Raw genomic sequence first — 223,531 nt, forward strand, 5'->3', positions numbered from 1 at the left:
CAAATCCTATTGATCATCCTTATTCCTGCACATACAACATCTTTTGAAATATGGCTAAAACAATTTTTTTCTACCATATTATACCCTTTTCTAATAGTTGTAATAGTTTAAGAATTAACACATAACCTCCCCAAAATCATGCCCATCTTTCAGGATTGTAAAGAATTAAAGTACAGAATTCATTTTCTTCCATTATGAAGAAAGAAATCATCAGGTACAAAACCAACAAAAGTATTATCAGCTTGATGTAAAAGCCTTCTATTGAGAAAAGTAAAATAATAAATAAAAGACAATCGATATACTTCAGGTAGATAATAAAAATTTAATAGCAATATCATAAAATAAACACACATTAAAAAATCAAGTATTTAGTTTTGGATATTAGAAATAATATACATAATAAATTCAATATACTGATAGTGCTGCAAGATAAGATTTTATTTTTCAAATTACATATTATGCCAACCAGCCTGCTTTGTACTCAGAGGTTCAAAAACTTTGCTTTTATTATGAAGAACATCTGGACCGTAGACACCTCTAACGAAACCAGGTTATACTTGGCATATTGTGATTGAAGCTGTGTGATCATCATCTTAATGACCTAACTAAATCCTCTCATAACGGAAAGAAGTTCAACTGGCAAACATTTCCCTCCCTAGGATCCTAGTTACCAAAACTGTCACAGTGTCAAAATAAAAATAATTATTTCCTCCTTTTTAACATCTTATTGTCCTTGAAGCTTATGTATGGAGAAGTTAAAAACCAAAAGAGCAACTTTAAGCTATATGCTAGGTCAATGTTAAATCCACAAACTAATTTTTCGATATAGTATTCCTGGTTCTGGTCCTTAAAGAGAAATAAAGGCATTAAACCAAGTTTTTATATGTCAGGAAATATAATTTTGCTATTCTTTCATAATCAAATCTTTCAATGATTTCTAAGACTGTTTCTACAGCCTGTGTGCTAGTTCAGGAGACACACTAATTGTAAAAGGACTTGAGAATATAAACTTTAAGGCTAAAAATTTCATCTTCAAAATGTATAGATCTAAACAGAGCCCTTGACAAGGTGATTTAATGTAGAACTGCTGGCCAGAATGAAAACAAGTACTAGACAGAAAAAAAATCATGCTTAAAGACTCCATTGAAAAACCACAGACAGGTCCTTCATGACATGGGTAATTCCTTCAACCTAAAGACATTTGCTGAAACTCAAAGTTACCCTATTGCATAGTAAATCTTCAAAACCATTAAGTCAGGTTCTGGGTCAATGTTTCCTATGCTTTGGTTGGATGATTTAATAAAGTATATATTTTATGAGATTTAACCATGGAATTCAATGAACAAAATAGATAAAATATTAGAATCTTCATTGAAAAATGGCATGTTTCTCCATCTTTTTCATGCAATAAGCAAGTCCATCTTAAATCTGATTTTTTAAATAAATAATTGCTGTATTTCCCACTGAAGCTTGTTATTCTGATAAGCCAAATTCAAATGCTTTCATATAGCTGAGGATTAAAAAACATTTTGAGGATTATTCATCATTATCTGTAGAAAAAAGAAAAAAAATTGACTTCATTTCAAATCAAGCTGTATCTAACTTTTAAAAAAACCCATTCTTGTTCATGCTAAAGGAAAAGAGCTTTAATGTAGTTTTAAACATACTTTAAAAATTATTTTATCACACATTCATTGTAAAATATTCAGACAATACAATGAAGAATAAAATGGGAAGCAAAAATCATCTATAAGCAAAAGATAACCAATGTTAACTTTATATAAATCCTCCCACAATGCTTTCCTATGCATACACAAATATCTTTTTAAAATTACACTAAAATGCAGTTTTGAAACATAGGTTTTCCACTGAAAACACCCTAGTGAATGGAAAGGTGGATACATAAGTGATAATGTAAGATTAGAAAATGCTAATGTTAGAATCTAGGTGGTGGGTGCATGGGTGATCACTGTAAAGTTCTTTCAGATTTTCAATATGATAAAAATTTGACAGTAAAATGTTAAAGAATAAATCATGGATATATTCTATGTTGACTTCAATGTCTGCACAGTATTCTGTTTAATGGATATGACATAATTAACCATTACTATTTATAGGCATTTTTGTTATTTTCAATTTTTTTAATTCTAAAGATTATAATCAAGTGAATTAAACAGACTGGTTAACTTAATCTTATATGCAAGCACTATCTTCCACATTCTAGCAAAAGTGATCTTTCATTAAAATCCAAGGGTCATGTCAAATCACTGCACTGCTTAAAACATTCGTTAGCTCCCTGCTGCCTCAAAATGGAAGCCACACTCCTTAACGTGGATTACAAAGCCCTTCATGATCTGGCCTTTTAAATATTTCTCATCTTACCAAATTTCATTCCCCACCTTCCTTAACTGCCCCTATAATTTATGCTTTAGGAACACTGAATTGTTATAGTTCCCCTACTACATTTTGCATACTTCCATGTATGAGTACTTATTTGCATTAAATTCCCATTCGTCTTTCAGAATCCAACTTTGATGTCCTCTCCCCTAGGAAGATCTATCCTGTCACCATCAATGTAGTTGGATCATTACTTTATAACTTACATACATTTTATTGCTTCCAAGGTAACACTTATCACTGTACTATAATTTACTTACTTTTCAAATAATCAGGAAAGTAATGAACACACACATCCATAATATGTAGAATTAACAAAAGGTAACTTTTGGCCATAGTGGTTTGGATTATTTAAGTAAAAGTGTATTACAGATGCAGAGTACCCTTTCTCAATTTTATTGCCTTCTCTTCTTCCCCAGGGGCATTTTCAGTACTCTGAAATTGATGTGTATTCTTCCCGCTCACGGGTTTTTGCTTTTATTTTTATTACGTACATGCACATCTAAATAAAATTGTTTAGAAACACTACATAAATGGTGTAATATTCTCCTTATTCAACTCATCATGTTTGTGGGGCTTATCCATATTGATAGTTGGAATTTAATTCATTCATTTTAGCCGATGTATAAAATTTTATTACATAAACGCAGCCCAATATTCCACCTAAAATGAATATGAAGAGAAGGTATGTGTCTCCTTCTTAAGAATCTATAATGGCCAGGCATAGTGGCTCATGCCTGTAATCCCAGCACTTTGGGAGACCGAGGCAGAGAGATCACCTGAGGTCAGGAGTTTGAGACCAGCCTGGCCAACATGGTGAAACCCTGTCTCTACTAAAAATACAAAAATTAGCTAGGTGTGGTGGCACATGCCTGTAATCCCAGCTACTTGGGAGGGTGAGACAGGAGAATTGCTTGAACCTGGGAGGCGGAGGTTGCAGTGAGCCGAGATCATGCCACTGTACTCCAGCCCGGGCGACAGAGCAAGACTCCATCTCAAAAAAAAAAAAAAAAAAAGAAGAAGAATCTATAAACTTGGGCCGCTAATGCTAATACTCAATGTGAGAACATGGTAGCCTCTGCCAGGTTGCCACTGGCCACAGCTGTTACACTCCTTCTCTCCTTGTGGAAGAATTTATTAGGAATACTATCAAATCGCTTACACATTTTATTAGCTCTATTTGACTTCTGACTCTGGATAGTATCTAGCTATGGACAAAAAAGCATTAACTTTATCAATGGCTAAAGATATTGATGCTTACCAAACCTGCATCATAACAGTATCAGGAGAGTTAAATAGCTGAGGCTGTCTTTTCAGGACTTATATAATTTCCAGTGAAATAAAACGGAAATGTGTTTTTGACAGTCTTCTTTTTAACTTGTACCTTAATGACTTGATGTCACTTTTGGGTGAGTAAGATAAGATTTTGCTTACCCCTTCCCTTCTTTACTCTCCCTTTTCCCCAACACAGAGAATAAAAGTGTGTAAGTACCATATGCAGATGACATGGCTTTATCATCTCCTAGATGTGGCCTAAAAGATAGCTGTCTGGACAACTATCTGTAAGATAGGTAGGCTGGGTGTGGTGGGTCACACCTGTAATCCTAACACTTTGGGAAGCTGAGGTAGGAGGACAGCTTCAGGCCAGGAGTTTGAGATCAACATGGTGAAATGCCATCTCTACCAAAAAAATACAAAAATGAGTCAGGCATGGTAGCTCACGCCAGTAGTACCAGTTACTCAGGAGGCTGAAGTGGGAGCACTGCTTGAGCCCAGGAGGCGGAGGTTGCAGTGAGTTGAGATCATGCCACTGCACTCCAACCTGGGTGACAGAGCAAGGCCCTGTCTCCATAGGAAAAAAAAAAAAAAAAAAATCCCACCAAAAACCTCCCCAAATCAAAAAGAACAGCTATATATGGGCTCTACTGACTTCCAATAAGAAGGACTGCAAAACAGTTATTCTGAATCAATGAATATGAAATCTATATCTAGTCATTTCATTTAACTCTCATGATTAACAATACAAAACAGCAAGTCAGCCCCATAATTCAATATCCATTTTATAACCAGTTTCTTTAGTAGCTATAGTAGTAAGTTACAATATTTTACGGGCTGTACTAAATTTTTTTTTTTAAGCTACACCTGCTGTAATGGTATGTACTAAGAGTTTTAGCAAAGATTGCCAGGGTAGGCATCTTCAATTGCTTTACATTTTTTCTAGGGTGAAGGAATTAGTCAGGCTTTATGATATAGAACTCTGGGGTTCTCTTTCCCTTTTCATTTGTGTACTAGAGAAAATCTGATATTGCTTCCTGAGTGGTGTATTAACCTAGCCTGATTCTTGGTCCTTTGCAGGGGAAATGGCCTTCTGTGTAGGCGTATATCCTTTTGAAGCCACTCAGTTGTCAAAAGAGGATGTCAATTCTACCTTGTGAATAAGTTGATTGTTACAGTTCTCCACTTAAGGGGCAAGGCAAACTAAAAGCTCTCCAGATACTTGTTGAGCAAAACTGAACCCCAAGCACATTGTTGCTGATTACTTATGAAAAGCTCTATTGAAACAATACTTAAGGAGAACCGCCTGGAGATGGAATAGTCTGAATATGAATAGAATTGGTTTGATACACTCTACAGAATTACTGAAATGGAATCATCCTCTGGCTTCGTGCCATTAACTTACAGCATGACATATGAGAAACAGCCTCATGAAATCTGAATATTGTAAAAATTACTGAGGATGCTTTTCATTCCATTATAGCACTGTTTTGTAAAATGAAGTCCAAGCTCTCAATAAAATAAGAAATCCACAAGTACCAGAAAATGTTTACCTTTTATATTTTCATTTTGATAAAATTTTTTAATATTTAGAGAAATACAACATCTGTTTTACAGTAATAATTCACAACTGACACAAATTTTCTACCACTAAGACTTGAGTTTTTTTTTACTGGGGTTTATAGACCCTTGGATTCTTGTGCCTGAAAAAAATATTTTTTGCTCCTTAAAGGGATCCAAATGTTATTCAAGTTTGAGGAACACTGTATGATAGTGCCCTCTTTTTAAAGATCATGGGAAAATTGTTCCTTTGGTTTCAATACCAAAAATAGCTGTCCTCTGAGCAACGAAAATGTTTTGTCTCATGAATACTGTGACTCATGTAATTAATGAGGTTTTCTGCTTTGTGAGAAAGACCAGCACCAAATTTGTTTCCTGTTTTTAGAAAATGTGGAAACCTTTTGAACATGAAGTTTGTATTCTTCATTCCTGGCTTCATGTTATACTGCTCATGTTCATTTGTCCAATTTGTTGACTTCCCCAAACTTTTTTTAAAACTTAATTTTCTCTCTTACTATATACATATATATATTTAAACGCAATCTTAGACTTTTTTGTATGAATATGCAAACAAATTTTGTATGGAATACAAATACATTTTATAAACATTTTTATTGCTAAAATTATGCATCAACATTTAAAACCCTCAATTTTAGTCTATGAATTAAACATTTAAAGTAATAAAATTAATGTTTGGGCAAATAATCTAGAAATAAATTCTTGTTCAAAATTTTACATATTGCTTTTTGTGTCTAAAAGTTTTGCCAGGTGCAGTGGCTCACGCCTGTAATCCCAGCACTTTGGGAGGCCAAGGAGGGGTGAATCATTTGAGGACAGGAGTTCGAGGCCAGCCTGGCCAACATGGTGAGACCCCTATCTCTACTAAAAATACAAAAATTGGCCAGGCGTGATAGCACCTGTAGGCCAAGCTACTCAGGAGGCAGGAGATTCACTTGAACCCAGAAGGCAGAGGTTGCAGTGAACCGAGACTGTGCCACTGCACTCCAGCCTGGACAACAGAGCAAGACTCCATCTCACACACAAAAAAAACATTTAATACTACATCCTTGATAAGAACTATTCTAGGGCCAGGCACAGTGGCTCACATTTGTAATCCCAGCACTTTGGGAGGCTGAGGTGGGTGGATCATCTGAGGTCGGGAGTTCAAGACCAGCCTGGCCAACATGGTGAAACCCTGTCTCTACTAAAAATACAAAAATTAGTCAGGTGTGGTGGTGCACACCTATAGTCCCAGCTACTTGGGAAGCTGAGGCAGAGAATCACTTGAACCCAGGGGGTGGAGGTTGCAATGAGCCAAGATCACGGCACTGCAGTCTAGCCTGGGCAACAAGACTCTGTCTCAAAAAAACAAAAAAATGAATTATTCTAATTTATAATCTTATTTTTTATTTTTTTTTGAGACAGGGTCTGGCTCTGTCACCAAGGCTGAGTGCAGTAGCACAATCACAGCTCACTGCAGCTTCAAACTCCTGGGCTCAAGCAATCCTCCCACCTCAGTCCCCTGAGTAGCTGGGACTACAGGTGCCCACCACTATGCCTGGCTAATTAAAAATTTTTGTGTGTGTAGAGATAGGGTTTCACTATGTTGTCTAGGCTGGTCTCAAACTCCTGGCCTCAAGCCATCCTCCCACTTAAGCCTCCCAAGTAGCTGGAATCACAGGCATGAGCCATGGCACCTGGCTAGGATTATTCTAATTGCTAGAGCTGTCCAAAAATCTATCTAGCAAGATATTTAAAAATCTCATTCAAAGGTTACTTGTAAATTAAATTAAAAATATGGACTTAAAGGACTTAAGTCAGTAAAAGTATATGACAGATCAGTAAAAGTACATGAGAAAGTTAATTTTATTGTTGCTTAAAAGTTATATAGTTCCCAAGTAGATTTCACAAAATGGATGTGATGTAAGCTGATTCATATACATGTATCATCTTGTTTTTCTCACATTTACTGAAAATTATACAGACATGTGAGGAAATCTTACCTTCTTGGTAGGCTCCATCTGCCATGACTAAATGAAGAATCTTGGCATAAAGATGCTGATGTTCATTTCCCAAAATATTTTGAACTATTTTTGAACAAATTTCAATATTTTCATCTTCATCTTCATGAATAGCCTATACCAAATTCCCAAATATAAATTAGTATTTGAATAACTTTCTCTAATTGTAGACTTCACTTTTTATTTATAATAAATTTAATGACCAATACAGATTATCAACATTTCTTTAACCTTCAAACATAGCACATTTTAAGTGTTTTAATTGACTTTTCACTTACTTTTATTTTCTCATAAACCTCAAAGAATTTTTCAAAGCCCATTTCCTGCTCCAGATGAAGTCTCAGTTCCTCTAAATGGTTAAAGACACTATCGCATTCACATTCACTAGCAGTTTCACCATCACTGTTATCTAAAAACCAAAATTAAAATAGAGATTTGATTTAAAAAGACCGAATAACTCATACCCTAATAGACTAAAATTCCATGACAAATGAATAATGCCATTGAAATAGACTACTTCTACTTTTATTATAAACAGTTTTTGTCATTTTAGTATTTGTCCTTTATTTGGTAAAAAAAAATGTATAAATCTGTCTAAACAAGAATGTTACTTTTCCTTTATAGATATAAAACATAAATCAGGTTGGAATCAAAACACTCCTAGAGATGTTACTTAAATGAAAAAAAAAAAGTGGAAAAAGCACACCTCCATGTTTTGCTTTGAAGCAGCTAACCCTAACTAGTGTTTTCAAAAGTTGGTAATAAACACGGTAAATACCATGGAAAAGCCTGCAGAAGGTAGACAACCTAAGACACACATCATTACATTTCAGGAAAGCACCTAGAAAGTATAAATGGCCAATATGTTTTGTCATGTACATGCTCAACATACTTTGAAAAAAAATTACTTAGTCTTTTCACTTTAGCTTTTCTTCCTAAATTAATATAATATAGTTATTGAAACAGACACACTTTCTATGCATCTTAGGGGTAATATTATGAAAGAGAAAGTTTACAAATTTACGAAAAGAGTTTTTAGTACTTTAAAAACTGCTTTCAGTATTAACCCTGCTGATTAATATATGCAGAAGCTCTTTCTAAAATATAGAATGCCAAGAAAACAACGTTATTATCTTTATTACTGGAAAAATCAGTCAATAAATGGAGATTAGAATAAAAATGGTTCAAAAAAGCATTGACATAATAGGAAAGAAATAAAAAATTTAATAAAAAAATGGAAAATCACACATTTGTATGAAAAGAAAAAGAATGAAAAAAGGGGAGAGACCCAGAGGCATGCTTCAGTTGTATTTAAAGTTGGAAATGGTTCATAGCAGAGATTAGAAAAATATACTCTACTTGAAATATTTGTAAACTGAAAAAGAAAAAGGTCCAAAACTCTGATCATGCACCTGAGTGCCATTCTTCATTCAGGGCACTTTCACTGCTGGGATTGTCATCTTCATCTGCCACATCTGTCCCATTTGCAGTTGGCTCCACATCACTGTTCTTTAAGACTGACTCTTCTTCACTATATTCTTCACCAGGTTGTTCCCTAAGTAACTGTTCCATCGAGGCCTGCAGCTCTTGTAAATCTGTGTCAGTTTCTTCAAACACACTGAAATTTAAAAAGTATAACTAAAAGTTTCAAACATACTGAAATTTACCAAGTTAAACAACTAAAACTACCTCATACTGAAATTTTACTTCTACTCAATATGTAGGCACTTCTTAAAAAATCCTAATAGTAGACAACAAAAAATCTGGAAAAAGCCTACATTGTTTTTCACCAGTAAGTTGAGGATGAATACAACTGATAAATATATCACACAACACATATTCTGGAATATATAAGCCAGAAGATGATTTGTTTAAAATGATCCCAACTTGCCAAAGAGAATCACATAACTATCAATGTTACTCATTGCTTAAATTCTGAAACAATGTTTTGATATTTTAACAGGCCAGACTATAGAAGTTTCTCTAAAACAAATAATAGTAAATTATTTTCTCTTTTATGGAATTTTGTAATTTTCAAAATATCCACGTGGCTAATAGCTAGACACTATACAAAAGGCTTTCCATATACATGCCCATTGGGCGTTTGAACTTTTAGAAATAGAAATACTTGGGAAATTTTATATTCATGTTAACAGGATGACCCAGTGATAAAATGGTCACCAGAAATCTTATCTTTAGATGCTTATTCTTAAAAATGTTCTAAAATACATAATAAATAGATTTTCTGTATAACTAGCCTATACCAACCATCATAATTCTTCACTGGAGAATTTTGTTTCCAAAGTATTGGTCAGAATATTAATTCTATTTTCATGGGATTATAGATGCTGGAATGAAATAACTTATATAAATATATAAATAATACCTTACATTTATATAGAACTTTTGTTTTTTAAACAGTTTTATCCTATTACTCAAATTTTATCCACAAAAAATCACTTTAGAGACATGAAAACTATGAACCAAAATGTTTAAATGACTTGGTCAAGGCCACATAGTCAGTAAATGACAGAGCACTGAAATCTAGGTCTTTGACCACTTCTGTAATATCCGAGAAACATACTCAGAAAATTTTTTTTCCTCTTATGATTTGCTTCTTTCTCCTAACATGGACTCTAAATGGAAAAGTTTGTGGACTAAAGGAGTTAACTGATGTTTTACATGTTTGAAGACTTCTAAAAGAGATTATGTACCTAAGCCGAGGATTTCATCTATCAGGAAGGCAATGCTTAACAGGACACAAGGGCTAATTAAGGCCTTTCTAAAAGTTTAGACTCAAATCAAATATTTACTGAAGAACTAAAATATAAACACTATTGTGTAAGACTGTCAATATAAATTCCGTTAATAGAAAGAGTAAATAATCTTTTTATGTAGAAATATCTTTATTTTGTACTTATACATACAAACTCCTATAATTTGACTTGTAGGAGCTATAGAAAAGCAAAGCATCTAATTAGAATGAGAAAATAGTGTCTAACTTCTTGAATCATCCCACTAGTAGCATTTAACTTAATATATAATTACAAGACTAATTTAGCCTGGGTGCAGTGGCTCATGCCTGTAATCCTAGCCCTTTGGGAGGCTGAGGCAAGAGGACTGCTTGAGGCCAGGAGTTTGAGACCAGCCTGGGCAACATAGCGAGACCTCTCTAGAAAAAAATTGCAAAAAACTTAGCTAGGCGTGGTGGCATGAGCCTGTATTCCTAGCTACTAGGGAGTCTGAGGCAGGGGGACTGCTTGAGTCCAGGAGTCCAAGGCTGCTGTGAGCTATGATTGCAGCACTGTACTGTAGCCGGGGCGACAGAGTGAGACCTTATCTCCCAAAAAAAATTTTATTATAAAAAAAAGATCAACGTAGCATGCACACCTGCTATGTACCATTACTACAATGAGTAAATATTGACCTGTTCATAAAATCATCTAGTGGCTGGCCTAGAGGAATTAGTGCCCTCTGCAGATGGTATTCAATTGAGGCAGCTAAGCTTGCCACTGTAAGAAAGTATGAGAAGATTAAGATCTTTTACTAAATGAGCACCAAAAAACTTTAAGGTACTTAAAAAAATCTGGTCTTGAATTCAGTTTTTAGTTGGCTTTCTTATAAAACCTTGACTAAAGTTTAGACCAAAAAATAATAATAATAATAATTTTCCAAAGACAAACATCAAGTGAAATATCCCTATAACAATATGAAATAACGTACTTTAAAAACAACTTGGTTTTCAAATTTTTCAATTAATACTAAAGGCTTCTAACTTAAGTTTTAAAATAAAATTCTGTCATCAATTGTTCATTAAAAGAACACATGCATAACACAAACTTAGCAGCTTAGAAGAAAGAAAAAAATAAAAGAACACAAGCCACAAGTAACCTGTAGTTCATTCAAATAAAAAGAAATGATTTCATAAATTTTTCGGGAAAAAAAATTGTAGTTAGCAGTTTATCAACAATAGAAATCCTGACTGTTGTTATGTTCTCCAATAGGATTAATAAGAACACATATTTCAGTGTTTAACGACCACAGTCAAGCAGAAGAAACAAAAGTAAAAAGGTAACTTTTCTTCTAGATTGTAAGGTCATTAGTAAAAATCTACAGAACTCTAGGAAAAATGAAAAAGGCAATCTTTTAAAAATGAAGTTTCACCAGAAACTTAAGAAGCAAGGGCAAGGCTTAAAAAAGAACCAAAAACCAGAAAATAAAATGTGCCAGCTGCATCGATCCTACGTAACTCATTACAGAAGAAAACATTATGACAGTGATATAATACTTTCAATCAGATCAAAATACAAGTTCTTCCCAAAGGTAAAAGTAAAAAGCAGAAACAAGTTCAAAGAAATTACAAAATAAATTATAAAATTTCTAATATTTTATAACTTTTTCTCCAGGTGATTTGAACACACTGTACCTTCTCACCTTACTCTAGGAAACTCTGGTTTTATTACCCCAAAAAGTGTGTAACATTTGTCTGAGGGGGTTGAGAGGGCTGACCAACACTGAACAAGGTAAAGGAAGGTTCTTTTTTTTTTTTTTTTAATGGAAAAAAAATTTTTTTTTATTTTACTTTAAGTTTTAGAGTACATGTGCACAATCTAAGGGGCTATCACTCCTCACAGCTCTCAGAGGTATTGCTTGTTAAATTTCTCTCCTAGATTCAGGATTCCCCATGAATCACAAAGAAAGCAATTTTGTGAAAACAATCCAATTACATGCATAAAACATGTGTGCACTGACACATGTGCACACACACACACGAACAAAAGTGGTCTACCTGCTAACTCCCCATTGCCATGGCTTTGAAATCATACATGGCAGGAGGTAGATGTGGAGCTTTCTGGTCATTCTCCTGGGAAACGGTAGAGCACAGTCATGAATTGCTTAACAACAGGAAGCATTCTGAGAAATGCATTGGTATAGCCAATTTCATTGTTGTGCTAACATCATAGAATGTGCTTACACAAACCTAGTCAGTATGGCTAACTACATACCTAGGCTATATAGTAGAGCCTGTTACTTCTAAGCTACCAACCTGTACAGCATATGACTGTACTCAATACTGGAAGCAACTGTAACACAATGCTATCTGTCTATTCTAAATATATCTAAACATAGAAAAGGTACAGGGAGAACATTGTATAAAAGATAAAAAATGGTAAACTTTACAGGGTACTTATCATAGGACATTACTATACACTACTACAGACTTTATAAACACAGTATGCGCTTAGGCTACACTAAATTTATCAATTTATTTTTCTGCAATAATAAATTAACTTGGCCAGTCCCAGGCCTGTAATCCTAGCTATTTGGGAGAGTGAGGTGGGAAGATTGCTTGAGTCCAGGAGTTGGAGGCTGCAGTGAGCTATCATCATGCCAGGGCACTCCAGCTTATTTATTTTTCATTTTTGAGACAGGGTCTCACTCTGTTGCTCAGGCTGGAGTGCAGTGGCATGATCATGGCTCACTGCTGCCTCAAATTCTTGGGCTCAAGTGATTTTTCCACCTCAGCCTCCTGAGTAGCTGAGACTACCTACAAGGCATGTGGAAACAAACCTGGCCATTTAAAAAAATTTTTTTGGCTAGGCGTGGTAGCTCATGCCTGTAATCCTAGCACTTTGGGAGCCCGAGGTCGGCAGATCGCTTGAGGTCAGGAGTTTGAGACCAGCCTGACCGACATGGTGAAACCCCATCTCTACCAAAAATACAAAAATTAGCCAGGTGTGGTGGCAAGTAATCTCAGCTACTCAGGAGGCTGAGGAGGAGAATCGCTTGAACTTGGGAGGCAGAGGTCGCAGTGAGCCAAGATCATGCCACTGCACTCCAGCCTGGGTGACAGAGCAAGAGTCCATCTCAAAAGAAAAAATAAATTTTTTTGTAGAGATGGTGTCTCACTATGTTGCCCAGGCTGGTCTCAAACTACTGGGTTCAAGCATTCCTCCTGCCTTGGCCTCCCAATGTGGTGGGATTGTAGGTGTGAGCCACTGTGTCCAGCCTGCACTCCAGCTAGGTGATAGAGTGACACCCTGTCTCTTAAAATAGATAAAAATAATACACAGAAGACATAAAAGCAGAGGTGAATGATTAAAAAAAAAGAGCTAGGTAAGTTATCCCCTCTTTTTTACATGTAAATTCAGAAACTCTTTTAATGCTGTTTACTAATGACATTATACTTACATGTCTTCAGAATCAGAAGGTCCTTCTTTAATGTTTTCATCTTCAATTTCATCTATTTCAAGATTGTCTTGACGAACATCTCCTACGGTGGGAACATCCATAAGGGTTCTGAACAGCTTTGAGAGATCTGGAAGTGAACATGTCCTTAACAACTAAAATAAAAATCAACAAATTTCTTATTAGGAGAAAGATAATTAAAACATAAAAATGGGAGAAAACTAGAACTAATCACAATTTTGTTACATACCTACATATATACATAAATATAAATATAAATACATATATAAAAATATTTTTAGAGCTAGAGGATCCAAAGGTGACTTGCATAAAGCTAGAACCTAATTATCTTGAATTTCAGCTCAGTCTTTTTTCACAGGAAACTAAACTTGTGAGTTATGTTTGGGTTTTAGCACAGGAATTCCCTGATACCACCTTTGAAAACTGGGAGAAGTGTTTATTTAGGTATAAACATGGAATGGACTTGGAAATCTGTCAGGAATCAGGCAGTGCTAGAAACTACCTGTTTTCTCCTTCTCACTCACGACCCATTTGTTCCGCTTTCATGGTATTTCTGCTAAGTGTTCCTCTCATCTTCCTGTGGTCAACTTGCCCCATACAGTCTCGCCCAAGTGCTGCAGCATGTTAGTCTGAAGTTTGGCTAAGCGCCACCACATGTAATTGATGGCCCCTTGTATCACTCAATTGTAGGAACTGCTGATTAGCCACATACTGGTGAAATAAGGGGCCTCAAATCAGTGCAGAGAGAAGCCTATCAGTGCTTCCCTGACCATGGGACTGTGAGTGGAACCTTTCTCACTAGAACAGAAGGCAGGAAGGACAAGCACTTTGATGTCAACGCTGAGCATAATTTGTAGGAACAGTAAGAAGAAACTCAGCCAACTGAGTTCAGGAAAGAAAAAAAGCACAGTTGAGGTGTTGAAAATGTGAATCTGTACTGGATAAGGGATAATAGAAATAGCCTCTGTCCAACAACCTTTCAACAATTAGAATGTGATAGATAGACAGGGCTACGAAACAACTAACTACATACATAACTCTCACAGCTGGGTTAACCCTAAAGGAATCTGTGAGATTTGAAACATGACTACTAAGGCACTGATAAGAACTCTTCACCAGATGGGAGCCTGTGAGGAAAACACAATGTTTAGCATATTAATGAAAATTTATATACTTGGCCAATTTTATTGGTACAATCTGTTTTTGAGAATAATGAAAAAGATTTCCATTATTTGAACATAATTTAAATGTTCTCACACTCAAGGGAAAAACTGTTATGAACTACAAGTTGGTAAAAGTACACTGCTTGTTAAATCACTTAGTGATGGTACTGGAAGTATTTCTTCTGCTGAATTTCCCACTGTCTGTAGAATTCACACTTTCCTTGTTTATTATTTTAATGGTTTGGACCACGTATATTATAAACTACCAATATGTACCAGAAATGGTTTCCTTAGGTACCTGCTAATCAATAAACAGCACATATGCATTATATACTTAAATTTGGGGTTACTACATAAAATAATGCAATATTTTTTAGGCTGAGATACATTCTGGCCCTGGTAAAATAAACTCAATTCTAGTTTACTCCTTTTGCTAACCAAAAGAAATTTCAAGTGGTCATGTAATTTGACAACTTACCTCCTGGAACAGGTTTATACCAACCCACTAATCTGACAACTATCAACTGGATAAGCCCTTCATGTTCACAGTACTCCTTGATAGACTAATAAGTCCCCCCACCTACTCCCCCATGGCTTTGGAGGCTTTTTTCCCTATAGATTTATTTATTTTCATTTTTCCTTTTCATCTTTTAAACAATACAAATGATTTTTTTTATTTCAATAGTTTTTGGGGTAAAGGTGATTTTCGGTTACATGGATACGTTCTTCAGTGGTGATTTCTGATATTGGTGCACACAACACCCGAGCAGTGTACACTGTACCCAATGTGCAGTCTTTTATCCCTCATCTACCTCTCACCCTTCCCCCCTCGAGTCCCCAAAGTCCATTATATCACTCTTATGCCTTTGTGTCTTCAAAGCTTAGTTCCCACTTATCAATGAGAACATACACTATTTGGTTTTCTATTTCTGAGTTATTTCACTTAGAATAATGGCCTCCAGCTCCATCCAAGTTGCTGCAAAAGACATTATTTCATTCCGTTTTATGGCTGAGTAGTCTTCCAAGGTACGTATATTCCACATTTTCTTTATTCACTCGGTTGATGGGCAGTTAGGTCATTTCCATATCTTTGCAATTGCAAATTGTGCTGCTACAAACATGCGTGTGTGTGTGTGTCTTTTTCATATAATGACTTCTTTTCCTTTGGGTAGATGCCCAGTGGTGGGATTGCTGGATCGAATGGTAGTTCTACCTTTAGCTCTTTAAGGAAACTCCATACTGTGTTCCATAGCGGTTGTACTAATTTACATTCCTACTAGCAGTGTAAAAGTGTTCCCTTTTCACCACATCCAAGCCAACATCTATTGTTTTACTTATTGTTTTTCTTTTTTTTGAGATGAAGTCTTGCTCTGTCGCCCAGGCTGGAGTGCAGTGGCGTGATCTCGGCTCACTGCAAGCTCCGCCTCCTGGGTTCACGCCATTCTCCTGCCTCAGCCTCCTGAGTAGCTGGGACTACAGGCGCCCGCCACCACGCCCAGCTAATTTTTTGTATTTTTAGTAGAGACGGGGTTTCACCATGTTAGCCAGGATGGTCTCGATCTCCTGACCTTGTGATCCGCCTGTCTCGGCCTCCCAAAGTGCTGGGATTACAGGCGTGAGCCACTGCGCCCGGCCACTTACTGTTTTTGGACTTCTTAATTATGGCCATTCTTGGCCAGGTGCAGTGGCTCACTCACACCTGCAATCCCAGCACTTTGGGAGGCCGAGGCAGACGGATCACTTGAGGTCAGGAGTTTGAGACTAGCCTGGCTAACATGGTGAAACTCTGTCTCTATTAAAAACACAAAAATCTGCCAGGTGTGGTGGCATGCACCTGTAATCCCAGCTACTTGGGAGGCTGAGGCAGAAGAATTGCTTAAACCTAGGAGGTGGAGGTTGTAGTGAGCCGAGATCACACCACTGCACTCCAGCCTGGGCGACAGAGCGAGACTTTGCCTCAAAAAATACAGAAAAGAAAAAATTTTACGGCCATTCTTGCAGGTGTAAGGTGGTATCTCATTGTGGCTTTAATATGCATTTCCCTGATGATTAGTGATGTTAAGCAGTTTTTCATATGTTTGTTGTTTATATTCTTTTCAGAAATGTCTATTAATGCCCTTTGCTCACTTTTTGATGGGATTGTTTTTTTCTTATTTGTTTGAGTTCCTTGTAGACTCTGCATACTAGACTGGTAAGTTTGAAACAGGTTATTCATCCTTGGTCAAGAGAATTTTATAAAAGAACACTTTCAGTTCTATAATTCTGATTCTACTATTCTATGTTGTTTAAACAATATTCTATAGTTTTAACATCCACAAAAAGAACTCTTTCTGAAAATAACAACTCATCTATAACACACTGGCCGAGATCTTCATGTATAGTATTTTCTTTTTTCAAGATTGTTACATGATAATTTACACATCTAGCATTTGGTATCATTATAAGTTCAAATAAGAGTACCAAATTTTGGGAAACCTTAAAATGTTTCCTTCAGTTTTATTGCTGGTTAGTTCTATTTTTTTTCAGAGATGTAGAGAAACATATAACATAGTGAATGAATTCAGTATTACTTGCATTAACAGAACTTCAACTAAAAAATTCTACTCATAGTAATTCTAATACACTCTTTGAACTTCAGTATTTTTCATATAAAATTAGAAGTAGTAGTATTCTAGTTACACTACCAAATGGCTTATGATGGGCACATTCGTTTAGCCTCTGTTTACTGCAATTAAATGCTGCTGCTGCTGCTCTCTAAGAATAACCACTGTGAATATCTGCTTACTTCAACCAATACATCAGGTTCAAAATGGATTTAAAACATTAATTTAAAAATTAGGAACACTTCCCAAAGACAAAAATTATGGACATTATCTAATAATGGAATACTTTAACAAATCAAAAGACATCTAAGGTACATGTGCTATTTATGTGAATTATAGGTTAATCATTTTTTGCCACTTTGCATTTGCTTTAACAAGAAATTCTCAAGTTTTCATAAAGGAGATCAGTTTTTTGTCCCACTCCCTATCCACAGAACACATCTGATCTCTCTCCATCCCTTATTGACTATCCCCTAAAGTGAAGAAACACGAGCTGATTGAAGGCAAATTTGCAAGAGGGCACTGACAATAAAGTGTGTGTCCTTCCTGTTCTCTTTCTCAGATCTGCCTGCCACAGTGTGTGCGTGCGTATCCTGTTTCCCTTCTGTTGCCTTGTAGTGAGCACAAATAGCTCAGGCCTACGCCTGCTTTCTAGGGACAAGATAGGTCTCACTCTCAGTCTTCCTGCTACTGGAGCTTGATGGATATAAAGCTCTTATTGTGGGTTAAGAAAGTTTGTTCTTCAGATTCCAAGGACTAGTCACTGGAGGAAAATATTGAGAGGGATGATTTTAGGCCAAACCTAAGCCACATTTTCCAGTAGAGCTTTATCAAAAATAAAACTGATGTTATGATCTTTATCTGACTCTATTTTTTTTTTTTTTTTTTTAGTCCTCAGTGGTCATGACTGACATTTTTATTTTTTATTTTTGAGATGGTGTCTCGCTCTTGCTGCCCAGGCTGGAGTGCAATGATACAATCTCGGCTCACTGCAGCCTCTGCCTCCTGGGTTCAAGCGACTTTCCTGCCTCAGCCTCCAGAGTAGCTGGGATTACAGGCATGTGTCGCCACACTTGGCTAATTTTGTATTTTTAGTAGAGATGGGGTTTCACCATGTTGGCTAGGCTGGTCTCAAACTCCTGACCTCAGGTGATCCACCTGCCTCGGCCTCCCACAGTGCTGGGATTACAGGCGTGAGCCACTGTGCACCGCCATGACTGACTTTTATGTCATTTTAACTGGCTGCAAATGAAGTGGAGTTAGCAGGTAATTCTCTATCTCAACCTACTTCAGATTTCATGGGATTATAAATTAATCAAATCTTGAAAATGTTACTATTTTTAAAAATTCCATTGGAAAAATATATTGATAATTTCCCTTTATAAAATCACAACAAATGCAAAGTTTTGATATGAATCTTTACAAATCTATGTTGGCCTACAGACCATTCACTGCATTATGAAGGCATGTATCCCAGCCAGGAGTAGCCTCTGAGGAATACCTTCATACCTGACTAGCAGGCTCCAGATAAGGAGGAGAAACGGGGCTCATGTATACAAACTTTCTTCACCAGCCTTGCTTCAATTTTTCCAATTATTTATAATCATGTATTTTATCATTTATATTTTCCAATTAGAATGGCTCCATGAGCAGTAGTTTTCCTCACTACTGTAACTCTAGCATTTAGAGTGGTACCTGGCACATAGCAAATATTTAATAAATATTTGTTGACTAAATGAATCTGCCTTACAATAGCTTGACTCAGAGTGAGAATTTGTGGGGAACTCCACAAATTCATCCTGTATCCACTTGTGAGGACAATCAAACAGGCTTAACCAGTTTGTACTTTTAAAGAAACAGTTGTTCTTTAGAGAAGAATACAAGACTGTATCACTGGCTTTAAACTGCTTATCACCTGTTCTACCTTTGTTTCTTCTGAAGGTGGAACAGTGTTTCCCTAGACTGATTTCTACTTTTAAAAGCCTCCTTGTAAAAGGCTTTTAATCAAAACCCATCACTGATGAATTCTCCCTAACAGGACAAAGAAAAGGAAAGCTTTATGGTAGAGAATGAACTTTAAACCATGCTTCACCATTATCTTCTACTATTGGACTTCTTTGGCCTATACCTTTATCAAAACAAAGCTACATTTGGTAAGGTACAAAGCAACCACATGTAAAAAGTCCCTAACTGATGAATACATTCTATCCACAGATAGAATTTATTGGGCATTAAACATGTATTAGATGCTGAGGATATAATGGTGATTGAAAATAGATCCAGTCCTTGCCTTATGATACTTTTAGGGAAGAAAAATATCCTGACTCTGGGAATTCTGAATGTAGAAAAGTCATCACCACAAGACCAGAGAACAGTTGTGGCAACAGAAAGGAGAAAGGCTTATCTATGTTTCAGGAGCCATAGGTCTCTGCTGGAATAAGACTGAGAGGGGTGGTGGGGGGAGGGAGGGAGGAAGAGAGAGGGAGAAAGAGAGGGAAAGAGGGAGGCAAGGAGAGAGAGAGGGAGATTGAGATTGAATGTCTCTTTGATGAAGTTCACTTAATGAACAAATATAAGGACCCAAACTTTTCAGACTGTTCTGATTTGTGGGCTATAAACTCTACCATTGTGTTCACTTAACACCATAGGTGTGTGGTATTAATTTAGTTTATGTCACTTTTTTTTTTTAAAGCAACTCTTTACTCCTTCAAACTATAGTTATTAATATTTAAATATTACAGCTAATTTTTTCTTTTTTTTGAGACAGGGTCATGCTCTGTCATCCAGGCTGGAGCGTGACGGCATGAACACGGCTTACTGCAGCCTTGACTTCCTGGGCTTAAGCGATCCTCCCACCTCTGCCTCCGAAGCAGCTGGGACTAGAGGTGGGTGTGTGCCACCATGCTTGGCTAATTTTAAAATGTTTTTGTAGAGGTGGGGGCTAACTATGTTGCTCAGGCTGCTCTCAAACTCCTGGGTTCAAGTGATCCTCCTGCCTCGGCCTCCCAAATGCACCTAAATTTTGTGCCACATTCCTCTACAACAAATTCCAAAGTTTTCCAGGCAAGTTTTCATATAAGATGGCAATGCAGGAAGTACTTCACCACAGGCAACAGTTATTTTACGAATAAATAAGTGATAAAGAGAAAGTACAAATTTAAATGACCTTTAATCAGTTTTTGTCTCTGTGTAAGAAACTAGATCAGTCACTTCATGTCACTAATACGTCCTTCAAAATCTATACTGATCCCCCATGTACTTCACCTCTCTACATTGTAATTTCCTCATCCGTAAAATGGAGACAACAGTATTAATGGCCAGGTGCGATGGCTCACGCCTGTAATCCTAGAACTTTGGGAAGCCGAGTGGGCAGATCGCTTGAGGTTGGGAGTTCAAGATGAGCCTGGCCTACATGGTGAAACTCCGTCTCCACTCAAAATACAAAAATTAGCTGGGCATGGTGGTGGGTGCCTGTAATCCCAGCTACTTGGGAGGCTGAGGCAGAAGAATCACCTGAACCCAGAGGGCAGAGGTTGCAGTGAGCCAAGATTGTGCCACTTCACTCCAGCCTGGGTGACAGAGCGAGACTCAGTCTGAACAAAAACAGTATTTGTCACGTAGGGTCACTGTGAGAAGTAATTATATGTCAAGCAGCTTGAACAGTATATAGCATACTATTCATACTATTAGCCAGCTACTATTACACTAATAATTAGCATACTTTTATTAGATGTTAGTTCATAGCTACTTCCCAAGATAAAAAATATTAATAATTGTGAACAATGCAAAGCTGTTTTCTGATCTAGAATCTATTTGCTTAAATTTTAATGAGTTAGAGTCATACATCCTACTAGTAACAACAGAAAGGTCAGTATAATCTGTATTACTCCGATAATATGGTCTTAAATTTGGTACTTCTTTTTTATTACCACCAAGAAGTAAACCTCATATTAGTAGTCTCTTTCCAAAATTTTATTGGTTGTTATCCAATAACCCTATATAGAAAATTAACTTGTTTAATATTTATGAATGTATTTGACAAAGTGTTCATAATTGTAATTCATCAGAAAGGCACAGCACTCAAAATCAGACATTCCTTTGAAGCACTATTAATATTTTTAGCAGTCAAGGAGGGTTGACATATAACATACTTTAAACACTTTCCAGGCTGCAATTAGGTCAACTGTGATCTGTGGCAGTACTTCTCAAGTGGGGAATGTGGACCACCAGCAGCAGAATTACTTACGATGTGTGCCAAAAATGCATATTCCTGACCTCTGCTCCAGATATATTAAAACAAATACCTTTAGCTGTGAGGTGTAAGAATCTGTATTTTTGACAAACATTCTTCATGGTACCCACATTAAAATTCTAGAGTTAAGGCTGTATGGTTTAAAACAAACTGATCATTAATCAATGGTGAATGAACAAAATGGTGAATGAACAAAAAAGTTTTCATGAAGAAGTTCTAGTTTTGATTAAAAATTGCTCTGTAACCTACTTTAACAAAAATAGCTGGCCACCTAACCAAACTAGAGTCTGAGTTATAGTCATTTTCCATTATATAGGTTATCAATTGTATCACCGCCTCATTGGATTTCAAAGTTATCAGCCAACAACATAGAGCACTGCATGGCATGCCTTTGCAGTGCCATCCACTGAATAGTCTATTAAAAGCTATATTGCAAAATGTGACTTTTCAAAGACAAACAGCTAATTCATTTGGTAATCTAGAATCTGTCCTTATGTAAACAAAAGCATGAGAAAACAACAATTTTAGTCTATTTAATTTTGACCTTTCACAAACTAACCTTCAGTGATCTCCAAGTGTGATACCTCATTTTAGCAAGTCACTTTATAACTACCTTATAAAATCATCTACTGTATTTACAGTACAAATAGTACTGAAGTTATCATAGGTTACAGAATTTATTGGCTGTTATAGAAAACTCCAGTAGAGAAGTCCCTTACAGAGGGAAGAAGCAAGGAAAGCATTTATTCCCCTGAACAATTTATATATTTCTCTCCTCTGGGGAATATGGCATAGTTTATAATTCTCTTTTCATTTTGACTATCATTTAAACAAATCTTATGCTCAATATTAAAACTATGTATAATAGTCGCTAATGGCTTGCTGATTTGTAATGCATATTCTCTAGTACAATCTATATATTTGGATGTGATCAATTCTTCTGGTCTGAAGCAGGGTATAAACAAATACGTAGTATAAAAGGAAGGGCAGTCTGCTGGAATAACTGTGCTTATTCCAGGTCATCACTTATAGCCCTGCTGATGAATGGTGGCAATCAAAGCATTACTCTGATTGCCAGTCTTACAGTGATCAACTAAGCCACTAACTACTATCTGTATGGTTGCTTAAACACGTAATTCAGTTTACTGTCATTACATCTTAGTTTCTGCAAAAAGAGTCCTTTAAAGTACATTAAAGGAATGCCTTAGTATCACGATCCAGAGCATATTCCCAGAATTCTAGGGCTCTAAAGACGTGACTAAGGAACTGCTTGTGAGGTGGAGGGTGGGGTAGGGGCAAGAGGACAAGGGAGGACTTGGGCCACAAGAACAGCTCCACTTTTATCTCTTTAAGACATTGTATTACTTTATTCAGAAAAAAGAGAGACTTTTTCTAGAAAACGGGGAAAAGATCCCACAGATTCGAAAACTAAGGACATCTGCTTAAGGACAAGAATGACCAGAATCTTACCTCCTGCACATCTGAGTTACTAAGAACTAGTTGTAATGCCTCAAACACACTGTGCTATCTCATGTTCATGACAGTTAATTTTGCTTTAAATGTTCTCATGTCTCATCCACCATGCGAACTTTTTCAGAAATCTTTCTTTGTTCTAGGACAGACTTAACCATTTCCTCTTTAGTGGTCCCACTATACCACATTCATCTCTCCATTACAGGAATTATCATAAGGCATTACAAGTGTTTTCACTTATTTGTTCCTTCTCAAACGGTGTGGTAGATAAGATTTACAACAACATCCTCAAGGTAAATACAAAAGTCTTCTAGAGAATTTCTTATACTACTCACCAAAGTAAACTGACAGCATAAAGATATATTAATGCATATCTTATTTAAGACAGATCTTTGGTGTACTGGTTAACAATCCTCACATTAGGTATCACAGATACATAAATGTCTTGATGTTATCAGAGGTACTCAAAGATTCAGCTTAAGCACACGTGGCTGGGCATGTGGCTCACACCTGTAATTCCAGCACTTTTGAGAGGTCAAGGTGGGAGGATTGCTTGAGCCCAGGAGTTCCAGACCAGTCTGGGCAACATAGCGAGACCTTGTCTCTACAAAAAATTTAAAAATCAGCCAGGTATGGTGAAGCATGCCTGTAGTCCCAGCTATTCAGGAGGCTGAGGTGGGAGGATTGCTTGAGCCCAGGAGGTTGAGGCTGCAGTGAGCCGTGACTGCACCACTGCACTCCATTCTGGGAGACAGAGCAAGACCCTGTCTCTAATATTAAAAAAAGATTAAGTGCATTCATGAATATACTTTAAATAAAATCACAGTAATAAGTGAAGCTGAAAAGCTAACAACTACTATATTAGAGTTTCCTGTATGTGCTATAGTAGCATGTCCTATAACTGTAATTTTCCAACCTGATGGCCAAGATGATGATGTCTGACATTACTTGGGATGGCAATTACTAGAAATGGAAATGAAGCCAAGGCCCCACTTGAAAGACTATAATGAGTCACAGTTGAAAAGAACAAAGAGAAGCTCATTTCAGGCCAGGGTAACAGCAAGTGCAAACTCTACTGCAGGAAAGGGAGTGGTGTATCAAGGGAAAATGTTAGAATGAGCTAGAGAAAAATATTTTGAGGTCAGACAGAGAGGCAGTCAATGCCACATGAAACCTTGTAGACCATGGTAAAGAGTCTGAATATTAGTTAAGCAGCAGAAAGCCACTGGAGTCTTAAGCATGGCTGTGATTTGACATAATTTATAATATTAAAAAAGACTTCTGGTTTCTATTTGGACAATGGATTTCACACAGGCAGCCACAGAATTAGGAAGAGAAGTTAGGAAACAATTGGTTGATATGACTAGTAGACTGATGAAATAGATGAATAATCTGTAGGAAAGAACTAGAGTAATAAAGTTGAGTATCATCAGCATATAAATTATATTTAAAGCCTTGGGGTCAGATTACTTGGGAAGCAAATGCAAACAGAGAAGGCCCAGGACATAGCCTTGAAATATCACATTTATCTTCTGGAGACTTCCAGCTCTGGCCATGAGAGAGTAACAATGGCCAGACTTAACTCCCACAGGAAACAACTAGAAAACTGGCAAAATACATGACATTGTGTTTAGATATTAAACAATAAGCAGCACAAGACTGTGATCCCTGTGAGAAGGAAAATGAATGAAGTAAACCCTACCACTAAACTGGCTTTCTGCCTGGAGAAAATATCTGGACTTTGGGTGCAGCCTTGCTAGACTGATGAGACAAAGATCAAAGTCCAGGGAGGTAGAACTAGAAAAGAGAGATTCATTAAAATAAAACAAAAAAAACTTCAAAATTTCTCAAGGTAGTTTTCTTGAGTCTTTGATGAGCACAGGCCATGAATATGCAGAATGAAACTTCACAAAGCTAGGCCAAAACAACTAGGGAGTTGTAGGCTGAACAATGCTCAGAGCTCATGCAGGTAGGAGATGATCAAACTGACCGAGAGGGAGGTGTCTCCTCAAGATCACCTGTGATGTACAGTGGAGGCCCTAGAGGGTCATGCCTTGGAAATAAGTTGAACTAGCTCTAGAATGAAGACAACTTTACACTTGTCCTAGCAAAGCTTAAAAACAAAGTTTAAAAGTATAAAATAGATCCACAAGTAACTTGACTAACTTAAACCCAACACTCTTTACAGGAAGATAGCAATAACAAAAAAATCAAAGACCTAGGAATATAACATTCACAAGGTCCACCTTCAAATAAAGAATTATAAAACACACCCAGAAGTAGGACAATATGATCCATAACCAGTAGAAAAATAAGTCAACAGAAAAAGATACAGAGATGATGGAACTCGCACATAAGGATATTAAGCCAGCTATTTTAATGGCGTATTAAAGGATAAACATGAACATAATGTGGAGAGAAATGAAAGATACAAAAACAACTTCTAAAGATAAAACATACAATATTGAAATAGAAGTTTCACTGAGTGGGATTAATAGTATATTATTTCAGAAAAAAGATAAGTAAACGTGAATACATACTAATAGAATTTATCCACAATGAAGTATAGAGAGAAAAAAAGACTGAAAACAAAATGAACATAATCTTAGTGACCCGTGGAATAGTATCAAAGAGTCTAACATATATGTAACTGGAGGCACAGAAAAGGTAGTAGAGAGAGAGAAAAAATAGTTAATTGAAATAATAGCCAAAACTTTTCCAAATTTAATTAAAAGTATAAACCTAAGGGTCCAAGAAGATCAATGAACCCCAAAGCAGGATAAACACACACATTACAGACCCCATATACAGCATTGGTCCCATAAGATTATAAAAGAGCTGAAAAATTCCTCTCACCACCTAATGGCATGGTAGTGTCATAGTTTAATGAATTACTCATGTTTGTGGTGATGCTGATGTAAACAAACCTACCACACTGCTAGTCCTATAAAACCTTACTCTAAAAACCTTACTCCCCAAAACCCTTACCAAAGCATTTAATAATCAAAATGCTAGAAACCAGTGATAAAAAGGAAACTGTACAAGAAGCCAGAGAAAAAGATACTCTATATACATGAAGATAAGAAAGCTCACATATTTCTTAGAAACAATGCAACCCAGAAGACAATATAATTCTATATCTAGTGAAAATATCCACTCAAAATGAAGGTGAAATAAAAACACTTTCATACAAACAAAATCTGAAAAAAAAAAATCATCATCAACAGGGCTGTGTAAGAAGTGTTAATGGAAGTTCTTAAAGTGGAAGAAAAAGAATACCAGATAGAAACTTGAATTCTCCACAAAGGAACAAAAAATGTCAGAAATAGTAAACATGTAAATATAAAATACTTTCTCAATTTCTGACTTCTGTAAAAGATAAACGAATGTTTAAGCAAAAATAATACAAATGTATTGTGAAATTTATAACATGTGGTAGAAAAAGACCCGACAACAATACCACAAAGGACAGGCAGGACGGGAATGGAAGTACAGTCATGCTTTGCTTAACTAAGATACATTAGGAGAAAAGTGTTGTTAGGCAATTTTGTCATTGTGTGAACATCATAGAGTGTAATTACACAAACCTAGATGGTATTAGCCTACTACATATCTAGGACATGTGGTACAGCCTATTGTTCCTAGGCTACAAACCTGTATAGCATGTTACTACACTCAATATTATAGAAGATTGTAGTACAATGGTAAATATTTGTCTATCTAAACACTAAGGTATAGTCAAAATACCATATAAAAGATTAAAAATGGTGCACCTGTATAGGTACTTACCATGAATGGAGCTTGTGGAACTGGAAGTTGCCCTGGGTAAGTCAGTGAGTGAGTGGTGAGTGAAATGTGAAGGCCTGGGACATTAGCGTACACTACTGTGGACTTTATAAACATTGTATACATAGACTACACTAAATATATTTAAAAATTTTATGTCTTCAATAAATTAACCTTATCTTACTGTAACCTTTTCACTTTATAAACTTGAAGACACAAACATATACGTTAGCCTATGCCTACAGAGGGTCAGGATCATCAATATCATTGTCTTCCACCTCCAATCTAGAAAGTCTTCAAGGGCAGTAACACGAATGGAGCTGTCATCTCCTGTGATAACTATACACTATACACTGAAATACCTCCTGAAGGACCTGCCTGAGGCTGTTTTACAGTTCACTTTCTTTTAATAAGTAGAACACTCCAAAATAATGATAAAAAGTAAAGTATTAAAAATACACAAACCAGGCATGCAGTCAATTATTATTGTTGTCAAGCATTTAGGTACTGTACATGTCCTAAACTTTTATAGGACTAGCAGTGTGGCAGGTTTGTTTACATCAGCATCACCACAAACATGTGAGTAATGCATTACACTGTGACACTACGATGTCATTAGGTGGTGAGAGGAATTTTTCGCTCTATTATAATCTTACGGGACCACTGCTGTATATAGGGTCTGTAATTCACTGAAATGTCATTATGTGATGCATGACTGCCCATAGTTGTAAGGTTTTTGTGACATATGTGAAGTGGTATAATATTATTTGAAGGGAGATTATGCTAAGCTAAAGATGTATCTTGAAAACAAACAGTAGAGATAAAGTAAGGAGCTACAAATACTAAATCCAAAGGAAGGAAGAATAAAAGTAAAAAGGGAACAAAAAAGTGATCAGACAAATAGAAAACAAATAGCAAAATGGTAGGTTTAAACCCAATCATATGGCTGTGATATTAATAATTACATTAAATGTAAATTGTCTAATCAATTAAAAGAGATTGTTAGACTTGTTAAAAACAAGACTTGACTAACATGCTAACTGCAAGAAATCCACTTTAAATATAAAATGTTTGGTTAAGAGTAGTAAAGAATGTATATATACCATATAAAGATTAAGCATAAGAAAGCTGGAATGGCTATAATAAAACCAGAGAAAATGTTTCAGACAAGGTGATATGACCAGTGATAAAAGGATTCATTTCATGGTGACAAAGGGGTTGATTCATTAAGAAGACATATTGATTCTTAGTTTAAATGCAACTGAGTGGAAATTTCAACACTCCTTTTCAGTAATTGATAAGTAGAAAGAAAATCAGTAAGGATATTGAACAACGTGATCAAACAAAAAGGATACTTCATAAACATAGACATATCAATTCATCCAGGAGACATAGAATACTAAATTTTTATTTGCCCCAAAACAGAACTTCAAAATACATAAAATAAAAACTGACTAACTGAAAGAAGAAATAGTTATCTATACAAGTTGATATGGTTTGGCTATGTCCCCACCCAAATCTCCTCTGGAATTGTAATCCCCAAGAGTCAGTGAAGGGACCTGGTGGGAGGTGACTGGATCATGAGGGCAGATTTCCCCCATGCTATTCTTGTGATGGTGAGTGAGTTCTAATGAGATCTGACAATTTAAAAGTATGTGGCACTTCCCCCTTCGTGCCCACGCTCTCTCTCTCTGTCTCCTGCTGCCATGTAAGATATGCCTTGCTTCCCCTTCACCTTCTGCCACGATTGTTAAGTTTCCGGAAGCCTCCCCAGCCATGCGGAACTGTAAGTCAATTAAATCTATTTTCTTCATAAATTACTCAGTCTCAGGTAGTTCTTGAAAGCAGGTGAAAATCGACTCTACACAAGCGTAGTTAAGAATTTGAATCTTCTCTCAGCAATTTATAGTTCAAATAGATTAAAAAATCAGTAAAGATGCAGAAGACTTGAACACTATCAATCAATTTGACTTAATAGACATTCATAGCATATTTCACAGTAGAAAAACACACATTATTTTTAAGAAATTTGTTAGAGTAGGATCCACCAGCAGTGGAGACAGAAGAGTGACTACTGAGTTCAGAGAAAAACTAGGAAAGTACAATATAAAGGGAGCCAACAGATAAAGTGAATTTAAAAGTACAGCATATATGAACTCTGTTGAAAGAAGAAAAGCTAAGAAAGGTGAAAGAGAAAATGGTGCAGAGAATTTGGCAACATACTGGTAACTGACTATCTGAACAGAGCCGCTTCAGTGGACGAGCAGGCTAAAAGCCATATTGGAATGTATTGGGAAGTGAATGTATGTGGAAATTGCAATGAGACTGCAACATAGTCAAGATGCTTGGTTGCAAAAGGGGATAGAGAAATGGGGTGGTAGCTAAAGAAGGATACTGTGCTCAAAAGAAGTTTGCTATTTTTGATGACATTTATTAGAACACATATGTTGAGTAAATGATCCACTATAGAAAAAGTTGATGACACGGGTTAGAGTGGCAAAATTAATGGAGTCAGTTCCTTGAAGAGTGAGGAGGTGGGATCCAAAGCACATGAGGAATTTCCTCAATCAAGAAAAAAATTCCACCAGTAATATAACTTAACATTTGCAAAAAAGAGCTTTAAACATGCTTATAAAAGGTTAAATTATCCCACCTTAGTAAACAGATTATATAAATATTTATAGAATGGGCAGGGATGGTTCTGTGTTCTTTTCCTAAATGGCTACAGACTGCTTTGATTTTCTAGTGTTTTTTCTTGCCTCTTTCCTCATACTCCTCTACATGAAATCTGCATTGCTGCTTCTAATTTGCTGTAGTTACTTCCAGAGTAAGTTCTTCTATAGAACTCTTAAGGTCATAAAAGAAAATCAAACAATCAAATGTATTATGCAAAGAATATTAACTTTATAGATGGCAATAAGGTATTAAGAAGCTCTGAGCTAAAGATGGCTATACATCTTTACTACAAAAAAAGTACATGAATTGTATGATAGTCCTTATCTATAGGCCTTTCTCTTTAACTCTGAAGATCATAAACTTGTTTTGGTAGTTCACACCTTTCAAAAGACTGATACTAGATAAATGAGGAAATTTAATAATCTCTAAATTTAAGATAAGCATTAGAAAATACTCCACAAAATGAAAGTATACCCAGTTGGAAAATTAAATTGAAAATCAAAGTGATTATTTATTATTTATTTGAGACAGAGACTCACTCTGTCACCCAGGCTGGAGTGCAATATTGCAATCTTGGCTCACTGCAACCTCCACCTCCCGGGTTCGAGTGATTCTCTTGCCTCAGCCTCCCAAATAGCTGGGATTACAGGCCCACACCACCACGCCCAGCTAATTTTTGTATTTTTTAGTAGAGATGGGGTTTCGCCATGTTGGCCAGGCTGGTCTCGAGCTCCTGAGCTCAAGTGATCCGCCCACCCCCAGCTTCCCAAAGTGCTGGGATTCTAGGTACGAGCCAGCATGCCTGGCCAAAATGACATATTTAAAAAATAGTTAAGGACTAAAGAATTCAGGCAGTTCATTCCTTTACAGGCTAAAATAAAAAAAAAAAATGCCCAACCTCATTTGTAAAACACAGAAACATAAATGTATACAAATCAATACCATTACTCATTTGATAAATAGACAATTTTTAAGTAAATAATAATAGTGGGTGGTATTTAACATACACAGAAATGGATGTACTTTCACATACTATTGACAGCACTATAAACTATTTGGAAATCAGGCAGTATACAATATAACCTTTTGAATTCCACTTACAGAAATTTATTTTAGGGAAATAATTGTAGATATGTACAAAGATAAGAGGTGTAAGTGATTACAACAACAAAAATTAAAATGGAAAGGCATGACAATAGAAAAAGATTTGTAAAAAGGTTATGATAAGCAGCTCATTGGAATATGTGGTTATTTATGATGATATAAAGAGAATATGTGACAATAACAAAGTGCTATTTTCATCACAGTATTGTAATAATGGCACTTGCAATAACGTCATAATATATATTGAATAGAAAAGGTTATAAAGAGTATACATAAAATCTTATTTTGGAAAAAATTTATGTATATGCAAAGGTTATACGAAGAGTAATATAACAAATGATATTTCTTATTTTTACCTGCATTTCAACATTTTCTGTAGAGATATTTTTTATAAGAAAAAATTGGTTACATATATTCAAAAATAGCAAGTGAGAAAAAGAGGTCTGAAAAACCTCTACCAGAAAGTGCGTATGAATATCTATTAATGTTTTTACATACAAATTAGGCAATATAGCACCTCTGTCTATTTAAGATATATTGCTTAAGCTTAGTGTGATACTAAAAATGGAAGTCAGGTTGGGTAGTGGGAAAGAGCAATAGTGCATGAGGGTATATAAAGGGACTTTTTGCTCAAGTAAAAGACTCTATTAAAAAAATCCTGAACAGGAAGCCAATGAAATAGTCTTTATCCTAGTTGTACTCTCAATTGCAATTTATTTGCTCAGAAGATGGAGGTTTTTGTTGGATGTGTGTTTGCGTCTGTGTTAAGAGATTAAAACTCAATATTATGGTTTATAAAAGAAAAACAATAATACATGTTATCGAATGGATAATATTTTCCATTTGAGGGCCATACTTGCCTTTGGGTTGTTTGCATCAAACAGACCAGTTGAAAGTCCAATCAGCAAGGAATTCTTGTTTTTATTTTTTGGTGGTAAATGCGAGTAAGATCGAAATGCAAAGGATTCTTCTGGTGAACACTGAACTGATTGAACTTGAGGGACTAAGTTCAAGTGTTCAGAATGAACCACCTTATGGAAAAATGGTTCTGGTTGCACAGACTTATCTACATCACATTTAGAGTGCTGAGAATCACTGGTTCCAGGCTCTGTGGTAGAAAGGAGAGATTATGTGGTAAGTTTATACAGTACTTAAAGTTCTAAATGATATTGATAAGGCACAGTATGTAACACAAATTCTAGCAAAAACCCCACATATCAGGAAAATAAAATCAAAATATGTGTGTCAGTATATTACCTTCTGAATAATCTTTAACAGGATACAATGTTTTATCTTCAGAGAGTTGATTTAATTTGTTATGTACTTTCATTATATTGAAAGTTCTACAATACAGACACAAGGCTGTAATCCCAGCACCTCAGGAGGCCAAGGTGGGAGGATCACTTGAGGCCAGGAGTTTGAAACCAGCCTGAGCAACTAAGTGAGACTCTCTCTCCACAAAAAATAAAATAAAATTGGCCAAGGTGGAGGATTGCTTGAGGCCAGGAGTTTGAAACTAGCCTGAGCAACTAAGTGAGACTACGTCTCCACAAAAAACAAAATTAGCTGGGTGTAGTAGCGCATGCCTATAGTCCCAGCTACTCTGGAGGATGAGGTGAGGGTTGTTTGAGCCCAGGAGTTCAAGGCTGCAGTGAGTTATAATCGCGCCACTGCACTCCAGCCTGGGCAACACAGTGAGACCGTCTCTCAAGAAAAACAAACAAAATGAAAAAAAAAAAATAGACATAAATCCAAAGAAATGTGAAAAAATACACCATTTAGATACATATTTAGTTCCAGTTTATCTTTGTTCCTATAGGTTAGATGAAAAAAATTATTTTTTCTTTTCTTTTTAAGAAATAGGTCTTGGTCTATTGCCCAGGCTGGAGTGCAGTCCTGGCCTCAAGCAATCCTCTCACCTCAGTCTCCTGAGTGGATGGGACTACAGGCATGCCACCATGCCTGGCTAATTTCAAAAAATTTTTGTAGAGATGGAGTAGCGCTATGTTGTCCAGGCTGGTCTCAAACTTCTGGCCTCAAGTGATCCTCCCACCTCAGCCTCCCAAAGTGCTGGGATTACAGGTGTAAGCCATTACACCCAGCCTACCTTTCTTATATTTTAACTAATACTATTTTAAAAAGAAAACAATTTATTTAATGTCCTTAGTATACTGGCTTAGCTTTGGCAAGTAATTCTTTTCATTTTTAATATTCAATAAAAATAACTGACCAAAAACTTTCACTGCCATGTTGCCATACAATCCAGGCTTATTAATGTAGTCCAGTGTGCTATGCCTATTATATTTTTTAAATGATTGAGATGACTGATAAGGAATGCTTTCTTATTTACATATTACTCAAATAAAACAGGTTGATGTTAATAATCATTAACATCTTCCAGAAAGTAATTAGACTAATGCAATGATGCTTACCTATATGAATGTCACTAAGTTGGTCCACAGTACTCGAGACTCCATCTTCAGAAATTTCATTTTCCTGAATGGTGATCCTATCTGCCGACCTGCCACAGATGGGTACACCAATTAAAAACACATACACGCAGTTTACCAGAAATAAAAGTGCTCTAAAATACAGGAAATGGAACACAAGTTCACTAGCACTCTTTGATCCCTCTTCCAAGTATTTTTCTCACTTTCATATATACTTTCTCACATAAGTACAATGTATTTTTCACCCTGTTCAAATCCTCACCAAATAGTAATCATTCACAGCAACCAGGCTCACCACGTTTTATAACAATGGTTCTCAAAGTACAGTCCCCAGACAATGGCATAGTAAAGAAACTGGTTAGAAATACAAATTCTCAGCCTCACCCTTGACCCGTGAATCAGAAACTTTGGGGGATAACGCCCAGCAATTAGTTGGGAAAAGTCCCGAAGTCATTCTAATACATGTTAATGTTTGAGAACCACTACTTTAAAGGATGGGAATGCCCCTTAAGAGTGGAGAATATAAAACAATTACAATATATTAATACCATGGAATATCATGCAGCTGTTAAAAAATGAAGCAGAGATCTATATAAACTGATTAGAACAGGCAAGATATACTGTTAAGTAAACAAAGTGATTCACAGACCCATTTGTATTAAATAGTGTTAGGTTTTGAAAAAATGGTTTGTAGCACAGAAAAATAGAATAAGATTCACAAAAATATTTTAACCCTCAAAGGGAGGGGATTAAGATTGAGGAAAAAAAAATAAAAAAGAACTCACAATTTTTATCTCTATATGCTTGGGAATTAAATTCATGCATTTTTTTTAAACAAAAATTTAAAGACTGGAAGAATATATTCCAAAAGTGCCAGTAATTTATCTCTGGGAGTTAGCTTATAGGTAAATTTTTATTTTCTAAATACTTTTAAATCGGTTTCAAATTTTATTTTATTTTTTAAATTAATTTATTTTTTTTGAGACGGAGTCTTGCTCTGTTGCCCAGGCTGAAGTGCAGTGGCACAATCTCGGCTCACTGCAACCTCCGCCTCCTGGGTTCACTCTATTCTCCTGCCTCAGCCTCCTGAGTAGCTGGGATTACAGGCACCCGCCACCATGCCTGGCTAATTTTTTGTATTTTTAGTAGAGACAAGGTTTCATCGTGTTAGCCAGGATGGTCTCGATCTCCTGACCTCGGGATCCGCCCGCCTCGGCCTCCCAAAGTGCTGGGATTACAGGCATGAGCCACTGCGCCCGGCCTGTTTCAAATTTTAAATAATTTTCTACTTTCTCATTTTCAGATTTTCAACCATTTTCTGTTTTTATTTTATTTTATTTATTTTTGAGAGAGTCTCACTCTGCCACCCAGGCTGGAGTGCAGTCGCACAATCTTGGCTCACTGCCGCCTCCTCCTCCCAGGTTCAAGCAATTCTCATGACTTAGCTTCCCAAGTAGCTAGGGTGACAGGCACATGCCACTGCACCCAGCTAATTTTTGTATTTTTCAGTAGAGACGGGGTTTTGCCACGTTGGCCAGGTTGGTCTCAAACTCCTGACCTCAGGTGATCCACCTGCCTCGGCCTCCCAAAGTGCTGAGATTACAGGCGTAAGCCACCATGTCCAGCCTTTGTTTTTTATTTTTTAAGCTTATATATATATTTATTTTAAGAGACAGGGTCTTGCTCTGTTGCCCAGTCTGGAGTGCAGTGGCATAATCATGGCTCACCTCACTGCAGCCTTGATCTCCTGTGCTCATGTGATCCTCCCACCTCAGTCTCCCAAGTAGCTGGGATTACAGGCACATGCAACCATGCCTGGCTTTTTTTTTATTTCTGTAGAGGTGGGGTCTTGCTATGTTGCCCAGGCTGTATCAAACTCCTGGCCTCAAACAACTCTCCCACCTTGGCTTCCCAAAGTGCTGGGATTACAGGCATGAGCCACTTTTCCCAGTCAAGCAACATATTTATTCATTCAAAACATAATGCCCCTTGGTTCCTCAAAAAGGTAAACTGAACTACCATATGATGCCACAATTCCACTCCAAGGTATATACCCAAAGGAACTGAAAGCAAAGACTCAAACAGATACTGTGTGTCAATGTTCTTTGCAGCACTCTTCCAATAGCCAGACGGTGGAAACAACCTACGTGCCCATCAACTGATGAATTATAAAAATATATGGGATATATATATATATATATATATATAAAATGGAATATTATTCAGTCATAAAAAGAAATGAACTGGCATATCCTACAACATGGATGAAAAACTAAAAACAGTATGTTAAGTAAAAGAAGCCAGAAACAAAAGGCTATATACTATATGATTCTGTAAGAAATTTCCAGTATTGCTAAATCCACAGAGACAGAAAGCAGATTAGTGGCTGCCAGAGGTCGGTGGGGAGAAAAAAAAAGGGGGATGATTGCTTAACAGATAGAGAGGTGGGTGATGAAAATGTTCTGGAACTATATAGTGGTGATGGTTGTACACCACTGTGCATTTCTAAATGTAACTGACTTGTACAATTTTAAATGGTGAATTTTATGTTATGTGAATTTTATTCCAATAAAAAAGTAAAGTTCCTTTCAGGACTCCTAACTACTCGAATTCCAGTTGCCTTTCCTATTATTAGTTTGGTGCACACCTTACCAGATTTTTCCTTTAAATTTTCATGCTAATCTAATCTATGGAGATGATTTTTTCATTCAATACTATTTTATTCCATTAATCAATGTTTTAGACATATTTCCATATTAATAAAGAGTCCCATTTATTCTTTTAGGGCTGTATTATATTCCATAATGCTTTAGAGTTGACCCTTCAACAACATGGGTCTGAACTTCATGCATCTACTTAGATGCAAATTTTTTTTCAACCAAATGTGGATTGAAAATACTGTATTCGTGGGATGCAAACCCGTGTATACAGAGGGCTGGCTTTTCATATACATGGGTTCCACAGAACCCACTGTGGGACTTGAGTATATGTAGATTTTGGTATACGAAGGATACTGGAACCAATCCCTCAAATATACTAAAGGATGGCTGTATACAGAAACACAGCAATATTTTTAGCTATCTCCTTATTAATGATTATTTAGACTGTTTCAAATTATTTGCTGTGACTCTCCTGGAATGAATATTCCTGCATTTGCTTCTTTGTGCTCATGTATGAAGGATCTGGAGAGTAGATACCAAAAGTAAAAGAGGTATATAATAGGATGTGCACATTTAAAACGTTAACAAAACTGTCAAATGGATCTCTAAACTGGCTCTACCATTTCATATACGTATTTGCAGTCCATCAAAGAACCATAGTCCCAATCCCTCACACACATTTGATATATCATTTTTCTTTCCCATTGCTTCATGTTATTTTATGGAAAAACAATCAGTGGAAAATACATCTTTTCCATTGATGTGGAAAAGGACTCTTGCCCTGCCTTTTACTCACTCTTTTTTGAGGAGGAGTAAGTATCTGACTAGCAGTGACATTCATAGGACCCTAGTTCTCCACTAAGTTAGTCTATCAAACACTTATCGTCTGTCATTTTATCGATGCCCTATAACTCCTAAAGTATCATACTGTTGTATTTACCATCTGGGTTTCTTCCTTCATGAATAGCCTATTCATCGCCTTTCCCCATTCCCTTGGACTTTTGTCTTTTTCTTATTAATTTATACACATTCTTTATAAATTCTGGATATTAATTGTTATGTTAGATTGCCTCCTTTAAAAATTTTTTATTTAGGTCTTTAATCAATCTGGTATTGTTTTGTTGAATGATTTCAGAAATGGAAATGATTATTTTATTTTTTCCAAATTGTGACTGATTTGTCCCAAAAGCATGTATTAAATAGGTTATCTTTTTATGTTGATTAGAAATCTTTACCATTTATTAAATTTCCACACACACATATCAAACATTGGTTTTCTCTTATTCCTATAATATATAAAAATGATTTAAAAAATAGAAGACACTGTCTCTGCCTTTAAGGAACTTTTTTTTTTTTTTTTTTTTTTTGACAGAGTCTCACTCTGTCACCTAGGCTGGAGTGCAGTGGTGCAATCTTGGCTCACCGCAACCTCTACCATGGGTTCAAGTGATTCTCATGCCTCAGCCACACAGGTAGCTGGAATGACAGGCATGCACACAACCACACCTGGCTAATTTATTTGTATTTTTAGTAGGAACAGGGTTTCGCCACATTGGCCACGCTGGTCTCGAACTCCTGGCCTCAAGAGATCTGCCTACCTCAGCCTCTCAAAGTGCTGGGATTACAGGTGTAAGCCACTGGGCACATACTGCTAAGCAAAAGGGGCCAATCTAAAGACTGCATACTATATAACTAGATGACATTCTGGAAAAGGCAAAACTATGGAGACAATAAAAAGATCAGTGGCTGCCAGGGATTGTGGGGTGCAAAGAAGACAGGATAAACAGGTGAAGCACAGAGGATTGTACAGTATCATAGGAATAACAGTGTAATGTGAATCCATGTCATTATACGTTTGTCAAAACTTGTAGAATGTACCAAATAGTGAACCCTAATGTAAATTATAAACTTTGAGTTAATAGCAATGTGTCAATATTGGCTCATCAGTTGTAACAAATAAAACACATTAATGCAAGATGTTAAAAATATCACTTGCCAGGAATAAGAAAAAAAAATTGTTGGGGGTGGGGAGTGAGAGGTATCTAGTAAGTCTATAATTTTTGCTCATTTTTTTGTAAACTAAAATTGCTCACAGAAATCTATTAGTTAAAAAAAACCAATAAAGCCAATACAGCAAAAGACTAAAAAGAATATACAAATAAAATAAAAATGACAACAAAATTCAACTATTATATCAAAGATATAGCATACTTCTGTAAATTAACTAGATATTTAAACACAAAAATTTCAGATTGAATCACGAACCATATCAGAAACATAATTAAAATAAAATAATTCAGAAAAGCTGAAAACAGAAGGATGAGCCAATGCAGATTGGGCAAATATAAATAAAAAGATAAAACTTAGTCAAAAAATATTAAGCAAGACTAAAACAATCATATTTTATAATGCTATAATGTGTAATTTGCCACAAGAGTATTATACTTGTGAATATCTATGCACCAAATAACTTAGGATCAACATTCATTAGATAAAAATCACTTGAAATATAAAACGAAATAAATGGAAACACACTAGTAGGAAGAAGCCTTCACTCATTTCAATGAAGTGAATAAAAATTGTTAAGTATATAGAAAACCTAAATAAAAAACCTGATAACCGATACATAACAATGCCAAAATATTTTATAATTTATTAATTAAAAGTATGTACTAGCTTACTATAGACAAACCAATAGACTAGGAAAAAATGCACACAAACAGACTCAAATCTATAAACCATGATAAATTCCACAGATTTACATGTAAAAAAATCAAATATTTAAATGTATAAAGCATCAAATAAAAGTCCTAGAATGCTAGCCAGGCACAGTCTCATGCCAGTAATCCCAGCTCTTTGGGAGGCCAAGGCAGGAGGATTGTTTCAGGCCAGGAGTTTGAGATCAACCTGGGCACCAAAATTAGACTCTGTCTCTACCAAAATAAAAAAAAAAGAAAGAAAAAAAATGATACTAGAAAAACTGAAAAAAAATTTGGTAACCTTAGAAAGAACAAGGCTGTTCTGAGTAACTATCAAAGCTCAGATAAATATGATAACAATAAAAGATAAACAAAAATAAACTATATACTTCAGCATGGCAAAACCACACACACGCACACACAAAACATTAATGACCAGCAAAGAAAAAATAGTTGCAATTCATGTAACCACCAGGGCAACTATCTCTCACTTTTAAGAGTTTTTACTAATTTATAAAAGACCAACGACTAAATTTAAAAAAAAGGGGGACCAAAGATATAAAGAGACAATTCACAGACAAGGAAGTTCAAATGAAACTTATACATTTGAAAAGATGTGCTTACCTACCATAAGAGCTAGACAAACTAACAGCCCAAACAGATATACTATTTTTTACCTTGTTAGATTGGAAAAACTCAAAAAGTTTGATGAGAAAAGTTTAGCAAGGCTGTGCAGAAAATGGGGTTCAGACATTCTTTCTGAAAGTGTAAACTAGTACAACCTCCAGGAGAACAATAACCAAATTACAAATGCAATTTATAAAAATGCAGTTGACCAAGCAATTATACTTATTACAGATATATACACACACGAAAGTCACTTTATATAAAAAGTTATTGATTGCAGCATCATTTGTAATGTCAATCAATGTCCAGCAGGTAGGAAACTTGTTGAGTTGTGGTATTCCACATAATGGAATACTAACTAGCTATAAAATAAGAAAAAAAGAAAGCCCTTTATGTACTATTATTTAAAAAATTTCCCAGATTATTAACCAAAAATAAACAAGGTGGAAAAATCTGTGTACACTATACTAACAAACGTAGTTAACTGTAAGGAGGAAGACAATATATTTATTTTTGCTTAAGCATATACTAGAAATATATGAAAGAAGACAAGAATGGATGGGGACAGATGTAAGCAAGACTTTTTACTGCATATCATCATACTTTATTTAATTAATTAATTAATTTATTTATTTATTTGAGATGGAGAGTCTGTTGCCCAGGCTGGCATGCAGTGGTGCCATCTCAGCTCACTGCAACCTCCACCTCCCAGGTTCAAGTGATTCTCCTGCCTCAGCCTCCTGAGTAGCTGGGATTACAGGCACCTGCCGCCATGCCCGGCTCATTTTTGTAGAGATGGGGTTTCGCCATGTTGGCCAGGTTGGTCTCGAACTCCTGTCCTCAGGTGATCCACCCTCCTCAGCCTCCCAAAGTACTGGGAATACAGGTGTGAGCCACCGTGCCTGGCCCACTTTATTTTTTTTGAGACAGAGTCTTGCTCTGTAGCCCAGGCTGGAGTGCAGTGGCACGATCTTGGCTCACTGCAAACTCTGCCTCCTGGATTCAAGCGATTCTTGTGCCTCAGCCTCTCAAGTAGCTGGGACTATAGGCACGTGCCACCATGCCTGGCTAATTTTTGTATTTTTAGTAGAGACAGAGTTTTGCCATGTTGGCCAGGCTGGTCTTGAACTCCTGCCCTCAAGTGATCTGCCCACCTCAGTCTCCCAAATTGCTGGGATTACAGGTGTGAGCCACTGTGCCCGGCCTCTTCAAATATTTTATATACTTGTTTATTTCTGAACCATATGAATATCTATTAAAATTAAATTACTTTTATAAGGTATTACAATATTAGGATATTATGTTGCAATATTAGCTTATTATAGTATTTTCTTAAAAGTTATTACAAAAGGGACCTGGGTTTTAAAATGTAAGGAAAAGATGTACATACTGAGTTTCCTTTGTTTGTTTTTCCTCACTAATCCACACATCAGTAATAGTGCATGGCAAGCTCTCATCTTTGTTTGTTCCACTTGGCTCTTGTAGAATTTCTGTTTCCAAATCATCAGGTTCTGCAAAGGATAAACATAACGAGAAACATCTCAAAGCAAAATTTGTCAAGAGAATATTGCATAAACTTTCTATAAATTATTGCTACCTAGTTTTAGGGTAATATATTCATTAAAACAGAAAAATTAAATATTTTCTCTATAGGGTTTAACTTTTATTATTAAGTCTTTAGTTCAGTTATTTCTGAAATGACAGACTACTTCTTTTGCCTTTTACTGTAATAAAAATGCTCAAAGGTAATATGGTATACTCTATATTTTTCACCATTATGTAAAATTTTCTCTTCAATTAAAATTTTAGTAATATGTAAATTCATTTAGGGAAGGTATAAAAACAGTTTAAAGAATAAAGATATTTGTGGTTAGAACTATGGAAGAATAGACTGTGATATTACTGATTAGTGACTAAAATAAAATCTCAATCTTCAAAATCTGTCTTTTAATAGTCAAAAAAGAAAAACTATTACCTGGACTTTCACAATGATATTGAGAACATAATTGAATGGCACTAAAAATCTATTTTCTTAGACCCTCAAATAATCTTTTTTTTTTGAGACAGGGTTTCACTCCCATCGCCCAGGCTGGAGTGCAGTGGTGTGCTCTTGGCTCACTACAACGTACACCTCCCGGGCTCAAGTGATCCTCCTGCCTCAGCCTCCTGAGTAGCTGGGACTATAGGCACACACTACCACATCAGGCTAATTTTTGTATTTTTAGTAGAGATGGGGCTTCACCATGTTGGCCAGGCTGGTCTGAAACTCCTGACCTCAAGTGATCCACCTGCCTCAGCCTCTCAAAGTGCTGGGATTACAGGTGTGAGCCACCACGCTTGGCCTTACCCTCAGTTAACATCAAGATGTTACCTCTGTTTTCTGGCAGTGGCTCATTTTTCACATGGCTAATATTTTCCAAAAGTGAATAGCGATGAGAAGAGTATTTGTTAACTTCTCTTTTTCCTTTCCAATTAAGATTATCAATAATATCCTGTTTAAGCCAACACTATCCCTCTTACTTCCCCTGGAATACAGACATACTTCTCTATTTTTAAAGCTTCCAATTATCTGTCTTATTTGGAAAGACAACTGATATTGTACTAATCTTTAAGTTTTTATCTTTTATTCAAATGATTATTTTGGTCATTCATTCAAAGTAAGCACTTGGGGGCAAAATCCTTGTTTATTTTTTAATGAATAATTCTGTTTCCTAGTACTTTAAGTTGTATCATTATCAACTTATTCTATAAACTTGACTTATGACTGCATTACCTGCAAAGCCTAGAATATTTATTCTCTGGTCTATCAACTCCTGCACTAGGCTATACAGCTTCCATAGTATGCCTAACACTATTTTCTTTTCTTTTTTAAAGAAAAGGCATAAGATACTGTTTTAGTTCAGGCTACTATAACAGAATATCACAGACTGGGTGGTGTAAACAATAGAAACTTATTTCTCAGAGTTCTGGAGGCTGAAGGATCCAATGTCAGGGTGCCAGCATGGTTGGTTCTAGAGGGCCCTCTTCCTGTTTTGCAGATAACCTTTTCCTCCTTGTATCCTTATGTGGTAGAAAGCAGAAAGCTCTCTGGCCTATTCTTGTAAGGGCACCAATCCCATTCATGAGGGCGCCACTCTCATAACCTAATTACTTTGCAAAGACTCCACTTCCAATACCATTACATCAGGGATTAGATTTCAACATATGATTTTTTTGGGGGGTAGGGAGGGGAACAAATTTTCATTCCATAATGATACTAGTAACTACGCTTCTAATGAATAAGATTATTTAAGTTATTGTGGTGAATTAAGGATGGTCACATGTTGCAGGGTTTCTGGCTTTCCTCTCAACTAGAGGGAGCTCTGTTTCTCCTCGTCTTTAATTTCAGCTGGCATGGTGATTCCCTTGAGTAATGGAAGACAGTGAAAGTGATGCTATGCCAGTTCCAGGCTGAGCCTTTAAGAGAACTGGGAACTTCTATTTGACATCTGGAAGCCCGAGCCATCATGAAAATAGTTTATTCTTAAAGACCACATTGCAATGCCATGAGACTAAAATGAAGGAGAGGGACCTGGATAAGCCCTGCCAATACGCCAGGCATGGGAGTGACGTCATTTTGCGTCTTCCAAAAAAGCCCAGCTGACGGCTGAATACCACTGAGCAATATCAGTTGATGCTACATGGAGCAGAAGAACCTCCAAATTCCTGACTCAAAAAATTGTGAGATAACATAAAATAAAAATAAAAATTGTTTTTTATTTTGGAGACAAGTTCGCACTCTGTCACCCAGACTGGAGTGCAGTGGCATGCTCATGGCTCACTGCAGCCTCAAACTCTTGGGCTCAAGTGATTCTCCCACCTCAGCCTCCCTAGCAGCTGGGATTACAGGCATGCACCACCACATGTGGCTAATTTTCATATCTTCAGTAGAGATGGGGTATTGCCATGTTGCCCAGGCTGGTCTTGAACTCCTGGGCTCAAGCGATCTGCCAGCCTTGGCTTCCCAAAGTGCCGGGATTACAGGTGTGAGCCACTGAGCCTGGCCTAAAATTGTTATTTTAAGCTACTAAGTTTTAGGAGTAATTTGTTTTGCAGCAATAGATAATTGAAGCAGAATTACATATCCAGAAGCAAGGAGCTGATGTAAAAGCCTATGTGCAATGGCTTTGGGACTGCGGAGCAGGCAGAAATTGGAAGGGCTTCAATGACATTGTTGGTGAGAGACTGGCAAGTGAAAAACAGTTACTGGAGGCTGAAGAAAAGGAGATTCTTGCTCTACAATGGCTGAAAATTTGGTAACTGCAATAATATGGAAGATAGTAACTGTACTTTTTGGATCCAGTGGTCTAGCTAAGGAGTTATCAAAGCAGAACATTCAAAGTGACAGCTGCTTCTAATAACTTCTGATAAAGAACAAGAAACTAGAGATTAATTGAAGAAAAAAGTTTAGCTTATGAGCAGAATTTAGAAGAGATACAGAGAGCCCAGGATGATTCCTTCTAGGCAACAAATGCTTCTCAAAGGAAGACATGGCCTCAAGACAAAGACTAAATTTAGGACAGTAGGGTGTGGCCTCAGGACAAAGATGAAGTCAAGGTTGTGCACATAAGATCTGTTATGGCACAGAAAGATTCAAAGGCATGTCTTGCAGACCCTCTTTGCTAGACAAAGAATTTCTAAGAACTCAACAGCACTGTCTTACAGTATCCTTATAGATAACTGAAGGTAGAAAAGAGTCTGTCTCAGAAACATGAGTGGCTTTTGTTAACCACAGTGAGTATCAATAATATTCACATAAACCCACAAAATTATTTAGAAACTCTGCTTGTGGAAGCACTATAATCTCAGACTGAAGGGGACAAACATAGTTCAAAAGAGAAGAGCCCTTAAGCACACCAAGCTTTGGTGCAAGGAAGCAGGCTGACAATGCTATTTCTGGTTGGATTTTAGAATTTCTAGGGACCAATGACTGCTATCTGCTTCCCATCTTCCTTGTTTTTGAAAAGGTGTCCCAAAGGTTGTTTCACCATTGTATTTTGTACATATGGAAAACAACTTTTTTTTTTTTTTTTTACTCACAGGTCTTCAGATTGAGAATAACTATACTCGAAGACCAGTAGATGAGAAAATCCATCTGCACTGAGGCCTGACTTTGTTATCATATTAAACTCTGAGCTAATGTCATAATGAGATGAAGCTTTCAGAAGGTGTGAGTGTATTTTGCATATGGGAGGAATGAAAATAATTTTTGGTCAGAGGGCAGACTATGGTAGATTTAGGACAGATGCAAATTCTTTGACGCCCTTCCCATTGAGAGGTGGGTTCTGTTTCCCCTCCCTTTGAATCCAGGTTGGGCTGTGACTGCTTTGACTAATAGAGTATGGCAGAAATGACACTGTGCTAGTTCTGAGATCAGCTTTTAAGAGTACAAGCTGCTTTCACCTTAGCATCTGTGAGCCCCGGGCCATCATATAAGAAGTCAGACTATCCTGCCAGAAAGAGTACATAAAATAGCCCTGAAACCACATAAAGAGGGAGAGGGGCCCAGCTAAGCTGTACTTGCCAAGATAGCAGTGAAGCTTTTTGGGACCCTTCATACCCGCCTAGCTGCCAGCTGACCAGCACTTACTGATCTCTGAGATAAAGGCACATGAATTAGGAAAAATCACATTAGCCAAGTCTTGACTCAATTCCTGGTACATAAAATCATGAGATGAAACGGTTAGTGTTTCAACACTAAGTTTTGGGGTGACTTGTTAGGCAGTCATAAAAAAAAGACCAATTACTAAAAATATAAAAATACTGAACCTAATTTTAGATAATTACCCAAACATATACAAATTTTGATAATCTGTTTATAAAGCTTGTGAAATTTAAGTTTTTACTAAATCAAATATAGCTCATTTTGACTCATTAGAACATACCTTCTAAATTTCCTTCCAGTTTCAATGACATCTGTGGAGATGCCTCAATAAACTCGGGACTTCTTGTCTCAACAGGAGAATCAACAATAGCTGATGGGTTTATTTCATGTGAAATACATTGTACTTTTTTTTCTCCAGGAATTAAGGGTTTGTACTTTTCCCCTTCAGGAGAAATCTCTGTGAAAACAAAAAATAAAAAATCATGCTAGTTTTCAAAATGATGAATTTTATCTGTAATGGCATTGGGGGCAAAGTTCAAAAAAGTGCATTATTGCAATAGGCAATTACTAGTTAAGATCTATTACATATTAGAAGTTAATAAGTGACTACGGTATATGAAAGTCAAATTTCATTTCAATTGTACATAATAATTTCTATGGTGGTCAAAATGGTTTACCTTCTTTCTGCTTTTGGTAAAATTAATATGTGTATTAGAATACTATTTTTTAAATTATTAACTAGTTGATTCTGTTTATATGAAGTAACTTCTAGTTACTTCTAATTGCTCCGAAATTCTCCACACTTTTAATTGGTGCCAGGAGAGAGGAGGTTTACCTCAGAACATCCTGAGACAGGTTCAAAAAAGAATAAAAAGAAAAAAAAAATTACCTCAGAATAGCTTAATGCAGTTATTTACCACCCTCTCACTCCTATTAATCCATTAAAGATTTTACTTTCCAGGTTACAAGCTCCCGAACACTAACTCTGTCATAACTAATTTAGGTGATTTCTATATTTGTATTAATAATCCTTCCAATAGGTAGGCCTCTTGGTTTGTTGCACTTCACTCTACCTCAGTCTTCATCCTATCTCCAGCACTCCAATGGTCATATCTTAGAGAACTTGTCATTAATTATAGCCTCTTTAAATTTTCAGTGTTAAGTATTCCACCCTCTAATCTCTAACACTCATTTTCCACTTCTCTGCCTCTAACAACTCCAACTCTAAAAAAATTTTACCCTGAAAGTACCTACAATGCACTGATTCTGCTACATTTTCTGTCATCTCCATTAAAATCCACAGAAATTCCATAATATAGTCATTCTCTTGTGCATCCTCAACTTATTGTATTCAAGTGGCAAAACCCCAACTTTGCATAAATTCAATTCTCTGCCTACTATATCTGCATACACAGGGTTAAAATGGTTGAAGAAAAACAGAAATCCTTGCTCATCGGTCTCAATTTAAATTCATTGTTTCTAAAGCCAAGTAGGCCCTTTGTGTTGGCTGCAGTCCTTTTATAACACTGGGTTAGCAGGAACTGTCCTTAGCTCAGTTAATTTCCAGAGCAAAAAAGTTGTTCATCAAGTATTTATAAGTTGTTTTACTCTTTACTTCTTTCTAGTCAACAGAGAACAAAACTATAGTATTGCAAATGTTTCATAATCATTTCCCTGCACTGTACTTCAACAAACTGCTTGCCAAAACAAACTGACTGTAGCAGAGATCACATCTGTGTTTTTCCTCCTTCAGCCCTACCATTCTGCAATAAAATCATGTCTATTAACACCAGGAATCAGGATACCATATTGCATTATTATTATTATTAAAGATTGCTTTAGTGGGTTCTAACAAATACAATAAGAAAAGGAAATAATCAAAATATAGGAGAAAAATCTATTTCTTGTCACTGATGATAAATCTGCACATTTGGAACATCTAAGATCTCAAGGAAGAAAACTTAATAGATTTAGTAAAAATAATCAGTACGGTGTCCAGATATAAAATTTTCTATCTATATATAGAAAGAAATAGGGGAAGGAAGAGGAGGAGGTTAGGATATCTTTTTTTTTTTTTTTTTTGGAGACCTGAGTTTTGCTCTGTCACCCAGTGCAGTGGCATGATCTCAGCTCACTGCAACCTCCACCTCCCGGGTTCAAGCAATTCTCCTGCCTCAGCCTCCTTAGTAGCTGGGATTACAGGCGCACGGCACCATGCCCGGCTAATTTTTTATATTTTTAGTAGAGACAGCGTTTCGCCATGTTGGCCAGGCTGGCCTCAAACTCCTGACCTGAAATGACCCGCCTCAGCCTCCCAAAGTGCTGGGATTACAGGCATGAGCCACCAGTCCGGCTGGATATCTATACTAAATAAAAATTCTTAAAAAATAGCAAAAAGCAATGAAATATAAAAAAGGGCAGAGAATATAAACAGGCAATTTTCAAAGCAGCAAATCAAAATAGTCAATAGAATGCAACATAATGAAATTCACTCACAATCAGAAAAGGAAAAATAAAACCAATCAAATATATACCACATAAAAACGGTAAAAAATTTTTTAAAGGGATATTACCTTTCAGGCTGTTTAATATTTAAAAATCAATCAATGCAATTTGCAACATTAATATAATAAAAGAGAAAAATTATACTATTATATTAATTGATTTAGAAAATGGGTTTGGAGAGAGCTTCAGTATGGCTGACCCAGACACCTGGCACTTGCCTGTTCCACAAAGAAGTACCAAAACAGCAAGTAGATAATAACACATTGAATAGAGCATCTAAAAGAGAACACAGGAATTCAGCAGGAAAGGGATGGGGAACCTCTGAGGCGTGGAAGGAGAGGGAAGCGAAACATTTGGCCTGGCTAGGACTGGCTAGAAGCCAGGAGAAACACCACAGATCGACCTGCCTGAGTGCAGGAAAACGTTAAGAGAGATCCCCAGTGGTCCATATTCTCACCATGGACTCCTGCAAGCCTAGCCATGGCTCCTCAGCCCTCAAGCACCCTGAGACTAGTAGAGGAAGCTGCCTGGAGTCAAAGTGATGCATTATTCTAGAGAGGAAGTTTGTGCTGGATCTCACACAGCATCCTGAGACCCAAGCAGCTGCAACATGGTGCCACTTTGAGAACCCAATCCCTACCAGATAACAACCTGCCCCAGGGCTTAACAGGCCCTAAATCTCCACACCCCTGGAGCTCTACTGACATCTACTCCATGTCCACCTATAGATTTGCAACCTTGTTACATGAGTTGGACTCAACTGTGCAGCCAGGTCCCTAGTCCTCTAGCCCACATACAGTCCTACACCACAGGAAATGCGTGGTGCAGCACATTAGGAAGGCTGCCCCTGGGAAAAAGGGAGCTGAAGCATGTGCTCCCCAGAGCCTGGGAGCTGCCTTCCTGGAGTTGCTGGTACTGACAGCAACCCTGCCTCCCCTAGCACCTGGGTGAATGCGCACTTGCGTGCACCTTCAGGAGCAAGGAGATAGGCATGCTTGGGTGCCATCCTAGAGCCTGAGGTCAGGCCTGGCCCACTCACTGATGCCACCACCTGAGAGGGCTACCTGGTAGCTGGGAGATCAATCCGCCCCATGTATCAGAGCTGGCACTAGCAAGCATGTCATCCAGGACTGGAGATCAACCCACCATGCCTGCTGATGCGGGTGCCTGCACACACAGTCAGGGGGCCTGAGGACAGGCCCTCCTGCCTACCACCACCACCACTGATTTCTGAGTGTGCAGTCTGGGGTCCTGGGAGTAGACCTGCTGTGCTAAGCACAACCTGTGCCTGACAGCACCATCACAGGGCTTGAAGACAGACCCACCCTGCCCTGCTCCTGCCTTGGCAAAGGCCTGTGAGCATCATCCAAGGGCATAGGGACCAATTTGCCATGCCTATTGCTGCTAGTGCCTGTATAAGCTTTCCAGGGGCCTGGGAAAGGGCCCGCCCAGCCTGCCAGCACCCACACACATCATCTAGGGTCTAGAGATCAACCAGTCCGGCCGAACATAAACTGCCTGCACATGCACCATACAGGGGCCCAAGTATAGGCCTGCTCTACCTGGCGATGCCCCCAATAGTGCTATGTGTATTGTCCAGAGGTCTGGAGATCTACCCACCTCTGTCCGCCACCACAGATACCCAAACATACCTTCCAGAGGGCCCTGAGACCCAACCTGCAGCCACTGCCACCATCCACCTGCACTAAAGGCCTAGAGACTAGCCCTCTCAGTTCACCGCCACCACTGCTGGTGCCCATGAGTGCTGATGATGTACCCAGGGACTAGCCCTGCCCACCTGGCCCACCACTGCTACTGTTGGCACCCAAGTAAGCCATGCGGAGGCCCAAGGATTACCTGGACCCACTATCACCAGTGCCTGAACACCATCCGGGGGACCAAGTACCTGCATTCTCAGCATGCTGCCAAGACTGGGGCTTGAGGACTGGCTCAACTGGCTCCCTGTCCACAGTAAATCCTTACCAGAGTCTCCACTAACAACCATAACCTAAGACACACAGGAATTCACAGATACCACTGACACTGATTACAGCTGAAGAAATCATATGAAGACTGCACTATTCTGCCCACCCAGAATCAAAGCCAAAACACCCTACTCAACCAACACCATGGATACATATACAGGAAAACGTCTTTGCCTATGAAAGTCAATCCGTAAAATCGGAAAAAGTGATTATTACAATAGATGCACAGATATCAATATAAGGACACAAGAAACATGAAAAGTAAGGAAACATGATACCTCCAAAAGAACACAGTAATTCTCCAGCAAGATTCCAACAAAAATAAATCTACAAAATGCCTAAAACAATTCAAAGTAAAATTAAAGCTAAGTGAGGTATAGGAGAACACAGATAAATAATACAAAGAAATCAGAAAAACAATTCATGATCTGAATGAGAAATTCAACATAGATATCATGAAAGATAACCAAACAGGGCCAGATGCTATGACTCACAAATGTAATCCTAGTGCTTTAGAAAAGGAAGGCAGAAGGATGGCTTGCAGCCAGGAATTTGAGACCAGCCTGGGCAACACAGTGAGATACTGTCTCTACAGGAAACTCTTTAAAAAGTAAGTCAGGTGTGGTGGCATGTGCCTATAGCCATAGCTAGTCTGGAAGATAAGGTGGGAGGATCTCCTGAGTCCAGGATTTGAGGCTGCAGTGAGCTATGATTGCACCAATGTACTCTAGCCTGTTTCTCTCTCTCTCTCTCTCTCTCTCTCTCTCTCTCTCTCTCTCACTCATAATTTGAGACCAGCCTGGGCAACATGGCAAAACTCTGTCTCTACCTCCAAGAAACAAAATTAGCCAAGCATGCTGTCACATGCCTGTAGTCCCATCTACTTGGGAGGCTGAGATGGGAGGATCCCTTGAACCCACGAGATCAAGGCTGCAGTGAGCTGTGATCACAGCACTGCCACTGCACTCCAGCCTGGGTGACAGAGCCCTGTCTCAAAAACAAACAAACTAACTAACAAAGAAAACCCCAAACCCCCCACCCACCACAAAATTCAATGAATTAAATAAAAGTACAGCTGAGAGCTTCAACAATAGACTAAACAGAAAGAAGAGTTTCTGAACTTGAAAACAGTTCTTTCGAAATAATCCACTCAGAAAAGAAAGAAAAGGATAAAAGAAAAAAAAAGAATAATGGAAGTCTATGTGACATAAGAACAACTGTAAAGTGCCCCAAATATTCAAATTTTGGGTGTTCCAGAAAAAAAAAGAGATGGGCAAGGACATAGAAAATTTCTCGAATGAAATAATAGCTGAAAATTTCCCAAGCCTTTTAAGAGATATAGACATTCAGATACAGGAAACTTAAATACACAAAAAGATTCAACCCCAAAAGATGTTCCCAAGGCACATTACAATCAGTCAGTTAAAAGTCAAAGAGAATTCTAAAAACAGAAAGAAAAGAGCATCAAGTTACATATAAGGGCACCCCCAACAGACTAAGCAGAAAACTTATAAGATAGGAGAAAACAGGATGATATATTCAAAGTGCTGAGAAAACAAAAACAAAACCAAAAACAAACCAACAACAAACTGTCAGCCAAGAATACTACACCCACCAAAGCTATCCTTCAAAAATGAAGGAGAAATAAAGTCTTTCCCAAAGAAGCAAAAACCAGGAGAATTCAACAGCAGACTGATCCTATAAGAAATGCTTAAGAGAGCGCTACATGTGGAAATAAAAGGTCAATATCTACCACTATGCAAGCACATTAAAGTATAAAACCTGACAGAGCACATTCACAAACAAAAGAGAAAAAGGAGTCAAATGTTATAGAAAATAACCAAACTGCAATGAAACAATAAAAAAGAAAGAAAATAACAACAAATATACAAAACATCCAAAAACCAATTAACAAAATGACCAGAGTTAAGTCCTCACCTATCAATAATAACCTCTAATATAAATGAAATAAATTAATCATTTAGAAGATACAGGTTGGCTGAATGGTTTAAAAAAAATGACCAAACTATATGCTGCCTACAATAAACTCATTACATATATAGACTGAAAATGAAGAAATAGAAAAAGATATTCCATGCAAATGGAAACAAAAAAAGAGTGGGAGAAGGCATACACTTATATCAGATAAGACATATTTTAACCCGAAAGCTGTAAAAAAAGACAAAGAAGGTCATTATATAATGATGAAGGGAAAAATTAAATGAGCAGATCTAACAATTATAAGCCGATGCACACTCAATAGCAGAACCCTAGATATATAAAGCAACTACAGGGAGAGAGAGACTCCAATATAATAAGAGTTGCGGACTTCAACACCCCACTGACAGCACTGGACAGATAATCTAGACAGGAAATTAACAAAGAAACATTTGATTTAAACTGCACTTTAGACCAAATGGACGTAACAGACATCTACAGAACACATCCAACAGCAGCAGAATATACATTCTTCTCATCAGCACATGGAACATTCTCCAGGACAGGCCACATGGTAGGCTACAAAACAAATCTCAACAAATTAAAATGTAACTACTTCATATCAAGTATCTTCTCAGACCACAATTGAAGAAAACTAGAAATCAATCACGAGAGGAACTTTGGAAACTGTACACATACATGGAATTTAAACAACATGCTCCTGAGCAAACACTGAGTCAATGAAGAAATTAAGAAGGAAATAAATGGATTTCATGAAACAAATGGGGATAGAAACACAACAAACCAAAATCTATGGGAAACAGCAAAAGCAGTGCTAAGAGTTTATAGCAATAAACACCCATATCACAAAAGGGCCAGAAGCTCATGGCTGTAATTTCAATATTTTGGGAGGCTGAGGTAGGAGGATCCTTGAGGCCAGGAATTAGAGATCGGCCTGGGCAACAAAGTGAGACCCTGTCACTACTGAAACAAAAACAAAAACAAAAAATAGCTGGTCACGGTGGCTGCCTGTAGTCCTAGTTCCTCAGGAGGCTAAGGTGAGATGATTGCTTGAGCCCAGGAGTTTAAGGTTATAGCAAGCTACAACTGCACTACTGTACTCCAACATGGGCGACAGATTGAGACCCTGTTTATAAAAAAAAGAGACAGATTTCAAATAAATAATGTAATGATGTATTTCAAGGAACTAGAAAAGCAAAAAAAGGTCAAATCCAAAATTAGTAAAAGCTGCCGTAAGGAAGTATCTATCATGTCCTTTGCAGCAACATGGATGGAGCTGGAGGCCATTATCCTAAGTGAACTAACTCAGAAACAGAAAATCAAGTATCATGTGTTCTCACTTATAAGTGGAACCTAAATAACTGGTACACATGGACACAAAGGTGAAAATAATAAAATAATGAGGACTCCAAAAGGAAGGAAGGACGGAGTGGGGAGAAGGCAAAAAAAAAAAAAAAAAAAAAAAAAAAATTGTCAGGTACTATCATCACTATTTGGGTGATGGGTTCACCAGAAGCCCAAATCTCAGCATTATGTGATATACCCATGTAACAAACATGCAGAAGCACTCAGTAAACTTAAAACAAAACAACTATATACATATATATATACACACACACACGTGCACAAAATGGACCATTATTCAGCCATAAAAGGAATGAAATCTTATTTTTTTGCAGTAAGGTGGATAGAACTGGAGGTCATTATCCATATAGAGAAATACACATTGCATGTTTCTGACTTATAGGTGGGAGCTACAAAAGTTGATCTCATGGAAGTAGAGAGTAGAATGGTGCTTATCAGAAGCTGGAAAGTGTGGTTGGTTAATGCATACAAAATACACTTAAATAGAATAAAATTCTAGTGTTTAAAATAGTACAGTAGGATGACTACAGTTAATGAAAAAAAGCAAAACTAGTAGAAGAAATAATAATTAAGCAGAACAAAATGAAATAGACACTAAAAAAATCAACAAAAGCTGGCGTTTTGAAAAGATAAACAAAATTGAAAAACCACTAACTAGACTAAGAGAAAAAGAGTGAAGACCCAAATAAAGAAAATAAAAAACAAAGAGCCATTACAACAAATACTACAGAAATGCAAAGTACCATGTGAAACTATTATGAACAACTATATGTTAACAAATTGGAAAACCTAGAGGTAATAGATAAATTCCTGCACACAGACAACCTCCCAAAATAACTACAATAAATATCAAATTCTTCAATGCCCAGACACCAATGAACATCCATAACATCAAGACCACCCAAGAAAATATGACTTCACCAAATAACTAAATAAGGTACCAGAGACCAATCCTGGAAAGACAGAGAGATATATGACCTTTCAGACAGAAAATTCAAAATAGCTGTTTTGAGGAAACTCAATGAAATTCAAAATAACAGAGAAAAAATTCAGAATCTTACCAGATAAATTTAACAAAAAGATTGAAATAATTTAAAAGAATCAAGCAGAAATTCTGGAGCTGAGAAATGCAATTGGCACACTGATGAATGCATAAGAGTCCTTTAATAGCAGAACACATCAAAAGAAGAAAGAATTAGCGAGCTTGAACACAGGCTGCTTGAAAATACATAGTGAGAGGAGACAAAAAATTGAAAATACATAGTCAGAGGAGACAAAAAACAAAGGAAAAAGAATAAGGAATACCTACAAGATCTAAAAAACCGACTCAAAAGGGCAAATCTAAGAGTGATTCGTTGTAATGAGGAAGTAGAGAGAGAGAGACTAGGGTACAAAGTTTATTCAAAGGGATAATGTCAGAGAACTTCCTGAACCTAGAAAAAGATACCAATATTCAACTACAAGAAGTTTATAGAACACCAAGCAGATGTAATCCAAGGAAGACTACTTCAAAACATTTACTAATCAAACTCCAAAAGGTCAAAGACAAAGAAAGGAAAAAAGCAGCAGCAGACTTTTGTGTCTGGCAGCAGACTTTTCAGCAAAAAATCTTACTGGCCAGGAGAGAGTGACAGGACATATTTAAAGTACTGAAGGAAAAAAACTTTTATCCTAAAATAGTATATCCAGAGAAAATATCCTTCAAACATAATGAAGAAACAAAGACTACCAGACAAACAAAAGCTGAGGGATTTCATCAACACAAGACCTGTCCCATAAGAAATGCTAAAAGGAGTTCTTTAATATGAAAGAATAGGACAATAATGAGTAATAAGAAATCATCTGAAGGTGTAAAATTTACCAGTAATAGTAAGTATACAGAAAAACACAGAATATTAGAACACTGTAATTGTGGTGTGTAAGCTACTCATATCTTGAGTAGAAAGACTAAAAGATGAACTGATTGAAAATAAAAATTATTCACACCTGTAATCCCAGCATTTTGGGAGGTGAAGGCGGGTGGATCACTTGAGGTGAGGAGTTTTGAGACCAACCTGGCCAACATGCTAAAATCCCATCTCTATTAAAAATACAAAAAAATTAGCCAGGTGTGGTGGCACACACCTGTGATCCAGGCTACTCGAGAGGCTGAGGCAGGAGAATCACTTGAACCCGGGAGGTGGAGGCTGCAGTGAGCCGAGATTGTGCCACTGCACTCCAGCCCGGGCAACAGAGCAAGACTCTGTCTCAAAAAATAAAATGAAATAAAATAAATAAACATTATGTGAGGTGTGGTGGCTTATGCGTGTAATCCTAGAACTTTGGAAGGCTGAGGTGGGAGGATTGCTGGAACCCAGGAGTTTGAAACCAGCCTGGGCAACATGCAACCAGCCTGGGCAATAGGCAAAACCCTTTCTCTACCAAAAAAAAAAAAAAAAAACACAAAAAAATTTAGCCATGTGTGGTGGTTACAAGCAGTGGGACATGCTTGTAGTCCCAGCTACTTGGGAGGCTGATGTGAGATCACCTGAGCCAGGAGATGGAAGTTGCAGTAAGCTGAGATTGTGCCACTGCCCTCCAGCCTGGGTGACAGAGTGAGTCCCTGTCTCAAGAAAAAAAAAAATTACAACTTTTTGAGAGACAATACAGTAAGATACAAATAGAAACAAAAAGTTGAAAAGTGAGGGACAAAGTTAAGAGTCTTTATTAGTTTTTTATTTGCTTGTTTGGTATCTGTTTTTGCAATCACTGTTGTCATCAGTTTAAAATAGTGGGTTATAAGATAGTATTTATACCTCATAGTACCCTCAAAAATAAAAAATCATACAACAGATACACAAAAAAATAAAAAGCAAGAAATTAAAACATACCACTAAAGAAATCACCTTCCCTAAAATGAAGATATGAAGGAAGGAAGGAAGAGAAGTCCACAAAACAACCAGAAAACAAATAACAAAATGGCAGAGTTAAGTCTTTACTTGTAATAATCCCATTGAATGTAAGTGGAATAAACTCTCCAATCAAAAGACAGAGAGTGGCTGAATAGATTAAAAAAGAAGACTCGACAGGAGTTCCAAGATGGCGGAATAGGAAGAGCTCCAGTCTGCAGCTTCCAGCGTGATCGATGGAGAAGATGGGTGATTTCTGCATTTCCAACTGAGGTACCTGGTTCATCTCAATGGGACTGGTTGGACAGTGGGTGCAGCCCACGGAAGGCAAGCCGAAGCAGGGTGGGGCATCACCACACCTGGGAAGCGCAATGGGTCGGGGGATTTCCCTTTCCTAGCCAAGGAAAGCCATGACAGACTACCTGGAAAAACGGGACACTCCCCACCCAAATACTGTGCTTTTCCCAAGGTCTTAGCAACCGGCAGACTAGGTGATTCTCTCCTGTGCCTGGCTTGGCAGGTCCCACGCCCATAGAGCCTTGCTCACTGCTAGCCCAGCAGTCTGAGATGGATCTGCGAGGTAGCAGCCTGACTCGGGGAGGGGCATCTGCCATTGCTGAGGCTTCAGTAGGTAAACAAAGCTGCCCAGAAGTTCGAAATGGGCGGAGCCCACAGCAGCTCAACAAGGCCTACCGCCTCATTAGTCCCCCACCTCTGTGGGCAGGGCATAGCTGAACAAAAGGCAGCAGACAACTTCTGCAGACTTAAATGACTGTCTAACAGCTCTGAAGAGAGCAGTGGTTCTCCCAGCATGGTGCTTGAGCTCTGAGAAAAGATAGACTGCCTCCTCAACTGGGTCCCTGACCCCCATGCAGCCTAACTGGGAGACACCTCCCAGTAGGGGCTGACTGACACCTTATATAGGTGGCTGCCACTCTGGGGCAAAGCTTCCAGAGGAAGGATCAGGCAGCAATATTTGCTGTTCTGCAGCCTCCACTGGTGGTACCCAGGCAAACAGGGTCTGGAGTGGAACTCCAGCAAACTCCAACAGATCTGCAGCTGAGTGACCTGACTATTAGAAGGAAAACTAACAGTAAGGAATAGCATCAACATCAACAAAAAGGTCATCTACACCAAAACCCCACCTGGAGGTCACCAACATCAAAGACTAAAGGTAGATAAAACCACAAAGATGGGGAGAAACCAAAGCAGAAAAGCTGAATATTCTAAAAATCAGAGCGCCTCTTCTCCTCCAAAGAATCACAGCTCCTTGCCAGCAACAGAACAAAGCTGGACGGAGAATGACTTTGACGAGTTGACAGAAGTAGGCTTCAGAAAGTCGGTAATAACAAACTTCTCTGAGTTGAAGGAGGATGTCTGAACCCATAGCAAGGAAGCTAAAAACCTTGAAGAAAGATTAGACGAATGGCTAACTATAATAAACAGTGTAGAGAAAAACTTCAATGACCTGATGGAGCTGAAAACCATGGCACGAGAACTTCGTGACACATGCATGAGCTTAAATAGCTGATTCGATCAAGTGGAAGAAAGGGTATCAGTGATTGAAGATCAAATGAATGAAATAAAGTGAAATAAATAGAGAAAAAAGAGTAAAAAGAAATGAACAAAGCCTCCAAGAAATATGACACTATGTGAAAAGACCAAATCTACGTTTGATTGGTGTACCTGAAAGTGATGGGGAGAGTGGAACCAAGTTGGAAAACACTCTGCAGGATATTATCCAGGAGAACTTCCCCAACCTAGCAAGGCAGGCCAACATTCAAATTCAGGAAATACAGAGAACACCACAAAGATACTCCTGTAGAAGAGCAACCCCAAGACACATAATTGTCAGATTCACCAACGTTGAAATGAAGGAAAAAGTATTAAGGACAGCCAGAGAGAAAGGTCGAGTTACCCACAAAGGGTAGCCCATCAGACTAACAGCGGATCTCTCAGCAGAAACCCTACAAGCCAGAAGACAGTGGGGGCCAATATTCAACATTCTTCAAGGAAAGAATTTTCAACCCAGAATTTCATATCCAGACAAACTTAGTTTCATAAGTGAAGGAGAAATAAAATCCTTTACAGACAAGGAAATGCTGAGGGATTACAAGAGCTCCTGAAGGAAACACTAAACATGAAAAGGAAAAACTGTTACCACCCACTGCAAAAACAGGCCAAATTGTAAAGACCATTGATGCTATGAAGAAACTGCATCAATTAACGGGTAAAATAAACAGCGAACATCATAATGACAGGATCAAATTCACACATAACAATATTAACCTTAAATATAAATGGGCTAAATGCCCCAATTAAAAGACACAGACTGGCAAATTGGATAAACAGTCAAGACCCATCAGTGTGCTGTATTTAAGAGATCCATCTCACGTGCAAAGATGCACACAGGCTCAAAATAAAGGGATGGAGGAATATTTACCAAGCAAATGGAAAGCAAAAAAAAGCGGGGGTTGCAATCCTAGTCTCTGATAAAACAGACTTTAAACCAACAAAGATCAAAAGACACAAAAAAGGCCATTACATAATGGTAAAGGGATCAATGCAACAAGAAGAGCTAACTATCTTAAATATATATGCACCCAATACAGGAGGACCCAGATTCATAAAGCAAGTTCTTAGAGACCTACAAAGAGACTTAGACTCCCATACAATAATAATGGGAGACTTTAACACCCAACTGTCAATATTAGACAGATCAACGAGACAGAAGGTTAACAAGGATATCCAGGACCTGAACTCAGCTCTGCAATAAGCAGACCTAATAGACATCTACAGAACTCTCCACCCCAAATTAACAGAATATACATTATTCTCAGCACCACATAGCACTTATTCTAAAATTGACCACATAATTGGAAGTAAAGCACTCCTCAGCAAATGTAAAAGAACAGAAATCACAACAAACTGTCTCTCAGACCACAGTGCAATCAAATTAGAGCTCAGGATTAAGAAACTCACTCAAAACCGCACACCTAAACAGAAACTGAACAACTTGCTCCTGAATGACTACTGGGTACATAATGAAATGAAGGCAGAAATAAAGATGTTCTTTGAAACCAATGACAACAAAGACACAATGAACCAGAATCCCTGGGACACATTTAAAGCAGTGTGTAGAGGTAAATTTATAGCACTAAATAACCACAAGAGAAAGCAGGAAAGATCTAAAATTGACACCCTAACATCACAATTAAAAGAACTAGAGAAGCAAGAGCAAACAAATTCAAAAGCTAGCAGAAGGCAAGAAATAACTAAGATCAGAGCAGAACTGAAGGAGATAGACACAAAAACCCTTCAAAAAATCAATGAATCCAGGAGCTGGTTTTTTGAAAAGATCAACAAAATTGACAGACCGCTAGCAAGACTAATACAGAAGAAAAGACAGAAGAATCAAATAGATGCCATAAAAAATGATACAAGGGATATCACCACCAATCCCACAGAAATACAAACTACCATCAGAGAATACTATAAACACCTCTACGCAAATAAACTAGAAAATATAGAAGAAATGCATACATTCCTGGACACATACTTACATAATTACTACCTGGAGACTTTAACACTATACTCTCCCAGACTAAACCAGGAAGAAGTTGAATCCCTGAATAGACCAATAACAGGCTCTGAAATTGAGGCAATAATTAATAGCCTAACAACCAAAAAAAGTCCAGGACCAGATGGATTCACAGCTGAATTCTACCAGAGGTACAAGGAAGAGCTGGTACCATTCCTTCTGAAACTATTCCAATCAATAGAAAAAGAGGGAATCCTCCCTAACTCATTTTATGAGGTCAACATCATCCTGATACCAAAGACTGGCAGAGACACAACCAGATAATTTTAGAGCAATATCCCTGATGAACATCGATGCAAAAATCCTCAATAAAATACTGGCAAACTGAATCCAGCAGCACATCAAAAAGCTTATCCACCATGATCAAGTTGGCTTCATCCCTGGGATGCAAGGCTGGTTCAACGTACACCAATCAATAAACGTAATCCATCACATAAACAGAACCAACAACCAAAACCACATGATTATCTCAACAGATGCAGAGAAGGCCTTCAACAAAATTCAACAGCCCTTCATGCTAAAAACTCTCAATACACTAGGTATTGACGGAACACATCTCAAAATAATAAGAACTACTTATGACAAACCCACAGCCAGTATCATACTGAATGGGCAAAAACTGGAAGCATTCCCTTTGAAAACTGGCACAAGACAAGGATGCCCTCTCTCACCACTCCTATTAAACATAGTGTTGGAAGTTCTGGCCAGGGCAATGAGGCAAGAGAAAGAAATTAAGAGCATTCGATTAGGAAAAGAGGAAGTCAAATTGTCGCTGTTTGCAGATGACATGATTGTATATTTAAAACCCTATTGTCTCAGCCCCAAATTTCCTTAAGCTGATAAGCAACTTCAGCAAAGTCTCAGCATACAAAATTAATGTGCAAAAATCACAAGCATTCCTATACACCATTAACAGACACACACAGAGCCAAATCATGAGTGAACTCCCATTCATAATTGCTGCAAAGAGAATAAAATACCTAGGAATCCAACTTACAAGGGATGTGAAGGACCTCTTCAAGAAGAACTACAAACCACTGCTCAACGAAATAAAAGAAGACACAAACAAATGGAAGAATATTCAATGCTCATGGATAGCAAGAATCAATATCATGAAAATGGACACACTGCCCAAAGTAATTTATAGATTCAATGCCATTCCCATCAAGCTACCAATGACTTTCCTCACTGAATTGGAAAAAACTATTTTAAAGTTCATATGGAATCAAAAAAGAGCCCGCATTGCCAAGACAATCCTAAGCCAAAAGAACAAACCTGGAGGCATCATGCTACCTGACTTCAAACTATACTACAATGTTGGGAACAAGCCCCCCAAAATCTGGCCATAAACTGGCCCCCAAACTGGCTATAAACGAAATCTGCTCTGCAGCACTGTGACATGTTCATGATGGCCATAACGCCCATGCCGGAAGGTTGTGGGTTTACTGGAATGAGGGCAAGGGACACCTGGCCCGCCCAGGGCAGAAAACTGCTTAAAGGCATTCTTAAGCCACAAACAATAGCATGAGCGATCTGTGGCTTAAGGACATGCTCCTGCTGCAGTTAACTAGCTCAACCTATTCCTTTAATTCGGCCCATTCCTTCATTTCCCATAAGGGATATTTTTAGTTAATTTAATATCTATAGAAACAATGCTAATTACTGGCTTGCTGTTAATAAATATGTAGGTAAATCTCTGTTCGGGGCTCTCAGCTCTGAAGGCTGTGAGACCACTGATTTCCCACTTCACACCTCTATATTCCTGTGTTTATGTCTTTAATTCCTCTAGCGCCGCTGGGTTAGGGTCTCCCTGACTGAGCTGGTCTTGGCACTAAAAGGCTACAGTAACCAAAACAGCATGGTAATGGTACCAAAACAGATACACAGACCAATAGAACAGAACAGAGGCTTCAGAAATAATGCCACACATCTACAACCATCTGATCTTTGACAAACCTGACAAAAACAAGAAATGGGGAAAGGATTCCCTATTTAATAAATGGTGCTGAGAAAACTGGCTAGCCATATGTAGAAAGCTAAAACTGGATCCCTTCCTTACACCTTATACAAAAATTAATTCAAGATGGATTAAAGACTTAAACGTTAGACTGAAAACCATAGAAACCCTAGAAGAAAACCCTAGGCAATACCATTCAGGACATAGGCATGGTCAAGGACTTCATGACTAAAACACCAAAAGCAATGGCAACAAAAGCCATAATAGACAAATGGGATCTAATTAAACTAAAGAGCTTCTGCATGGCAAAAGAAACTACCATCAGAGTCAACAGGCAACCTACAGAATGGGAGAAAACTTCTGCAATCTACCCATCTGACAAAGGGCTAATATCCAGAATCTACAAAGAACTTAAGCAAATTTACAAGAAAAAAACAACCCCATCAAAAGGTGGGGCAAAGGATATGAACAGACACTTCTCAAAAGAAGACATTTATGTGGTCAACAAACATATGAAAAAATGCTCATCATCACTGGTCATTAGAGAAATGCAAATCAAAGCCACAATGAGATACCATTTCACACCAGTTAGAATGGCAATCATTAAAAAGTGAGGAAACAACAGGTGCTGGAGAGGATGTGGAGAAATAGGAATGCTTTTACACTGTTGGTGGGAGTGTAAATTGGTTCAACCATTGTGGAAGACAGTGTGGCAATTCCTCAAGGATCTACAACTAGAATTACCATTTGACCCAGAAATCCCATTACTGGGTATACACCCAAAGGATTATAAATCATGCTACTTTAAATACACATGCACATGTATGTTTATGGTGGCACTATTCACAATAGCAAAGACTTGGAACCAACCCAAATGCCATCAGTGATAGACTGGATTAAGAAAATGTGGCACATATACACCATGGAATACTATGCAGCCATAAGAAAGCATGAGTTCATGTCCTTTGCAGGGACATGGATAAAGCTGGAAACCATCATTCTCAGCAAACTATCACAAGGACAGAAAACCAAACACCACATGTTCTCACTCATAGGTGGGAATTGAACAATGAGATCACTTTGACACAGGGCAGGGAACATCACACACTGGGGCATGTTGGGGGATTGGGGCCTGGTGGAGGGATAGCATTACAAGAAATACCTAATGTAAATAATGAGTTGATGGGTGCAGCAAACCAACATGGCACATGTATACCTATGTATCAAACCTGCATGTTGTGCACATGTACCCTAGAACTTGAAGCATAATCAAAAAACAAAAGAAGACTCAATGAACAGCTGCCTACAAGAAACAGACTTCACCTATAAAGACACACACAGGCCAAAAATAAAGGGATGAATAAAGATATTCTATGCCAACAGAAACCAAAAAAGAGCAGAAATAGCTATGCTTACATGAGACAAAATAGATTTCAAGACAAGAACTATAAAAAGATACAAATAAGGTCATTATATAATTATAAAATGGTCAATTCAGCAAGAGGATGTAACAGTTATAAATATATATGCATCCACTACTGGAATACCCATATATGTACAGGAAATATTATTAGAGTCAAAGTGAGAGATAGCCCCCAATACAATAATACCTGGAGACTTTAACACTATACTCTCAGCATTGAACAGATCATCCAGGCAGAAAATCGACGTAGAAACATCAGACTTAGCTGACTCTAGTAGCATTGCCTAGTGGGTCATCACAGCTCTGCAAGGAGCAGCAAAAGAAAAATAAAAAAAAAGAAAAGAAACATCAGACTTCATCTGTATTGTAGACCAAATGGACCTAATCGATATCTACAGAACATTTCATCTAACAGCTGCAGAATACGGCTTCTTCTCCTCAGTACATGAATCATTCTCAAGGATAGAACATATGTTAGATCACAAAACAAGTCTTAAAACATTCAAAAAACCTGAAATTATACCAAGTTTCTTCTCTGACCACAATGGAAGAAAACTAGACATCAATAACAAGAGGAATTTTTGGAAACTATACAAACACATGGAAATTAAACAATACGCTTCTGAATAAACAGTGGGTCAATGAAGAAATTAAGAAGGAAACTGAAAAAAATTTTGAAACAAATGATAATGGAAACACAATATACCAATACCTCTGGGATACAGCAAAAGCAGTACTAAGACAGAAGTTTATAGCTATCGGTCCCTACATCAAAAAAGAGGAAAACCTTCAAGTAAACAATCTAATGATCCATCTTAAAGAACTAAAAAAGCAAGAGCAAAGTAAGCCCAAAAGTAGTAGAAGAAAAGAAATAATAAAGATGAGTGCAGAAATAAATAAAATAGAAACAAAGAATACAAAAGATCAATGAAATCAAAAGTTGGCTTTTTGAAAAGATGAACAAAATCAACAAACCTTTATCCAGACTAAGAAAAAGAGAGAAGACCCAAGCAAACAAAATCAGAGATGAAAAAGGAGGAATTATAATACAACTGATACTGCAGAAACTAAAAGGATCTTTAGAAGCTACTATGAGCAGCTGTATTTCAAGAGATTGGAAAACTTAGAAGAAATGGATAAATTTCTAGACATATATAACTGTTTGGAGGTTCCTCCAGAAACTAAAAATATAGCTACCATGTGATCCAGCAATCCCACTGCTGGGTATATATCCAAAAGAAAGGAAATCAGTATATCAAACAGATATCTGCAGTCCTATGTTTACTGCAGCACTATTCACAACAGTGAAGATTTAGAAGCAACCTAAATGTCCATCAACAGTTGAATGGATAAAGAAAATGTGGGACATATACACAATGGCGTACTATATTCAGCCACAAAAAAAGAATGAGATCCTGTCAGTATCATGTATGGAACTGGAGGTCATCATATTAAGTGATATAAGACAGGCACAGAAAGACAAATCTCACATGTTCTCACTTATTTGTGGGAGTTAACAATTAAAACAACTGAACTCATGGTGATAAAGAGAGCAGAACGGTAGTTACTAGAGGCTGGGAAGGGTGTTGGTGGTGGGTGGTGGGGGATGGTTAATGAGTACAAAAATACAGTTAGACAGAATGTATATGATCCAGTATTTGATAGCACAACTAGGTGACTAAAGTCAAGAATAATATATTGTATATTTAAAAATAACTAAAATAGTAGAATTGGACTGTTTGTAATACAAAGAAAGGATAAATGCTTTATGTGACCCATTTACCCTCATGTGATTACTATGCATTGCGTATCTGTATCAAAATACCTCATGTACCCAATAAATATATACACCTACTATGTACCCACAATAGTTAATAAAACATTAAGAAAAAAGAGCAATTGACTGAGAGGAAAGGCAAAGACAACCCAAAACATACAAAGTGGAAATTCCCGAAGACTGAAGAAAAAAAACAGAATACTAGATGCCCAGTATGGTGGCACATGCCTATAATCCCAGCCCTTTGGAGGCTGAGGCAGGAGGATCACTTGAGGCCATGAGTTCAAGACCAGCCTGGGAAACATAGCAAGACTCCATTGCTGTTAGAAAAAAGAAAGAAACGGAGAAAAGGAGAAAAGGAGAAAGGGAGAAAGAGAGAAAGTGTGGGGCAGGGGGAGAGAAGGAAGGAAGGAAGGAAGGAGAGAAAGAAGGGGGGAGGGGAGAAGGAGGGGAGAGGGAGGGGAGAAGAGGAGAAAGGAAAGGAGGGGAGGGGAGGGAAGAAGGCAGGCAATAATTCAAGAGTACTGTCCTAAAATCGAGAGGATAAAAAAAGACTCCTAAAACTGACAGGGGAAAAAAAGATCGGAAGCTACATATTAAAAAGATACACTATGATGAAGACTACAAAACTGATGAAAAAATTAAAGAACAATAAAGATATATCTCCAACTTATGGACAGGAAGCTTCAATATCATTAAGATGTCAGTTTTTTTCCAACTTGATTGATCTTTGGATTTAACACAATCCCAGCCAACCCAGCAAGCTCTTTTGTGGATACAGACATAATAACTCTAAAGTTTATATGGATGTACAAAAGACCCAGAATAGCCAATACATAATTAAAGGAGAACAAAGTTGGGGACTGACATTATGTGACTTCAAGAAATACTATAAAGCTACAGTAATCAGGATATTGGGGTACTAGCAAAAGAACAGGAAAAAAGTTGAATGGAATGGATAGAGAGTTCAGAAATGGCCCCATACAAATATAGTCAACTGATCTTTGGCAAAGGAGCAAAGATAATTCATCGAAGAAGGAATAGTTTTTACAATAAGTGGTGCTAAAAAAACACTGTACATCTACTTGTGAAAAAATGTATCTAGACACAGACCTTATAACTCTTCAAAAATATTTACTCCAAATAAATCACACAACTAAATATAAAATGCAAAAATAGGCCGGGTGCAGTGGCTCACACCAGTAATCCCAGCACTTTGGGAGGTTGAAGCGGATGGTTCACTTGACCTCAGAAGTTTGAGACCAGCATAAGCAACATGGAGAAACTCCATCTCTACAAAAAATACAAAAATTAGCCAGGCACAATGATGCACACTGGTGGTCCCAGCACTTGGGGGTTTGAGGTGGGAGGATCACGTGGGCAAACCCTGTCTCTACTAAAAATACAAAAATTAGCCAGGCATGGTGGTGCATACCTGTAGTCCTAGCTATTCAGGAGGTTAAGGTGGAAGGATCACCTGGGCCCAGGAAGGTTGAGGCTGCAGTGAGCCATGTTGCAACAATACTCCAGCCTGGGCAACAGAGTGAGACCCTATCTCAAAAAAAAAAAAAAAAAAAAAAAAACAATGTCAAGAGAACATGAAGATAAGCCACAGACTAGGAGAAAATACAGGTTGACTATCTCTAATCCAAAATGCTCCAAAATATGAACCTTTTGGAACATTGTTATAATGCCCAAAGGAATGTTCATTGGAGCATTTCAGATTTTGGATTTATGGATTAGAGATACTCAACTGGTATAATGCAAATAGTCCAAAATCTCAAAAAAACCCAATCCAAAACACTTCTGATCCCAAGCATTTCTGATAAGAGATACTCAATCTGTATTTGCAAAAGACATATTTGATAAAGGACCATTAACCAAAATATACAAAGAATTCTTAAACTCAACAATAAGAAAATAAAGTACCCAATTTAAAAATGGGTGAAAGATCTCAACGGGCAACTCACTAAGGTATACAGGTGGCAAAGCAGCGTATAGTAAGAATCATATGAAAAGAGGTTCAACATCATATGTCATGAGGAGATTGCAAATAAAAACAACAAGATACCACTACACAGCAATTAAAATAACCAAAATCCAAAACACTGACAACACCAAATGCTGAAGAGGACATGGAGTAACAGGAACTCTCATTCATTCACTGCAAAATGGTACAGACACTTTGGGAGACTGGTGGTTTCTTACAAAACTAAACATACTCTTACTAGACAATCCAGCAACTGTATTCCTCTGTATTCACCCAAATGAATTGAAAACTTATGTCCACACAAAAACCTGCTCATAGATGTTTATATCATCTTTATTCATAATTGTTATCACTTGGAAGCAATCACGATGTCTTTCAGTACATCTTGAAAGTGAATAAATAAACTTGGCACAGCCATACAATGTAATATTCTGCGCTAAAAAGTAATGAGCTATTAAGACACAAAAAGACTACAGAGGAAACTTAAGTGTATATTACTAAGTGAAACCATCCAATCTGAAAAGAGTACATACTGTATGAGTCCAATTAGATGACATTCTGGAAAAGACAAAACTATGGAGATAGTAAAATAATCAGTGGTTGCCAAGGTTTGGAAGAAAGGGAGGAATAACATAAGCAGAGCACAGGGGATTCTTGGGGCAGCAAATTCTTGTGTAATAATAGTGGTTACATAGCATTATACATTTGTCAAAACCCAGGGAAATTAAAGCACCAAGAGTAAATTTAAATGTAAACTATACACTTTGGTGATAATGATGTGTCAACACTGGTCTATTGATTAAAAGAAACGTACCTCTCTGGTGTGGGCTATTGATGGTGGAGGAGGCTGTGTGTGTCTGGGGGAAGGGCATATACAGGAACTCTGTACTTTTCACTCAATTTTGCTATGTGTATTAGTCCGTTTTCATGCTGCTGATAAAGATATGCCTGAGGCTGGGAAATTCATAAAAGAAAGAGGTACAACTGAACTCACAGTTCCACATGGCTGGGGAGGCATCACAATCATGGCAGAAGGGAAGGAGGAGCAAGTCACATCTTACATGGATGGTGGCAGGTTAAAAAAAAAAAAGAGAGAGCTTGTGCAGAGAAACTCTCATTTTTTAAAAACCATCAGATCTCATGAGATCCATTCACTATTACGAGAATAGCATGGGAAAGACCTGCCCCCATAATTCAGGCATCTCCCACCAGGTTCCTCTCATAACACGTGGGAATCATGGGAGCTATAAGATGAGATTTGGGTGGGGACACAGAGCCAAACCATATCACTATGTATCCAAAACTTCTATAAGAAAAGGTATATTAAACAAACAAACAAAAAACACTATGTACTGTAGTAGAAAAATAAACTCAATGTCAAAATATATTTTAAGAAAATGATTGGACTTTAAGTAAAAAGAAAGATATACTCTGAGCATCCAAGCAAAAAGACCAAATCACTTATAAGGTAAAGAAAATAAAACTGCCATCAGACTTTCTGCAGCAATGTTTTATGCCAGAATATAATTAAACTATATATTAAAGACAGTCAAGGAAAAAAAAGTAAGCCAAGGATTTTACATGCAGCCAAATCGACCCTCACAAATAAAGTCATAAGACAAACTGTTATGAAAATGGAAAATCTATGAGTGTAGTGTTCACACAAGTCCTTCCTAAGGAATCTATTTCAAAAAGAGTTTCAAGCACTCAGAATGACGAAAGAGACACTGACATAAGAATTGGAAGACTAAAATGAAGAACACCAAGGATCTTTTATGTTTCTCATTTAATACACAAAACAAGCCTTGATAGTAGTTTTCCATTCTACACATGGAGGAAATGAATGCCAAAGTCAGAGGAACTTATCCATTGTTGCTGAGCAAGTAATAAAGCCAGGATTGGAACCAAAGCCCATTCTCTTTCTACTACATGAAGCTACCTCCACATACACATGAGCTAAACCTTTGTCTTTGCATATACTAGAATAGCATATTGCCTGGAATTTCATTCTCCTCCTTATCTACCTAATGAGTTATTTGAAAAAAAATCTTTGATAAACCCAAAAGTCGCTTATTCTCTGTGGCTTTCCCTTACCCAAAAGGGCCTATATATTGTCATTAATAAAACTGTATGGTACTGATAAAGAAAAGCCACCTCATCTGTGGTCCCAAAATTGCTTATTGTCTTGTGGCTCTCCCTTACCCAAAAGGGCCATATGTGTTATCATTAATAAAGTCATACAGTACTGATAAAGTAAAGCTACCTCAGCTGTGGCCCCAGAGCATTTCACAAAAAACATCTGTAACACAGATTGTGCCACATGTGATTTCGATGATGGTAAAAACTGTCACTTCTTTGGCTTAAAATCCCAATACAGAGCATATTCTTCCCAGTAAATGTATTTGGGAGAAAAAGAAGAGGGCATATAACAGGTCTGGGATGTCTTTCTTGACTATACAAGATAAAGTTAATTACTTAAATATCTCTGCATTAATTCTGAACTTTGTGGGTACTTTTTATTCTTGTCCTTTTCACGCAATGTTATTATTTGTTTTCATTTTTGTCTGTCCGCTGAGAGCAAGAATGATCTTTTTTTCCTTTATAGCTTACCATCTAACATACAATAGTGAACACAACTAAGAAGTGTTCAATAAATAGTTGGTGACTGAATGAAGAGAAATCATAAGTTATTTCTCAGTTCCAATTCTGTGCAAATGGATTATGATGAATATGAAGAATGAAAGCACAATTTTTATGCAATTTAAGTATTACCGTACACCAAATTGCATATATTTAAGCAATAAAACTTGACATCAAGGAATCAGAATCTAATATTTTAAAAGTAATAGTGTTAATGAGCATCAGCATATTATAGAGCTTTTAGACTACAAAAAAATCTGAATTTTTTTCTCATTTTTTTCCAGAGAGTTTTGCACTGCAGAGTAAAATTATTATTATTATTTAAAAAAATGTTAGAGCCTGAAGGCATTTTCGTCTTGAATAAAGCCTGGAACATTTTGAAAAAGTTACTAGTATTTTTAATTAGTATTTGGCATACAACTGCAAAATTTCCTTATACAAGAATGTGAACAAATCAATTACAAACATATACACTTTTTGCCTTTTTTGCAGATGATTGTATTTCTCAATTCAAATTGTTTTCTCCCTTTAATATTAAAGAAAATAACAGAATTCTTAGCAGCCTACTTTTCCCACTTCAGTAACATGTGTATAGGTTCATTTCACTGGCTAATTCTCAGCATCTGGCTAATTCCATTATTGAACAATATCAGCAGTGTCATCTCCTAGGTTATTTTTCCACCAGCTCTGGATATGAGTGTCACTCGAAGCTTTTTAAGGGGAGACAGAGAAAAAGAGTGAGAGAGATAGAGAAGGAAAGAGAACACAAAAGTGCAACACACATTCCTGCCTAGACACAACTTCTAAAAACAGGAAAAGTACACTCCACTTCCTCATCATTTAAACCAGCTGTTTAATCTGAAAATACCTGTTTCATACATAGACACTCTTCTTGATGCATAGCTGTAATACCAAAGGCCACAAAACTTATGGATCAGGAATATTTCCTCCTGCATCATGACAACTTTCCTTCCCCAGTCCTAGAATTAATAATGTCTGTCACACCTACTGAAATACCTTTTAGTCAATCTCATTCTTGAATCCATATCAAAATAGACACAACTCATCTCAATGCATTTCTTCTATATCTGTTTTCACGTAAAATATCATTCTGACTTTTCCAACTCCACCCATACACACTTCATTTTCCTTTTAGATCCTATCCAGGTCTATCAGGTCAAAACTCAAGACTACCATTTGGACAATCCCCCTAGAAAACACAATCATTCTCATCTAATTAAAAAATTATTATAACAGAAAGATAATTAAAAATAATTCACTTAAAATGGAAACATCTTAAAATACATAATTAGATTTTTAATAACATTACTTCTAGTATAGAAAAACTACTAGTTTCTCCTTACCACTTCTAATAGTTGTATTTTCTAATAGTTCTGTCTGAAGTTGTAGTTCAGCTTCTCCAAGTATCTTTAGAACAGAATCTGTCGGACTTTTCCCCCAGGCTCTTCTTGGAGATCCATTAGGATCTAATTTAATAACTTCTCCCACTGTATGTCCTATAAGAAAAATATACAAAGAAACAATTTTCAATAACAGTATAATAATACTGCATGGTAAGGCAGATTTTGGGTCTTTTATCCAATTGAGTGGTTCATGAGAAAAAAAGGTTATATCACAAAGACTTTCAGGGAAAGAATGATGAATAATGGTGAGAACAGAAGCAAATGAAACTAGCAATAAAAATATATCTATAATTGCCTTTTAGAATATGAATTAAATTCTAGTTTTGGGGAATATAAAAATAGGAAAAAACCATAAATTAATACAGGCTGAGTATCTCTTATCTGAAATGCTTGGGGCCAGAAGTGTTTTGGATTTTGAATTTTTTACATACTTTGAAATATGTGCATATACATAACGAGAATCTTGTTGATGGGACCAAAGTCTAAACATGAAATTCATTTGTTTGTTTTTTAAGAGATAGAGTCTCACTATGTTGCCCAGGCTAGTCTTGGACTCCTGGGCTCAAGTGATCCTCCCACCTTGGCTTCCCAAAGTGCTGGGATTATAGGTGTGAACCACCACAAAGGGCCTCAATATTGTTTTACATCCATCTTATACACATAGACTTGAGGTAATTTTATATAACATTTTAAACAATTTTGTGAATAAAACAAAGTTTGTATACACAGAACTATCAGAAAGCAATAGTGTCACTGTCTTGGCCACCCATGTGGGCCCTCTATGGTTGTTTGGCATCACCATCATTCCTGACTGTGAGTTTATATGCTGCTAATAAGCAATCATTTTCTTTCACTTGTTCACACAAAAATACTTCATAGTTAAAAAAAGAGAGACATACCATTACAGTGAAAAAATGTGTTTAAGATAACTAAGCAGCACAGTATTATCACCAGAATACCTGAGAGCTGTTAAGCAACCGCAGGCTTTCAGTCTCCACCCACGAAACTGGATTTTGATTAAAAGGTTACTCTATGCTGTCTTTCATTTTATGGGCAAAAAGAAATATCAGAAGCAGCTGAGGGATCAGAAAGGGATCTGAAGGGATGAGAAGGTATTCTATCAGATAGCTTTTTAAAATGGCTGGAGGGTCTTTTTGTCCTTGGGGATGCTGAATAAACCATGTGTTGTGTACCTTCACTTTGACTTTGACACATCACATGGGGTCAGATGTGGGGGTGTCACACTGGTACTCAAAAGTTTCAGATTTTGGGGCATTTTGGATTTCAGATTTTGGATTAGAAATGCTCAACCTGTATTATGTTTCTATAAAATCTTTATGTGAAAAAATAGAAAAAACTAAGATAAGTAAATAACAATTGGGGGGGAATATAAAAATAGAAGAAACAGAAATTAGTATTTCATTTCTATATATTAAACAGAAAAAATAGAAAACAAATCTTAAAATAAACACACATATGGATTAAAAAGCAGAGAAAAGTATTTCTAAGAAAATTTGTCCTGCTTTATTTATCAGAAGTAGGCAAATAACTGCTACTTCCTTATTGACAATAATAATTTGAGGTAAACCACTCTAATAACATTTATCAAAGCAATATGTAAAAATTATATACTGAAGTTTGAGTCTTTAGAATATTTGGTAATAATATATGAAGACACAGGCACCTAGTAGTAACATACAGGATATAATATTATGTATTATGAGGCATAAGGTATATAGACATTCAATGGTAACCTAATACATATTGATACAGTTAATGTACCAGTTCCACGAAAGTACATGCAAATTAGCAGATAATAATTAGTTTCATACAGCCAAAATGATTACCAAGAGGAATTTCTTAAAGGATGGTTAAATAGAGTAGAGAACCCAGAAATAGACCCATAACTTACAGTCATTCGATGTTTGACAAATGTCCCAAAGCAATTCAAAAGGGGAAAAAGTTCTAACAAACAAAACTGGGATAACTAAATATTGATAAGAGAAACCCTCCTGTCCCCGCCAACACTGGAATTTAACCCCTTCAATGCAGGGAGGGAAAACAGAGGTGGAGTCAATGGTCTCTCTGAGCTGAGGAGGTGGAAATGGGAGTCTAGGGAGGCCAAAGTGGCTACTGTTTGCAAGATAGGAGTACTGAAGTAATAAGTTTCACAGAGAGAGAACTCAGGAAAATTGTAAAAAGCCCCTTTGAGTCTTTACTTGAGTACTGATCAGCATATCAGTACATAATGTGTAAAGAAATTTTAGAGAAAGTTTAGAGAAAAGACCACTCAAAAGAAGCAGAGGTAACAATACTTCGAGTTCACACAGCGCCAGAAAGAGTTCCTATTCTCATCAGCCAAAAAAGACTAATTTATAATTCACAAGGCACAAGGCAGATTATTCAGAAAGGTTGTTGATCCAGAAAAGGTAAAAGATTAGCCGTACGCTAATGCACAGTAATACTAATAATATCGATTGCTGCTCTGTTCCAACTAACAAAGCTTAAAAGCAAGACTTGAAAGAGCCAAGCTATGCACAGGTAACTAAATTGTGTCCAAGAATAAAGGTCAAGAATATTTATAGAAATACAAAAATACACAGCACAAATATTAAAATTCACAACATTTGGCCGCCCCCAAAAAATTATCAAGCATGCACAGAAACAGAATATTAACTATAAAAAAGGAGGAAAAAAATCAATGAATCCAATCCAACCCTATAATGACAGAGATGATGTAACTAGTAGACAAGGACATTTATAACTGTCATTATAACTGAATTCCATATGTTCAACAAGCTAGAGAGAAGACTGACCATGATAGAGGTAAAGAAAACATTAATAAGATCCATATTGAACTTGTCCTAATAAAGTTCATATAAATGAACCTGTCCATTGAACTCGTCCATTCACACTGAAGACAGAAAAAAAATAGAAGAAATAATGGCCACGAGTTTTTCAAGTTTGACGAAAACTATAAACTCATAAATCCAAGATGCTCAACAAAACCCAAGTAAAAGAAACATGATGAAAGTGACATCAAGGCACATCACAATCAAATTCACTGAAACCAAGGCTACAGGGAAAAATCTGAAAAGGAGTCAGAGAAAAAAGACACAGAGGAATAAAACAAAAAATGAGGGTAACAGAAGACTTCTCATCACAAGTAATGTGCATAAAATGACAGTGGAGCAGCATCATTAAAGTACTAAAAGAAAACAATTTCGATTTAGAATTCTGTGTCTCAGAAAAAATATCTTTGCAAAAGGAAGGCTAAATAAAATAAAAATAAAAACTTTTACAGACATTTGTATGTCTTTAAAATAAAAACTTTTACAGACATACAAATGTTGAAAGAATCACCAGCAAGACTGTACTACAAAAAATCTTAAAGGAAGTCCTTCAGGCAGAAGAAAAATGATACAAAATAGATATCTTCTACACAAAAGAAATGAAAACTACATGGGTAGACACAAAATAGTTTTTTCTCTTATTATTTAAATCTTTTTAAAGAATAAAGACTATGCTGTATTATGGGATTTATAGCATAAAAAAAAATAGCAACAATGGTTGGGAGGGAACAAATGTAAGTACAGATGATCCTCAAACAAAGTTTTGAGATGCCGGGGTTCATTTATAAACAAATTTTCTTCCACCTATGCCACCCCTCAGACGCCAAGACCAACCCCCCAACTTCCTCCTCTTCAGCCTACTCAATGTGAAGATGATGCGGATGAAGGCTTTTATGATGATCCATTTCCACTTAATAAATAGTAAATATATTTTCTCATTCTTATCATTCTCTTAGTAACATTTTCTTTTCTCTTGATTCCTATTATAAGAATATAGTATATAATACATATAACATGTAAAATATGTGTTAATTGGCTTTATGTTATTGATAAGGCTTCTGGTCAACAGCAGGCTATTACTAGTTAAATTTTGGGGGAGTTAAGAGTTACACATGGATTTTTGACTACACGGGGGATTCAATACCCCCAACCCCCGTACTATATTCAAGGGTCAACTGTATATTATTGTAATATTCTTATACCATATATGAAGTATAACTCAACTGAAAATAGGCTGTGCTAAGTTAATACACTGTGCTACGATAATACACTATAAACTCTGAAGCAAACACTGAAATAACAATGAGCTATAGCTAATAATTCAACAACAGAGGTAAAATGGAATAATAAAAAATAACTAACCCCAAATAATGCAAAACAGGAGGAAAAAGGAAAGAAAGCATAGATGAGGCAAACAAAAAACAAACAGAAAAATGGTACACAGACAGCCCCTGACTTACGATGGTTCGACTTAAGATTTTTCAACTTTACAATGGGTTTATTAGACTGTAATCCCATTGTAAATTGAGGAGCATCTGGATTTAAATCCAATCACATTAATAATCACATTAAATGTAAATGATCTAAACATACCAGTTAAAGGTTATTTTAAAGGATTAAAAATGAATTTAACAATATGCTGCCCACAAGAAACCCACGTTAAATATAAAGACACATACAGATTAAGAGGAAAAAAAAGGATAAAGATACATCAGGTTAACACTGAGCAAAACAAAGTAGGAGTGACTATATCAATATCAAACAAAGAAAACTTTTAATAAAGCAAAGATGTTTTAAAAAAGAAAAAGCTATTAATAATTACAACACAGTATTGATTCTTCCTAACCATGAGCATGGAATGTTCTTCCATTTGTTTGTATCCTCTTTTATTTCATTGAGCAGTGGTTTGTAGTTCTCCTGGAAGAGGTCCTTCACGTCTCTTGTAAGTTGGATTCCTAAGTATTTTATTCTCTTTGAAGCAATTGTGAATGGGAGTTCACTCATGATTTCGCTCTCTGTTTGTCTGTTATTGGTGTATAAGAATGCTTGTGACTTTTGTACATTGATTTTGAATCCTGAGACTTTGCTGAAGTTGCTTATCAGCTTAAGGAGATTTTGGGCTGAGACAATGGGGTTTTCTAGATATACAAATGGCCATACTGCCCAAGGTAATTTATAGATTCAATGTCATCCCCATCAAGCTACCAATGACTTTTTTCACAGAATTGGAAAAAACTACTTTAAAGTTCATATGGAACCAAAAAAGAGCCCGCATCGCCAAGTCAATCCTAGGCCAAAAGAACAAAGCTGGAGGCATCACGCTACCTGACTTCAAACCATACTACAAGGCTACAGTAACCAAAACAGCATGGTACTGGTACCAAAACAGAGATATAGATCAATGGAACAGAACAGAGCCCTCAGAAATAACGCCGCATATCTACAACTATCTGATCTTTGACAAACCTGAGAAAAACAAGCAATGGGGAAAGGATTCCCTATTTAATAAATGGTGCTGGGAAAACTGGCTAGCCACATGTAGAAAGCTAAAACTGGATCCCTTCCTTACACCTTATACAAAAATTAATTCAAGATGGATTAAAGACTTAAATGTTAGACCAAAAACCATAAAAACTCTAGAAGAAAACCTAGGCATTACCATTCAGGACATAGGCATGGGCAAGGACTTCATGTCTAAAACACCAAAAGCAATGGCAACAAAAGCCAAAATTGACAAACGGGATCTAATTAAACTAAAGAGCTTCTGCACAGCAAAAGAAACTACCATCAGAGTGAACTGGCAACCTACAAAACGGGAGAAAATTTTCGCAACCTACTCATCTGACAAAGGGCTAATATCCAGAATCTACAATGAACTCAAACAAATTTACAAGAAAAAAACAACCCCATCAAAAAGTGGGCAAAGGATACGAACAGACACTTCTCAAAAGAAGACATTTATGCAGCCAAAAGACACATGAAAAAATGCTCATCATCACTGGCCATCAGAGAAATGCAAATCAAAACCACAATGAGATACCATCTCACACCAGTTAGAATGGCAATCATTAAAAAGTCAGGAAACAACAGGTGCTGGAGAGGATGTGGAGAAATAGGAACACTTTTACACTGTTGGTGGGACTGTAAACTAGTTCAACCATTGTGGAAGTCAGTGTGGCGATTCCTCAGGGATCTAGAACTAGAAATACCATTTGACCCAGACACCCCATTACTGGGTATATACCCAAAGGACTATAAATCATGCTGCTATAAAGACACATGCACATGTATGTTTATTGCGGCACTATTCACAACAGCAAAGACTTGGAACCAACCCAGATGTCCAACAATGATAGACTGGATTAAGAAAATGTGGCACATATACACCATGGAATACTATGCAGCCATAAAAAAGGATGAGTTCATGTCCTTTGTAGGGACATGGATGAAATTGGAAATCATCATTCTCAGTAAACTATTGCAAGGACAAAAAACCAAACACCGCATGTTCTCACTCATAGATGGGAATTGAACAATGAGAACACACGGACACAGGAAGGGGAACATCACACTCTGGGACTGTTGTGGGGTGGGTGGGGGGAGGGATAGCATTAGGAGATATAGCTAATGCTAAATGACGAGTTGATGGGTGCAGCACACGAGTATGGCACATGTATATATATGTAACTAACCTGCACATCGTGCACATGTACCCTAAAACTTAAAGTATAATAATAAAAAAAAAAATTACAACACAGATGAATCTCAAAAATCATTATGCTTTCAGCCAGAGGTGAGAGATTAGGGAAAAAAAAACCATTCTGCTTGAGTGAAAGAAGCCAGACACAAAAGAATACAAACTGTTAGAGTCTGTTTATATGATATTCTAGAACGAGAACATTTAATCTAAGGTAGAAAAAAAATTCAGAAAAAGTTGCCTCTGGGAGGATAAGAACAGAGAACGATTAGGCAGGGGCAAACTTTCTGGGGTGATGTTAATGTTCTATATCTTGATGGGGGTTCTTATTTTGTAGCTCCCAGCATTTGTTAAAAACCAGCAAATATACATTTGTAATGTGTGCATTTCATTGCATGTAAATTTAACATAAATGAAAAAACAAACATTGAACTCTAACAAATAATTACATGCTGTGAAATACTTAGGGAAGGTATACCAATGTCTGCAATTTACTCTGAATTGCATGAAACAATGACAAACCAACTGACGGTTTTGGTATCAGGATGATGCTAGTCTCATAAAATTAGTTAGGGAGGAGTCCCTCTTTTTCTGTTGTTTGGAATAGTTTCAGAAGGAATGGTACCAGCTCCTCTGTACCTCTGGTAGAATTTGGCTGTGAATCTGTCTGGTCCTGGGCTTTTTTTGGTTGGTAGGCTATTAATTACTGCCTGAATTTCAGAACTTGTTATTGGTCTATTTTCAGGGATTCAACTTCTTCCTGGTTTAGTCTTGGGAGGGTGTATATGTCCAGGAATGTATCTATTTCTTCTAGATTTACTAGTTTATTTGCATAGAGGTGTTTATAGTATTCTCTGATGGTAGTCTGTATTTCTGTGGGATCAGTGGTGATATCCCCTTTATCATTTTTTATTGTGTCTATTTGATTCTTCTTTTCTTCTTTATTAGTCTGGCTAGCCGTCTATCTATTTTGTTAATCTTTTCAAAAAACCAGCTCCTGGATTCACTGATTTTTTTTGGAGGGCTTTTCATGTCTCTATCTTCTTTCAGTTCTGCTCTGATCTTAGTTATTTCTTGTCTTCTGCTAGCTTTTGAATTTGTTTGCTCTTGCTTCTCTAGTTCTTTTAATTGTGATGTTAGGGTGTCAATTTTAGGTCTTTCCCACTTTCTCCTGTGGGCATTTAGTGCTATAAATTTCCCTCTAAACACTGCTTTAGCTGTGTCCCAGAGATTCTGGTACAGTGTGTCTTTATTCTCATTGGTTTCAAAGAACTTATTTATTTCTGCCTTAATTTCATTATTTACCCAGTAGTCATTCAGGAGCAGGTTGTTCAGTTTCCATGTAGTTGTGCAGTTTTGAGGGAGTTTCTTAATCCTCAGTTCTAATTTGATTGCACTGTGGTCTGAGAGACTGTTTGTTATGATTTCCATTCTTTTGCATTTGCTGAGGAGTGTTTTACTTCCAATTATGTGGTCAATTTTAGAATAAGTGCTATGTGGTGCTGAGAAGAATGTATATTCTGTTAATTTGGGGTGGAGAGTTCTGTAGATGTCTATTAGGTCTGCTTGGTGCAGAGCTGAGTTCAAGTCCTGAATATCCTTGTTAATTTTCTGTCTCGTTGATATGTCTAATATTGACAGTGGGGTGTTAAATCTCCCACTATTATTATGTGGGAGTCTAAGTCTCCTTGTAGGTCTCTAAGAACTTGCTTTATGAATCTGGGTGCTCTTGTATTGGATGCATATATATTTAGGATAGTTAGCGCTTCTTGTTGCATTAATCCCTTTACCATTATGTAATGCCATTCTTTGTCTTTTTTGATCTTTGTTGCTTTAAAGTCTGTTTTATCAGAGACTAGGATTGCAACCCCTGCTTTTTTTTTTTTTTTTCTTTCCATTTGCTTGGTAAATATTCCTCCATTGCTTTATTTTGAGCCTATGTGTGTCCTTGAATATGAGATGGGTCTCCTTAATACAGCACACCGATGGGTCTTGACTCTTTATCCAATTTGCCAGTCTGTGTCTTTTAAGTGGGGCATTTAGCCCATTTACATTTAAGGTTAATATTGATATGTGTGAATTTGATCCTGTCATATGATGCTAGCTGGTTACTCTGCCCATTAGTTAGATGCAGTTTCTTCATAGTGTCAATGGTCTTTACATTTTGGTATGCTTTTGCAGTGGCTGGTACTGGGTTTTCCTTTCCAAGTTTAGTGCTTCCTTCATAAGCTCTTGTAAGGCAGGCCTGGTGGTGACAAAATCCCTTAGCATTTGCTTGTCTGTAAAGGATTTTTTCGCTTATGAAGCTTAGTTTGGCTGGATATGAAATTTTGGGTGAAATTCTTTTCTTTAAGAATGTTGAATATTGGCCCCCACTCTCTTCTGGCTTGTAGGGTTTTTGCAGAGAGATCTGCTGTTAGTTCAATGGGCTTCCCTTTGTGGGTAACCTGACCTTTCTCTTTGGCTGCCCTTAACATTTTTTCCTTCATTTCAACCTTGGGAATCTGATGATTACGTGTCTTGGGGTTGCTCTTCGCAAGGAGTATCTTTGTGGCATTCTCTGTATTTCCTGAATTTGAATGTTGGTCTGCCTTGCTAGGTTGGGGAAGTTCTCCTGGATAATATCTTGAAGTGTGTTTTCCAACTTGGTTCCATTCTCCCTGTCACTTTCAGGTACACCAATCAAACATAGATTTGGTCTTTTCGCATAGTCCCATATTTCTTTAAGGGTCTGTTGTTTGTTCCTTTTCATTCTTTTTTCTCTAATCTTGTCTTCATTATTTCATTAGGTTGATCTTCAATCCCTGATATCCTTTATTCCACTTGATTGATTTGGCTATTGATACTTGTGTATGCTTCACAAAGTTCACTTGCTGTGTTTTTCAGCTCCGTCAGGTCATTTATGTTGTTCTCATAACTGGTTATTCTAGTGATAGTTCCTGTAACTTTTTATCAAGGTTCTTAGCTTCCTTGCATTGGGTTAAAACACGCTCCTTTAGCTTGGAGAGTTTGTTATTACCCACCTTCTGAAGCCTACTTCTGTCAATTCATCAAACTCATTCTCCATCCAGTTTTGTTCCCTTACTGGCAAGGAGTTGTGATACTTTGGAGGAGAAGAGGCATTCTGGTTTTCAGAATTTTCAGCCTTTTTGCGTTGGTTTTTCCTCATCTTCGTGGATTTATCTACCTTTGGTCTTTGATGTTGGTGACCTTTGGATGGGGTTTTTGCATAGGCGTCCTTTTTGTTGATGTTGATGCTATTGCTTCCTGGTTGTTAGTTTTCCTTCTAACAGTCAGGCCCCTCTTCTGCAGGTCTGCTGGAGTTTACTGAAGTTCCATTCCAGACCCTGTTTGCCTGGGTATCTCCAGTGGAGGCTGCAGAACAGCAAATATTGCTGCCGGATCCTTCCTCTGGAAGCTTCGTCGCAGAGAGGCACCCGCCAGATGCCAGCTGAAGTTCTCCCGTTTGAGGTGTCTGTCGACCCCTGCTGGGAGGTGTCTCCCAGTCAGGAGGCACGGGGGTCAAGGATCCACTGGAAGAGACAGTCTGTCCCTTAGCAGATCTTGAGCGCTGTGGTGAGAGATCTGTTCCTCTCTTCAGAGCCAGCACGCAGGAAAGTTTAAGTCTGTTGAAGCTGCGCCCACAGCTGCCCCTTCCCCCAGGTGCTCTGTCCCAGGGACATGGGAGTTTTTTCTATAAGCTCCTGACTGGGGCTGCTACCTTTCTTTCAGAGATGCCCTGCCCACAGAGGAGGAATCTAGAGATGCCTCTCTAGATTCTGGCTACAGCGGCTTTGCCATGCTGTATTGGGATCTGCACCCAGTTCAAACTTCCTGTCGGCTTTGTTTACAAAGCCTCAGTAATGGCAGATGCCCCTCCGCACACCAAGCTTGAGCATCCCAGGTCGACTTCAGACTGCTGTGCAGGCAGTGAGAGTTTCAAGCCAGTGGATCTTAGTTTGTTGGGCTCCGTGGGGGTGGGATCCGCTGAGCAATACCACTCGGGTCCCTGGCTTCAGCTCCCTTTCCAGAGGAGCGAACAGTTCTGTCTTGCTGGCGTTCCAGGTGCCACTGAAGCCCAAAAAAAAAAAAAAAAAAACTCCTGCAGCCAGCTTGGTGTCTGCCCAAACGGCCGTCCAGTTTTATGCTTGATACCCAGGGCCCTGGTTGTATAGGCACCCAAGGGAATCTTCTGGTCTGTGGGTTGTGAAAACCATCGGAAAAGCATAGTATCTGGGTCAGATAGCACCATCCCTCATGGCACAGTCCCTCACGGCTTGCCTTGACTAGGGGAGGGAGTTCCTCGACCCCTTGCGCTTCCCGGGTGAGGCAACGCCCCACCCTGCTTCTGCTCTCCCTCTGTGGGCTGCACCCACTGTCTAACCAGTCCCAATGAGATGAACTGGGTACCTTAGTTGGAAATGCAGAAATCACCTGCCTTCTGCATTGGTCTCACTGGGAACTGCAGACCAGAGCTGTTCTTATTGGGCCATCCTGACACTTTCCCCCAACTTACTTGTATCTTTCTAACTTTGCCTCCATGCATCCTTTCACAATGGCAATAGTCTATTGCCTCAGAGGTGCTCTCAATCATCTCCAGCCCCACCATCTCAGAGATCTCACAACACCAGTGTCTGTCCTCATTATTTATGTTTTTGTCCTCACATTCATTTATTTAATAACTACTTTTCATGTATAAATTACGTGCTACATGACAGAGCATAAACATGCAGTACAAATAAGACAAGCTTTATCAAAATGTTTATATTCTAAAACAGAACACAGGCAAATTATACCTAAACAAACGAAGAAGATAATTACAGTATGTGATTCGTTCTTTAAAAATAATAAATAAAAGAACGCAGAAATAAAAAATCAAATACTGGCCAGGCACAGTCACTCACACCTGTAATCCCAGCACTTTGGGAGATGGAGGGAGGAGGACTCTATGAGGCCAGGAGTTCAAAAGCAGCCTGGGTAACATAGTGAGTCCACCATCTCTAACAAAAAAGAAAAAAAAATTAGCTGGGCATGACAGCACGTGCCTGTAGTTCCAGCTACTCTGGAGGCTGAGGCAGGAGGATCACTTGAGCCCAGAAATTTTAAGATACAGTCAGCCATGACTGCGCCACTGTATTCTAGCCTGTCTTGAAAAAAAAAAACAAAAAACTGCATATTCTTACTTCTAAGTGGGAGCTAAACTATGGGTACACATGGACATGGAGGCAAATAATAGACACTGGGGACTCCAAAAGGGGAGAGGTTAGGCAGGGGTGAGGGTTGAAAAATTATCTATTGGGGTACCAATACCAATTACCTATTGGGGTACCATGTTCACTATTTTGAGTGGTAGGCACACTAGAAACCCAAACCTCACCATAATGCAATATATACATGTACAAACCTGCACATGTACACCCTGAATCTATACAAATAAAATAGATTTAAATAAATAAATATTTAAAGTACAGAAATAATATTCAATGATTTGAAAAGAGAAGGGTCGGGCACGGTGGCTCATGCCTGTAATCCCAGCACTTTGGGGGGCCAAAGTGGGTGGGTCACTTGAGGCCAGGAGTTTGAGACCAGCCCGGGCAACATAGTGAAACACCATCTCTCCAAAAAATACGAAAGAGAGAGACAGAGAGAGAGGTTTACTATTAGTAGAGGGGAGAAAAGTGAAGAAAGTGCTTCAAGAAGAGTGTGTGTGTATGTGTGAGCGCACGTGTGTGCGGGTATGGACAATAATCCAGGATGTCAAAGCTGTAAATACATAAAATAGGGCCTTTAAAACTTACCAACATGAAGGTCTATAGTGACCACGAAAAGAATTGTAATGGAGTGGTAGAGAAAAAAGTCTGGTTGAAGTAGGTTAAGGGAGAATAAAGGAGAGGAACTAGAATTGTAAACAGAACACTTTTGAAGAATTCTGATATAAAGAGGACTTTAAGAAATGGGGTGCCAGTATTTTATTGAGGATTTTTGCATCAATGTTCATCAAGGATATTGGTCTAAAATTCTCTTTTTTGGTTGTGTCTCTGCCAGGCTTTGGTATCAGGATGATGCTGGCCTCATAAAATGAGTTAGGGAGGATTCCCTCTTTCTCTATTGATTGGAATAGTTTCAGAAGGAATGGTACCAGTTCCTCCTTGTACCTCTGGTAGAATTCGGCTGTGAATCCATCTGGTCCTGGACTCTTTTTGGTTGGTAAGCTACTGATTATTGCCACAATTTCAGATCCTGTTATTGGTCTATTCAGAGATTCAACTTCTTCCTGGTTTAGTCTTGGGAGAGTGTATGTGTCAAGGAATTTATCCATTTCTTCTAGATTTTCAGTTCATTTGCGTAGAGGTGTTTGTAGTATTCTCTGACGGTAGTTTGTATTTCTGTGGGATCGGTGGTGATACCTCCTTTATCATTTTTTATTGCGTCTATTTGATTCTTCTCTCTTTTTTTCTTTATTAGTCTTGCTAGCGGTCTATCAATTTTGTTGATCCTTTCAAAAAACCAGCTCCTGGATTCATTAATTTTTTGAAGGGTTTTTACTGGCAAACTGAATCCAGCAACACATCAAAAAGCTTATCCACCATGATCAAGTGGGCTTCATCCCTGGGATGCAAGGCTGGTTCAATATACGCAAATCAATAAATGTAATCCAGCATATAAACAGAACCAAAGACAAAAACCACGATTATCTCAATAGATGCAGAAAGGGCCTTTGACAAAATTCAACAACCTTTCATGCTAAAAACTCTCAATAAATTAGGTATTGATGGGATGTATCTCAAAATAATAAGAGCTATCTATGACAAACCCACAGCCAGTATCACACTGAATGGGCAAAAACTGGAAGCATTCCCTTTGAAAACTGGCACAAGACAGGGATGCCCTCTCTCACCACTCCTATTCAACCTAGTGTTGGAAGTTCTGGCCAGGGCAATTAGGCAGGAGAAGGAAATGAAGGGTATTCAATTAGCAAAAGAAGAAATCAAATTGTCCCTGTTTGCAGACGACATGATTGTATATCTAGAAAACCCCATTGTCTCACCCCAAAATCTCCTTAAGCTGATAAGCAACTTCAGCAAAGTCTCAGGATACAAAATCAATGTGCAAAAATCACAGGCATTCTTATACACCAACAACAGACAAACAGAGAGCGAAATCATGAGTGAACTCCCATTCACAATTGCTTCAAAGAGAATAAAATACTTAGGAATCCAACTTACAAGGGACGTGAAGGACCTCTTCAAGGAGAACTATAAACCACTGCTCAATGAAATAAAAGAGGATACAAACAAATGGAAGAACATTCCATGCTCATGGGTAGGAAGAATCAATATCGTGAAAATGGCCATATTGCCCAAGGTAATGTATAGATTCAATGCCATCCCCATCAAGCTGCCAATGACTTTCTTCACAGAATTGGAAAAAACTACTTTAAAGTTCATATGGAACCAAAAAAGAGCCCGCATCGCCAAGTCAATCCGAAGCCAAAAGAACAAAGCTGGAGGCATCACGCTACCTGACTTCAAACCATACTACAAGGCTACAGTAACCAAAACAGCATGGTACTGGTACCAAAACAGAGATATAGATCAATGGAACAGAACAGAGCCCTCAGAAATAACGCCGCATATCTACAACTATTTGATCTTTGACAAACCTGAGAAAAACAAGCAATGGGGAAAGGATTCCCTATTTAATAAATGGTGCTGGGAAAACTGGCTAGCCATATGTAGAAAGCTGAAACTGGATCCCTTCCTTACACCTTATACAAAAATTAATTCAAGATGGATTAAAGACTTAAACGTTAGACCGAAAACCATAAAAACCCTAGAAGAAAACCTAGGCATTACCATTCAGGACATAGGCATGGGCAAGGACTTCATGTCTAAAACACCAAAAGCAATGGCAACAAAAGCCAAAATTGACAAATGGGATCTAATTAAACTAAAGAGCTTCTGCACAGCAAAAGAAACTACCATCAGAGTGAACTGGCAACCTACAAAATGGGAGAAAATTTTCGCAACCTACTCATCTGATAAAGGGCTAATATCCAGAATCTACAATGAACTCAAACAAATTTACAAGGAAAAAACAACCCCATCAAAAAGTGGGAGAAGGATATGAACAGACACTTCTCAAAAGAAGACATTTATGCTGCCAAAAGACACATGAAAAAATGCTCATCATCACTGGCCATCAGAGAAATGCAAATCAAAACCACAATGAGATACCATCTCATACCAGTTAGAATGGCAATAATTAAAAAGTCAGGAAACAACAGGTGCTGGAGAGGATGTGGAGAAATAGGAACACTTTTACACTGTTGGTGGGACTGTAAACTAGTTCAACCATCGTGGAAGTCAGTGTGGCAATTCCTCAGGGATCTAGAACTAGAAATACCATTTGACCCAGCCATCCCATTACTGAGTATATACCCAAAGGACTATAAATCATGCTGCTATAAAGACACATGCACACATATGTTTACTGCGGCACTATTCACAACAGCAAAGACTTGGAACCAACCCAAATGTCCAACAATGATAGACTAGATTAAGAAAATGTGGCACATATACACCATGGAATACTATGCAGCCATAAAAAAGGATGAGTTCATGTCCTTTGTAGGGACATGGATGAAATTGGAAGTCATCATTCTCAGTAAACTATCGCAAGGACAAAAAACCAAACACTGCATGTTCTCACTCATAGGTGGGAACTGAACAATAAGAACACATGGACACAGGAAGGGGAACATCACACTCTGGGGACTGTTGTGGGGTGGGGGGAGCGGGGAGGCATAGCATTAGGAGATATACCTAATGCTAAATGGCGAGTTAATGGGTGCAGCACACCAGCATGGCACATGTATACATATGTAACTAACCTGCACATTGTGCACATGTACCCTAAAACTTAAAGTATAATAATAATAATAAAAAAAAAGAAATGGGGTGATAGCTAAAGAACAGGACAGAAAAAAAAAGAGAAGCAGCCATATTAAGGACTTGGGAAAGAGGGAAGGGGAAGAGTACGATGGAAAAGAAAGAGCTTGGCATGTTTTAAGAAGTGAAAGGTGAAAAGTAAGTAGTTCCTAGTGAGCTAGTTAGAAGGAAATGGATACAATGAGCAGGCAAGGCATAAACCAAGAGAGAAGAGAGACTTGAATCATGAAAAGAACTTTGGACTTTTATTCTAGTTGCAATGAAAACCAATTAGGTTTTAAAATGAGAAAGTGATGTGATATACTTTGGTTTCTAATCAGCATAAAATATTTTCAAGTCTCTTTTTTCACAAGGTTACAATGACTCTACATCCCCACCCAGTAATACCATCTTACCTTTCTGTTCTGCTTCGCAGTTTAGCTTCTTGAAGAGGTTCTAAACTCTCTTTTTAAATTTCCTCTCCTATTCACTTCCTAATTGTTGGATTCTATTTCTGTCTCTAGCACTCTAATGACACTGCTTTTACCAAGCTCACATTGCCTCTTCTCTGACGAATCCAGTGTATATTTTTTAGCCTTCAATATGTTACCTCTCTTCCTGAAGTGCTCTCTTCTTTCTTTGGAACCCATACTACAGTCTCCTAATTTTATCTCTGTCTGTTCCTCATTTTCTTTGCAAAGGTCTTCCTCTGATGAACTCTTCGAAGAGTTTCACATAAAGCCCCTATAAGTCTGTCTCCTAGTATCTTTTAAATGTCTCCTCTTTATTACCTTTCAGTAATTTAGTTAAGGTCATCATTAACTTCTGCCTAGATTAGTGCAACAGCCTCTAAAAACTGGTTTCAAGGATGTCTACTTCTTACTAAGATGGTATAGAGTAATTAGAGTTATGCTGCTCCCTAACTAACCAAAACAATTGGACAAAATATATGAGACAGCAGTTTCAAGACATTGTACAACAGGTAATAAAGAACATGGGTCCCTGAGAGAGAGAAAAAACAAAAACAAAAACAAATGAGATGATCCCTATGATTGCCCAGCCTTTAGAGTTTTCAGGCTATAGCTAATGGGTCTACCACACTCCCTGAGTTCAGGAGGTAGAGCTGGGATTCCTGGAAGACCAAGGCAACTAGAAAGAGAATTCCAGAGACCTGCAGACGGTAGCCCTGAGTATGAGCAGGGCAAATATATGAGAAAACTACCCAAGTTAGGAAAAAAAGCACCCAGAAAGATTACAGAGAACACAGACATGAAATAGTGTCTATTCCTACCAGCCAAACTGGAAAACCTCATCATTCCTTGTGTAGAGCACTCAGAAGCATCTTATCTCCTAAATGGGGATAATTAGCATTAGACTAAACATGGCTCTGATCTCACCTCACAAATATTAAAAATAAGACATGACTGAATCAAACTGAGTCCAAGTATTATAACTTAACTGCATTCTAGAATAAATCTCCAGAATAATTACAAAAATACAAAAATACCTAGCACCCAACAAGGTAAAATGCAAAATGTCTGACATCCAATTAAAAACAGCCAAGCATGCAAAGAAGCAGAAGAATACGACCTGTAACAAGGAGAAAAGGCAATCAATAAAATAGACCCAATAAAATTCTAACATTTGACACAGATGTCAGAGTAAGTAAAGACATTAATAAAGTTTTTGCAACTGTATTCCACATGATCAAAAAAGTTAAGTAGAGACATGGCAGATAGAAAAACAACTCCTTAAACTTCTGGAGGTGAAAACTACAATATCTGAGATGAAAAGTACATTGAATAGGATTAATAGCAGATTGGGTATGGCAGGAAAAAAAGACTATCATCTATTAAAGATAGAGCAATAGAAACTATCCACAGTGAAACACAACAAGAATCTAAAAAATTAAAGTAAAAAGAGCACCATTGAGGTATGAGACAGAAAGTGAAACTGGAGTCCCTAAAGGACAGAAGAAGGAGGAGGCATGGAAAAAATATTAGAAGAAATGATGGCTGAAAGTGTTCCAATGTGACAACCATAAACCCAAAGACACAAGAAGCTCAATGAATCCCAAGGATAGGAAGCATGAAGAAAACCACACCAAGGCACTTTACAATCATATTGCTCAAAACCAGTGATAAAGACAAATCATAAAAGCAGACAGATAGTGTCCCCACCCAAATCTCATCTCGAATTATAATCCTGTGTTGAGGGAGGGAGGTGACTGGATCATGGGGGCTCTTCCAAGACTGATTTATGGTCTCTTATGTATTCCTGCAGTAGTCTATGATTATTCCTAGCATAGTATTTATCAACTACAATTATCTCTTTACTTGCCTGCCTTTCCACTAGACCTTAAGCTCCTTAAGGGGAGGGACTACATTCTAAACATTATTATATTCACATTGCTTAAGAGTGTATTGCATATGGTAGGTACCCAATAAAGAACTGTTGAATAAATAAGCAAAATAAATGCTATCAAGTCTTTGGGCTTTTTTCCAATGCAAGAAAAAATTCTACAAAAACAGTCTGTGAAAAAAATTACTTAAAATCAGATTTGTTGATGGTCAGACTTGCCCTTCTAGAATGTAAGCTCCACAAGAGCACACAAGCTTCTGTTTTGTTCCTATATCTCCAATTCCTAGAACAACGTAAGAAATATAGATTCTCAGTAATTATCACCGAATATATAAATCATTAAGTCAGATTTTCTCAATACTCTCGCTAAATGCCTAAGAGATGTTTCTGAGACACTACTCTGGTTCTCATCAAGAATTATTCATAGTAACAGATTAATTTAACATGGTATACAGAGTTAAAGTAATGCAATTTAAATATGTATCATTAGTTCCCTCTCTCACACTATACACTTTTGTAATAAAAATCCTTGCTATTAAGGCTGATTAGTTTGATGAGTTCTCTCTGCTCTCTACATTTCACTGTGAGAGGGAGGCACTTCTACTGGCCCAAAAGGAAAATATACAGAATTCTTTCAGCTTCTCTCAATTCTTCTAAGTGTTCATTTTTTTCAGAGTGGTTAGTCTATAAGTTTACATATGTACTAGACCTAAATAGGATATTAATATACTTCTATACATACTTTCAGTTGTAGAGAAGGATGTATCTAGTGTTAACTCATCCAGAGGAATCACAAGTTGACCTCCTGCCTCCCACTTCTTGCGATCAGATGAAACTGATTTTTCTTTTTCATGCTCTTTGGCATCTTCATGAACATTTATCTCACAAGTATCAGAGAGATTCTGCTTTCCTTTTTCATCTTCTTGAGCTTTAAGATTTTCATTTAATCTACGAAGTATTTCTCGCTTACTCTGAAAGTTACAACATTATATATTTTAATATGTATATCATTAAGTAAAATGATTGATAAACTTTGAAAATTTTACTTACTGAAATAGCATTGTTGGTCTTTTGCATCTCTTCTGAAGTTTCCCGGGTATCAGTTAAAGTACTGTCCTTTAAATGCAGATAGATACAGAGGAAGAGATAATTTTATTTTTTTAAATCTACCTTTAAAAATATTATACCCTTGTTACTTTTTGGTTTTCATTAATTTGTTCCTTGTAAATTTTTTACTCCTATAAAATGTTAACAAAGCTTCCTTCATTATCAGCAATGACTAACCTTTAAATATTATTAATTAGACAACATAGACAGGGGCCAATTCTCAATTATTTGTCATATTTTTGGATTACTGCTCACATAATTAACTATATCCTCTTCCTCTTTGGTACCTGATTTTTTGGTAATTTAAGTCAGTGGTAGAAATTAGAGGAAAATTCATATACTCTCTTAATTATAACTAGAAAAAGTTTTGATAGATGAAGTAATTCAAAATAGGCTGTGTTATTCTAAAACTGTCTATATTTCATGTATATATATCCTTGTTAAGCCATAGTACTAAATGTAATTGAGAAGTGGCTTTCCTCCCTAAACAAAGAGTGTAACAAAAATTAGTTCTGAGTCATCTGTACTACAAATGACATAAATTTTATCTCCTAATTAGCATTGTCAAAGCAATCCAGACTATCTAAAATTAAAAAAATATACGAAAAGAAGAAATTAGCAGTTATGAAAGCTATGAAAGCAAAGGCATGTAGAAGATTCAAAGTAAGAACAATTTTCTAAGTTTTAAGTAAGTGACATTTACCAACACAACACAGAAAGAAAACCGTTCCAGTTATATGGATTACCTCGAATTTTTTAATACTTAAAAAAAATTAAAAATTTGGTGGTCAGTTTCAAAGTAATATATGAAGCAATGAGACAAAGAACATTTTACCCAGTAAAGTAGTCAGGAATTAGCAGTCCTACAACCAGAGAGATGAACAGCTATTGAGATGTGAGACTGGGTACCAAGAAGGGACCACACAGTGGTATCTAAAGTTGGAGTAACAACGTAGCACATGCAAAGTCGTTATCAGAAAGAAAAAGTGACTAAGCCTACTTGAAGAACAATAGTTTCTTACATGAAGTTCTTGAGAATGATCAAGAAACTTATATTTTCTTACTCAGTCTTATTTTCAAAATCAACCCAAAGGCTATAAAAAGCAACAACTAGTGTACCAATTTTGTCTGCAAGTATTTACTGAAACTAAACAAATAAAAGGCACAGACATCCATTACCAGGAAAGGGGAAAATGAAGTTATTATGTTATCTGATTCAGTAGACTTTTCTCCTTCTGTCTGTTGAATTCTAGGCAGCAGCTCCACACTATGAGCCCACTTCTCTTAACCCCTGAACAGTCTTGACACTTTAGATACCTGAAATATACTTCTAAGTTTAAGCTTTTTATTTGTCTATGTTTCTTTGTTTTACTATCTGTAGGGCATGATAGAGATTCAGAAGTACAAGGTAAAAGGAATAACTGATGAATTAACTGTAGTTCTACTGAGTCCTCTAACATTTGCCATGTCACAAAATTTGAATAAATGTAAACATGTGTTGGACCTAATTCCTAGAGCTACTTTAGTACCAAAGAGACATTATTCTTTTTAAAGTGAACATTTGTTAATCATGAGGGTTGGGTAGAAAAATGTTTATAGTATTATTTTCAGTACATTTCTCTGTATATTTTATTTTTTCAATATTCTTTTAAAGTAATATAAGAGTTACTGTGATATATTTTCATCTACCAGGTGGTCCTAGATATAAAACTTATAAATAATGAGGCTCCAGTATTCTGAGTAAACTAAAATCCCTTAAAAAGCAATTTTTTTCCTTAGAAAAGCCTGAAAGGGACATTAGGGATTAATGTGATTTCATTAAATTTAATTTCCTTTTAAATAATCTTTTGACTGTGAGGAGTTCTGAATCTTAGGAAACTTACCACGCCAACTTCTTTCAAAGCTGAAGTTACAGAAATAACAGATCTCATCTGTTGCTTTGATGGAGAGCCACCTGTTTCATGCTGTCCCAAAGGTGGAGAAACATCAGAACTCTTAACTCCTTTAGCCACCAACTATAAAAAAGGATTTTATTAAATACATTAGGGATTTTATATTTGTATGAAGAAATAAAATGGTACCTATCAGATCACTATTTACCCACTGTATCCACAAGTAGTTTTTTCATTCCTGAATTATCTGTTGAGCAAGGCATTATGATGCTACATGCTGGGGATAGAGCAGTGACTAGAGAAAAAAACCTCTGGTCTCAGATGTAAACATAGTCATGTCACATAGTCCTAAAGAACCCACTTTCATTGCATTATCAATGTTTCATGAAATGATCCTGAAAAACTGTCTTTTAAAGATTCAAGTGTAAGACTTTGTTAATCTTACACTTCTAAAAGAAATGCTTTTGTAATTTCTGCAGGTTTGGGTACAATCTTCTCAAAGTTCAAATATCAATTACTCAACATAAGAGCCCTCATAAAAATGCCAACATAAATGAGAATGGAAGGAGAAACAGATCCAGGTAATAAGATTTACTTCACTGAAAATATCATGTTGTATTAACATATGTGCTTGTTTTTATCTTGCCATTTAAACTCTAAACAAAGTAAGATTATGAACCCTTAATTAATACAAGGAAATGACAATTGTATGGTATTGTCTGGGTATGACAATAGTAACACAGTAGGAAGTTTACTACCTACTCCCTATTCCTAGTCTTCCTCAATCTAGGAAACAAGACTTTCTGGGGAGTATACATTTCAAACACAATATTTATTGAGTATCTTCTAAAAATACAGTAATAATACAATCTTAATATTTGGCTTCTAGACCTTCACTTTACAACAATACAGGCATAGCTCTGAGATATTACGCACTTGGTTCCAGACCACTGCAATAACGGTAATATTGCAATAAAGTGAGTCACACAAATTCTGGGGTTTCTCAGTGCATATAAAATTTATGTTTACACAATTCTGTAGCCTATTAAGTGTGCAACAGCATTATGTCTAAAAAACAATGTACACACCTTAATAAACACCTCATTTCTAAAAAAAAAAAAAGCTAATGATTCTTCTGAGCCTTCAATGAATTGTAATCACTTTGCTGGTGGAGGGTCTTGACTTGATACTGATGGCTACTGACTGATCGGGGTGGTGACTCCTGGATGTTGGGGTGGCTGTGACAATTTCTTAAAATAAGACAAAAATGAAGTTTGCTGCATCCATTGACTCTTTCATGAAAATACTCTTTTGATTTTGTAAAAATATTTTTTAAATTCTTTATTATTTAAATAAAGATGAGGTCCACTATATTGCCTAGGCTGGTCTTGAACTTCTGGCCTCAACGACTGTCCTGACTCAGCCTCCCAAAGTGCTGGGATTACAAGCGTAAGCCACTATGCCCAGCCCATGAAAATATTTATCTGCAGCATGTAATGCTGTTGCATTTTACCTACAGTAGAACTTCTTTCAAAACTGGAGTCAGTCGTCTCAAACCCTGCCATTGCTTTATTGACTAAGTTTACAAAATATTCTAAATCCCTTGTCATTTCAACAGTGTTCAAAACAGCTTCACTAGAAGTAGACTCCACCTCAAGAAACCACTTTCTTTGCTTCTCTATAAGAAGCAATTCCTCATCCATTCAAGTTTATCATGAGATTGTAGCAATTCAGTTGTATCTTCAGGCTCCCCTTGCCATTCTACTTCTCTTGCTATTTCTACGACATCTACAGTGACTTCCTCTACTGAAATCTTGAAGAATGGAGTCAACTTCTTCCAAACTCCTGTTAACGTTGACATTAACATTAACATGACTTTAACTCCATGAATCAAAAAAGTTCTGAATGGCATCTAGAACGATGAATGATGAATACTTTTTAGAAGGCTTTCAATTTACTTTGCCCAGATCCATTAGAGGAATCATTATCTATGGCAGCGACAGCCTTTAAAAAAATGTATTTCTTAAATAAGAAGACTTGAAAGTCAAAACGACTTCTTGATACATTGGCTGCAGAATGGATGTCGTGTTAGCAGGCATGAAAACAACATGAATCTCTTTGTATAATACATCTCCATCAGAGCTCTTGGGTAACTAGGTGCATTGTCAATGAGTAGTAATATTTGGAAATAATTTTTTTTTTCTAACCAGTAGGTCTCAACAGTGGGCTTAAAATATTTACAGCAAACCATGCTGTAAACAGATGTGCAGTCATCCAGGCTTTATTGTTCCATTTAGAGAACGCAAATAGAATAGATTTAGCATCATTCTTAAGGGTCCTAGGAGTTTCAGAATGGCAAATGAGCACTGGCTTCAACTTAAAGTCACCAGCTGCATTAGCTCCCAACAAGAGAAGAGTCAGCCAGTCTTTTGAAGCTTTGAAGCCAGGTACTGACTTCTCTTTAGTTATGAGAGTCCTAGATGGCATCTTCTTCCAATAGAAGGCTATTTTGTCTACACTGAAAATCTGTTGTTTAGTATTACCACCTTTATCAATGATCTTAGCTATATCTTCTGGATAATGTACTGCAGTTTCTCCATCAGCACTTACTGCTTTACCTTGCACTTTCATGTTATGGAGGTGGCTTCTTTCCTTAAACCTTATGAAGCAATCTCTGCTAGCCAACAATTTTTCTTCTGTAGCTTCCTTATCTCTCCTAGTCTTCATAGAATTGAGGAGAGTTAGGGCCTTGCTCTGGATTAGGCTTTGGCCAAAGAGAATGTTGTGGCTGGTTTGATCTTCTATCTAGACCACTAAAGCTTTCTCCATATCAGCAAGAAGGCTGTTTTGCTTTCTTTCTTTCTTTTTTTTGTAAGAGATGGGGTCTTGCTCTGTCACCCAGGCTGGAGTGCAGATCCAGGCACAATCATAGCTCACTGCAACCTTGAAATCCTAGGCTCAAATGATCGTTCTGCCTTAGCTTCCCAATGTGGTTGGGACTATAGGTGTGTGCCACCACATCCAGCTAATTTTTCTTTCTTTTTCTTTATCTTTTTTTTTTTAGAGACAGGTTCTCACTATGTCGTCCATGCTAGTCTCAAACTTCTGGCCTCAAGCAATTCTCCTGCCTCAGTCTCCCGAGTTGCTGAGACTACAGGCACCTGGCTGTTTTGCTTTTTTATCGTCTGTGTTCACTGGAGTAGAACTTTTTTTTTTTTCTGAGATGGAGTCTTGCACTGTCACCCGGGCTGGAGTGCAATGGCACTATCTTGGCTCAGTGAAACCTCCGCCTCTCTCCTGGGTTTACATGATTCTCCTGCCTCAGCCTCCCGAGTAGCTAGGATTACAGGCACACACCACCACGCTCAGCTAATTTTTTGTATTTTTAGTAGAGATGGGGTTCACTATGTTAGCCAGGCTGGTCTCAAACTCCTGATCTCATGATCCACCCGCCTTGGCCTCCCAACATGTTGGGATTACAGGCGTGAGCCACTGCACCTGGTCTGGGGTAGCACTTTTAATTTCCTTCAGGAATTTTTCCTTTGCATTCACAACTTGGATAACTGCTGCAAGAGGCTTAATTCTGTGCCTATCTCAGCTTTCAATACGCCTTCATCACCAAGCTTAATCTTGATTTCAGGTGACAGACATGCAACTCTTTCTTTTACTTGAATACTTAAGAGGCCACTGTAAGTCATTAAGTGGCCTAATTTCAATATTATTTTGTCTTAGGGAATAAGGTCTGAGGAGCGAGACAGGGGAACTACTAGTCAGTGGAGCAATTAGAACACACACATTCATCAATTAAATTTCCCATCTTATATGGGTGCAGTCGGTGGTGCCTCAAAACAATTACAACAGTAATATCAAAGATATAATGATAATAATGAAAAAGTCTGAAATATGGCAAGAATTACAAAAATGTGACACAAAGACATAAAATGAGCAAAAGCTGTTGGGAAAATGACACTGACAGACTTGCTTGATGCAGGGTTGTCACGAACCTTCAATTTGTAAAAAATGCAGTATTTGTGAAGCACAATAAAACAAGGTACGCCTGTATTTATTTTGTTCAAAAAAGGATGGAAACATTGCTTTAGTCCCATAGTTCAGTATTATTGAAAAAGTATACTGATATTTAAGATGTTACTACAAATAGGCCGGGCGCAGTGGCTCACACCTGTAATCCCAGCACTTTGGGAGGCCAAGGCGGGTGGATCACAAGGTCATGAGTTCGAGACCAGTCCGGCCATCATGGTGAAACCCTCTCTCTACTAAAAATACAGAAAATTGGCCAGGCATGGTGGTGCACACCTGTAGTCCCAAGTACTCGGGAGGCTGAGGCAGGAGAATCACTTGAACCCGTGAGGCAGAGGTTGCAGTGAGCCGAGACTGTGCCACTGCACACCAGCCTGGGCGACAGAGCCAGACCCTGTCTCAAAAAAAAAAAAAAAAAAAAAAAGTTACTACAAGTAACTTTTAAAAATATCTAGAGCTCACATAACAGTATTATCACCTTGAAAGATAATATCTAAATATTTTGAAACTTTATGTTTGTTTTAATTACTATAGAATATAAATTCAAATAAGGTTTCATACACTGAGAGAATAAAAACAAGCTCCAAAGTTGTTCTGAATAGCAGCAGTATTTTTAGAACAAATATGTTATTTCTCTAGATTATTACTTAAAAGAAATATACTTTGAATGAACACATTCTGCTATTTTTATTTAAATCAGTAATCACTTCTCTACCACATACTAGGATTACAGGTGTGTGCCACCATGCCCAGCAAATTTTTGTATTTTTAGTAGAAATGGGATTTCACATGTTGGCCAGGCTGGTCTCGAACTCCTGACCTTGTGATCTGCCTGCCTTGGCCTCCCAGAGTGCTGGGATTACAGGCGTGAGCCACTGCGTTTGGCCTGCTATTTCAATACATCAACCTGACATGATTTCTGTGAGAAGACAAATCCACAATATTTGATAAAAATTAATTTATCAATAAATTAAAATATGTATTAATACCTATTAAGGCCAAGCACAGTTCTAGATAATGATATCCAAAATGAATTAGACACAATATTTTCTCTGAGGGGACTGTAAATTAGAAAAGAAAAAAGAACACATAAATCAATCAGTATGTTACAGAGAAAAAAAATAAAGAGATACGTACTAAACGATCTGGGGAACAATGAAACAAAAATACAGAAAGAACTAACTCTGTAAAGCCAAGAGGGACGCCAGTGAGAACAGCCTTCACAGAGCAGCCAATGGTCAGCCATTCATTGTTAGGGAAGGCCATAAAATACAGATAAAGTAGGACAGTTCTACATTCAAATCCCAAAACACTCACCAGTCCTGTGATTTTTCATTGTTTTTATCCTCTCTGAACCTCATAGTTTTTCTCTAAAATAGAAATGATGTACTCATTGCCTCTCTGCTATAGGGATTGCATGAGATAATTTACGTACAGTACACATCTGTGTACCTCATAAATAGTAGCAATTGTTATTTATTTGGTTTCCATTAAATAAGGTTATTTGGCTTAAACACTAAAAGTCTGGTTTTAGTTCCTGATGAAAGGTATTAAGTTTCAGAATGCAAGTTTCTCATCTTTAGAATGCAGACTAAAAACAAAAACCTCCTATCTTAACCATGATCAGAAATTAAAATTTGGGTATTGTGAGAGACAAATTTATTGGCACTTTTATAATAATGATCTTCAGCAGCCTTCAGTAAATGCTTATGTTCTATAATCAAATGCATACTGATCTCTCCTCTGGGTCAACTAAACCAAACAGATTAGAAGGACCTAAACAGACAAATTCAGATATAGAATCTAAATAAATGAACAAAGACAGATTACTAACTCTTACAATCACTTAAAAAGACAACTAAGTTACTGAAAATTTATGGGTAGTTCAGGATGACTACTGAGATGTGGCAACATCATTATAAGCTAATGTCATATACTTAAGTAACTTATCAGTACAGTTGAATTGGGCCTTCTGTATAAACATCATGGTATATTATTCATAATCAGAACCTTAAAGCTTTTCAATATTAACTATATCTTGAGATAACAGATGATAATGTACTTCTAATTATTGAAAGATAAACCATTACACTAAGCCTTTTATACAGAAAGTTGAGCAAATATGACATATCACAAAAATTAACTAAACCAGAAAAACAATATAAAGTTTCACATAAGAGAAAAATACAAAAATTTGGAACAAAGAATGACCCAATTTTATTACACAATTGATCACCCAGCTAAATCTATAATATATATTTCATTCTAAACATACTTTTTCACTGGGTGCAATGGCTCACGCCTATAATCCCAGCACTCAGGAGGCTGAGGCAGGAGGAGCACTTGAGCCCAGGAGTTTGAGACCCAGTTAATTTTCTTTTTTCTTGTAGAAATGGAGTCTCACCAGACCAGTGAGACTCCATTTGTACAAAAAATAAGAACATTAGCTGGGTATGGTGACGTGTGATAAGGGTCCTAGCTACAGACAGGCTGAGGCAAGAGGATCCCTTGAGCCCAGCAGGTCGAAACTGCAGAGAGCCATGTTCACACCACTGCACTCCAGCCTGAGCGACACAGCAAGACCCTGTTTCAAAACAAAACACAACAAACAAAGCACAGTCTTTCAAAGTTTAACCACAGTTTTAAACATAAAAATGTGCAAAAAAAAAGATAAAACATTGACCTGAAATTTTCATAATTCAGGTTCAAAAGAAATGCTTTAGAAGCTTTTTTTTTTCTTAGCAATTTTTCTCACAAGGTTCATAAATTTAAGGCTTTTCAACATTGCTTTTATTGTCACAAAAGGTTTTCGATTATCACTGTAAAACTGTTTCTACTTCACGTGTCAATTTTACCATGTGCTGAAAAATTAAGCAGCAGTGCCACCAAATGACAAAACTCAAAATTTCACCAAATAGTGAGGCAAGGCTTATAAACACATGAAACCACCAAGTCTGCGATGTCTGCCTACTCTTGATCAATAACAAACATATTTTCATGTTTATGCTGACTTATTAGTAAGGATTTATGTTAGGAAAGTATTATTAAATGACTTAATTTCATATTTTGAATAGAGTAATTTCACACATAGTTTTATACAGCCTAAGGATATATCATGGCGAAATCTTACCAAATTCATATTTAACGTCTCAAAACCTTATCTTTGAAGAACCAATAGTATAAAAGTATTTGTATTTGAATAAATTTTCTTAACTAGTATTGCCATAATGCTTTTATAAGAATATCTAAGAATAAGAACAAGGTAGCCAGAAGCAATAAGTGTGTACACCCTGTGGGGAGCCTTACAGGCGTGCATGGAAAGTCTAAAAATAAGACAAAGACGGAAACAGAAATACACGAGAATTTACATTCAAAATATTTTATCCAACCTAACCAAGACAGAATCTCCCTAATTCTATTTTTCACTGAATTTTAATTCTTAAAACATTGCTACCCTTTTAAAAAATTGAATCTATCTTCCTTACATACTTCATTCACAATATAGCATACATGATGGCTGAAAACGTAACATTATATTACTTGGCCCTCCCAAAAAAAAGGACCCATCATCACATATTGTTCTCCATATCTAAATCCCAATTGGTACTACAATTTTTATCATTAAATATGTCAAAGAGGAAATTTTATAAAATTAGGTATATACTGCCAAAGAATCACAATAGTTAAGGCAGTGATTTTTTTCCTTCACTTTTAAGTTTCAGGGTACGTGTGCAGAACGTGCAGGCTTGTTATATAAGTAAATGCGTGCCATGGTGGTTTGCTGCACAGATCAACTAATCACCCAGGTATTAAGGCCAGCATCCGTTAGCTATTCTTCCTGATGCTCTCCCTTCCTACACATCCCTCAAAGGCCCCAATGTGTGTTGTTCCCACCAATGTGTTCATGTATTCTCATTGTTCAGTTCCCACTTATAAGTGATACCATGAGGTGTTTGGTTTTCTGTTCCTGTGTTAGTCTGTTGAGGATAACAGCTTCCAGCTCCATCAATGTCCCTGCAAAGGACATGTTCTCATTCCTTTCTGTGGCTGCATAGTATTCCATGGTGTATATGTACCGTGTTTTCTTTATCCAGTCTATCACTGATGGAAATTTGGGTTGATTCTATGTCTTTGCTATCGTGAATAGTGCTGCAGTGAACATATGCATGCATGTATCTTTATAACAGAATGATTTATATATTTTGGGGTATATACCCAGTAATGGGATTGCTGGGTCAAATGGTGTATCTGCTTCTAGATCTTTGAGGAATCACCACATTGTCTTCCAAAATGGCTGAACTAATTTACACTCCCAACAACAGTGTAAATGCATTCTTTTTTCTCTGTAACCTTGCCAGCATCTGTTGTTTCTTGATTTTTTAATAATTGCCATTCTGACTGGCATGATATGGTATTTCTCTGTGGTTCTGATTTGCATTTCTCTAATGATCAGAGACATTGAGCTTTTTTTCATGTTTGTTGGCCGCATGCATGTCTTCTTTTTAAGAAGTGTCTGTTTATGTCCTTTGCCCATTTTTTAATGGGTAAAAATGGACATTTTTGTTTTTTTCTTGTAAATTTGTTTAAGTTCCTTGTAGACTCTGGATATTAGCTCTTTGTCAGATGGATAGATTGCAAAAATTTTCTCCCATTCTGTAGGTTGTCTGTTCACTCTGATGACAGTTTCTTTTGCTGTGCAAAAGCTCTTTGGTTAATTAGATCCCATTTACCAATTTTTGCTTTTGTCGCTATTGCTTTTGGCATTTCATCATGAAATCTTTGCTTGTGCCTGTGTCCTGAACGATACTGCCTAGATTTTCTTCTAGGATTTCTATAGTTTTGGGTTTTACATTTACATCTTTAATCCATCTTGAGTTAACTTTTGTATAAAGTTTAAGGAAGGGGGATCCAGTTTCAATTTTCTGCATACGACTAGCCAGTTCTCCCAGCACCATTTATTAAATAGGAAATCCTTTCCTTATTGCTTGTTTTTGTCAGGTTTTTCAAAGATCAGTTGCATGTAGGTATGTGGTTTATTTCTGAGTTCTCTATTCTGTTCCATTGTTCTATGTGTCTATTTTTGTACCAGTACCATGCTGTTTTGGTTACAGGGCAGTGATTTTTATCCTTTGTTAGACTGAAAATATTATACTTTTGAGAATCCAAGGAAATATATGTGGCTTTACTGAAGAAAATGCACCAACATACATACTGCCAAACTTTACATTAATATTTTAGGGGGCTTAATAATGCTAGCTTCAATTCTGAATTCCATGTTAACCACTCCTGAGTAATGGTCAATGAGTAAAGATAGATATATGAACACTACCCCCCAATATAACATCTAGATTATGCTATATTAGACTTTCTATTGAAATAATAAATAACTTTAATCAATTTTTTTGTATATTAAGCTGGACTTAAATCCTTACATTATGGATACTATTTTTCTACACAGTTTAGATAGAGCAACATTAGAGAATAAGACCTTCATCTAGATGAGGAAATAAAGGCCACAAACATTAAGTCAATCCTCAAACAAGCTAATTAATTGGCAAGGCTGAGACCAAAATCAGGTATTCTGATTCCCAGTCTCATTTTTTTCCCACTATACCAGTGTGCATTAAATAAACAGATGTTTCCTGAAAATTTCCCTACGCACAGCTCTGGAATATCATGAGACACAGAATTCCCAATGAATTTATTTGTGTTACTATTCACCAGGTACCATGCTGAGCATTTTACATGGTAAATCTGTTAAGATTCTTTGGTTGAAGGCAATAGAAACTAACCATAGAGGGGCAGAGGGAGGGAGAGAAGGAGGCAGCTAGGTAGCCAGGCAGCCAGGCAAGGAGGGTGGTGACATCAGCAGGATGGCAAATTACAAATGCCTAATGCTCTACCCTCTGCCCCACCAAAAAAGGACAAAAACAATGAATAGATAATTGCATTTTGACCAGAGTGACTTAAGGAGAATGTCAGAGAATAGCAAGGGAGTGGCAGAAACCCTATGAAGCACAGGCTAAGGATGGCCATATACAGAAGGGTGGAGTCATTGTTGTGCTATTCCCTTCCCCCAATGCCTAAGTCACAGCTGTGCCCCACCATTCATGGGCTCTTGTTGCTGCTGTACCCAGCCTCACAAAGCCTAGTCCATTGTTATGTCCTGCCATGCCAGAGTCACCACTACAAGGAACCTCCTCTCCTGGTGTCCAAGTTGCCACTGTGCCCTACTGGCTCCAGAAAGTGAATTGCAGTTATGCCCTGCTCCCTAGGGCCCAAGCCTCTAGAACATCTCTTCTTCTCCAGACCCATGCCAGTGCTGTGCCCTGACTCTCAGGATCAGAGTCACAGCTATATCCCTGCTACCTGGGCCCAAGCTACTGGGGAATGCCTTAGAGTCACAGTCCCCACCTTTGTAGAACAGCTTCATCTACCCATACCTCAGAAAGTGAACTTGTACTCAAGTCACAAGTATCATAGTAATTCAGGAAGACAGTGAGCCCAGGACCCCAGCACCACTGTAGGCTGCTTGTGAGCTCTGCCAAATCTGACAACAAGAAGGATTTCCCCAACAAAGTCTCCCCATGGTAGGATAAACAAGAGCAGGAGGGCCCCCACTAAAGCCCTTGCCACTGAGAATCCTAATAACCTATGCTGCTACCACTGCTGTCACACACTCCTACAGTCATGGCTAAAGTACCTGAAGCCATTACTCATATTGATTACAACTGAAGGAGCTGCATGGACACTACACTACCGTGCCTACCTGGAACCAGAGGCAGAACCTCTGCCCTTGAGCCACTGCACTACCACCCACAGAGCCAATGCACCCTGCTCAACTGACCCCCTAGCAATCATCTGTAGGTAAAATCATTCCCTACAAAAGCAACTCTATAGATTTGGAAGAGGTCACTGATCCACTAGATGTGCAGTTATCAATGCAAGGACACAAGAAACATGAAAAAGCAGGAAAACATGACACCATCAAAGGAATATAATTCTCCAGATAATGACCCCAAAGAAATGGAAATTTACAAATTACCTGAAAGAGAAATCAAAGTAATGATCTTATGGAAACTCAGGGATATACAAGAGAATAGACAATTCAATGAAATCAGCAAAATAATCCATGATATGAATGACAAACTCAATAAAGATATACATAACATAAAAAGAACCAAACAGAAATCTTGGGGCTGAAGAATTAAATGAATGAAATTGTTAAAAACTGAGAGCTTCAACAGCAGACTAGATCAAGCAGAGGAAACAATCTGTGAATTTGAAGATAGGTCTTTTGAAGTTGCCCAGATAGAGAAAAAGTGAAGAAAGTCTACAGGAATTATGGAACACCATGAAATGAACAAATGTCACAGTATGAGCTCCAGAAAAAGAAGAGATGAGGCCGGGCATGGTGGCTCACGCCTGTAATCCCAGCACTTTGGGAGGCCAAGGCGGGAGGATCATGAGGTCAGGAGATTGAGACCATCCTGGCTAACATGGTGAAGCCCTGTCTCTACTAAAAATACAAAAAATTAGCCAGGTGTGGTGGCACGTGCCTGTAATCCCAGCTACTTGGGAGGCTGAGGCAGGAGAATTGCTTGAATCCAGGAGGAGGAGGTTGCAGTGAGCCAAGATTACGTCACTGCACTCCAGCAACAGAGCAAGACTTCGTTTCAAAAAAAAAAAAAAAAAAAAAGAAGACATGGAGAAAGGCACAGAAGGCTTTTTAAGTAAAGTACTTGCTGAACACTTCCCAAGTCTCGGGAGCAATATGGTGATCCATATCTACAGAAGTTGAAAACTAGCAAACAGGTTCAATGCAAAGAGGTCCTCACCAAGGCACTTTATAATTTAAAACATTAAAAGTAAGAGACAAAGAATTTTAAAAGCAGAGGGAGAAGAGCATCAGGCAACATACAAGGGGCTCGCCATTAGACTATCAGCAGATTTCTCAGCAGAAATCTTGCAGGTGAGGAGAGAATGGGATAATATACTCAAGGTGCTAATTAAAAAAACCCTGCCAGCCAACAATAATATACTTAGAAAAGCTGTTTTTCAGAAATAAAATAGAAGTAAAGTCTTTCCCAGATAGACAAAAGCTAAGGGAATTCATCACCTCTAGATCTGATTTACAAGAAATGCTTAAGAGTTCTTCAACCAGAAACAAAAGAACAATAATTACCATCACAAGAACATATCAAAGTATAAAACTCACTAGTAGAGAGGTATTTATATATATTCAAATTCAGAATATTCCATTACTGCAACAGTGGTGTGTAAATCTCTCAAATTGCTATTATAAAGGTTAAATGTTGAAACAGTCAAAAATAATTGCACTAAGTTGTTATGAAATCTAAAATGTAAAAAGGTATAAACTGTGACAGCCAAAATAATTGTGAGGAGGGTAAAAGTCTAGAATATGTTCATGTGACAAAGTTAAATTGTTACCAGCTTAAAATAGTCTATTATTACTATAAGATGCTTTGTGTAAGCCTCATGATTAACTACAAAGCAAAAAACTACAGTAGATACACAAATGAGAACAAGAAAGGAATCAAAACTTAGCACATAGCACAAAATCACAAAAGTAGACAATAAGAGAGGAAGAAAGGAACAAAGGACCAAAAAACAACCAGAAAACAAACAAACGCGGTAGTATGTGCTTACCTATCAATAACAATCTTTAATGTAATTAAGCTCTCCAATCAAAAGATTTAGAATGGATAGAAAAACAAGATTCAGACGCTGCTTCAAGATTGTGACTACGGACATCTCATGCCAGTTCTCCTCAGAAGGAAGATGAAAATTACTGGTAAATCATCAAGTTTTGACAAGGAAACGGAGGGAACAGAGCCAGGACCTGTTGGAGTACCTACGTGAAGAAGATTGGGTGGACAGAAAGAAAGCAGCAAAAGTCTGGTTGATATCGACCGCTGAGGAACTCAGAGTCCAGCAGAAAGTGTAGGTGGGAGTGTGTCTCTGCTCCCTTCACCCCTCTGACAACACACTGGCTGCTAAACAGCTGGGGAGCCCCTCAGCCCTTGCAAGCCAGGGCAACACTATTGGTGGTGATTAGAGGACCTTCTGAAAAGAGAGAACTGAGTGAGCAGCTGACTTAGCCATGCTGCATCCACCTCTGATCCAAACTGAGATGGCAGTTGTCATACCAGTTGTGTACCTGTGGTGCCACTCCCTTGCTTGTAGATCCTCTGCCCTTGCGCCACTGCACCACCACCCGCAGATACTACACAACCTACTCTGACTTTGGCAAGTACATGACACCAGCAGATTCTCAGGCAGTTTGGGGTCTCCCACAGATTGCACCCTTGGCACAAACTGCCCCCCAGAAAGGAAACAGAGCAGCCTGTCAAAGCCACCAATGGGAAACAGGAAATGTGGGTGCAGCACTAACCACTGAAGGGGGCACCACCGATGCCTCGGAACAAACGTGGAGAAGGGGGTCATCTCTCACCTTCTCATCCCGCCAAAGTGCATGATTGTGGACATGGCAGCAGTTCTTTCTGTTGGGGCCCAATGGCCCTTTCTGGGCTTCTCTGGTGGCCCGATGAAAGTGAACAGAGCCGAAATAAATCTGCCGTATCTTACTCTTCAGCACCATCTACTGGACTGCAGCCTGAATTACACCGCCAAGCAAAAACTACAAAAACCAGCATCTGAGAAAGCCACCACACAAACCTACCTGCAACCAAAAAACCCATATGGAGCTTTGGACCCCTGAAAGCACCCAGAAAAGAAGCCAATCGAGCATACACAACATACATCACAGTTACACCTTCAAAGGGAAAAAAATTAAGTCCCATCCAAATAAACACAAATCAAAAAAAAGAATTGTCAGCTCACTCAGATGAGAAGGAATCAGTGCAAGAACTCTAGAAGTACAAAAAGCCAAGGTGCTTTGTCACCTCCAAAGGATCATTCTAGCTCCCTAGCAATGGATCCTAAGCAGACTGAAATATCTAAAATGATACACAAAGAACTTGGAATACTGATGGCAAGGAAACGCCACAAGATCTGAGAGGAAGTTGAAATTCAATACAAAGAAGCCAGAAAAATGATCCAGGACATGAAAGATGACATAATGGTATTAACAAAGAACCAAACAGAACTTTTGGAATAAAAAAACTCACTATGGGAATTTCAAAATACAGTTGGAAGCCTTAACAACAGACTAGACAAAGCAGAAGAAAGAATTTCAGAGCTCAAAGACTGGTCTTTTGAATTAACCCAGTCAGACAAAAATAAAGAGAAAGAATTTTAAAAAGCAAACAAGGCCTTCAAGAAACATAAGATTATGTAAAGCAACCAAACCTATGAATTACTGGCATTCCTGAGAGAGAAAAACAGAAAGTAAGGAAATTGGAAAACATATTTCAGGGTATGATTCTGGAAAATTTCCCCAATCTTCCAAGAGAGGTTGATATGCAGATACAAGAAATTCAGAGAACACCAGTGAGATACTATATAAGATGACCATCACCAACGCACAGTCATCAGACAATCCAAGGTCAATGTGAAAGAAACAATCTTAAAGGCAGCTAGAGAAAAGAACCAAATTGCCTCTTTTAAAGGGAATCCCATCAGACTCACAACGGTTTCTTTTTTTTTTTTATACTTTAAGTTTTAGGGAACATGTGCACAACGTGCAGGTTTGTTGCATATGTATACATGCAACATGTTGGTGTGCTGCACCCATTAACTCGTCATTTAACATTAGGTATATCTCCTAATGCTATCCCTCCCCTCTACCCCCACCCCACAACAAGCCCCGGTATGTGATGTTCCCCTTCCTGTGTCCATGTGTTCTCATTGTTCAATTCCCACCTATGAGTGAGAACATGCGGTGTTTGGTTTTTGTCCTTGCGATAGTTTGCTGAGAATGATGGTTTCCAGCTTCATCCATGTCCCTACAAAGGACATGAACTCATCATTTTTTATGGCTGCGCAGTATTCCATGGTGTATATGTGCCACATTTTCTTAATCCAGTCTATCATTGTTGGACATCTGGGTTGGTTCCAAGTCTTTGCTGTTGTGAATAGTGCCGCAATAAACATACGTGTGCATGTGTCTTTACAGCAGCATGTTATATAATCCTTTGGGTATATACCCAGTAATGGGATGGCTGGGTCAAATGGTATTTCTAGTTCTACATCCTTGAGGAATTGCCACACTGACTTCCACAATGGTTGAACTAGTTTACAGTCCCACCAACAGTGTAAAAGTGTTCCTATTTCTCCACATCCTCTCCAGCACCTGTTGTTTCCTGACTTTTTAATGATTGCCATTCTAACTGGTGTGAGATGGTATCTCATTGTGGTTTTCATTTGCATTTCTCTGATGGCCAGTGATGATGAGCATTTTTTCATGTGTCTTTTGGCTGCATAAATGTCTTCTTTTGAGAAGTGTCTGTTCATATCCTTCACCCACTTTTTGATGGGGTTTTTTCCTTGTAAATTTGTTTGAGTTCATTGTAGATTCTGGATATTAGCCCTCTGTCAGATGAGTAGGTTGCAAAAATTTTCTCCCATTCTGTACGTTGCCTGTTCACTCTGATGGTAGTTTCTTTTGCTGTGCAGAAGCTCTTTAGTTTAATTACATCCCATTTGTCAATTTTGGCTTTTGTTGCCATTGCTTTTGGTGATTTAGACAAGAAGTCATTGCCCATGCCTATGTCCTGAATGGTAATGCCTAGGTTTTCTTCTAGGGTTTTTATGGTTTTAGGTCTAACATGCAAGTCTTTAATCCATCTTGAATTAATTTTTGTATAAAGTGTAAAGAAGGGATCCAGTTTCAGCTTTCTATGTATGGCTAGCCAGTTTTCCCAGCACCATTTATTAAATAGGGAATCCTTTCCCCATTGCTTGTTTTTGTCAGGTTTGTCAAAGATGAGATAGTTGTAGATATGTGGCATTACTTCTGAGGGCTCTGTTCTGTTTCATTGGTCTATATCTCTGTTTTGGTACCAGTACCATGCTGTTTTGGTTACTGTAGCCTTTTAGTGTAGTTTGAAGTCAGGTAGCGTGATGCCTCCAGCTTTGTTCTTTTGGCTTAGGACTGACTTGGCGATTTGGGCTCTTTTTTGGTTCCATATTAACTTTAAAGTAGTTTTTTCCAATTCTGTGAAGAAAGTCATTGGTAGCTTGATGGGGATGGCACTGAATCTATAAATTACCTTGGGCAATATGGCCATTTTCACAATATTGATTCTTCCCACCCATGAGCATGGAATGTTCTTCCATTTGTTTGTATCCTCTTTTATTTCATTGAGCAGTGGTTTGTAGTTCTGCTTGAAGAAGTCCTTCACATCCCTTGTAAGTTGGATTCCTAGGTATTTTATTCTCTTTGAAGCAATTGTGAATGGGAATTCACTCATGATTTGGCTCTCTGTTTGTCTGTTATTGGTGTATAAGAATGCTTGTGATTTTTGCACATTGATTTTGTATCCTGAGACTTTGCTGAAGTTGCTTATCAGCTTAAGAAGATTTTGGGTGAGACGATGGGGTTTTCTAGATATCCAATCATGTCATCTGCAAACAGGGACAATTTGACTTCCTCTTTTCCTAACTGAATACCCTTTATTTCCTTCTCCTGCCTGATTGCCCTGGCCAGAACTTCCAACACTATGTTGAATAGGAGTGGTGAGAGAGGGCATCCCTGTCTTGTGCCAGTTTTCAAAGGGAATGCTTCCAGTTTTTGCCCATTCAGTGTGATACTGGCTGTGGGTGTCATAGATAGCTCTTATTATTTTGAGATACGTCCCATCAATACATAATTTATTGAGAGTTTTTAGCACAAAGGGCTGTTGAATTTTGTCAAAGGCCTTTTCTGCATCTATTGAGATAATCATGTGGTTTGTGTCATTGGTTCTGTTTATATGCTGGATTATGTTTATGGATTTGCGTATGTTGAACCAGCCTTGCATCCCAGGGATGAAGCCCCTGAGATCATGGTGGATAAGCTTTTTGATGTGCTGCTGGATTCGGTTTGCCAGCATTTTATTGAGGATTTTTGCATTGATGTTCATCAGGGATATTGGTCTAAAATTCTCTTTTTTGGTTGTGTCTCTGCCAGGCTTTGGTATCAGGATGATGCTGGCCTCATAAAATGAGTTAGGGAGGATTCCCTCTTTTTCTATTGATTGGATTAGTTTCAGAAGGAATGGTACCAGCTCCTCCTTGTACCTCTGGTAGAATTCAGCTGTGAATTCATCTGGTCCTGGACTTTTTTTGGTTGGTAAGCTATTAATTATTGCCTCAATTTCAGAGCCTGTTATTTGTCTATTCAGAGATTCAACTTCTTCCTGGTTTAGTCTTGGGAGGGTGTATGTGTTGAGGAATTTATCCATTTCTTCTAGATTTTCTAGTTTATTTGTGTAGAGGTGTTTATAGTATTCTCTGATGGTAGTTTGCATTTCTGTGGGATTGGTGGTGATATCCCCTTTATCATTTTTTATTGCATCTATTTGATTCTTCTCTCTTTTCTTCTTTATTAGTCTTGCTAGCGGTCTATCAATTTTGTTGATCTTTTCAAAAAACCAGCTCCTGGATTCATTGATTTTTTGAAGGGTTTTTTGTGTCTCTATTTTTTTCAGTTCTGTTCTGATCTTAGTTATTTCTTGCCTTCTGTTAGCTTTTGAATGTGTTTGCTCTTGCTTCTCTAGTTCTTTTAATTGTGATGTTAGGGTGTCAATTTTAGATCTTTCCTGCTTTCTCTTGTGGGCATTTAGTGCTATAAATTTCCTTCTACACACTGCTTTGAATGTGTCCCAGAGATTCTGGTATGTTGTGTCTTTGTTCTCATTGGTTTCAAACAACATCTTTATTTCTGCCTTCATTTCATTATGTACCCAGTAGTCATTTAGGAGCAGGTTGTTCAGTTTCCATGTAGTTGAGCAGTTTTGAGTGAGTTTCTTAATCTTGAGTTCTAGTCTGATTGCACTGTGGTCTGAGAGACGGTTTGTTATAATTTCTATTCTTTTACATTTGCTGAGGAGTGCTTTACTTTCAACTATGTGGTCAATTTTGGAATAGGTGTGGTATGGTGCTGAAAAGAATGTATATTCTGTTGATTTGGGGTGGAGAGTTCTGTAGATGTCTTTTAGGTCCGCTTGGTGCAGAGCTGAGTTCAATTCCTGGATATCCTTGTTAACTGTCTCGTTGATCTGTCTAATGTTGACAGTGGGGTGTTAAAGTCTCCCATTATTATTGTGTGGGAGTCTAAGTCTCTTTGTAGGTCTCTAAGGACTTGCTTTATGAATCTGGGTGCTCCTGTATTGGGTGCATATATATTTAGGATAGTTAGCTCTTCTTGTTGAATTGATCCCTTTACCATTATGTAATAGCCTTGTCTCTTTTGATCTTTGTTGGTTTAAAGTCTGTTTTATCAGAGACTAGGATTGCAACCCCTGCCTTTTTTTGTTTTCCATTTGCTTGGTAGATCTTCCTCCATCCCTTTATTTTGAACCTATGTGTGTCTCTGCACATGAGATGGGTTTCCTGAATACAGCACACTGATGGGTCTTGACTCTTTATCCAATTTGCCAGTCTGTGTCTTTTAATTGGAGAATTTAGCCCATTTACATTTAAGGTTAATATTGTTATGTGTGAATTTGATGCTATCATTATGATGTTAGCTGGTTATTTTGCTTGTTAATTGATGCAGTTTCTTCCTAGCCTTGATGGTCTTTACAATTTGGCATGTTTTTGCACTGCCTCATACCAGTTGTTCCTTTCCATGTTTAGTGCTTCCTTCAGGAGCTCTTTTAGGGCAGGCCTGGTGGTGACAAAATCTCTCAGCATTTGCTTGTCTGTAAAGTATTTTATTTCTCCTTTACTTATGAAGCTTAGTTTGGCTGGATATGAAATTCTGAGTTGAAAATTCTTTTCTTTAAGAATGTTGAATAATGGCCCCCACTCTCTTCTGGCTTGTAGAGTTTCTGCCGAGAGATCAGCTGTTAGTCTGATGGGCTTCCCTTTGTAGGTAACCCGACCTTTCTCTCTGGCTGCCCTTAACATTTTTTCCTTCATTTCAACTTTGGTGAATCTGACAGTTATGTGTCTTGGAGTTGCTCTTCTCGAGGAGTATCTTTGTGGTGTTCTCTGCATTTCCTGAATTTGAATGTTGGCCTGCCTTGCTAGATTGGGGAAGTTCTCCTGAATAATATCCTGCATGGTGTTTTCCAACTTGGTTCCATTCTCCCCGTCACTTTCAGGTACACCAATCAGACGTAGATTTGGTCTTTTCACATAGTCCCATAATTCTTGGAGGCTTTGTTTGTTTCTTTTTATTTCTTTTTCTCTAAACTTCTCTTCTCGCTTCATTTCATTCATTTGATCTTCCATCACTGATACCCTTTCTTTCAGTTGATTGAGTCGGCTACTGAGGCTTGTGCATTCGTCATGTAGTTCTCGTGCCGTGGTTTTCAGCTCCATCAGGTCCTTTAAGGACTTCTCTGCATTGGTTATTCTACTTAGCCATTCGTCTAACTTTTTTTCAAGGTTTTTAACTTCTTTGCCATGGGTTCGAACTTCCTCCTTTAGCAAGGTGTAGTTTGATCATCTGAAGCCTTCTTCTCTCAACTCGTCAAAGTCATTCTCCGTCCAGCTTTGTTCCGTTGCTGGTGAGGAGCTGCGTTCCTTTGGAGGAGGAGAGGCACTCTGATTTTTAGAGTTTCCAGTTTTTCTGCTCTGTTTTTTCCCCATCTTTGTGGTTTTATCTACCTTTGGTCTTTGATGATGGTGACGTACAGATGGGGTTTTGGTGTGGGTGTCCTTTCTGTTTGTTAGTTTTCCCTCCAACAGTCAGGACCCTCAGCTGCAGGTCTGTTGGAGTTTGCTGGAGGTCCACTCCAGACCGTTTGCCTGGGTATCAGCAGCGGAGGCTGCAGAACAGCGGATATTGGTGAACAGCAAATGTTGCTGCCTGATCGTTCCTCTGGAAGTTTTGTCTCAGAGGAGTACCCGGCTGTGTGAGGTGTCAGTCTGCCCCTACTGGGGGGTGCCTCCCAGTTAGGCTACTCGGGGGTCAGGGACCCACTTGAGGAGGCAGTCTGTCCGTTCTCAGATCTGCAGCTGCGTGCTGGGAGAACCACTACTCTCTTCAAAGCTGTCAGACAGAGACATTTAAGTCTGCAGAGGTTTCTGCTGCCTTTTGTTTGGCTATGCCCTGCCCCCGGAGGTGGAGTCTACAGAGGCAGGCAGGCCTCCTTGAGCTGCGGTGGGCTCCACCCAGTTTGAGCTTCCTGGCCGCTTTGTTTACCTACTCAAGCCTTGGCAATGGTGGGCGCCCCTCCCCCAGCCTCGCTGCCGCCTTGCAGTTTGATCTCAGACTGCTGTGCTACCAAAGAGCGAGGCTCCGTGGACGTAGGACCCTCTGAGCCAGGCACGGGATATAATCTCCTGGTGTGCCATTTGCTAAGACCATTGGAAAATCGCAGTATTAGGGTGGTAGTGACCTGATTTTCCAGGTGCCATCTGTCACCCCTTTCTTTGACTAGGAAAGGGAATTCCCTGACCCCTTGTGCTTCTCGGGTGAGGTGATGCCTCGCCCTGCTTCGGCTCCTGCTCAGTACACTGCACCCACTGTCCTGCACCCACTGTCTGACACTCCCCAGTGAGACGAACCCAGTACCTCAGTTGGAAATGCAGAAATCACCTGTCTTCTGTGTCGCTCATGCTGGGAGCTGTAGACTGGAGCTGTTCCTATTCGGCCATCTTGGCTCCTCCTCCAACAATGGATTTCTTAGCAGAAATCTCACAAACCAGAAGACATTGGTGGCCTATTTTTAGCCTTCTTAAAGAAAAGAAATGCCAGCCAAGAATTTCACAGGCTGCCAAGCTAAGTAAGCTTCATAAACAAAGGAGAAATAAAGTTTTTCCCAGACAAGCAATTGCTAAGAGAATTTGTCACCACCAGATAGGCCCTACAAAAATGCTTAAAGGAGTTCTAAACGTAAAAATAAAAGAATGATACTTGCTGCCACAAAAGTACATGTAAGTTCAAAGCTACTGCCACTATAAAGCAACTATACAATTGAGACTACAAAGCAACTAGTTAACACTAAGAGAGGAAGAAAACTTCACATATCAGTATTAACACTGAACATAAATGGCCTAAATGCTTCACTAAAAACACAGAATGGCAAATTGGATGAAAAAACAAGACCCAACCTTCTGCTATCTTCAAGAGACCCATCTCACATCTAATGACACCCAAAGGACTTGATGTAAAGGGATGGAGAAAGACCATGCAAATTTAAAACAAAAAAGATCAGGGCTTGCTACTCTTGTATCAGATAAAACAGATTTTAAATCAACAACAGTACAAAAGGAGAAAGAAAAGCACTACATAATGAAAAAAGGTTCAATTAAACAAGAGGATTTAACTATCCTAAATATATATGTGCCCAACACTTGAGGACCCTGATTTATAAACAATTACTACTAGATCTAAGAAAAGGGACAGACAATAATATCATACAATAATAGTGGACACTTTAACACCCCACTGATAGCATTAAACTGATCAAGGCCCAAAACTAATAAATTCTAGACTTAAATTGGACACTTGACCAGTTGGACCTAATTAGCATCTACAGAACACTCCACCAAACAACCACAGAATATACGTTCTTTTTAGCTGCACACAGAACATACTCTAAGACTGACCACATACTCAGTCATAAAGCAAGTCTCAATAAATTTTTTAAAAAACTGAAATCATACTAAGCATCTTCTTGGACCATAGTAGAATAAAAATAGAAATCAATACCAAGAGGAACTCTCAAAGCCACACAAATACATGGAAAATGAACAGCCTGCTTCTGAATGACTTTTGGAAAACAATAAAATTAAGGCAGACATTTAAAAAAATTTTTGAAACAAATGAAAGTAGAAACACTACATACCAAAACCTCTGAGATATGGCAAAAGCAGTTAAAAGGAAAGTTTACAGCATTAAATGCTTATACAAAAATAATAGAAAGATCTCAAATTAACAACCTAATGCTGCACCTACAGGAACTAGAAGAACAAAAACAAACTAAACTGAAAGCTAGCCGACGAAAAGAAATAACTAAAATCAGAGCAGAACTAAATTAAATTGAGACCAAACAGCCATAGAAAAGATCAAAGAAAAGTTGGTTCTTCAAAAAGATAAACAAGATTAATAAACTTCTGGAAAGATTAACACATGAAAAAAAGAGAAGATTCATAAACACAGTCAGAAATAACAAAGGTGACATTACAATGGATCCCACAGAAATACAAAAGATCCTCAGAGACTACTATAAACATCTCCATGTGCACATACTACAAAATTAGGAATTGAACAAATTCTTGGAAACACACAATCTCCCAAGATTGAACTAGGAAGAAACTGAAACCTTGAACAGACCAATAATGAGTACAAAATTGAATCAGTAATAAAAAAAAAACTACCAATCAAAAAAAAGTCCCGGACCAGATAGATTCACAAGATATACAAAGAAGGCTGATGCCAATCCTACTGAAATTATTGAAAATAAATTAAGATGGAGAGATTCCTCCCTAACTCATTCTACAAGACCAGTTTCATCATGATATCAAAATATGGCAAGGACACAACAAAAAAAGAAAACTACAGGCCAATGTTGCTGATGAAAATAGACACAAAAATCCTCTATAAAATATTAGCAAACTAAATCCAGTAGCACATTAAAATGAAAATTTATACGATCAAGTGAGCCTTATTCCTGGGATGCAAGGATGGTTCAACACACACAAACCAATAAATGTGATTCTGCACATAAACAGAATTTTAAAAAAGAATATGATCACCTCAATATACACATAAAAAGCATCTGATAAAATCCAACATCCCTTTATGATAAAAAACACTTAACAAATTAGGCATCAAAGGAAGATATCTCAAAATATTAAGAACCACCTATGACAAACCCACAGCCAACGTCATGCTGAATGAGCAAAAAGTTAGAAGGACTCCTCCTAAGAACTAGAACAAGACAAGGATTCCATTCTTAGCAATCCTATTCAACACAGTACTGGCAGTCCCAGCCAGAGCAATCAGGCTAGAGAAAAAAATAAAAGACATCCAAATAGGAAAAGAGAAAGTCAAATTATCTCTTTGTGGACAATTTAATTCTGTACCTGGAAAATTCTAACAATTCCACCACGACTCCTAGACTTGATGAGTGACTTCAGTAAAATTTCAGGACATAAAATCATTGTACAAAAATCAGTAGTATTTCTATACTCCAATACCATTCAAGCTGAGAATGAAATCAGTAATGCAATCTCATTTACAATAGCTCACACACAAAATACTCATTACAAATACTCACACACAAAAATACTGAGGAATACATTTACCCAAGGAGGTGAAAGATCTCTACAAGGAGAACTACAAAACATTGATGAAGGAAATCATAGATGACATAAACAAATGGAAGTGCATTCAATGCTCATGGAAGGAGACTTGGTATCATTAAAATGTCCATACTGCCCGAAGTAATCTACAGAATCAATTCAATTTCTATCAAATTACCAATTTTTTTTGTAAAAAATAAAAAAACTCTAAAATTCATATAGAACCACAAAAGTTATCCTCAGAATAGCCAAAGTTATCCTGAGCAAAAAGAACAAAACTGGAGGAATCACATTACCTGACCTCGAGTTACACTACAGAGCTGTAACCAAACCAGCATGGTGCTGGCATAAAAACAGGCACATAGAACAGTGGAACAGAATAGAGAACCCAGAAATAAATCCATACATCTATAGTGAATTCATTTTTGACAAATGTTCCAGGAATATACATTTGAGAAAAGACAGTCTCTTCAATAAATGGTGCTGGGAAAACTGGATATCCATATGCAGAAGAATGAAACTAGACTCCTATCTTTTGCCATATACAAAAATCAAATCAAAATGTATTAAAGACTTAAATCTAAAGCCTCAAACTATGAAACTACTAAAACACTGGGGAAACTCTCTAGGACACTGGCCTAGGCAAAGATTTCTTGAGTAATATCCCATAAGCACAGGTAACCTAAGCAAAAATGGACAAATGGGATCACATCAAATTAAGAAGCTTCTGCACAGCAAAGGAAACTATCAACACAGTGAAGAGACAATCCACAGAATGGGAGAAAATATCTGCAAACTACCCATCTGACAAGGGATTAATAACCAGAATATATAAGGACCTCAAACCACTCAACAGGAAAAATCTAATAATACAATTTAAAATGGGCAAAAGATCTAAATAGACATTTCTAAAAAGATGACATACAAATGGCAAACAGGTATATGAAAAAGTGCTCAACATCACTGATCATCAGAGAAATACAAATCAAAATGACAATGAGATATCTCACTCCAGTCAAAACAGCTTTTATCAAAAGGACTAGCAATAACAAATGCTGGCGAGGATGTGGAGAAAAGGGAACCCTCTTACACTCGTACACCGTTGGTAGGAATGTAAACTAGTACAGCCACTATGGAGAACAGTTTGGAGGTTCCTCAAAGAACTAAAAATAGAACTACCATACAATCTACCAATCCCACTGCTAGGTATATACCCAAAAGAAAGGAAATCAGTATATCAGAGATATCCGCACTCCCATGTTTATTGCAGGACTATTCACAATAGCCAAAATCTGGAAGCAACCTAATTGTCCATCAACAGATGAGTGGATAAAGAAAACGGTGGGACATAAACACAATGGAGTACTCTTCAGCCATAAAATAGAATGAGATCCTGTCATTTGCAACAATATGAAAGGAACTGGAGTTCTATTACATTAGGTGAAATAAGCTCGGCACAGAAAGACAAATTTTCCATGTTCTCACTTATTTGTGGAAACTAACAGAATTAAAACAATTGAATTCATGGAAACGGAACATGATTGTTACCAAAAGCTGGAAAGGGTAGTGCATGAAAGTGGGAATGGTTAATGGGTATAAAAATTAGATAAAATGAATAAGATCCAGTATTTGATAGCACAACAGGGTGAATATAGTCAACAATAATTTATTGTACCTTTAAAAATAACTAAAAGAGTGTAATTGGATTGTTTGAAATGCAAAGAAAGGATAAATGCATGAGGTGATAGATACCCCATTTACCCTAATGTGATTAGTGTGTATTTAGGCCTGTATTAAAATATCTCATGTATCCCATAAATATATACATCTACCATGTACCTACAAAAATTAAAAGTAAAAAAAAAATTTTTTTTTAAGGCACAACTTACAGAAAGCAGGGGAAACAGTATAAGAAAAAGACTTCAACATTGTGCAGATCCAGGTTCAAATCTTTGTTCTGCCCTTAGTTGGAAATATTTTATATAATTATTTTATCCTTTCTATATATGCTTTGTAAAGTTGTAAGGATTAAAAAAAACAATAAATATACAGTTAATCCTTGAACAACACAGGTTTGACCAGCACAAATCCACTTACACACAATTCTTTTTTTCTGCCTCTGCCACCCGAGACAGCAAGACCAACCCTCTTACTCCTCCTTCCTCAGCCTACTCCACCTGAAGATGAGGATGAAGACCTTTATGATGATCCACTTCCATGTAAAAATAGTAAATATATTTTCTCTTCCTTATGATTTTCTTAATAACATTTTTTCTTTAGCTTTGTTCTAAGAATACAGCATATAATACACATAACATATAAAATATATGTTACTCTATGTTATTGGCAAGGCTTCCAGTCAACAGTAGGATATCAGTAGTAAAGACTATGGGGAGTCAAAAATTGTATGTGAATTTTTGACTGTGCAAGGGGCCAATGCCTCAACCCCCACGTTGTTCATGGGTCAATAGTAGAGTGGTTATAATATGCCTGGCATAAAACAAGCAATAAACTATAGGAACTGTTGTTACTATGATGTATATCACGACTATTTGCCAATGATCTAGTTGTAGGCTAAAACCCAGAAAATTAACCGAAGATTGGCAGAACAGGAAAACTCACTGGATAAGAGGATAAGCAAAAACTCAAAATGTCTGCAAATATTAGCAATATTCTGTTAGGAAAAAAACCCTTTAAAGATTGAAATGGAATTATAAACTATCTAGAAATAACCTTTATAAGAAATACAACAGATAAGTGTGAAAATGATCAAAATTTGTGTAAGAGATATAAAACAAACTATGAGTAAATGTAGAAACTTAACTTGTTCCTGTATAAAACTATTATATTGTTCTATAAAAACTATTATAACTATGTCAATTCTTCTTAACTTGTAGGTTTAATATAATACTAATCAAAATTACAATAGGATTGAAAAAAAAAGAAACAAGAATTACCCTAAAAATGTATCTGGTAAAGAAAAAGAGAGCAAATAACTAAGAATAATAAGTGTAAAAAGGAGAGTAAAGGGGAAATGAGAAAAGAATTCTATTAGAAATTAAAGCACATTGTAAATAATTACTAATACAACGAGGTACTGGCAGAAAAGACAGAGTACTAGAGCAAAGGAGAAAGCCCAAAAGAAGATATAGCTTGATACATAACTTGCTATAGATTCATTCACTGGTATATATAAGAATTTATTAAATCTTACAAGTAGCATTATAAATCAGTGGCAGAAGGATGATGTAGTCATTAAATTACCCTGGGATTTTGATAAGCTACTTGGCAATAGTAAATTAAAAATTTAAAAATGAAATAAGGGCCGGGCGCGGTGGCTCATGCCTGTAATCCTAGCACTTTGGGAGGCTGAGGCGGGCAGATCACGAGGTCAGGAGTTTGAGACCTGCCTGGCCAACATGGTGAAACCCTGTCTCTACTAAAAATACAAAAATTAGCCAGGCGTGGTGGTACACGCCTGTAGTCCCAGCTACTCGGGAGGCTGAGGCAGAAGAATCGCTTGAACCCAGGAGGTAGAGGTTGCAGTGAGCCGAGATAGTGTCACTGCACTTCAGCCTGGGTGACAGAGCAAGACTCCATCTCAAAAAAATAAATAAATAAATAAATAAAATAAATTAGTTCTGACTTCAAATCAATCTCCCAAATAACTTCCACATTGATTATTCTTAAATGCGAGAGAGACAGAGAGAGACTGAGAAAGAGAGGTAATGAGAAAGGGTGAGAGAGAGAATGAGAATGAAAAAACAGAAAAAAAAAAGCACTAGAAAATTATAATACTGATGTACTACCCAGGAAGAGCTACAAAAATGTTAATACAATCAGGATTAAGAATATGAGCTAAATCTTACATGCTCTTCCCACACTTTTTTTTCTCTCTCATAAGCTTCCTTTCTCTTTCGTTCTAGTTGTTCTTTTAGTACAGCAGCACGTGCATTTGCATGGGCCTAAAAATAAAAACAATTAACAAAATGAGTTACCAGAAAGAAGGGCATAGGGTTGTCTTTTTTTTTTTTTTTTTTTTTTTTGCCAGGTCTATGAAGATACTTACTTATTAGCCAAAAAAGAAGCGTGCCTGTGGTCTTAGAATAAAAATGTAAGCTCATTCTAAATCTCTAGCACCTAGAACCAGCCTTGACATACAGCAGGGGTTCAATAAATATTTGCTGAGTGAAAATAAAGGCAGGTATATTTGAATGTGAAAAAAATGTAAAAATTTAAAACAATTATTATACATAGACTTCATTTATCTTCATGGGGATGTATATTTGTATATTTTTTACTTTTAAGGTTACCTTTTTTTCAAGATTACTTATATGATAGTTTCATGTATTTATGCCATGGTTTTATCTATTTTCATAAACATAATACAAAAAGAGAAAAATACTATTTTTAGAAACCAAAAAGTGGAGGAGAAAGATGAAAGAAAAATTAAAGGAAGAGACTAAAGTGATATAACTATGCAAAATTTAAGAACACAATTTGCTATCTCAGCTTTCAATTTTCTCTAAGAAAACCTGTATCATTTCTAGTCTATACCTTCAGTGATTCGATTTTTTTGCGCCTCATGTCAGCCTCTTCACTTCCTTCTTGTCCTTCAGAACGATTAGCTTCTTTCTACAAAATAAGTAGATAAGAAAATCACTTAGGATAGAATTATCAAATTGAGTGCAGAGCTCTGTGAAAGATAACAATGAATAAACTAAAATCTAAAAATATAAAATGGAAATAATTTAATGCTGTTAGTTTTCTCCTAAAGCTGCAACTGAACTCTCTACCACTATCAGCGTTTAAGAACAATGGAACAAAAAGATAATGATATAAAATGCATTTTAATCCTCCCATGAATACTAGTTATATTTTCCTCTCAGAATTTCTCTGGAACAAATGGTCTTATCAATTTAAAATCACATAAATAAGATTTACTTTATGTGTAGTTTTTTGATCTTTGAACTTCCACTGTCGTCATCAGTTTTTTTTTTATTGTTGTTGTTGTTAATGGCACAGCATTTTAAATGTTAACCTACTATGATATCATTCAATTTCTTCAAAAAAATAGCTTTTCAACCTACCTTTTCACCACGAAGTTTGGCTTTAATCTGTTGGCGCTCATTGAAATTCTGTAGTCTTATTTGCCTCAGTCTTGCCAGATAAACCTACAAGGAGGCAAAAACCCCAACATAATAATGTAAAAGTAAAGCTATTGACATTTTTACTGCTAGATTTTTTTTAAATTTAAGGAACAGTGTTAATTTGAACACAAGAAATAAAAGTTCTGAAATCCGGTTAATGGAAATGTAATATTAGCTTTCAAGTGTTTAATTAAGAACAATTTATTTCTGAAAAGAAAGAAATACATTATAAAATTACAAATTTTTAATTTAATCAAAAGGAAAGAAACTGAAATCATAATATTGAATAAGTTACGGGGCAAAATTATAACACAGAATGTCAGTCAAAAATATATTAACAGGTCCCTACAGACCTACAAAATCTTCAAATAATTGTTAAGAATTTAAACCATGCAAGAAAAGAAGGCAACAAATTCAAAAATGGCTATGTGATGGAGGTAGCGAACATGCGGGAAGCATACCTCTTCCTCTTTGTTTCTTGGCTTCCCTCCTCTTGAAGAGCTGGGCCTGCCTCCATACATAGCTGCCAGGTTTTGCAGGATTCCCTGTTTATCATTTAATGTACTAAGTTTAAAGAATGACTAAGGCTACATTATTATCTTACCAAGGAATATCCAGGTGCTACTTTATTTCTTTTGGCAAATACTGACCATTTCTTGATGATAAACTGTGATAACAAACCCTGGCGTTTTCCTATGTCAACTTGAAATATATATTCAGTTAGAACAGAAGGAAGCAATTAAGCCCCAAACATAATTATTCAAAACAGAGACCAGCTATCTTTGTGTTAGTCACTTAAGAGGGGTTTTTTTGGTTTTTTTTGTTTGTTTTTTTAAAATCACTGCTTTGGAGGTTAAATCCCAAAACAAATTTTCCTCTACAAACAGCCAATCCATTTCGACATATGTCTATATATATACTAAACACATACAAAATAAAATATTTGAGATCACTTTTTCTGAATTCAACAAATGGGTTGTATATTAATTAAGAGATCTCAAACTCTGTGCACTCAGGCATGTTCAGTTACTATACAGCAAATGGTCAAACCCAATCACAAACGGACTCATTTTTGAACATAGTTTATGTATTTCTCTTCCTTCAGCATACAAGCATGCTTCAAGTTCCTCCCTTAAAAAAACTCTTTAGTCCCACTTTCCTGTCAAATGTCTTTTTATTGGCTTATTGAATGTGTATTTTTTTTATTCATCATCTCAATTTTCCTGCTTCCCAGTCATTTTTTAGCTCACTACAATCTAGTTTCTGATCCCATTATGACTCTGAAAATTTTCTAAGGTCACCAATGACTTTCTACTTCACAATTGAAATGAGCCCTTTTGAGTGATTTTTGCATTTAACATTTCCACTGGAAATTAGTTTTGACTGAATCCACTTAATTTATATATGCATTTTTTCTGTCATAACATAATACATACTCATTATAGAAAATTTATTAAAAAATAAAGAAAATGTGAATCATTTATAATTCTGCCATCTGCGAAACTTAAAATTTGAGGGTACTGTCTTCCAAATTTCCTTCTCTGTATATGTATAATACATACATGTTTATTTTTATAAAACTGGTATTTTACTAGTTATCCAGACAATATTATATCCTGAATCTCTTCCCACATCCATTTAATATTCCTTACAAACACTATTCTTCACACTTGATCTTAGCCAAAAGGCCGAGAAGCGATACAAACACTATTCTTAAGTGACTATATACTATTCATAACACTCCACTATATAAATGTTCTATAATTCACACATTTTTAAAAAGTCTCTCTTCTATTTCAGTATTTATAATGGCACTCTCTCGGGTTCTTCCAATTGTCACTATTTTTCACAGGCTCTTCTCTCCTTGGCTTGTTGCTGAATGTCAATATTTTGTAGAGTTTCATTTGCTGGCCCTCCTTCTCTTCTCATCCCCAGGCTTTAACATATGCTGCCAATTCCCAAACCTTGTAGCCCTTTTCTCTTTACAGCTTTCTGTGTATGTTAAACTGACATCTGGGCAACTCCACCCTTATGTAGCAAAGCCATCTCAATTTATAAACCTGACTTTACCCTTCTTTTTACTATATAATCTTATTCCCAATTCAGTTATTGAACATGATCAGCCACTCAAGTCAGCAAACTAGGAATTACATTTGCCTCTTACCTACTATACTCAAATATGCCAAATTACCAATTCTATCTCCTAATAATTCTATAATTTATCATTTCAGTTTCTGCCTTAGCTCAGCCTCTCTTCTTTTGACTCTTAAATTGCTAAATGAGTTTCCCAACTCATCCTACCTCTAGTCTCACATCCCACAATTCCATTCTCTACAATGCACTGACAGTAACCTTTCTCTTTCACATCAAATCCCACACAAATCCTTCAATGGTTACTATTATCTTCAGACTTTAATTCACATTCTGTTGAATGGCAGGTAAAGCCATTTGTGATCTCGCCATTTCTAGTCTCATCTCTGCCACTGCTCAGTCATAAATCCTACATTCTGGCTATGACAACTACTTGTGGTCTATAAACTGTACCATGATCTCACTCATCCTCTTAAGACGGGTAACTCTACTCATCTTCCAAAACTCAAACCAAGTATCTCACCCCAGAAGCCTCTTCAAAGCCTTCTCTAGGGAGTTAAGTGTGCTTCCTTTGACCTTCCATACCATTTCTTTATAGATACCTCTCACAGTAGCACTCATTAGAGTGCATTATAATGGTGGAAGGGCAGTATATTTTAGTTAAGAACATGAAATACAGACTCTGAAATCTGTTTTTGTCAACATCACATAAACACTGCTGATCTTAAACAAAACTGCTTAAACTTTTTGTTAAGTCTAGGCATAAAAACATCTAGTTCTTGGGCGTACCAGAGCAAAAAAGTATTACTGTAAGAGCATGCCCTGCCTTTTTTCTTTTGCAGCATGACAAAGGGCCTTTACTCAATCAGTTTCCTTCCCTCTTCAAGAAGGTCCTTGCAATAGCTTATCAGTATTTGAGCTTTTGAGATATATATAGGTCAAAGAGTTGGGGAGATGAAGGAAAATAAGAAATAAGCAGCGCTGGGCAAAGATGTGAGATAAATCCCAAAAAAGATATATGGGAGTATCTACAAAGTTAAGGGGAGTGGGTGGTAGTGAATTGAGTATTGCTATAGACAATAACTTCCTTGAATCATGATATTTGAGAAATACAAGAATCTGAGTTACCCTGAAGTTTTAAAACCTTTTTAGTTCGAAATATTATAGATACACAGAAAGGTGAAAAGAATATACAGGGAGGTCCTGTGCGCCCCTTCACCCAGCCTTTCCCAAATTTCTCATCTTGCATAACTACATTACACCATCAAAACCAGGAAACTGACACTGATTCAAATTATAGATATAATCTTTTATTTGTGCCGTGCATCTACACAATTTTGTCACTCATGTCATCTTATGTTAATTCCACCCTAATCAAGATGCTTAGCTGTATTATTACTGGAACACTTCATAGCCACATTCACTACCTGCATCCCTAACCCATCAACCACTAAACTGTTCTCCATCTTGATAATTATGTCATAATTTCTATATAGACTCACACAATATGTGTCCTTTTGAGACTGAGTGTTTTCACTCAATATAATTAAATTTGGTACATCTATGGTATTGCAATGCATCGATAGTTCATTCCTCTTCACTGCAAAGCAGTATTCCATGGGGTGGATATAGTGTTATGATACAGTCTTTTCATTCATTCACCCATTAAAGGGCATTTGGGTAGTTTTAAGTTTTTTTGCTATTACAAATAAAGTTTCTATGAATATTCATGAATGAGTTTCTAAGTGATAACAAGTTTTCTTTTCTCTGGAACACATGCACAAGAATGAAATCGCTGGTTCTTGGTATGAAGTCCATTTTTAGTTTAAAAAGGAATTGTGAAACTATTTTGCACAATGGCTGTATCATTTTACATTCCAAACAACAATGTGTAGGTGACCAGTTTCCTCAAAACTTCATCAGCATTCGGTTTTATCACTATTTTTTTATTATAGCCATTTTGATAGGTGTGAAGTGATAATAACATCATTGTGGTTTAAGTTTGCATTTTCCAAATGATTTGGGTATCTCTTCATGTGTTACCTGCCATATGTATATCCTCTTTGGTGAAATGTTTTGTATAAATTTTCCTCATTTTCTAACTGGATCTTTTATGTTTAATGTTGAGTTTTGATACTTCTTTATATGTTCTAAATATAAGCCCTTTGTTGGATAAGTGCTGTACAAACATTTCTCTCAATCTGTAATTTGTATTTTCTTTTTCTTAACAGGGTCTTTTCAGAGCCAAATTTTTAAATTTGGACAAAGCCTGGTTTATCAGCTTTTCCTTTTTTGGATTATACTCTTGGTGTCAAGTCTAATAACTCTTTGCCTAGTACTAGGTCCCAAAATTTTCTTTTCTTTTTATTAGAAGTTTCGCAGCTTCATATGAAAGCCCATGATCTGTTTTGAGGTAATTATTTTATATTGTTTGAGGTTTAGGTCAAGGTTGATAGAGCTTATGGATGTCCAATTCCTCCCACAATAATACTGAAAAGGTTACTCCTACTCCACTGAATTGCTTTTATGTATTTGTCAAGAATCAGTTAGGCATATATATTTGTGTGCATCTATTCTGGGACTCTCCATAGTGTTCCATTGATCTATGTGTCTATCCCTTTGCCACTACTACACTGTTTTGATTACTGTAGCTATATGTTAGCCTCAACATCAGGAAGAGTTATTCTTCCCAAGTTGTTCTTCTTCAAAATTGTTTTAGTTACTTTAAGGTCCTTCTCTTTCCATATAAATTTTAAAATAACCCTGTCTATATTAAAAAATATTTTCTGAGATTTTAGTAAGAATTGTATTATCTCTCCAATTTAACAAGAATTGCCCTTTTTACTATTGTGAGTCTTCTGATTCATAAACAATGTATCTCTCCAAGTATTTAGGACTTCTTAGATTTTTTTCATCAGCATTTTGTCATTTAATTGCATTTCATATTGCATATGTTTTGTTAGCATTCTTTTTCACATTCTTTGGAACAACTGTAAATGGCATTACATTTTTTGTATCAGTTTCCACTTGCTCATTGTCAAATAAATTCAATTGATTTTTGTGTACTGATCTTGTATCCTGCAACTATAATGAATTCACTTTTTAGTTTCAGGAGTATTTTTGTAGAGTTCTGGGGATTTCCCATGCAGATAATCATATCAACTTGAAATAGCAACAACTTTATTTCATCTTTTCAATTCTGTATGCCTCTTCTTGCTTTATTGCAGTAACTACAACTTATAGTACAATGTCAAATATGAGTGGTAAAAGTTACATGCTTGCCTTTTCTCTAATTGTAGAGGGAAATCATTCAGTCTTCCACCTGTATAATATTAGATGCAGGGTTTTTGCAGATGCCTATTGTGAGGTTGAGAACATTCCCCTGTATTTCTAGTGTGCTGACAGTTATTATTTTTTTAAATCATGAATGGGTGCTGATTTTTTTCAAAAGATTTTCTGTATCAATTGATGTAATCACATGAATTTCCTTCTTTAGCCTGTTGATATGGTGAATCACATTGATTTTTTAATACTGTAAAATACTTGTATATCTAGACTAAATTCCACTTGGTTGGGGCTGGATATAATTTACTAAAATTTTATTGAGGATTTTTGTATTTAATTTCATCAAAGATGCTGGTCTGTAGTTTGCTTTTCTGTGCTGTCTTTGGTTATGGTATTAGGGTAATACAGTCTCAAAATGAGTTGATTAGTATTCACTCCACTATTACTTCTGGGAACAAATTGTAGTGTTGTATCGAATTGGTGTTAATTCTTTGAATGTTTGGTAAAATTTTCCAGTGAAACCATCTAGGCCCAGAGATTTTCAATAGCTTTTGAATCACGAATTCAACTTTTAAAACAGTTATAGGACAATTTAAGATATCTGTTTCAACTTGGCTAAGTTTTTTTTTGTTTTTTCACAAATAGCACTTTTTATTTGCCACTATTTGAAGTCTGAACTTTAAACAGATTCTTGGACTGGTGGTTCATATCCATCAGCTCGTTCAACTTTAGCACCTGTCTCGTACCCAGTGGCTTTTCCAGAACTACTGCCTTCACCATGAAGCTCCATGAGCTTTCCCAATTCAAACTTGGGCTTCTTCAGCATTTTTACATTCCTAACGAAGACATCATGGAGAGGATAAATAGATTGGCAAGCCTTTTCTATGTCTTTTCCAGTGCTGTCTGGAATCAATTTATTGACCACTTCTTTCAAGTCATTGGTCTGCACCTCTCGGGTCATGATTTCCATCATCTTCTTCCGGATTTGGCAGACCTGTTGGTGCTGAGCATAAGAGGTCTTCCGTATCTGATCGTTGCGTTTTTTAGTAAAACCAACACAGAACAGACGAAGCAAATAACCATCGGTAGTCTTGACATCAACATGAGCTTCAATCATTGTCTGCCATTTTTTGACCATGGAACACATTTTGTCACGGGTAAGATCCATGCCATAGAAGTTAGTCAGGCAGTTTTTATCCTGAACATCTTCAGTAATCAGCTTGAATTTTCTAAATGCAACTTCACCATTCTGCAAATCAGCAAGACTCACTTCAAATACACGACCCCTGAGACCATCAGATGCAATTTTGGTTCCTTGGGTCCTGGTGGCGAGCGTCTTTCCAATATTTCTTATATTGAACATAGCGAGTGCTTTCACATCATACCAATCTTTCTTAGAAAATGGATCAACCACTTTCTTCTTGGCTCCCTTTTTGCCGCCTTTCGTAAGGTGCTTGTTCTTGCCAACCGCCATGGTGCTGGTCAGAGAGCCAAAAGGGCAACTTGGCTAAGTTTTGGTAGTTTACGATTTTTATAGGATTGGTTCATCTCTTCTAAGTTGTTGAATTTGTGAATGTAAAGTTGAATTTATCCTTTTAATTGTTACAAGATCTATAATTATACCCATTTTTTTCTGATATTGGTGATTTGCATCTTTATCTTTGTCAATTTTGCTAGAGACTTATCAAATTCACTTTTATGTTTCTAAGAGTCAGTTTTTTGTTTCATTACATTATAGTATTACTGGTCTCAATTTTATCAATATCTGTTCTTAATTACTTTATTCTGCTTGATTTGGGAATACTTTGCTCTTTTTTTTTTCCTAGTATTTTGAGTTAGGAATTTACAGTGATTTGAGACATTTCTTCTTTTCTACTGTCTGCATTTAGTGCTATAAATTTCCCTCACAGAAGTGCTTCAGCTCTATCTCACAAATTTTTGTGCGTTGTGTGTCTATTTCCATTCTGTTCTACGTACATCTAAATTTCCTTTCAGATTTCCTCTTTGACCCATGGTTTATTTAAAAGTGTGTTAATTTTTAAATGTTTGGAGATTTTCCTGTCACCTTCCTGCTACTGATTTCTAGTTTAATTCCACTGTTCTCTATATTTGTAAAGGTTTTATAATTCAGTATATTATCTTGATGAATTTTTGATGGGTGCTTAAAATGTGTATTTTGCTATTGTGGGGTGGAATATTCTGTAAGTGCAAATTAGATCTTGGTGGTTAGTGATGGTGTTTAGCTATTCTATATCCTTGCTGATTATCTGTCTAGTAGTTCTATCAATTGCTGAGAGCAGGATGTTCAAGTCTCAACTGTAATTGTGAACCTGTTTATTTCTTCTTTCAGCTCTGTTAGTTTCTGCTCTCTATATTTTAAAGTATGGTTATTTGGTGTATATATATTTAGGATTGCAATAACTTCTTAGTGCATGATTCTTTTGTTACTATGTCTCTTTTTATCTCTTTGTCCTTAGTAACTTAATTTTGCTCTATTACAAACAAATTCTTTTAGTTTCCTGCATTTGAGAATGTCTTTATTTCCACTTCATTCCAAAAGGACAGTTTTGGTCAGATATAGAATTAAAGATTGATAGTACTTTTTCTTCTTTCAGCACCTGAAAAATGTTGTACCACTTCCTTCTAAACTCCATGGTTTCAGATGAGAAACCTGCTGTTATTCAAATTGGTGTACTTTCATATGGAATGTGTCATTTCTCTCTCCCATTTTTCAGATTTGTCTTTTTAAAAACATTTCTTAGTGTGGATTCGAGTTTATCTTATTGTACGGTTTGCTCAGCTTCTTAAATCTATAGGTGAGAAATTTTCAGTCATTATTTCTTCAAATATATTTTTCAGTCACATACTTTCTCCTGTCCTTTAAGCTTTGAAGATACAATGTTAAATTTTTGTATTGTCCTATAAATTCTTGAGACTGAAATTTTTACTCTCTGTTGTTCAGATAGAGAACTGAACTGGTATGTCTTCAAGTTCACTGATTCTATCTTCTGTCATCATCTCCACTGTACTACTCAGTCTTATCTGTGAATCTTAATTTTGATTATTGTGTTTTTCAGTTCTATAATTTCCATTTAATTCTTCCTTAAAACTTCTATTTGTTTGCTGAGGTTTTCCCTTTTTATCATTTTAAGATAATTTAAGATAATTGATTGTTGAAGCATTTCTATCACAGCAACTTTAAAACCCTTGTCAGGTAATTCCTACATCTGATTCATCTTGATATGAATGTCAAATCAATGTCATTTCTCACACAAATTGTGTTTTTGCTGCATTCAGCTTGGTTTGACAAGTTATTATGTTAGAAGACTCACAGTCCTGCTTAATCTATTTTATGCAGGAAGTAGCCTGTCAAAGTTTAGCAATCGGCTTCTAGCCTACTTTTGTGGGCTTTAGTTCCAATTGCAGTTCGGTTTTCTGAAAACTTGTGATACTCTGCTGGTCTGCTTCATTCTTCTGGTGCTTCCAGAGCTCCTGTTCAATCACTGCTGCTGCTGTCTTGTGAGAATGGAAGTTGCTTCTCTGGGCTACCGGCTGTTGCTGGGAGACTTCCATGGTGGAGGTACCATGAACAAGTTGTGGAGTGGGGCTGGGATAGCCTGAGGCTTCACCACTGTCCTGAGCTTGAATCACTCATCAGGTCCCTGGTGTCAGGAAAATGTTGAGGTTCCCTATCTTTGTTGGGATTCCCCTTTTCCAGTCCTTTAATGAGTAAGAGCAGGCTTTTCTTGTTTAATATTGTTTTTTGTCTATAGTGATTCTGGGTTGCAGGCCTCTCTCATACCCAGTCCAAGATATATGGGAGACAGAAAACCCAGAGAACCCCAGTGTTATTTCTCAAGTCCCGAGGTCTCTAGCCAGCTCACCTTCTTTCTGGCATTTATAATCCAATTATAATTGTATGCTAAATAATTTCCAGGGTATTTAGTTATATTTAGAGGGAAGGAACAGGGAAAAGTGAGTCTATGCCATTCTTTTTGGACCTGGGCAGAAACTACTTTTTGATAGCTAGGGTTTTTACACAGCAACATACTCTATAACATGACTAGCACATCAAAGTTTGACAGAGTTACACAGGATTGTTGGAAAGACTAAGAGATTGTTACGTTGAACTGTGCCCCTCATAAATTCATATGTTGAGGTCTCAACCCCTAGTACCTCAGAATTAACCTTATTTAGAGATGGGATGTTTGACAAGTTAAAATGAGGTCATCAGAATAGGTCCTAATTCAGTAGGACTGGTGTCCCTATAAAAAGGGAAAATTTGAAGACAGACTCACAGACAGCAAGAACACGACATGAAGATGAAGGCAGAGATCAGGATGCTGATAATATACACCAAGGAAGGTCAAAAATTGCCATCCAATAACCAAAAGGTAGGAAGGAGGCATGCAACAGATTCTCCCTCAAAGCCCCCAGAAGGAAACAACCCTGCTGACACACTGATCTTGGACTTCTTGCCCTGAAAACTTTGAGATAATAAATTTGTGTTGTTGATGCCACTTAGTTTGTAGTCTTTTGTTACAGCAGCCTTAGCAGACTAATATAGAGGTAATGCATATAAATTGCTTAACACGATGCCTGGCATAATAAGCTTTCAATAAATAGTTATTATTACTTAATTGTTGGTTTGCTTGTCTATCTCCTTTACTGCTTATATTTTCCTGCTAGCATGAAACCTAACATATTACAGTCATTAATGTCTGTATAAAATTAAATCAATGAAAGAATGAATGAAAAGTTATAACAGTTAACTGCACATTTTGTAAGGTAGGTTTTCCATTAGTATAAATAAACACAGTATGATTTAAGATGAGTTAATAAGAAAGTAATATTTCTCAAGGGAAATAATGCTGTTTCATCATTTTTGTAAAATTCAGAGGTTCTTCTGTTAAGTTATTCGACAGAAGATAACCAAGAAAAACTCTTGCACATGTGTACCAGGATATATCTACAAGAACGTTCAAAGATGAACTAGAACCAACCTAAATAATTACTGTCAGGAGAATAATTGTGGTACAGTCACACAATGGAATATCATACAGCAATACTTGACAATATGAATGAATCTTAGAAAAATGTTGAATGGGCCGGGCACAGTGGCTCACTTGAGGTCAGGAGTTTGGGGCCAGCCTGACCAACATGGTGAAACCCTGTTTCTACTAAAAATACAAAATTAGCCAAGTGTGGTGGCGCATGCCTGTAATCCCAGCTACTTGGGAGGCTAAGGCAGGAGAATTGCTTGAACCCGGGAGGCGGAGGTTGCAGTGAGCCAAGATCGTGCCATGGCACTCCAGCCTGGGCAACAAGAGCGAAATTCCATCTCAAAAAAAAAAAAAAAATGTTGAATGAAAAATCTCTCAGTCTATATACAGTAAAATTTTTATAATACTCAAAAATCAAACAGAACAAGGTACTGTTTAATCACACATATGTGTGAGAGAAAGAGTATTTTAAGAAATCTACAGGAATGATAAATTCAAAATTCAGGATAATGGCTACCTGCAGGGAAAGGCGGAGAAAAAAGATGAAATAGGGGTTGGAAAACTATGGTCCATGGTCCAAATCCAGCCCATCACTTGTTTTTGTATGGTCCAAAAGCTAAGAATGGTGTTCAAATTCTTAATGGTATGGAAAAATGAAAAGAAGGATATTTCATAACACATGAAAGTTATGGGAAATTCTAATTTTAGTGTCCATAAACAGTTTACTGGAACATATTCATGCTTACTGATTTACACACTGTCTACAGCTGCTTTTGTGCCATAATGCAAAGTTGAGTAGCTATGATAGAGACCTTATGGCCAAGCAAAGCCATGAATGCTTACTATCTGGCCCTTTACAGAAAAATGCTTGCCAATCTTTGAGTTAGGGAAGAGTACACAGGCTACTTATTAGTGTTCAATGTTCTGGGTATAGTATTTTGCTTTTTAATTTACACACATATTACACATATTGTTTTCCATGTACCAAACATTATTATTATTTTTTTTTATTTTGTTGAGAAAGAGTCTTGCTCTGTCGCCCAGGCTGGAGTGCAGTGGTGCAATCTTGGCTCACTGCAACCTCCACCTCCCGGGTTAAAGTGATTCTCCTGCCTCAACCTCCCAAGTAGCTAGAATTACAGGAACACACCACCATGCCCAGCTAATTTTTTTATTTTTAGTAGAGACGGGGTTTTATCATGTTTGGCCAGGCTGGTCTCGAACTCCTGACCTCAGGTGATCTGCCTGCCTCAGCCTCCCAAAGTGCTGGGATTACAGGCATGAGCCACCGCACCCAGCCCAAACGTTATTTTAGAATAATAAAGGAATATTTTTAAAGAAGATCTGAAAAAAATAATCTTTTCAAAATAAACTTAGTGTTGAATAACTAATTTACTATACAGGATAATCTATAGCAAAGATCAGCAAACTATTATCAACAAGTCAAATCTAGTCTGCTGTCTTATTTCCAAAATCAAGCTTTACTAGAGCACAGCCACACTCATTTGTTTAGCATTTTACTACTATGGCAGAGTTGAACAGTTGTACAAAACACCATATGGTTTAAAGCTTAAAATATTTACTCTCTGGCCTTTTACAGGAAAATATTTGCCTGCCCCTGCTTTGCAATGCTGCCTTATCTACAAGTTTTACCTAAACTAAAGCAAACAGTAATATGCCATTTAAAAAGGAACAAACAACATAGTCAAACAGCTAAAAGCATAATCTTGAGAGTCAGACATTCTGGGTTTGCACCCTGTTTCTGGGCATTACTACGTGATCTTGGGCAAAGTACTAGTAACTCTGGGCCAGTTTTAAAACCAGTAACACTGGAATAAAAATCCCACTACAAAGAATTACTATCAGGAGTAGATTTTCAGTCATTTTAATTAATTTTATTAATAAGGTTCAGAGCAAACCCACCTTCCCTCTGACACACACATACACACAAAACCACCACCAACAAAAAAACATGTGACTTGAAGTCTTCTTGATAGAGTTTCCCTAAATCGCATTTTTTTTTAAAAGTTTCAGTTACCTATACAAGGAAAATTTTAAATTCATCAAAAAGCATGAGACCAGTCACAGTGGGTCATGCATGTAGTCCAGTATTTTGGTAGACTGACATGGGAGGATAACTTGAAGCTAGGAGTTTGAGGCCAGCTTGGGCAACACAGCAAGACCTAACTCTACAAAAAGATTAAAAAATTAGCCATGCATGATGGCAAGCACCTATAGACCCAGCTACTCAGGAGGCTGAGGTGGGAGGATCACTTGAGCCTAAGAGTGTGAGGCTGCAGTAAGCTACAGATTTGCAACACTGCAATTTAACCTGGGTGACAGAGGGAAACCCCGTCTCTAAAAAAAAATAAAAATAAAAGTAAATAAAAGCACATAAAATTATTTTGAAACACATGATTTCTTTAAACTATAATTCAACCTAAAAACTATTTACATTTTCCCATAGAAACCTGTTTTAATTCACTGTGGTTTCCCAAAGCAGTTAATAAAATATACTGTTTAAATAACTTGACTATAGCAGGTTGCTAATTCCAGAGGGTTAATACTTCAGACTCAGAATTTAATCATAATGTTCAGGCTTATTTGATATTTTAAAATATCAGAAAACACATATTGGGTTTAAGACCTGAATCTGTTAGAAACTCTTTAAAAACTTTACAAATCTGTGGGAGAAAAACAAAAAGTCTAACATTTCATGTCATCAGAGAACCAGAAGAAAAGAAAGAGCGCACTGTTGAAAAAATATTTGAAGAAATAATGGCTTAAAACATGACAAGTTTGGTGTAATCCATAACCTTGTAAATTCAAGAAACTAGCAAACCATAAATAGAATAAACCCCCAAAAATCCATTTCCAGAGACAACTTAAGCATACTGCTGAATACTAAAGACAAACAAAAAATACTGAAAGCGTCCAGAGGAAAACAAAAGATTAACTACAAGAGAAAAAGCATTTGAACATTCAGGTGAGAATTTCTCACTGAAAACTATGGAGGATAGAAACCCAGAAAGTAACATTTTTACGTGAGAAAAGAAATATGCTGTCAACCAAGAATATTACATCCTGTGAAAACATGGTTCAGATATGAAGATGAAATAGACATTCTCAAATAAAGTAAAGAAATCTACAGTCAGCAGACCTGATCTCAAAAAGCTGCTACAGGAATTTCTTTAGGGAAAGGGAAAAAAGAAGAAAACTTGAAACATTAGGAATGAAGGAAAAGTAATAGAAATAAATATTTGTATAAATATAACAAAGTATTCCTTTTCTCTTAGAGTTATTTAACATGTTTGACAGTTAAAAGAAAAGGTATAACATTTCCTGGTGTTATTTTAATGTGTGCTAATGTAATACAAGACAACTATACCATAAAGGGGAGAGGGTAAAGCTACTATGTTGGAAAGATTTCTATGTTCCAACTGAAATAGTACAATATTGTTTATAAACAGATTGTAAAAAGTAAAGTATGTATTTTTAACCCCTAGAGCAACCACAAAGAAGTTATACAAAAGAAAAATAATAGTCAAAATCACAACAGATTAATTAAAATGGAATATTAAAAAGTGTTCAAATAATCTAAATGCAGCAGGGAAATGGAAAGAGAGAAACAAAATCATAGGGTATAAACACAAAACAAATAATAGAATGTGAGACGTAGATCCTAACATATCAATAATTATATTAAACGTCTTTAAGTATAATAATGTAATTACTTAAACACACCAATGAAAAGATAGGAATTGTTAGACTACATTTTTAAGAAACACATAAAAAAACTATAAATTCACTATAAAAAACCCACCTCAAACAATCATTCAGGTAAATTGAAAGTAAAAGGGAACAAGATATACCACACAAACAGTACATGACAGAAGCTGGAATGGGTATATTGCTATAAAAAAAATTATCTTCAAACCAAAAAATTACCAAGGATATGCCTTACTGACTATAAGATGGCCTCCATGATGCCCAGCTCTTAATGTTTATAATCTTGTAAAATCCCCTCCTAAGAGTGTGGGGAGGACCTGTGATTTCCTTTTAACCAACAGACTATGACAAAGGTAATGGATGTCACTCCTGTAATTGTCACATTATATACCATTCTGCCCTTGCTAGCATACACCCTCCACAGGTTGCCCTTGCTTGATAAAGCAAGCAGACATGTTGAAGAGGCCCATGTGTCAAGAAATGTCTCTACAAATGCAGGTGGCCGCTAGGAACTGAGAGAGACCTCAAGTCAACAGCCAGCAAGCAGCTGGGGCCCTTGTTCATTAAGCCACGAGGAAATAAATTCTCTCACTAACATGAAAGAGCTTGGAAATAAATTTTTCCTCAAATGAGCTTCTAGATAAGAATGCATACTGGCTGACCATATTACAGTCTTGTGAGACTCTAAGTAGAGGATATAGCTAAGCTGTGCCCAGACTCCTAATCCACAGAAACTGTGAGATAAACTGCTAAATTGTGGTAACTTGCTACACTGCAAAAGAAAACAAAGAAAGAAAAAACTGACAGAACTAAAAGGAGAAACAGACCAATCCACAATTATATTTGAAGACTTCCTTAGTATCAAATAGAATGTAGACAGGCTATCAGTATGGATCAAGAAGAATAAAACATCCACCAACTGGATCTAATAAAAGTAATATTCCACCCAACAATAGCAGAAAACCATTCCATTCAAGTACATGTGGAACATTCACTATGACAGATCATACACTAGATCAAAGTACAAACCCTAACAAATGTAAAAGGACTAACTGAAATCCTACGAAGTATGTCCTATGACCAAAATGAAATAAAATCAGAAAACAACAACAGAGATAATAAGAAAATTTTCAAACACTTGGAAATTAAACAGAATACTTTTACGTAATCCATGGGCCAAAGATGATATCTCAAGAAAAATTAGAATATATTTTGAACTGAATGAGAATGAAAACACAACATAGAAAATTTGTAGAATATGGCTACAGCAACACTTAGAGGGAAATTTATAAAATGCAATACCACTATCAGAAAAGAAGAAAGGTCTCAACTCAATGTTTTAAGTTGCTACCTCAAAAAACAAGACATCACAAATTGCATGCTTATATCAAAATATCACATTTACCCCATAGATATGTATAACTATTATGTATCCATAAAAATTTAAAAACAAAAAAAAAGAGCAAAATAGAAATCAAGGAAGACAACATTGTGAATGTACTTAATGACACTGAACTGTATACTTTAAAATGATTAGGGGAGTACAGTTTATGTTATGTGTATTTTATTATAATAAATGTCTTCTTCCTGGATCATAAATCTAAAGGTGGAAATGAAAACTATAAAACCTTTAGAAGAAAAAGTAAAAAATCTTTATGATTGTTGGATAAGCTGAGCTCTTAGACATAACAAGAAAAGCATGATCCAAACAAAAAAATTGACAAACTGGACTTCATCAAACTTAAAACCTCATCCTCTGCAAAAGATTCTGTTAAGGGAATGAAAAGCTAAGTTTCAGACTAGGAGAAAGTATTGGCAAATCATTTATCCAATATAAGACTTGTATTCAGAACATATAATAGAACTTTCCAAGCTAAAGAATAAGAAAACATACAATTAAAATGGACAAAGACCTTTCTCTAAAAGGATATAAGGATGGCAAATATGAAAAGACATTCAACATCATTAACATTTAGAGAAATCCAAATTCAGCCACAGTGACATATCCCTATACATGGTTTAGATGGCTAAAATAACACTGACAACAAATGCTGATGAGGATGCAGACCAACTGGAATTCGAGTACAATGCTGATGGGAATGCAAAATGTTTGAAACACTTTTGGAAAAAAAAAGTTTTTAAAAAATCAAGTTAAATGTACACTTACAATATGACCCAGCAAACCCACTCCTGGGTATTTATCCTATGGAAATAAATACTTGACCTCACACAAAAAAACAGTAAATAAATGATCAAAACAGCTCTATTCATAATTACCAAAAACTGGAAACATCTCAAATGTCCCACAACTGGCAAATGGATAAACAAACTGTTGTACATCCATTCAGTGGAGTACTACTCAGCAGCAAAATGAAACAAGCTATTTATACATGCAACAACTTGCATGACTATCATTACGGTGCAGGAAAGAAACCAATCACAAAAGGTTACAACATACCATTACGTGTACAGACAGTTTCCCACTTATGATAGTTCGACTTACGCTTTTTCAACTTTACAATGGTGTGAAAGTGACAAGCATTCAGTAGAAAATGTACCTTAAGTACCCATACAACCATTCTGTTTTCCACTTTCAGTACAGTATTCAATAAATTATATGAGATATTGAATACTTTATTATAAAATAGACTTTGTGTTAAATGATTGTGCCCAACTGTGGGCTAATGTAAGTGTTTTTAGCATGTTTAAGGTAGGCCAGGCTAAGCCATGTTTTGTAGGTTAAGTGCAATAAATACATTTTTGACTAAATATTTTCAATTTACAATAGTTTATCAAAATGTAACCCCATAATAAGTCAAGGAACATCCGTATGTATACATACATACAATTTACAAGACACTCTGGAAAAAACAAAATGGTTGCCAAGGTGTTGGGGGTAGAAGGAGAGAGTGTGACTACAGAAAGGTAACATAAGAGTTAGCGGGGTGATGGAATTGTTCTGTAACTTGATTGTGGTGCTGGTTGCATGAATTTATACATGTGTTAAAATTCCTGGAAAAAAGTCTATATTACTATATGATCATTTGAAAATAAAATGTTCAAGAAATGAGGTGCCAGTGCACCACCTGGGAAACAACATCCAGAAGGCAACTAGATAAACAGGACGGAAGTTAGGAGAGTAGTCTGAGTTACTGATACAGATTTTCAAGTCATCTGGTAGAATTATCAGTGAGATCACTACAGGATATTATTTATAGTGAGAAAATATCAGGGACAGAGCCACAGAGAATATTGGCATTTAAAGACTGAGAAGAAAATAATTCTATAGAAGGCATTAAGAAATTGTAGCCAGAGAAATAAAGGGTAAATCAAGAGAATATGGTATCATGGAAGAAGGAAATTTTGAAGTAGTAGTTCATGATCAAATGACACAGAGAGGCAGAGTAAGATGAGGATTAAAAATAGTCTATTTGGCAAGATGGATAGTAGTGACATCTTTGATATGATGATAAACTATTAACAATAAATTGAAAACCAAATAGTAGATAAGAAAGGAGAGACAGCAGGTGTTTCATTCATTTGAAGAGTCTGGCTATGAACAGGAGGAAAGAGACAGGATGATAACTACAGAGGTAAGCAGAGTTAATGATGTGAGAAATTTGAAAATATATATACTACATACATATATGTATTACATATATATTATATATACATATATTACATATATGTATTACGTATATATTACATATACATATATTATATATATGTATGTGTATATGCTATAGGAGAGTACCGGTAAAGAAGCAAAGTCGAGGAGAAACTTTCTTAAGTAGATAAGCGATGGAATAAGGCCCAAAAGTAAGAGATGGTATGGCACAGAATAGAAGGAAATGGCTGAAACCAGAGAAACAGACATTATTAATCATCATAGCTTTAATTTTCTCCAGCAGTGTTCAGAAGTCTAAGTGTAGTAACAGTCACTAGTTCAGTTACACATAATGAGGAGGGATATGCTAACTGAGAAAATAGGGCTCCATAGGGAAGACAGGCTAGCCAATTATATAGGTATGTATATAAATAAGTGAATTTAATGATCACGTAACTCTGATGAGCTTTAAAAGCATCTATTTTGGAAACAACACAAATGTTCATCAACAGAGAAATTGAACAAAATGTGGTACATCCATACAAAGGAATATGACTTAGGAATAAAAAACAACTAACTAGTGATAACACTCCAGTCATAAGAAAACTATATACTGTATGATTCATAATTTTATATTAAACTCTAGAGAGGACAAAACTATAGTAACAGGAAGTAGATCAGTGGTTGCCTATGGCTGATGGCAATGAGTAGGTGACTGACTTCAAAGTGGCATGAGGAAACTTTTAGGGGGGCAATGGAACAGTTTACATATGATGATGGTGGTGGCTACGTAACTATATACATTTGTCAATACTCACTGAGATATACACTTAGAATTTTATTGCATTTAAATTATATGTTAATAAGGCCAATTATAAAAAAAGGCTCTTGTATGGTAACCTGGGTTACTATGTTCTAATATGAAGTATGTTGCTAAAGACAGCACTTAAAAGTAGCTCCTCTTAGGGCAGAGAAACGTTATAGTGTATGACATTATAATGGTGATAAATACCATTATATATTTGTTTAAATCCATAGAATGTTAGCACCAAGAGTGAGTCGTAATGTAAACTATGGACTTTGAGTGATAATGATGTGTTAATGTAGGTTCATCAATTTTAACAAATGTACTGCTCTGGTAAGTGTGGTGATAACGAGGGAGGCTACATATATGCGGGGGAATGAGGTATATAGAAAATCCTTGTACTTTTCCACTCAATTTTGCCACAAACCTAAAACTGCTATAAAAAATAAAGTCTATCTGCTGGACATGGTGGCTCATACCTGAGTGGCTCATCCCAGCACTTAGGGAGGCTGAGGAGGGTGGATTGCTTGAGTCCAGGAGTTTGAGACCAGCCTGGGCAACAAAGTGAAGCCCCATCTCTACTAAAAAAAAAAAAAAAAAAAGAAAAAAAAATTAGCCAGGCATGATGGCACGCGCCTGTAGTCCCAGCTACTTGGGAGGCTGAGGTGGAAGAATCAGCCGAGATTGTGCCACTGCACTCCAGTCAGGGAGTGAGTGAGTCCCTGTTGAAAGAAAGGAAAGGAAAGGAAAAAAGGAAAGGGAAAGGGAATTAAAAAAAAAAAAAAAAAAGAGTAGCTCCTCTACTTAGTCTAATCTACTGTCTCCAGATGTAGGCTCTAAAATTATAAGCAAAGGGAGTATGGTAGGCAGAATTCTAAGGAAACTTCCAAGGTTTTTGTTATCTCTCTGTATTCCATTGGGTCAACCCTGCATAACTCCCAGGACTGTGAATATGATAGATTTTGTGTTAAATGCAATGACTGATGTTAACATAAAGAGATTATCTGGTGGGACTGACCTAATCACCTGAGCCTTTTAAAATCATAGTTTTCTCTGGCTGGTTGTAGAAAGGGCAGTCAGGAGTTTGAAGCATGAGAGGGATTCGATGCACAGTAGGTTCTCCGTTGTTGAGGAGGCCATCTGGCAAGGAACTAAGTGTGGTCCCTCAGAGTTAAGAGTGGTTCCAGGCCAAAATCTAGCCAGACAATGGAGGCCTCAGCTCCACAGCAACAAGGAAGTGGATTCTGCCAATACCCTGAGGGGGACAGGGAAGAAGATCTTGCTCTAGCTGAGTCTCTAGCTGGTAATACAGCTGGCCGACATCTTAATTTCAGCCTTAAGAGACCATGAGAAGAAATACCCAGCTAGCACATGCCAGACTCTTACCCACAGAAAGTCTGAGTAACAAATTTGTGTTGCTTTAAGCCACTAAGTTTATGGTAAATTGTTAACAGAATAGAAAACTAATACAAAGAGGCAAATTATAAGTAGCACCTCTGCCTTACCATAAAAAAGTTCCAATTTAGAACTTAAAATCTGTGAGACTTCTTATCCTGCCCAGAATTAACCTTAGCACTCACTTCTAATCTCTGCCTCATTACTAGTGTAGATATTCTTGTCCAACATTAGATTATAAATTACTTTAGAAACAAACTATTTCTGAGTAAGCTTTATATACTTACTACTCCCAGTGTTTAACAAATTGCCTTATTAATTTAGTGAATCAATAAAATAAGTAATATATGATGTATACACCCAAGTACACTAGAAAATACAAATTCTTCACTTTTAGCCACATATTTCTAAGGCAAAGTTTTATGTCATCTAAGGAATGAAGGAATTCGATATAGTTTAACAGAATGAATGTTAGAAAGTCACATAAAAGTCATTCTCAAAATGCACTGCTGCTCTATAAAGCATGTTTTTAAAAGATGAGAACACAACAATAAAATGAAAAATACTGATTACAAGAGGTCAAAGTGAACACTACTGCTTTCCTTCCTGCAAAATCTTAGTATAAAAAATTATTTTAAGTGAATACATATCAGCATTCAAAAATAAGCAAAACTCCTGGTAGTCCTAAGACTAAAAGGAAACTAGAGACCAGGAAAGTACACAAAATCAGCTAAAGTGTGAATTTACAAAAGCAAAAACATGTCAGAAAGAGTACTACCACAGAAGTTGTGAGTAACAAAGCATGGTTTAAGACACATTGGAAGCTAAGAGCACGAGAAGGTCTAATAGCAGTCAACAGTGGTTAGAGTAAAAGGGTTACCCTCCAGTACACTAAGCATCTCCGCAAACCAGCAAGCAGTGTCAGTTACTTTGAAACAGGAGTGGTAAGAGAGAGCTTAGAATCAAAGGACAGGCCAATGCTCTGGGTGATACCCAGGAAGAATGGAGTCTCTTAAGCCCAGAAAATAAGCTGTCAAGGCACTTGCACTGAGAGAATTTCAGTATGTCCCACTCATCCTTCACTCTCACTGAAAACTGCAGAGAACAGATCGTGGCACTAGCACACTGCCATCTTCCCAGGGAGTCACCCAAACAAAGGCAATGAACAGTAAAATTCATACTCCCAATCATGAACACACTAGCAAGGGTGCTGAACATTTTTTGGAGTACCAACACTATGAAATACCTAACAAACTTTAAAATGGAAGAAACCAAAGTAACACAGTCAACAGCACACTAAGAACAAGACTTTACAACAAGTATATACTACCAGGGAAATGAAAACATAAGAAAAGAGTTTTATGGGAAAACTAATTAGAATTCATGGACATGAAAACATAAATTTTTGAAATAAAAGGAAACTCATTAGATGAGCTGAATGGCAGAGTGGACAAAACTAAAGAATATATTCCAGTGAGCTGGAACATCAGGCCTAGAAATCCTTCTAAAACACAGTAAAAAGAGAGAAAAAGATTTTTTAAAGTACATTACATGCAGAGGTTCTAATATATCAGTCTAATAGGAGTTCTCTTGAGGAGAAAATGTAGAAGCAATATTTGAAGAACTTATAATTTCAAATGTCCCTAGAATTGAAGATAAGTACTCACATTGAAAGCATTCAGTGGAAACTTAAGCCAGTAACAGAAAACAAAACAAAACAAAATAACTGAGAAATATTCAAGTGAAGTTCAGAACGTCAAGGACAGAAAAATAGTCCTAAGAGTTATGAGAAAGGAAAGAATTCCTTATAAAAGAACAAGATCCAGAACATCACATGTCTCATTAGCAACAATGTAAGTAGGAAGATAATAAAGCAGAACCTTTAAAGTTCTATGGAAAATAAGCTTCAAACTTATATTTCCTTATCCAGCCAAATTATCATTCAAGGCTCATTTGCAGCCATGATGAAGTAACAGATCTACCTTCCCATCTTAAACACTAAAAGTCTGAACAAAGCATATGAAATGGTTTTCAAACACTGGACAACAGACAGCACAGGGGAGTGATCCTTGAGAGAAGGGAAACAAAGGTGGTAAACCCAACAGCTATCCACCTTACTGACTGGCAAGGGTTTCCTGGCTGCAGCACAGAGAGAAGGTAACCAAACAGAGCTTGGCAGTCCCCTTAGTTGAGGTAACATCATTCAGACCTTGGAAAATTGAAGAACACTAGAATTTGCAGGACAGAGTTGCAAAGAAGAAAGAGCTGCATGGGGGAAGGGTGCTCAAGACCTAAAGAGGGTCCCTAGAGCTTCCTGCTGAATGACAAACAGCATATTGTCAATAATACCTGAGGTTCAATCAGGGCTGCAAATGTCTCATGTTTCCAAGAGCCAAACTGAAAAGACCTCCAAATCAATAAAGCATTGGGTATTCAAGAGTAGTGCTATAGCAGTGAGGCCAAATTAGCAGTAAAGACTGTTCTGTGCCGGCCTAGCAAAGCTTACAGCCAAAGCTTACAAGCAAATCTTGAAAGACTCAAACTATTTCCAAGTAACTTAACTGCAATCCCAGAAAAAAGTCAACAAATATTTATAAAATACACAATGCCTGGTATCCAACGACAAATTACCAGACATGTAAAGAAAAAAAGATGACCCTAATTAGGGAAAAAAATCAATCAACAGAGACTCAGAAATGACAAAGATGGCAGAATTAATAGATAAGGACATGAAAACTGCTATTGTAATTATATTCCATATGTTTAAGAATATGAAGAAAAGCAGGGGACATGGAAGGTATAAAAACAATCCAAATCAACTTTAACATAAAAAATTCAATCTCTGGATGGGCACGGTGGTTCACGTCTGTAATCTCAGCAATTTGGGAGGCCAAGGCTGGCAGATCACCTGAGGTCAGGAGTTCGAGATCAGCCTGGCCAACATGGTGAAACCCCATCTCTACTAAAAAATACAAAAAAATTAGCTGGGTATGGTGGCACATGCCTGTAATCCCAGCTACTCGGGAGGCTGAGGCAGAAGAATCTCCTGAACCCAGGAAGCAGAGGTTGCAGTGAGCGGAGATCATGTCTCTGCACTTCAGCCTGGGCAACACGAGCGAAAACTCTGTCTCAAAAAATAAACAAACAAAAACCAATTTCTGAGATGGAAAACATACAATGTCTGTATAGAATTAACAGACACAGCAGAAGATTAATGCACTTGAAGACACAGCAATAGAACAACCCAAAATGAAACACACAGAGAAAAAAAAAAGACTGAACAAAATAAAAAGCATCATCAGTGAATGGTTGGTAGTGTACAAAGTGGTCTAATATACATGTACCAGAGACCTAAAAGAGGGAGAGAGGCAAACAGAAAAACATTTTTTGAGGAAATAATGGGCCGGACACAGTGGCTCATGCCTGTAATCCCAGCACTTTGGGAGGCCGAGGCAGATGGATCACCTGAGGTCAGGAGTTTGAGACCAGCCTGGCCAACATGGTGAAGCCCCGTCTCTACTAAAAATACAAAATATTAGCCCAGCATGGTGACGGACGCCTGGAATCCCAGCTACTCAGAAGGCTGAGGCAGGAGAATCACTTGAACCCGGGAGGCGGAGGTTGCAGTGAGCCGAGACTGCGCCACTGCATTCCAGCCTGGGCAACAAGAGTTAAACTCCGTGTCAAAAAAAAAAGAAAAGAAAAGAACTAATGGATGAAAAATTTCCAGATTTGATGAAAATCATAAACCACAGATCTGAGAAGCTCAACGAACCCCTATACAAAATAAACACGAAGAAAACTACCAGGGTGCAGTGGCTCATGTCTGTAATCACAGCACTTTCGGAGGCCAAGGCAGACGGATCACCTGAGGTCTGGAGTTCAAGACCAGCCTGGCCAACATGGTGAAACCCCATCTTTACTAAAAAAATACAAAACTTAGATGGGCGTGGTGGTACACACCTGTGATCTCAGCTTCTTGGGAGGCTGAGGCATGAGAATCGCTTGAGCCAGGGAGGTGGAGGTTGCACTGACCCAAGATCACGCCACTGCACTCTAGCTTGGGTGACAAAGTGAGACTCTGTCTCAAAAAAAAAATACACAAACCACATCATAATCAAATTGATTCTAGTGATAAAGAGAAAAATTTTAAAGTAGAGAAAAAAGATATATTATATACCAAGGAAAAAGATAAGAATGAATGCATAGTTCTTGTCAGAAACAGGGCAAGCCAGAGGTAAAAAGTTTCAGCCTATAATACAATATCCAGTCAAAATATTTGTTAACAACAAAAGCAAAATACTTTTTCAGACATACAAATGCTGATCAAATTCACCAGCAGACCACCATTACAAATTATCATTCAAGCATGAGGACAAAATAAGAGCATTTTCCAACAAATCTTGGAAAGTTCCTCTAAAAAAAAAATTACCAGATTCTCCAGCATGAAAAAAAATAAACTGAGGGGGAATAGTAAGACATAAGGAATGATGTTGAGAAAAGAACTTAGTAAATTTCAGTAAGCCTACCAATTCTTTTAAAAATATTTTAAGTAAAAATCTGTAACCAAAATTCCAGCTGCTATTAACATGGGAGATATGAGCAAAGGAAAAGGCTGGAGGTTCTCATCTACTATCTAGAGGAAAGATACAAATACAGATTAATTCCGGATGTAGAAAAACAAATTGAAGTATCTGTGTTAACAATATAAAGGGTAACTGTTCAAAAATTTAACTATGTTTCTATGACATTGTTTCAAAGAAAAAAACATACTATATTGAACTACATTAACTCACAAAGATACCACTTACGAACTTACAACAGATATGTAATAAGTCTAATTAAAATATATTACCATCTAATTAACCTATTTCCTATATGAGTGTGATGCTTCATGGGTTGCTGAGTGGACAGACATAATCATCAGTTGTTCTGTAGACAAAATGTCAAAAGGCATTTGTGCACCTCTACAAATCAAACTATGAAGAGTTTTAACTATCTCAAATCCTGTTAAATACCAAAGAGAAAACAAAGAGTTTTAATGATTGAAATGATTATCTAAAAACTTGATATTTTCTTGGATACATAACTTAATTTAGTTAAATGGCATAACTGGAGACTTTACTGTAATTCTACTTCTAATTTGCTTTTGAGCAAATGCATAGTTTACATATATACTTACCCAAATACTTATTTCCCATTTTTCTTCTAAAATTCTTTGCCACTTAAAAGTATGTAAAACCAAAAGCATATTGGGGAAAAAAAAACATGCAGCAATCTAAGAACTTATTTCTTTAATATATCTGGGTTGCTATACCCATTTCTACTCTTTTAAAGAAGGATACAGGTATGAACTTACTCCCAATTAACCAAAGCAACAATAGAATTCCACCCCAGGTATAAAAGATAGCAAAAGAGAAGGTAAATGAGTTAAGATATCACAATTTTATACTCTGCAAATGACTTCTGAGTATCTTTACTGCCTCTTATTATGCCTAGATTGTTAGACTGTCATTCTTTTTACTTACACTTACCTTATTCCAGACCTTCACTTGGAATACTAATACATTCAAAATCTCAGAAACAAACAAACAACATTCATACCATATGTCCTTCGCCTCGAGCTTTATTCTGCATAGCTTCCCGTTTTCGCTGCAGGAACTCTTCTACTTGTTTAGCTCTTTCTACAGCTAGCTGCCCTTTTTGCCTAATTTGGACAAATCACAAAGTCAGCCATCCTGAACATAAAATATTCTAAAAAGTTAAAAATTACATTTATCCTAAATTTTTTTTTCATTTCAGAATATGAAGGCTGATGAAACACTATCTCTGTAATGAAGAAATCACTATATATATATATAAACATCTACTACCTAAATCACATTCTGTATTATTTTAAATACAAGTAAAATCTATAATTCTACTCTAAGTCTTCACAAGACGGTTTCTTTTTTATTTATTTGATCTATTCTACTTATTCAAACATATACGATTATTTTAGATACACTTAATTATGGAAGAATCTGAGAAGTTTCCAAGTTTATTTCAGAACTCTGTATCAAATATAATAAGAATCTTAGTAGCGAAGTCAAACAAAAGCAGTACAGCAGCAATTTAAAAAACTAACAAAAAGAACAAAAGCTTTAAGTGTGAATTTTCAAAAATACAGTAAAAAGCTATGTTTGAATTCCCTAAATATCACAACTATAAAAAAGTAAAATGGATAGATTAGGGAAAAGATTAAAAACAGTTATTTGTTTTAATCTTTTCCAATTTTACTTTTGTGTCTTTCTCTGACAATTATGAAAGAATGTAAACACGCTGATCTTAGACTATAAATAAAAAGTATCAATAACAAACATTGATTAAGCATCTACTATATATTGTATTAGTTACCTTGCTAAGTATGGAAGATACAAATATAAACAAAACCCAGCCCCAGTAATCAGAGAACTCATAGCATGGCATCAATTGCAGTTAATTTTGGAGGTAAGGAAGAAAGATGAGCAAGTTGTTGGCTGTGTTTCTACTTGTATTTTGGCTAGTAAGGCACAGAAACTTCCTATATAGGCTTTCTTTGGGACCATAACTAAATTATGTCCTGAAAATTACATGAAATAGATCTCAGTCTCCTAGTAAGATCTGAGCATTTCTGATTTTCATATACCAAATAACTGCTTCTTTTACTTTCTTTGGCAATGATTACTAACTGAAACATAAAAATATTTGAAATATGAAATTAAACTGTAAAACCTAAAAATCTATTCCATCACATAACTATGAATGACAGTGATCTAAGGTTCATTTACCTCATGTAGTACTTAAAAAAGATTCTTATGAAATTTCCATCATGGGAATTTTCTAGAATTAGATAATCTCTATAGCTGGTTTAAAGGCCTATTATTGTTGCTCTCAGATGTGTCTGGGTAGCCAAATCTTAATCTAGTTTCACATTGCTAAATCCAGAAATCCACTTCACCAATGCCATGTTAGCTTGAGTAGGCTGAACACAATGAATGAGAAATTTGTTCATGCCTCTGTAGTGTACCTGTGCTGTCCCCTAACAGTCCCATTAGCCACTGGAAAACTCTGAGATTAATAACGCATATCTGTTCTGAATGCAATTTATCTCCTGCATATATCAACGTAAGGCTATATCCTGCTTTGCTATAGCCCCATTTATATAAGGCTGGGCCTAAGGAAGGCAGATAAACCTTCAAATGTGATGCTCTGACATGAGATTAATAAGGTATCTCTGGTCAGAATGCAACTTATTTCCTGTATATATCAAAGTAGGGCTGTACCCTGTTCTGCCACATCCCCATCTATGTAAGGCTGGGCCTGAGGAGGCAGATAAACCTTCACGTGTAATGCTCTAACATAAAATTAATAAGGTATATCTGGTTGTAATGCAACTTGTTTCCTGCAAATATCAAGGCAAGGCTGAATTCTGTTTTGCTATAGCCCATCTACGTAAGGCTAGGCCTGAGGAAGGCAGATAAACCTTCAGGTATGATGCTCAGACACTATGGTTACAGATAAGGCTCTTTTGGGGGGTCCTGGAAGCTTACACCACCATCTGCAAGTAGACAAGATAGCTGATCTCTCTGCTGTGTATCCTGATTGTATCAACTGCCTTCTCTAACTTTTACGGAAGTAAAGCATGTTTGACTTCCCATCTTAAGATGCTTTCTGTGTCCAGTGATTGTTAGCCTGAACTTACAATTGGCATAGGTTAAACAGCGGTTGCACAGAATTGTTTACTAAGAACCTGGTCATATGTATAACAGCTTTGATTTATAGATTTTCACACCATTTATGCATATATAACACTACTTGCTCTATGTATTTATATGATTTATAAATTTTGCTTCATTGAACAGCTGCTTCCTATGCTGGCTTAAATAAGCAGGTTTACATTACTGGCTGCTTTCAAACACAAACTTAATAACTGTAGTGCTTTTGTTTAACACTAATTCTTTTTTCCTATCATTTATTAAACAAATATTGAGTGTCAACTATTTGCCACATTATATCTGCCAAAAGATATAAAGATGAATAAAACAGAGTTCCGGGGAGGCAAGGTTGGTTCAACATATGAAAATCAGCGTAATACACGTTATTAATAGAATAAAAGACAAAATCAATTTTATGACTCCTTACACTGTTTAAAAACCTATAAAATCTGTGTCCTTATTTTTCATATGCATTACTGTTTACTACTTCATATACACCAAAAATAGTCCATAACCCATATGCTTAGTCCTCTCTAAAGTAATACAGCTCTACTAAACTATGGGCACAAACTACGTTTGTGCTGGGATCATGGGGATTAAGAGAAAACAGTCAGTTTACTTCTTGATAGTAATTTTCTTCATTAAACACTATTAAGAATTCACGTGAGCATGCTCTGTTTTACAAAAATTAGACTATTTCTTTTGAGTTCCAGAATTATACCACTTAAAATCAATAAAACACTGACCCGGATTAAGGATAAGAGGATGATAATATAAATGCAGATATAGTAAGAAATTAGGAATTGGATAGTAAAACACAAAGACATTAAAATGGACTACAAATTATAATGTAAGAGGATAAGGGGCATCAAACAAAGAGATAACAGAAGTATAGTGTTCTTTTATCAAGAAATAATTATTCCAAGACAAACTTTCCTTTTTTTTTTAGCCCTGACAAGGGGAGGAAAAGGGAGTAAGTTATTTTCTTTCCTTTTCTTATTGTAAACACATGAATAAGCAACAAGATTTGGCTGGGAACTGCATGCCTCACATCCATGGTTCAAATTCTTTACTGATAAAGAAAATTTAAGACTTCTCAAGGATAAAGTTGAAGACAACATAACAATAAGTAGCACTCTAGGTAACAGAGATAATCTGAGAAATAAAAATGAGTAATATGGTATTGGGCAGAAGAGATGGGGTGGTACAGGATTACTGAGATGAAAAATGATGCAGAAGGGCTTATTCATTTAGCTTCCTCTTAAGGGGCATGTCTATGTAATGGAATGAAACTGTTGTTAGTTTTATCCAAATTAAATGAAGCAATACAGACAGAAGGACTTGGAAAAAGTAAAAGCACCATAAAAACACAAATGTTAGGTGGCACTCCATAATTTATTAAAAAGTGGCTTTAGCCATTTGAACCGTAGATGGCTTGAGCTTCTAATATTAAAAATCCTAACAGAAGAGGTATGTTATTAAGAAACTGCATATAAGCAAAGTCAGACTGGTCAGAGCTACTGATAAGAAAGGAAGAGGAAAAATAACTACTACCATAAAGAAGAAACAGGCAAATATAGGTGATTATGAAGAAAACAGAATCTGAAAGAGTCTTAGATGACTACAGATTTCAGTTTGCTGATTCAGTTTGAATCAAGGAAAGGAATGAATCAAGAATGAAAATGACATACAAATTATAATAATCAGAAATTGTGACAGTGTACAGAGAAAATGTTCTATAATGCCAGTGACCACTAAACAGTACAAGACAAAAGAATCATTCAGATTGGAAGCGACCTTTGGTATCAACTAATCCAAGTTTTCATTGAATAAAATATTTCCATATTCCCAACTAAATACCCCATGAGGCACTGTCATTTAAACCTCTGGTTAAAATACTTCCAGTTTGAAGATATTCATTAAATCCCACGATGATCCAACCTTTGAACAGTCCTCATATCTGACTGAAATGTGTCTTTATATTTCCACCCTGTGTCTAGTTCCTCTTTTACATGACAAGTCAGTCAATTCTTCCAAGTTTGCTCCTTTAACCATGATTTCTTTAATGATGGCTAAATTCCCAGATTCCTTTTGTTTTATTACACTTTAAGTTCTGGGGTACATGTGCAAAACGTGCAGGTTACATAGGCATACGCATGCCATGGAGGTTTGCTGCACCCATCAACCTGTCATCTACATTAGGTGTTTGTCCAGATGCTATCCATCCCCTAGCCCCCGACCCCCCGACAGGCCCCAGTGTGTGATGTTCCCCTTCGTGTGTCCATGTGTTCTCATTGTTCAACTCCTACTTATGAGTGAGAACATGTGGTGTTTGGTTTTCTGTTCTTGTGTTAGTTTGCTGAGAATGATGGTTACCATGTCCCTGCAAAGGATATGAACTCATTCTTTTTTATGGCTGCATGGTATTCCATGGTATATATGTGCCACATTTTCTTTATCCAGTCTATCCTGATGGGCATTTGGGTTGGTTCCAAGTCTTTGCTACTGTGAATAGTGCCGCAATAAACATACATATGCATGTGTCTTTATAGCAGAATGATTTATAATCCTTTGGGTATATACTCAGTAATGGGATTGCTGGGTCAAATGGTATTTCTAGTTCTAGATACTTGAGGAATTGCCACACTGTCTTCCACAATGGTTGAACTAATTTACACTCCCACCAACAGTGTAAAAGCATTTCTATTTCTCTACATCCTCTCCAGCATCTGTTCTTTCCTGACTTTTTAATTATCACCATTCTAACTGGCGTGAGATGGTATCTCATTGTGGTTTTGATTTGCATTTCTTTAGTGACCAGTGATGATGAGCTTTTTTTTCATGTTTGTTGACTGCATAAATGTCTTCTTTTGAGAAGTGTCTGTTCATATCCTTTGCCCACTTATTGATGGGTTTTTTTTCTTGTAAATTTAAGTTATTTGTAGATTCTGGATATTAGCCCTTTGTCAGATGAATAGATTGCAAAATTTTTCTCCCATTCTGTAGGTTGCCTGTTCACTCTGATGATAGTTGCTTTTGCTGTGCAGAAGCTCTTTAGTTTAATTAGATCCCATTTGTCAATTTTAGCTTTAGTTGCCATTGCTTTGGGTGTTTTAGTCATGAAGTCTTTGACCATGCCTATGTCCTGAATGGTATTGGCTAGGTTTTCTTCTAGGGTTTTTAGGGTTTTAGGTCTTATGTTTAAGTCTTTAATCCATCTTGAGTTAATTTTTGTATAAGATGTAAGGAGGAGATCCAGTCTCAGCTTTCTGCATATGGCTAGCCAGTTTTCCCAACACCATTTATTAAATAGGGAATCCTTTCCCCACTGCTTGTTTATCAGGTTTGTTAAAGAGCAGATGGTTGTAGATGTGTGGCGTTATTTCTAAGGCCTCTGTTCTGTTCCATTGGTCTATATATCTGTTTTGGTACCAGTACCATGCTGTTTTGGTTACCGTAGCCTTGTAGTATAGTTTGAAGTCAGGTAGCAGGATGTCTCCAGCTTTTTTCTTTTTGCTTAGGATTGTCTTGGCTATGTGGGCTCTTTTTTGGTTCCATATGAAATTTAAAGTAGTTTTTGCTAATTCTGTGAAGAAAGTCAATGGTAGCTTGATGGGGATAGCACTGAGTCTATAAATTACTTTGGGCAGTATAGTCATTTTCACGATATTGGTTCTTCCTATCCATGAGCATGGAATGTTTTTCCATTTGTTTGTGTCCTCTCTTATTTCCTTGAGCAGTAGTTTGTAGTTCTCCTTGAAGAGGTCCTTCACATCCCTTGTAAGTTGGATTCCCAGGTATTTTATTCTCTTTGTAGCAATTGTGAATGGGAGTTGACTCATAATTTGGCTGTTTGTCTGTTACTGGTGTATAGGGACGCTTGTGATTTTTGCACATTGATTTTGTATGCTGAGACTTTGCTGAAGTTGCTTATCAGCTTAAGGAGATTTTGGGCTGAGATGATGGGATTTTCTAAATATACAATCATGTTATCTGCAAACAGAGACAATTTGACTTCCTCTTTTCCTATTGGAATATACTTTATTTCTATCTCTTGCCTCATTGCCCTGGCCAGAACTTCCAATGATATGTTGAATAGGAGTGGTGAGAGAGGGTATCCTTGTCTTGTGCTGGTTTTCAAAGGGAATGCTTCCAGTTTTTGTCCATTATGATATTGGCTGTGGGTTTGTCATAAATAGCTCTTACTATTTTGAGATCTGTTCCATCAATGCCTAGTTATTATTGGGAGTTTTTAGGAAGTAGGGCTGTTAAATTTTGTCAAAGGCCTTTTCTGCATCTAGTGAGATAATCATGGGGTTTTTGTCATTAGTTCTGTTTATGTGATGGATTACATTTATTGATTTGTGGATGTTGAACCAGCCTTGCCTCCCAGGGATGAAGCCAACTTGATCATGGTGGATAAGCTTTTTGATGTGTTGCTGGACTCAGTCTGCCAGTATTTTATTGAGGATTTTCGCATCGATGTTCATCAGGGATATTGGTCTAAAATTCTTTTTTTGTTGTGTCTCTGCCAGGCTTTGGTATCAGGATGATGCTGGCCTCATAAAATGAGTTAGGGAGGATTCCCTCTTTTTCTGTTGTTTGCAATAGTTTCAGAAGGAATGGTACCAGCTCCTCTTTGTACCTCTGGTAGAATTCGGCTGTGAATCCATCTGGTCATGTATTTTTGTTTGTTTGTTTGTTTGCTTGGGAGGCTATTAATTACTGCCTAAATTTCAGAGCCTGTTATTGGTCTATTCAGGGATTTGACTTCTTCCTGGTTTAGTCTTGGGAGGGTGGATGTGTCCAGGAATTTATCCATTTCTTCTAGATTTTCTAGTTTATTTGTGTAGAGGTGTTTATCGTATTCTCTGATGGTAGTTTGTATTTCTGTGGGATTGGTGGTGATATCCCGTTTATCATTTCTTATTGCATCTATTTGATTCTTCTCTCTTTTCTTCTTTATTAGTCTTGCTAGTGATCTATCAATTTTGTTGATCTTTTCAAAAAACCAGCTCCTGGATTCATTGATTTTTTTGAAGGGTTTTTTGTGTCTCTATCTCCTTCAGTTCTGCTCTGATCTTAGTTATTTCTTGTCTTCTAGCTTTTGAATTTGTTTGCTCTTGCTTCTCTGATTCTTCTAATTGTGATGTTAGGGTGTCAACTGTAGATCTTTCCCGCTTTCTCCTGTGGGCATTTAGTGCTATAAATTTCCCTCTACACACTGCTTTAAATGTGTCCCAGAGATTCTGGTATGTTGTGTCTTTGTTCTCACTGGTTTCAAAGAACTTATTTATTTCTGCCTTAATTTCTTTATTTACCCAGTAGTCATTCAGGAGTAGGTTGTTCAGTTTCCATGTAGTTGTGCGATTTTGAGTGAGTTTCTTAATCCTGAGTTCTAATTTGATTGCACTGTGGTCTGAGAGACTCTTTGTTATGATTTCCACTCTTTTGCATTTGCTGAGGAGTGTTTTACTTCCAATTATGTGGTCAATTTTAGAATAAGGGCTCTGTGGTGCTGAGAAGAATGTATACTCTGTTGATCTGGGGTGGAGAGTTCTGTAGATGTCTATTAGGTCAGCTCGGTCCAGAGCTGAGTTCAAGTCCTGGATATCCTTGTTCATTTTGTGTCTCGTTGATCTAATATTGACAGTGGAGTGTTAAAGTCTCCCACTACTGTGTGGGAGTCTACGTCTCTTTTTAGGTCACTAAGAACTTGCTTTATGAATCTGGGTGCTCCTGTATTGGGTACGTATATATTTAGGATAGTTAGCTCTTCTTGTTGCATTGACCCCTTTACCATTATGTAATGCCCTTCTTTGTCTCTTTTGATCTTTGTTGGTTTAAAGTCTGTTTTATCAGAGACTAGGATTGCAACCCCTGCTTTTTTTGCTTTCCATTTGCTTGGTAAATATTCCTCCATCCCTTTATTTTGAGTCTATATGTGTCTCTGCACATGAGATGGGTCTCCTGAATACAGCACACTGATGGGTCTTGACTCTTTATCCAACTTGCCAGTCTGTGTCTGTTAATGGAGCATTTAGCCCATTTACATTTAAGGCTAATATTGTTATGTGTGAATTAGATCCTGCCATTATGATGCTAGCTGGTTATTTTGCCCGTTAGTTGATGCAGTTTCTTCATAGTGTCTATGGTGTTTACATTTTGATATGCTTTTGCAGTGGCTGGTACCAGTTGTTCCTTTCCATGTTTAGTGCTTCTTTCAGGAGCTCTTGTAAGGCAGGCCCGGTGGAGACAAGATCTCCCAGCATTTTCTTTTCTGTAAGAATTTTATTTCTCCTTCGCTTATGAAACTTAGTTTGGCTGGATATGAAATTCTGGGTTGCAAATTATTTTCTTGAAGAATGTTGAATATTGACCCCCACTCTCTTCTGGCTTGTAGGGTTTCTGCAGAGAGATCTGCTGTTAGTCTGATGGGCTTCCCTTTACCAGTAACCTGACCTTTCTCTCTGGCGGCTCTTAACATTTTTTCTTTCATTTCAACCTTGGTGCATCTGACAATTATGTATCTTGGGGTTGCTGATCTCGAGGAGTATCTTTGTGGTGTTCTCTATACTTCCTGAATTTGAATGCTGGCCTGCCTTGATAGGTTGCAGAAGTTCTCCTGGATTATATGCTGGAGAGTGTTTTCCAAGTTGGTTTCATTCTCCCCGTCACTTTCAGGTACACTAATCAAACGCAGATTTGGTCTTTTCGCATACTCCCATATTTCTTGGAGGCTTTGTTCGTTTCTTTTCACTTTTTTCTCTAATCTTCTCTTCTCGCTTTATTTCATTGAGTTGATCTTCAATCTCTGATATCCTTTTCCACTTGATTGATTCGGCTATTGATACTTGTGTATGCTTCACGAAGTTCTCATGCAGTGTTTTTCAGTTCCATCAGGTCATTTATGTTCTTCTTTAAACTGGTTATTCTAGTTAGCAATTTGTCTAACCTTTTCTCAAGGTTCTTAGCTTCCTTGCATTGGGTTAGAACATGTTCCTTTAGCTCAAAGGAGTTTGTTATTACCCACCTCCTGAAGCCTACTTCTGTCAATTCATCAAACTCATTCTCTGTCCAGTTTTGTTCCCTTGCTGTCAAGGAGTTGTGATCCTTTGGAGGAGAAGAGGCGTTCTGGTTTTTGGAATTTTTAGCCTTTTTGCACTGGTTTCTCCCCATCTTTGTGGATTTATCCACTTTTGGTCTCTGAAGTTGGTGACCTTCGGATGGGGTCTCTGAGTGTATGTCCTTTTTGATACTATTCCTTTCTGTGTGTTAGTTTTCCTTCTAACAGTCAGGGCCCTCTGCTGCAGGTCTGCTGGAATTTGCTAGAGGTCCACTCCAGACTGTGTTCGCCTGGGTATCACTGGCGGAGGCTGAAGAACAGCGAAGATTGCTGCCTGTTCCTTCCTCTGGAAGCTTCATCCCAAAGGGGCACCCGCCAGATGCCACCCAGATCTCTCCTGTATGAGGTGTCTGTCGGCTCCTACTGGGAGGTGTCTCCCAGTCAGGATACACAGGGGTCAGGGACCCACTTGAGGAGGCCAACTTTCCCTTATCAGAGCTCAAACGCTGTGCTGGGAGATCTGCTGCTCTCTTCAGAGCTGCCAAGCAGGGATGTTTAAGTCTGCTGAAGCTGTGCCCACAACTGCCCCTTCCCCCAGGTGCTCTGTCCCAGGGAGTTGGGGTTTTATCTATAACACCCTGACTGGGGCTACTGCCTTTTTTTCAAAGATGCCCTGCCCAGAGGGGAGGGAATCTAGAGAGGCAGTCTAGCTACAGTGGCCTTGGTGAGCTGCGGTGGGCTCCTCCCAGTTCAAACTTCTCAATGGCTTTGTTTACACTGTAAGGGTAAAACCACCTACTCAAGCCTCAGCAATGGTGGACGCCCCTCCCCCTGCCAAGCTACAGTGTCCGAGGTTGAGTTCAGACTGCTGTGCTGGCATCCAGAATTTCAAGCCAGTGGATCTGAGCTTGCTGGGCTCTGTGGGGGTGGGACCCACCGAGCCAGACCACTTGGCTCCCTGGCTTCAGCCCCCTTTCTAGGGGAGTGAACAGTTATGTTTCACTGGCATTCCAGGTGCCACTAGGGTATGAAAAAAAACTCCTGTGGCTACCTCGGTGTCTGCCCAAATGGCAGCCCAGTTTTGTGCTGGAAACCCAGGGCCCTGGTGGCATAGGGACTGGAGGGAATCTCCTGGTCTGTGGGTGCGAAGACCGTCGGAAAAGCACAGTATCTGGGCCAGAGTGCACGGTACAGTCCCTAATGGCTTCCCTTGGCTAGGAGAGGGAGTTCTCCGAACCCTTGTGTTCCTGGGTGAGGTGACACCCCACCCCGCTTCAGCTCGCCCTCCTTGGGCTGTACCCACTGTCCAACCAGTTCCAATGAGACGAACTGGGTACCTCAGTCGGAAATGCAGGAATCACCCGCCTTCTGTGTTGATCTTGTTGGGAGCTACAGACCAGAGCTGATCCTATTCGGCCATCTTGCCAGGTGCCCATCTTTTGGTTTTTTTTGAGACAGAATTTTGCTCTTGTCGCCCAGGCTGGAGTGCAATGGCATGATCTCGGCTCACTGCAACCTCTGCCTCCTGGGTTCAAGCAATTCTCCTGCCTCAGCCTCCCAAGTAGCTGGGATTACAGGCATGCGCCACCACGCCTGGCTAATTTTTGTATTTTTAGTAGAGACAGGGTTTCACCATGTTGGCCAGGCTGGTCTTGAACTCCTGACCTCATGTGATCCGCCTGCCTCAGCCTCCCAAAGTGCTGGGATTACAGGTGTAAGCCATGACGCCCGGTCTTTTTTTGTTTAAGACAGAGTCTCACTCTGTCACCCAGGCTGGAGTGCAGTGGCATGATCTCAGCTCACTGCCACCTCCACTTCCCAGGTTCAAGTGATTCTCCTGCCTCAGCCTCCTGAGTTGCTGAGATTACAGGCACCCACCACCATGCCCAGTTCATTTATTTATTTATTTTAGTAGAGATGGGGTTTCACCATGTTGGCAGGCTGGTCTTGAGCTCCTGACCTCAAGTGATCTGCCCACCTTGACTTCCCAAAGTGCAATTCTCAGATTCTTTAATTATTCCTCATAAAATTTTTCAAGACTTAGCAATATGGTTTGGCTGTGTCCCCACCCAAATCTCAAATTGAAACTCCCATAATTCCCATGTGTTGTGGGAGGGACCTGGTGGGAGGTAACTGAATCATGATGGCACGTCTTTCCTGAGCTGTTGTGGTGACAGTGAATAAGTCTCACGAGATCTGATGGTTTTACAAAAGAGAGTTCCCCTACACATGCTCTCTCTCGTCTGCTGCAGGACACGACTTTACTCCTTCTTTGCCTTCTACCATGATTGTGAGGCCTACCCAGCCACGTGGAACTGTGATTCCATTAGACCTCTTTTTTTTTATAAATTACCCAGTCTCAGGTATGACTTTATTAGCAGTGTGAGAACAGACTAATACACTTAGTAAAGTCAATATGGTACAACAGTTAAGTGAGTGAGGTCAGGAACCAAACTGTCCAGCTTCAACTCCTGGTTTCACTAATAGTAACGTGACCTTCAACAAATTACTTAATTACACATAGCCTCAATTTCTTAATCTGTAAACTAGCAAAAATAATAATTCCTGCCTCACAGTATTGGTGATGATGAGTTAATAATACATTCAATTCTCATTATTCTCGTAGTTATGTTCTATAAAGTCTCCATGAATACTGAACAGAACCACTGCTCCTAGGGTAAATACAGAGTTAGACTCCTGGATCCATTATATTGTGGATTCATTAACACTGAATTCATGGCCAGTAGTGGCAAACTAATGCCCAAATGAAGTCTAACACACATATTTTCTCCCTAAAGCACATCGCTGCCTTTTGACATTTCAGCACTATGCTTTTGGGCCACTTTTGCTATTCTGAGCCCATGAATGACCCCAGGTTCATGAAGGACATGGGCTGAGCCTATGCCCATGCCTATGAATGACCATGACAGTGCTTCACATATTGATTTTGAGGTTACAAATACATTTCAGCAAGTAGGTAAATTCGCAAATACGGAATCCACAACAGTAAAGTTTAACTATATATGTAAATTACTTAGAACAGGTCCTTGCACAAGTGCCCAATTAAATATTAGTTGCTACCTTTTACTTATAAGAATCTAGTTTGTCATTACCCTATTGTGTAAACAGTGCAGAATATAGTGAAAACTTCATCTCCTATACTACTTTGATTTTCAACTTTATATTACAAAAAAAACTTCTTTAGTTCCTAAGAAGTTATTAATACTGGCCCAGGGGCAATAAAACAGGCACTGTCATACACTGTTGGGTTAAGTATAAACTGGCACTTTTCTAGAAAAAACTTAGTAATATTTCTTTCAAGAATCTTCATCAGGAACATAGATGCCCAAATCTTTTAGCAAAATAATTGGCCTTGTAAGATTCTATTTCACGGAAATAATAAAAAATGAAGAATAAAATGTGGCAGAAAAATGTACAAAAAGGTGAAGGATTACAAACAACTGGTTATACTAGGGGATTTGTTAGATAAATCATAGCACATTCAGGCACTGGAATCTTATGCAGATATTAAAAAATAGAAAACATGGGAAATATGTATGGTAAGAACACTTAAATTTAAAAAGATAAAAATTTGTATGTATGATTTTGTTTCCACTATCTTGGGAAAAAGAAAAGGAAAAGGTATGCAAGAAAATTAACCAAAGTCTTCATCAGTGACTGCCTCTGTAGGGATTTGGAATTATTTTCTTTCCTGTTTCCTAACACTCTCCTCCTATACATTCCAATTTTTCTAAAACTAACCTACATCACTTAGCAAGCAGTAAAACAAGAAAAAAAAAAGCCTCTTGTGATTTTTCTTCAGGTTTTCTTTTTTACTGAGCAAAAAGGAGAGAAAAAGGAGGTATGAACAGATGACTGAGAACCCTATATGAAAGGACAATAATAAGGTAGTTAGCTGTTGGTATTTTTAAAACAGAAATACATGAAAATTCTTGAATATTCAGCAAAAGAAAGAGTATTAAAAAGAATGTGAGAATGAGAGGAAGAAAAAAATATTAAATGACTTTCAGTAAAGCAAAACAGTGAAGAACAAAGACAATAGTTTAAATTTGGAGTAGTGAAAGTTGCTACTCCACGTCAGTGAAAAGATTACAGTGTGTATGTAAATCTAAGACAATGAGTATTATTAAGAAAGAGATCATGAGAAAATTATACACATAGTAATTAAATCATTTCCTTAAAAGTGATTACCAGCTACGAAAGGAAAGGGCATTTTTACTCTTATAGCAAAATATAATAAAATACAGCTGTTTCAACATCTGAAAATCAATTAATGTAATCCATCACATCAATAAGCTAAAGAAGAAAAATCACATGATCATATCTATACACGCAAAAAAAAAAGCATTTGACAAAATCCAGCACCCATTTCTGATTTTAAAAAATCTCAGAAAACCTAAATTAGAGAGGAACTTCCACAATTTCATAACTAACATCTACAAAAAACCTACAGCTAACATATTTAATGGAAACTTGAAGCTTTCCGGCCAACATCAGGAACAGGACAAAGATGTCCTTCTCAACATTACTTTTCAACATCATATTGGAAGTTCTAGCTAATGCAATAAGACAAGGAAAGAAAACACAAGGTATACAGACTGGGAAGGAAGAAATATAACTGTCTTTGTTTGCAGATGACGTGATTGTCTATGTAGAAAATTCAAAAGAAACACCAAAAATACCCCTCCCAATAAAAGTGATTATAGTAAAGTTGCAGGATAGAAGGTTAATAAACAAAAGTCAATTGCTTTCCTATATATAAACAAGGAACAAGCAGAATTTGAAATTAAAAACACATTATCACTTTCATTAGCACTCCCCAACATGTAATACATAGGTTACAAATCTAAAAAAATATGCATGGGTATGAGGAAAACTACAAAATTCTTATGAAATACATCAAAGATATATTTCAGGTCTAATATGAAGTAATGGAAGACTGAATATCGTCAAGATGTCAGTTCTTCCCAAGCTGATCTACAGATACAACACAATCCCAATCAAAATCCCAGCATGTTAGTCTTTAGATATGGACAAACTTATGATAAAGCTTATATGGAAAGACAAAAGAACCAGAATAGCCAACTCAGTATTGAAGAACAAAGCTGAAGACTGAAAATACCTGATTTCAAGACTTAATCAGTAGAACAGAACAGAGAGCACAGAAATAGACCCACATAAAAATCCTTTGTCAACCAATCATTGACAAAGGAGCAAAGGCAATTCAAAGAAGCAAACATAGTCTTTTCAAGAGATGTGGAACAACTGGGCATCCACATGCAAAAAAATGAATCTAGACACAGACCTTATATCCTTCACAAAAATTAACTCAAATGGATCACAGATCTGAAGATAAAACATTAAACTATAAAACTCCTAGAAGATAACATAGGAGAAAACCCAAATGAACTTGGGTATGGTGATAACTTTTCATTTATAACATCAGAGACAGAATCCATGAAAGAAACAATTGATATGCTGGACTTCATTAAAACAAAAAAGTTCCACTCTGCAAAACAAAATATTAAGGGAATGAGAAGATGAGCCACAAAGAAAAAGAAAATATCTGCCAAAGACATACCTGATAAAGGACTGTTAAATAAAATATACAAAGGACTTTTAAAACTCAACAATATAAAAATGAATTTAAAAATGGGCAAAAGGCCTGAACAGACAACTCATCAAGGAAGATATACAGACGGCATGAAGCATATGAAAAAATGTTGAATATGTCATTAGGAATTGTAATTAAAATGAGATACCACTACACACTGATTAAACTGGCCAAAATCCGAAACACTGACAACACTAAATGCTGGAGAGGATGTGGAGCAACAGGAATTCTTAATCACTGCTGGCAGGAATGCATAATGGTATAGCCACTTTGGAAGACAGCTTGGTGACTTCTTACAAAATCAAACATACTCTTAAGACATGATCCAGCAATCATCCTCTTGGCATCTGTTTAAATACTTAAAAAATTTATGTCCACAAAAAAACCTACACACAAATGTTTGTAGAAGCTTTATTCATAATTGCCATAACTTAAAAGCAACCAAGATGTCCTTCAGTAGAATAATGGATAAAGTGTAGTACATCCATTCTGGCTGGGCGTGGTGGCTCACGCTTGTAATCCCAGCACTTTGGGAGGCCAATGCAGGAGGATTGCTTGAACCCAGGAGTTCAAGACCAGCCTGGGCAACATAGCAAGACTCCATTCTACAAAAAATTTTAAAAATCAGCCACACATGGTGGCAAGCACCTGTAGTCCCAGCTGTTCAGGAGGCTGAGGTGGGAGGGTCACTTAAGCCCCAGAGGTCAAGGTTGCAAGTGAGCTGTGATCATGCCATTGCACTCCAGCCTGGGTGACAGAACAAGAACCTGTCTCAAAAAAAAAAAAAAAAATTACCAAAAAAAAAAAAAAAAAAAGTATGGTACATCAATACAATGGGATATTAGTGTTAAGAAGAAATAAGGTATGAAACTATGAAGATACATGGAGGTAACTTAAATGCATATTAGTAAGTGAGAAAAGCCAATGTGAAAGGCCACATACTATATGATTCCAAGTATATGATATTCTAGAAAAGGTAAAACTATGAAGGCAGTAAAGCAACCAGTGGTTGCCAAGAGTTGGGAGGGAGGTTGGAGGGAGGTGGAGCACAGGGGATTTTGAAGGCAGTGACATTATTTTGTATGATATTACAGTGGTGGATACCTATAATTATATATTTGTCAAAAGCCATGGAATGTACAATACCAAGAGTAAACTCTAATGTAAACTATGGACTTTGGGTGATAATGGATCGATGTTTGATCATAACAAATGTTATCACTCAGATGAGGATGTCAATACGGAGGTTGTGCATGTGTGAGGAAGGGGTACATGGGAACTCTCTGTACTTTCCACTCCATTTTGCTGTGAACCCCAAATCGCTCTAAAAATAAAGTTTACTAATTAAAAAATATATATACTAGAAAGATCAATAATTCTGGAGAATAAAAGCCTCCCACAAAATTTGTCTCACTATTCATAAAAAATATGCATATGTGTAAGTCTGTAACCTTCCTTTCTCAAAAAATAGATGCTTCATATATCAGGCTTCTGTACATAATTTATAACGTGTATATAAACATTAATTTATATTTACCTCAATCATTTATCTCTGCTCAAGTACATATTAATCAGTTACCATTATTAATTCAATGGAAGAAAAGAAATAATATGATGAACAGGATCACAAAGAGTTATAAATCAGAGATGAACGTGAAGAGAAAGCATGCTAAGACAACAAAGAGAAAAGTAGGCTTTGAAGTGATGAAGAAAAGGGTGAAAAATGCACTGGGGTTCTGCATAAAGTGTGATTCAATTTAGATTTATATCCTGATTTATTTAAAGCAAGTGGGTGATAAAATGTTATAATTATGTTGGCAGAATGTTATCACATGTTCCTTTAAATAGTATATTCAGTTTAAACCCACAAACAAGACACAAAAATCAGGCTGAACTGGAAAGCTACATGCTTTCCACAGTGTAATCAAGGGCCAAATTTGCACCTCAGAAAATTATTGTACCCAAGAGGCAAAAAACATCATATGTGAACAAAGGAGAAAACATCCACAAAGTGTAGGTACTAAGCTATGTATGACAAACAACAAAATTACACACATGGATGAATTCATGGATCATCACAGTCCAACCTGTTTGCATTGGCTTGTTTAGACACCGCCTTCAATCTTTTCAAAGTTTTTCTAATATCATCAGCATCAGGGAAATGGTGATGACCTGCAGCCCCATAAGGAAATCCTGGACGAACTCCAGGCAGAATTCCTCTGTAGATAAATATGCACAGTGACTTTCATTACTATCTCAGAAGCAAAGCATAAGCAACTTCTGCAGAACATAGCCATACCTTTCTGGAAGACCTCGACCATATATTTCTCTTTTCCATTTAGCTTCATTATCTTCTGCTCTTTGTTGCTGCATTTGGTCAAAAATGGCATGGTAATGTTCATACTGTCCTCGAGAAGAAAAAGATGATGGAGCTATAGTCCCTCCACTGCCAAGAAAAGGAGCCTAGGGATTAAACAAAGAGCTCTCACATGTTTATCTTATAAGGCCTAACAGGCCTGTACTAGTCTCAAAAGACAAAGTAAATTTCAATGCTTGACTTTTTTAAAAAAGTAATTACTTAATATGAACATACTAACAAACATAAAGCCTAAAGCAAAATGTTTTCCTATTGTAGCTATTAACAACCAAAAAGCAGTATACTTTGTAATTGATAATAAAGCATAATGTGACAAACAAAAACAGCAAAATGACACTAATTTCATGTAAATATGGAAAAATCTGGTCTTAATTAACAGGTTTTGAAACAAGCTTCCAATATACATTTCATGTAACTCTGTTACGTTGTTTATGTATAGCTTATGAGAGCCTCCTTTTATATAACACTCAGAATTATATTTAACAAAAACATCTGCATATGGCTTTTAATATACCCCAAATCCTTAAATTCACCAAGCAGATATGAAGGTATAAACATTATTAAAACATGTTCTATATGTATATAAAAGAGGCAAAAAGTCGTATCTATCTTTAGTTTCCAAGTAAGTTGGGAAAAATAGCACACAACTAATAAAACATTCAATTCTATGGTAAACAAGTGACAATAGAGAGATTCCAAAGTAGTAAGTACTGAGCAAATTCACAAAATAGTAAAAAAAAAAAAAAAAAAAAAAACAACCAAAAAACAGTAAAATCCTTATTTAGAAAAAAACCCTTGGGGAAAGATATTGTTTAATCTGGTCTTGATAGCAATGTAAGGAGAGTAAATATGAGCCAAGGCATTAAAGTAAAAATAATCAATGTATGTATATATTTAGGTATGGAAGGTGGAAGAGGAAGGAACTATGATGACAAATAGAAGGAAGGCAAAGTATTAAGCACTAAGTCTGGCTATAAAAGCTTGGTATAGCTAAATGCTAAATGCTATCTGCCCTGGGTGTTTGTGTTCAAATAATAAATGACAATAGAAAGGATTTATAAAGTTTCTAGCAGCAGTAGTATACCAACAGAGTTTTAAAGGTCAGTAAGTCAATATTATGCATGGTAAGCAGAAATAAGAAAGTAAGGCAGAGGCATTAATTAGAAGGATGTTGCTGCCCTGACACCAAGCCAAGAAGCCTAGAAGTAAAGAAAGGCAATCAATGAAAAAGTAAATGCTGAAGGAAGTTTGGATTCTCTGCAGGAATGACAAAGGATAAAGGCAAAGACTTAAAGACTCAACCACAGAGACATAAGAACTCAACCACATGGAAAACTCATAGTAAAAAATAGAGATGTCAGAAAAGGATAAGAGTAAAAGTAAATAAAAACTGCATAATGCTACAGAAGTCACGGTGAAAGAATTTTATTAAGAAGAAATCAATAACTTCAAATGCAAAGGTCAACTTATTTTAACTTTTCTTATCTGAGAATAAGACCACCAGATATGACTAAGGCTGAGTGGAAGCCTTTAAAAAAACCATTTTCTGAGTGTGTGAAGTAACGAGAACAGAAGCCACAATAATGAAAGTAAAAAAGGGAAAACTTCCAGGTGATAACATCTTAAGGAAAATGCCTGGTTAAAAAAAGAAACAAAGGCCAGGCATGGTGGCACATGCCTGTAATCCCAGCACTTTGGGAGGCTGAGGTGGGCGGATCGCTTGAGCTCAGGAGTTCGAGACTAGCCTGGGCAACTTGGCGAAACTACACCCCTGCAAATACAAAAAATTAGCCAGGGGCAGTGGCATGTGTCTGTAGTCCCAGCTACTCAGGAGGCTGAGATGGGAAGATCGCTTGAGCTCAGGAGGTCAAGGCTACAGTGAGTCATGATCCCACCACTGCACTCTAGCTTGGGTGACAGAATGAGATCCTGTCTCAAAAAATAAGTAAATAAATAAAATAATAATAAAAGAAACAAAGAAAAATGTCAGAATCCAATAAAAGAAACTTCAGGGTAACCCAATAAGACAAAGTTTGTCTTAATATCTTGTAAGCTACATACTATTTTATAAGCAAGCATTATTTTAAAAAAATCAATACAAGATAAATATAGATAATTGATTAAAGATGTTCAAATAACAAGTGATGAAAATTGCTAGAACAGGGAACTCCATCAAGGTGGTCTTTACATACATCCTCAAAATGTACATCTGAAGTCAAGAATCAGAATTCTGTTATAGGGTGGTCATATTTCCTATGAAACTGGTTACTCTTCGAATTTAGCCCAATGCTAATATCATCTTAACTTGAATGAGTGCTCCGTTTCTCTTTAGCAAAAACAAAAGTATGTAAACATCTCAGAAGATGCTCATACTCAAAATAATGTTGAAAATACTATATTAGAATACTGATGAAACATGTTTGAGACATAATTTATGTACAATAAAAATTTACCAATTGTAAGCACAGGTTGAATTCTGACAAATGTAGACACTCACATAACCAATACCACAATCAAAAGCATATCCATTACCCCAGAAAGTTCCCCTGTGTTCCTTTGCAGTAAATGCTCCCACTGTCAGCAACCACTGATCTGCTTTCCATCACTACAGGTTGGATTTGCCTTTCCTGTTATGTCATGTAAATAAAATCATAAATATGTACTCTTTTATCTGGTTTCTTTCACTCACAGGTTTTTAAGATTGATCCATGGTGTTGCATGTATAAACAAGCTATTCTTTTTACTACCAAATGGTATTCCAAGATATTTTCAAACAAGAGATACACCTCTTCCATATTATAATCACCATATAACCATAAATGTGGAATATATAATTTTTCTAAAAACACATTCATAAAAGACACATTAAAAATGGATAAAACAAAGAAGGTCCAGATTTTGCAGATACTAAATAATCAAAAACATTTACATTGGATATTTATACTATGAATAATAATGCCTCTTATTTAGAAGTATGTAATAATAGTATTAATTTTGAAATACTTCCTTAAGTTTTAGTTTTATCTTTCTTTGGGGAATCTCCTTAATTTGATTCATATTATATTGAGCCTCCAGGTCCTTATCAACTATGTAGAAATAAAACAGCCTAACAAGTTAAAATATTTCAAACTTAATGAGGAATAAATATAGAAACTAACATAGACTTTCCTTTAAATCATGGAAAATAAATTGTTTTATTAATCTTCAATGAAAGCATTACAGAAGTTTATAAAGTGACGCAGAAATCTATTCAGTACACAGTATGTAACTTGAAAATTGTCTGAGTTATTAAACATTAATAAAACTGATTAATACTGTATTAGACATCATAGGAAAAAGCACTTTATTACACAAAAGGGAGAAGAATAAATCATCAAAACTTCAATGCTAATCATGGACTTGATAAAAAAATGCTTGAGAAGATCTGAAGGCGTACAAGTTGGTAAGCTTTCTCTTTCCAATCAGGTAAGATGTGAGGTTAGTTATTTTAGAATGGACCAGATTCTAAGTCATTCCTGATCATTCAGGAGGTAATAAGTTCTATTTAAAGGTAAGATAAAATTATACTACTAAAAACACTGTATAATCTATATTAATACAAATTTGGAAAAAGTTACTCTTAATGAATTATTACTACGATATGCAGAACTTCTGCATCTCAAGAGACTGAAAAACAAATCTATAAATCCAGGGCAGAATGTATATGTCTAGATAAAACAAACTTTTATTCAAATTATAACTTTTGGGGAAAAAAACAAGAATTATAATCGATCCAATTTGACAAGTATCTATTGTACATCTAAATATCAAGATTAATGGGTGTACATGAATGAAACTTATAGTTTGAAGATGTATTGACTTAGGCCGGGCATGGTGACTCACGCCTGTAATCCCAGCACTTTGGGAGGCCGAGGCAGGCAGGTCACCTGAGGTCGGGAGTTCGAGACCAGCCTGACCAACATGGAGAAACCCCGTCTCTACTAAAAATACAAAATTAGCTGGGCGTGGTGGTGCACGCCTGTAATCCCAGCTACTCTGGAGGCTGAGGCAGGAGAATCGCTTGAACCCGGGAGGCAGAGGTTGCGGTGAGCCGAGATCGTGCCATTGCACTCCAGCCTGGGTAACAAGAGCGAAACTCCATCTCAAAAAAAAAAAAAAAAAGATGTATTGACTTACAGTTTATTCAATGATACAAATTAGTGCATTCATCTTCTATTGCTGTATAACAAATTATCACAAATTTAGCAGCTTAAAACAATATCTATTTATAATCTCAGTTCCCCTGGCTCAGGAATCTGGGTGCATTTAGCTGGGTCCCCTCCTCAGGATCTCACCAGGCAGAAATCAAGGTGTCAGCCAGGGTTACAATTCTCACCTGAGACTCGGGATCTCTTCCAACTTAACTGGTTCTTGGCAGAATTAATTTCCTTGTGACTGTATGACTAGGACCACAATTTTCTTGCTAGTTGTCCATCAGAGACCACTACTTGTAGAGGTCATCTCTACTGTTTTGCCACATGAATGTTTACTATCTTCCAGGTGAGCAGAATTATATCTCTCTAATTTCTTTTCCCCTTCCAGTCAGCTATGAAGGAGTCTTATATGTTAATGTAACCCTGGGAGGAACCATCCCATCATCACCACTTGCCATATAACATAACCTAATCAAGTGAGCTGCTATACTATAGTATTTACAGGTACCACTTATACTCAAGGGAATGGAATAATACAAGGTGTGTATACCGCAGTCGAGAATCATGGAGACCATCTTAGAATTCTACCAACTACAAATAGAGATATGTGTAGGATGCTGTATGAACAAAAGAGGAAGTGTAAGATTCAGACTGGCAGAACAAAGAAATGAAAGGGAAATTACTATAGAAGCCCTTGCCAGACAGGTTCCAGGCACTGTTCTCGGAAAAAAACTTTTTTTTTTTTAAATCAAGAAACCAAAGCTCAGAAAAGTTCAGTAATGTGCCCAAGGTTAAACAGCGTGGATCTACCCAGAAGGAATGTTTGGATTAACTCATCTATGTAACTGGTTATTTAGCTAAACGGATGGAGGTGGGGGGTGAGGGTGAGGAGGGATGGAGAGTGCTATTAAGTAAAAGGAAATACAAGTGCAAAGACAAAGAGATTTGGCAGACTACATACAGTAATGAAACTACAAATATGGTCTTCATTTCAGCATGAATAGAGCATACAGTATGTGGTAGGGAATGGATGGTGATGAAGTTGGAGAGACAACAGGGATCAGATTAAGAAGCGTCTTCTGAGAACTTAATCTTCAAGGCTACATGAAATTACAGAACAATTTTAGGCTGCAGTGTCACGAATTGTATATAATTTTTTAAAACTCCTCTGACAGGAATAATGTTATCATAGTCTTCACAAAAAACTTTTAAAGCAATTTTGAGTATAGTCACATAACAGCAATACAAGTTACATATCAGATACATGCAGGAAAGCTCAGTATTCATAATAAATGTTGAAGAATTCTAGGTAAAAATTAATTATACACTAAAGAAAGAAAATCCCAGGTACATGCATTTTAAAGAACAAGGTGGAACTGGAGGGAAAAATGGTAGTATAACCATATTGGTATAAAATGCCTACCTTTACTTCACCACTTCCACCAGCACTTAGCACATTTCTCCATCCTTGTTCCCTGGCCCTATTTATTCTTTCCAACTTTGGGGAAAAGAAATAAACAAAACACCATTTCAAGTATTTAATATAAAATACACATAATACATTTAGCAATAAACTGAAAATCATTGTATTCCTTAAGAAAAAAGTATATTTAATAGATTATCCTCTTACCCTTTCCTTTTCTTGCCTTTTCATTTGTTCAGCCTTCATTAAACTAATAATCTGTAACAATTTTAAAGACAAGCTTCTTACAACTCTTGAACCTATTATCACTTACAACTTGCCAAAGGTAGAAAAACAAGAGCAAAAAACTACCTGATCCTTTTGTTTCTTTTCTTTTTCAATAAATTCCAGCCTTCTCTTTCTTGCTGCTTCCTTAAATAAAAAAAAGAACATGTTAATCAATAATAATTCCTGTTTTTTCTAGTTTCATCAGGAAAGTTAGTACACCAATGGCAGAGGTATGTTCAATGAGGTTTTTTTTTTTAAAAAAAAAGAAGTTATAGGTATTTGTTTGAAAGAAATAAAGAAAGGTTTGGAGGCTTTAGAGTAAGATTTTGTTTCTTTTTTAAAATTATGTTTGCAAAGCTTTAAAATAACCAGACAGATGTCTCTATACCTCAGACATTTTCCTCCTTTCTTCTCCAGTATTCACTCTCTTCTCTGGAGTTTGATGGGCCTGGACAAAAAGTAAAACTACAAATTAAATAAAGATTTTGAGGCACTTATTTGAAAATCCCAAATTTACAGAAATTTAAAATAAGAAAAAGGTAAAGTCAATACTTCCATAACTCTCTTCCAAATTACATTATGTTTAAAAAAAAACTCGTAGTTTTTGATATGCTGTTAAACAAAGAGAAACATTAGGTTCAAAGAAACTGTGGAAAAGGGTCCTTCCCCAATCATCAACTGAACAGTTTTGTGTTCAGATACGGATGTTTAAGTTTTCCAATATTATCATAGAATATCATGTGAAAAGCCCAATGATGGAGATAATTTTTTTAAAAAAATTAGTGACATAATATATATTCAGTATATAAAATTCAAACAAGATTAAAAATTTATGGTCTATTTTGCTCTCCACCTCCAGAGGTAACGGTAACCACTGTTAATATTTTCATTAGTGTCCTTTAGAGATTATTTTTGTACTTAGATATATATACAGTTCAACTATATACATACAATAATTTTAGCTATGCTTTTTACATACATGTAATATTAATATGTTAATAAAATGACTTTAATTTTTAAAATTTCAACAGCTTTAGGGGTACAAGTGGTTTTTGGTTACATGGATGAAATGCATAATGGTATATATTAGATATTTACATTTCTTCTTTTATATACTGTTTACCTAACTTTGGGGTTGTTAATGGACTCATACTATATATTCTTTTGTATCTTGCTTTTGCTCAACACTGTTTTCAAGGTTCGTTCATGTTATTTATATCTGCATATGTTTTCTTCATGGATATATAGCATTCTATTAATTTTGATTCCTTTCTTTCACAATTATCTTATACTTTACTCATTAGGTCTATTCTAAAGTATTTGGGGGCGGGGCTGGTGTGGTAGCTCACACCTGTAATCCTAGCACTCTGGGAGGCCAAGACAGGAGGACTGCTTGAGCCTAGGAGTTTGAGACCAGCCTGGATAACAGAGTGAGTCCCCATCTCTACAAAAAATTTTTAAAAATTAGCCAGGCATGTGGCCCGCATCTGTTGTCCCAGCCTCAGGAGGCTGAGGTGGAAGGATCTCTTGAGCCCAGGAGGTAGAGGCTACCGTGAGCCATGATCCCATCACTATACTCTAGCCTGACAAAGAGCGAGATCCTGTCTCAAAAAAAAATAAAAATAAAAAAATCAACTATCTGGGGGATTTGTGGGTATTTCTTTCCATTTATTTTCTCATCATTCATTTTTTACATGTTGCCCTTCCATCAGGCCACTTTATTTAATTTATTAATAGTTTAATGCTGCTTCACCAAGATTTTCTAGGTAGGTAATCATATCAAATGTAAATATGATATGTCTATGTTTTCTCTCCTCTTCCAATATTTACATTTCTTTCTTTTTAATTGCTCTAGCTAGAACCTCTGGCATAATTAAATGACGGCAATGACAGCAAATCCCTCTGTCTTGTTCCTGACTTTAATGATAATGCTTCCAATGTTTCATCATTATGTATAAAGCCTGCCATAGGTTTCAGGTGTGTATACATACTGTATTAGAACTTACCTTCTGTTTCTTGAATCAAACTTTTAAAAACAAAAGTTAGCGTTAAGTTTCACCGAATTCTCAGCATCTACTGAGATGATTTTTATATGGTTTTCTTCTCTAATCTGCTAATGCAGTAAAATTACAGTAATTGGTTTTCTACTGTTGAAACGTCCCTGTATTGCTGTAATAAATCCTATTTGATAATTATTATATTATTTTTTGATAAACTGCCTGATTTCCCCTTTTTAAGTCCTTTTCTTTTTTCCAGGATTTCTGCATATGTTCTTACAAGTGATCTACAGTTTTGTTTTACCCTGTGTTAACTACACAATTTTGTAATCAAGGTTAAGCCTAATGTATGACCAATTTTTCAAACAATTCTAAATACAATTCTATATACCAAAAAAGATAAAAATTTATAGAAAAGTTTAAGTTATTCTATCATGTACCAGTGTTTACATTTTTCAGCCACCTTAAAAAAAATGATTTAAAAAGCATACTGTACAATTCTTCACCTAAACTGGATTTCAATACAAACGAAAGCAGACACTACTTAAAAAAATTACTTGGGAAAAATATTTTGATGGTCATTTACATTATTAGTAAAATAATCCAGCATTTGATTATATCACTAAAAGTTGTCTCTACTAACAATTCCATTTTAACAGCAGGTGTATTTTAACATAAGTCATTGGTATAAAATTAGTTTTCTACATTATCCTTTGCTTCAGTTTTCTAAATTATGTAGAATGACTATAACAGATAGGCACTAAAATTCTAACCCTGAAAAGCAAATTCAAAATATTACAAAATAAACATGACCCTCACATCATTTTTGAAATAAATGTCTCACAATATATTAAAAAATTAGAAAGGCATACAAAAATTTACTTTCACTGAAAACAATTCAAAAGGATAACGTTTCTGCTTTAGAAAGCAATGGTATAATTTAAACTGCAAATTTCTTTCTAATGAAACACAACTATTTTACTTTAATGAATATATTATTGAGTATGAGCCCAGGAAAATGCTGGTATTTAAAATATGTAATACCAGCCAATGGGTTAATAAACTTATAAATGATAATAATGAGTCTTTTGTAATGTGCTTTGGCATTTTAATTAAATGATCATAAACCAATTTTATTGGTATGTTTTAACTCAAGGCTATAGCAACAATGTGATAAGCGGTACTAAATCTCACACCTGATTCCACTCTTATGACTAACTAAAGAATGCATTTACTCTCTGACAAAATAACCCAAGCAGTGGGTTCTCAGAACTATCCCACACCCTCACTGTATTATTAGTTCCTAACTCCTAACCTCTAATTTTGGCTAGTTATTTCAATTCAACTCTTATTTAAGCTAACCATTTACGTTACCACTTTACCTCAGAAAAGACATTAGAGTTGATGAGATAAAAACAATACTGAAATATTTAAAGAACATTAGCTTTCAAACTTTTTCTAAAGGCGACCCACAATAAGAAATATATTTCCCATCTGGACTCAGGAAGATATACACACACCCCTAAGTTTCATAAAATACCTTCACTATGTATAGCAGACCCTGCTACTTTCTATCACTTGAAACAAACAAACAAACAAAAAATTCCCTGCTCTTTGCCCACTAGAATGTTTTTGCCACCACTAATGGATAGCAACCCCTTGTTTTAAAATAATTATGAGAGATCTCTAGGGGCACTATTGTTGAAGAACAAGAAATAAAACTAGTAGATAATGCTCCTCACAGTATCATTACAAAAACACAGTTAACATTTCAAGGTATGTTCTATGTATACAGAATTTAAACAGTGGGGAACGTTACCCAGAAGCTTTGTAAAAATACATATTCCTTCCATACAAATGAATATTTGGCAACAAAAAGAAAATGAAGTACTGATACATGCTACAACATAGATGAACTGTGAAAACATTATGCTGAGTTAAAGAAGCCAGTCACAAAAGACCACATACTATATGATTCCATTTATATAAAATGTTCAGATTAAGCAAATCTGTATAGAGACAGAAAGTAGATTAGAGGCTGCCTAGGGCTGTGGGGTTGGGGGAAGAATGGGGAGTGGCTGCTAATGGAAAAAGGATTTCCCTTGGGGTGATAAAAATGTTCTAAAATTCATTGTGCAGAACGTTATGCAACTCTATAAATACATTAAACCATTTAATTGAAAACTTTTAATGGGTGAATTACGTATAGTATGTGAACTGTATCTCAATAAAGCTATTTTTTTAGAAATACATATCCCAAGAGTTACTAAATCATAATCTTTGGACACAGAGCCCTACATTCTATATTTTGACATGCTGCACAGGTTAACTTTAGTAGCCAGTCTAGCACCATTCTCAAAATTTGTGAACTACACCACCAAACAATAAAGCAATTTAAAAACATGAATACAGCAACTTAATATAAATAACTGGATTATATATATATATATATATATATATATAACACAATAGTGTGGAATAAGAAGAGAATGTTTACATATTCATATACTCTTGGGTAAGTTACATAAAGGTCAAGATTGTATTCATCTTCTAATGGTCCATATTGCCTTACATATAAGATATTCAAATATTTATGAAATGAAAATACTAAGCTGTTCCTCTAAGATCACACAGGTATTTTCAGAACACTATTTCTATAGTGAAGAGAATAATACGAAACACAAAACATCCACACTGAGAGAACTGTTTGTGTTCTTTTTAAAAATCACAGCCGAAGTACTGAAGTATAACATAATATATTCAAGGAGCTCCCTCTGGTGGCTTAATGGCCACTCCTTTGCTTTAACAGAGCCTTTAAAAAAAACCTATGACTGTTACAGGAACTGGGGCAAAGAAAAGTCTTATGATACATGAATATTTTGTGGACAGGTTGAATAATAACAACTTAATGCACATTAGCTTAAATTTGTGCAATTAAAACATGACAGTATCTTAAGTGGTTAAAGCTTTCCTTTTTCAGGCTTGAAGTTAAAAATTCTAACGAGCCACTGTGAATTTCAACCTAAAAGATGCTTTAATTTCCAGGGGGAAAAGAAGTCTTTCAAAAAAATGAGATAAAAAAATCAAGGGAAAGGCCGTGTGTGGTGGCTCACGCCTGTAATCTCAGCACTTTGGGAGGCCGAGGTGGGTGAATCACTTGAGCCCAGGAGTTTGACAACCGCTTGAACAACATGGCAAGACCCCGTCTCTACAAAAATTACAAAAAATAGCTGGGTGTGGTAGTATGCACATGTAGTCCCAGCTACTTGGGAGGCTGAGGTGATTGCTTGAGCCTGGGAGGTGGAGGCTGTAGTAAGCCAAGATTGCACCACTGCACTATGGCTTGCAGGTCCTGTCTCAAAAAAAAAAGAAAAAAAAAAAAATCAAGGGAAAAACCTATTTTTACAATCATGCAAAAATCATATTTAAAATACTTCAGAAATCTGGGGTTTATTTTATTTTAATTCTTTTGTTAGAAGATTTGAAAAACTTTCCACACAATTGATTGCCGTTTCTTTTTTTTCCTACTTACTTTTTCTTTTCTTCAAATGTTGCTTTTCTTTCATTGTGGTAAAATACATAAAACAAAATGTATCATTTTAACCATTTTTAAGTGTGCAGTTCTGTGGCATTAAATACTTTCACATTGTTGTTCACAGAAACTTAGTTTTAAGTGAAAAAAAATTTTTTTTTTTTTGAGACAGAGTCTTGCTCTGTCACCCAGGCTGGAGTGTAATGGCACGATCTCTGCTCACCGCAACTTCCACCTCCCGGGTTCAAGTGATTCTTCTGCCTCAGTCTCACAAGTAGCTGGATTACCAGCACATGTCACCATGCCTGGCTAATTTTTGTGTTTTTACTAGAGACGGGGTTTTGCCATGTTGGTTAGGCAGGTCTCCTGACCTCAAGTGATCCACCCGCCTCGGCCTCCCAAAGTGCTGGGATTACAGGCATGAGGCACTGCGCCCAGCCAGTGAAATGTTTTTAAAATAAGCTATATAATACTTCAAGGGCTGATTATTATTTAGTTCTCAATGGTCTAGCTCAGACCATACTTGTCTGCCTGATGAAGTTTGAGGGAAACGACTCTGCCTGAAATTCAAAACATTTATAACTACCATCTGAATCATTTGCCTATGATTCAGAATATTTGATAGTAGAGACATTATTCAGAATATTATTAACTGAAATCTGAAAATTCCAAAGCATGCTGTTTTTATATACTGAATATTAATTGAAAATAAGGAAAACATTAAGAAAACCAACACATTACTTGATTCTATCAGCCATATGAAGAAACAGATTATACACATGGCTACAATCCTACCCAAACACTAGGGACTTTCTATGATATCATTTATCCAGATTCACCAACAGTTCTGATCTCTCCATTCAGTCAGGCTGATACATGGCCAAGAGATAAGACAACTCGCTTCTACAAGTCCACTCGAGCGTGTATTCCTTACAGACATAAGGACATAAAGATACAAACACCCCCAACTTCCCATCTCTCTCTACCCCCACAATGGTAGTTTTATTCCCTGGGAAGACAGAGAACTCCATGTATATATATATTCCAAACATTAAAATGGATTACATTTGTAAACCATTTAGAATAAATAAGCATCTTAAAAACGGTCCATGAAATAAATTTATTTTGAATTCATATTTCACTGAACTCTATTAGAAAACATAAAACATACTTCCAAAGAAATTTTGATCCAGGCCACATTTTTTTAAAAAAGGACATTTATAAGAATCCAACCAACCTGACTGATTTCATAATATATGAAATACAATACAGCCACCGATAATCACAAGTAAAAATATACAGAAAGTATATATAACACTAAGTAAAAACACCAGAACACAAAATTATCTATAAACTTTCTGAGCTATATTAAAAATACGGGCAATATACATTTGAATATAAATAGGAAGGCCCGCTGGACGTGGTGGCTCACGTCTGTAATCCTAGCGCTCTGGGAGGCTGAGGCGGGTGGATCACTTGAGGTCAGGAGTTCGAGGCCAGCCTGGCCAACATGGTGAAACCCCATCTCTACTAAAAATACAAAAAAATTAGCCGGGCATGGTGGCACATGCCTGTAATCCCAGCTACTCGGGAGGCTGAGGCAGGAGAATTGCCTGAACCTGGGAGGCGGAGGTTGCAGTGAGCCGAGTTCACGCCATTGCACTCCAGCCTGGGGGACAAGAGCAAAACTCCATCTCAAAAAAAAAAAAAACAAACCCAAAAAACAAATAGGAAGGCCCACAACAAAATAAAAATTAAATGCGTATGTAAATACTGGGGATATGTTTTATGCTTTTATTATATAAAACTCTTAAAAGCACACTAAAAGTTATAGCAAGTTTATTAAAATACATACTTCACAGAAAAAAATTACAAAGTTATACTACTCAAATTACTTCAAAGAACCAAATAATTTCAATAGACACAAAGTCTCTATTTCAAGAATTAGATATGTATGTACAGAATCAATTTCAAATGTTCTAGAGCTTCCTTTTCATTACCTCAACCTGAAGTAGTTTTTTTACATTAAATTTTATTTTTAAAAATGGATACATAATAATTGTACATATTTATGGGATAGATGTGATATTCTGACACATGCATACAATGTGTAATGATCATATAAGAATAACTGGGATATCCTCAGCAGCTACTTTTAAAGATTAAGAATAAAAGCTTAGGCTAGTTGCGGTGGCTCACACCTGTAATCCCAGAACTTTGGGAGGCCGAGGTAGGTGGATTACTTGAGGCCAGGAACTACTTGCCAGGAACTAGTGAACAACAACAAAAATCCCTACCCTCATGAATTTCTGCACTGTAATGGAGGAAACTGGTAATAAACTAATTGAAAATAGATTAGAAAGTGATAACATTGTGGAGAAAAACAAAGCAGAGTAAAGTAGACTAGAAACGTGGGAATGGTGTAAAGGGATGGTTATTACTTGATATAGTGTGATCAAGAAAGGCTCTATTCATAAAGCAAGTTTTGAGCACAGACCTCAAAGAAAAGACAGTAGCAAGTACAAACTCGTTTTTGCAGGTAAGTACTTGGCATGTTTAAGGACAGCAGGTTTGGCAAGGCTGCACTGGGACTAGCAAGGGAGGAGTAGCAAATGAGACTTGGAAAGGTAATGAGGCTGTCGCGGGCTTCGTAGACGGTTGTAAAGACTCTGGCTTGCTTTTTTTTTTTTTGAGACCAAGTCTCACTCTGTCTCCAGGCTGGAGGGCAGTAGCGCGATCTCAGCTCACTGCAACCTCTGCCTCTCAGGTTCAAGCAATTCTCCTGCCTCAGCCTCCTGAGTAGCTGGGATTACAGGCACACACCACCATGCCCAGCTAAATTTTTTTTTTTTTTGTATTTTTAGTAGAGAAGGGGTTTTATCATGTTGGCCATGATGGTCTCAATCTCTTGACATCGTGAGATCAAGGTCACAAGGCCCACCTCCCAAAGTGCTGAGATTACAGGCATGAGCCACTGGGTCCGGCCAACCATGGCTTTTACTGAGTGGGATTAAAAGACACTGAAAAGTTTCAAGCAGGAGAGTGTAACGATCTGACTTCCATCATAAAAGGAACATTTGGGCTGCTCACACGAGAACAGACTAAGAGGGTAAGTCTGAAAGCAGTTAGACTAATCAGGAGATTAATATTATAACCCTGGTGGAAAGTGAGGGTGGCTAGGACTAATATGGTGGTAAAAATAATCAGAAGTAGTCAGACCGTGAATATATTTTGAAGTCACGATTGACAGGATATGACGTAGAAAGAGTAGTCAATAATGACTCCGATATGGAAGATGAGAACAAATGGAAGGGCAGAGTTCCCATTTACTGAAATAAGTAAGATCAATTTGGAGAGAGAATGAAATCAAGAGTTCATTTTTATATATGGTAATTTTGAGATGTCTATTAGAAACACAGCTGGAGATGTTAAGACAGATATCAGTCTCAAGTTCAGGAAAGGAGTCCAAGGTGGAGATACAAATTTGAGAGTCAGCTTATAGATGTTATCCATTAGAAAGTTCATATGGATACAAAAAAGAAGATATCTGAGGCCTGAGACCTTGAGCACCTCAGCATTTAAAAGCCCTGGAGGTGAGGAGGACCTTGCAAAGGAGGCTGAGAAGCAGCAGTCAATGAGGTAGGAAGAAAACCAGAAGAATGTAATACCAGAGACTCAAATGAAGAAAATATTTCAAGAAGGAGGGGGCAATCAAGTGAGTCAAAAACTGAGGTCAAGGAAGAAGAAAAATGACCCATGGATTTAATAATATAGACGTCAGGAGCCATTTCACAACAGCTGTTTCGTAACAGCTGTGACAAAGCCATGAGTGAAGTGGGTTCAAAATGAAATGAACTGGAGACAGTATAGACAATCTTTTGGGAAAGTTTTGTTGTTAAAGGGACCAGAAACATAGAGAGGTAGTTGGAAGGACATAAGGGAAAGTTCCTTTTTAAAAAGACTTAAGATATAGGATATTTGTTAGCTAACATGAATGATTCAGTAGAGAGAAAAAACTATAATGATGCAGGAGAGAGCGCAAAGTCCTTTAGCAGGCAAAAAAGAATCACAGTATGCAAATGGTTGAGTTGATCCTAACTGGCAACAGAAACAGGTCATCCAAAGTAAAAGGAAGAAAGGCAAAATATTTGCCAACAGGTAAGACTGACTAGCAGAAGTAATTGTGGGAAAGTTTTCTTCCAATTGCTTCTATTTTCTCAGTGAAGTAGGAAGAAAATATTGGTCCTTGTGAAAAGCAAAGAGAAGGTAAAAAATAATCACCTAGGAAGTAGAAGAGTAAATACATTGAGGAAATATAATAGGGTGACCAGAAGGTGCTAATTTGACATTGTTGGTTACATATTGAAAGTTAGACTAGTTACAATAGTCATATGCTTTCTCCAGCCATATTCCACTGACCAAGTTCAGGCACAAATGAAGTGGAGAGTTGGATTTCACAAAGTTAAGTTTTTTGGTTATTGGTAATAACGGAAGAGAGGGCAAGAGAGCTGACCATTCGGAAATTATTATAAATGAATATGGAATTTAAGCCAGGTAAGGAAAATAGAAATAAAGAGGGAGGAATAAAGGAAGCTATTAGGATTCATGGATCCAAATGGGACAGATGTTTTGCAGCCAGACTCCTAAAGAAGTAAGCCAGAAACACAGGAAGTGGTGATCAGGGAATGGGATGATTATAAATGAGGCTAAGAAAGAGTTGTTATTATTGATAATAAAAATTTTAATGGCATGGCAATAGGTGAGAGTTTTAAGTTAAAGTGGGAGACGAGATATTTGAAAGAGAATGATCAAGAAAATAAGCCAGGCGCAGTGGCTCATGCCTGTAATCCCAGCACTTTGGGTGGCCAAGGCAAGAGCATTGCTTGAGCCCAGGAGTTTGAGACAAGCCCGGCTAACATAGTGCAACGCCACCACTACAAAAAATAAAAAATTAGCTGAGTGTAGTGGCACTCGCCTGTGGTTCAGCTACTCAGGAAGCTGAGGAGGTGGATTGCTTGAGCTCAGGAAGTGGAGGCAGCAGTGAGCCATTATCACACTACTGTCCTCTAGCCTGGGCAACAGAGCAAGACTCTTTCTCAAAAAGAAAAGAAAAGAGAAAGAAAGAAAATTAAAACAAAAGGCCATGTTCTATAGGAAGTATCATCTTTTTTTTATCCTAAAACTGTAAAGAATTATGACAATGTTGGAAGGAGTGACAGTGAGTCAGGTGTTAAACTCTTCAAAAGACAAGGGTTGGCGGGGCATGGTGGCTCATGCCTGTGATCCCAGCACTTTGGGAGGCCAAGGCAGGCAGATCATGAGGTCAGGAGATCGAGACCATCCTGGATAACATGGTGAAACCCTGTCTCTAATAAAAATACAAAAACAAAATTAGCTGGGCGTGGTGGCGGGTGCCTGTAGTCCCATAGTCCCAGCTACTCGGGAGGCTGAGGTGGGAGACCCGCGAGGCAGAGGTTGCAATGAGCTGAGATTGCGCCACTGCACTCCAGCCTGGGCGACAGGGAGACTCCACCTCAAAAGGAAAAAAAAAAAAAAAAAAAAAAGACAAGTGTCTACAGATGATCCTAACACAGAAGAGCAGTAGGTGATACAGTCTGGTAGCAAAAGCATCAAGGTAGAGGGATGAGGAGAATGGCAGGATCAGGCAGCGGGGAGAGTCTGGCAATGAGAAGCAAGGGAAACATTTCCTTCATCCTACCTCTAGACCCAATAATATTAAGGGATTAGAGAAAACAGCCAGCATGTAAGAGAGCTGAAGAACAGTGTGTTCAGGGACAAACCAGGTTTTCAAGCAAAAAAGGTGAAGACATCTTTAGAAGTTTAAAATACAGTGGATTTTGCCAAGAATGTACTATAAGAGAGTTTTCTGGAAGAGATTATAGGTTGATGCAAAAGTAATGGCAGATTTGCTTTCAATGACAAAAACCCCAATTACTTTTGCACCAACCTATAGAAAACTATGCAGGGGGTGGGGGCAGATCAGAGTATGACCAGAGTCTTACAGCAATGGGAGAGTCTAGGCAGTGAGGGAAAGCTGGAGTCCTAGGCTTCTTGTGGTGACTGAAGTAAAGAGAGATAAAACGAGAAGATGGAATTGGCCCACTTAGGTTTGAATACATCTTGTTAAAGATAGATAAAACCAGCAGGCCAGTTATCATATTGCCCCTCAGCTCCAAATCTACTCTTCATTGTCCAGCTTGTGATGCTAGAGCTGGACGTTGTAAACATTTCTTCTTTGATTGCTAACATAATATTAAGCTTTGTCAGTAAAACTGAGAGGGTCACTGCAAAGGAAGAAGCTTCTCTTCCTGATTAGTGTGTTTCCTTTCTTCCTGTTACTGCAGCAAGTGGGACAAACAGCAGCACTCGCCCCTGTGGGCACCTTCCAGGAGTGTTTGGCCAGTGCCCCTACCAGCTTCCCTGTAAGTTTCAGCAGCACCTGCAAGAACAGCTTCCCACATAGTTCCGCTGATGCCTCTGCCAGCATCCCAGCTAGAGCAGCACCAGACAAGTTCCACTGGCACCCCAGCAGGCTTCCCAGTGAGTTCAATGGCTCCTCAAGTGGCTTCCCAGTACATTCTACTGACACTCCAGGCAGTTTCGAAGGGAGTTTCGTCAGCTCCACAGTGGACACTTTCCTCTTTGCCAGCCCCAAACTGTGGGGCCATCGAGTGAGCTACTGCCATACCCTAACCAGTAAGGTCTGAATCTCAGCCTTCAGGATGGGGTTACGGTTTCTTTAAAAATTTGTGTCTTCTTTGGGTACTATGCCTCAGCACTAGGAATAGCAGCTGCTTCCTGTATCTGCTATTACTGTATGCTTAAAAAAAAAATTTTTTTTTTACAATCTCTCATTTTATTGTTTATTATAATTTTTCTAAATTTCTTTTCTTTTTTTTTTTTTTTTTTTGAAACAGAATCTCATGGTCACCCAGGCTGTAGTGCAGTGGCGCACTCTTTGGCTCACTGCAACCTCCGCCTCCCCGGTTCAAGTGAGTCTCCCACCTCAGCCTCCTGAGTAGCTGGGACTACAGGTGTGTGCCACAACACCCGGCTAATTTTTGTATTTTTAGTAGAGACAGGGTTTCACCATGTTGGCCAGGCTGGTCTGGAACTCCTTACCTCAGGTGATCCACCCGCCTTGACCTCCCAAAGTGCTGGGATTACAGGCGTGAACCACCACACCTGACCTATGATAGATTTTAAACAAAGTGACTGATCATTCCTACTATATAAAGTTTATCTTACAGCAGTGTGTATACATACATATCTAAGGCTGTGTATATGTATACGTATGTGTATGTAATCCAAAATGAGACAAGCTCCATATACCAAAGCATGCAGCTACTGACATAAAGAAAATGTCAAATTCCTGCAACTATCACTGTGTTCTTGGGCATGTCGCTTAAATTCTACAGGCCTTCATTTTTCATCTGAAATATGATAGAGTAGATTATATGATCACATTCCTTCCAGCTCTATGATTCTGTTTATCTGATTGTGAATTCTCAAATACCAAATATTTCCAGATTTTTATCAAGAATGTCATAGGTATTTATTTCATTTATGCACAAAAACAAACGGCTCTGCTTAGGTTGCTCAAAAGTTATTTCATTTATAATGTCACTTGCTTTTTATTGCACTAATTATATTATTTAATATATTTACTTAATGACTTTTTATGACTCCTGTAAGGCTTCTCAGTTTTAGAGGATTGGTAAAACACAGTAGGAGGACATTCCTTGGTAACTTAATAAAAGCAATCCTATAATATCAAGGTAACTGAATTGAGCTGCAATGAAATAAGGTTGAATTGAATTTGTTATTAACACATGGTATGTAACACGATCATACCTGTTGATGTTTTTGCAGTGGTTTCTTTTCGTGTAATTTTTTATCTCCATATTTCTTATATGCTAAAGGTATTCCATATTTAGCGGCAGGCTTTGTAATTTTCTGAGCAGGCATAACAGAAATAGAGTTTTGTCCTGAAGCTGGTCTTTTAGCTAGATGAAAAGATACAAAGAATTTTGTCTGCAGTTCTTTATATTAACTCTTTACTTTCAGAATTCTTCAAGATAGCACTGTTTAATTTTCATAATCATTGATAGTATTTGAAACTTTCTATCAAATATCTTAATTCATCCCTTATTATTTGCTAATGCCTTAACTATTTTACCTAAAGTCACTTTTTGACAGAAGCTAAAAGCCAAATTCCTCTAACATGTTGAAGTTTTTAATATTAAAAAAAAATCCCTAAAATTGACTGTGAGTGATGGTTGCACGTATTGGTGAATATACTAAAAATAATTTAATCGTGAATATACTAAAAATAATTTAATTGTAGACACCAAATGTATAAACTGTATGGTATGTGAATTATGTATCAATAGAGCTGTTAAAAATAATTTTTTAAAAATTCACATTTTAGAAACTACTTTCAAAATCAGAAGATAATCAAGAGCCACTGTTAAGCATTAATTACATCAATATAAGCAACTTCTTTCCTTCATATAATGTCTGAATGGTATCTATACCTACAGACCTGTCAAAAAAGAAATATCTTAAAACAATCATTACCATTAAGGGTTCCACAAAATGGGTACCTTAAAGACTGCTGGCAGAAATATAAATTGGTTACACTTTCTGGAGAGCAATCTATATTAAGAATATTATTTATGAATTGATATTAAAGAAATAATCAGAGAAACTCCATGCACAAGAATAAACCCTGCAGTATTATGTATTTAACTCTTATTGAAGCCTAGATGAGGTTCAGTCTTAGAAGGGATAAGTTCAAGAAAAACACCCTAAGGTAATAAAAAGAAAATTCTACTATTTATTCACATCTCTGGAGGATATTAAAAGAAGTCAGAGTAGAGTTTACATAAACCCTTATTGAAACCCTCTTTCCCTCTCTTATTTTTAATATCTGCCAAGATACCCCTCTGCTCAAACTGCCCTAAAGCCTGAGCAGCAGCTTACTTTCTTCCACTTCCAGACTGCTCTCTAGCTCAGGATTTTATATTGTGCTAAATCAATTTAAATCAATCTCTTCCACAAGTGTTCTTACTTTTTAGGAGGGGAAAGGAGAAAAAAATTTAACTGGTAGTTCAAAATGAAATCCTACGACTAAACTCAGTTCTTCAAAAAAATATAATTGTAATAGAAAATGTTCATCATATAATAGTATAAATTAAAAGAAACAAAACTCCTAACAACGCATTCTCAATTTGTAGTTATTATGCATATATCATCACAGAAAAATATATCAAATATAACAGTGTGTGTTAAAATTGGGGTAATTTTTCTTTTAAAACATTTTTATAGTATCTATTTTTCATATAATTTGGTAAACTGTTTTAAAAATAAAAACAATATAAGCCATTTAGTCAGCATTTTAGAGATTCAGAAGTAACTTTTGTTAACAATATGGGATATACGATGTGACAGGGTAAGGTTTTCCAAACACATACTCCAACTACATCTTGACCCAGAAACCAGGAAGCATGAGAAAAAAAAGATTTCCCTTTGAGAGTTCAACTGTACAATCAAATTAGAACATACACATACACATATACACACACAGTCACAATACTGCAACCTGGCTAAACGTGTTAATAGAATCAAAGAAATACAGTGCATGTCAGAAAAGGGGCTAGAGGTGCAAAAGCATAAAAAATAAAGATTTCTAAGAAACAGATATGAACAGTCCCATCTACTTTCCAGAGAAAAGAAAGAATTACTTATCTGATTTTAGAGTATTTTTCAGGATCATTGACAAGGCTACCTATGGCATGAAGTTTAACATAGGGGACTGGAGGCCACAAAGTATTTATCAGTAATACTACTCCTATTAAGCATTTCATTCAACCAAATACTCTTATGACAAATTACTTTCTAATTCCCATATGGGTTTATCCATGTGGAAAGAATGTGCTGACACTGGGTATTTCCAGCTTTTGTGACAAAGAGCCTTTTGATTAAGACATAACTTCTACGAAGCTTGACTGCCCACTGCCCAGAGAAATCATGCCGATTCTTGGTCTCTTGTAAATTCTGTTTAAGTGAGTTGATTTCTCAGGGATTGGTGGTCTCTGCAATGAGAGGATGTCTAAGGGTCTTTAAGAAGGGTTAAATGCAGCTGGTGGCTCACGCGTGTAATCCCAGCACTTTGGGAGGCCAAGGCAGGCGGATCACGAGGTCAAGAGATTGAGACCATCCTGGCCAACAGGGTGAAACCCCGTCTCTACTAAAATACAAAAAATTAGCCAGGCGTGGTGGCGGGCGCCTGTATTCCCAGCTACTTGGGAGGCTGAGGCAGGGGAATCCCTTGAACCCGGGAGGCAGAGGTTACAGTGAGCTGAGATTGCACCACTGCACTCCAGCCTGGAGACAGAGCAAGACTCCACCTCAAAAAAAAAAAAAAAAAAAAAAGAAGGGCTAAATGCAGCTTGCCTTCCTGAGAACACACTGTCATACCACTTCTAGCTAAATGGGCTCATTTTTATGATACATATTTTTATTAATTTATCCAAACTCAAAATGGAGTAGTACAAATAATTACGTTTGAAAAACAATATACGCTTCACGTATTAAATAACTTCCATTGATTTTAGAAATCCATTCTGAAATCATTCTACTCAGGAAAAAAATAATTTCCCTCTCACATAGATACATCTAAATACATACACATAGTATATAACCACAATCTTACAACAATTCTAATACCACTGGCCACATTGTTTAAAAGAAAACCTATCTTTAAGAAAGTGCTTGACTTCACATTCACTTACTTAAAAAAATTCAGAATATGAAATATTTCTCAAAGAAAATATTTTACGACTGGGTGCGGTGGCTCACGCCTGTAATCTCAGTTCTCTGGGAGGCCGAGGCGGGTGGATCATCTGAGGTCAGGAGTTTGAGACCAGTCTGGCCAACATGGTGAAACCCCATCTCTATTTTTTAGTATTTTTATACAAAAAATTAGCTGGGCTTGGTGGTGGATGCCTGTAATCCCAGCTACTCAGAGGCTGAGGCAAGAGAATCACTTGAACCCGGGAAAAGGAGGTTGCAGTGAGCCAAGATTGCGCCACCGCGCTCCAGCCTGGGAAAGAGCGAAACTTCACCTCAAAAAAAAAAAAAAAAAAGATAATATTTTATATAAAGATTTACACCAAAATTGGACATTTTATAATTCTATAACAACGTTCTCAAAATATCAGCTAGGCATTTGATAAAGATATAAGATTTCAGGCCAGATTTCATTTAAATAAAATGAACAATAAATGAGAATGTTGTTATTAATTTATAAGAAACTGTATATTGCCATAAATCATTAATAATTCTAAGGTGCATTTCCTCTGGATTAAATTTATGCTAGAATTATCCCAACTTACTATATCTACATATATTTCCAGTTTAATTAGGGTTGATTACTGCAAACAGATGAAAGGCTTCATATCACATTTCATTTACCTGGTACAGGCTGTGATCCAAACTTTGAAAATGTTTTTAGACAAAATTCTTCTGCAATAAGCTGAGGTTGAAAGAGAAAAAAATTAGAAAAGATGTTACATTTTCAAAATAAAAAATCTACCCATTAATCATAATACATTTTCCCCCTTTTCAGTAGTAATTATGTTGCCAAATAAATAGTACTAAAACCAAGTTTAAAAAAAAAAAAAAAAAAAAGAAGCCCAGGTGTCATGGCCATGCCTGAAATCCCAGCACTTTAGGAGGCTGAGGGGAAGATCGTTTAGGAAAGGAGTTAGAGTTCAGCCCTGGCAACACAGTGAGATCTTGTCTCTATTTTAAAAATGAAGAAAAATAAAAAAAAATCCATTCAATAAATTTCTCTCATGCTAACTCCCTCCCAATCTTATTTATGTATGTATCTATGGGTGTATGTTTTTGAGACAGGGTCTCACTTTGTTGCTCAGGCTGGAGTACAGTGAGACAATGGCTCACTGCAGCCTTGACCTCCTAGGCCCAAGCAATCCTCCTATCTCAGCCTCCTATTAGTTGGGACCACAGGCGTGTGTCACCATGCCAGGCTGATTAAAAAAAAATTTTTTTTGGTATTTTTTTATGGAGATGGGGGGTCTCCTTATGTTGCTCAGGCTGGTCTCGAATGTATGGGATCAAGTGATTCTCCTTCCTCAGTGTCCCAAAGTCCTGGGATTAAAGGTATGTGCCACTGTGCCCAGCACCAATTTATTTTTATTAGTTCTCCAGATAGAGGCTTTCTTTTCAAATCAATCTAATGAACAAGGTAGGCATCCATACATTACTTGCCTGTTTCATCTCTCAGCAATTTAACACAACTACCTATCTGGAAAAATCTCTATATTCTGTGTGCATCCATAGCCTTCATTTTCTTCAAAACTACTGAAGAATCACTTCATTATGAAAAGAAATTATCTAGTAATCTCTCAGTTATTTTAACTTTACTCTGATTCCTCAACATCTCCAATGAGTTTTGTAGCTCATAATTATAAATTATAACTAATTTTATTAAGTTATTGAATATGTAAATATTCTTAATTTAACAAATGTCTCCATTTAATATTAGTATAAACGCTCCATTATATATTCTCCAGCATTTATAAACATAGATGTTTATAAATCAGGAACAAAAATCATTTACATTTTATGCAAGTAATTTTTTCTCCTTACTCCATATTTTTCTCTCCTTAACTTCAAAACTATGATACCAACAAAGAATTAACTCGATTTAAGCTTTTTTTTCTTACTTTGTGGGGAAGGCAAAGGCAAGTGAATTTTCTCTTTTTTCAAGAGAACTGAGCCTTGGTGAGAGAATCTTCCTATATTAACAGTGGTCCAGACACTCCAATAGGCAAAATAATACATGATCTGAGGGGGTTGTTTTTCCCATTAAGAAAACCCCTGAAGCAATTCTCAAAGTCTCATACCAGCAGGATCAGCATGACCTGGAACTTAGTAAATATGCAAACTGTCAGGCTCCACCTCAAAATTACTGAAACCGAGACTGTTGTGGTGAGACTCAGCAATGCCCTCTAGGTGATTCTGATGCATGCTAAAGTTTGAGAACCTTTTCACTAGCGGACAAATGTAAGAGCCAAGTCTGGCTCACAGGCAATTTAGAGCAACCATGTGAACGTGTGTTCTGCTCTCAACAAATGCATTTTTTTCCTTTTCTTTTTCTTGGAAGAAAACAGGTGGTTTATGATCTCCATCTTGTCCCCAAATCTAATCATTTCTTCCATTGTTGGAGAAGTCTTTGTTTTCCTGTGTTAATGTCATGTGAATTGAGAGATGGGGCATATAGAATCCAAGAAGATCCTGAAATCCCTGTTATGTTGTCCAATAGAGTAGCCACTAGCCACATGCACCTATTTGAATTAAAATTTAAGATATATATATATATATATGAAGCTTTCCAGTTATACCAAGGACATTTCAAGTGCTTACTAACCGCATGTGGCTAGTGGCTGCAATATTGAACAATGCAGATATAGAGCATTTTCATCATCACAGAGCATTCCACTGGACAGTCCCTGTATTCCTAATGAATCAGAACTTATCCATGGTTTTTCAAGCCATATCCAGGAAGAAGTTGCCACAGTGCACAAGACTGAAAACTAGGCCCTATCAACCACGGTTGATGACCTTGAGAGGACTGAAGTATTAAAATGGCAGGGAGCATTATAGTGATACTGGAAATAATAGTTTATATGTTACACTAAAGCTCATGAATTGTTTCAAAGTTATAGCCTTTAAAAAAAGGTATCACAACTTCTCAGGAGGCTGAGGAGGGAGGACTGCTTGAGCTTCAGAGGTGGAGGTTGCAGTGGGCTGAGACTGCACCACTGCACTCCAGCCTGGGTGACAGAGTGAGACTCCATCTCAAAAAAAAAAAATATCACAAAGCTTCTCACCTAAGTACAAGTAGATATATAGTACAAAATAAATCTGAGGAACAGCAGATAAAGGTTTTTATCTTTAAACAAGTGATATACAGTAGAAAATAAATCTGAGGAACAGCAGATAAAGGTTTTCATGAAGAATGAAATCTAAGTGGTGCTTAAATAGTAACAAGTAGGGTCTATGTATATACTAAACAGATAATGTCAAATATTCCATTTGTGAATAATCACAATCTACCCTTGTTTCTTTTCATATTATAAGTTTGGCACATTTTAGGCTTGAATATTTTCTCTTTCATTGCTAGCTAGATAAATTCCAGTACTTCAGCCTTGAGACGGTATGTCCCAACTCCTGGTATGGGGAGAAAGAAACCTCAGCAAGACTAAATGAAGTCATTGTTTATTCTCTAGTGGCTGCCAAAAAAACAATAGTACACTACATAATAAAAGTGTCCTCGCAAATGTTATTTATAACAAAGGAGTCTTGTAAGACACCCACATTTCAGAGGCTGTTGCTATGACCTATACAAGTAACCTTTAATCTCCAAATTTTATTTGGCTTTCTTGCATACTAATGCATTCTCCTGGTAGTAACAGTAAAATCAACATCTCTGTTTTCTGAAGAGTATTTGGTCACATGCGTGTTCTGTTAAGTCAGAAGGATATATACTTCCTTCTCCTCCATGAGCATATTAAAGTAATAAAAAAAAAACTATAGTTTTGCTGAATATCTTATTTACTGAAGAGGTTAACAGTTATTTAACAAAGGCCTCACTAAACCAGAAAAGTAAAACAATTCCAATTTCAGGTGATCACATTTTTATGAATAACTTATGCTAATGATTTGATATAGATTGCTTTAAAAATCTTGTGAAATTAAAATTCAGTTAAACTCAACAAATATTTATTATGCACCTACATGTGTGCACTAAAGAAGAAATCATGAGTCAATAATCTAGTATACCTACATATAAATGGTTTCTAGTCATTTCCTATCAAAAAGAATATAACTATAATATATAAATTATGTTAATAATACATTTATAGGCCAGGTGTGGTGGCTCATGCCTGTAATCCTAGCACTTTGGGAGGCCAAGGTGGGCAGATCACTTGAGCTCAGGAGTTCAAGACCAGCCTGGGCAATATGGTGAGTCCCTGTCTCTACAAAAAATACAAAAATTAACTGGGCATGGTGACATGTGGCTGTAGTCCCAGCTACTTGGGAGACTGAGATGGGAGGATGGCTTGAGCCCAGGAGATGGCAGTTGCAGTGAGCTATGATCATGATACTGCATTCCAGCCTGGGCAACAGAACTACAACCTGTCTCAAAAATAATTTTAAAAAATTTTGTATTAGTAAAATACATTGATATGTAGGTAATATTTAAGACATTAAATATTTTGAGCACTTACATGCTAGACATTAAGCACTTTATGTGTATTATCACTTTTAATTCTGACAACAACCTTATAGATACATTTAATAATCCCTTTGCTCACAGGTGAGGAGAGTGAAGCACAGAAATGCTCAATGATTTTACAGTTAGAAATTCAGAGAACAGAGGAATAACACATAACTGGAAAGCAAACATTAAGAAAACAGTTATATAAGAATGGAAAGGCTGGGCGAACTGGTTCACACCTATAATCCCAGCACTTTGGAAGGTCAAGGTGGGATGATCACCTGAGGCCAGGAGTTCCAGACAAGGCTGAATAACATAATGAGACTCTGTCTCTAAAATTTTTTTTTTTTTTTATTATTAGCTGAGTGTGATGGTGCACACCTGTAGTCTCAGCTACTCAGGAGGCTGAAGCAGGACTGCTTGAGCCCAGGAGTTTGAGGCTGCAGTGAGCTATGATTTTGCCATTGTACTCCAGCCTGCACAACAGAGCAATACTCTGTCTGAAGAAAAAGAAAGAGCATGGAAAGGAAAGTGACACTAATGTAGTTTGAAAAAGGCACGCCATTCCCCCAAGGTCCAGATGTGCTCTCCTCAACACTGGAGGCCATGTCTTAGCTAATCAACATAACCCTACTGTTTAATTTTAAAGGAAAAAGAACTTACCTGAGGAGAGAGAAACTTTTCAATGCGTTTCGCTATAAAACCTTTCTCCAATATGGAGTTGACTGATGGTCTATCCCTAGGATTTCTTTTAAATAACTGAGACACCAAACTGCGGAGATCATAGGAATAATGCAAAGACACAGGTGGAAAAGATCCAGAGATTATCTTCAGTACCAGGTTTTTCATACTGCCGGCTTCAAACTAAATTTCAGAAAATAAATAACATATAGGAAACATATATAAATTGAAACTGAGAATATCGGTAATAAGAAATAGTTCTTTTCCTACCAATATAGAATAGAAACACAATCCTCTTCCAAATAATTAGAATATGTCTTCTAGAGCAAAGTTTACTTGGTTATCTATGAATTAATATCAGCCCTCAAAAAATAAGAGTAATTTTTACTTATTCAAAATATTTAAAGATGGGATGTATTAAATAAACGTTTCATAAACTATGACAATAATCAAATGGTGAAAGGTTATGCCTTAGAGGTAAGCAAAATTAGGGCCAAAGAACCACAAGCAGAAAAAGAACAACCTGCTGGTCTTCATTTAAGACCTGCCTTTTAGTGCCTCTGTTGTAATGACTAGAACAAGAAATTAACTACAGAACTAAAAGTATTGGGGGAAAATATAATAAATAAAACTACTAATACTTTCCTTTTAGACAATGCTCCCTATTATGTATGCATGTGATGCTCCTAAAAGCTATGGAAATCAGCAATATAAAAAATATCTTAATAGGAATATATATGTCAGAATTAAATACAATATAAACTTTAAAGTAAAAAGAAAACAAGAAGCGGGGCAGTTTAAAATCTGAAGATTTCATTTTGAAAGAGGGCAATATTAAGCTTTTGATATCTCCACTGAAATATTACAGAACAATTGTACAATGTTAATATCTTTTTAATATACATATTAAGAAAATAAAATGTACTATAAATTAGGCATCAGTGATTATAAAAGTTCTACTAAATGTTGAGCTCTCCTAAATGTCATTTGAGTAAATTCAATCTCATAGAAACATCTGTACACCTAAATAGGAATCCTAAATGCAAAAAAGATGTGGTTCTCTATTCCAATGCACTTTCGTTTATCTCTCAATTGACATGCTCTTCATAAAGGGTAAGTTACTGAATTTCATGTATCTTAAGACACATGCTACTTAAGAGTAAACAATCCCAAAATACAGAAGAGATGGTGACAGAGCAATGTAGATGAAAAGATTTTTTAAAAACCCACAAACCAATGGTTTAAAGCTCAAATAACTGTGTTGCAGAAAAACTGATCAATTATTTCAAATAAGCATCTGATAACCACCATCCCACATTACTTTGTCAGCTTATGCTTTTTTCCTTAAGAAAAAAAAAAACTAAGGCAATATAGTAAAAGAGTATGCAACCATTAAAAAGAATGACAAGAAAAAATATTCCCCAAATAGTATTAAGCAATAAAATCAGGTTATAAAACTTCTTATAAAGTCTAATCCAACTTTTGGGGACGAAGAAAAAATTTCATTTTACAGGTAGTCAATACTGGCTGGAAGAACTGCTTATGATCCTTATTCACTTATTTATATTTTCTGAAGTTTTGTGTAATGAAAATACAATATTGTTTAATCAGTGGGTAAAAAATGTTAATCACTTTCCATTTCAAAAAATTGCTTTTTTAAGATTAAACCTACTTAGGACAAGAACTCTCCCCTTTTTAGTGTGTTATATGTTATTTCAAAAAAAAAGTCTCAAAAGTAAAAATTTTAAATACTCTGAATTAATGATTACTCAAATTGATAAAAGTCATCAATGAGTATATGGAATGAAATTCTTTAAATTAGTTCAATTCCAAACTCAATCTGGGTGTTTTGAAAGAATTCACTAAAACGAAACTAGTAAAATTTATTAAGCCAAAATATCAAATTCATACAAAATTTAACATTAAGAAAATAGCAAAATTTATTTCTGTCATTAGAAATAATTTTCTGGAAAACAACATGAAATATTATAAAATAGCAAATATACTAGATACGCATATATACAAAGGGAAATCGATTTATAGTTCAGAAAAAATGAGAAATTAAAAAACGGACTTAGAGGAGAATTTCTAGGATAAGGGTTACCTGAAAGACAATATAACTTAAAATATAATAAAAACATTATAGTTGCTTTTTAACATAACTTTAAAAGTATTTCAGAAACTTCTACTTACAGCATGTTTAAGTGTACACAGCTCATAAAGGACACACCCCAGAGCCCAAATGTCACTAGAGAAGATAAAAATGAGAAATTTCCTCTAAGTATTTAAAATTTTTTCATTTAAAGGAAACATAAACAGCATAAAAGTGATTTGGAAAAATATGTGCTCCAGAAAAAATTTCCTTTAAAACTAAAAATTTCAACCATAATCAAATGACAAAAGTAGCTGTCCCAGATTGGAAAAAGAAAATGGTTGCCCCAACAATTACTCTGAAGCTTCATTAAAGAAATTTAACATTTAAAAGAACAATATCAAAAAAATTCATGTAAATTCTATTTATTTTTATTTCATAAAACTCAAACTTTTTTCAATTATTTGTAAAATACCATGATTTTAAAAATTATAAAACAAAATACTAATTTAATGGACATTCAAAATGTATTAAGAAATTTGCAACAGCTACTGACCAATGTTACCTTGGTTGGGATTTTCCAATGAGAGAGAAAATAAAGGGTAGCAGGAACTTAATGGTAGAATCGCTCTTTCTACCCACATATTATATAGTCTGCTAGCCAGACTACAGTGCTGTGATTAGAAATATGGGCTTGGAAGCCAGATGCCTAGTTTGGATGCTGATTCCACCACTTACTAGACTCAAGGATTTCAAAGAAGTTACTTTGCTTCTCTCTGCATTTGGTTTCCTTATAAAAGAGGAGGAATGATTAATACCTACATCTCCCAAAATTATTGTGAAGACTGAGAGAATACTTAGAACTCAAAACAGTACCTGGCTTATAGTGTGTTCAAGAAATATTAGCAATAATTTCATAAGAAGTGACTATCATGAAGAAAAGACCAAAGAAAGCACTCTACTCTCAATTATAACATAAATAATAAGGTGATTCTTTCTGCGGTTCTTCCAGCAAGATAATCAAAGAGCTTTTTTACAATTCCCCTCACCATATATTAACAACATTTTATATATACGTATGTGTTTACAGGTATGTATTATTTATTTTAGAATAGTATTCCAAAGGTTAATAAACATGACAACAAAAAAATGGAAAGGAAATACATCATATAATGAATATCATTTTAAATACCTTTTATTATTGTAAGGTTTGTTTTCACAGATTTCAGGTGACAAGTAGTATGGGGTCCCTATGCAAGTTCGAGCCAGCTCTACAGTACTAGAAGAAAAATAAAATTACTGGAGAAGCTTAAGACACAGTCATGTGCCACATTAATGTTGTTTTTGGTCTACAACAGATCGCATATATGATGCTGGTCCCATAAGATTATAATGACGCTGAAAAATTCCTATCACCTAGTGACATGGTGACTGACATACATTGTAGAGTAATTACTTTATTTTTTAATAAATTTAGTATAGCCTAATTGTACAGTGTTTATAAACTCTACAGTAGCATACAGAAATGTGCTAGGTCTTCACATTCACTCACCACTCACTCACTCACAGAAAGCAACTTCCAGTCCAGCAAGCTCCATTCATGGTAAGTGTCCCATAAAGGTATATCATGTTTTATCTTTTATATTGTATCTTTTCTATGTATAAACAAATATATACCATTGTGTTACAATTTCTTACAGTATTCAGTACAGAACATGCTGTACAGGTTTGTAGCCTAGAAACAATAGGCTACACCATACAGCCTCCCTGTGTAGCACATTCTATCATCTAGGTTTGTATAAGTACACTCTATAATATCCACACACTGACAAAATCACCTAATGATGCCTTTCTCAGGACATGTCCCAATAAAGCAACATCCCAGTAAAGAACGTACTTAAAGATACTATAAATTATCACATATACATCATCATGGATTGAAGGTTCGCTGAAAACATTGTATCAAAACAAAGTTTAAAATTCACGTTACCTATTAAGAACTCTAGCAATTCCAAAATCTCCAAGTTGTACTGTTCCATCTTTAGTTAAAAATATGTTCTGTAAAAGACAGGAAAAAAAAACGCTAGAAATATTGTTACAGTCCAGTTCTGAGTCAACATTTTTCATAAAATTTAAAATCCAGTTAAAAAAATCGTGCTAGAGTAACTGGATATTCACATACAAAAGAATAAATGAAGTCCCCTACCTCAAATCATAAACAAAAATTAATTCAAAATGGAGTCTAGATCTAAATATCAAAACTAAAATATAAAACTCCTAGAGAAAAATACAGGAATAAATCTTCATGCCGTTGGGCTAGGGAATGGTTTCTTAGATATGACATCAAAAGCACAAACAAAAAAATTAAAAGGATAAATTGGACTATCAAAATTAAAAACTTTTGTGCATCAAAGGACACCATCAAGAAAACAGACAATCCATAAAATAGGAGAAAATTTTTACAAATCATATATTTGAGAAACAACTTTTATCAAGAAAAGGACTTGCATAACTCAACAATGACAACAAAAAAACAAATAGTATGACTTAGAAATAGGCAAAAGGGGCCATGCGCAGTGACTCACACCTGTAATCCCAGCACTTTGGGAGGCTGAGGCAGGCAGATCACTTGAGGTCAGGAGCTCAAGATCAGCCTGGCCAACATGGTGAAACCCCATCTCTACTAAAACTAAAAAAAATTGCCAGGCATGGTAGCAGGTGCCTGCAATCCCAGCTACTCGTGGGGCTGAGGCAGGAGAATCGCTTGAACCTGGGAGGTGGAGGTTGTGGTGAGCCTGAAATCATGCCGCTGCACTCCAGTCTGGGCAAAAGAGTGAGACTCCATCTCAAAAACAATAGATAGACAGACAGACAGGCAAAAGGCACATACTTCATAATACCCATTTATATAAAATGTCCAGAATAGGCCAATCCACACAGACAGAAAGTAGATTAAGGGTTACCACAGTCTAGGTGGAGAGGAATGGGAACTCACTGCTAATGGGTACGAGGTTCTTTTTGGAGTTATAAAAAACGTTCTGTAAGTTTTAGAGACTGGGAAGGAAAGTAATTTTTAGAGTATGGGAAGCAAGCAGGAGATCTAATACAGGACGCAGATGAATAGGATAAAAATGAAGAGACAAGACAGATAATCTGATGCACACTAAATCAGGTTCAACAATTTTTGGCCCAAAACAATGAAGGTTCCATGTCTTTATCCATTGAGAAGTTATCAGTGACAGAATAACATACCTGAGATTTAATGTCTCGATGAAGAATTTTTCTATCATGTACATGTTTCAGGGCCAAACATATCTGTACAAACCAGTCCAAAATCTAGGAAGAAAAATCAGATCTGTCAAGCCTCTCCTTGACCATTAAAAGAATTCAAGAATATTTAGGGATAAGAGGAACTAAATCCTTAAAAAAATATTTTAGGCTACAATTTCTTTTAACTTTGTAGGCACTGACATTAAATAGATATTCAAGTCAACACAAGCTCTGCACATACTAAATCCAAAATGTAAGAGATGCTTCTGGGTCATCTCTTATAAATCAAAACAAATGTGGAAAGTAACTTTATGAGTGAAAATGGAAATAATTTATATTTATAATATTAAGACAAACAAGTGATTCTCCTCTGTTTTTAATACATCTTTTTTCTATAACGCCCCTCCCTCCCCTTTCTTTAGGGATAGGGTCTTGCTCTATCACCCAGGCTGGAGTGCAATCATGTTATCACAGTTCACTTCAGCCTCAAACTCCTGGGTTTAAATGATCCTCCAGCCTCAGCCTCCGAGTGGCTAGGACTACAGGTGCATGCCACCACGGGCAGCTAGTTTTTTATTTTTATTTTTTTTATAGAGACAGGGTCCCACTATGTTGCCCAGGCTAGTGGTCTTGAACTCCTGGTCTCAGGAGTTCCTGAGGATTCAAGTGTTCCTCCTGCCTTGGCCTCCCAAACTACTGGGATTACAGGTACAAGCCACTGCATCTAACCTCTATAATGCTTTTTAAAGTATAAAAATCACAAAAGCAAAAAATATCAAGCTGGAAATTTGGAAGACATCTCTGACTTTTTTTCTCTTCCCACATTTATTATATATAAACACTCTTCTCTGGAGATGGCCACTTGGAAATAAAAAGGCTTAATTTCTATCTCATTGTTAACATCAAAATAATTCCAAGTATATGGCATTTTTAAATAAAAAAAAAATAAAAGAAAACCTAGGTTAATTATCTGTAACAATTGACTAAAGCCGGACTTTCAAAACATGACATAAAATGCTTAAGTCATAAGAAAAAGACTGATAAAGTTGACTACATACAATTTAAAACAACTGTAGAGCAAAATACACATAATCAAGTTTAGTAATAATTTGAGAAAATACCTGCAACATAAGTGATAGATTGCTAGTTCTCTAAGATGCAAAAGTTATTCAAATCACTGAGAAAAGTACTGGCAGGCAAAATAAGAAGTGGACAAAAGATTGGAGAGGCGAATGACGGGGCGAAAAAATGGCCGAAAAACACATATACAAAGTACTAAACTCCCTCCCAAATTAAAAAAAAAAAAAATTAAGATACCATATTATCTTGCTTAAAATGAAATAATACATACTGTTGGTCAGAATGTTGGGAAAAGAAGCCTTTTTCTCACAGGTGTTTGTGAAAAGGTTAATTATAATCATCTTGTCAAAATATGTGAAAATTTTAAATTCACATACCATTTGAAACAGCAATTTCAATTTCAAATTTATCCTACAAATAATATCAGAAATATAAAACCATGTATATAATAAGATATTTACTACAGCACTGTTAGCCGGAACCCAAAAATATAAACAACCTGAATGTTCAACAAGGGGCCTGATTAAATATATTGTATTATCACTATACTAGAAATACTATGCAGTCACTGACAAGAATGAAGCACTTCTATGTATACTGTTTATGTACTATTAAGTGAAAAAAGAAGTTCCAAAACAGTATGCATAGTATACCCCTATTTAAAAAAATATGCTTATATTCCATACCTGAATCTATCTAATTGTGTGTGTGCACTGAGGAAGGAAAGAAGGAATAAAGGAAGGAAGCACAGAAGGATAGCTACCAATCAGTTAACAGTGTTTACCTCAGGGAAGTGGATTTGCAGAAGAGGGAATGAAAGGTAACGTGTTTACCTTTTACTCTATCTCTTCAGTATTTTTTTTAAAAAACAATTTTCTTTTTAAAAAAAAAAACTCTTCAGTTCAGTTCTATATTTATTTAATGATTACACAGATTGTTAAGTTCCTTTCTATACTCACGTAAGGCATTTTAAGTATAAAGATCAAAAACAGTTCTCTAAGGAGTCCGTACAGTGATAAGGAATATACTCACAAATACCTATAATAATTGCATAAGCTTTTTAACAGAGATATATACAATAAGACAGCAATTAATTCAACAAGGGAGAGGTCAGGAAAGTGAAAATTATGTTGAGTATTACTGATAAAATGGAGTTTGCCAGTAGAAATGGAACACATCTTAGAAACCATTCATGTCTCATTTCACAGATAGTGTTCTTCTATTACCATATTTCCCATACTTGTACTTCTTAATTTGACAAAAATTTATTCAGTACCAACAATGTACCAGATATGTGCAGGAACTAGCAAAAAAAAAAAAAAAAAAAAAAATTAATGAAAGAGCTCAGAGATCAGGGGTCAGCAAATTTATTCTGTCAATGGCCAGACAGTAAATATTTTAGGTTTTGCAGGCCAGATGGTTTCTGTCTCAACTCAACTCTTCCACTATAGCACAAAAGCAACCACAGACTATAAGCAAACAATTAAGTTTAGCTGTGTTCTAATAAAACTTTATTTACAAACAGAGATAGGGGGCCAAATTTGGTTCACGGGCCATTGTTTATTGATCCATATCAAAGACTACTGGGGGAGATGGGTAAGTAAACCAGTAATTAAAGGGAGTAATGCCCTGAGTTGAAAAAGCATAGAGGAGGAGAGGCAACGCAGTCTGGAGGTGATAAAATAAAGCGGGACAGAAGAGGTGATTCCTGAGCTCAGTTTTGATGGAATATATAAGCAAAGCAGAGAAGAAAGGCACAGCTTATAAAATATAAATGTTACATTTTCATTCCCTTTGTCTACCCTAGTTCAGACTCTTGCTACATTAGGGTTTGACTACATGGGGTTGGACTTGGAGGAGAGGGAAGCCCTTTAAAATTGTAACCCTGGCCAGGTGCGGTGGCTCACGCCCGTAATCCCAGCACTTTGGGAGGCCGAGGCGGGTGGATCACGAGGTCAGGAGATCGAGACCATCCTGGCTAACACGGTGAAACCCCGTCTCTACTAAAAATACAAAAAAATTAGCCAGGCATGATGGCGGGCGCCTGTAGTCCCAGCTACGCGGGAGTCTGAGGCAGAAGAATGGTGTGAACCCGGGAGGCGGAGCTTGCAGTGAGCCGAGATCGCGCCACTGCACTCCCGCCTGGGCGACAGAGCGAGACTCCGTCTCAAAAAAAAAAAAAAAAAATTGTAACCCTGCTTCTAATCTGTGCGTTTTATTTCATTACACATTAGTTCCATCTTAATATTTAAAAAATACTGTTTCGAAAATGGGATTCTCTTGCTCAGAAGACTTTTAAATTCAAATGTTATGTTGTATTATATCAAGCACCATACAGTAATTATCATATAATTGTCTGAATTACAGTTGTATGTTATTTTGCATTAGTACAGACGGCCTTATAGCACCAAACAGTACCAGAATCCATCTTCTCTGCTCCAAAACTGAGATTTCTATGTGTAATAAAATGTATTAGAATTTTCCCAAAGTATGCTCAGTTTTGATGGGTTTATTCATTAATTTTTTAAAGGCATGAGCTTTTATTGCCAAACATTATATTAACGGAAAAACCTGAACTTGGCTTCTCTATTAGAATGGTAAACTGATCTTGGAGCTTCTAACCAGAAGAAAGCTTACCGTTTACTGTCTGTGTAATTTGCTCAAAGAGTAGATATTTCACGTCTACCAGAATAATTTTCTCTGCTTTATACTGATTTTATCATTTGGTTATGTTTTTTGAACAAAAGTTCCTCACTGTGAAGATCCTTATAATTTTATTTCCTTCATCTACATTTTACAATATTTTGTCACTTTGATTAAATAAGTAACCAAAGAATGTTACCTATTTGTTAGAAAAAAAAAATTTCAAGATACTTCTCACTAAAACTATTAGCTCAACACTGCTATACAACATGCCTGGGAAGACTTGCCAAATTTAAAAAGATGCTCAGTCTTTCCTAGGTTAAGTCTGTATAGCTAAAATACTATTAATATTTCACAAAATGCATGCTTTAGAGAAGGCCCTGGAGATTTGTCAGTAACTTTGCTCTCCATTTTTATCCTCAAGAAAAACATTCATCAAGCCCTTATCAAATCTATGTACTCTGCCTCAATAGAGCATTTTATTCTATTATTGGTTACTATAATAAACTAACCACAGCCTTTCAGTCTCATTATCAAATAGGCCTTTGCTGCTTGATGCTTGCCAGAAAGCTCCTGAAGAGGACTACACTAGGAATGCTGAACTATTGGCACTTCAGAAAATGGACTCTTGGGTACAAGTTTCTGACCTAACATTGCTTAAATGATCAAGGAACTTATCAATGAACTGAGTCAGAATTTCTTCAAGACTTTTTTGTCCATAAGCTGACAAACATCATGAACGCTAACTGCTTGATACAAGATCAAGAATTACTAGGAATGAATAAACTGAATTAAATAAAATTTAATTGTGGTTGCTTGGAATATGATCGGTATTATTTTTAATGTTCAAAATTTAATGAATAGATGAGGAAGCCTTTTTTCTTAAGCTATATCTAATTCTCAATTTAGATTATGTTTTTATAAACTTAAAATGATATTTGATCTTAATAATCTACTCACTATTCAGAAGCAAATCGTTTTACGTATTTTTACTTTTCAGGACAATATTGGTAATTTTCATGGGTTCAATAAGAATCTATATTCCTTTTTATCAGAATGTAATCGGACAAACCAACTGTGCAACCAAGGCCATACCTGGAGTGCCTTATTTGAGATGATTTTCATGTAATCAGTTATGACAAACCTACTACTAAGAAATATATGTGGAACCAGGCTGGGCGCAGTGGCTCAGGCCCATAATCCCAGCACTTTGGGAGACAGAGGCGGGCGGATCACGAGGTCAGGAGATCAAGACCATCCTGGCTAACACAGTGAAACCCCGTCTCTACTAAAAATCCAAAAAAATTAGCAGGGCATGGTGGCAGGCACCTGTAGTCCCAGCTACTCGGGAGGCTGAGGCAGAAGAATGGCGTGAACCCGGGAGGCGGAGCTTGCAGTGAGCCGAGATCACGACACAGCACTCCAGCCTGGGGAACACAGCCAGACTCCACTTCGGAAAAAAAAAAAAAGGCAATATATGTGGAACCAATACTTACATAGTGCTGCCAGGAAACTGTCCTGTTATCTAACTTACAGGGTCCCTGTGTCATAAGTGGTAAAGTCACTTTCTAGCAACCAGGGACTTTGGCATATTTGGAGGCTCTCAAAAAGAAAAAAATTCACCCCAATTTATAGGTACTACAGGTGAAATTTGGTAGAGAACGTATTGGGCTCACTTTCCTGACGTTAGAAGAACAAATAATAGAATTTTTAAAAATCCAATCAAAGATTCCTTATGAAAATTTATAGACAGAAATCAATTCTGTAACCTTAGTAGTTGTTTGATAATATAATGCTCTAGGTTTTCAGAGCAAACTCAAGTTCTTTGTTTAATTAACATTCTTGCTGCACCTAACTATTTGGACCAACCCTAATGAAGCCAGATTTTATTTTGATCAAGAATATATTCTGAAAATATTTATGGTCACATGTGGGGAGACTATCAAAAAAACTCACCCAAAACTTGCAAATAAGGCAAAAATACTGGTACATCTCTAAAATATCTATGTAGAGACTGTCCAAGGGAACGTACTTAGTTCATCTCATTATTTTCTATTAATAAAGTCATAGACTCAGGTTGCTTCTTAACCTGACTAGATTTTTGTCCAGTAAAGATGCAAACAGGAAGTATCACTGGAGAGAATGGCTTCAGTAGTTGGAGAATCATCCGTTTCACAGGTCTTCCTGTTCCCCACTTAATTCTAGAAAGGGACAAAATCATCTCAAACTGATGCTAAGCTAAATGGAGCTCTAAGTTTTCCTGTTTCAAAGCCCAGAAAGTAGTTTAAATGACCTCTTCCTATTTTAAATAGGCTAAAATAAATAGCATCCTTATTTGTGCTAACAGAACTTGCTATTCAGAAGGGCAGAAAAAATGCTATTAATTTAAAAGAATGGCTTGCCAAATTTTTGTCATTTATGATGGATAACTTCACTGATGGATGAACTACACAAATCTCCATAATAATTTCCAGGAAGACAAGATATACACACACACACACACCCCATTATATACTAAGAGTACTTATCAAAGAGTAGAATCAAATCTATAAAATAGCAATGTGCTTTATAAGGGAATATCATTTAATAGCAAACATTTTAAAGTTTGATAGGGATAAATGAATGAAAATAAGCTCAAACAATGAAATATATCTGGCAATGTTCTAATAAAAATAGCATTATATATACTAACATACATTACTATTTGACCTTCACCACATGTATAGTAGGTATCTCCCTATTAACAAATGAGAAAATAATCTCAGAACTTGTTAACAGAACAATTACCAACTTGATAAGTAGAGCAAGAACTCAAACTCATGTCTGTGCCTGGCCAGAAATGGCACAGTGGCTCGTGCCTATAATCCCAGCACTTTGAGAGGCCAAGGTAGGAAGATTGCTTGACAGCCTGGGCAATATAGCAAGACCTCATCTCTACGAAAAAATAATAATAATAAAATAAATTTAAAAAAAATTAGCCGGGCCTAGTGGCATGTTCCTGCAGCAGCAGCTACTCCAGAGAGTGAGGTGGGAAAACTGCTTGTGCTCAGGAGTGCAAGGCAGCAATGAGCTGTAATGGTGCCACTGCACTCCAGTTGGGGTGACAGAGCAAGAGCCTATCTTAAAAATAATAATATCCCAGCCGGATGTGGTGGCTCACGCCTGTAATCCCAGCACTTTGGGAGACTGAGGCGGGCAGATCATGAGGTCAGGAGATTGAGACCATCCTGCTAACACGGTGAAACCCTGTCTCTACTAAAAATACAAAAAATTAGCCGGGCGTGGTGGCGGGCGCCTGTAGTTCCCAGCTACTCAGGAGGCTGAGGCAGGAGAATGGCGTGAACCCAGAAGGCGGAGGTTGCAGTGAGTCGAGATTGTGCCACTCCACTCCAGCCTGGGTGACAGAGTAAGACTCCGTCTCAAAAAAAAAATAAAAATAAAAATAAATAAATAATAATAATATCCCATTTCTGAATGTGTGTGTCTTAATGTATATATGTACATGTGTTAAGTATGGAAAAGAAAGTCTGGAAGAATACACCAAATTAAAAGCAGTGGTAATCTCAGGAACAAAAGGGTAGAGAAAGAAGACTTTCCATTTCTGTATACTTCAATACTTTTATAATTTAAGTGAGTGAAAAGAAAATGTTATAAACTTTAGAATTAGAGGTGGGTTCAAACACTGACTATGTGATTTGGGGCAAGTACTTAAACTCTCTTGGATTCCTTATAAATTGAAAAAACTTATCCAAATTAGAAGAGATAACAAATACAACACTCCTAGCACAGTGCTCCCTCTACTCTCCTGTGTAAAAGCAGGCAATTAAAATTAAGAACTGGTGATAATGAGAAATGTGATAGGAATGTAGAGAAGGAAAATATCACAGATTAAAGTAGTTATGGAAAATTTAAAGAAGGTGGGACTTGAACTGAGCTTAAAAAAAAGGTAGAGTATTAACAACAAAGTTTGGGGAAAAGGCTTACCAAAATAAATGAAATAATCAGAGTAAATACACAGGAAGGAGAATGAGATGTACAAACATGTGGCCCAGTGCCTAACACAAAGCACATGCTCAATAAATATCTGTTAAAGTAAATGAAAAGAGGTACAGATTAGGGAATAGAAAAAAATAAGGTTGCTTAGGTAGGAACGGTCATATTTTAGAGATCCTGGAAATCAAAAGAGAGATTAGATTTAATGCAGTTGTCGATGCAAGGCTTCTAGAACTGGAGTTACCTGGCAAAACCACATTTTAGGAATATATAGTCTGGCAGTAGTAAGCCAGATTGACAGGATATAGACTAATTAGTCAGTTATAATGAATAATTAATGCATATACATAGACGTATGATACATATAACATACATCACAGAGATAACAATATATCATTACAGACTGTAAATGAGATGGGCAACTGAACAAAGGTGACAGCTAATTAGAGGGAAATATGAGTAAAATACTGGTATACCAAACTTCCCTAGTAATTTTGGTTAGCATTTGTAGTTAAAAACAAATACACACATAAATTTTGAACTACTTCTCAATAATACAGTAAGAATCAATTTCCTACATGCAAACTTACCTGATCCTCTTGAAACAAAACGCCTTTCTGAGCATTTATTCGCTTAAACAGATCCCCTCCCTCACAGTAATCCATTACTATGTAGAGAGAGCCATTTTCTACAAAATATAAACATTACAGTCCACTTTTAAAAACGTACATCAAAAGCATGGCTAAATTAAAAGTACTTAAAGGCTTACTAAAAAGCAGCTGCTGAACAAAAAACAGGAGCATACTCAAAAGAATTAGGGCACAAAGTAAAGGTATACTGGTCACAAAGATTGTATAATGACTTAGGTTAACAGAAAACTCCATCATTAATGATTTCTATTAAAAATACACCATTTTATTGAATAGTGCTGTTTACATTGACCTAAACATCTCTGAAATATAAACAAAATGCAGATATACTTGATTTCATTCAATAAATACAATTCCTTAAATGTCACATATATCACGTTTTTCCACCAATATATCACATCAGAGACGGGTTATCTTAGTTTTCCGACTGGCTATTAATTCTCTGCTTTGTTTTATCCACTTTAATCACTTACTTATTAAACAAATACAATAATAAGTGTTGTGATCAACTCTGAGGATTCAACAGTGTATAGAATATAATAGGACACAGTTTCCACCCTCTTGGAGCTTTCTTTAATTTTATGCACTTTTTAAAAAATTGCATATGATTTGTGAACAAACATGAAGATGGGCACTGCCCCATCCACCTTTATGTCTTGGTCCACAGAGAAAGGTACTTCTGTGCTTCTTCCTATGGATAGAAAGGACTACAAGAACACTTCTTTTTTTATTTAGGCTTTTTTTTTCTTTTAAGAAAAAGTGTCTCAATATTTTGCTCATGCTGACCTTGAGCTCCTGGGCTCAAGCGAACCTCTCGCCTCAACCTCCCCAATAGCTAGGACTACAAGCCCATGCTACTGTGTCCAGCTTAGAAGAACACTTTAATGATTCTTTCCATCCCTTACTTCTTAAGTAAGGAAGAGTGGCCAATATCACTTTTAACATTTTCTGAATCACTACATAGTACTGAGACTATCACAACTCAAAGAACAGTTTTCCTTGTTCTCACTTCTTTTACTCTCTGTGCTATGGCCTTATTTCCAGCAGCATTTTTTTTTTCTTTTGAGACAGGGTCCAGGTTAGAGTGCAATGGTACGATGATGGCTCACTGTAGCCTCGACCTCCCGGGCTCAAGCAAACCCCCCACCTTAGCTTCTAGAGTAGGTGGAACCACAGGCACGCACCACCACACCTGGCTGATTTTTTAAATTTTTGAAGAGATGGGGTCTACAAACACCCTATGTTTCCCAGGCTGGTCTCAAATTCCTGGGCTCAAGAGATCCTCCCACCTCAGCCTCCCGAAGTTGCTGAAATTACAATTGTGAGCCACCGCACCCAGCCTCTAGGAGTATTTATTTTTTATACTTTGTGGTGACATTCTTGTCACTCGTAGTGCACATATCTTCTTTTGATCTACTATTTGTAATGTGCCACTGGGATAAGAATCTATACAATAAAGCTAATTAAGAATCTGTATGACTTTTTATGATTGACCTGGAAAGATCATCCAAATATACATATGAGAAATTATAATGTGAAAAAAACTCCTGACAACTGTATAATTCACTATTTATAAAATATGTATATAGATGTTATAATGTATGTAGCACAAGAAACAAAAAGCAAAAAATTACATATACTATGCTATCATTTATGTTTGACATGAGCATGTATTCTTCTAAAACTAAGAGAAATAATAAAGCCTTATTTTTAAAATACGCTACCCCTTTTGAATCACACAGATGTTTCTATGTGAAGCAGTCAATATAAATCCAAAACATCTGCTGGAACATTTGCTCAAAACCTTTTAACTTGAAATATTAAAATTTTGTTAACAACAACAAAAAAAGAAACTAAAGGATAGATGCCAGCAGAAAGATAAAGGAAAATTCAAGGTCCTGAAAAGGAAGAGTTGGTTAATTTTGTACTCTTTCACATGAAATATAAATCTTCATTTCACTGCCAGCATAAAAAATACAGTACCTTGTGACATAATGTATTAATTGAATCACATTTTTATAAAAGTAGAAGAGACTTATAGTAGACACTGAGTTCATCTGGGAATGTAGTAACTTTAGCTCTAATTCAGACTCTGAAACTGGTATGTGATATGTCCCTGAGTCATTTCAATTATCTTCTACTTTCAATCTCGATTATCTGTTTTTTAGTTTACAGAAATTTATAATAATGAGAATATTTGGGTAGGACTTCAATAAACCACTTTGACCTGCCTTTAGAGAAGCTTTGCCTTATCTTAATACCTGCATTATTAAATATAATGCATATAGTTCCAAAACAGCATTATAGCTATAATACTTTAAGAAACTGAGAAAACTTTCAACATACCTCACTATTATAATAGTGAGGTACAGAGGAGCATACTGAGTGAGGATACTTTCTAAAGATCAGAACATTTTCTCAGTGGTAGTGGTGGCAGCACTTTACAGGAAGTTTAGTTTAAAAATATGTAAATTACTGTTCTTGCTCTGTCCAAATTCTTGTACTTACTGCATTGCTTCTTTTAAAGCAATCACTAATAACAGCCAGTATTGAATTATACAGGCACAGTTGGGAGGCTGAGGCATAAGAATCACTTGAACCTGGGAGGCAGAGGTTGGAGTAAGCTGAGATCATGCCCCTGCACTCCAGCCTGGGCCACTGGGCCAGACTGTCTCAACTAAAAAAAAAAAAAAAAAAAAAATGCAGGCACGATATCAGTATTGTCCTTGAATCAAGCTGATATTCATAGGCGTATGTTTCTAAGCAAAAATGATATATTTTTCCTAAGAATGCATTCACAAAAAGATTTATTAATGTCTTAGGATTTTTTAACTCTCTCGCATAATTTATCTGACCTTCAAATGATTCTCTATACTGGACAATATTTGGATGCTTCATATTTGCCAATACTGCAACTTCTCTCCTTGATTCTTCTCTTTCTTTACTGGACATCTTAAATGGGAGGAAAAAGAAAACAGTAAATGAAACCATTAATAAACAACCTAAAAGTCCATCAATAGGTGAGTGGTTAAAACATAATAGTATTAATACAGTTCAATCAACAAAATATAGCAAGAAGTTAAAAAGAATGAGTTGAATCTGTAAGTAGAAACATTTAAAGATGTCCAAACTAGATTAGGTTACAGAACGGCAAGTATATTTTTCTAAACACATAAACATAAGCACATATCATAGAAAAAATCTGAAAGAATATATAGGCTATTCTGATATTAGTGGGAATAAAGGAGTCTTTTGCTTTAGGTTATCGATTACCTTTTTTTTTTTTAAAGAAAATCTCTAACAATGAGCTCTACTGTAACTAAACTATTACTCATGAAACCAAACTAAAAATATACTTACTCTTGAGATGTTAATTTCCTTGATAACATACTGTCTGCCATCTTCTGTAGATTTAACAAGAATGGCTTTTCCAAATGAACCTTCTCCAATCTTCTGTAGTCTAACATACTTCTCCATGATTCTTTTTCTAAGGCATCCTTACAGATATGCTAGACATTCAAAAAACTAACAAAAAAGATAAATCATTTATAACATGAGATAAAACATTATAACATCATAACAATTTTAAGGTTTAATTCAAATTCTAATTCTTTGGTGATTTGCTAACATTTTAAAAAAGGATATTTAATATATTTACTAAAAGTTACACTTTATATACTTTACTAGTACAACCTAATCACATCTAAAAAGAGAAAAAAATGTGATATTTCTATTTTATAAGAATGCTCTGGAAAGCCAAATACTGCATATACTTAATGTATGGAGAGAAAGGCAAACTTACATGAATTAATTAGTAGCATTACTTTATTTTCTCCAAAAAGAATGAAAACCTAATAATACACTATTTCTTGAAGTTATTTAACTCATCCCCTCTTATTCAACATTCGTTTAAAATGTTTGCTAGTATAGAACAATTTTGGATAGTTTTTGTACACATATTTTAATGTGCTTATTGTAAGGATCTCCTTTGGATAAATTGTGAATTCAAAGAATATGCCCATGTTAAGTATGGCTTTCAAACATATAAGTGTCTTAACGGAAATGTCTATTAATATGAATTTAGCCAGTAGTGCCTGCTACTAGGTACCCTCATTAACACCAGTTATTATTTTTTGTATTTAGGGAGATGTTTACTGTAATGTCATTTATAATAACAAAACACTGGTTATTATTTATTAAAATCTTTGAGAAGCAATAAAGGGTAGTAGTTAAAGAACACTAAAACTTTAGAGTCAGAGAGCTTAAGTTCAAATCTTAGCTTTATCACTTATTTGTTATGTAAATTTAGGCAAGTTACTTATCTTTATGTGCTCAGTTTGGTCACACGTAAAATGTGAATAACCATAGTACATATTTACAGAACTGTTGGAAGAATTAATTAATGTAAGAATGTACTGAAAACAGTACTTGGCACATATGAGCGCTGTGTCACTATTTGTTGTTGTTACTCCTTACGTCTAATGGGGAAAATGGTGTTTCATTTTATTTTAATTTCTTTTGCTTACCAGTGAATTTGAAAAATTCTTCCACATTTATTGAACATTTCTTCTTTTTTTTTTTTTTTAAGACAGTCTCACTCTGTTGCCCAGGATGGAGTGCAGTCACGCGATCTCCACTCACTGCAATCTCCGCCTTCCAGGTTCCAGCAATTCTCCTGCCTCAGCCTCCCAAGTAGCTAGGATTACAGATGTATGCCACCACACACAGCTAATTTTTGTATTTTTAGTAGAGACAGGGTTTCGCCATGTTGGCCAGGCTGGTCTTGAATTCCTGACCTCAGGTGATCTGCCTGCCTTGGCCTCCCAAAGTGCTGGGATTAGAGGTGTGAGCCACCATGAGCAGCCACATTTATTGAACATTTCTATTTTTTCCTCTTTTGAACTATTCATCCATGTTCTTTAATCATTTTATACTGAGTTAGTCTTTAATTTGTAAAAACTCCTTATATAATGAAGTCCTTATCTGTCATAAATTATTTTCCCTTATATCCTATTTGCCTTTATTTAAGTATAAAAGATTATTTTGATATAAACAAATGTATTAATCTTTTCTTTATATTTCTGCATTTAGTATCACACTTAAACGCTTACCATACCAAAAAAATTGATTAAGGTCATTAGTATCTTTAGGAATAGTAATTTCAAAGGAGTGGTAGTTTCAGGAGAAGCCAGAATACAATAAGCTAGCTAGTGAAAGCTGAAAAAAGTGTGAGAAAGAGTCATAAGAGCAATAATGTGTACCACCTATTGGCAATGTCACCCTTATTGTAGACATACATGAATTTACTATGCTAATCTGAAACTAATACATATTTAATTCACCTAGCTTGCTCTTTTTTATTTCCATTCATAGCAGGCTTCCAACGTGTGATTCCTTTCCAGGAGAAAATAAGTTTGTAGCGAAACTCTTTGTAAATTTCTGTGGCAGTTTACCACACTTCTCATCATAAATTTAAAAATCCATGTTCTCATCTCATCCATCAATGCTAAATTTGTTTTTAACTTTATTTTGCCTCTAAAAATGATCCAATCTCCTTAAATGACAAACATCATATTCTGTGCCTGCAAGACCAGACCACAGGCCAGAACTCAGCCTGTGGTAGCACTGATGAGGTAAGTATGACTCATGAAATTTTGTGAGAAAGAGCCTTTCTCTACCTTAGAAAACAAGAATGCCTTTAGCAATTTTATGAGAAACAAGAAATAAACCATTATTATAGCATTTTAGCATCAGTGAGTTAAAGAAGAAAAGTTGTTCCAAATATATTTTCAAGCCCAAGTTGTGTTAACTGGCACAATATAATGGCTATCTGGGCACCAGCCACAATTTAATGATTTCTCCAGAACATGAATGTTTAATATATTACATTACTATGCTACTTAAAATAAAAAATCAAGATAAACTCATCTTAGTAATCTAAATTTCATAAATTAAATTAAATAATAGCCATATAATGAGATTTTTTCACAATCATCATTATTCTGTGACTTTTTGCCAAGAGACGGAAAACAAAATTTGTCAGTTTGGACATTCCTTAAAATTAAGTTGCCAATTCCTTTCTAGGGACCACACTAATAAGATAGAAGCTCCAAAAGTCCCTAGTGTTGCATTCTACTGCCAACAACATTACTGAACATTGTGCTTCTAACTGTATAAAGCAGACCTACTGATCCTGTTAGTAAAGAAAGATGACTCTAATTGCCATCAAATATGTCAAATGCAGACACTTTTCTGAACAACAAAAGACTTGTGGTAGATGACTTTCAGGAAAACAGACAAACTCTCCTTTTTTGTAATGTCAGTGTACTTTAAAGGAAGTAAAAGGAAAAACATGAAAAAATAGATTACTTTCAGCATCTTACAATATATTTAACTGAGCTACTTCCTAGTAGTGAGACTTCTCAACTGAATTATAATTCCATAGATTTTTTTCATACCAAATGAAATAGAAAACAATAACAAATTGTACTACAGGCTTCCACATACAAAATCATAACTTATAACTGAAGGAACATACGAATCCTGTTGACTTCAGTATTGTAATAAACTCAAATTAATGTTTGCCTTTTCTACCATTCAGTTTCCAACATCAAATGAAAATCACAACACCAACTTTATTCACTCTATAGTGTTCTTAAGGTCTCTAATAATTATATCAATTCAATCTCTGTAATACATATCTGATCCTGAAGATAAGCAACAAGGAAAAAATCAGAGACTTTTTTGATATTTGAGCTTTCCAAAGAGTTATGTCATCTAATAAAGCAATGAATTCAGAATCAAGAGACAAGACTAGCTACATAATCAAAAGCTAACCACCTGCCTTTTGTGGACTTCAGTTTCCTTATCTAGAAACATGAAAGATTTAAACCTAATGCCATTTTATAGACCTTACCAATTCGACTAGTCTATAACTCAAGGACAAGAAAATTAACAAGTCAGAAAATAGATAACGTCAACACTGTTTAGAATTGTACTCTTAGCCGCAAAGAGTAAGAGTGATGGGGAAAGCCATTCCATCAAAAAAGTAAAAGAAGTCATACTAATTTCTTTAGCCTAATTATTTAAAAAGTAAAAATAAATAAACTGTAATCTACAGTTCAGCATACTAGATTGACCCGTACATATTTACCTCTACTACTTCTCCAAACCTAACGAACATGACTTTAAAGGGATTACCAAAAAGGCAGAACAGAAGAGAAGGCAACAGCAATACAGTTCTGGAAGCTGGCAAACACAAAAGAACACGCAGCAACTGACTAAGGAGACTACAGAAAAGCTGTACCTTAAGCCAGCAGTGGGAAATAAGTCAGAAACAAGTCAATTCCCACCACAAACTAGCTCAATAATTGGAAGTACTGGGGCGTCTAAGAGTGAGGATATTAGGACTCAAACAGGATTAGTTAAGAGCTTGTGTAAGAAGCGTCAGACACGTAGTTTGCCTCCTCCACCTCTCCCAGTCAGATAAGTACTCCTCTCCCATCTTGAAAGAAGACCACAGGTATCTCTGGATTGGGTACACCAGGCATAACTAAGAATGGAAATCCCATCTATGATCTAGGAGATTAAGTCAAAGTCTACATAATAAATAGTGAGACTCTCTTTCAACCATGATGGTGTCCTTAGTATCAGATCACCCCCACCTTCCAAAACAATTTAAAACATGAATAAAACATACAAACAGCAATGCATTGAGCGGCTATAATCACCGAAAGGTGGAAACATACTAGTGGGTTCTACCTTCATCCCAGCCTTTTCCCTGAAGAGAGTTTCCAAACTGTGCTACAGTACAATGGAGCTCAAGTATAAAGCAGCAGTCTTGCTGAGGAGAGAAAGCGATCAGAGCTCAGGGCTACCAAAATCCTGGAGAAGAGGAAAAATAATAGAAGGAGTCCAAAAATCTACAGTAAGTTTTGCTCCTGTTATTCTGTTCCTAAGCTGTGCATACATGGAGGAGGACTGAAACAGTCTCATCCTAACAAAGCCTAAAAGCAACCATGGATAACATCAAAGTTATTCACTGATACTTCATCAGACTGCCAAAACAAAACTAACAATTTTTACAAGATACATGTTTCAGAGCCTCTAAGACTTTTCATTCACAATGTCTAGTATCCCATCAAAAAATAATGATGCACATTTATTAAAAAAAACAGATACAGACTCACAAATGACTCAAATATGAAGTTACCAATAGAGGACCTGAAAGTAACCATGATTAATTAATATGTCTAAGAAACTAAGATAAAAGATGGATAAAACAAATTTTTTTAAAAGATGGAGAATTTCAACAAAGAATTAAAAATTTTTTTAATTTTTAATTTTTTTTGAGGCGGAGTCTCACACTGTCGCCCAGGCTGGAGTGCTGTGGCGCGATCTCGCCTCACCGCAAGCTCCGCCTCCCAGGTTCACGCCCTTATCCTGCCTCAGCCTCCCAAGTAGCTGGGACTACAGGCACCTGCCACCATACCCGGCTAATTTTTTTGGATTTTTTTAGTAGAGATGGGGTTTCACCGTGTTAGCCAGGATGGTCCTGATCTCCTGAACCCGTGATCCGCCCACCTCGGCATCCCAAAGTGCTGGGATGACAGGCGTGAGCCACTGTGCCTGGCCTCAAAATTTATTTTTAAAAAGTGGACATTCTAAAACTAAAATATAAAATATTGAAATTAATAACTCAATCATGGATTTATGGCAGACAGAACACAGCAGAAGGTAGGATTAGTAATCTACAAAATGAACCAACAGAAAATATTCAACAAAAAAAACTGAGAGAAAAACATTAAAAAAAACAACAACACACACCGGGATTGGCGGCGGAGGGTGTGGAGGAGAAAGAAATATATAGGAAGACTCGCTATCATAAAGATTTTCATTCCTAATCTCTACAGTTGATGCTGTCCTAATAAAAACATAAGCTTTGGGGCTGGGGGTGATTAGACAGGCTGATTTTAAACTTAACACACACACATACATACACACACACACACACACACAAAAGAAGAACAGCCAGAGAAATACTGAAAAAGAAAGGCAATGAAGGAAAATTTGTTTGGCTTAATATCAAAACACATTACAAAGCTACAACAATTATGAAATAGGCAAATCACAGGAAGTCCAGAAATCAAAAAACTTTTAAAACTTGGTGAATAATCATGGTGACATTTCAAATCAGTAGGAAAAAAGATGAATTTTGAAATAAAAAGTTCAAAGCCAAGAGTGAGACAACCAGGTAGCCATGTGGGGGAAAAAAAAGTTAATTTGTTTCCCCATTTTACACCAATCTAAACTCTAGATGCTAAAACACTGAAATGTAAGAAATAAAAGCATAATAGTAATAAAATAAAACATGGGAGAATGACTTCTATCTTAGAGTGGGTAGCTTAAGCACAACACAAAATCAAAAAACCTTGAGGGATTAATATGACTAGACCAATATTTTAGCTATTACAACGATCTCATTTTTCTAACAAATAAAAAACTCGTACATATTTATAAGACCAAAAAACACAACAATCCAAAAGAAAAGTGGACAAAGGATATGAAGTTAAACGTTAACACCGAGAATGGATACAAATTATGTTAAAATGTGCCACGACACCCAATCTCCTGTAAAACGATATACAATTTTGGCCGGGCATGGTGGCTCACACTTGTAATCCCAGCACTTTGGGAGGCCGAGGCAGGTGGATCACCTGAGGTCAGGAGTTTGATGACAGGCTGGCCAACATGGTGAGACCACCGTCTCTACTAAGAATACAAAAAATTAGCTGGGCGTGGTGATGCAGGCCTGTAATCCCAGCTACTCGGGAGGCTGAGACAGGAGAATCGCTTGAACCTGGGAGGCAGAGGTTGCAGTGAGCTGAGATCACGCCACTGCACTCCAGCACTACACAGCGAGACTCCCTCTCAAAAAAAAAAAAAAAAGAAGAAGAAGAAGAAATACAATTTTAAAATACAAGGGGTAAGTTTTATGTTATGTATATTTAACCACAATTTTTTTAAAAAAGTACAAGAGACGGCATATTTCATCAATTATAATGACAAAATTCACAGTTGATTATTGTACTGTATTGTGGGAGAATAGCAGGAAACAATATGGTGGGACTATAAATTGGTACAAGTGCTAAGGAAAATAATTTGGCAATATCTACCAAAATTATAAGGGTACAGAAACTTTGATCTAGTGATTCAATTTCTAGGAATTTACCCTATAAATATTTCCAAATGTCGGAAAACAAAGTATCTACAAAGTTATCCTCTGCAGCACTGTTTCTAATAGAGCAAAATGTAACCATCCACATACAGTCGACATAGCAACTTTTATACTGATATAATTTCTCAATACACTGTTAGATTTTTAGGGATCAGAATAATAAATATGGCATACTATCATTTGTTTAGTAAAAGGAAATATATAAGTATATATTTATGCTTACTGTTACTCATATATGTGTATAAATACACATATGTATATATATACACACACACACACACACACACACACACACATGCACCCCTGGCTTGTATAAGTAATAACTATGGAGAGATACACAATAAACTAGTAATACTGCCTACAGAGAAGGCAACTGAGTAGTTGAGAAGATTTTTCGATCTTTTGTACCTTCTGAATTTTGAACCATACAAATGTATTATCTATTCAAAACAATAAATATTAAAAACAATAATATCTGATAGAAATAGTAAGAATACTGGCTAAATCAATTTCTCCAATTAAAATCCTTCAACAATCCCCCATCTCCAAACTCCTCACTTTTGATATTCAAAGTTTTTCTATGGCATCATGCTTCTTTTCAAGTATATGAACTATGCTCCAGAAAAAAGTACCTCAGCCTCTAGTCAAATAAGACAGCTTTCCTCACCTTTTACTAAGAATTTCTTTTTTTTTTTTTTTTTGAGACAGAGTCTTGCTCTGTTGCTTAGACTGGAATGCAATGGTGCCATCTCGGCCTCCGAGGTTCAAGTGATTCCCCTGCCTCAGCCTCCCAAGTAGCTGGGATTACAGAAGTGTGACCCCATACCCAGCTAATTTTTGTATTTTTAGTAGAGACTGTGTTTCGCCATATTGGCCGGGCTTGTCTCGAACTCCTGACCTCAAATGATCCACCTGCCTCGGCTTCCCAAAATGCTGGGAATACAGGTGTGAGCCACGGTGTCTGTCCAGAATTTCTTTTTTTCTTTGTTTTTTTTCTGAGACAAGCTTCACTCCGTCACCCAGGCTGGAGTACAGTGGCGCTATCTCGGCTCACTGCAACCCCTGCCTCCCCGGTTCAAGCAATTCTCCTGCCTTAGCCTCCCAAGTAGCCGGGATGACAGGCACGCGCCACCACGCCCAGCTAAGTTTTTGTATTTTTGGTAGCTATGGAGTTTGCCAGGTTGGCCAGGCTTGTCTCAAACTCCTGACCTCAAATGATCTGCCCACTGTGGCCTCCCAAAGTGCTGGGATTACAGGATGAGCCACCACACCCAGCCACTAAGAATTTCTTTAAAGCCACAAATAAGCAATTTTGGACATAATAAAATTTTGTGAGCCACATATAAAAAATTTTAGAGTATATGAATGGAAAAGCTCAACTTTGATCAGTCTGGAACACATACTTAGGTTAAGCATTAAGCTCTCATCAGGTGTTTCAGATATTCTATAGACAGGCTGTCTTGAAGGGAAACATTGGTAAAGGCATGGCAACAGGTCTCAATAAGTTTTTTGGAGCTGTCTGCAGCTGCAATCCATACATACAGTTCTCCCTAAGCAATAAATATCATCTTGAACAGTGGGAGGGGATCCATTTATCTTCTCAGGAAAAAAGTTCTTTATTTTCCTTTATTCGAAAAAGCAGAAAGCAAAAATGGAATTTCTATTAGACTTTTTTCAAAATATTTTTTCTTCTCTGTAAGTCTATTCAGACAATATTCAACAGATTTTGTAGTAGAAACTACCAACAGGTAAATAAAGAATTTACATTCGTGAAAAGGTGTCATGTTCATGACTTAAGACTGGAAGGCAGGAGACCAGACAGAGCAAAATTTACTTGGAATACAATGTCAATGTATTATTCACACGACCTCAAAAGAACTTCTGTGGTCAAGTTCGACAACCTTTATTAAATTCCTGACAGCGACTTTTACTGTGAAAAAAACCTGTTTTCCCACAAAATAGGCTCTTTACATTTCACCTAGAACAATGGCAATTTTAAGTGAAACAGATCTGTAGACCTCTAATACCAGACAAATCTAAACTAGAAACAAGGAGTTACTTCTCTCCAAATTTGGCTCCCCTCCATCAGCTCTACAATACTGCTGCATCATAAAAAAAGGTCATTAACTTAGATTGGATGCTACTTTTAATCCTTCATAAACATTTCTAATGAAACTTACCAAGGCAATAAAAAATATTTCTGCTTCCTAAAGCAGATCTTAAAGAACAAAAAATAGGCCTCCAAAAAAAGTTATGATACACTCTTAAAGTAGTAGAACTATTAATGCCGTACATATGGAAACTGTGTCAAATCACGGAAACGGAAATCTAAGATTATAGGGTAACCAGCTAACTACTACTCATATTCGCTTCCTAATTAAAATTTATCTGTAATTTAAGATTGGACACAACGTAACCAATGTAAATGCTTGCTTATCCATACTAAGATTCCTATTATTTTAATCCCATTACCGCTCTAGTTTTTAAAAATACCGTAATGTCCAAGATTCGCTTTGTAATACAGAGTGTCTTAGAGAATTAACATTTAAATGAGATTAAGGTATTTTCCCTGCAAACACTTAAGGTATCTGTGTAATCTCAATATAAGCAGGTCTACGCACATCTCATTTCCAGGATGATTTTTACCATTTTGCATGTCATTCCTTCCCCCAAGTGGAACTCACCTCAGTGACACAGGACGTTAGTAGGAATAACGGTGATGACTAATAAGCATCAGTCTAGGTGTGGCAGTCTTCCTACGGGGCTTAATAAAGCAGAGGTACCATCCCGCATTTTGAAAATGACATCCTGAAAGAGAAACCAAGTCTGTCTAACCAGCAGCAGCTCACAGTCCAGACTGAAAGGGGGCACTGAGACTCTCCACACCTGACACTCGTCTTCAGTTGACACCACGGGTTTGACTCCGTCCTGCCTCGGGCGACGCCCGTAAGACAGGTCGACACTACCCCGACGAAACAAACAAACTGGTTTCTGAGCCCCGTAGAAACGGCGGGGTGCAGCAGGGGGAGTGCCTCCGTTACCGCCTCTCCAACTTCACAGAGGTCGTTGCTAGTGGCCACGGCGGGGTGGGGACGGGCGGCGTTCGGGACTGGGAAGCTACTTGACTGCCACGTGGTCCTGCCTCGCAACAGCGGCTCTAGATTCCGAGTTATGGGGACAATAGCTCGAGACGCCAGGGTGGGGTAAGGACTCCGCAACCTACGGTCCCAAAACCCTGGAGCGAATGCAGACTAAGGGGGAGCGGCCGGCGCGTCACCGGCGCTGGCGTGTGACGTCAGCGCGCGGAAGGCGGCACGCAGCGGAGGCGGCTGGGAAGGAGCAGTGAGGCCGGGCTAGAGCCGTGGGGCCGGGCGGGGTGCTGTGCGAAGGGGCGGGCAGGGTGCTGTGCGAAGGAACGGGAGGGGCGGGCTCTGCAGGCGGGAAGACAGAAAGGAGACGGGAGAGATGGAAAGGATGGAGAGAGTGTAAAGCTGTTAAGAGTCATGCAGAGATGCGAGAGAGAACTCACTAGTTGAAACCAATTTGGAATATAAAGCATATAAAATTTTCCCACAGCTACTACACTGAGAAAGGGACTTTTTTATTTTACTTGAAAGCGCACTACTTAGGGATGCCACATTTTTAAGAGCAATTTTGCTTTAAAAAGCAAGCCTTTTCCTATTATATCTTGGATGATTGAAACAGAAGAATGTTTAAGTCTTGAGATATTTTTAAAAAGCTTTATGGGGTTTTCTACACCTTTATATCTAATGTATGTATAAGTTACTTGTCTGTATGTTGAAGGGTTTGGAAATGTATAGCAGTCTAAGTACCTTTTTTCACTGCAGGACTGGCGAAAGTAGGAAGAGATTCCCCTAAAACTATAATAAGGGATATCATCTGGTGTCATCCTGAGTGGCCCTACTCGGGGCAACTTTATTCCTACCAGAGACATTGAAAGATTTTGGCGGCTTTGCCAGACGATGGCGCTGCAAGTCACCCAACCTGAAAAGCTGGAGAGTTTGCCTTGTTTTATCTCCTCTTCAATCTCTATACAGCTACAAGACTTATTTTCCTCATTCTTTCTACTTCTAGTGTACACTCCTGTGGGCCCTCCTACCCCCAGTTAGTAGGAATTTTTGTGTCTGAATGCACAATTGTAGTTCTACCCACATCCTTTTGTACATCAAAGTGAAGTGAAATGTTGCCAATGACTAATCTAAGCAAATTCTTTTTGCTGCTTACAGGAAGAATGGCTAGTCAGCTAACCTCCTTAGATAATTCTTTAGGCTCATGTCATAAACTATTGGTAGGACTACAGACTTCTACAGTCTTTGTAGAAGGTATGCTAGCAGTATGCATATCCTTTGACTCAGCAATTTAACTTCTGGGACAAGTGAGCAATGATTTATATACAAGGATAACCGTTATTGTTTATAACCAGAAAAACTAGAAATAATATAAATGTATAACAATAAAGAATTGATTAAATTATAATATATCCAAACAATGAAATACTCTAAAGCCATTTAAAAGAGTAGTCAAGATCTACTTTATTGACATACAAAGATACCATTGATATATTGATGAGTAAATAAAGCAGGTTACCTAAGAGGATTACTTGATTTCCCTTTCTGGTTTATATGCCCATGTACAATTGAATTTTTTTTATTTTTAAACAAGAGTGCTTTGGGGCTTCTTTTTCTTTAAATATTTTATTGGACTTTTCTTTCAAAAAAAAAGTTTTTGCTTCTTGCAACAAGCTAATAACACAAGTACACAAAGATAAAGCCTACCGTCTCCTTCCCCGAGCTCCCTTCTGTGCTGTCCTCCACAAAACCAATGTTAACAGTTAGTTAATATCATCTACATTTTTCTCTAAGTTCCTAAAAACATAAGCATGCATTTTTATATTTTATATATTAGTCTTAGTCTTTTATTTATTTATTTATTTTGGAGACCAGGTCTCATTCTGTTTCCCAAGCTGGAGTGCAGTGGCGCGATCTTAGCTCCCTGCAACCTCCACCTTCCAGGTTCAACTGATTCTCCCACTTCAGCCTCCCGAGCAGCTGGGACCATGGGTGTGTGCCACCACACCTGGCTAATTTAGGTATTTTTTTTGTAGAGATAGGGTTTTTGCCATGTTGCCCAGGCTTCTTGTGTGTGTTTTTTGTAGAGATGGGTTTTACCATGTTGCCCAGGCTGGTTTCAAACTCCTGAGCTCAAGTAATCTGCCTGCTTTGGCCTCCCAAAGTGCTGGGATTACAGGCATGGGCCACTGTGCCTAGCCGGGACTATAGTATGCACATTATTTTGCAACGTACATTTTTAAATTTAATAGTATCACATGACATCTATGCGGATATCAACTAATTCTTGTGAATGATATTGATATTTCATGATATGGCTATACCAAAATCTACTCCATTCAGTAGACATATTGTTTCCAATGGTATAATTACTTCTGTGGGATAGATTTCTAAAAGTAGGTTTTCTGGGTCAAAATATATGCATATTTTTTCACTTTAACACTCCTATGTCTTGGTTATGAAAATTTCTTAACTCCTTATTAATAGTGGTAGTACAATACATTAAATGGAAGGGGACTAGCAGTATGCCTAAGCTATTATACCAGAGATTTTTCAGAAATATATTCTGCCATGCATTCACAATTAAGCACTATATGGTAGATGATGGGGACAAACATATTCAAGGAATGGATATTTTTATTCCTTCTTTCTAGAAAGCAGGCAGCAAGGTGAAACAAAATAGAGAATAACAAATTAGAGCAAATGGTTGGTATAGAACTACACTATTTTCCCTTTGTGAAATTATTATGTAAATGATTTTATTAAAAGACCATGTATTTATGAAGGCATAAGTTCTGATTATACTCACCTACAATCTTTTGTTTTTTAATTATACTTCAAGTTTTAGGGTACATGTGCACAACATGTAGGTTAGTTACATATGTATACATGTGCCATGTTGGTGTGCTGCACCCATTAACTCGTCATTTAACATGTTAATGCTATCCCTCCCCCCTACCCCCACCCCAGAACAGGCCCGGGTGTGTGATGTTCCCCTTCCTGTGTCCTTGTGTTCTCATTGTTCAATTCCCACCTATGAGTGAGAACATGCATACTCACCTACAATCTTTTGTGATTAGAGAAGGGCCTAAAATACTAAATATGAAGAAAAGCATTCTCTAAAATCCAGATTTTTACAGACATGTAATATTCAAATCCAAGGGAGAAAAAAAGTCAATGTCTTGGCATTTAGTACTCCATCTTGCTACATTCTAGGCGAGAAATTTTTAGTTATTTAAGTCAGGTTCCTGAAAGTCTACTCTAGCCTTATGTGGTTTGAACTCATTGTTAACTCTGTGTAGCTACGAATTAAACTGTAGCAGCCTACTGAATTTCTGGATCTTAATCTGGTAGGCCCAGCTCCATATGCAAAGATAAAACATCTAGTCAGCTTTTGAGTTTCTGGCTTTCTGAATTGGGTCACCTGCCAGGGCTCACAGATGAGTCCACCATCTGAAGAGAATGATCGTAATCTGTATCTAGGATGAATAAAATAAAACACTGTGCCCTTAGTTGTGTGCAGCCTGAGAAATGAGTCACTTCATGAGACTGTTTTCAGGATATGATTGGCTGAAAGAGCTTTGAGTGTATCAAGTCCTACTGAGGCAGTTTTGTGGGAAACAATCACACTAAACTGGAAGACTGTTTGCCATGTCAAAGGTCTCGAATTGTAATTAGAAGTGCAAAGCTATTTTGGATAACTTCTTGTTATCTTTGGGGAAAAGACAAAAGACAAGAAAAGGTCACTTTCACTTCTATGATGCTAGTGGAATCAGGAGGAAATTCTAGACTAGAACCATGCTACTATTTTCATAATAGAATGTTTTAATCCCTTCCATTCTCTCTTTCCAATGTGTCTGAAACGTAAACAGTAAGATCAAAGTTCTTTTTCTTTTCTTTTTTTTTTGAGACAGAGTTTCACTCTTGTCACCTAGGTTGGAGTGCAGTGGCGTGATCTCAGCTCACTGCAACCTCCACTTCCCGGGTTCAAGCGATTCTCCTGCCTCAGCCTCCTGAGTAGCTGGAATTACAAGCACGCGCCACCACACTGGGCTAATTTTTTTTTTTTTGGAGACAGAGTCTCACTCTGTCACCAGGCTGGAGTGCAGTGGAGTGATCTTGGCTCACTGCAACCTCCGCCTCCCGGGTTCAAGCGATTTTCCTGCCTCAGCCTCCCGAGTAGCTGGGATTACAGGCGTGTACCACCGTGCCCGGCTAATTTTTATATTTTTAGTAGAGACGGGGTTTCGCCATGTTGGGCAGGCTGGTCTTGAACTCCTGATCTCAGGTGATCTAGCCGTCTCAGCCTCCCAAAGTGCTGGGATTACAGGCATGAGCCACCGCGCCTGGCAAGATCAAAGTTCTTTTTCTGAAACAACTCATAAATACATGAAGTAGAGCTATACAACCTTGTTTGGTTTTTCTGTGGAATTTTTTTAAGTGTATTCTTTTAAGTTGTTATGGTAAGTAATCCTATTTCTAGGTTTTTTATTTCAAGGAAAGTTCAAAGTAACTTTACTGGTCCAGGGAGCAAGATAGAAGAAACTGAGATACGATTCCCAGTGCTCTTTACTTTGCCACTTCTATAAAATAGCATCATACAACTTGCCACTCCCAGAGAGAGAATTGCTGGCAGAGGGCAAGGTTTGTACCACCTCCATTCACTGGCAATGTCTATCATTTGTTTCTCTTGTTTCAATCTGCCTTGGTTCCAGATATACTAGTGAACAGGCTACCCTACACCTGGTTGTAATTGGTAAACTCTTACACTGTGAGTCAATCTTTTTGTCCTTTTTCCCTTTCCTTGAGGCCCCAAGAGTTTTGTTGGTTGGTTGGTGGCAGAAGTGTGAAGCTAATTTAAATATTGGTTGAGTATTTGTTATTATTAACTTAAACTCCAACCAGTCCTAGCCCAAAAATCTGATTTACAGTAGAAGAAAGTGACCCTTTTCACGTAACTTATTTTGCTATGTCTCCAAATACTTCCTGTATACTGGGGGCCTTTTAAAAAATGCATACTGAGACTTGTGGTTAAAAGATGAATTTAAGCACCCTATGGTAGGCAAGATAACACCCCCTGCCCCACCGCCCCAATCCCTGGAACCAGTGAATATAGTAGATTACATGGCAAGGGGGACTTATATATGATATGAGAAACATTCAGCCTTCCATTGCTGGCTTTGAAGATGGAGGAAGCGGGCAATGAGCCAAGGAAGTCAAGTGACCTCTAGAAGCTGCAAAAGGTGTGGAAGTAGATTCTCCCCTAGAGCCTGTAAAAGAAAACAGCCCTGCCAACACCTTGATTTTTTTTTTTTTTTTTTTTTTTTGAGTCAGAGTTTTGCTCTTGTTGCCCAGGCTGGAGTGCAATGGTGTGATCTTAGCTCACCACAACCTCCACCTCCCGGGTTCAAGTGATTCTCCTGCCTCAGTCTCCCAAGTGGCTGGGATTACAGGCATGCGCCACCAAGCTTGGCTAATCTTGTATTTTTAGTAGAGATGGGGTTTCTCCATGTTGGTTAGGCTGGTCCCGAACTCCCAACCTCAGGTGATCCATCCACCTCGGCCTCTCAAAGTGCTGAGATTACAGGCGTGAGCCACCACATGTGGCACCAAGAGGTTGCCCAGCCAACATCTTGATTTTTAACCAGTGAGCCCTATGTCAGACTTTTACCCTACAGAACACTAAGATAAAAAATTTGTACTGTTTCAAGCCACTAAATTTGTGGGAATTTGTTACAACAGCACCTGGATACTAATACAAACTCTTCTTAGGGTTCTGGGAGCAGTTATTTACAGTATAGAGATCAGGTGGGCTGTTAAATTATTTTCGTATGGGAGAAAAGCCCACTGTTGGATCTGTAAACCTCCTTATGGGAATTATCTCAGCCCTAAGAAGTTCCCTCTTAATCACTCCCACTAAAATAAGGGATCTGGTAAGAACGCCAATCAATCAGCATCCTTTCTGTAGTATTTACCACGATGGAATGAGATCAGGCTGAAAGTATTCACATTAGGGCACTTAAAATGTACCAAAGATCTGGCTATGGTGCTTACTCTGTGTTCCTCCCACCAGTCTGTTGAACAGGAAGTTCAACATCACCAGATTCTCTGACAAAAACACCAGAGGAATTACAGAGAACGTTTTTTCCCAGATGTGATCTATTGTTTTATCACCAAGCAATCACATACCACATTGTTTAAATATATTGCCCCATATGTAACGCAGTGTTTCTGACTGAGCACCTTGGATCAACTGGGAAGAGTTAAACACAGGAATGCTTAGGTCCGACATTGGAACAATTAAGACAGGATTTCTGGGAGTGGGACCTAAGCAAGAATATTTTTCTGAAGACCCCTAGATGGCTCTGATGCAAAGTGAAGATTGAGAACTACTGGTGCGATGATTACATATGCCAGAAACTATGACTTTAAAATAAGTTCTCATAAAGGAATAAGGTAGTACATAATAGGGATAATATTACAAAAAACTAAACGTACAAACAGACTTGTTCTTGCACAGTTAAGAGAGATCCTTGGAACAATCCTCCATTAAGAAACTACGACACTACCATAAAATAATTTTTCATCCTTATAGAAAGCAGGTAAAATTGACTAATACACCACAACTACTGTCTACATTCTCAAAATCCATGTGCCTTTCCAAAATTAGCTATGTAACTACAGTGAGAGAGAACAAAAATTGTGAGTAAATGTCTTGTGAAAAATTCCACTTGGTTTGGAAAAATTTTTGCCTGCTTTTCCACATTTTCTAAGAAGAATGTAAAGATCTTGGC

At 36.8% G+C, this 223,531-nt stretch overlaps 2 protein-coding genes across 18 annotated transcripts; both read right to left on the bottom strand.

The window, feature by feature from the left end:
• Nucleotides 1–302: 302 nt before the first annotated feature.
• NEK1 (NIMA related kinase 1) lies at nucleotides 303–216,948 on the bottom strand. Of its 17 annotated transcripts, XM_054485165.2 has the most exons (36): nucleotides 216,535–216,945; nucleotides 216,333–216,456; nucleotides 206,772–206,936; nucleotides 206,267–206,363; nucleotides 203,352–203,449; nucleotides 195,028–195,111; nucleotides 193,766–193,833; nucleotides 192,968–193,054; nucleotides 191,877–191,931; nucleotides 189,666–189,866; nucleotides 185,168–185,228; nucleotides 181,544–181,695; nucleotides 168,528–168,587; nucleotides 168,224–168,283; nucleotides 168,080–168,130; nucleotides 167,873–167,947; nucleotides 162,179–162,342; nucleotides 161,967–162,098; nucleotides 145,047–145,149; nucleotides 119,989–120,072; nucleotides 119,468–119,551; nucleotides 118,935–119,012; nucleotides 118,247–118,342; nucleotides 90,945–91,076; nucleotides 89,005–89,070; nucleotides 88,697–88,925; nucleotides 70,055–70,207; nucleotides 44,881–45,057; nucleotides 40,347–40,467; nucleotides 32,953–33,041; nucleotides 31,381–31,628; nucleotides 13,446–13,597; nucleotides 8,666–8,871; nucleotides 7,532–7,662; nucleotides 7,236–7,368; nucleotides 303–1,550 (listed from the first exon to the last, which is right to left on the bottom strand). In XM_054485165.2, the coding sequence occupies exons 3-36, from the start codon at nucleotides 206,886–206,888 to the stop codon at nucleotides 1,537–1,539; spliced, it is 3,858 nt and encodes a 1,285-aa protein (XP_054341140.1). In that variant the 5' UTR covers nucleotides 206,889–206,936; nucleotides 216,333–216,456; nucleotides 216,535–216,945; the 3' UTR covers nucleotides 303–1,536. The 17 variants fall into 17 exon arrangements, with proteins under 17 accessions (XP_054341140.1, XP_054341141.1, XP_054341142.1 ...); XM_054485166.2 differs by having other exon boundaries at nucleotides 216,333–216,948; XM_054485167.2 differs by lacking the exon at nucleotides 119,989–120,072 and having other exon boundaries at nucleotides 216,535–216,939.
• LOC129035082 (small ribosomal subunit protein eS1-like) lies at nucleotides 123,970–130,285 on the bottom strand. The gene has a single exon (XM_054485182.2). The coding sequence runs from the start codon at nucleotides 126,375–126,377 to the stop codon at nucleotides 125,583–125,585; it is 795 nt and encodes a 264-aa protein (XP_054341157.1). The 5' UTR covers nucleotides 126,378–130,285; the 3' UTR covers nucleotides 123,970–125,582.
• Nucleotides 216,949–223,531: the final 6,583 nt, after the last annotated feature.

The sequence above is a fragment of the Pongo pygmaeus genome, chromosome 3, assembly GCF_028885625.2.
Source record: "Pongo pygmaeus isolate AG05252 chromosome 3, NHGRI_mPonPyg2-v2.0_pri, whole genome shotgun sequence".
Classification (NCBI taxonomy): Eukaryota; Metazoa; Chordata; class Mammalia; order Primates; family Hominidae; genus Pongo; species Pongo pygmaeus.

Bases quoted from the DNA above. Each gene is read 5' to 3' on its own strand.
- LOC129035082 (XM_054485182.2), bottom strand. From the start codon at position 126,377: ATGGCGGTTGGCAAGAACAAGCACCTTACGAAAGGCGGCAAAAAGGGA.
- NEK1 (XM_054485166.2), bottom strand. From the start codon at position 206,888: ATGGAGAAGTATGTTAGACTACAGAAGATTGGAGAAGGTTCATTTGGA. The intron at 168,588-181,543 runs GTATGATCGTGT...CTTTTTGTCCAG, and splicing joins CACTGCAAAAACATCAACAG to GCCCATCAAACTCCAGAGAA. The intron at 145,150-161,966 runs GTTGGACTGTGA...TGTCCAAATTAG, and splicing joins AAACAAGCCAATGCAAACAG to GCAAAAAGGGCAGCTAGCTG.